The 276,118-nt window shown below is 45.7% G+C and overlaps 2 protein-coding genes across 10 annotated transcripts; one reads left to right on the forward strand and one right to left on the reverse strand.

The window, feature by feature from the left end:
• The first annotated feature begins 11,377 nt into the window (after positions 1–11,377).
• FARP2 (FERM, ARH/RhoGEF and pleckstrin domain protein 2) lies at positions 11,378–203,308 on the forward strand. Of its 7 annotated transcripts, none has more exons than XM_045029426.1 (27): positions 11,378–11,663; positions 20,780–21,033; positions 60,247–60,351; positions 74,865–74,907; positions 85,906–85,984; positions 97,113–97,210; positions 99,038–99,152; positions 106,544–106,691; positions 111,266–111,361; positions 125,254–125,417; positions 125,634–125,702; positions 131,029–131,086; positions 131,722–131,977; positions 156,184–156,362; positions 163,017–163,106; positions 167,717–167,850; positions 169,588–169,669; positions 180,265–180,502; positions 185,799–185,929; positions 186,657–186,725; positions 187,155–187,244; positions 187,979–188,061; positions 191,287–191,405; positions 192,115–192,278; positions 196,981–197,088; positions 197,976–198,127; positions 201,480–203,308. In XM_045029426.1, the coding sequence occupies exons 2-27, from the start codon at positions 20,830–20,832 to the stop codon at positions 201,568–201,570; spliced, it is 3,165 nt and encodes a 1,054-aa protein (XP_044885361.1). In that variant the 5' UTR covers positions 11,378–11,663; positions 20,780–20,829; the 3' UTR covers positions 201,571–203,308. The 7 variants fall into 7 exon arrangements, 5 of the variants coding, with proteins under 5 accessions (XP_044885361.1, XP_044885360.1, XP_044885363.1 ...); XM_045029425.1 differs by having other exon boundaries at positions 11,378–11,652; XM_045029428.1 differs by having other exon boundaries at positions 11,378–11,652; positions 20,806–21,033.
• A 6,750-nt stretch (positions 203,309–210,058) lies between these two features.
• STK25 (serine/threonine kinase 25) lies at positions 210,059–246,756 on the reverse strand. Of its 3 annotated transcripts, none has more exons than XM_045030341.1 (12): positions 246,597–246,756; positions 245,722–245,802; positions 234,310–234,540; positions 231,575–231,631; positions 229,543–229,651; positions 227,265–227,422; positions 226,766–226,951; positions 226,359–226,504; positions 224,892–225,003; positions 224,391–224,462; positions 214,438–214,574; positions 210,059–212,071 (listed from the first exon to the last, which is right to left on the reverse strand). In XM_045030341.1, exons 2-12 carry the CDS (start codon positions 245,749–245,751, stop codon positions 212,032–212,034), a joined length of 1,278 nt encoding a protein of 425 aa, XP_044886276.1. In that variant the 5' UTR covers positions 245,752–245,802; positions 246,597–246,756; the 3' UTR covers positions 210,059–212,031. The 3 variants fall into 3 exon arrangements, with proteins under 3 accessions (XP_044886276.1, XP_044886275.1, XP_044886277.1); XM_045030340.1 differs by having other exon boundaries at positions 245,722–245,846; XM_045030342.1 differs by lacking the exon at positions 246,597–246,756 and having other exon boundaries at positions 245,722–246,121.
• Positions 246,757–276,118: the final 29,362 nt, after the last annotated feature.

The following is a 276,118-nucleotide window of genomic DNA, read 5'->3' on the forward strand; positions in this document are numbered from 1 at the left end:
CAGAATGCCTGCCTTCACTTCCTACTTCTCATAAGAAACAAATCAATCCGAATAATGACAGACAATATTGCATGCATGTTTTATATCAACAGACAAGGCATGGCCCGATCGCGTTCCCTATGCATGGAAGCGATGAAACTATGGAACTGGTGCATCCAGCATCGCATCGACATCTCCACTTCATACCTACTGGGATGTCAGAATACTACGGATGATACACTAAGCAGACCATTTTCACAGGAACACGAATGGGAACTGAATTCGACGGTTGCACAACAAATATTCCACCTATGGGGATTCCCGTCTATTGACCTATTTGCCACAACATGGAACCGTGAATGCCCTCTCTTGCTCCAAAGCAGGGCACAGCTCTCCTCTTTCTGGGAGACGCTTTCCTAATTCTACGGGACAAGACACTTATGTATGCCTTCCCACTGATCCCACAAATACACAGGGTCCTACACAAGATCAGGGATGACAAAGCCAAGATTATCTTAATCGCCACAGTGTGGCCCAGGCCAGAGCCATAACAAGGAGCTTTTGCGCCCGAGGCAAGGGCCGGCTCCAGGCTCTTTGGTGGCAATTTGGTGGTGGGTCCTTGAGTCCCTGTTGGAGGGAAGGACCTGCCGCTGAATTGCTGCCGCTGCTTCATCCATTCTTCAGCGGCAATTCGGCGGCGGGTCCCTGAGTCCCTCTCAGAGAGAAGGACCCGCTGCTGAATTGCTGCCGAAGAATCAATGAAGCGGCGGTGGCAATTTGGCGGCAGGTCCTTCCCTCTGAGAGGGACTCAGGGACCACCTCCGAATTGCCGCCAAAGAAGCGGCGGCGGTAGAGCTGCTGACGAAGCACCGCCGATCGCGGTAGAGCTGCGCCCCTCTGCTTTGCGCGCCCGAGGCAAGTGCCTCACTCGCCTCGCCCTTGGTACGGCACTGGCCCAGGCAGACCTGTACCCTTACATGCTGCACATGTCAGTCTGTCCTCCACGAACTCTCCCGATGAGGTCAGACCTCCTATCCCAAGACAACAGTCAGATCCCCCATCCACAACTGCAGAAGCTCCACCTGAAAGCGTGGCTCCTCCATGGTTCCAAGTAGACGAATTAACCTGTTCAGAATAAGTCAAACACGTATTACTGAATAGCAAATGGGACGCAATATTACCTTCAAAAGTGGAAACATTTCTCTGTATGATGCCTGCATAAAGGGCTCACTCCCTACATTACACCCCTTCCTGTAGTGCTGGATTACCTGGTAGAGCTCAAGAACTCAGGACTATCATTCAGCTCTACCAAAGTACATCTCATGGCAATTAATGCTTTTTATGACAGAATCGAAGGATTCTCGGCGTTTACACATCCAACCACCAAACGCTTCCTCAAGGGGCTTCAGAACCTTTACCCCGAAGTACACCCAGGGGCGGCTCTAGCCATTTCGCTGCCCCAAGCACGGTGGCACGCCGCGGGGGGCGCTCTGCCGGTTGCCGGTCCCGCGGCTCTGGTGGCCCTCCCGCAGACGTGCCTGCGGATGCTCCACCGAATCCGCGGGACCAGCGGACCCTCCGCAGGCACGCCTGCGGGAGGTCCACCGGAGCCGCCTCCCGGCGACCGGCAGAGCGCCCCCCGCGGCATGCCGCCCCAAGCACGCGCTTGGCGTGCTGGGGCCTGGAGCCGCCCCTGAGTACACCTTCCCATGCCCACATGGGATCTGAACCTAGTCCTCCAGGGACTCATGAGGCCTCCCTTTGAACCCCTAGCTACCTCCTCTTTACTACACATGTCAATGAAGTTAGCATTCCTAGTTGCCACCACATCAGCTAGAAGAGTGAGTGAAATAAACGCATTGATGGCTAATCTTCCCTATACAGTCTTCTTTAAGGATAAGGTCACAATGCAATCTCACCCTAAATTCCTCCCGAAGGTGGTGTCCAAATTTCACATCAACTAGCTGATACACCACCCCACGTTCTACCCTAAGCCCCACAAAACCCCACAGGAGTCCGTATTACACATCCTTGTTGTCAGAAGAGCAATAGCCTTCTATTTAGACAGACCAAAACCATTTTGTAAATCCCCTAGACTCTTCATCTCCACAACCGAACAATCCAAGGGTGCCGCTATAGCCAAGCAATGACTTTCCAAATGGATATTGGATTGTATTCAATTATGCTACCAGACCCAGAACATAAAACCCCTTGCCGGGGTCAGGTCCCACTCTATTTGAGCCATGTCAACATCTGTGGCATTCCTGCACAATGTACCCATTCTGGACATTTGCAAAGCCTCCATATGGGCATCAGATCACACTTTTGTTAAGCACTATGCCATCACACAGGATGCCAGGGTGGATGACACAGTAGGCCTTATGTCCTCTCCGCTGCTACGATGCACATTATTCCAAAGTCCCGCCCAACCATAGTGGGTACTGCTCTACATTTACCTGGAGTGGAGCACCCACAGGGACAGCACTCGAAGAAGAAGAGAGGGTTACTCACCTTGTGCAGCAACAGGTTCTTTGAGATGTGTGTCCCTGTGGGTGCTCCACTACCCACTCTCCTCCCCTCTACTTTGGAGTTCAAGTACGAGGACTCTACAGTAGAGAAGTAACTGAGGGGGTTGGGCTGTGCATGCGCTGCAGAGACTCAAAAGACACCGTGAGACAGCAGCTGCCCACACGCGGTCTGACCAGGCACTGCTACCAAAGATCTCTGATCAATGGCGCCAGGACGCTCTGTCACCTGGAGTGGAGCACCCACGGGGAGACACATCTCGAAGAACCTCAGTTACTGCACAAGGTGAGTAACCCTCTCTTTTTCAGTCATAAAATTTAAACTTTACATTGGGGCAGAAGATCTTGTTGTTGTTGTTGTTTTTGTACAGTGCCTAGGGCAATGGGATTCTGGTCCATTAGAGGGGTTCCTAGATACAACTGCAGTTCTAATCATATAGTGTCATTTTAAGGCCAATAAACACTGCAGATGTTGGAGCTGTTTTTTTGTCATGTAATTAGGGTCATTTACCACTAGGGGCCAATATATTACTGTGTTTCAGATCCCTGACTCTAGTTTACTCATGCCTCTACATACAGGATATGTGTGGAACAATCTGCTTTTCTATTCTCAACTCTCTACTGGGCTTCAGAATAAGATGTACATATGGATCAGTAACTATCTTTGCTTTTGCATGCCTCATTGTATGTATGCTTTTCATTTTGCATTGTTGGAACAGAACTGCTACCTGCTGTAGGCTGAAGCTTCCAGGCAATAGGAACCAGTTTGATCAAGTAAACTGATCAAACTAGGAGAAGTTGTAGAGCAAGTGTCTGCATGTGTGTGTGTGCACATAGTAACATGTTGCATTTAATTTGTTTCTTTTAATTGTGTGACTTTCACTGATAACTGAAACTACAGACTTGTCTATGAAAAGTCAAGGTATGTGATGAAATCAAAGAACACTTTCTATAGTATCTGTTGTTTCTATCAGCAAGTTTACAGAATTTTTTCCCACATGCATATGCACACACCAGTTTAACGGAATGGCAGACAAAGGAAAGGTTAAAGCCAGACACATAGCCCAAGGCCAATGGGTTTTAAGCTTTTAATTAAAAGTGAACCGTAACATGTTAAAAGTGTGTTGAGCAATTTTTATCTACACTATGTTTTTTTCAAATCTGTGTTAGAGCTGTGTTCGGATCCTGCTGGGGAAAGTCTCCAGAGCAGTGTCCTAAAGGGGAATATTTTGAAAGCCTTGTTCAGCATTGGTGTGCTGTAAGAATACTGAAACAACATGGTGGTAAAAACACCAGCGCCCAATCTGTAGGATAGCTTCCTCTAGGGTAAAAAAATGCTTATGAATTTCCCTAGTTGGGACTGGCAAGTTTTTGCTAACATTTAGCACATCTGACGCCATTCCCATGTGGATAATGTGGATGTGATCAGTCAGTTTTGAAAGTAGTATCCTTTAACATTGTTTTGGTAATGCTATTTCACTTTCTCAGTCCAGGTTCACTTGGCATTAGTGGGGTCAGCACTTTTATTGGCGTTTAGTGTTTGAAAGGAAAAGTCATCAAAGAATTTATACAGGAAAATTTGCTTTTACTACTCATCATTCATACTGATCATTTGGATCAAAGCTCAGTTTGCCCCAAACAGTTCCTCTTTGCCTTTTGCTTATGACGGTCGGTGTAAGGATCAAATTAGAATTTATTTCCTTTTATGTTTTCACAGGCAGAAACAAACTTTGCACCATCTGGAGTACAACTAGGCTGCAAATAAAAAAAATGTGACTAATTGTGCAGTGCTAATTGAAACTTGATTGACTTCTCTTGGCTCTCTAGGTGATTTTGTTTGGTATACACATGGCTGCCTAAGGAAGTTCATATGTCCAGGGATTCAAATAGGCCTCGTCTACTCTGAGGTGGCTGGATCCAAATGGTGGAGGCTGTTCCAGTGGGTATACTTGTGAAGAGTTAGAGAGAACCCAGCAGTTCACAGAATTATCAATGCAACAGTCACTTCCCTCCACCTCTGGAATAGCCAGATCCACACACTACTTGAAGGATGTTATTCTCCAGGTGGAGTGCTGCTTTTGGGTCAGGACCATGATCACAGACTGGCGAGGCCAAATATATGTTTGTGTTCCTCAAACTTGGGTCATATGGCAATGACTGAAAAACTTCCAGTTAAGGAAGGAGAATTTCTGTATCTCTGTAGTGGTCTACAACTGACACTGCAGCATTGGCCCATGAGGGAGAGAGTTCTCATGGAAAGAATGGTAGTTGCCTTGCAGAAAACGGCTATCCTGGGATTATTCCTAGCCAATTGGTCATCAGATTGGGGTAGGACAGTGAGCTGTAGCAGGCACATGACCAAAATGCTTGAGAATTACAGTTTGGGTGTTCTGCCTAAAGCCTTGTCTACACAGGGACATCCAGGAAAGTGGATTTGAAGAGGATAAATTAAACCACACTAAACCCTCTGAATGAGGGTGTTCTCACAAATACAGATTAATATTCCCGGATGGCCATGTGTAGACAAGCCCTAAATTAGCAATGTGCAGTGCACACACTGAGATGGATGGTGGGGAACTGGGGATGGATTGGACAAATCATTGGCCTAAATTTTATCGGTTGTTTCTATTTTAAGCCATATCTTCTGTGTGTGTAGTAAATCAGTTTTAATAGTTGTCTGTATGTGTCACTTGCATGGGGAGGGATTTTCTGAAGTAGAGAGAATTTGAGATGTATTAATTGCACAATACTCATTATGATTTGCAACTGTTTCTATTTATATATGCCTTTTGGTTTTCTGTGACTTATTAATCATTTTTATTTGTTATGTTGAGGTATTAGGAGGAGGGAGTTGCTGTTGAATTGATATTCAAGTACAGTATGATTATACTAAAAAGGCACTTTTAATCATCTACTTTGTTATACAAACTCAAGCAGTTGCAATATCAAACCAAGGTGCTATATTTAACTACAAGGGCAATACAGTTAAGTCAGAGGACCCTAGGTAGGCATGGTTAACCACAAGCTATCAGGGTTTCTGTGGAATTGGAGCCACCTGATAACCTGGCTGCTTTCAATAAACCACAGGAAGGAATGTGAGTAAGTACTGCCTCTTAGGACATGGCTACACTTGCAGATGTAGAGCGCTGAGAGTTAAACCAGCCCTCGGAGACCACAGCAGGGAAAGCGTTGCAGTGTGTTCACATTGTCAGCTGCAAGCGCACTGGCGTGGCCACATTTGTGGCACTTGCAGCGGCATTGGGAGTGGTGCATTCTGGGCAGCTATCCCACAGAGCATCTCTTCCCATTCTGGCGCTGTGGCTTGTGGGAAGGGTTAGGGGTGGGGGTGTGGGGCTTTCTGGGTCCTGTCCCAATGTCTCGTAATGCATCATATTGCATCCCAGCAATCCCTGTGCTTCCATCCACATTTGGCGCCATCTTTCAACGTTTTTTGTACTGCGTGCTCTGTCTTCCCTTTCGGTCTGCGGGAATGGATCCCGAACTGCTGAGGAATATGCTGATGGGTCTCGCCAGCATGTCATGAATTACAGTCGAGTTACTCCTTAAGCTACAAACTGACAGCGAGGAGTCCGACGATGATGTCGACTCGCGTAACGCATATGACACAAGATTGCTTGTGGCATTCATGGACATGCTCACCACAGCGGAACACCGCTTTCGGCTCGGGAAACAAGCACTGAGTGGTGGGATCACATTGTCATGCAAGTCTGGGATGACAAGCAGTGGCTGCAGAACTTTCGGATGAGAAAAGCCACTTTCATGGGACTGTGTGCTGAGCTCGCCCCCACCCTGCGGCACAAGGACACAAGATTGAGAGCTGCCCTGCCAGTAGAGAAGCGGGTGTAACGTTGCACTCTATATGATTTTATTAAAGTATGCTGATGAGTGTGAACATAATGTAACTAAAATATAATTCATGCAAAAGGTCTCTTGTAAGATATTGTTACAAAGCTTATAATCTACTGAGTGTGGTCATCATATTTGTATAAATGTATCACTCTTGTATCAGAAACTAGAAATATGAAATATAACTCTGAGGGCCTATTGTAATTATGCAAAATGTGGGTCATTAATGGTGCTTTGGAATCTTGATGGCTCCCATCAACCAGGAGAATTGACTGTAGATGGCTCTGTTTTACTTGTAAGTCTTCCTGTATAGGTGTGTGGTGGCAAGTAGGTAACGAAGTCTTACAGTGACATGTGATCACGTCACCTGAATTGGAATCCATCTTTAAAGAAAGAGGGAGTGGGAACCCAGAGAGGGACAAAGGATTCCCGCCTTATGCAAAAGATATATAAGTGGGTGGCAAAAGATATATAAGTGGGTGGCAAAAGATATATAAGTGGGTGGAACAGAACAAAGGGGGCAGCCATCATGAGAAATCCCCTAGCTACCACCTGAACTGGACCAAGGGCTGTACCAGGGGAAAAGATTGTGCCCAGACTAGGAAGGCATCCAGTCTGTGATAGAAACTTATTGAAACATTTCTGAGGGTGAGATTTTATGTGTATTCAGTTTTATTACTGTATTAGGCTTAGACTGGCGTGTTTTATTTTATTTTACTTGGTAATTCACTTTGTTCTGTCTGTTACTGCTTGGAACCAATTAAATCCTACTTTCTGTATTTAATAAAACCACTTTTTACTTATCAATTAACCCAGAGTATGTATTAATACCTGGGGGGTGGCAAACAGCTGTGCATATCTCTCTATGAGTGTTATAGAGGGCGAACAATTTATGAGTTTACACTGTATAAGCTTTATACAGGGTAAAACTAATTTATTTGGGGTTTGGACCCCAAATAAGTTGGGCATCTGAGTTGGGCATCTGAGTGTTAAAGACAGGAACACTTATCAAATTGCTTTCAGCTAAGTGTGCAGCTTTGGGGCATGTGGTTCAGACCCTGGGTCTGTGTTGGAGCAGACTGGCATGTCTAGCTCAACAAGACAGGGTGCTGGAGTCCCAAGCTGGCAGGGAAAGCAGGGCAGAAGTAGTCTTGTCATATCGGTTGTCAGTTTCCAAGGGGGTTTCTGTGATCCAACCCATCACAGCGGGTGGCTATTGCAATCTGGAAACTCCAGACAGCTACTGATCGATAGCTAACCAGTTTGGAGGGGGAAAGTTGACTGTTGGAATCGTGTTGATGCAAGTTTGCAGGGCCATTAATTGAATCCTGCTCAAAAGAACCATGACTCTGAGTAATGTGCATGACATTGTGGCTGGCTTTGCACAAATGGGTTTCCCTTACTGCGGCAGGGCGATAGTTGGGACGCATATTCCAATTCTGGCACCAGCCCACCTATCATAGAACAATAGAATATCAGGGTTGGAAGGGACCTCAGGAGGTCATCTAGTCCAACCCCCTGCTCAAAGCAGGACCAATCCCCAATCAGTCCTCATCCCAGCCAGGGGCTTCGTCAAGCCTGACCTTAAAAACCTCTGAGGAAGAAGATTCCACCACCTCCCTAGGTAACCCATTCCAGTGCTTTACCACCTTCCTAGTGAAAAAGTTTTTCCTAATATCCAACCTAAACCTCCCCCACTGCAACTTGAGACCATTACTCTCTTAGCACCCTTGGATGCAGTGCACCCGGCCCCATGGACTTGTGCTCATCCAGCTTTTCTAAATAGTCCTGAACCACTTCTTTCTCCACAGAGGGCTAGTCACCTCCTCCCCATGCTGTGCTGCCCAATGCAGTAGTCTGGAAGCTGACCTTGTCTGTGAAAAAAGCATTGAGTACATTAGCTTTTTCCACATCCTCTGTCACTGGGTTGCCTCCCTCATTCAGTAAGGGGCCCACACTTTCCTTGACCTTCTTCTTGTTGCTAACATACCTGAAGAAACCCATCTTGTTACTCTTAACATATCTTGCGAGCTGCAACTACAAGTGTGATTTGGCCTTCCTGATTTCACTCCTGCATGCCTGATACCTAGTCTCCGAGTACATAAATCAGAAGGTGTATTTCTCTATGGTTCTCCAGGCACTTGTGGATCACCGTGGGCATTTCATTGACATTAATTCAGGCTGGTCTGGAAAGGTGCATGGCCTGTTCAGGAAGCTGCAAGCCAGGACTTTCTTCCCAGACCAGAAGATCACTGTTGGGGAAGTCGAAATGCCCATTGTGATCCGCTTCCCCTTCTTTTCCCATTAGTCCTTTTGGTCAGGTGCCAACTAGGTTAATTGAACTGATTAGCCCCTTACAGGTAAGGGGATTCTGTACGTCTGGCCAGGAGGGTGTAGCGAAGTGATGACTCACCGGTGCGGCGCCTCCTGCTGGTTGTCCTTGGAATTAGCTCGATTCCAGCCTGGAGTGCCCTCTGCAGGCCGGTGGCTCACCTGCCTCAGGCCCCGTGTCCCTCCCGGACCCCAGTGCCTTTTATCTAGGGGTTCTGCCCCAAAAGTATCCCCTCACTCTGGGTCTCCCCTCCCAGGGGAATATTAGAATATTAGGGTTGTAGAGCCTTCTGAATGAAAAGTGAACATGTCAAACAACTTGATGGAGTTTACTTCTCCAAAATATGCCAAGCAACTTGTGTGTTCAACGGATGCTGGGAAAACCAAAGGGGGTGAGTCACGTCTCTTAAATTCTAGCTGCTTGATCTTTGGATGCACATTCCTGGAATCAAAGATGATGGTATGGAACTATGTCTAAAAACCTAAGCTAAGCTACTTAGATAATTTTTTTGTTCTTAGTGTAAACTCTGACTTAAAACTTTCCCAGTCTAAAAGGCACTGAAGAAAAGGATCCAGCTGAAGCATAATGGAGCAGTTCCTGAACAGTCAACTAGACGCAGTAGGAAGGAACTGAGGCGACTGGGGTACTTCACCCTCAGAATGTTCACGAACACTGAGGGAAGGGATGGAAGGAGTGTGTGAATGTTACAGCGGCCCCCTGCTAGTTAAACTGCCACTGTCTAAGCTGCTCCTGATGGCTGCATCCCATGAGCAGGAATATAGAGAGGCCACTTGAAGAAGGTGATTTCTCTGCTCAATTCGAGTTGTGTATGGATGCATTAATGATGTGTATCTCTTGTTTTGTGCTAGATTTTCTGGGAGATGGCAGTGGTGCAGGGATTTCTGCTTAGGAACTGTCAAATACAATTCGTGGTTTTCCTTTTATTGGACCAATGATGGGGAGATCACTGAAGATTCTCCAGGCCAAAGGAGCTTTGATGTCTATTTTGTTTGGTACACGGTTTACATTAAACAAATCTTACATTGCATGTGCGGGTTTTCTATTTCTATAACTGGGAACTACAGCGGATATCTAGGAGACAATGCAAGGTTATTCTCAGCATTTCCTTTGTCTTTAACCCCCACTTGTTTCTCTTATTCCTATTACCTTTACTTCCTGGTTAAGGGTAGGACCTGATTAGATCACCCTATCATATAGAAAAATGCTATTAGGTGAAGGGTGGGTGAAGTTTTTGTTGCTGGCCACTGTCTGAAGGAATAAGGCTCTGACCCCTCATGGGGCACCAAGTGGGTGAAGTTTGAAATCAAAAAGGCTCCATCGCAGCACCAAGGTCCCAAATTGTAGTATTCACCTTTTGAAACAAGCATATAAATGTGCATGAAAAAGCTGAATAACACACACAACTTTTAATGTTATGTTTTGTTCGGAGCAAAACACATATTTCAGGATTTTTGTTTACTGGCTGAATCTAGGATCTATTGGATATTTGAATAATAACCCCACAAACCATGGTATATCTTTGAAAATAGGATTGTCAATTTCTTGGATTCCTCAATTCCTGTGGGTTTCCTCTTCATCTACATTGCATTTGAACATTTTTTTTCCCTAATAGGCTACACACTTCCCAGCAAGCCTTTTAATATTGTCAGGAAAGGCTAAACATTTTTAAAAGCAGCTTTAAGCCCTCACCCTGGAAAAGTACACACTGCTTATGCATATTTGAAAGTGATAGGGAAATGCATTAAATGGAGCCACCTAGGAGAAAAAATAGTCCTCCATAATGGAATAAGTGTTCTAGATACTCTTTTATTATCAGGAATATCTTTCTTGCTTATGTATCAATGAGTATGCCATACCTCCATCCTTCTGAGTGGCATTAGATTGGTTCTTAGGGTGTGAGATCTGTAAGGCCCTGAACCTGTCATCTTATTCGGGGGGCCAGACTCCAGTGTCCACATAAAGCCCTATTAACTTAAATTGTACTCTGTGTGCATGGAAGGGTCTGTGCATGTGGATCAGATTGTAGGCTTGGTGGTTAAGGCATATTTGACAAAGACACAAACATGTCAATGCGTGTTGCATATTTAAAGCGGAGTGTAAAATCTTAAGAGCTTCAGTGGTATAACTATCACTGCACTTAAGGAAGTGGGATTGAACAGATAGAGCAGGCTTATAGAGGCCAGACATACAGCTTGGATTCACATGCTTAACTTTTGTTTTAACTTTAACAAATTCTGTGTTTATTTCTAGAGGGAGAGGGAACCAGGGCAACCAGAAGAAAGGCCGACTGTGGTAGGTAGGTAAGAGTGGCTACATCTTCTAAAGGGGCACTGAGGTTTAAACATCGCTGCTTTGCCTGCTGTTGCTGCGTGTAAGGCCCAGCTCCATGGCACTGCAGCAAGGCTGTGGCCACACCGTCCCTTTTCTGTAGCTTGTGTGAGGCCAGCACCACACAAACTAGGAGTGAAATGGGCAGGCTAGTGGGTGTGGTACCTAGCCTGGCATTAATCTCACGGCTCGCTCAGCTTTCCCACTAACTGTCCCCACACAGCTGGGCTCTAACTATTCCCACGTCACAGAAGGGGGGGTGGCAGCCAGGGCCTGCACTAAAACCTGCACCTCCTGCTGCCCCCGGCCTGTGCTCTGGCCACGGGTTCCTGCCAGGAGCCCCGGGCTGTCCGCGGTGCTCGGCCCCGCCTACGTGGGCTCGTGAAGGGCCAATTGGCAAGTTCCGGCCTCCCAACTTGTGGGAAGCGCGGGGGTGGCTCCGCCCCGTCCCACCAGATCTCGGGGTCGGTGCTGGCCAATTAGGGCTGGGTCCGCTGGGCTCGTGATGGCCGCCTGAGGGGCGAGTGCGCGAGAGCAAGGGCCGGGATTCCGGCCGGGCACGCGAGCCGGCGCGGACGGTTGGAAACGGCGGCGTGTGAGGTAGGTGCGCGGTAGGTTGCGGGGGGCTGTGCAGACAGTCGAGATCCGGGAGTGCTGGGTCGAGGCGGGGCGGGGAAGCCGCCGCTCGCCCGGGGCTACTGAGCTCGGAGACCCGGCGGCCGCTGGGGCTCTGGCCCTGAGCAGGGGCCACGCGGGTCTGTGCCTAACAGCCGGGCTGCTCCTCCCTCTCTTCGGCCCTTCCGGGGGTGGGGTGCGTTGGTTTCTCTTGCTCCCGCAGCCGAGGGCGGATGTGGGGCTCATAGGGCCATGGGGGCCGAGAGCGAGTCTCTGTCTCTCTCCTCACCCCCCCAGGTGTGTGTGTGTGTGTGTGGGGGGGGGGGGGGTTCGAGCCTCTGTCCCGGAGCCCGAGGGCTGGTTCCTACGGGTCGAGCAGCGCTTGGGGACTCTGCCCGCCGTGACAGCCCCTGCCCTGCGCTCCCGGGGGCCGCACGGGAACCGGCCCTGCAGCTGCTTTCCTGCCCGCGGTGCCCCTTTCTCTCCCCTCCCCCCCCCATGGGGCAGGCAGAGCCAGCAGGCCGAGGGTGTGCCGGAACAGATGGTGCCCACTGCCTTCCGTGCGTGGAGAAAGGTGCTGCTCTTATCTGTCCTGTAGTTACGGCCCACAAGCTGGGTGGGGGTGGGGAGAGCCAGGGACATGTTCATAAACAAGCTCTCCGTACCCCTGACAGTGGCAGCATCTCAGTTTCCTTGTCTGGCTGCTGAAAGTTAAGGTATGTTCATCTTCCCTGATCATGGGTGGGCAGCTAACACTAGCTGGTGCCAGCTCCTTGGGGATATGGCCTGTGGAAATGTTCACTTGCTCTCTGGCTAGTTTTTGAAACTTTAAAACATATTCCCGCCCCCCCGTGCGCCAAAAACAACAACCCCACACGCAGCAAAAAAGTTGAGTGCATTTCATTGTTATAGAAGCTTCTTTTATTACAGTCTAAATTAGGGATGTAAAATATTAAATAGTTAACCGGTAAGGATTAGGTTTACTGTTAACTTGCCCTAACCCTTAACCCCCGGCTGGCCACCCCTGGCATGGCCCCAGCCCCTCCCCCTTTAATCTGTTAACTGGTTAAACAATATAATTTTAATCGTTTAAATGGTTAACATTTTAAAGGGTATTTACATCCTTACTCTAAACACTTCTAACTGGCTTTTAGGGTTAAGCTCTCAGTTAAAAGTAGTGGCAGCCTTTGTGTACAAAACTTCAGTCTTTTTTTTAATATAAATCATTACATTGGCACCTCTATATGCTCATTACTGTAATTCTGGTACAGTATCTTGTTTCTTAAGTTTAATATACACGGTCTGTTTAGAAAAAGGTTTGCAACGTGTTATGCAATCCTTGTGCATGAGGGGCAGTATATAAATGTAATTGAGTTGCCTACCGCTGAACTTCTGGAGGCTCCTATGGAGAGAGAGGTCACAATTGTTAGTGCTCAATTATGACATTATTCTGCACTGTAAGACAGAAAATGAAGAAATATTGATAGTCTGTTTGAAAGAGCAAGATGTGAATGTGCCTTAGAATCAAGTTGTCATTTATAGTAGCTTATTTTCTTGCCAAACAATCTTTTAAAATAAATTGCAATATGGAACATTCTTCAAAAAGTTCCTGCCCATGTGTATCAAAATCATAGTGAAGTTTTCATACTGACCTTGTGGGAAATGTTCTGTGTGTTCCAAATGAACCAGCTGGGAGATGCAAGGCACTTTGTAACATGTTTTTTAGGAATTATGCTTGAAAATTCACCACAGGTTCCTTTAACACACTGCAAAGAGGGTTGTGTTGTTTTTTTTTTTTTGCTTGTACATTTAAACTATTTTGCAGTTGTGATGTTTTTATAATAGCTTTAAATTTCTTAGCTAGAAAAAATGTTATGGTTTAATAATGTAGTGGCTCAAAATTGAAAATTAGATTCTGAATTAAATATGAAAATTAAAGGCAGATTGCAAGTTTTTTTTCTTATTTAAAAAACTGCTTCAGATTTTAAATCCTTGCTTTTTTTTAAAAGGAACATTTTATGTTGAGTCCAGCAATTTAAAAAAATAAATAAATCAGAAGTACTTCTCACTATGTATAGCTGGAAATCTGTTTCCAGCTAAAATTTTAAATTTTGTTTTCCAAGTATTGTACTTATACTGTGCTCATCACTATGGTATCTGGATGTTTTACAACATTATCTAAACATCTAATTAAAAATGGTATTTCAGAGTTTATTGCTACTGTATTTCTACATGTTTCTTGTAGTGTGGGCATAGAATTGGATGCAGGATTCTAGTAGCAGTCTTACAAATGATTTGTACATAGGCAAGCTCACTTCCCTAGTTCTACTTGATATTCCCCTTGATATATATCTCTGGTTATTGCATTAGTCCTTTTGCTACAGCATTGCATTGAGAACTCATGTTGAAGTTGTTATCCATGATTCCTAAGTCCTTTTCTGACTCACTGCTTTCCAAGACACTCCTATTTTGCAGGCATAGCCCATGTTCTTTGTTCTGGTGTGTATTACGTTGCAGTTGGCTGTATTAAAATGAATTTTGTTGGCAGAAATAATGCAGATGGGGGAGTGGGGCTTGCAGGAATAAAGCCCTAAAACAGGACTCATTCCCATGAGCCAGCCACATGTGCTCTTATTACTCACCATTCTTCAGTGTCTTCATTGGGAGTGGCTCTGAGATATTACCACCTCCAGTGTTACCGATTAGCAGATGATACTGCTGTACATATTTCTCATCAGAGGCAATGGGTTGTCATTACCTGATACAAGTAAGCATATGGTTTATTCTAGTAAACTTTGAGTGGAATGGGTAAGGGAGGGAGAGGGGGACTCTTTGAGGTAGCAACTTCAGGGTAGCAACTTCACCCCTCTATTGAGGCACCTGCCCTCTGATCCTTAAAATGGCTTGCAGTTTTTAGGTCTTATTGAAATTGTTATGAGGGCCAAAGTGAAGTATAATAACTAGTGGGGGATGCTGCCTGTATAGGGGCCAAGACAAGCTGTGGCCCATTTCCAGACTAGGGGGTACTTTTTAGGGAAACTCTGATTATGTCATACTGGCACTTTGCATGCCTCACGGGCAGCTATGTTAGATTGTGACTCCAATTCAGGGTCTTAGTTCCAATGTATAAAGTCCTTTATGGACTAAAGCCTAGGTATCTTGCTGACCATATCTCCATCAGGGACCCCAAAGACATTTGTGCTTAGAAGGGGCCCTATAATTGACTGAGAGCTTACCCAGGGATGAGTTCTTTAAAGCCTGGGCTGGGCATTTGGAAGGTCATAGAATCGGAGAATATCAGGGTTGGAAGGGACCTCAGGAGGTCATCTAGTCCAACCCCCTGCTCAAAACAGGACATCAATCCCCAGCTAAATCATCCCAGCCAGAGCTTTGTCAAGCCTGACCTTAAAAACCTCTAAGGAAGGAGATTCCACCACCTCCCTAGGTAACCCATTCCATTGCTTCACCACCCTCCTAGTGAAAAAGTTTCCCCTAATATCCAATCTAAACCTCCCCCACTGTAACCTGATACCATTACTCCTTGTTCTGTCATCTGGTACCACTGAAAACAGTCTAGATCCATCCCCTTTTCAGGTAATTGAAAGCAGCTATCAAATCCCCTGCCCCTTCTTCTCTTCTGTAGACTAAATAATCTGAAGAAGTGGGTATTCACCCACGAAAGTTCATGCTGCAAAACGTCTGTTAGTCTATAAGGTGCCACAGGATTCTTTGCTGCTTCTAAATAATCCCAGTTCCCTCAGCCTCTCCTTATAAGTCATGTTCTCCAGCCCCCTAATCATTTTTGTTGCCCTCCGCTGGACTCTTTCCAATTTTTCCACATCCTTCTTGTAGTGCGGTGCCCAAAACTGGACACAGTACTCCAGATGAGGCCTCACCAATGCTGAATAGAGGGGAATGATCATGTCCCTCGATCTGTTGGCAATGCCCCCTACTTATACAGCCCAAAATGCTGTTAGCCTTCTTGGCAACAGTCAACAGGCTGTTGACTCCTATCCAGCTTCTTGTCCACTATAACCCCTAGGTCCTTTTCTGCATAAATGCTGCTTAGCCACTTGGTCCCTAGTGTGTAGCAGTGCATGAGATTCTTCTGTCCTAAGTGCAGGATTCTGCACTTGTCCTTGTTGAACCTCATCAGATTACTTTTGGCCCAATCCTCTAATTTGTCTAGGTCCCTCTGTATCCTATCCCTACTCTCCAGCATATCTATCCTCCCAGTTTAGTGTCATCTGCAAATTTGGTGAGGGTGCAATCCATGCCATCCTCCAGATCATTAATGAAGATACTGAACAAAACTGACCCTTGCGGCACTGCCAACTAGATATGGAGCCGTTGAGCCCGATCTAGCCAGCTTTCTATCCACCTTATAGTCCATTCATCCAGCCCATACTTTAACTTGCCAGCAAGAATACTGTGGGAGACCGTATCAAAAGCTTTGCTAAAGTCAAGGAATAAGCACGTCCACTGCTTTCCCCTCATCCACAGAGCCAGTTATCTGGTCATAGAAGGCAATTAGGTTTGTCAAGCATGACTTGCCCTTGGTGAATCCATGCTGACTGTTCCTGATCACTTTCCTCTCCTCTAAGTGCTTCAGAATTGTTTCCTTGAGGACCTGCTCCATGATTTTTCCAGGGACTGAGGTGATGCTGACTGGCCTGTAGTTCTCTGATCCTCCTCCTTCCCTTTTTTAAAAGATGGGCACTACATTAGCCTTTTTCCAGTCATCCAGGACCTACCCGATTGCCATGAGTTTTCAAAGATAGTGGCCAATGGGTCTGCAATCACATCCGCCAACTCCTTTAGCACCCTCGCTTGCAGTGCACCCGGCCCCATGGGCTTGTGCTCATCCAGCTTTTCTAAATAGTCTGAACCACTTCTTTCTTCACAGAGGGCTGGTCACCTCCTCCCCATACTGTGCTGCCCAGTGCAGCAGTCTGGGAGCTGACCTTGTTTGTGAAGAGGCAAAAAAAGCATTGAGTACATTAGCTTTTTCCACATCCTCTGTCACTAGGTTGCCTCCCCCATTCAGTAAGGGGCCCACACTTTCCTTGACCACCTCCTTGTTGCTAACGTACTTGTAGAAACCCTTCTTGTTACTCCTAACATCCCTTGCTAGCTGCAACTCCAAGTGTGATTTGACCTTCCTGATTTCACTCCTGCATGCCTGAGCAATATTTTTATACTCCTCCCTAGTCATTTGTCCAATCTTCCACTTCTTGTAAGCTGCTTTTTTGTGCTTAAGATCAGCAAGGATTTCACTGTTAAGCCAAGCTGATCGCCTGCCATATTTACTATTCTTTCTATGTATCGGGATGGTTTGTTCCTGTAACCTCAATAAGGATTCTTTAAAATACAGCCAGCTCTCCTGGATGCCTTTCCGCCTCATGTTGTTCTCCCAGGGGATCCTGCACATCAGTTCCCCGAGGGAGTCAAAGTCTGCTTTTCTGAAGTCCTGGTCTGTATTCTGTGCTTGACTGTGGAAATATATCACCATGCATCAGGAGGAACCAGAGACTGATGTGTTGCAGAGCACCTGATATGAGGAGTCATGGGTAATGACAAATGTATTACATTTGTATTTTGTGTCTAGATACTATCATTAGGTATTGAAAAATGTACCAGATACATGTTCGCTAGAGAGCTTTATATCCAAATCCAGATAAATGATAAATTTGGGGGTAGGAAAAGAGACTACTTCCTCATCAGTGTTCAGAAGCAGCACCCATGTGAGAAGTCTAGCTCCCCTGCTACCAGCTGCTGGGAAGTGGATTTTTATCACAGTGCTGATCCTACATCCTGCCTGAGGCTAGACTTATGCACATGTGTGTGCGTGCTTTTAGCTCGTAGCTATATTGTAATTTTGAATTTCTAACTGCTGGCAAAAATTAAGAGTTTTCTGTCTCATTAGTTGTTTCAGACCCTTCTGGGTCCTGCTAGGTTAGAGGTTGTTGGAGGAGTCTCCACTGTTACGCCCCTTCTCCAGAGCCTCTTTGCTGCAAGATGAGATGTCTCCACTACTCTTCTTCTTCTTCCTCAGTCTCCCTTGTTTGCGTCTCTTTTCTCTGAGAATAACTTAAGTGCTTGCTACTGCTGCTAATAACTTTCTCTTCAGGGTAGGGACCATGTCTAATACTAGGTTTGTATAGTGTCTAATGTAGTAGGGATGCTGTAATATTTTGCTTTTTGTAATAATTGCTTTCCCAAGTAGTAGCATGAAACTGACTTGATTCTTGACAGTTTCACAGTTGCCTGCAAGGTTCTGAATAGAAGTAGTGAAAACATCAGAGCATTAATTTAATTTAAATTTAAAGGGACATGTCATTTTGAAATCCAGTCACTTAAAAAAAGTTAATAGTTTCAGATGTTGCACTTCCCCCTGAATCCCCCTGCCAATTTTTGCAGTTTTTAAAACCACACTTTATTATTTTAAAGATTTTTTTCTTTCCTCTTGCTGTGTGGAAATAAACATACAAGCAGGGGAAATAGTATATAGTTTGAAAATAAATACAAAAGGGTGTGTGCGCGTGTATAATATATACACACACACACACACACTGTCAAGGTTCCTCCCCCACTCTGAACTTTAGGGTACAGATGTGGGGACCTGCATGGACACTTCTAAGCTTAATTACTAGCTTAGATCTGGTAACACTGCCACCATCCAGAAATTTCAGTGTCTGGATCACTTTCTGTCGTGTCCCTCTCTCCCCCCCCCCCCCAAAACCTTCCCCTCCCTGGGCAGCCTTGAGAGGCTTTTTCACCAAGTTCCTGGTGAACACCGATCCAACCCCTTGGATCTTAACACAAGGAGAATTTAACCATCCCCCCTCCCTTCCCCCACCAATTTCTGGTGAGTCCAGATCCAGTCCCCTTGGATCTTAACACAAGGAAAAAATCAATCAGGTTCTTAAAAAGAAAGCCTTTAATTAAAGAAAGAAAGGTAAAAAATATCTGTAAAGTCAGGATGGAAAATACTTTACAGGGTAATCAGATTCATATAGCTCAGAGGAACCCCCTCTAGCCTTAGGTTCAAAGTTACAGCAAACAGAGGTAAAATCCTCTCAGCAAAAAGGAACATTTACAAGTTGAGAAAACAAAAATAAGATTAACATGCCTTGCCTGGCTATTACAAGTTTGAAACATGAGAGACTGATTCAGAAAGATTTGGAGAGCCTGGATTGATGTCTGGTCCCTCTTAGTCCCAAGAGCGAACAACCCCCAAACAAAGAGCACAAACAAAAGACTTCCCTCCACCAAGATTTGAAAGTATCTTGTCCCCTTATTGGTCCTCTGGTCAGGTGTCAGCCAGGTTTACTTAGCTTCTTAACCCTTTACAGGTAAAAGAGACATTAACCCTTAACTATCTGTTTATGACAGACAGACACACACACACAGAGTAAACTGTGGGGAAACATATTTTTCTCTAATCCTTAGTGATAGTAATTTTAAGTAACAGTAGTAGGCAAATAATTTCAGCTGTGGTGTGGGTTTTTTTTTTTTTTGCCACTGTCCCTCCTAAATCTTGTTGTTTGTCACACCTTTGAGCAGGAGAGGTACAGGAGCTGCCTGCCTACAGGCTCAGTAAGACAACAGTTGACCAATTTGCATTGAAGGCTGTCTTTGCATAAGGTCTGACCACTTGTTTTTTAAATGAAAACTTTTTTTGGGGGTATGAATGTATGTCCCTTAACTCTACGGTGCAAGCTTCCCACTTGGCTGGAGTATGTAGACAAGTAGATTTTTTTTCAAACTCTGTCTATAGTGAAGAGTGCATTAGAAATAAATGGATATGATTTTTTTAAAGAAAAAGTATGTTTATTACAGAACAAATACATTAAAAATTAAGCCCAACATTCAATTTATGTTCTCTTATGTGGTAGCTGAATGGAGAGAGCTAAAAGTACGGTTTCTGTGTAGTTGAGGGTTGTGCAGGCTCTATGTGAAATTGAGGAAATCAGCGCTGCAAGAGACAGTGTAGCATTCTTCACAGTGGCTTGTAAGATGACATGTTATGGGGAATCCTGCAGTACCAATTTATGATGCTGCCATTTAAAGGCACAGGCTGGATCCCTGGCCCCACTAAGTTTTTCTTTGTGATGCTCTGGTGGTGTAAAGCAAACTTAAAGTTGGCACAAGTGGCCTGCTGAGGAGTCCTGCCATGATGTAGAGCTGGTGTATCTGGCTATCTGCTACCCCCACACCCATTGAAACCTCTAGTGCAGGGGATGTGGCTGAGGAAAAGGGAGCATGGCTAGTCCTTTGTGCTTAAACAATTCCTAGTTGCTAAAACTGTCCCTTGGGCCCATTGTAGATGGTGCAATTTAGAGCAGACACAAAACTACTGTCCAAGTTACTTCTTTGTGACAGGACTGTCAATCCACAGGATCTCCAAAAGTGATGCTAAATCACCTTTTCCATGTTCCTTTCTCCAAACTGCAGTGGGCACAAAGTGGCTGGTCCTGATGATCTGGGCCAGAGTGCAAACAACAAACTTGAAGTTTTTTTTCTTCTTTGATTCATGTCATCACTTGAAGTGTAGTTTTTTCTTTTTCTTGCCATAGTTTCAAGCAAAATATTAGTGATGAGCACTTCGTATTGGGTGTGCTAATTGAACGGCAACATTTTCAACAGTAACTGATATTTTTGCATACTTGATTTAATCTGGTTGGCATGCTGACTCCCTAATAATCTGGAACTGTTATCTGTTGCAGAACCCTACATCATGAGGCTTCCTAGCTGCTAGCACTGGCTGGAATAATTTAGACTCAGTGCTAGTCATTCCCTGTTCAAGTTTCTTCTCACTACTTGCGCCCATGTACTCTGCCCATGCTCTCCTGTTTCCTGTCCATATTTCTGATTCGCTGTTTGGTTTGTTACTGCTTGTTCCCCCCCTCACCCCCGTAGTTGCCTTTTTCAAACTCATTTTGATCAAATTTCAACATTTAAAAAAATATTATTGATTATTTTTTGATAGTTGAACAAATAAGTACATGAGGACTCCATGTATAATTTTTTAATGTAGAATTATGCTTTCTGTTTGTAGAATCTTCATTTTGAAATGTTATTTAATGAAAAATATCTATTTTTTTCTTAGGCATTATTCTCTACGTTCCCCTTTAGGTATTTGGACATTGTTGCTGAATAATGGGGGAGATAGAAGGAACGTACAGAATACTGCAGACTCCTGGTTCTCGTTTGGGAGTCCAGAAGAATACTGGAGTGAGTACGCTGGAGCCAGAGCAAAACCTTTCTACAGCAATGGCAATGACACCTGCCAAAATGCACGAGAGGGATCTACCGATCAAAATAAAACTGTTGGACAACACTGTGGAAGTACTTAATGTTGAGGTAAGAAAGAGGTTCAGTCTGATTTCAGATAAGCTTAGTTTCAGGTAATGTAGAATTTACTGTATATACTGGTGTATAAACTGGCAAAATTTCAAGGGAACTTCTGGAATGGATGTTCATATAAGACTCAAAGCAAGGGAAGAGAGAAGCCTCTGGTCCTCCAGATCATAGAGCAGGTCCCCAAACAGCTCACTCGTAAATAGACCTCATTTGCTCATCTAAGACCTGCAAGTGTGGATCTTATAAGGAACATAGATGTTAGTATCAGAATTATGTATTTAAAATAACTTCTGTTTAACTGAACAAATATCACAAAGATGGTGATATGAGAGTTGGTTAATACACAAGAATATACAGTAATTAAGAATGTTAATGTTTTTTGCATTGCTGTAGCTTCAGGTATCCAGATGTGACCACTTTGTTTTATACTTTCTTGTCTCTCTTGGAGATCTTGCAAAATTAAAGACATAGTGCTCTCTTGATTTGAAGGTGGGGAAAGCCTGAAATCTGTTTTCTTAAGTCCAACTTTTTGCACCTTCTTCAAATGAATTTGTGACATCAAATCACACACCTTGGCAATTTTGAGTGTCCTTTCCACAATGATCTGACAGTGCTCCCTGAAAGGTTAGCCTTGGCATCTAGGTCTTTGATGCTGGGTCAGTATTATGGTTGCTGAGTAGTTGAAGCAACCTTTAAAAATTAAAAATTGTGGGGTTGCTGTAGAAACAACTGAATATAATCTGTTGCTTCTCTTTACTTTTACTTTTCTCCTCCCCTCTTCCACCCCTCCCCCCACCCACTCAAAAAGTAAACTGAAAATATTTCACAGATAATAGGGTTAGAAAACACCTTTCTATTTCAGTTAAGATACACTCAACTTTCAGGTTATTCTGCATTAGTAAAATCCTGACTCTTTTAGAGCAAATGTACAAAGCTTTAAATTGCTGTGTAGACTTCTACCGGTTTTACTAAAAAAAAAAAAAAAAGCAGGAAGAGTGATCTCACTTAGAAATGTAGAAATTGGTAGTTTCTTTGCGTGATTGTCCAGATATTTTTACTCTTGGTGTATGTGTGCCTCGTGTGCAAGATCTGCTTCTTTTGGCCAACAGTGTTTGTAAGGGCATTGGTGCAGCCCCGGATGTTCTTGCCCTCCCCCCCCGGGCATAGAGAGCAGAGTGGACCAAATTGTCCCTCATTTTCTTCTTACTGCCTGTGGCAGCAAGACAGAACCCTTGCAGTGTCTGCCTGCTTTGCTGCACCAGGGGTCAGCAACATGTCCGTGGTAATTTTTCAAAAAATTGAATGACATAAACGCCCCCCCCCCACCCTCTTCATCACTAAGTGTAGTGATTTTGTCAAGTGTCTGTCGTGCAACATGGTGGTGCCGACCCCTGTGCTGCACCCTGAGCTAGGTGGTAGGTAACGGTTAGGTGTGAGGTAGGTGGGTAATTTTGTCTTGTTGCTTATTGGCAGCATGCAGCAATTTTTAAAAACTTAAGTCAAGTTCTAGGTTTAAGGCTAGAATCTTTCCACTTGCGTGAGGTTTCAGTGCCACTTAATGACAGGTACTCTTGATGCCTATGTTGTTTAGGAGAGGAACATATTCCTGAGCAATGTACCATATGTTGATCCTTCTCTCAGCAGACTGAAAAAGCTAGAGAAGCTGGCCTAAAATGTTTCTTCTGGAGTGGCTATGCAAGCCTTCTTGGACATAGAAAGGGAGGACACAGCTAGACGTCAGTCTTGTGGTCAGTCCCTTTCTATGAGCATCCTGGGTAGGTGATATTCCATCCTAAGCTCCTGGGCTGTGTTGACCAAGAGGCCTCCGTTATCTGCCTCCATTCAGGCTTCAAGAACTTCTGATGGGTAGGAAGGAGCACTGCTCCAGAGTTGTAGGTCACCCTCTCCAGTGCCTACTTAGACTTATTTTCTCACCCCAGAGAAGAAAGGGGTTGGTGTCCTATTTTGGAGGTCCTCACATCTGAGCTGTGTCTAGCATCCCAGCAAACCCTGTGCTTCCGTCCGCATTTGGTGCCATCTTTCAATGGTTTGTGTACTGCATGCCCTGCCTCTTTCAGGCTGCAGGAATTGATTCCAAACGGCTGACCAGTATGTTGCTTGCTCTGCCCAACACGTCACAAGTGGCAGTGGAGTTACTCCTTAAACTAAAAAGTCAAGAGGAGTGCAACGTTGATCTCGCCACACGTAGTAGCTATGATATGAGATTGCTTGTGGCTTTCGCAGAGGTGCTGACCACAGTGGAACTCTGCTTTTGGGCTTGGGAAACAAGCACTGAGTCATGGGGTCACATTGTGATGCACATCTGAGATGACGAGCAGTGACTGCAGAACTTTCGCATGAGGAAAGCCACATTAATGGGACTGTGTGATGAGTGCGCCCCAGCCCTGCAGCACAAGGACACGAGAATGAGAGTTCCCTTGTCATTGGAGAAGTGCGTGGCGATTGCACTGTGGAAGTTGGCTACTCCAGACTGCTACCAATCGGTTGCTAACCAGTTCAGAGTGGAAAAGTCGACTGTTGGACTCGTGTTGATGGAAGTGTGCAGGGCCATTAATCGCATCCTGCTGCGAAAGACCATGACTCTGGACAACTTGCATGACATTATGGATGGCTTTACATAAATGGGCTTCCTTAACTGCGGCAGGGTGATAGATGGCACGTGCATTCCAATTCTGGCACCAGACCACCTAGCCACTGAGTATATTAATCTCAAGGGGTGTTTCTCAATGGTTCTCCAGGCGCTTGTGGATCACTGTGGATGTTTCATGGACATTAACGCAGGCTGATCTGGAAAGATGCACGACGCACGCATCTTTCAGAACACTGGCCTGTTCAGGAAGCTGCAAGCAGGGACTTTCTTCCCGGACCAGAACATCACTATAGGGGAAGTTGAAATGCCCATCATGATCCTTGGAGACCCCGCCTACCTCTTAATGCTGTGGCTTATGAAGCCGTACACGGGGCAACTTGACAGCAGCAAGGAGCAGTTCGACAACAGGCTGAGCAAGTGCAGAATAACCGTTGAGTGTGCTTTTGGCCGTTTAAAAGTCTGCTGGAGATGCCTGTATGGGAAACTGGACATGGCCAATGACAATATTCCTATGCTTATAGCTGCGTGCTGTTCTCTTCATAATATTTGTGAAAGGAAGAGTGAAAGCTTTACTGAGGGCTGGACTGCAGAGGATTAGTGCCTGGAGGTTGTTTGAACAGCCAGAGACCAGGGCTATTAGCGGGGCACAGCGTGGTGCCATAAGGATCAAGGATGCTTTGAGGCAGCAATTTGAAGCTGAAAGCCAGGAATCATAGAATCTCAGGGTTGGAAGGGACCTTAGGAGGTCATCTAGTCCAACCCCCTGCTCAAAGCAGGACCAACCCCAACTAAATCATCCCAGCCAGGGCTTTGTCAAGCCTGACCGTAAAAACCTCTAAGGAAGGAGATTCCACCACCTCCCTAGGTAACCCATTCCAGTTCTTCACCACCCTACTAGTGAAAGTTTTTCCTAATGTCCAACCTCAACCTCCCCCTCTGCAACTTGAGACCATTACTCCATGTTCTGTCATCTTCTACCACTGAGAACAGTCTAGATCCATCCTCTTTGGAACCCCCTTTCAGGTAGTTGAAAGCAGCTATCAAATCCCCCCTCATTCTTCTCTTCTGCAGACTAAACAATCCCAGTTCCCTCAGCCTCTCCTCATAAGTCATGTGCTCCAGCCCCCTAATCATTTTTGTTGGCCTCCGCTGGACTCTCTCCAATTTATCCACATCCTTCTTGTAGTGTGGGGCCCAAACTGGACACAGTACTCCAAATGAGGCCTCACCAGTGCTGAATAGAGGGGGAATGATCACGTCCCTTGATCTGCTGGAAATGCCCCTACTTATACAACCCAAAATGCCATTAGCCTTCTTGGCAACAAGGGCACACTATTGACTCATATTCAGCTTTTCGTCCACCGTAACCCCTAGGTCCTTTTCTGCAGAACTGCTGCCCAGCCATTCGGTCCCTAGTCTGTAGCAGTGCATGGGATTCTTCCGTCCTAAGTGCAGGACTCTGCACTTGTCCTTGTTGAACCTCATCATATTTCTTTTGGCCCAATCCTCTAATTTGTCTAGGTCCCTCTGTATCCTATCCTTACCCTCCAGCGTATCAACCACTCCTCCCAGTTTAGTGTAATCTGCAAACTTGCTAAGGGTGCAGTCCACACCATCCTCCAGATTGTTAATGAAGATATTGAACAAAACTGGCCCCAGCACCGATCCTTGGGGCACTCCACTTGATACCGGCTGCCAACTAGACATGGAACCATTGATCACTACCCGTTGAGCCCGACCATCTAGCCAGTTTTCTATCCACCTCATATTTGTTGCTATGCTCAGGATTGCAGTGCTTGTAATGCTCAGAGGTGATTGGTGTACATGATGCAAGAAGGGACCTTAACATAATTGTATGTTGCTTTGCAGTGCTCTTTTTGCTTTCACTTAATAGAATAAAGATTGCTTTCAAACAAACACAATTCTTTAATAAAAGACACCAACTGGAGGAGAGAGTCAAACGAAAAAATTCATCAGCAGGGATGGTGGAAGGGAAGGTATCAAGAGGAGGAGGGGTCCCGGAATGGATACAGATTTGTGTATGTCCAGGGATCATACCCAGCCTTCTCCTGTGGAGTACAATGCAGCAGGTGCTGTACTTCAGCAGGACCAAACTGTAGAAGGATGAGTGTTGAATTCAGTGGGTAATGGGAGTTCACACTGCTTGACTGTGAGGAGGGAGGAGTAGAATGCTGTGGGTAGAGAGTGGAGCCAGGAGGTTGATAAGTGTGTTGGCTGTGTGTGTGTGTGTGTGTGTGTGTGTGTGAGAGGGGGCTCATGGGAAAGAGTTTTATGATAGTGGCTGCGGGGCGGGCGGGCGCAGAGCTGCTTGGTTTGAAGAACTAGTATTGCCTGGAGCGTGTCCACTTGGCGCTCCATAACGTTTAAGAGCTGCTCCATGGCTTCTTTCTGGTGTGACACGTTCTCCTTTTCGTCCCTCTTCTCGCTGTCCCACCACTCCTTCAATTCCTGTTTCTCAGCGGTGGAGTGTATCATAACCTCATGGAGAAAGTCCACCTTAGTTCTTCATAGCTGCTTTCTAATTCTGCGCAGCCGTTCTGCTGCCGATAAGGGAGGCTGGCCTCCCAAGGTCATCTCTGTGAAGTTTAAATGCAACATTTTACAGAAGCAGTATTGTTTGCAACACAGACAATACTGATTCAGTGCTTTAAAACTCAGCCAGTACTCTCACACCTGTCACTAACTGGCTGACCCCAGACAAGCACACGTGAGCCACAAGACCCCCAAAATGGTGAGTAGCCGCAAGGGCAGGATGAATCACTCTTCCTGGACCCTGCTGTACACTGGGCACCTGGCTCTTGGGGAGAGCCAGCACAGTAGGGAGGGCTTGATAATCATTCCTGTCCCCACACTTTCCACAAGATGTGGTCATTATGGAAGCTATCTCACTGCTGGGGGTGAGCAGGGAATCAAGGGAGGGTCTTTTCCAAGCCTGTGGCTTCCATCCTGGCCCCTATGCGGCTCGCCTGTGTGTTAACAGCCTGTTCTGCTGCTCAGAATAAGAATGCAGTAGAAGACGAGCCTGATTTCTGCAACCCTCCTGCCCCCAACAAATCGTTTCAGCAATTCCCAAAATCAGATCCACTTACCAGGGGCCTCCTGTTTGTCCAAGATTTCCTCCTCCTGGCTTCCTCCACTCTTGACTGGCATGTGAGCCCATGAAGTATCCACAGGGGCCTTCACAGTGGAGGTGGGGTTGCCACCGAGTATCGCGTCCAGCTCTTTGTGGAACTGGCAGCTCATGGGCGCAGCATTGGAGCAGTGGTTTGCCTCCTGCCTCTTGTGGTAGGTGTTCCGCAGCTCCTTCACTTTTACCCAACACTGCAGTGTGTCCCAATCATGGCCCTTTTCTATCATGCATCGTGAAATCTGTCCATAGATATCATAATTCCTATGGCTGCAGCACAGCTTCCTCTCCCCAAATGCTGATGAGGTCCAGCAGCTCTGCATTGCTCCAAGTGGGGAATTGCCTGGGGTGTGGAGCAGGCATGCCACCTGGAAAGATGCGCTGAGACCACTGCACGCATTACTGAGCAAACAGGAAAGGGACTTTCAAATCTGCAAAGGAATGTATGGGGTGGGGATGATTGGTCACCTGAGGGCAGTAAAGTGAAAACCGATGACCATAGAGATGAGAACAGGGATTGTAGGACACCTCCTGGTGTTCAATTGCAGTGCTGTAATTGCCATTGTGTCTACACTGGCATGCAGTGCTGTAGCCCCGGCGCAGAAAGCTCGACGCCTCTTGTCGGTGTGTTTTTTTTTTTGTTTTTTTTTGAGCGCTACAACTGCACAGTTTCTGCATACTAAGTGGCTTGGTAGTGTGTACATCTCAGGAGTTACAATGCAGAAACTTGCCAGTGTAGACGGGGCCTAACTCATTATCCTCCTCAAAACTTTTCTCTGCTGTGATGCCTACCAAAAACTGGACAATTTTTAGGCTCCTAGTGTGTTGAGACCACTGCCTATCATGCTTATTAATATTTTCTCACTATCTGTCTGTATCCATCTGTTATCTCTTGTCTTACACTTAGATTGTAAGCTCCTTGGGGTGGGCACTGTCTTTTTGTTCAGTGTTTGTACAGCACCTAGCACAATGGAATCCTGGTCTGCGAGTGGGGCTCCTAGGCAGTATGGTAATAAAAATAATAAATAAAAGTAGAGTAGACTGTATGAATAGTGTCACAGCATAGCAGACATCCTATTGGACTGCTGTATTAGTTGAATACAAAGCCCCCCTTTCCTTCTTCCCTTTAAAAGTTAATTTGTCAGATGTCTAGAGAGGAGTAACAGCCACATACTGCTGATTGTGAAGGAGTATTTGAAATTCTCTAGCTTCTCGTGGTGGTGTAGGGCTATGACACCATATAAGGGCTATAAGGAATGACATTAGCACCAGCCAGCTAGAGAAGACAGGGATCAGGGAATAACAAGCCGAGTGGCTGCTTTTGTAAAGCAGTCCTGAGAGCAGGGGAAGATCAGGCCTCTGAGCAGCTGCTCCAGGTTCAGATGCTAATAGCATGTGACTCTTGCCTACTCCCTCTGTGTGCATGTGAGGAGTTTTCATAGTAATTTCCACCTGTTTAGTTCTAACAGTTTGTGTTTTTCACAAATGCAAAATAACACAAAATAAAGTGAAATACTGCTATTAAAATGTTGCCTGTTACTCCTGTACTATGGGGCTGGGCCTGGCTCTGGGCATTGTGATTTGGTATGCAAGCTTGCAGTGCTGTTCAGGTTTGGCCCTGTCATGATGGTCTGAGCCAGATGTGAGTGAGTGGCTGGCACTGCAACCCTGCAGGCCAAGTTGCAATGCTGTGCAGGGGTCTGGGGCCAGCCCTGCAGGACAGGAGCTGCTGCTGCAGGGTGAGTGCGGGGTGGGCTTGCTCTGCAGGGCCTCCCATCCTCTGGGGGAAGGACCTGACCCCTGGAGAGGGATGGATACAACAAAATTCCCCAAAAAATTAAAATAAAAAGAATTTCATTGGGCTCTAAAAATTACTGACTCTGGGACTAGAACGTTGAATTTGTAGCTAATTGCTTCAGATAAAAAGGCTTTTGCATGACTCATGGTTTGTTGATTCAAAACCTTTTCATGCTACTTGAATTATCTAGGGCCAAGAGCTCTATTGTGGAGGACTGAATAGGAACACTGCACGTAAAGGATGAAAACTCATAATGAGTGGACATGCCCATGAGCTTGTCTTTAAACTCCCTAACAGTGGAGGGTGTGTGTGTGTGTGTGTGTGTGTATTGAGGGAGATAGTGGGGAAGATAGAGTACATCAGAGTAGACTTTCTCAGTGCGTGTTTGATATCAATTACTGATTGACATGCAAACCTGTATAAGCAAAAAGAAGAGGTCTTATGTGAACTAGTTATTTGTACTTCTGTCTGGACTTCACTTCTTACAGCCCTTTAAGGTTAGAAGGGGGGAATAGAAGATTTGTGAGACCAATACAGCTGAGAACACGGGTTGCTGATTTTCAGTCAGTCACTGGAAGTTACATACACAGGAGCTTTGTGAGCCTTTTGGAGCTTAAGACAGAAAGCAGGCCACAATTTCTGGGAATGACTCATTCTGAGTTCTTAAGCATATCTTTTATTATAGAGCGGAGCCTAGCTGTTCTGGCATTCTGCACAAGGCAGAGTTAAGGTTGTCTGTGTTTGACTTGATGACTTTGTAGAACTGACTTGCTAAAGAACTTGAGGGTATGTATGACTTTATTCCTTATTTCTGTACTTTTTGGTTTTGAGCGTGCAAAAGGGACAATAATGGTAAACTTAAGAGGGTCTCTCAAAGTCTCTTATCTGAGTTTATTTCAGTGCCTCTCAAAGGAGATGATCTAATTTACTTAAAAAAAAAAAATGTGAACACATTTAATTCCTTACAGATTATAAATAAAATCCGGTCAATGTTCAGGTGTATAAACAGGCAAAATTGTATTGTGTTCAGTAGTTTTCAGATTTTTCTGTGGATTTGGAAGGCCTTGTTGCATATCAGGTAAAAGTCCATCATTCCTGAAGAAATATTCCCTGCAATTTTATATGTAATACTTATATATTTTAGTTGAGGAAATGAAATTCAACTGGATCCTCTTGCTTCTTCAGCTGGTAGCATCATTCGTATTGGCAAATTATCACCAAATTGAGGATTAGTTTGGGTTTCAGAAACCATACCCTCTAGCTGTTGCGGGTGTGTGTTGCATTCAGGCACAGTTGTGCAAGATTGGAAAAGGGTGCTAGTAATACAAGCCAGAAAAGTGATGTCCTGGAATGAAGGGCAAGACGACAAAACACTTGGTACCAAACTGGAGGATATTATTCATTTAGGACAAGGCCTTGCTTTTAAAATAAAGGCTTGGCAAATGAAAACCCAGAAATGTCTGTCATTTGTTATCTTCTGTATTTATATTTTATCACCAAATTTATTTTTTTCTCGGTCAGATTTTTGAAACAAATGTAGCTGCTTGTATCTGCAACTTGGTAGATATATAGGCTTGAGTGCTCTTATCTCTGGATTGTGCTTGATTTCAGTCCTGAGCTTATTACTTTGTTTAGTTCACTCATTTTTTGATTGTACCTGAATTTAAATTCCCAGTTCAGCTGAAGTTAGGCTCTTTTTTCACTAGCCTGCCTTTAGATTCCTAGAGTTGCTATAGAGACTTTAAACGCCTTGGAAACCAAGATATTTGAATCTGCAGTGTAATTTGAGCTCTTCTGTATGAGCGAGGAGGATAGTGGGGAAGCCACTTGAGATCAGATAGGTAGGAGCATGTCAAATAACTTTCATTTTACCTCATCTGATTTTAAGGTAGTTGAATATACACAGCACAAAATATAATGGTTGGCATAAAGAGACAAGGCAGTACAAGAGATCGTGCATAATTTCTTTCTGCGTAGAATCTGACTTCAGTTTTCTCCACTAATAACTTTTTTTAATAGTCGCAAATTTGCATCTCTTGGTCTAGATCTTACAGACTCAAGTTAACAGGATGGATAAAAATCAATGATTTAAAAAAAAAAATCGGGTCTTTTTTATGTAAAAGAGAAATTGAGCAGGCCTAGAGGGTGAAATGGTTAACCTGAGTCTTGATGGGTAGAGCAGTGCCCACAATGATCCTGTTGTATGTGCTTGTGTGACAACAGAAGAAGGGAATGTCATCCTTACAGAAACAATTGATACATCAGGAAATGCACACACAGCAGAATACTTACAAGAAGTAGCAGTAAAAGCTATAACAAACTGAAAAAAAATTCAAATGTCTAATACGCAGCTTGGTCACAGACAATGCTGCAAATATATCCAAGATGAGAAGAAATTATTTAGAAGACTGAAGAGAATCCCAAGTTAATAACATATGGTTGCAGTGCTCATTTGATGCACCTCCTAGCCAAAGACTTCAGTGTTCCATAAATAAAGGCTAATGTTGTTGAAATTGCAAAATACTTCTGTAACAACCACTTTGCAGCAGCTGCTCTGAAAAAAGTGGGAGGAACCAAGCTAACGCTCTCACAAGACATGATGGAACTCAGTAGTGGACTGTTTTGAGCACTATGTCATCAGATTAGGCCAATTACTGATAGTTTGTGAACAAAGTCGTGAAAAAATAGATGGCACTGTCACAGCCAAAGTTCTCAACGTTGAGCTTAAGAGAAATGTTGAACACATGCTGAGTACCCTGAAGCCTATTTCTGTAGCCTTGAACAAAATGCAGAGAAATAGCTGTTTTATTGCTGAAGCTGTTGAAATTTGGAAGGAACTGAGTGAGATCTTAAAAAGAGAAATATGCAATGACAGAGTTAAATTACAAACCTTAAAAAGACGAATGGGACAAGCACTATCTCCAGCTCATTTTCTTGCAAATATTCTCAATACTCGATACCAGGGTCAAACCTTAACTGCTGGAGAAGAGGAGTTGGCTATGACATGGACATCCAGCAAACATCCCTCCATAATGCCAACTATAATCAAGGGTGAACCATTCAAGAAATATTTGTTTGCTGATGATTATTTTAAAGGAAGTCACACCAATGAACTGGTGGAAGTCACTTAAGCACTTGGATTCAGAGACTGTTGAAGTGATAATCTCACTTTTAACAGTAGTAGCTTCTTCTGTTGGTGTAGAAAGAATATTTTCTTCCTTTGGACTAATTTGTTTGAAGTTGAGAAGTCATTTGGGACCTGAAAAAGCAGAAAAGCTTGTTTTTCTTTTCCAGATTATGAACAAACAGGAAAATGAAGGTGAAGATGACTGAGTTAACTGCAGAAGCCAGTATTTTAAGTTTCACATGTTGACCTGGCTGACAGCGTTGATTTTAATTTTTGTTTTTTAAAAAAATATTTCATTTAACTATTTTTGTTAAAAACTTACAAATACAAACCTGATTTTAAAAAACTTGAACGTTTAACTAAATTCAAAAATTCATTTGCTTATTTTGTTAAAATATTATGTTTGCTTTTGAAGAAATAAAGTCCAGAATATATAATGTTGTTTTAGTTAAATAAAACAATTTTAAATGTCTGTCTGGTGATGTTCTCCTCCTAATACAGCATGGCAAGAAAATCCCCCAAATATTAATGCTTAACCTGTGGAATTGGAGATAGTTTACCTCCCAATGACTTAATAAATATCTGCTTCAATTACCTTTGGTAAATGAAATAACCAGACAATCATTCATTTTCTGATATAGCTGTAAAACTAATATGAAAAGTTTTTAAAAACAAATCACTTAAACATGTATAATGCAGGGGTCGGCAACCTTTCAGAAGTGCTGTGCCGAGTCTTCATTTATTCACTCTAATTTAAGGTGTCATGTGCTGGTAATACATTTTCATGTTTTTAGAAGGTCTCTCTCTATAAATCTATGTATTATATAACTAAATTTTTGTTGTAAAATAAACAAGGTTTTCAAAATGTTTAAGAAGCTTCATTTAAAATTAAATTAAAATGTTGATCTTACACTGCCGGCCCGCTGCTGGTCTGGGGTTCTGTTCATCTAGGCCGGCAGCGGGCTGAGCGGGGCCTGCAGCCAGGACTCTGGCTGGCAAGGGTCCGGCAGCCAGAACCCCACACTGGTAGTGGACTGTGTGGGGTCGGTGGCCAGGACCCCAGACTGGTAGTGGGACAAGCTGCTCAGCCCACTGCCGCTCAGGGGTTCCATCCGCCGGCTACTGCCAGCTGGGATCCCAGCTGCTGGACCTGATCATCCCACTGCCAGTCTGGGGTCCCGGCCCTACCCACGTACAGTGGGTACCTATCTTCTCCCTGGTTTTGGTTCATTCTCTTCCTCTCTCTGCACTGAGCTGAGGGTGGGAGTGCACTGAGCACAGGGCTGGGGGTGAAGGAGTAGGCTGGGGGTTGGGATGTAGGGTCTGGCCAGGAGCTAGAATGAGGGAGGGGGCTCATGACTGGGGCAGGAGGTTTGGGTGTGGAGCACTTACCTGGGCAGCTCCCATTTGGTGTGAGGGATGCTGATGGGAGTGTGTGTATGTGTGTGTGTGGGGTGTGTGCAGGAGCTCCTGTTTGGTGCTCGGGGGGGGAGGGGATGTGGGGTGTGTGTGGGGGCTGGGTATGTGGGGGGTGCAGGTGTCAGGGCATGGGTTGTGGGGGGCCTGGGTATGTGTGGGGGTGCCAGAGGCAGGGCTGGGGTCATGGGGGCAGGGTGAAGAAGTCAAGCAGAGGGCTTGATGTGTGAGGGGGGGCTCAGGGCTGCAGGGCTCAGGGCAGAGGGCTGGGTGTATGTGTGAGGTGGGGGGTAAGGGCAGAGGGCTGGGGTCGTGGGGTGCTCATGGCAGGGGGCTGAGGGGATATGCCCCCCCCTTCCCCAAGGCCCTGCCCCCGAAGCAGCCTCCGCGGGGAGCAGCGAGCATGCTGACTTCGCTCCCCCCCACCCCTTTCCTCACATGGGCCATCAGCTGATCAGCAGGGAGGGAGGGACAGAGAGGAGGAGGAGGGGCAGGAACAGGAACCCAGCACACTGGGAAGAGGCAGGGGAGCTGGCAGGACCAAGCTTCTGCCCCCACGGGGGGCGGAGGGGGTGGAGGGTGGAGAAGAGCAGGCCAGGCATGGACCCCGGCAGGCAGCAGTGTGCCATTAAAAATCGGCTCGTATGCCGTCTTTGACATGCGTGCCATAGGTTGCCGACCCCTGGTATAGTGTGTACCTTCTAAAAATGAAACCTACATCTATCTCCGAGTTGTGAAGAATATGTATTAACGTCATAACAACCAGCAAGAATGCACTTTTATGGAGAAATCCATGATTAAATCAAGTCTTTGTGACTAGTGATTTTAAATCAAATCCACCCTGCAAGTTAAGAGAGGAAATCTCTTCTCGCCTTCAAATACTGTATTCCAATTCTGGGCTTTGTTACTCCTCCTATGGTAAGCAATGATTTTCACTATCTGTAATATTATAAAATGTTAGAATAAAACCATACCATTTGAGACTTCTGACCAACTCAAGAGGAAGTCTTCTTCCATGCTTGAGAATTAATTGTAGCAGAGCTTTTAAAATAATCAACAAATCCAAGTAGATTTACCAATTCTATTTTACATCAGCCCGAAAATTATGTTTTGTGCTAGAAGTGGCTTTGTTTCCTTTTCCTCTCCCTTGTTATGATGCTTTTAGTAAGTGAATGAGCCAGTGTCTTCACTAAAGGGAAATAGCGTGCTTCTCAACTAAGTGGAGGCATTTATCAACGCTGAGTACATATTTATTCACTTCATTAAGTTTGTTTTGGGTTTTGTGTTTTTTGAAGTTGCCCGACAGTTATAGTTCTGTACATTTTCATTCCTTATGCTGGAAGAAGTACCGGTACTTACATCTTGTCATGTTTCCCTGCTCTTAATTCTCAGGGATTGTTCTAGGTCCTTGCTGTGGGTTTCATAGAATCATAGAATATCAGGGTTGGAAGGGACCTCAGGAGGTCATCTAGTCCAACCCCCTGCTCGAAGCAAGGCCAATCCCCAGACAGATTTTTTGCCCCAGATCTCTAAATGGCCTCTTCAAGGAGGGGGCTCACAACCCTGGGTTTAGCAGGCCAATGCTCAAACCACTGAGCTATCCCGCCCTCTCGGTTTGGCTGGTGTTGTAGATGTTTTTGTTCCATAGTCTCTGCAGTTATACATTGAGGAACAGAGGTTTTTTTCTGCTTTCTTTTCACTTTTTGACATTTCTGCCGCTCACTTTGTTTTCATGTAATTAACTTAAAGCTTTATGAGCTTACTGCAGACACTTTTTTATCTTTTTATCATTTTTGAGTACTGTAAGGCCAGAGCATATTCAACATATCTACTATGTTGTTTGTTTTGGCTGTGTCCCTTTTGCACGTTGCAGGAAAAAACAGAAATAAAGTACTGCTGTTGTGCACTGTACAACAGAATAATGAAGTAGAGCTGGATTCATGTTTTTCTCATTCTTTTGTGCATGCATCATAACTTCATGGCGTGTGTGTGTGTTTTTTTTTTTTGGGGGGGGGGGCACGTTGCATGAACTTTTTAAGACTCGAACTAAACCTCCAAAGTTGCATTAATACAGAGCAAAAACATCACTTCCCATGTTGAGCTGGGGACAATTTCTTGATGTGCAGTCTGGTGAATTTTTTTGAAGCTCCCAGTATCCCATGTGGAGTAACAGGGATATTAATGGAGCTACAGAGGGAGCATGATTCTCTAATCACATAGCTGTCCTAAGATCCATGGAGAATCACACAGATTTTAGGGCAGTGGCACACCTGAGGCAGAACAGCTCACTCAGGAGCTGTCTGTTACTGGCTTCCTGCCCACACCTATGAACGATCTCCAAGGGAGGTAGGTGTAGAGTGGGAGTTAATGCTGAAAGAGGAGAGAATGTTAATCTGTGCTGAAACTTTCTATGCCGATTCCATGGGTTTGCCAGGGGATAATGGCATTTAGGGAGTTGTCTTGGCTCCAGCCCCTATCCTTAGGTCTGGTAGCTCCAGCTCCAAAACCTGTGGAGATTGATCATGGGCTCTGGGGAATAAAGAGGAGGAATAATTCTTGTTGGACTCTGCTCCATCCTCTGACCTAACTGGTATATACGTGCTTTGTTCCTTTAGTGTCTCTTTCAAGGATGATTTGGCATGTATTTAATTTGCATTGTAGAATGTTTGTTTAATATCCTTGTGTTGTAAGAGAAACTAAATGTATTAATCTATAACTCTGTGGAAGAGCCTCAACTACTGAATGCCTCACCTGAAACTAGGTGCAGTCTAAAAAAACACAGAGATGATGTGTGGGAGTTTGGAAAAAGATTGGAAATTAAAATTGCTCAAACTGCCTTTAGTTGTGTTTCCAGTTCTGTTAAGGTTTCATTTCTTTATCAAAACAGATATTGCATTATTTCCAAGCTCAGCGGAATACATTGGTATCTTTTATTGTTGATAGCTATTCTATTTTAGCTAGATATCTTAACTATGCTAAGATACAGTACTTCGAGCTGGCAAGAAGATGCCCCACGCTTTTTCTTGACGTGTCATTTTTGAAGTATTGAACAAAGCAGATGGTGTCTCTAACAATTAGTTTCACTAAATTTGCTTGACTTGTTTACAAGCATGTAATTTTCCTCTTTATTAAAGCTACTTGTACTTTAACATCTTATTTGAAAGGCTTATTTTAGGCATGTTTGTTTTTATATGGTTTTCATGCACCTTTAATTTAAAAGGCGTGGAATGAAATTGTGTATACTTAGATGTTCATTGTCATTTTAGGTCTGTGGTCTGCTGTCTGAACTACTGACTGTGACTCGCCACATTCTTAGACCTTAAAATCGGGAACTGGCTTAGGACCTTCAGGGCTGCTTACAGGGCCGTTCAGGAAGTCATCTGAAAGGTTGTACGCCAGTCAGTGATTTCCTGGGTTTTTTTAAGAATTATATTCCGCCTCTAGCCACTATATGATGATAAAAACATCAATAACATCAGTATATGCTAACAATAAAAATGGCATTGACGTTTAAACATCAGGAAAAATTGCCATAATTTATTACAGGGAAGTTGTGAAGAAAAAGATGTAAATACTAATACACACTTATCAAGGAATCAAAATACAAACTTGCTGCAATGGGAAATGTGTAAAGGGAACCCAAATAAACTTACTTGGACATAACTATTGAGAGGTGCTCTGTATTGTATATAATGAGTGTAGTTTGGGACAATGCCTGGCAAATCCTCAGCCTTTCTAAGAAGAGGCCCTCCTATAGGAGGAAACAGTCTAACTTTTGGTCTTTCTGGCAAAGAGACAAAGCTCTAAACATGAAGCTGCTTTTGTGCTCTTCCCCCCCCCCCTCCTTCCTTCATGTATTTAGGACTTCATTTCATAGTGGGTTTTTCTGTGTGCTGTAAAAGTATTAACAGCTTAAATATGTGTGAAGTGGGAGGACAGACTGCTTCTAAATCCTATTAAACAGTATGCTAAAAGAATCTAAATACTGTATTAGTAAGCTCAATGTTTTTCTTCTGTGACCAGGAAAAAATAATCAAAATTCCAGAAAGAATCATAGCCAGATGTTTGTCATTGATCCTGCTTGACTAGCCTAAATATGGCAAATAAGCGGCCGCAGAACTTTTTTGTCTGACCTCAGAAGAAAAAGTTAGTAATTCACTATTTGAAATTTGAAGATATTATAGGGTTTAAAAAGAAAGTAATTCAAGCTTTCCAATCTACATATTATATAATTCTACTATACTTTTTGAAACCTGTTATTTTGTGTTTGGTGGCTTGACTTTCATTTTTCCCCTCAATGTTCAGTCTAAGATTCCTGGGATCTGTGGTGTTCAGTAAACTTTCTTTAATTATTCATCATATTTTTGTGAACATACAGTGGTAAAAGTAGTTGTCTGCACGTACAAATACTGTTAGTAAGAACCATATAGCATCTGTAAATTATCTGTTATGTAAATGCCTGGAGGCTTCAAAAATGAGATTAGGACCCTATTGTACAAACACACAAAAGACCCTGAAGAGCTTTTAGGGTAAGTAGACGAAACAGATAGGATGGGAAAGGAAACAGGCACAGAGAGGTGAGATGACTGCCAGGCTATATGACTTTGGGCAAGTGGCAGAGCCAGGAATGGAACCAGCTCTCCTGTGACTGCCCAGTGCCCTATCCACTACACCATGATGCCTCCCTAAACCCTTTGGGGATTCCAAAGTAGCTTTTTCAGAAAAGGCTGCTCTCTTGGTAGGGGGTGGGAGGGGAATGAAAATGCATTGTTAAAAATAAATCCAAGTTCACCAGTCTTCCTCACTGTTACCTTTAGTACTGGTATTTTTGGCACAGCTACAGTTACGTTCTTCACTATTGTGGTTGTATGTATTTTTGGATTTTGGAATCTCAGAGCAGCTTTTTTTATGGTTTTTCAATAACTGATACTGGTACAGTGATTTTGGGAGTTGCTCATTATAGTGCTACTGTACTCAGTCACAAAATTGGAGGTTGAGGAAAAGGTGCTTAACCTGAAGAAGACACAGATACACCCACATGTGACATCTTGAGAACATTTTTATTTAATAAATTTTAGGACCAGAAGAGACAACTGTGATCCACTAGACAAGCATCTCTGAGAAACTTGATATAATATTACAGTGGCAGTCTACCTATATGTGCTCTGAAATTCTTGTTGACAGAACTTATTTTGTGGAAGCTGGCTTTATATGTCTAATATTGCTCCGTGGTCCATTTGTTCAATGTAGACAAATCAGCAATTGGACTTGTTTATCACTGTGTAGTCTTTTACCACAACAAAGCCTTGGCGGCACATTTTACAATTAGGAGTATCCCACATATTTTTCCAAGGATTTCAGTTTTAGTGAGCTTTTCCCTCCCAACTGTGATGGAACAAAGCTGCCTCTTCCTTGCTCAAGTAATGAAGGTAGTGAGCTTTACAATCAAAAGGTTATTTCTATAAATGAGTTCCTGCTCTACCTTCAAGAAGCTCTGTGGATCTGTTGAGTATTGACCTTCTTTAGGTCACAGAGGAGAGACTTTTAACTGGTTGCACCTTTTCAGTATGACTTCTGCATTTGCACAAGTACAGATTAGTACACTTGCTGTATGGTACCTCTAGAGGCCCAAATACTGCAGTGCTAGAGTCCTTTTGAAACTCAGCATATAGGGTCAAATAATGGTCTCCTTTACGTAGATGTACCAGAAGCCAAAAGTACAATACAATTTCATCCCAGTTTCTCTGTCACATAACAAACCCATCTCTTATAAACTCCCCGTGTCAAAAAATGAGTATCTGAAATTAGCAAAAGGTCCAAAATGCCTAGCCATTCTGGAAAAAAACATTTGCTGTACAGAGTTGATACCTCCAGCAGTGAAGTGGTTTAACTCTAATAAGCCTTTCAGTGGTCACAAGTCGGTTTGATGCTAAAACCTCATTAAGATGAATGAGAGACTGAATTTGTAGCCAGACTGAAACAAATTACACAAGACAGCAGATTTGAGGAGTTAAGCTTTCTTCTAAAGAAAAGACTTAGACCAGTTCTACACTTAAGAATTAAAAGGCTGTGTTGTTCAGGACTGTGAAAAATTTTGCTCCCTGAGCCACTATAGTTAGGTTGACCTGGTGTAGACACAGAAGAATTCCTCTGTTGATCTACAAAACAAGCGTTGGAAAGGGGGATTAACTGTGTTGATGGATTAACCCCTTTATTGACGTAAGAAACATCTACAGTACCATAGCTGCTGTACGTACTCTTAAAACCTCTCTAATTTTTTATTAAAACATTCTGAAAAATACAGCACAGTTTATGGATCTAATTCACAAATATCTGGTGAGTGCCATTACATAGCTCTTCTAGATTTGAGGAAACTGGAGTTAAAAAAGCACAGAGCATATTAAGTTGCAGAGACATACCACTGAAGTATTTAAAGCAGGCCCGCACAACTCGTAAAGCGGCGAGGGCCACATTCCTCCAAAGAAAACAGCCGAGGGCCGAAACCTCCCGGCCCTGCAGAAACACCCCGCCCCAGGGCCGTCCAGCCCTGCAGAAATAAACCCTCCTTCCCCAGTGCCGCCCCACCAAAACAGCTGTGGGCCAAAAAGGAAGGTTGGGGTGGGGAGGTGATACTTTATTTGAAATCAACCAGGGGCTCCCAGCTGAAGAGGTGGCTGGGAGCCCTCAGGGTCAAATTAAAGGGCTCAGGGCTCCGGCGGCTGGGGGAACCCGGCAGGGCCGCTTCTAGGTGTTTTGCTGCCCCAAGCAAAAAAAAACTTGTCTGCCCCCCATCCCAGCCCTGGGCTCCCCCCTGTACCCCCCTGCTGCCCCAGTCCTGGGCTCTCCCCCCACTGACCCACACCCCCTGCCGCCCCAGCGCTGGGCTTCCCCCTTTCCTCCCCACCAGTGCCCTCCCCCCACCCTGCTGCTGCCCCAGCCCTGGGCTCCCCTCCACCAGTGCCTCCCCCCCCACACACCTCCTGCCTCCCCAGCCCTGGGTCACTGGTAACGCTCCCAGGGCGGGTCATTCAGCAGGAATTTTGGATGTGCACAAAACACAGACAGGATTGGTTCCCATATGGTTACAGAGGTGCAGTAAAGTGGAACAATTTTCAGCTTGTGTGATTGGAAGATATCTGGATGCATATTATAAGACTGTCCTCCATAAATGAGGAAAAGTTGAGGTGCCTTTATTATTCTTTTGTTCCACTCTTTCTTTCTATGGGGAATTTGCCAATGCAATATCACTGTCTTCCTGAAACAAACAAAAAGGCAATGGCTGTTGAAAATAGCAATTCCAGTGCTAATAAGCATTTCTTGCTCAATTTTATCCTGCTTTTTCTAAAGCAAGTTACAGTGGATCAGTATATTTGCTTTGGGAGAAATGAAGTAACAGCTGCCCAAACTGAGCTTGAGCACTCCTGAATTTTGAGGTGTTCAAATCTGGAAGGCAGGTGCTGGGGGGGGGGAGGAGGACGACCTGTGGGCTCCACGGGGGAGCATGGCAGCAATGTATCTGGAGCTGCATGGAGCCAGACACGCTGGCCTGAGTGGCACGGTAAGGGGGCTGGGGGTTGGAGAAGGGGTAGGGGGTTCAGGGGGGCAGTCGGGGGACAGGCAGCAGTAGGATAGGCATGGGAGTCCCAGGGGTTTATCAGGGGACAGGTAGGGGGTGGGGACCTGGGGGAAAGTTGGGGGGTCTCAGGAGGGGGCAGTTGGGGACAAGGAGAAGGGAGGCTTAGATAGGGGGTGGGGTCCCAAGGGGTAGTTGGAGCAGGGGTCTTGGGAGGGAGCAATCAGGGGACAAGGAGCAGCAGCATTTAGATGGGGGTGAGGTTCTGGGTGGCAGTTAGGGGCAAGAGTCCCAGGAGAGCGGTATCAGGGGACAAGGACCAGCGGTGTTAGATAGGGGGGTGGGGGTCCTGGAGGGCAGCTGGAGCAGAGGTCTGGGGAGGGGGCAAACAGCGGCCGCGTGCCGGGATTCAAACGGCTCTGGGCTGCCCGCAGCCGTGGGGAGCCCTGAGCCCTTAAAATCCCAGCCGCGGCTGAGAATCTCTGCGGGCAGCCCAGAGCCCTTTGATTCCTAGCCGCAGCTGGGATTTAAAGGGCTCTGGGGCTCCCCGCTGCTGCGGACAGCCCAGAGCCTTCTGACTCCCAGCCGCAGCTGAGATTTAAAGGGCTCTGGGCTCCCCGCTGCTGCGGATAGCCCAGAGCCTTTTGATTCCCAGCCACAGCTGGGATTTAAAGGGCTCTAGGCTCGCCGCCGCTGCGGACAGCCCAGAGCCCTCTGACTCCCAGCCGCAGCTGGGATTTAAAAGGCTCTGGGCTCCCCGCTGCTGCGGGCAACCCAGAGCCCTTTAAATCTCAGCTGCGGCCGGGAGTCAGAGGGCTCCGGGCTGTCCGCCGCTGCGGATAGCCCAGAGCCCTTTAAATCCCAGCCACGGCTGCGAATCAAAAGGCTCTGGGCTGCCCGCAGTGGCGGGAGCCCAGAGCCCTTTGAATCTCAGCCGCGGCCGGGAGTCAGGGGGCTCTGGGCTATCCGCCGCAGCGGGCAGCCCAGAGCCCTCTGATTCCCGGCCGCGGCTGGGATTTAAAAGGCTCTGGGCTCCCCGCGGCTGCGGGCAACCCAGAGCCTTTTGATTCCCAGCCGCGGCTGAGATTTCAAGGGCTCTGGGCTCCCCGCCGCTGCGGACAGCCCAGAGCCCTCTGACTCCCGGCTGCCGCCGAGATTCAAAGGGCTCTGGACTCCCTGCGGTTGCCGGCAGCCCAGAGCTCTTTGCTTCCTGGCCGCGGACGGGATTCAAAGGGCTCTGAGCTGCCCGCAGAGCGCCGTGTGCGGGGGATTTAGAATCCCCTCGCGGGCTGCACAGTGAGGCTCTGCGGGCCGCATGTTGTGCAGGCCTGATTTAAAGGCATATAAAGTATTTAAAGACAAATCATGTTTAAAGCTAAAATAGTATAAATACAACACATCTGTAAAGACATTTTAAAACAGTTAGTTATTAGAATGATTTTGTATTTTAAACATTCGCTAGTTTATTGCATTTCAGGAGTATAACTTTAATATTAAATGAGAATTTTAGAGCTACTACAACTTTGAATGAAGTAATATATTTTTTGTTTGTTTGTTACTAAAGGGAATGTTTGTATTTAATCAGTCCATTTTAAATAGTGTAAGGAAACAAATAGAAGTTTTGGTTGGTGACTATTCATTTGAAAAATGTTATCATACTTTGAAATCTATGGATGCAAGGCACTCTAGAAATGCAGAGTATCTTCCATCCCTGTGAAATAGATGGTATTAGTCCTATTCCTCAGTTGAAGAAACTGAGGCCTATGGGAAAAATGTGATGTATCCCCTAAGTCACAGGTCTGAAAATGAAAATAGAATCCTGGCTTCTAATTCTGCTTTAATAACTAGACTATGCTCCCTCTCCATTTTGCCAGAGTTGAATGTGGTTATGGGAGTGTCCTGGCATACAGCTGTGCATACGTATTTTATTTTAGCAGGCATATAATTTTATACTCCATGTAACGCATGCTAATTTAAGTTTGCCACAGTGGCAATTCAGTTATAAATGTTGTTAAAAAGGAATGCTTGGGAAAGATGACTGATGGAAAAACTCTTTGCTTTTTTATTTAAGTAAAAACTATTTAAAGAAAAATTAAACTTGAATGTAGTGCTGGTCAGAGGTACCAGACCACAGCAGTGGAAGTTAAAGAGCTCTTTATTTTAGCCATAGAATAGATACAGTAGCATTGGCAATGCAGGTTTCCTCACACTTTTTCATTGCTGAACTTCAAGGTGTTTTTTTCCCCTTTTTTTTGGAAGGCTCTCCTACAAAAATGTGAGTCACTTAGTTCTGTTGGCCATTTAATATTCAGTCCTTGGATTGTTGGCTGACACTTTTAAGGTTCTATTTGTCATGTATTTGAGGACATCTGTACTTCAGGAAATGGCCTGATATCACCAACTCACTTCACATAGAGCCACTTAACAGCCAGCTAATGGTAATGATTTTCAGTCACTGCTTACCTGGAACAAACTCACACTAATGACCAAGAAGCTAGAAGGTTCTTAAGCTTTTAACAGTACCATTTTAACAGTAACTTCTTTGCACTGTGACCCCCTTCTGACAACAGAAATTACTACACGACCCCAGGTGGTGGTGGTGGAGCAAAGCCCAAGCCCCACCACGCCAGACTGGGCCGGGGTGGGGGGTGGGGGCAAAGAGTGGGAACACCCAAGCCCCACCACCCATGGTGCGGGGGAGGCCAAAACCCAAGGGCTTCAGCCACAGGCGGGAGGCCTGTAACCTGACCCCTGTGTGACAGGTTCAATCACAGAGACCCCCTTAGGACTGTTACCTGATGTGCTGAATTTACCTCTCAGCCTGTTTTCCCTGTCAGCTTTGGATTCCAGAACCCTGCCTTGTTGAGCCAGATACGCTAGTCTGCTGCAACACAGACCCAGGTTGGGTCCACGCCCCCAAAGCTGCAGACTTTAACCAAAAACTGCTAAGCAGGTCACCGATCTCCAACACCCAGCTCCCAATGGGATCCAAACCCCAAATAAATCCTTTTTACTCTGTATAAAGCTTATACAGGGTAAACTCGTAAATTGTACACCCTCTATAACACTGATAGAGAGAGATGCACAGCTGTTTGCTCCCCCAGGTATTAATCACTTACTCTGAGTTCATTAATAAATAAGTGATTTTATTAAGTATAAAAAGTAGGATTTAAGTGGTTCCAAGTAATAACAGAACAAAGTAAGTCATCAAGCAAAATAAAGCAAAAACACACAAGTCTAAGCCTAATACTTTAAGAAACTGATGACAGGTAAAATCTCACCCTCAGAGATGTTCCAATAAGCTTCTTTCACAGAGTAGACTCCTTCCCAGTCTGGGCCCAAACCTTTCCCCTGATACAGTCCTTGTTAGTTCCAGCAGAGAAGCCGGGGTGTTCTCATGACTGGGACTGTTCCACCCCGTTTGTTCTGTTCCACCCCGTTTTTATAGCTTTGGCACAAGGCGGGAATCTTTTGTGTCTCTGGGTCCCCACCCCTCCTTCTAAATGGAAAAGCACCAGGTTTAAGATAGATTCCAATATCAGGTGACATCATCACATGTCCTGCGAGACCCCCCAGCCTCCATTCTTCCTGGGCTGGCCTACCTGTACACAGGAAGGTTTGTAAGCAAACAGAGCCATTTACAACAAATTGCCCTAGTCAATGGGAACCTCAAGATTCTAAACCACCATTAATGGCCCACACTTTGCAAATTACAGTAGGATCTCAGAATTATACTTCATATTTCTAGTTTGAGTGTATGGCTACACTTGCAGCTGTACAGTGCTGCCGCGGGAGCGCTTTGAAGTGCGAGTGTGGTCGCAGCGCCAGCGCTGGGAGAAAGCTCTCCCAGCGCTGCAGGTACTCCACCTCCCCGTGGAGATCAGCTTACAGCGCTGGAAGCCGCGCTCCCAGCGCTGGGGCACTGTTTACACTGGCACTTTACAGTGCTGTAAGTTGCTGTGCTCAGAGGTGTGTTTTTTCACACCCCTGAGTGAGAAAGTTGCAGCGCTGTAAAGTGCCAGTGTAGCCAAGGCCTCAGATACAAGAATGATACATACATACAAATAGGAGGAATATATTGAGTAGGTTATAACCTTTGTTATGATACCTTACAAGAGACCTTTTGCATAAAGCATATTTGAGTTACATCATATTCACACGCATAAGCATATTTCCATAAAACACATGGAGTGCAATGTCTAACCAGTGCTGAAGCCCTTGGGCATTGGCCCTAAGCGGTGGGACTCGGGCTTCAGCTTCAGCCCTGGGTCCCAGCAAGTCTAATGCTAGCCCTGACAACCCCATTAAATGAGGTCGTGACCCACTTTGAGAACTGCTGCTCTAATTCTTAGCATAATGCTAAAACAAGTCAGTGTTATCAATACAAGTGAAAAGTATAGGTACTTACACTGGATGAGGCAACAGCCAAAAAAAGAAATGAACACAAGTGCCCAGAAGTGAGGCTTTCACTGATCTTGAACACCTCTGGTATTCTGGAATTTGTGTTGCATCTCAGTATTACAGATTATTGATGTCTCCTGTGGCTTCCCCACTGGAAGAAACTGTCTTTGGAAGAGCAGAACAGCACAGTCTGCGCCACTGCCAAGTAGAATGGATATCAAGGAAGGCCTTAGAGTATGTCTACACTGCAATAAACCAGTCATGGGTGGCCCATGTCCCCTGACTTGGGCTTGCAAGGCTTGGACTGCAGGCCTGTAAAATTGAAGTGTAGATGTTTGGGCTCGGGCTGAAGCCTGGGCTTTAGACACACCTCCTCCAAGGAATCATGGTAGTACATTTTTTTCCCCCATTTAAATCAGTTTTACGTTTTGCTTTTCTTTATTTCACATTTTTCAATCTTAAATTGCTAAAGTAGATGTTTGGGTTTTAATTCTTAGTAAAATTTCAAATTTTACATTTTTTTCCTGAATTTTACAGTTTTGTAAAATTCGAAGAAGAAGCTCTACCCAGGAGCAGCATATGTACAATGGGATTTATAATTTATTTCATTATAAATTTTAATCTAAAATTGCAGTAGCAAAAAATTTCAAATTAATTTTCCAAATTTAATGGACTAAAAAAATCAAGGGGGGATACCATTTTAGATTTGGTTTTGGTGAGTAGTGAGGACCTTGTTGAGGAAATGGTTGTAGGGGACAACCTTGGCTCGAGTGATCATGAGCTAATTCGGTTCAAAATAAATGGAAGGATAAACAAAATTGCATCTGAGATTAAGGTTTATGATTTCAAAAGGGCTAACTTTACTAAATTAAGGTGACTAGTTAGGGAAGTGGATTGGACTAACATATTTAGGGATCTAAAGGCGGAAGACGCTTGGGATTATTTCAGGTTGAAGTTGCAGGAGCTGTCAGAGGCCTGTATCCCGAGAAAGGGAAAACGGTCCTTAGGTAGCAGTTTTAGACTGAGCTGGATGAGCAAGCGTCTCAGAGGGGTGATTAAGAAAAAACAGAAAGCGTACAAGGAGTGGAAGATGGGAGGGATCAGCAAAGAAACCTACCTTATTGAGGTCAGAGGGTGTAGGGATGCAGTGAGAAAGGCCAAAAGCCGGGTAGAGATGGACCTTGCGAAGGGAATTAAAACCAATAGTGAAAAGTTTTTTAGCCATATAAATAGGAAGAAAACCAAGAAAGAAGAAGTGGGACCGCTTAAAACTGTAAACGGAGTGGAGATTAAGGATAAGCTAGGCATGGCACAATATCTAAACGAATATTTTGCCTCGGTCTTTAATGAGGCTAATGAAGGGTTTAGGAATAGTGGCAGAGTGACTGATGGGAATGAAGGTGCGGGTTTGGAAATTACAGTATCCGAGGTAGAAGCCAAACTTGAACAGCTTAACGGTAGTAAATCAGGCGGCCCGGATAATCTTCATCCTAGCCTATTAAAGGAATTGGCGAGTGAAATTGCAAGACCGTTAGCGATAATTTTTAACGAATCTCTAAACTCGGGGGTTGTACCGTTTGACTGGAGATTAGCTAATATAGTTCCTGTTTTCAAGAAGGGGAAAAAAAGTGACCCGGGTAACTACAGGCCTGTTAGTTTAACATCTGTAGTATGTAAAGTCATGGAAAAAATATTAAAGGAGAGAGTAGTTACGGACCTTGAGGTCAATGGCAATTGGGACAAATTACAACATGGTTTTACGAAAGGTAGATCGTGCCAAACCAACCTGATCTCCTTCTTTGAGAAAGTAACAGATTTTTTAGACAAGGGAAATGCGGTGGATCTAATATATCTTGATTTCAGTAAGGCGTTTGATACGGGTACCACATGAAGAATTACTGGTTAAATTGGAAAAGATGGGGATCGAAATGAAAATCCAGAGGTGGATAAGGAACTGGTTAAAGGGGAGACTGTAGCGGGTCGTATTGAAAGGTGATCTGTCGGGTTGGAGGGAGGTTACCAGTGGAGTTCCTCAAGGTTCGGTTTTGGGTCCGATCTTATTCAATCTATTTATCACTGACCTTGGTCTCCCATGTTTAAGAAGGATGAATTCAAACTGGAACGGGTACAAAGAAGGGCCACTAGAATGATCCGAGGAATGGAAAGCCTGTCGTATGAAAGGAGACTTGAGGAGCTCGGTTTGTTTTCCTTAACCAAAAGAAGGTTGAGAGGAGATATGATTGCTCTCTTTAAATATATCAGAGGGATAAATACCAGGGAGGGAGAGGAATTATTTCAGCTCAGTACTAATGTGGACACAAGAACAAATGGCTATAAATTGGCAGTCAGGAAGTTTAGGCTTGAAATTAGACGAAGGTTTCTAACCATCAGGGGAGTGAAATTCTGGAACAGCCTACCGAGGGAAACAGTGGGGGCGAAGGACCTCTCTGGCTTTAAGATTAAGCTTGATAAGTTTATGGAGGGAATGGTTTGATAGGATAACGTGATTTAGTCAATAGGTCAATAACGTGCGGCCACTGGTAATTAGTACCGAGGGTCAATGTTGGGATATTGAAAGTCTTTTTCCTGAGTGTCTGGCTGGAGAGTCTTGTCCGCGTGCTCGGGGTTCAGCTGATCGCCATATTTGGGGTCGGGAAGGAATTTTCCTCCAGGGTAGATTGGCAGTGGCCCTGGAGGTTTTTCGCCTTCCTCCGCAGCATGGGGCAGGGGTCGCTTGCTGGAGGATTATCTGCTACTTGAAGTCTTTAAATCAGGATTTGGGGACTTCAACAGCTGAGTCAAGGGAGAGAATTATTTCAGGAGTGGGTGGGTCAGCTTTTGTGGCCTGCATCTTGCGGGAGGTCAGACTAGATGATCATAATGGTCCCTTCTGATCTTAAGTTCTATGATTCTATGAAGTGACTTTTAAATAAATGATTTGGTTAATTATTTTGATTTTTCCTGAGGGTGTAGTTATGGGATGGTCTGAGTGTATCAGGAGTTCTGTATAGTTAGCTGACATTGTCAATAGGGGGATGGTGTGTGTGCACAGAAGAATAAATATTCAGCCTTTTTTTCTTATATGAAAGAGAAACTGGAAAAATGTGTAGTAATACCCGTTGAACCCAATCAAGATTCAGGGCTCCATTGTGCTAGGTGCCATTGAAATAAATAACTAAAAAGGGGAGCGCTCAAGCCCTAGTCTTATAATGAGACTCAACAGGTAGACACAACAGACAAAGGTAAGGAAGCTTGAGGGAGAAGGTTACAATAAGACAGCAAGTTCTGCATAATAAACAGAAGTCTTGGCTTGCTGTTTGCATAGCCATTGTTGATTGGTAATTTGAATGTCACAGCATTGATAAATTTTAAGGAGGGATTTGGAGAAGGATAAAGAGGTGGCTTTATTGATTGTAGACTTTTTTTTTTCCATGATAAGAGGGAGACAGTGGAGAAAGTGTAAAGATGTCTTTCAACTAGGGCTGTCAATTAATTGTAGTTAAGTCGTGATTAACTCAAAAAAATTAATTGCAATTAATCACAGTTTTAATCACACTGGTAATAGACCATCAATTGAAATTCATTAAATATTTTTGGCTCTTCCTACATTTTCAGATATATTGATTTCAGTTACAACACAGAATACAAAGTGTACAGTGCTCACTTTATATTATTTTTATTACCAATATTTACACTGTAAAAATGATAAGAAATACTCTAGTATTTTTCAGTTCACCTCATTCAAGTACTGTAGTGCAATCTCTTCATTCTGAAAGTGCAACTTACAAATGTAGAATTCTTTTTGTTACATTGTTTTATTTTTGAGTGAAGTAATGTAAAACTTTAGAGCCTACAAGTCCACTTAGTCCTATTTCTTGTTCAGCCAATTGCTAAGACAGACAAGTTTGTTAATATTTATGGGAGATAATGCAGTCCACTTCTTATTTACAGTGTCACCTGAAAGTGAGAATAGGCGTTCATGTGGCATTTTTGTAGCCAGAGTTGCAAGGTATTTACATGCCAGATATGCTAAAGATTCGTATGTCTCTTTGTGCTTTGGTGACCATTCCAGAGAACAAGCTAACATACGAATCTGTAGCGCATCTGGCATGTAAATATCTTGTAACGCTGGCTACAACAATGCCATGCGAATGCCTGTTCTCACTTGCAGATGACGTAAATAAGAAATGGGCAGCATTACATTTGTGGGAGACAGACTTGTTTGAGTGATTGGTTGAACAAGAAGTAGGACTGAGTGGACTTGTAGCTCTAAAGTAGTACATTGTTTGGTTTTTGAGTGCAGTTATTTTTTTTGAACATAATTCCACATTTGTAAGTTCAACTTTCATGATAAAGAGATTGCACTACAGTACTTGTATTAGGTGAATTGAAGTACTATTTTTCTTTTTTACAGTGCAAATATTTGTAATAAAAAAGAAATATAAAGTGAGGACTGTATACTTTGCATTGTGTTGTAATTGAGATCAATGTATTTGAAAATGTAGAAAACATCCCAAAATATTTAGTGTTCTATTGTTTAACAGCGCAATTAATCGTGATTAATTTTTTTAATCACATGTCAGTCCTACTTTCAACACAAGAAAACATTAATAGTAAGAGTGCCCAAAAGTTCCATGTTAGAATGTTTGCAGTAAAGTGGCAAAACCTGCAGATGATACCCTTGCACAATTGTTTAGGTTAGCTGAGACTAAATAACTTTGTAAGATCCCTCAGAATCCTGACTGAGAGCTTGTCTTCACTGCAATATTAGCTTTAGGTATAACTTGCCCCTAACAAGACTCCTCCTCTCACGCAGGGTTCTCTATCTTGTGATAAGTGGTGCTTTTCAACTCGAGCTAGCTGGCCTTTTGGAGGTGTAGATTGAAGCTCCAGTGCTGCTGATACTTGAGTTCCTAGTGTCCTGGGGATTCAGCTACAGATTACAGTTTGAGTTAATGCACCTCATTAGTTGCTAATCTAATCACTGTGTGTGGCTCAAATTGTGTTTTGGAGCATGGCTGCTCCTTTGAGCTATGCTAGCTCAAGCGGAGTAACTTGACATAACTGTTGTAGTGAAGACAATCCCTGAATGTGTGAAATGGTGGCTGATGAAATTCGGTGTTGATTGATGCCATGATCTTGGTGATTCCCTAGACCTCTCTAATACAAATAATACACCGTTCTTCTCTATATAAATGGCATTGTGGGGTTCCATATTTGTTTTCAGTGACTCGATCAATTGTGAACACTTAAAATGCTTTTTTACCTCTTTGCAAGCCCGGAAATTCTATCTGAGATCTGAAAACCAACTTATATTCTTTCTGGCTCATGTGCTATCACCAGAAATAAAAATTCTGTAGGCTAAATTCTGTCCTTATTTACATCTGTGTGATCCTGTTGTCTTATTGGTTTGCATAGGTGTAACTGGGGCCACAATATGGTTGTGTAATTGGAATTTGGTTACCAAATCTGATGATGCATGAGCTAGAATAGGTTCAAACTCCTGCTCCCATAGATGTATTGGCTCTGCAATGCAATGCTGGGGGTGAAGGGGGTGGAGAAGAGGTGACAGAATTTACTTTTGTGATTAAGTAGGTAGGACCTATTTTATGATATGAACCTATGACAGGAATCTGATCTGTGGAGGGGAAAGGTGCTGTTTTCAGGTGGACAGTTTTCTTACCATATTGCACTTTACAGTTATTTAGTGTCTTTCAATCATTGAGAGCGTGATTCTAAAAAGGCTAGTTCTTAAAAAGCCAAACTTTACATGTTCTTAGACTTAACTCATTAATATGTGGTTTGCTAGATTTGTAAAAACTAGATACAATTTACGGCAGTTTGAAAATAACTTATTGAGCATGCACAGTACAATATTTTCCTTACTAGATAAGTTTGTTGGACTTTTTGTGAGTTCTGATTTTACAGAAACTTTTTTTTTAAAACAGATTGTATAAAATTGAGTGCACACGGCCACACTAAGCACATTAATTCGGCGGTGTGCGTCCATGTACTGAGGCTAGCGTCGATTTCCAGAGCGTTGCACTGTGGGTAGCTATCCCATAGTTCCTGCAGTCTCCCCCGCCCATTGGAATTCTGGGTTGAGATCACAATGCATGATGGAGCAAAAACAGTGTCGTGGGTGATTCTGGGTAAATGTCGTCACTCAATCCTTCCTCCGTGAAAGCAACATCAGACAATCATTTCGCGCCCTTTTTCTCTGGATTGTCCTGGCAGACGCCATAGCATGGTAACCATGGAGCCCGTTTAGCCTTTTTTCACTGTCACCATATGTGTACAGGAGTCTGCTGACAAATGCGTTACTGCAGTGCTACACAGCAGCATTCATTTGCCTTTGCAAGGTAGCAGAGATGGTTACCAGCCCTATTGCACCGTCTGCTGCTTTGAAAATTGGCAATGACGGTTACCAGTCATATTGTACCGTCTGCTGCTGTCATGGCTGCTCCTGGCTGGCCTCGCTGAGGTCGGCCGGGGGTGCATGGACAAAAATGGGAATGACTTCCCAGGTCATTCCCTTCTTTATGTTTTGTCTAAAAATAGTCAGTCCTGCCTAGAATATGGGGCAAGTCTGCTAGAGAACCAGAGAGCACAGCTGCTCCGGGTCAGAGCTCCAGATATCCCGCAGAAATATTGAGCTGCATGCCATTCTAGGGGGTGCCCCTGCAACAACCCCACCTGTTGCTTCCCTCCTCCCCCACCCCTCCTGGGCTACCGTGGCAGTTATCCCCCCATTTGTGTGATGAAGTAATAAAGAATGCAGGAATAAGAAACACTGACTTTTTAGTGAGATAAAATGAGGGGGAGGCAGCCTTCAGCTGCTATGATATTCCAGGCAGGACATCTCCATTACTCATTAAAGGGTGCAGGGGGAGAGGAGCACAGCCTCCCGCTGCTATGATAGTCCAGAATCTCCATTAGACATGAAAGTGGGGGAGCGGGAGAGGAGCTCAGCCTCCAGCTGCTATGATGAGGACGGTTACCAGCCCTATTGCACCATCTGCCAGGACTGAATTTCCAGGACACAAAGCTTAAAGAAGAGAATGACTGGGAGTCATTCCCATTTTTGCCCAGGCGCCCCCAGCCGACCTCACCGAAGCCAGCCAGGAGTACTCACAGGATGATGATGAGGACGGCTATCAGTCATATTGTACCGTACCGTCTGCCACCGGGGAGGGGAGAGGATGCTGCTGTTTAGCGCTGCAGCACCCCGTCTACCAGCAGCATCCAGTAGACATACGGTGACATTGAAAAGAGGCGAGAAACTATTTTTTTTCCCCTTTTCTTTGAGGAAGAGGGACGGGGGGTAAATTGACGACATATTCCCTGAACCACTGGCTACAATGTTTTTGACCCTTCAGGCATTGGGAGCTCAGCCAAGAATGCAAATGCTTTTCGGAGACTGCAGGAATTGTAGGATAGCTAGAGTCCTCAGTCCCCCCTCCCTCCCTCCATGAGCGTCCATTTGATTCTTTGGCTTTCCATTACGCTTGTCACATGGCACTGTGTTGTCCCTGCTGTGGCCTCTGTCTATCATAGCCTGGAGATTTTTTTCAAATGCTTTGGCATTTCGTCTTCCGGAACGGAGCTCTGATAGAACAGATTTGTCTCCCCATACAGCGATCAGATCCAGTATCTCCCGTACGGTCCATGCTGGAGCTCTTTTTGGATTTGGGACTGCATGGCCACCCGTGATGATCACCGCTCCACGCTGGGCAAACAGGAAATGAAATTCAAAAGTTCGTGGGGCTTTTCTTGTCTACCTGGCCAGTGCATCCGAGTTCAGATTGCTTTCCAGAGCGGTCACAATGGTGCACTGTGGGATACCGCCCGGAGGCCAATACCATTGAATTGCAGCCACACTAACCCTAATCCGACATGGCAATACCGATTTCAGCGCTACTCCCCTCGTCGGGGAGGAGTACAGAAATCGGTTTAAAGAGCCCTTTATATCGATATAAAGGGCTTAGTTGTGTGGACGGGTGCAGGGTTAAATCGTTTTAACGCTGTTAAATTCGGTATAAATACGTAGTGTAGACCAGGCCATAGTGTAGCGAGCAAAGTATATCCAGCATTGGAGATGATAATATATTAATCCAATTATCTGGTCTGCAAGTTATTTGAAACAAAATATCTACATCTCAATAATTCTAGTAACAGCGGTTAAAAAGGGCTCCACCTGATATTTACATTTGTGACATAACTGAGTCTCAAATACACAGTTGGAAATGTTGAACTAATGTATGGTGTGTCATTCATCTCTATTCTTAAGGCCGCTAAAACTCACTCTTCCTAAAACATTCTGGCCAGATGTCAGGTATCCTCTCATTTGAAATGTCTTTCAGGTAAGCCTAACAGATCTCAACCAAGGCAAGGGCAAACATACAGAATTCTGAAAAGATTTGAAATGAGTGATTTGATTTGTCATGATTGCTTGATAACTCTAGTTAGTAGATTGTGGCTGAGAGTCCTAGGTTCTCCTTTCTATTACTTGCCAATAGAGGGTCAAATCCTGATGCCATTGAAGTCAAGGGAAATTTTGCCATTGACTTCAGTGGGAGCAGGATTATGCTCTAGGTATTTGAGTTATAGGTGAAAATAACTGAGCTCAGATTTTTCATTAGTTATTGAAGCATCATTAATCCTTTGGCTTTTATGACACAAAGTAAAAATGTTCAGTTCTTCACAGGGTCAAAATTGTAGCAGCATTTTTTATCTGGTTTCATGAGGTGCAGTGGCTGCCAGTATATCTCTGGTATCTGTATATTTAAAGGAAGCAGTATCTTTTCCCAAATTCTAGGGCTGTCAGAAAGTCTTGCGAGTTGCTTATTTTTATTCAGTATTTGATTAAGGCTGCTAGTTACAATTGGTATTTGAATATAAAAAAGTGGATTTGTTATTTTATTCTGTGGTATTCACATCATCATTTTTCTAGTAGTCTAACAGACCAACTTTACCAGAAAGTTCCCCATATCATTGAAAGAATTTTCTTTTAAGGGTAGCTGCTCTATCACAGTCCATTCTCTCAACCCTTTTATGCTGCTGCTGCCCCCTTAGGCTTCTGGCAAGTTGCCCAGGCAACAAGTGGCCATCACTAGGGTAATTTGTAGGGCTGTCATGTGAACAAAAAATTTAATCGCAGTTAATCGCACTGTTAAACAATAATAGAGCACCATTTATTTAAATATTTTTGGATGTCTTCTATATTTTCAAATATATTGATTTCAATTACAACACAGAATACAAACTGTACAGTGCTCACTTTATATTTATTTTTGATTACAAGTATTTGCACTGTAAAATAACAAAAGAAATAGTATTTTTAAATTCACCTAATACAAGTACTGTAATGCAGTCTTTTTATCATGAAAGTTGAACATGAAATAATTATGTACAAAAAAACTGCATTCAAAAATAAAACAATGTAAACTTTTAGACCCTGCAAGTCCACTCAGTCCCACTTGTTCAGCCAGTCACTCAGACTAACAAGTTTGTTTACATTTGCAGGAGATAATGCTGTCTGCTTCTTGTTTACAATGTTACCTGAAAGTGAGGACAGGTATTCTCATGGCCCTGTTGTAACTGGCATCGCAAGATATTTGTGCCAGATGCGCTAAAGATTCATGTGTCCCTTCACGCTTCAACCATCATTCCAGGGGACACCTGTTCATGCTGATGATGGGTTCTGCTTGATAACAATCTAAAGCAATGTGGACTGCCACATGTTCATTTTCATTATCTGAGTCAGATGCCACCAGCAGAAGGTTGGTTTTCTTTTTTGGTGGTTCGAGTTCTGTAGTGTTGCTTTAAGACTTCTGAAAGCATGCTCCACACTTTGTCCCTCTCAGATATTGGAAGGCACTTTGGATTCTTAAACCTTGGGTCAAGTGCTGTAGCTATCTTTAGAAGTCTCACATTGGTACCTTCTTTGCGTTTTGTCAGATTTGCAGTGAAAGTGTTCTTAAAATGAACAACATGTTGGGTCATCATTTGAAACTGCTATAACATGAAATATATGGCAGAATGCGGTAAAACATGGCAGGAGACATACAATTCTCCCCAAGGAGTTCAGTCACAAATTTAATGAATGCTTTTTTTTTTTTTTTTTTAAACGAGCATCATCAGCATGGAAGCATGTACTCTTCAATGATGGTCAAAGCATGAAGGGGCATACGAATGTTTAGCATATCTGGAATGTAAATACCTTGCAATGCTAGCTACAAAAGTGCCATGTAAATGCATGTTTTCAGTTTCTGGTGACATTGTAAATAAGAAGAGGGCAGCTTTATCTCCTGTAAATGTAAACAAACTTGTTTGTCTTAGCGATTGGCTAAACAAGAAGTAGGACTGAGTGGACTTGTAGGCTCTGAAGTTTTATATTTTTGTTTTTGAGTGCAGTTATGTAATACAAAAAGCTACATTTTAAATGTTGTACTTTCATGACAGAGATTGCACTACATACTTGTTTGTGGTGAATTGAAAAATATTTCTTTTTATCACTTTGACTTTGACAACACAGAATAAAATATATATGATAATGGAGAAAATCATCCAAAATATGTAATAAATTTCAATTGGTACTCTATTGTTTAACAGTGCGATTAAAACTGTGATTAATCACGATTAATTTTTTTGAGTTAATTGTGTGAGTTAACTGCGATTAATCAACAGCCCTAATAATTTAAGGCTATGGAGATTAATCTTTTGGAGGGAGGTTTAAATGTTTTGTGTTTGTACTTTGTTTAGGTTAGAAAGAGGTTGTTTTCTTTCAGACTCGTTGGGGAAGAGAATACTTTTGAAAGTGAAAATATAGGTAGAATAATATTTAAGTAATAATAAGGGTCTGACAAATACACAACCCCAAATAATATGTAATCTGGCCCCAAAAGAGGTGAGAGAAACGTAACATGACTTTTCTGTTGCTTATCCCTTAGACCAGTGGTTCCCAAACTTGTTCCACTGCTTGTGCAGGGAAAGCCCCTGGTGGGCCAGGCCAGTGTGTGTACCTGCTGCGTCCGCAGGTTCAGCCGATCGCAGCTCCGGTCTAATGGGAGCTGCTGGAACTGAATATTCAGGTTCATACAAATTTTACTCTATGGTCCTGATTCTATTTCCTTTAGGAACATGAATTTTATTATTAAAAGTAAGTAATTGTGTCTACAGTCGAAGCACCATATCCTTTGATCTACTTGCCACTTTATTTTTCTTTTACAGAAATCTTTATGAACTTCTATAATAATTCTGTGATGGCAGTTGTAGTAGACTATTGGCAGAGCATAGGGAATATGACAATTTCAGAACTGGACGTGTGCCATAATGAGGAATTCCTATTGAAATATTTGTGACCTTTAAAGAATCTAGTATGCGTTCATATACACAGTTTCCTACGTTATCAAAATTCTAAGCACATGTTTAAGAGAACTTGCCCGGTGCAGCTCTTATGCAGGCATAACTGATATTAAATTGACAATACAAAATCTAATTAATTTTGAAATTTACAAAATCAAAAGACTTAGGAGTCTTGTCAAATGGTGGAGTTGTATCTTGGCAGATGAACTGGAAATGGGTAAATGCAACAAACAACTTGAGAAACTAAATCAAATTCTCCCAGGCAGAATTTTCCCACAGAACTTGAAACAAAGAATAATGAAATACTTTGTTAGATCCCAAGCTTTGTAACTCATTTTCGTCAACACATTACTTAATACTACTCTTTGTAAATGCAACATTCTTTGATACATTTTATATTTAAAGGAGACACAGTCAACTTAAAGGTCACATTGCTATCTGAATTTTTACTTAGTACTGTTTCTAGTAAGTCCAGTTACTGTTTCTAGTAACTACTTTAATTGAAATATTTTTCTCCATGTTTTTCATTTTTAGCAATTTGATAGTACTTTATATAATTTTCAAATTTTATTGTTTCCCTGTATAGTCAGTTAAGTTGGTCACTTTTCCCCTATGAGTTTTTAGTGTCTTTCACACAAGATGCGGAGAGGGAGGGAAGTATTTGGGAAATTTGTTTTTTAAAAAGACTGGGGAACTCAGGAAGCAGGTTTAGTACCTGAAAGTTTTCCAATTTTTTGTTTTGAAATTGACTAGATTTCAGTATGATAGTGCCTTCCAAGCTTTAGAGAGGGATTCCTACACTAGGGCAAACTTGAAAATGAAAACCTTCAAACAGCATGATTCTTTACCTATAATCTTCTGTATTCTGCCTTACTATAATTAGTAATTATATTTGAATTTTACAGTTTTTAAATAGAAATTAGCCTATTAAACTTACTGATCAAGACATTGAGAGAAGAGGTATAAGAAACCAGATAATTTAACAATTCTTCAAATTATTTACTTAGAAAAAATTGTTTATATGCAGAATGCACTGAATAAATAAAATTGACCGACGTATTAAAATGGCAGTAAACATACGCTTTTCAAGTAGTTTTCCATTCTGATAAGGATAAGAACATAAGAACGGCCATACTGGGTCAGACCAAAGGTCCATCTAGCTCAGTGTCCTGTATTCTGACAGTGGCCAATGCCAAGTGCCCCAGAGGGAATGAACAGAACAGGTAATCATCAAGTGATCCATTTCTTGTTGCTCATTTGTAGCTTCTGGCAAACAGAAGCTCGGGACACCATCCCTACCCTTGCTGGCTAATAGGCATTAATGGACCTATCCTCCATTAATTTATCTAGTTCTTTTTTGAACCGTGTTATAGTTTTGGCCTTCACAACATCCTCTGGTAAAGAGTTCCACAGGTTGACTGTATGTTGTGTGAAGAAATACTTCTTTTTATTTGTTTTTAACCAAAATCATATGAACATCCAGAGATTTGACTCATTCAAGTATACACAATCTTTTTTGAGCAATACAAATTCCTTTAGGGTACTCAACTGGAAAATCTCACTACCAAGCCTAAATTAACATACTTTATCAAGGGTATATTGGACATTATCCTTCACAGTACCAGAATTACCTGCCGAAATCTAGACTGAAGGAGAAACTGATCATTATCACTGAGTCTTGAACATAAATATTAATAAGCAGGGAAAAACTAGAATTGTTTTTGCTAGAAAACACCTTTTTATGGGGGGTCAGGGTTGTGGTTTGAGTTTCCATTTCTCATTTAGTTTGTATTAGTGTTTTACACAGTGATAGCACAGTACCAAAATTTGAACAAAGTGCTTCCTCAAAAATGTTCCACCTCATTCATCCATACATACATTTCCCAAGGTAAAATACATCCCTGCCCCATCCAAAAATCCATTAGTTCCATACTCTTCCTCCTTATCTTGTTAAATAAAAATGTATGTATTCCATAGTTTCCTCACTCCCATAACTAATCATTCTCTAATTCTCCCCCCTTCCCCCAAGGTAAAAGTATTTCTTGCCCTGCCTTGCTTGTCTCTTGTCCTTCCATCTCATGTAGGTTCCTTTAGGTGGCTCCTCTACCTGGCTACTTTCCATCAGCATTGATGGTGATAGATGATTTGTACTGTGGCCTCTGCTGACAGCAGTGGTGGTAGGCAAGTAGTCGTAGTATCTGGTTTTGAGGTGGTTAGTTGGATGTGGGTCAGGTTCTCTCTGGTAGTGAGCTCGATACTCAACTGGAGAATAGATTCCATTTGGTTTTTGAGTGTGTAAGCTCTCCTAGTTGGTGCTCATGATAGACCTAGCTCAGTGAGAGAGATGGGTTTTCAGTGGCTACAGAACTTCTGTCCCATGTGGCTTCAGCTTAGTTTTGTCTCTTTCCTTATCTCCTTTCCCTTTGTGTTGCTGGAGCTGTAAGTTTCCTCATCCCTATACCCACCATGTGGAGCATCCCCCATGCAATCTAGATGCATTGACTGATGGGGGAATTCATGAAAGGCAGCTAGCTGCTAGTCATGCAATAGTGGGAGCCGATTGAGAGCTGAAAATTTGAACAAGTAGGTCCAACTTCAGGATTTTGGGTAGGTTATGAAATTTTTTGTTGCTTCCTTCCACTTAACATAATCAATTTGTATCCGTGGTTTTTGTTTCTGTGTGCAAAATTGATAAAAAGTTTGTAGGGAGAGTTAGCGAGCTGATTCTTTGGGATGTTGCAAATTAATTTTACACACACAGCAAATGTGAGAGAGATGGAGATCTTTAGACTCCAGCAGCTTCCTGACACAGAAGTGGAGCTCCGGTGTGTATACCTTAAGACCTTAGCAACCATGTTGTGTGTTTTCCTGGATGTCCTTGCAAGAAAAAAAAGCTAGATTTATGAGAGCTGAGATTCTCCATCACAGAGCCCATATTCTAGCTCTGTCAGTGAGGGACTCGTGTGAGGGTCGTCCAGCTCATTAGTGGACCAGCAACCTGTGAATCTTTTCAAATCTACATTAGAGGCCATATCTTTGGCCCCACTAAGTTCCATTATATTTCTCTGGAAGTACAAGGGGGACTTAAAGCTGCCTCAATTTGCCAGCTGAGGATTTCCTTGTTGAGGGTGAATTCTCATTCAGCATAGCCAACTTTGTGCCATTGCAAGCAATGATAAATTAGAGCAGCCTTAAGGTACACCTCTACCCGGATATAATGCGACCCAATATAACATGAATTCGGATATAACGTGGTAAAGCAGTGCTCCGAGGGGCGGGGCTACGCACTCCGGCAGATCAAGCCAAGTTCGATATAACGCGGTTTCACCTATAACGCAGTAAGATTTTTTTGGCTCCAGAGGACAGTGTTGTATCGAGGTAGCGGTGTATTATAACTTATGTCCAGTGGCTGAACTGGCCTCCAGCTGCTCTGGTTTAAAATGATCTCTCCTCTCCCCCTTCAGGTGCACTGAATTAGAGGTCTAACACACCTCAGGATATGGACCTGCATCTCCAAGTTATACAGCAAAATTTGTGCTAATTTATTGAAATACCCACTAGTAATTTTAACTGATTTATGTGTGTTTGTACAGAGCCTAATGCTGGTTGGGGCTTTTAAATGCTACAGTAATATTAGTGATCAATAATACAAAAGTGTTTTGAAACATTTTTTCCACTGCTTTTAAATGTTAATACATCTTGTTTCCACTTTGTAATAAACTCATTTGAATTATATTTAATCTTGTTATACTTCTTATTTTTACTCTTCCAGTCCAAGTGCTATGGCCAGACGTTGCTGACAGAGGTTTATAAGCATTTGAATTTAGCTGAGTCCGACTACTTTGGAATTGAGTTCCAGAACATCCAATCATATTGGGTATGTCATGTTTCCTGATTAATTCATTATAATAAAAAGTCTTGGATGAATGCTGCCACCTAACAGTCAAAAGAAGTTTGGAACGCCATGTAAGAGTATCCCAGCGAATGTATACTATAATTCGCTTCAATCAGGTCAAAGTACTACTTCACAAAATATCAGGAGGTAGCCGTGTTAGTCTGTATCCACAAAAACAACAAGGAGTCCGGTGGCACCTTGCAAATGAATTTTAGTTCTGCTGTTTCTCTTTGAAATCTGTTTCTGAAGTTGTATTTTTGTTCAAGAACAGTTACTTTTAAATCTGTTATAGAATGTCCAGGGAGGTTGAAGTGTTCACTTACTGGCTTTTGTATGTTATCATTCCTGTTGTCCAAAAAAACTTTGCAAATTTAACTCCATTAATTTGGGCTTGAATAGTGACTGGGAGCGGCTGGCTCATTACAAAAGCAGCTTTGCCTCTCCTGGAATTGACACCGCCTCATCTATTATTGGGATTGGACTACATCCACCCTGATCGAATTGGCCCTGTCAACACTGGTTCTCCACTTGTGAGATACTCCCTTCTCTTGTCATAATGCCTGCATCTGTAACTTTCACTCCATGCATCTGAAGTGAGGTTTTTTTACCCACGAAAGCTTATGCCCAAATAGATCTGTTAGTCCTTAAGGTGCCACCAGACTCTTTGTTGTTTTCAAAATATGTCACTTGAAAGGATACATAGAAGAGAATCTGATTCATCTTGCTCCTCCTCCACCTCAAAATAAAAGTAAACATAAATTATCCATTTACTGATGCTTCTACTCAATAATGGGGTTTGATCACATTAATTAAATCTTGTGGGCTATCAGCCCAGATATTGCCAATTGCTTTTTTTCCTCCTCTTCCTTATTCTGCTTGTATTGTTTGAACTGAATCCTTTCCTTTCCCAAAATTTACCTCAGAAGCGTAAGAACTTTTTGAATGGCTTCTTTACCAACTTCATGTTTTAAGAGAAGGAATTGACCACACACAGACTCTTCTTTATTATCTTTACACAGTATTGTAGCTTCAGTGTATATATTCCAGACTATGATAAATTTTATAGTTTCTTCTTTGAGTGCTTGCTCATATAGATTCTAATTAGGTGTGCACGCACTGCTTGCACAATCGTCGGAAGATTTTTACCCTAGCAACACTCAGTGGGTCGGCTGAGATGCCGGATATATGCACCTGCCGACCCAGTGCCCCCTCAGTTCCTTCTTACCGTCCTTGATGGTCGTTGGAACTGTGGAGCGCAGCTAGCTATTCTCCACCCTCCCTAGCATATGTCTTTAGTCTGTGTTAATAGTTCTCATTAGTGATAAGTAGTTGTAGTATTTAGTGTAGTTAGATTAGTTTCTTTCTGAAAGGGAGCGGGGTCTCTCCCCCACCCCAGCCCGGTGCCTAGGCCCATACCGGGGTCTCTGGGTTTCAAACCCTGCTCGGCTTGCCTGAGGCCAGTGCCGACGGAAGACCCCCATGACTCCTGCCTAAGGTGTCTGGGGGAATCCCACCAAGCAGACAAGTGCCACATTTGCAAGGTCTTCAAGTCAAGGACCAGAAAGGAGCATGACTCTAGATTGAAACAGCTCCTCATGGAGGCGGCACTTAGCTCAGTCCCTTCCACTTTGCGGGATCCGGCACCGTCATCCTTGGTGTGGAGTGCCCCTGCGGCCCCGACTGGTCCGGCACTGCGTTCGGACTCATTGAAAGATGCGCGCCGGATCTCCACCATGCCAGTCCCTGTCTCCTAGTCAACGGAAGAAGCATTCCAAGCAGGTGCCAGCCAATTTCAGATCGTTGCCTCACCAACTGCCAGTGCTTCCTGCACTGCAGCCAGAGCCACGTCCGTTGCCGGAGTAACGGCTCCGCAAGGGCTGTTGAGTCCGGTGCTTGTGAGCTCCCTGGTGCGCACCGTGGTTGAGCTGGGACTGCCTTCTACACCAGAGACCTTAACAGCGCGGGACTTGATTGCACTCACAGAGCTGGTTCTTCATCAGGTCCCAGCACCGCCGATGCGGACGCTCCTGTCAAAAGGCAAGCTGTCCCTGATGTGACCGCCTAGCGAAGCAGGACAGCACCGTTCTCAGTCGTAGTCCCAGCATCCGTCTCGGTGCCGCTTGCAGTCCCGGCACCGATCTCGTTCTCAGCACCGGTCGCACTCACGCCACCGTTTGGGCTCGCGGAGGTCTGAATCGCAATACGGTCAGTACCGATTGGATTTTCTGCATCAATTCTGGTACCGATCCCAGGGCTGATCTCGTCTGAGGTCTCCATCAAGATCCAGATCAGGCTCACGGTACCACTAGGCCCGCAGGCACCGTTCGCCGCCTTGGTACTGCTCCGCATCATGCCACCAGCTTCTGGCACCGTGCCACCGCACGGCACCGAGGGACTCGGCACCGTCCTGTATGGCACAGTCTTGGGCGTCCCACTCTGCTTCTGCATCGTCACACTCAGAAGATGGCTTCTATGCCCAGGACCAGAGTGAGAGCAATGCAGACCAGTTACTGGAAGAAGGCCAGAACCCGGGCCTGGAACCTCCACAGTGGTCCTTTTGGACCCCATGGGCATACCATCAAGCCCAAGGAGCTCCTTTGAGGGCTTCGTGTTCCGTCCCTTCAAAGCCACAAGTACCAGAGGCGACGGTATCTCGCCCCCTCCCTCCCCCCCGGGGGGATTCTGAGACAACTGCTCCAGTGCCATTGCAGGCCCACTCTGCTAACGTGACGGACCTCCCCCAGGATCCTTTAGCCCCAGGGGTGTCTTCCTCATCCTCACCGGATGAGGCGGTGGTGGGCACTACAGTTGCAGGCCGTACCCCTATGGACCTCCGCGCCCACCAGGAACTGCTCCGCAGAGTGGCGCGCAATATGAACCTTGAGGTGGAGGAAGTGGTTGGAGTCCACCTGGTGGTGGACATTCTGTCGGCGGAGATAGCATCTTGAGTAGCCCTCCCCGTCATTCGGACTATACAGGCCAATGCTGAGACTATCTGGCAGTTGCCAGCTTCTATTCCACCGACGGCCAAAGGAATGGAAAGGAAGTACTTTGTTCCCTCTCAGGAATACGGGTTCCTTTACACATACACCCGCCATGCTCCCTTGTCGTGGCTTCGGTCAATGAGAAGGAATGCCATGACCAGCAGGCCCCTGCGCCTAAATCGAAGGATGCTAGGCATCTAGACTTGTTTGGGCGCAAGGTGTACTCGGTGGGAGGCTTACAGCTCAGGGTGACCAACCAACAGGCACTCCTGAGCCATTATGACTATAATTCGTGGGTATCTATGTCCAAATTCAAAGAGTTGGTCCCACAGGAGTCCAGAGAGGAGTTTGGAGCTCTAGTAGAGGAGGGTAAGAAGGTGGCCAGAACCTCTCTGCAAGCGTCTCTGGACGCGGTGGACTTGGCGGCTAGGACCCTGGCCTCGGGCATAGCCATCTCATGGCTGCAGGTCTCTGGATTACCACCAGAGTTGCAACAGACTCTCCAGGACCTACCCTTCGATGGCCAGGGTCTGGTCTCTGAAAAGACAGAATCAAGGCTGCAGAGTCTGAAGGACAACTGGGACATCATGCGTTCACTGGGCATGCATACGCCGGTAATGCAGAGAAGGCCCTTCAGGCTGCAGCCACAGAGATTCTATCCTCCTCTTCGGCCAAGGCAGGACTTCTCTAGAAGACGTGGACGGGGTGGTAAGAGGAGATAATCTGGCCCTCAGATGGGCCAGAATCAAGGCCCCCCCCCCCCAAAACCATCAGCGGGGCCCAAGCAAAACTTTTGAAGGTGTGCCCAAGAGTGGAGCACCAGTCTCCTTACAGGATCCTTTTCCACCCTTCACCAACCGCCTCTCCTATTTCCTCCCTGCATGGTCCCACATAACATCAGACCACTGGGTCCTATGCATGGTGGAAAGTGGATACTGACTCCAATTTTTGTCCTCCCCTTTCCACCCTCCCTTCCCGTCCCTCCTCAGGGACCCCTCTCACGAGCAACTCTTTCTAGAGGAGGTACAGTCGCTCCTGGCTATCAGAGCGATAGAAGAGGTTCTAAGAGAACTGAAGGGCAGGGGGTTTTAGTCCCGTTACTTCCTAATCCCCAAGGCAAAGGGGAGGCTACGGCCCATTCTGGACCTGCGCGGACTCAACAAATTCATGGTAAAGTTGAAGTTCCACATGGTTTCCTTGGGGACCATTATTCCTTCCCTGGATCCTGGAGACTGGTACGCCGCCCTTGACATGAAGGACACATACTTCCACATAGCGATTTACCCACCGCACAGGCGTTTCTTCTGCTTTGTGATTGACCAATATCACTTCCAATTCACCATCCTCTCTTTCTTTCGGCCTCTCCACGGCCCCCAGGGTGTTTACAAAGTACATGGCTGATGTGGCTGCTTCCCTTCATCGACAACGGATTCAAGTGTTTCTATATCTCGACGACTGGCTCATTCGAGGTCGCTCCAGAGATCAGGTGCGGTCTCATGTTCAGACCACCATGACCATGTTCGATTGACTAGGCCTACTGCTCAACGTCGCAAAATCTACTCTGGTACCAACCCAGAGGTTAGAATTCAAAGGAGCAGTCTTAAACTCTGGCCTAGTCTGGGCACTTCTGCCGGACGCGCGCTTTGAGTCCATGGCGAACATTGTCCGCGGCCTGCAAACCTTCCTGACCTCAACCGTGGAAACATGCCTATGCCTCCTGGGACACATTGCATCTTGCACATATATGACCAGGCACGCCAGACTACGCCTACGTTTGCTGCAAGCTTGGCTATCAACAGTTTACCAACCAAGTCGGGATAGCTTGAACACGGTAGTTACCATTCCACCAGGAGGATTAGCCTCTCTAGACTGGTGGCTGGACCCCAAGATAGTGTGCGAAGGGGTGCCATTTCATGCTCCATAGCCCTCTGTGTCCCTGGTCACGGACGTGTCATCCCTGGGATGGGGAACCCACCTCGGGAACCTCCGTACACAGGGGCTATGGTCGGCAGGAGAGTTATCCCTTGTAAGCGAGTGGACTCACCCCTGCGGCGCCTCCTGCTGGTCATCCATGGGAATTGGCTCTTCCAGCATCCTGGAGTGTCCCCTGCAGGCTGATGATCTGCTTTACCGCTGGCCCCTGTGTCCCTCCCAGGACCCCGGGGCCCCTTTCTCTGGGTTGCTACCCCCCTGGCAGTACCCCCACCCAGGGAAACCCCCACCCACTAACCCCACCTCGCCTCAGTGTAAGGCTACTGCCAGTCACTATCTAGCCCCACTCCCTGGGACAGACTGCAGTATATGCCACTCATCACAGACAAGGTTGGGTTGGACCTGCTGCCTCTTTCTATAGCTGGGCTGCCCCTCTGCAGCCCCAGTACTGGTCTTAGGCGCTCAGCTTGGTCCACAGCATGGGACTTTCCTAGGCCAGAGCTCCCCAGCTCCTCTAGCCTTCCCACAGCCCTGTTCCACTCCTAATACCCTGCTCAGCTCCCTAGCAGCCAGGCCCTTCTCTCTCTACAAGCAGAGAGAGAGTCCTGAGCTTCTAGCTGCCCTGGCCTTCTTATAAGGCCTGGTTAGTCTGTTTGGGGCATGGCCCCAGCTGCAGCCACTTCCCTCAGTCAGTCGGGGCTTTACTCCCAGCCCCAGCCCTCTCCTGGGCTGTTTCAAGCCCCACAGAGCAGGAGTGGGTAAGCACCCTGCTACATTCTTCCACATGAACATACAGGAACTCAGAGCAGTGCGCTTGGCATGTCAAGCATTCCAACAGCGCATTCATGGCTGTTGCATTGCAGTCCTCACCGACAACACAACGGCCATGTTTTTATATCAACAAGCAAGAGGGAGCCCGGTCATCCCCCCTCTGTCAGGAGGCCACTCGTCTGTGGGAATTCTGCATAGCCCACTCGATCCATCTGGTGATGTCGTTTCTCCCGGGAGTCCAGGACACCTTAGTGGACCGCCTCAGCAGATCATTCCTGGCTCACGAGTGGTCAGTTCGCCCAGATGTCATCCATTCTGTCTTCTGGAAGTGGGGCTTTCCCCTGATTGACCTATTCGCCTCTCGCAACAATCGGAAATGCCCGGTGTTCTGCTCTCTCCAAGGTCTCTCCCCGGGTTCTTTCTCGGATGCCTTCCTAATACAGTGGAAACCTCACCTGTGCTATGCCTTTCCTCCATTCCTGCTAGTCCACAGGCTCCTGCTCAAACTATGCAGGGACAGAGCCCGGCTGATCTTGATTGCCCTAGCATGGCCCAGGCAGTACTAGTATACCACGCTCTTGGAGCTGTCAGTGGACACTCCAATTCCACTCCCACTATGGCCAGACCTGATCACTCAAGACCATGGATGGCTCTTTCATCCCAACCTGCAATCTCTCCGCCTCACAGTGTGGATGCTGCATGGCTAAATGAGTCTGAGCTATGCTGCTTTCACTTGGTTCAGCAGGTCCTTTTGGGTAGCAGAAAGCCTTCTACCAGGTCCACATACTTAGCCAAGTGGAAACATTTTTCCTGCTGGTGCGCCCGGAATCATAACACCCCAGTACGGGCATCAGTTCCTGTCATCTTGGGCTACCTCTTGTCCTTTAAAACAGCAGGACTTGGCTATATCATCCATCAGAGTGCACCTGGCAGCTATTTCAGCGTTCCGCCCGGGTGAGAATGGGCGTTCTATCTTCTCCAATCCCATGGTCACTAGATTTCTCGTGGTTGTAGCACCTGTTCCCATGAATTAGACAGCCAGTCCCTATGTGGGACCTCAGCCTGGTCCTCTCTAGGCTCATGGGTGCCCCCTTCGAGCCCATGACTCTACGTGCTTGTTCCTGTACCTTTCCTGGAAGACAGCCTTCCTCATAGCTATCACTTCGGCAGACGAGTATAGGAGCTTAGAGCTCTCACATCAGAACCACTGTATACAGTGTTTCGTAAGGACAAAGTACAGCTGCTACCACACCCCACCTTCCTTCCTAAGGTGGTGTCTGCCTTCCATGTCAACCAAGACATCTTCCTTCCAGTTTTTTATCCGAAGCTGCACGCTTCTCGACGGGAACAACAGCTGCACTCCCTAGATGTTCCCATGGCCCTTGCTTTTTACATCGAGTGAACGAAACCTTTTAGAAAGACGACCCAGATGTTCGTAGCTGTGGCATACCGGATGAAGGGCTCCCGGTCTCCACCCAGTGCATCTCGCCCTGGATTACATCATGTATCCGTGCGTGCTATGACTTAGCGGCATCCCAGCTACACACCTGACCACTAACTCCACTCGGGCACAAGCTTCGTCTTCCGCCTTCCTGGCTCATGTACTCATACAGGAGATCTGTACGGCAGCGACTTGGTCATCGGTACATACCTTCGCTTCCCACTGTGCCATAATGCAGCAGTCCAGGGATGATGCGGCATTTGATTGAGCGGTCCTTCGCTCCGCAACATCTCACGCTGACCCCACCGCCTAGGTAAGGCTTGGGAGTCACCTAATTGGAATAGTTATGAGCAAGCACTTGAAGAAGAAAAGACGGTTACTCACCTTTGTAACTGTTATTCTTCAAGATATGTTGCTCATATCCATTCCAAACCTGCTCTCCTTCCCCTCTGTCGGAGTAGCTGTCAAGAAGGAGCTGAAGGGGCACTGGGTCGGCAGGGGCATATATCCGGAGCCATAAGGGTGCCATTCCAGGGGGTGCCTCAGCCGACCCCCCGAGTGTTGCTAGGATAAAAATCTTCTGACAATCGTGCATGCAGAGTGCGCACACCTAATTGGAATGGATATGAGCAACACATCTTGAAGAACAGCAGTTACAAAGGTGAGTAACCGTCTATTTTTTGTTGTTGTTCTGTTTATACTGCCCCATATATTTGAATTTTCAGACAATAATTAATAAATTTTAAAGATGTAATACCTTCCCTCTGTGAAAATTAAGTAGCTCAAAATGTAGAGTCCTCACACAACATTATGTAGGTGTAATTTGGCTTAGTTAATGTCTTACATCAACAGCAGCAATGAATTTTCAGTGTTTATATTGGTGGTAGCTCTTTAAGAATATTAGTGCACATATGTAGGGATTATGCTGTTTTTTGCTGTAAAAGAGGAATAATTTTGTGGAAAACTCTGAAGTCACACTTTTTAGTCAAGCTTTGCATCATCACCATAGTTAAGTGAGCCAGGCCAAATGTGGAAGGGAAAGGTGGGGCTGGCGCTTAGCCTCCATCATACATGTAAAGCTGAGAATCTGAAGGTATGAGTTGCCCAAATTACGCACACTTTTTTTGATGTTTGTGTGCAGTAGTATGGTTTCTACATGGTTCCATGGCCAACTCCTTTCAGCATTGGGGGCATAGTGTGCTCCTTTCCTGGTGTGATTCCTTCCATACTATACTTCTCATAATGTTTTTTGCAATATATCTTTGTTGTTGATATATACCTACTTCTTCTTCGAGTGCTGTCGCTGTGGTGCTCCACTCCAGGTGTTGGTGTGTCCCGGCGCCGTTGATTGGAGATCTTTGATAGCAGTGCCTGGTCGGGATGCATGCACTCAGCTGCTGTCTTGCCGTGTCGTTAGGGTCTGCCTGAGCGCGCACATCCCGCACCCCCCTCAATTCTTTCTCAACCGTCCTCGGCTGAAGACGGGATTCGGGGCAGTGCTAACCTCTTCCCTGGTTACTGAAAGAAATAAGTAGAAAGAAATAGAAATAGTTAGCTAGACATATCCCAGTTCTCTCCCTTCCTTTAGAATAGTTCGTTAGTTTAAAAAACAAAAAACAACTTTTCTCTCACATTCATCTCTTGTTGAGACTTCCCACCCCAGGCAATCATACTTCCATGATGCCGGGGTCTCTCGGCTTTAAGAAATGCGGCTCCTCCAAGGAGCCTGACAGGCACTCACTCTGTGTGAAATGCCTTGGTGAGACACACGTCCCTGCCAAATGTCTCCCACTGTACCAACCTGAAAACTAGAGCTTGTCGTGACAGGGACTTGCGGCTAAAAATGCTCCTGATGGAGAAAGCTCTGCAGCCGCCTATAGAGATGGATAGTAAACCCTCTCCCTCACGCTCCCCTGTTAAGTCGGAACTGACTGGGAGCACAGCTTTGCCCTCTCAGGCGAAGAGGCAGGAAGCCCCAATGTCTCCGTGCAGACACATTCAGAAGGGCAAAGGGTCTCCTGCAAGATCTTTACACTCGGTACTGACAGCCAGCCCCAAGACCAGGCGCTTCCGACCACCCCAGCACCTCAGCTGCGGCTCATGTGGGGCGCAAAGGCAGGGACCTGACTTCTCACAGCGGAAAGCTCTCCTTGGCATTGGTCCCGCCGGCACCAACGGTGGACCTGGTGCCGGCAGCGCATTCCATCCCAGTGCTGACAAGAACGTTGGCACCGAGCCTGCCCCTTACCCCGTAGTAGATGCGGAACTTCTGCAGGGATCCTACAAATGGCCCATGGCTCCTGCTAAAGCTAAACAAAAGTCACTGCAAGCTGCCGCTCACGCTCCCTAGCACCGCATCCGAGGGAGCAGCAACAATTTCTGCATCAGGATGATATCTCCATTGCCCCTGAGCCTGACTCTCTGCTCCTCGACACAAAGCGCTTACTGTTTGAACAACCGCTCTCGCCACCTGATCTGGCTGCCTTCACTGACAGCGAGAACGACATGCAGCAGCAGGCAGAGTTCTCCCCGCCTGAGTCTCCCCCCTCCACCAGAGCCAAATCTATCTCAAGGCATGGCACCTCACAAGAACCAGCCTCAGTTTCCCTACTTCGTCCCCCTATGGGTGGGGCCCCACTTTTCCTACCCTATGTCCTGGCCTCAGTAGTACCCTTGGTTGGCTCCTGCCGCCACTTCTCCTTGCACCCCTTCCACCAGACTGCAAGCCCATTCTGTGCCTCTGTCTCCAGCTCCTTCTACATCTAGAGCTCCTGAACCCCCTCTTGAAGATGTGAGCTATGAACCCTTCATGGATTTACCGGCTCCTGCTTCTCCATCAGCCACAGACAAGAAGCCCTCATGCCTCCACCTCCACAAAATGTGGACGACTTTAAGCAATTCCAGGAACTTTTCAAGAGGGTGGCATTCAGCCAGGACATTCCTTTGGAGGAAGTCCAGGAGACACAACAGACTCCTCAAAATCCTCCAAACCTCTGCGCCCTCAAAGATCACATTACCCATAAACGAAGCCCTCCTAGAACCAGCTGATACTCTCTGGCAGACCCCTGCCTCCATCCCACCAACATGCAAGAAGGCTGAATGTAAATATTATGTTCCCGCAAAGGACGTAGGTTTCTTATTTTCCCACCCACAACCCACCTCTCTTGTGGATGCAGCAACGTGTAGAACAAAACAGCCAAGTACTGGCCCACTCTGCAAGACAAGGACCTCAAACACCTTGATCTTTTGGGATACAAGGTTTATACCTCCTCCACTCTACAATTTAGAATTGCAAATTATTTCGCCCTCCCCGCAGGCTATGATGACAGCTACAACAAGCTCTTTGATTTTGCCCCCATATCTTGGAGGACAGGCAAGCGGACTTCAAACCTGTCCTTGTCGAAGGTCAGTTGGTGTCCAGCACAGCACTACAAGCATCCCTGGACATGGCGGACACAGCAGCCTACACTACTGCAACTGCGGTGGTGATGAGCAGGACTTCTTGGCTGTCTGCATCTGGTATCACCAAAGTCGAAGACCTTCCCTTTGACAAAGATAAACTTTTCTCTAAAAAAAGACGAAGTTCTTCACGCTATGAAAGACTCTAGGACCACCTCGCGCACACTGAGCATATACCCGTCCCTCCCCAGGAGATAATGGTATCAATCTTATCAGAGGCCCCGCGCACAACAATATCACTGGCCCCAGCCCAGACCATATGATATTGGGAGAAATCGCAACAGACCTCCTAGGCGCAGACAAAACCATGCGCAGCCAGATACCTTCCACCCATTGGGAAACAAACAGCAATTTTGAAGTGCTGGTCGGGGGTCTGCGTGACCACCCCTTGACTCCGCCGCCTATTTGCCCATTTGGCCACCACCTCCATGTTTTCCACCATGTCTGGCAACAGGTCACCCAAGACTGCTGGGTCCTGGAAATAGTTCAGTCAGATTACTCCATCCCTTTCATATCCTGCCTGCCTACCCTTCCCCCATCTTCTACAGCTAAGTGCAGTGGAACCTGTACCAACGCAACTTCAGGGAAAAGGGTTCTACTCCCACTACTTAATGACCCAAAAGAAAGGTCTAATATAGGCCTCCATCCCCTGCCTATGCCGACTGAACAAATTTGTATGTGTACAGAAATTCAAGATGGTCACATTGGGCACAATAATACCCGGACTGGAACAAGGGGACTGGTTCATAGCCTTCGACCTACAAGATGCCTATTTCCACATATCCATTCGTCCAGCACACAGAGGCTTCCTACAGTTCACACTCGGACACGACCACTTTCAATACAGAGTACTTCTATTCGGTCTCTCCGCACCGGGAGGATTCTCCAAGACCCTAGCCGTAGTCGTGGCCCACCTCCACAAACACGGGATTATACTTTTCCCCTACTTAGACAACTGCCTTATCAAAGGCGGCTCATATGACAAGACGTTAAAAGTGATGCATTTTACCATTTCCCTCTTCCACAGTCTAGGCTTCCAAATAAACATCCAAAAATCTACCCTGATACCCACCCAGCAGATAGAGTTAATCAGAGCTCACCTGGACTCAATTCCAACCAGAGCCTCACTATTACACATCTCATACGCACGCTCTCTGTTCGCCCCAGAATACAAGCACGGACCTGCCTACAGCTTCTTGGTCACATGTCAGCTACCACCTTCGTGGTCAGATATGCCAGGCTGCACATGAGATGCCTTCAGGGTTGGCTCAACTCCAACTACAAACCCAGCAGACACAGCTTCTGCATGATGCTAACTCCTCCAGCAAACGTATTGGCCTCCCTACATTGGTGGACAAAAACAGAGAACCTATGCACCAGGGCTTTGGAAGTGTGCTCCAGCTCCGCTCCAGCTCCAGGCAAAAACCTGCAGCTCTGCTGCTCCGGAGCTGCTCCACGCTCCAGCTCTGGGCTCTGCTCCAAAGCTCTGCTATGCACGGGTGTCCCCTTCCATCTGTACTCCCCAGTACTCATGCTCACCACGGACGCTTCCCTGATAGGTTGGGGAGTGCACCTAGGGGAACACATGGCACAGGGCCGCTGGTCCGTATCAGAGTTGCGTCTGCACATAAATCTTCTAGAGCTCAGAGCGGTCAGATACGCCTGCCTTCACTTTCTCCCCATCATAAAGAACAAATCCGTTTTGGTCCTGATGGACAATATAGCATGCATGTTCTACATCAACAGGCAGGGGAGAGCACAATCATACTCCCTATGCACAGAAGCCGTCTGGTTATGGAATTGGTGCATACAACTTCACACAGAAATCGTCACAACACTACCGCCGACACACTCAGCAGACACTTCTCCAAGGAACACGAATGGGAATTGCATCCCACGATACTCTGACAGCTCTTCTCCTACTGGGGTACCCAGTAGATAGACTTGTTTGCCACAACTCAGAACCGCAAATGCCATGTATTTTGCTCCAGAGCGGGACTCGGGACCACATCCCTAGGAGCAAATCCCTCATGTACGCTTTTCCGCTGATCCCACTGATACACAGGGTTCTACGCAAGATCAGAGAGGACAAGGCCTGGGTCATACTTATTGCCCCAGCTTGGCCCAGACACACATGGTATCCTTACCTTCTGCGCATGTCCATCCGTTCTCCAAGGACTCTCCCCAACAGACCAGTTCTGTTCTCCCAGGACAACAGTTGGCTTCTCCAGCCGCAGCTCCAGAAACTCCATCTGACACTGTGGTTCCTTCATGGTTTCAAACCCACGAATTAGCATGTTTGGAGCAGGTCCAGTATGTCCTCCTGCACAGTAGAAGAGACTCCACTCATAAGACTTATCTGCAAAAGTGGAAATGCTTCTCTGTATGGTGCTTCCACAAATGCTTGACACCCCAGACCGCGACCATCCCTGATATCTTAGACTACCTTTTTTAAACTAAAACAGGGCGGGCTCTTGCTCAGTTCTATCAGAGTACGCCTCACGGCCCTCACCACCTTCCATGACCTTGCTGGATGGATATTCGCTTTTTGCCCACCTCACCATAAAACGCTTCCTCACGGGCCTGCAAAATCTCTACTCTGAGATTCATCCACCAGCAGCCTCCTGGAATCTCAACCTAGTTTTCCGAGGTCTCATGAAACCTCCTTTCGAGCCCCTGGACACCTCATCCCTGCTCCACGTGTCTATGAAAGTAGCTTTCTTGGTTGCCATAACATCAGTGAGAAGGGTCAGTGAAATAAGTGCCCTGATGGCCTATCCTCCCTACATGATTTTCTCCAAAGACAAGGTTTCTATGCAACCCCACCCCAGATTTCTCCCCAAAGTGGTGTGTACCTTCCACCTTAACTAGCCAATACTTACCTGCAATCTATCCCAGACCTCATAAGACTCCACAGGAAGCGGCATTACATACCCTCGACGTCCAACGGGCAATTGCATTCAATCTTGACAGAACTAAGCCATTTTGTAAATCCCCTACTATCTATCTCTACTACCGAGAGGTCAAAGGGCGATGCTATCTCTAAGCAACGACTCTCCAAGTGGATCTCTGACTTCATCAGATCCTGCTACCAGACTCAGAATGCTCAACCAGCCGAGGGCATCAGAACCCATTCTACTCGGGTGATATCAACATCCGTTGCCTTCCTACACAACATGCATATTACCAACATATGCAAGATGGCCACGTGGACATCTGACCACACATTCATCAAACGTTATGCTATCACACAGAATACAATGGCAAACGCCATAGTAGGCCAAACAATACTGTCTACTGTTATTACTGCCGCAACTCCAAAATCTCACCAGCCATAGTAGTACACATTCACATTCACCTGGAGTGGAGCACCCACAGGGACAGCACTCGAAGAAGAGAAGGTTACTCTCCTTGCAGTAACTGAGGTTCTTCAAGATGTGTGTCCATGTGGGTGCTCCACTACCCACCCTCCTCCCCTCTACTTTGGAGTACTAATCAGACAACTCTATGGTAGAGAAGGACCAGAGCTGGGGTGCGGGATGCCTAATGCCGCCGCGAGACAGCAGCTGAGCGGGTGCGTCCAGGCCAGGCACTGCTACCAAAGATCTCCGATCAACAGCGCTGGGACTCACTGTTACCTGGAGTAGAGCACCCACAGGGACATACATCTTGAAGAACCTCAGTTACTGCAAGGTGAGTAACCTTCTCTTTTTAAGTTTAAATCATGGCTAAGCATGTTTGTTCAACTGGTGGAAGAAAATTGTTATGCTATTGCACTGAAATAGGGAGAGAGAAATACATGCTCATTTAGTAAGTATTTTTTAGTTGATTTTTGGTTTTGGTGTTTTACAACATTTGTGTAGCATTAGATTATGGATATTAATTTTTAACTTTTATCTCACTTCCAGATTTGGCTTGAACCTATGAAACCTATCGTTAAACAAGTACGAAGTAAGTACATATTTAATTTTTTTAAAAGAGTTTTCCTTTAATTTTTCAGGAATTTAATTTGGTTTGTTTTCAGTTAGTTGATTTTTTTTTTAATCAGGTTTGCTGGTTTTGTACTTGTCATTACCATATATAGTTGATTTAAACATACATCTACAAACTCAAACCTTCAAGATGGCTTCAAGCTCTCTCATAGTATCAAAAATTTCTAGAATATGTGCCATTCATAGTTTTACTACCATGTTGAATTACTGCATGCTTTGTGGTCTATTTTGAACTAAATGTAGATCTTTCTTTTTCTAGAAAGATAACTTGCTGCTTCCTCAGAGACCTAAATCTTGTCCAATTAGTTGCTCGCTCTTTGTCCATTAGGTCTCCATTCTGTGACGTGTGAATGCCCACTCCCATTCACTTAAGTGGAGGCTGAGTGTGTTCAGTATCTCATATGATTAAGCTCTAAGACAGCCAACAAATGGAAGACTTCTTTTCCTCCTCCTATCTAAACCCCAGTATATGCTTTGCTTTGATACAGTTAATTTACAAAATGTGACTATCTTGTGTTGTGTTAGACCACAAAACGATAAAGGATTCAATTGCTTCCAATGTGGTAACACGTAGTAGCCATAAACCACACAACCTTGATCTTGTTCCTTATGGACAAGGGGATTACATTCTTAACATCTTTGAGATATCCTTCTCAAAACGTGGCACGCCATCTCTACAGATAGTGTGTACACAAACTTGTGTCTGATACCAACTAATGTCTGGAATGCGGGAAATCTAAAGTCCTTAGTTGTGTTACATTAAGCCATGACTAACAGAGCTGTTAAACCTGGATTCAGAAGGCAGCTATCTATTTAGCTATTTAGGAGATATTTGGAAAATATTTTTTGGAAGGGGGAGATAAAGGATTTGTATTTGGACTTGTAAACCTGATTCTGGATGGAACTTGAAATGACTGAAAACCTGTCACTTTGCAGTGATATACATCTGGGTAGATTGGATCAGATGTTGTTAGATTTAGGTGAAGAGTATCAGTCATATTGTTGGAGCTTTGTTTAGCTTAGGTTGTTTTGATGTGGAAAGAATCCATTGTGTAGGAGGAGGACAATCTCTGGAGTGAAATTGTTTCCAGTCTTTGCTCAATAAGAGAGAGTTGCAGCACTGACATTCTCTGCTTTAGTTTTCATCAAAGGCCCAAAGAAAAGATGAAAATATATAGTGAGCTGATATCATCTAAAATCTAGCATGTGCAGCCTAATTCTTCAGCCATGTACAAGACGTTCCTTTTCTAGAACAGGATCAAATTGGGTACACATTTGCTGCTTCTAAATGTAGGGGTTCGTGGAATCACAAGTGCAGGAACGTGTGGTGGATTCCCACTCCTGCCAACAATTTTATTGACTATGCTATACAGGGCCTTTCAGTAATCATTTTTGGAGTTATTTTTTTCTGTTGCTGACAGTAGTCTGCAGAAGCTTATGTTAATGAAGGAGGTCTTTGGCAAATGGCCCCAGAACACTGTAGAAAGTTATTATTTGGAGGTTTCTTTAGAAATTCTTCAAACTAACCTGACCAACAAGAAATTGAGATGAATTGACTTTTTTAGCTTAAACCCATGGTGCAAGTTTTTAACTTTCATCCTCTTCAACCTTAGAAAAATAAATAAAAAGGCATAGTACTAGCTATAGAGAGAGCCTCTTCAGGAGAACCTAAGTTCATTGTTCTGTAGAATTACCAATAGCAAGTTTCTATTTTAAAGGATCATCTCCTTATGCATGCCACATGGTAGCTCTTGTGTATTCAAATGGTTTCCATCTTGGGAGAGGAATTCTCTCCCAAGGAGAACAGTTGACAAAAAATTGGTGGGACTGTCACACTGTCTGGAGTGGCTTACGACTGTGTGCGCCAATCTCAGGGTAGATTTTCAAAAAGCAGGGTGCACAGTCCAAAATGGTTGTATGTTCTATAATTAGATTTCACCAACCCAGTAACACATTTGAACTCCCAAAGTACTACAATAGGCTTCTAATGGAGTCACAGTCAGTCTCCCCTTGGACATTTCAATCTATCTTGCCACTGCAAACTGGACTATGTAATAAATGGTCACTTACACCAAAAAATATTCAGGTTGCTTCCCATTCCAAGAGATCGGTCACTTACCCCACATCAATTTGTACCTTAGATCTCACACTAAAAAAATTGTTGGTAGCCAATCCTGTAATAAAAGTTTGTTAGCTAGGAAAAGAGAATGAGTTATTTAAAGAGGTTAAAGAGTGAGTGTGTGTGTGTGTGTGTGTGTCTGAGTTTCAAAAGTCACACACGAGTTTGTCTGAGTTTCAAAAGGTGACACAGTTGTAGTAATCTGTCAATTCAAAATGTCTTTTAGGGCTAACCCATGCCAAACAACATGGGGATTTATTTGCTTATGTTTAGGAGTCTTTGTCTCTCAGTGTCCAGACAGCATGAAGGAGATTGTTTCTACTCATCAAGGTTTGTTAGCCACTCCAGAGTCCAAACTGATAGGATGAGTTCATGTGTAGGTCTGTCCTTCATGGAGGGAGTTAGAAATGCAATCAACAGTCTGTCCTTTGATGCTATACAACATGTCATTTGCCACAAGTGGACCATGTTGTGTGCTGAGCAGTTTACCTTAATCAATGCTGCTCCTCCTGTTTGTTGAGTTACACAATTACAGAGGTTTACAAGGCAAACACTCAATATAACTTTATACCATGGTCTATAGAGATTATAGGTGAGATCAATACATGCAGCATCTTATAAAATGCTAAACATTCTTATCAACTTGACATCTAATATCTATTTTGACAATGCTAAGGCACAGGCAAGCAAGACTGGTTTCTAGCTATGCATTTGTAAGTGTTCAGTGAGGCCCAGGGCATTGGCTTGAGCAGGCACCTGGTTTGCCAGCGTCGCAGAGACACTTACAGGCATCAGCTGTGCAGTCATGCATCTAGCAAGTGCCTGTTCGTTCTGTGTGCATCATGTACCATACTTGAATAGACTGGGGAAACTTAGATTTATACTAATATCTGCTACCTAATCATACTGATGGCCAGGTGCTACCTGGTAAATAGTTTAATCAAAATACTGTCTTTGCAGACCATGGCCCAGAACATGGTGACATGCTAAACCAGGAGTGGCCAACCTGTGGCTCCAGAGCCACATGCAGCTCTTCAGAAGTTAATATGTGGCTCTTTGTATTGGCACCCACCCCAGGGCTGGAGTTACAGGCACCAACTTTCCATTGTGACGGGGGCGGGTGCTCACTGCTCAACCCTTGGCTCTGCCACAGGCCCTACCCCAGTCCACCCCTTCCTGCCCCCTCCCCTGAGCCTACCATGCCCTCCCCCCCCCCGCCTCCTGCATGCCATGAAACAGCTGATTGGAAGGTGTGGGGAGGGAGGGGAAGGCGCTGATCAGTGGGGCTGCTAGTGAGTGGGAGGTGTTGGGAGCGGGGTGGGGAAGCTGATGAGGGGCTGCTGATGTATTACTGTGGCTCTTTGGCAATGTACATTGGTAAATTCTGGCTCCTTCTCAGGCTCAGGTTGGCCACCCCTGTGCTAAACTATATGACTGAGGCCATTATCTGCTGACCTAAAGTCTATATTCAATTGAGTCTTTTTGTTAGGTCAGCTAGATTTTTAGGCCTTAAAAGACATTGGTGGTGGTGGTGGTTGTCTTTTGTCCCATGTTAAACCTGCAACCGCTGGAAAAGGGGGTTCATTTTTTTTAAAGCTATTTTTTGGTATCTCCCAAGAGAGTATTTTTCTTAAGTTAGTACTGAATACTGGAACCCCTTTTCCACACTCTCCTACTTTTAAAATTGACTTGAGAAGCAAAGCTTGAAGTAAAAGTGTGTGCATTCATGCAGAGAGCTCTGAAAGTATCTCTCTTGTCTGCATGAACAATTTATTTTAGCTGTTGTTATGGCACAAAGACATTTTTGAATGGAAGAATTCTAACAGAACTTACACTGCATGTGCAGCTCTATGAGAATGAACTAACTGCTTTATTGGTTTTAAAATACATTAATTAGCAGGCAAGTATTGAGGCATGGACTAATGAAAACTGAAACTAAGGAATGTTTTTCATATTTTAAATCAACTAACTTTTTCCTTTGTGGAATTGTACAAAATATAGCTTTCCTTTTCAAGCCTTTAAAAGGGTGTGGGAAGTGGTACGTTTAAATGCTTTCCATTTTATAGTAAATGTTTTAAAACTAAAATGTGCTTCAATTTCAAGTATGCTTGAAATTCTGTGACCTGAACGCTAACAGATGTTTCAGATGTGCAGGTTTCTTGTTTTAAGTATTGCAGTTGAAAAAAAAAAATCATCTCATCCTCCTTCAGTGAGGATTGCTCAAATCATCCATGTTGCTCAGAACTCCAACAATAATATAAAGTCTTTCCCTGTACTTTCTCTTTTTTGGTTAATATTGATGTACTACTTGTTTTTTCAGTGTTTCCTTATATTTTAATTTCTCAGCAAGAAGGTGGTGAGTGGTAGGTGTTTAATAGGCTTTAAGTTAATACACTTCAGACATGCTTATAGTTTTAGTGTATGGAGTTGATACAGATTTGTGACGTAAATGATGCGTATGTAGTTTGGAGTCTTTGCTGATATGTTCTATGGCTGTAAAGACTTTTAAATATACTAAGAACATTACTAAAATTTACACTTGAACCAACTCTGTTCATCTATTTTGAATATACACCTCTACCCCGATATAATGTGGTCCGATATAATGTGAATTCAGATATAACGCGGTAAAGCAGCGCTCCGGGGGACGGGGCTGCTTTACCTTGTTATATCCGAATTCGCGTTACTGCAAGCACTTCCTCTGTGCCCACCTGTTACTTGCTGCGGCCCTCTCCGGGGCCCCGCGCCTCAGGTCACCTCTGCTCCGCCTCCTCCCATGAGCATGCCGCAGCTCCACTTCTCCCTCCCTCCCAGGCAGCTGTTTGGCACTGCAAGCCTGGGAGGGAGAAGCGGAGCTGCGGCGCGCTTGTAGGTGGAGGCGGAGTGGAGGTGAGCTGGGGCAAGGGGGCCGCAGCAAGTAAGGGTGGGGGCGCAGAGGAACCACTCCCAGCCCCAGTTCGCCGCTGCCGCCGCCTCCTCCCACGAGCACGCTGCTCAGCTCCGCTTCTCCTCCTCCCTCCCAGGCTTGCTGTGCCAAACAGCTGATTGGCATGGCAAGCCTGGGAGGGAGTGGGGAGAAGCAGAGCTGCGGTGCGCTCGTGGGAGGAGGCGGAACGGAGGTGAGCTGGGGCGGGGGGGCCCTGGAGAGGGCTGCAGCAAGTAACGGGGGGCGCAGAGGAACCACTCCCTGCTCCAGCTCATCTCCGCCTCCTCCCCTGAGCACGCCGCTGCCACTATGCTTCTCTTCCTCCTCCCTCCCCCCTTCCAGGCTTGCCAGGCCAAACAGCTGATTGGCGCGGCAAGCCTGGAAGGGAGGGAGGGAGAAGCGGAGCGGTGGCGGTGTGCTCAGGGAGGAGGCGGAGGTGAGCTAGGGTGGGGAGCGGTTCCTTTCTCTACCCTGATATAACGCGGCCTCACCTATAACATGGTGAGATTTTTTGGCTCCCGAGGACCGCGTTATATTGGGATAAAGGTGTATATAAACTTTTGTATAGTGTTCATTAGGGCGTTTATTTTCAATAACTTTGATAAATGTGACTGCCATATTCTTTATCAAAGACTAATTATTTTTTTAAAAGAACATACATGTTGCCCCTATTTATAATATGCTCTAGTCACTGAATTGGAGAAAAACTCTGACCTGCTAGCTTTATGGCAAATAACTAGTAATCTGCTATTAGAAAAGGGCTTCCAAGTTCCTCCAGTCTAAATTGTAATAACCATGGATATATCCTGCCTGCAACGCACATGATCTACACATGCATACCCAGAGTATATGAGTGGTTCTGTATGTGCAGAGGGCTTTCATAGACCTGGGATGGGACTTTCAAAAGTGCTCAACATTAGCTTAACTTTACTCCCATTTGATAAATTAGGCAGTTTTCTTCAATGGAAGCAGAGGTAGGTCAACACTGAGTGCTTTTGAAAATCCCATTCATAACATCCCTAAAGATGCTCCTGATTTACACAAATGGTCAGGTTTCAGAGGGGTAGCCATGTTAGTCTGTATCAGTAAAAATAATGAGGAGTTCTTGTGAAACCTTAGAGACTAACAGTGCTATTTGGGCATAAGCTTTCGTGGGATAAAATCACTTCATCGGCTGCATGGAGTGGAAAATACAGTAAGCAGGTATAAATATACAGCACATGAAAAGATGGGACACCCCCAAATTTTTTAGTCTCTAAGGTGCCACAAGGACTCCTAGTTGTTTTTACAAATGATCAGGTAACTATATTCTACCTCAAGAAGCAGAAACGGATAGGATATTGACTTTTGTTTTTGAAGCCATATATATATATATTGTGTGTGTGTGTGTGTGTGTGTGTGTGTATGTATGTATGTATGTATGTGTGTGTATATATATATGTAGTTGGGCACTGTCCTGCAAGATGCTCCCAACCAGGGCCGGCTCCAGGCACCAGGGCAGCAAGAAGGTGCTTGGGGTGGCACGTCCGGCTCTTCGACCTGCCACCGATCGCGATTACAGCTTTTTTTTTTTTTTTTTTTTCCCCTTGCCGCTTGGGGCGACAAAAACCTTGGAGCTGGCCATGCTCCCAACAGCCACTTGGCTGTCAGGAAAAGACACTGTCTGGTGTGGACCCTCACAAATAGTCAGCGGCTCAGGTGATAGTGGAATGGATTCCCAGTGGAGGACACCAAAAATAAATCTATTCACCATTCTTCTGAATAGCCCACCTTGCAAAAACCTTATTGGTACTGGCAGATTCTGTGTTCTCTGCAGTTTTTCCCCATTCTTTCTAATAGCAAAGGTCGTTACTAGGCTCAGGAGAGGCAAAGCTTCCATGATCTTAATCACTCTCTTGTAGTTGTAGTAGCTCTTGTTCTCTAATAGCTTGGGTGGAGTTGGTCTGAAAGTCTGGCCATATCTAATCCTACAGAACACTGTTTCCTCTCTGCTCCCAGCCAAGGATCTCTCTGTCAGCATGGCTGCTAAGAGGATAGGAACACAGAGATTTGTCTAAACATGTGGAGAACTGGGAAATACATTGAGGGGCATATGATATTTATAAAAAGTACAGGTATCTGTGTGGTATTACCCTGCCTGATTACATAGTTAAATCATAATTATAGAGTCATAGAAATGTAGGGGTAGAAGGGACCCTGACAAGTCATCAGTCCAGCCCCCTATGCTGAAGCAGAGCCAAGTAAACCTAGACTGTCCAGCAGGTTTTAAAAACCTCCAGTGATGGGGATTCCATAATCTCCCTTGATAACCAGATCCATAGTTTAACTACCTGTAGCGGGGTGGTCACCCTGCTCCAACCCTGAAGGGGTTAAAACAGCCCTGGGAAAGGGCTGCCCCAGGGAGCCAATCATGGGTGGGCTTGAGGCAGCCAATCAGGACCCGGCTGGGCCAATATAAGAAGGGCTCCTGGGGAGAAGGCAGGCAGACTCACTCTCTGGAGAGACAAGGACCCAGCTGCCTGAAGGAGCAAGGATACCTGAGGCTGAGCAGTGCTGGGGAAGGGCAAAGGAGCTAGTGAGCTCCAGCCTGGCCACTTTCCAGGCTGAGGCCTTGGTTAAGGCCTAAGAAGGTACTGGGGCTGCAGGAGTGCAGCCTGGCGACAGACAGAGGCAGCTGGTCCGACCCCCTTGCTGGTGATGAGTGGCCATTATGGACTGCAGTCTGCCCCTTGAGAAAGGGGATAGATGACGACTGGCAGAAACCACTGAGCTAAGGTGTGTGTAGAGGGTTGGGGGTTCCCCTGGGAGGGGAGACCCAGTGTGTGGGGGTACTGCAGTGAGCAGAACCCCAAGGTAAAGGGCACTGAAGTCCAGGAGGGACACAGGGACCAGCGGCAGGTGAGACACCGGCCAGTAGGAGGCACTCCATATGCTGGAGAGCTAATTACAGAGACAACCAGAAGGAGGTGAATTATTGCCTCACTACGCTACCGTAGAAAGATTTTCCTAATAACTAACTTAAATCTCCCTTACTGCATGTTATGCCCATTACTGCTTATTCTGTCTTCAGTGAACATGAAGATCAGTTCATCACAGCCCTTAAAATATTTGAAAGTTATTGGGTCTCCCCTCAGTCTTCTTTTCTCAAGACTAAACATGCCATTTGGTTTTTAATTTTTCCTTAAAGATCAGGTTTCCTAAACCTTTTACCATTTTTGTTGCTCTCCTCTGGACTCTCTCTAGTTTGTCCACATCTTTCCTAAAGTGTGGCACCCAGAATTGGATGCAATACTCTAGCTGAGGCCTCACCTCTCTCTTGTCTTGCATACGAAACTCCTGTTAATACATCCTAGAATATTAGTCTTTTTTCGCAACAGCATCACACTGAGTTGTATTCAATTTGTGATCCATTATAACCCCATAGCCTTCTCAGCAGTATTACCATGTAGCCAGTTATTCCCCATTTTGTAGTTGTGCATTTGATTTTTTACTACTTAAGTGAAGTATTCTGTACTGATCTTATTGAGTTTCATCTTGTTGAAATCAGACCAATTCTCAAATTTGTCAAGGTTGTTTTGAATTATAATCCTGTCCTCCAAAATGTTTGTAATCCCTCCTAGTGTGGTGTCATCTGCAGATTTTATAAGCATACTCTTCACTCCATTATCCAAGTCATTAATGGAAATATTGAATAGTACCAGACCAGGACTGACCCCAGCGGGATCTCCCTAGATATATCTGCTTAATCAGATAGCAAACCATTGATAACTACTCCTTGAGTGTTGTCATTCAGCCAGTTGTACACCCATTTTATAGTAATTTCATCTAGACCACATTTCCTTAGTTTGAGTGTCATGTGGGGATTGTGTCAAAAGCTTTACTTAAAATAAAGATACATCACATCTACTGCTTCCTACCTATCACTAAGCCAATAACTCTGTCAACGAAGGAAACTAGATTGGCATGATTTTGTTCTTGATAAATCCATGCTGGCTATTCCTTATAATCCTATTATCCTCCTAGATGCTTATAAATGGATTAATAATTTGTTCCAGTATCTCTCCAGGTATTGAAGTTAGGATGACTAGTCTGTAATTCCCTCACCCATCCTCCCTAAACTCTCAGAGATAATTGTTAATGATTCCAAGATTGCTTCATTTATATTTTGTGTACCTTAGGATGGATTTCACCAGACCTTGCCGACTTGAATGTATTTAATTTATGTAAATATTTAAGATGTTCTTTCCCTATTTTGACTCGTTTCCCCTTGCTATTAATATTAATTGTGTTGAGTATCTGGTCACCAATAAACTTTCCAGTAAAGACTGAAGCAATATAGACATTAAACACCTCATTAAAAACCTCAACTACCTTCTTGTCATTCTCCTTCCCCTTTAAATAGAGGACCTACACTTTCCTTAATGTTTTTCTTGCTCATAGTGTATTTAAGAACATAACGGCAATACTGGGTTGGACCAATGGTCCATCTAGTGCAGTATCCTGTCTTCCAACAATGGCCAATAGCCATGGTGTTGTGTGAAGAAATACTCGCGTTTGTTTGTTTTAAACCTACTGCCTATTAATTTAATTTGGTGACCCCTAGTTCTTGTGTTATGAGGAGGAGTAAATAATACTTCCCTATTTATTTTCTCCCCCCAATCATGATTTTATAGACCTCTGTCATATCCTCCTCCTTAGTTGTCTCTTTTCCAGGCTGAAGAGTCCCAGTCTCATTAATCTCTCCTTAGAATCATAGAATATTAGGGTTGGAAGGGACCTCAGGAGGTCATCTAGTCCAACCCCCTGCTCAGAGCAGGACCAATCCTCAACTAAATCATCCCAGCCTGACCTCAAAAAACATCTAAAGAAGGAGATTCCACCACCTCCCTAGGTAACCCATTCCAGTGCTTCACCACCCTCCTAGTGAAATAGTTTTTCCTAATTTCCAACCTAAACCTCCCCCACTGCAACTTGAGACCGTTACTCCCCAGCACTACATATAAGTCTATCTAGATGCCTCGAGAGATCCGCAACCTTCGCACCAGGCAGGCAAGTCACCCTACAGTTCTCCTGGTCAACACAAACCCAGCTATCTATGTTTCTAATTATTGACTCTCCCATTACTAGCACCTGCCTTTTCCTAGTGACTGGAGTTCCCTTCCCCAGAGAGGTAACCTCAGTGCGAGAGGATACCCCAACACCAACTGGAAGGAGGGTCCCAACCATGGGAAGGTTTCCCTCTGCTCCCGTTGACTGCTTTACTTCCCTGGACCTTTCATCCTCCTCAGCAGCGCAGGGGCTGTCTGACTGGAGGTGGGACAATTCTACAGTGTCCCGGAAAGCCTCATCAACATTCCTCTCTGCCTCCCTTAGCTCTTCCAGTTCCGCCACCCTGGCCTCCAAAACCCGTACGTGGTCTCTGAGGGCCAGGAGCTCCTTGCACCAAATGCACACATACGCCACCCGCCCACAGGGCAGGTAATCATACATGCTGCACTCAGCGCAATAAACTGGGTAGCCCCCATTCTGCTGCGTGTTCTCCTACAGCTACCTATTTAATGAAAGGGTATTGTTTAAATCAAGAAGTTTTGAAAATAGTTTAGTTTACAGGTTTTAAGGAATGGCAAGTGAACCTTGCCCCCTTCCCACTCCCCTGCGAAACTCCCTGTTAGCAGCCCTGTTCACAAAACTCCCTGGTTGCTTGCTCGCTGCTTTATAAAGCCCTGGCCTTCTTGATAGCCAGATTGAGGTGTCACTAGAGGAGATTTGGGAATTAATTGATAAACTGAACAGTAACAAGTAATTCAAACTGCCTGTTTTGTCTCCTTCATTTAAAATTCTATTGTTATAAGTCCTTTCCTTATTCTATATAGAGATATTTGTTTGTAAAACTGTTTAATATTTTTTCATAGGACCAAAGAACACAGTGCTTCGTCTAGCTGTAAAGTTTTTCCCTCCTGACCCTGGTCAGCTGCAAGAGGAATACACCAGGTAAAATATCTTTCAAAGTAATTAATGTTCATTAGTGGTTAAAAATACAGAAATGAAGAGAAGACAGAAATAAGCTCACCTAAGAGGGTATTTTCTCTGTTATAACAATAAAGGTTAGCTTTTAAGGGAGGTGGGGGAGCATTTCTATTAGAAAGTCACATTTCTAACAGAAATATCTATCTTAATGATTCAGGTGGTAGATGATGCCTGTGGCTGTAAAAACTAGTGAAAGTTTGCATGAATAGATAACGGTGCAGGTCGGCGGGGGCAATTTCTGTCTACCAAACATGTCAATGTGTTACCATTGAAGGAGGCAGTTGTATAGAGGAAATGGTCACTCTTTATACTGTACATTTATAAATAGTTTCTAGAAGGATTAAGTGATAAATGTTTTAATAAATGGTTAATTGTCAAATAGCAAGAATCCATCCGGTTAGTAGATTACATCTATAACAGCTTCTGCTGATCTGCTTATCATATTTAGCGTGTTACTTATGTCAGATTTTAAAAAGTTAGTAAATAATTGATATCTTAAGCATGTTACTATCTGTAAATGTACCCTGGTCTTGTCCCTTCATCACCAACAGGTAATGTGATTTGGAGAGATCTGCCTGTAACAGATCTTCCCCAGGATGGTTGTAATCTTGACCATCTGCCTCTCACCAGACCTTTCTTCTGCATCCTAGCAGCTGTCTTCCTCTGTCCCGCAACTGGCTCCATCTCTCCTTCCTGGTTACCTCCACCTCTCTGCAGTTCTCACCACCTCTATCTTCTCCTCTTCCTCTCTTCACTTTGATCTTCTTTTCTCTCCTCTCCTCCTGCCAGCACAAATTTAGGTCCCACATCTGTTCTCTCCTCATAACCTTAGGCCTGGTCTACACTATGGTGTTAGGTAGAATTTAGCTGTGTTAGGTCAATTTAAAAATGACTGCGTCCATGCAACCAACCCCGTTCCGTCGACCTAAAGGGCTCTTAAAATCGACTTCTGTACTCCTCCCCGACAAGGGGAGTAGCGCAAAAATTGACTTTGCTGTGACAAATTTGGAGTAGTGCGGATGCAAATTGACGGTATTGTCCTCTGGCAGCTATCCCAGAGTGCTCCATTGTGACTGCTCTGGACCGTACTTTGAACTCCGATGCATTAGCCAGGTACTCAGGAAAAGCCCTGGGAACTTTTGAATTTCATTTCCTGTTTGGTCAGCGTGGCGAGCTCAGCAGCAAGGTGACCATGGAGTCCCTCCAGAATCGCAGAGCGCAGAATGTTTCTACGCTCCTCATATCATCTCCGTCCCTGAGGTTATTGCAGATTAGAAGGCGAAAAAAAACGCACTCGTGATGACATGTTTTCCGAGCTTATGCAGTCCTCCCGCACTGATAGAGCACAGCTTAATGCATGGAGGCATTCAGTAGCAGAAGCCAGGAAAGAATTAAGTGAGCGCAAAGAGCGGAGGCAGGACGCGATGCTGAGGCTAATGAGGGGGAGCAAACAGACATGATGAAGCGTCTGTTGGAGCTGCAGGAAAGCCAACAAGAGCACAGACCCGTGCTGCATCTACTGTATAACCGCCTACACTCCTCCCCATGTTCCATAGCCTCCTCACCCAATAACGCGGGTGGGGAGGAGAGGCTCTGGGCACCCAGCCACTCACCTCCAGAGGATGGCCCAAGCAACAGAAGGCTGTCATTCACATAGTTTGATTTTTAGTGTGGCTACAATAAGCAATGTGGCCTTGCCCTTCCCTCCTCCCCCACCCCACCTGGGTTACCTTGTCTGTTATCTCATTTTTTTTAATTAATAAAGAAAGAATGCATGGTTTCAAAACAATAGTTAGTTTATTTCGAAGGGGGGAGGGTGGTTGGCTTACAGGGAATTAAAATCATCAAAGGGGGCGGGTTTGCATCAAGGACGGACGGACACACACACACACACTGTTTTCAAAGCCTCTCTGATGCGCAGCGCGCCTTGCTGTGCTCTTCTAATGATTACATTGGCTACTTGGATCACAGCAGCCCCCACAGTAGACTTGCCCACAACAGCAGCGGTGACGGTGAGCTGAATGGGCTCCATGCTTGCCGTGGTATGGCATCTACACGGGTAACCCAGGAAAAAAAGCGCGAAACAATTATCTGCCGTTGCTTTCACAGAGGGAAAGGCAACTGACGATATGTACCCAAAACCACCCGCGACAGTGTTTTCGCCCTATCAGGCATTGAGAGCTTAACCCAGAATTCCAATTGGCGGCGGAGACTGGGGGATAGCTACCCACTGTGCACTGCTCCGTAAGTCAATGCTAGCCACGGTAGTGAGGACGCACGCCTCTGACTTAATGCTCTTAGTGTGGACATACACAATTGACTGTATAAAATCAATTTCTAAAAATTGACTTCTATAAAATCGACCTAATTTCGTAGTGTAGGCATACCATCAGGTGACTCAGGCTTGTAACCTGGGTTTCATATCAGACTTGAACCTCTCTCTAAGGTCTTGTATCCAGGCTATGTCTAAATATTGCTGATTTTTTTTTTCTGCATAACATCTGTAAGGCACAGCCTTTTCTATTCATCCTCACAGCTAATAGTCTCATCCAGGATCTCATCATGTCCTGTTTTGGTTACTGTAACATCCTTTCCTGTAGCCTTGACCAATGTGATCTTGCCCTGTTCATATCTATTCAGAATGTTGCTTCAAAGAGCATTTTCCTAGCCCAACGCTTTGACTGTGTCACTAATTTCTTTAAAAGCAGCAAAGAGTCTTGTGGCACCTTATAGACTAACAGACGTAACTACATAACTATGTCTGTTAGTCTATAAGGTGCCACAAGTCTCTTTGCTACTTTTACAGATCCAGACTAACATGGCTGCCCCTCTGATACTAATTTCTTTGCATCCCTCCACTTGCGCTCCCTTCTCTAGTGCACTGAAAATAAGCTACTTGTTCTCCCTTTCCAGACTTATCCCTACCATCTTTGTCACTATCAAAATGTCAATTCCCCCCTGCAGTCAGCCCATGATGCCAGTCTTTGCAATATTGGAATCTTTTGAATAGCAGGGTCTGTCAGGGTTGTGCATGTGCTCTGTAATACCTTGGAGTCCCGTGCAAGGTTATAAAGGATGGAGTGGCCGGGACTCTCCCTCAGTTCACTCTTACCTGTGGCAGCAAGATGAAGGCAACTACTTTTTTGGAGCTTCAAATTCATTCCTTTTCACTAATTGGGTGAAGAAATTTCATTTTCTTTCTTCTCCTTCCTCAAGTCTGGTATCTCTCTTCCCACACAGTGGGATGAGGCACTTTGTGCCAACCTTCATGCCTTATGGTGGACTCCAAACCATTAGGGTTCAAACCATGCCAGTCTTGTGACTGCCTCATTCCCCTCACTGATGGACAGTCATTGCATCTTCTGCCTGGGGGAGAGCCACATCTTGGACAAGTGCTCAGTGTGCTGGTAATATTCCTTGAGGACCTGCAAGCGCAGGCTTCCTCTGGGTCCCAGAGCTGCTCAATCTCCCACTCTGCCCCAGGCTCCGCGCTCACCCTCATCCTACCCCCTCCCCCAAACTCCCACCCCTGTCTCGTCTCTTCCTGCTCTGCACTAGGCCCTGCCTCCACCCCGTCTCGTCTCCCAAGCCCCCCCACCCCTGCCCCTCTTCTTCCCACCCCTGCTCCTCCTCCGCCCCACCTCTTCCCACCCAGTTCCACCCTCTCCCAAGCATTCCCTGTCCCCACTCCATCCCCTCCCCCACAGTGCCTCCTGCACGCTGCAGAACAGCTGATCGCAGCAGGTGGGAGGGAGAGGAGTTGATCGGTGGGGCTGCAGTCGGACGGGAGGCGCTGGAGCGGAGGGGGGGAGCTGGCTGCCGGTGGGTGCTAAGCACCCACTAATATTTTAGTTGGCACCTATGCCTGCAAATCCAGGCATGTTAGGCTCATATGACATCTGCTTGAGCAATCCATACAGGTCACTTCAGATCCAGAGGAAATGACACCAAAATGAAGCCAAAAGAGTCTGTGAAAGCCAGCAATCCCTCAAGCAGACATCATACCCTGCGATAGGGCATTAAAGAAGAAACGTGTGAAGAGGATGGTGTTGAAGCCAGTACCGACAATGTCAATCTCCCTTGGTGATAGAGCCAGCCACCCCATACCCTTCTTACAGAAGACTGACACCCAGAGGCAAAGTGGGATGGAGCAAAAACATAATTCCAAACACCATTCAGGATCATTCTGCAAGGAGGACATAAAACATCACTTTCTTCAAAAACACAGCCTTCAAATCCTCCACCAAGATGGGAGTGCACATGGAAAGGAGACTTGGTACTAGCACCATGGTCAAGCTGATAAAGAGCCTGAGATATGCATTCATAGAAGAACTGATGTCGCCTCCAGACATACTGTGCATCGAAGTGGTGACCGTCACTGGAACCAGTACAGAGGTCTTTCATCAGCACTGCGTAAAGTTGCTTCTCCACTATCCTCAGAGCGTGACCCCAAAGATGGTACTGGATGATACAGTTCTGCCTCAGGTGAGGCATGAGGATATTGGCTAGTTAAGTGCCACAGGTAGGGATTGCTCTAGACAAGACCAGGAAGTCATGGTAAAGATCAAGAGATCCTGATACAGTCACAGAAAAACTTGTTTGTTGACACGGAAGATGTTATGAGTATAGGCAGCAGAACACGGCCTGGACACTATGCAGACATCAGTGCCACAGAATACTTACCTCATCTGAAACACTGCACCTTTTTGTTCAGCTCCATTACAGTACATCTTGTAATGATCTGTGCATGCCATCCACCTGTATGGTCATGCTGTCGTCTTCTACTCAATGGTATCAAAGTTCCTCAAAGGTCTATTGAAGACCTACTACTGTGGTTAGATGTTCAGCATTGCAGGGAGGGGATAAGGGGGTTCCCTAGCTCGTGGTATTCTGTCATGTTAGAGCGTGATTTCTACAGAGGACAGCTCGCTTATTTACCAGATCAGCAGTTGTCAGTAACCAGTATGATTAGGGGTGTGTGTGTGTGTGTGTGTGTGTGTGTGTGCTTTTCACCCTGTGTGCTGCCCCAGCTCTGCGCAAACAGCCAGCACAGAAAACCTTGAGCAAACTGTCCAATAATCACAAAATCAGTTAAGACACCAGGCCAGGTTTACTGTCAACAAAGCATGGTAATAGTACCTAGAAAACTCTACAAAAATACTGAAACATGTATGCCCATAATGGTAAACGCAGCTCAGAGAATTGCGGGACTTTCCATTCCCCCCTCGGCTGGACCAAAACACACACTCAAAAACACATCTTCATACCCTATGTGATGAGGCAAGGCCAGATGGCTATAAGAAAGTAGTGGGAGACAGATATATTAGCCCCAAGCTAAACAAATCCCTGTTACCAGGGTAAGCAAATGGCAGTTGCTCCAGGTCAATTAAGACACCTGGGGCCAATTAAGATCCTTCCAGAAAGCAGTGAAGACAGCTAAGTTAATTGGGACACCTGAAGCCAATCAGGGCTGGCTGAAACTAGTTAAAAGCCTCCCAGTTGGTCTGGTGGATGTGCGTGTCGGGAGCTGTAGTAGGAAGCTGTGCTGCTGGAAAAACTGAGCAGTACAAACCCTATCAGGCACAAGGAAGGAGGCCCTGAGGTAAGGGTGAAGTAGATATTGAGGAAGTGGGGGCTGCTGTGGGGAAGTGGCCCAGGGAATTGTACTCATCCTGTTTGCAAAAAGCCAGCTACCAATAGCTGCTACTATTAGGGTCCCAGGGCCCAGAATAGAGGGCAGGCCCAGGCTCCCCCCTCCCCCGGTTAATTCACTGAGACTGGGAGACAAAGACTGTGCGAGGGAGGGTTGCTTCTCCTCATCTCCCTTGCTGGCTTATGATGAAAATGGCTCAGTAGGCTGTGACCCTTACCTTGAGAGAGAGAGAAGGGCTATGTAGAGGGTCACAGTGAGCCTCTGAGGCTAGCGTAATCCACCAGGAAGCACAGGACCCACTGAGACAAGGTCGGAGCTTTGTCACACCTAATATAAACAAGTTACGTACTACACCTCTAACATAGTTACTGCCCCCTGACATGCCTAGTTATCACTCATCTCCTTATACATGTTGGTTCAATCAAAACATCTCTATTATGCTGTCATCCTGACCTTATATTTTAAAAGGGGTCAGTGTGTTCCTGTTATCCTTGGGAAATGTTTTTGTACCATCCTTAATATAGGGATGTTTGTGTAAGTATTCTGTGCCTAGCACTTTTTAAAAACGTGTGTTTCTGCAATATTAGGCCTGTTCTTGCCAAATTCTGTAAACTTGCAAACAGGCAGAGCCTGACGTTTGCTCATAGCCTAACTTTTGCTAACTTCACTTTATATTAGCAAATCTTGCCCACTACTTTAGCTCAAGCCTCATACCAGGCCTCTAATACAAGGGCTTATATCTCAGGCTCTTTTCCTACTACACCTATCAGTCAAACTCTTGAGGTGCTGTCAATAGGTCACCCAGGTTACGCATCCATAAAGGAGTGTAGGAATAACAGTTGTCTTATAGACCTGAATCTTGGTGTTCTGTCTTAGTGTGTCATAGTAATTTCCTAAAGGAAGCACTTGCGCACTAGATCCTGTGCTGGATCTCACTGTCGATTTTTGTGTTTTGAGAAAATTGGCTACCAAGGTAGCAGAAGTAAGGACTTGCTGCTGCCTGGGACCTCACTGTTGTCGTGTTGCTACTCAAGATGCTTCCCTGCAAGCCCCTTTCAGAGTGCTTCTTACTTCATCTCACTGAAGATTGTCTTTCTAGTTGCTGTCACTTCAGCTAGAAGAGAGAGTGAGCTCCAAGCACTTATAGGTGACCCTTCCTACACAGCATTTCATAGGCACAAGGCAGTGCTGAAACTTCATCCCCAAGGTGTTCTGAGTTCTATTTGAATCAATTCCTCCTGGAGGAATTCTGTGCACAATATTTTAAAATTCTGCATGTTTTATTTGTCAAAATAAGGCAATATAATCACTCTGGTTTCCATTATTTCAGTAATTTATTTAAACTACAATGCAATAGATGGAGAATAGGAGTGGGGAGCATTGGAGAAAATCCCCAAACCCCCTTGTCTAATCATAATGTAGCTAGATTTGACCCTTTATTTCTAGTTATTAGTCAACGAATATATGCAACCTGTAAGCGAGTGGACTCACCCCTGTGGCGCCTCCTGCTGGTTGTCTCCGGGAATTAGCTCTTTGACCCAGGAGCGCCCTCGGTCAACTGATGATCCGCTATCATTGCTGGCCCCTGTGTTCCTTCCAGGACCCTGGTGCCCCTTTAACTGGGTGCTGCCCCCTGACAGTATCCCCACAGTTCTGGGTCTCCCTCTCCCAGGGGAACCCCCACCCACTGTCCCCACTTTGCCTCAGTCTTGGCTACTGCCCAGTCTCCATCTAGGCCCTGTTCATTAGGGCAGACTGCAGTATAAGCCACTAATCACAGGTAAAGGGGTTTGGACCTGCTGCCTCTGACTACCCGTGGGCTGCCCCTGCAACCCCATACCTAATAGGCCTTACCAGGCCTGCAGCCTGGGGTTTTCCTAGGCCAGAGCTCCCTGGCTCCCTTGGCCTTTCCCCAGCCCTGCTCCACTGGTTAACCTCCCTGCAGCCAGGCCCTTCTCTCTCTGAACACAGAGAGGGACTGTTGAGCTCCTGGCTCCCAGCCTCTTATATAGGGCCAGCTGAGGCCTGATTGGGGCGTGGCCCAGCGGCAGCTGCTTCCCCAATCAGCCTAGTAGCTGCTTTTCCTGCCACAGCCCTCTCCCAGGGCTGTTTTAAGCCCTTCAGGGCAGAAGCGGGGTAATCACCCCGCTACACAGCCACATGATCAGTGTTGCATCATAGACAACTGAGGGCTGGGGAATCAAACTCACAATTTATATTGGCTACTGATCATCTCCAGGAAGGTCAGTAGCAAACAGTTAATGGAGCACATTTTGATAGGAAATTTTTTCAGTCCAAAAATTTAGACCAGTTCTAATCATGAAATCCCCATAAACATTTATAAGGCCATACTGTCTTTTACACCCCTCTGGCAATGTGAAGGAGCCTTAAAACTTTTACACCTGTTTTATACTCCTGGGGGAATTCAAAAAGACAATGGGAACAATTCACTTAGCAGGCAGGCTGCTACATTCTGCTCTGCCTGAAGGGACAGAGCCTGTCCCATGCCTACCTCCTCAGAAACACTCTGAAGCCCTGCCCCTCCACACCGAGCGCCCGAGAGTCAGTCTGTCTGTCTGTCTGTCTCTCTCTCACACATGACTGCCCCGCCCCCGCCTCCCCCGGCTGTGATTTACGTCTCTACTGAGCCAAGCTGCCTGTGTTGCCGAGAGGGGCGCATGATGGCTCTTGCAGCTTCCCTTCGCTTTCCTGTCAGAAGTCATTTTTCTGTGGGGAAGCAAAGAAATCTGGTGGGGGCCATGAATTCTGCACACGCACAGTGATGCAGAATTCCCCCAGGAGTAAAAATTAGTTAACTTGCCTGTGGACTTCATGAAGTTCCATGCTACTTCAGGAGAGAAGTTGCATACACTGGATATTTCCAGAGGCTTATGTTACTTCATAAACAGAACCAAGCTGTTCAGACTGTCTCCTGGGTTATTTCTGGCTATAGTTGGGCAGTCCATAAGGTCAGGCCATCACATAGAATATCTAAGTGGATGACACAATGTATCTTATTGTATCTTACAATTGGCTGGTGCACCTCTCTCACTGAACATGAAGGCGTACTCCATCAGAGCTCAAGTGACATGCTCCCCGTTTCAGAAATTTGCCAATTTCTGAACTTGGTAAGGCAATGATATGGAGTAATTCTCTCCCCCCTTGCCCCCCCCCAATTCTTGTCAAGCATTCTACACTGTACCTAGCTGACAAGGTAGATGCCAACTTTAGGAGAGCAGTACTACAATCTCTGTTTGATAGAGGCAGCTGATACTTCTCATCCGACCATCCCAAAGGTGTGCTGCCGGCCAGTCACCTACATTGGGATCCACACTGCCACATACTCAAAGAATAAAGAACTGTTACTTATCCTACAGTAACTGCTTCTTTGAGATGTCAGTGTGAAATATTCAACCCACCCTCTATCCCAGGGATGGGCAAACTTTTTGGCCTGAGGGCCACATCTGGGTATGGAAATTATATGGTGGGCCATGAATGCTCATGAAATTGGGGGTTGGGGTGAGGGAAGGGGGTGAGGGCTGTGGCTGGGGGTGGGGTCTTGGGTGAGGCAAGAAATGAAGAGTTCAGGGTGTGGGAGAGGGCTCCAGGCTGGGGCAGGGGGTTGGGATGTGGGAGGCGGTGAGGGCTCCAGCTGGGGGTGCAAACTCTGGGGTGGGGCTTGGGATTGAGGGGTTTTGGGTATCAACAGGTGCTCCAGGCTGGGACCCAGGGGTTCAGAGGGCGGCAGGGGGAATCAAGGCTGGGGGCAGTTCAGACATGGGACGAGGTCAGGGGTGCAGGCCCCACGTGGTGCAGGCCCCACGTGGTGCTTACCTCAAGCAGCTCCCAGAAGCAGTGGCATGTCCCACCTCCGACTTCTACGTGGAGGTGCCGGCCAGACAGCTCTGGCCACAGCTCCTGGACAGTGGAAGCTGCAGAGCTGGTGCTTGGGGCAGGGGCAGTGTGCAGAGCCCCCTGGCTGCCCCTATGTGTAGGAGCCAGAGCAGGGACATATAGCTGGTTCCAGGAGCCATGTGGAGCCACAGCACGTGTGGAGCAGGGCAAGCCCCTGACCTCACTCCCTGACAGGAGCTTGAGGGTCAGATTAAAAAGTCTGATGGGCTGGAAGTGGCCTGTGGGCTGTAGTTTGCCCACCCCTGCTTTATCCCTGCTTTTGGTGACCTCAGCTAAAATGCACTTTGAATTGCACAGGAACTGAGGAAGTGTGGTGGCCATTCCACCCTTTATGCCTTCTCATAGAAACATGAGGAGCCACAGGGCACATGCTCAATCCTGACAGAACTGCTATTCAAAAGATGGTGATCTCGTGCACAGGAGATACATGTGCACCTACAATGGGCTCTACACTGACTACATCAAAGAACCTTAATTATTCTAATATAAATAATTGGTGTTTTCCCCAACTGTAAATTAAGAATAATGTGTACCTTGCAGGTTTTGTGATTGATCAACAAGGAAATTGATAGGATGCTCATGTTAGAATTTTTTTGAAGTGGGAAGTCAGTCTGTTTCCATTCCAAGTAAAGCTTCTTCACAAAGTCCCAAACCATCAGTGGTCTGAAGGATGGGCTGAGCAGTTAAATTAAAGGCTCTGATGTTACTCCCATAGAATGAATAGCAAGTCAGTCTGTGGGTTTGATGGTTGAGGCTACAAAGGTTTATCATCAATTCTTAAAACAGAGATTGGGGGTAAAAATGCACTTATCTCTGGGTACTCACTGTTGGGCCAAGATGATTTGCCTACTACATAAGGGCAGGGATGGGGGAAGGAAGAACAGACAGACAAGTTATTAAAATACAAGTATTACATCAGCAGACTCACCCATTGCATTCAGTCCCATTTCTCCACAGCTACTGGTATATCAGCTTGCCCAAAGTTTTTACTCACTGAACAGTCCGTAGTTTCTTTAAATAGGCAAGCTCCAGCCAAAGTCTCAAGTCCAATATCATTTTTCCCCAGTGCTGTATCTTCTCAGGCTGAGTTAGAAGATTTATAGGACCCCAGGCTCCTCCTACTCTCCGCATACTTTGCTAATAAGATATTAGTAGCCATGCACCTCCCCCACTGTGTGGGTAGATGAAACCCTTTGAACCATGACCGAGATCTAATCCCGAGGTCGAAACAGACTTTCTAAAACCTGCTTTCTGATAAGCCAAGCTTTGCAAAGAGTTTGGTTCCCCTGTGACAGTTGACTCCATCACACTGTTAAATTGCTTTATGTGGCCAGATTGGTTAGGGATTTGACCTACCTATGTTATGTACTACTTTTTTAATTTTATGTGATTGTCATTGAGAAATGATGAGTTCTGTTTTATGTACTTTTTTGAAGAATATTTGTAGAAGCTGCTTGTGTAAGTAGTGTTGAGTTGTTTTCTTTAGCTCATCAAAAGATTATACTCTTCACTCTTCCTTTTTAGGTATCTGTTTGCATTACAAATCAAGAGAGACTTGGCAGAGGAACGACTAACCTGCAGTGACAACACAGCAGCTCTGATCATCTCTCATCTTTTGCAGTGTTAGTATGTTGGCTATCCTAGCATAAACTGATGTTGCCACTGTTAAACTGAACTAGATCATGTATCAGCGCATGCAAAGCATTATCTGCATGTCAATAATAATAATAAAAAAAAAACCCAAACAAACAAAAAAAAAACCTAAAACAAGTATTTTCTATTTCACAAGTGTAATGTTGATTTAAAAAAAACTTAACTGGTTAATCTTTAACCTTTTGCATACTGGATGATCACCATGTATTTAACACAATGAGGATTGGCCAATTTTCATGGGGTTGGGAAGGAGGCCACTTTGGAGTGTTGTGCTTAAAAGCAATACAGTTTTGGCTGCTGGAAGGTGGGACTGAGTCAAGAATCTTATCTGTTGTAACTCTCACCTGGCTCTCTTCCCACTGCCAGTAATCTTGCTCATTTTCTGGTCTTCCCTTCTTATCTGCCTTAATTCTTCCCAGTATCAGTTTCCAAATCAACTTCAGGCTACAAGGCAGTGTACATATGGAGGGCAGGCAGGAAGTGGAGGGAATTAGAGCAGGAGTCTGGCAACACAAGAAAACAAGCCTGATAGTGAGAATATCGTCCTTCTGGGGAAGGACTTGTTGCTAGGAAGAGTTAGAGAGAAGGGAGAATTGGAAAGGCAGGTGGTGGGCTCCTGTTTGGGAGCGAGGTGGAGGCTCAATGGACTTGGTTTCTGTTTAGGGACCCTCAAGATGCTTGCCCTGAGGGCCCTAAGGCCAGATTTTCAAAGGCATTTAGGTGCCAAAATAGCATTGAAAATCTGGCCCTAGGGATTAAAGGAGACAAGCAATGAAATTTATTTACAAATCTTAAATATAAGACAAAGCGGATACATTCTTCCTTTCTCCCTGCCCACCCAAACCAAAAATGTTTTAAGAAACACCTCTTCAGACACAATAATGGAATATGACTCCACTTATTGGAAGGCAAATCTATCTTGCATAATGTCCAGTGATTTGTGCTATGAAAACTTGCCAAGGATTTTCTAGCACTATCTTGTGTTTTTGAAAGAACTTCAAATCAACATGGAACAGCTGAGTAAGTATCAACATCTGTGGCCACATTTCAGGAGTGAATCTTAGGATGCTAGAAAAGCAAAAGTGACAAAGGAATATAAATATTTTGTGATTAATATATTTACAAGATGATCATGTTTAAAACTTCTTGGCTTTATAGGTCAGCCTAATTTTAAACAAGGTACTTTCATGGTATTTTTCATAACTATTTAAAAAAAAATTCTGAGATGTTTATAGCAGTCCTTTTTGAAGCTTAAGCTGAAATATGTTTATCATGATTCTACAAAACTACTCTGAGCTTGTCTACACAGATATTGCATTGGTTTAACTTAAATCTGTTAAAAACTAATTTTAATTAAAAGGTGCAAAGCCCTATGTGGACATTCATCAGTTTAAACCTGGTTTAAATCTATTTAGTTTGCACCTATAAATTACAGGCGCAAGCTAAACATGAAGTTGCATTTAAACTGCTCTGCAGCTTTGTGTGTAGACCACACTTAAGTCCCAACAATGGCTGCCTAGTTCACAGTATTGGAAGGAATTAGTCTGATATGACTTTTTAGAGATAAAGGTAACTCATTGATTGATAGTTTGGTCCTGTCTCTTATGGAAAAAACCCCACGTGAAAACTTGTAGATGTGGGAATGCCAATAAATATCATCATAAAAACAAATAAGTTAAAGTACTATCTAAACGGTATTTTATAGAAAAGTTAGAATTGAGGATTATTAACTTTATTTTCTTTACTCAAGTATTGTTTCTTTAAATTCTGACATGTTCTATTACTTTTTATCATAGCGGAGATTGGGGATTTTGATGAATCTGGGGATCGTGATCACCTAAAAACAAATCAATACTTGCCAAACCAGGAAAGAGTACAAGGAAAGATACTGGATTTTCACAGGAAGCACTTGTAAGTGCAGATTATTGGCGGGCTGTTTGGAAATGTTATAGTATTACAGCATATTGATGAAACAGTGCAGGGAAATTAGAAAGATGATAATTGTTTGATGGAATTCAAATATCATGGTGATGGGGGCAGTAAAAGAATCTAGATGCAGGAGCACTGAGTTAGGCGTCATCTACAGCTAACTTCCTCCCCCCCAGTTTTTAACCCCCCAAAATACTTAGTTATGTGTTTAAAAAGTTCTAGCACAGTTTGATCTAATTGGAGTGTAAATAGTGCCAAACTGACACAGAACACCTTTTCCCCAGGAGACTGAAGTACAGGCCATTTACAATTTTACACGTGCTTGCTTCTTCATATAGATGGCATAAGCTAAATGCTGTTGGTAGGTGGAAGCAAAACCACAATAATGGCATCAGTTTATACTCTAAACCAGGGTCTCAAACACACGGCTGTATGGACTCTTCTGTGCAGCCTGCCAAGCTCCCCGCGCCCCCCCACCGCTCTGCCTACCTTCAGTCCAGGGGTGGGCAAACTACAGCCCATGGGCCGAATCCAGCCTGCGGGATTGTCCCCTGTGGCGCCGCGAGCCCCACGCCACTCCCTTAAGCGGCTGGCAGTGCGTCCTTTAGGGGAGGGAGGAGAGAGGCAGAAGGCTCCTGCGTTGCCTCGCTTCATTGTACTCCCCCTGCAGCTCCCATTGGCTGGGAACAGGAAACTGCGGCCAATGGGAGCTTCATGGGAGGTACCTGGAGGAGCTGCAGCAGAACCCTGTGCCCATCCCTGCTCGGTTCCAGCTGCTTCCTGGAGCAGAGTGGCGTGGGGCCAGGAGCCTGCCCTGGCCCCGATGCGTGCCGCTGCCACCACGGAACTGCTCTAGGTAAGCGGTGCCGGGCTAGAACTCATACCCCGCACCCTTCCTGCACCCCAACTCCCTGCCCTGAGCCCCTTGCTGCATCCCGCACCCCTCCTGCATCCCAACTCCCTGCCCTGAGCCCTCTGCCACACCCCGCACTCCTCCTGCACTCCCTGCCCTGAGCCACCTGCTGCACCCTGCACCCCAATCCCCTGCCGCACCCCTCCTCCCTCTTGCACCCCACACACCAACTCCCTGCCCTGAGCCCCCTGCCACACCCTGAACCCCTTCTGCACCCCCTAGTGACAGGAAAGGGGCAGCGTTGGGGTGGGGACTTTGGGGAAGGGGGTGGGAAGGGGTGGGCAGGGATGGGGCCTCATGGAAGGGGAAGAGTGGGGGCGGGGGCGGTGAGGGTGTCAGTGATGCGGCCCTTGGGCCAGTTCACTAGACCTCATGTGGCCCTTGTAGTCATTTGAGTTTGAGACCCCTGCTCTAAACCTTGCCAAATACAGTAGACTGCAGCAACCTCATTAGTGGTCACTCATACAGGGTGCATTTTTTCTTTTAACTGCCATTCATTTTTGTTAGACAAAGGAAGTATCATTAGAGCTAATAATGTTTTTAACTTTGTGGGAGGTACGGAGAAATAAGGAGGATGAAAACATGCTGTTCACCTGCACTAACTTTACAATACAGTTTTAATACTGTATGCATTATCATGATGGCCTTCTTTGCTAAAGACCTTATGGTCTGAGTAGTAGTGGTTTAAAACTAATTCCTTTTCTATTTTAATTTCTTTAAGTATTTTATAGTTTGTGTAAGACTGTCCCAGAATTTTCAGTTGCAGAATATAATTTCTACTTGCCACTGGTTACATAGGGCCTTGTTTATAATTAATTAATTATAAATAAATTCCATAGTATGGGTATTTTATACTCTGTGAAGTATAAAGAGAATAGAAAAGTTGAAAATCTGTGGGACAGAAGTGACCATAAAATAGTACTGTAGAACCTCAGAGTTACAAAAACCTCGGGAATGGAGGTTGTTCATAACTCTGAAATGTTTGCAACTCTGAACAACCACTCAGGGGTTCCATCCGCCGGCTCCTGCCAGCCGGGATCCCAGCTGCCAGACCTGCTCAGCCCGCTGGTGGTCTGGGATCCCGGCCCTGCCCACATACAGTGGGTACCTACCTTCTCCCTGGTTCTGGCCCATTCTCTTCCTCTCTCTGCACTGAGCTGAGGGTGGGAGTGCACTGAGCACAGGGCTAGGGGTGAAGGGTCTGGCCAGGAGCTAGAATGAAAATCTGGCTCAGGGTTGGGGCAGGAGGTTTGGGTGTGGGGCACTTACCTGGGCAGCTCCCATTTGGTGCGAGGGGTGCAGGTGGGAATGGGGGTGTGCAGGAGTTCCCGTTTGGTGCTCAGAGTGGGGGTGGGGATATGGGGGCGTGCAAGAGTCAAGATGTGGGGGGTTGGTGGGGTGGGGGGCTGGGTATGTGGGGGGCTGCAAGAGTCAGGGCAGAGGGCTGGGGGCATGTGAGGAGGGTGCAGGTGTCAGGGCGGGGGAGCTGGGTATGTGTGGGGATGCCAGATTCAGGACTGGGATCGTGGGGGTGTGTGTGAAGGAGTCAAGCAGAGGGCTGGGTGTGTATGCGGGGGGTGCAGGGCTCAGGGCACGGGCCTGGGGGGGGGGGCGGCTCAGGGCAGAGGGCTGGGGTGTGTGTGTGTGTGTGGGGTCATGGCAGAGGGCTAGGAGGTGTGTGTGTGGGGGGGGGGGTCAAGACTGGGGGCTGGAGGGGATATGCCCCTATTCCACCCACCCAAGGCCCTGCCTCCACTTCTTCTCTGCTTCTCTGCCTCCACCGGGAGCAGTGAGCACGCTGACTCTCCTCCTTCCCGACCCCCTCCCTTGCAAGGGTCATCAGCTGATCGGCTGGGAGGGAGGGAGGGACAGAGAGGCAGAGGAGGGGCAGGAACCCAGGGAAGAGGCAGGGGAGCCAGCAGGACCAACCTTCTGCCCCCTGCCCCCACGGGGGGGAAGTTGGGGGAGTGGAGGGCGGAGAAGAGCAGGCTGGCCAGGATTTTTAATGGCATGCTGCTGCCTGCTGGGACTCTGACAGGCAGCAGCGTGCCATTAAAAATCAGTCTTTGGCACGTGTGCCATAGGTTGCTGACCTCTGGCTTATATTGTGCTGCTTAAAATGAGTGATTCATTTTTTGTGTGTAAAATATGGCTTCTACATTTAAACTGTCAGATCTGTTTACTCGGTGCCAAAATAGTCTATTAATGGTACAGCTCAGTAGATATGTACCTCTGCAAGATTCAAAGTTGACCACTTTATATTCTGGTATACCTAAAAGACTTCTCTTGTACTAGGCATTATACAAACAACACAAGGCCAGTTCCTGCCTCAAAGAGTGCACAATTTAGGATTTAAACAATACACAATAAGTGAATATAACAATTTTGTGGCTGGAGGGTGGGAAGAGAACAAGGTGACAGCAGAAGAGCCACAGTGGTCTTGGTCTTGAATGGTCATCAGGCAAATCAGTATCCTGACCCTTGTAACACAGTTATCTTGTGCTAAAGCCAGCCTCATCGAGGTTTCTTTGGAAATAGGTTGTGAATATAGATCCTCGTGCAGAATCTGAAATTCTACTTTTCTCACCAGTGCAATTTCTAAATATGCAATGCTTTTGCCTCTTCAAGCCATAAAATAAATTAATTGTAGGTTTAAAAAACTATATAAAGCAAAGGACACGTATCTGTATCTGGGTTTGAGTTTGATCTTCCCCATTACTGTATGGATGTTGTGATAATAAATATTGTCTACATATGGATCCAGCTGTAAGGAAACCTTGCATTGAGACCTTCTGTACTGAAGGCAGTTCTTGTTGGAAAATACCTTTAATTGGCAGGTTGTCATCCATTGACTTGGGGAAGCCTAAGTAGATTTATCTACTTAATGGATGAACAAAATTAGACCAGATTGTTTTCAGACCAGTCTGTGCAGATTAGTCTACAGCAAACATCTGAGGATAATTACTTTGAAATGGCTTCTCATTTATAAATGTGTTCTGTGCAGTATGAGCTGCTTGGCTTCATTCCTAGTTTTCCCCACTTTAGAAAGTTCCTTCTATTGTAGGTGCAGGCAGTTATTGTGCTCTTAACTTTATTAGGTAAATTTGAATAGTTAAACTCTAGCAGATTTTATACGTAATAAAATAGTACTCAAGTTACTCACCTGAGTTTGTGCCTAGAAGTTTTATTGGACATATGCCAAATTCTCCAGCCACCATGTTTTACCACATTTCCGTAATTTTATTTTTTACCACATGAAGCCCTAACATCCTCTTTCTGAGATTGTGGCATTATACCAGGAATGAGTTTGTCTCATTGTGTTGTACACACTATGCTTGAAGTTGTGTAATGTGTGAATTTATGGCCAAAATTTATATTTCCAACCTTTTACCACTTATCCCACAGAGATGCAACTTAGGCCTTATCTGCTCACAAAAGTTATGCTGTTGTAATTATACTTTGTATGTAAAATTTATTTGGCTACATCATACCCAAATTTGATGAAAAACACAATATAGACTAAATCTTTAAAAATATTGAACTCCTTTTGAACCCCTGAAATTTTTGTAATTGGGGGAAAAAATCTTTTCAGGCTTTGCCATTGTGAAGATGGATATTTTTTCAAAGTTAATACAGAATAAAGCAGGTTTCAGAGTGGTAGTCGTGTTAGTCTGTATCAGCAAAAACAACAACGAGTACTAGTGGCACCTTCAGGGCTGCCCAGAGGGGGGGGCAAGTGGGGCAATTTGCCCCAGGCCCTGCAGGGGCCCCCACGAGAATATAGTATTCTATAATATTGCAACTTTTTTTTTATGGAAGGGGCCCCTAAAATTGCTTTGCCCCAGGCCTCCTGAATCCTCTGGGCGGCCCTGGGTACTTTAGAGACTAACAAATTTATTATGCTAATTTCCCCCTACTGTTACTCATACCTTCTTGTCAACTGTTTGAAATGGGCCATCTGGATTACCACTACAAAAGTGATTTTTTTCAACCTGTTGATAATAGCCCTCTTTAACTGAATTGTCTCTACCACCCCCCCCCCCCACTTGGTAAGGCAACTCCCATCTTTTCATCTACTGTTATATATATCTTCCTACTGTATTTTCCACTCCATGCATCTGATGAAGTGGGTTATAGCCCACAAAAGCTTGTGCCCAAATAAATTTGTTAGTCTCTAAGGTGCCACAAGTACTCGTTCTTACAGAATAAAGCTGTAGAAACTATACTGAATGTTTTAACCACTTGTACTCACCCAGAACGTGTGTGGTACAATGATTTTCCAGTATGTAACCACTTGTAAGAGTGAGAGAATCATGATTCCTGCAGTACTTTTTCATATTTAAAAGGATTGCATTCTGAATGGGTTCTGTGGTTGTAGTGGTATTAATTTTAAAGATGGTCTATACATACAGTTAAGAGGTCCCTATTTCCATAAATTCGACTTTAATTATTATTAATTTATCTGAACATGTTCAACAGAAAAACATTACTTTATAGAAATAGAACAAAGATGTCTGGTCTTAATGGTAACTCTATAAACTGTTAGGAGAAGGCATCTTTAAAAAAAAGGCTAGAAGAAGGAAAGGTTATTGCAGGAAATATTGTTCATTTATTTAATGCTCATGTTACACTTGGCACAGGATAGTATACAAAAATAGACAGATCATACCCTAAATAGCATATAGTCTATTCTAAACTAATTGAATATCTATTGCGGGGGAGAGCTGTTCCCTGGGTACATTTTTTTTTCTGAAAGCATGTTTTAACATGGCATACATAAATACAGCCTGTGTTGAGGCTAGTCAGTTCTAAGCAAACATTGCTGAGTTCCTTTATTTTTCCCAGCCCCCTACCCTTCCTCCATCATCCAGTTTCCTTCCATTAAACTGTATGATAATTCCATTTGTTGCCTTTTTTGTATGCAGTGCAGTAATGTAGATGGCAAAAATAGCACTTGATCAGAAATAGTGCTATAGTAATCATTGTGGGATCTTTTTAGTATAGTGTTACGTTGCGGAACCTCTAAATTTTGAGGTTGCCTTTGTCAGTCAGTTACACCAAACTCCTATTATAATCAGACCCTTGTGTATTCTGCAGCACTGTGGGACTAAAGTGTGTGGTAAGAACTCCTAAATTCTATGTTAATGTTCTTTTTATTCTGGCTTTGTGAAATATCCTTAATTCTCAAATTCACAAGCTATGACTTACAGTTGAAAACACTAATTTGATGGAAATTTGGCGGTCATTATTTTCAGTAAAGGTTACTCTTGAAGATCTTCATTTTTCACTGTTTTCTGGGCAGTCCACATCTATGGGTCTCAGCAGTTAAAATGTTGTCCAGGTGGCCTTGCTCAATAGCTCCTTACCTCAATATGTATCACGGAAATGGGGAGCTTGAAGCCAACTTCAGTATCTCATCTTCTCTGTTCCTGTGGTATTGTCTGTCTATCGTGGTGTTCATCCTGGCAAACTCAGCTGGACAGTCTACACTTCAGGTTCCACCCACTCCCTGGCAGCAAGCTAGACTTGACTTGTTTTCCTGATGCCCTGCTGCTGTGCTCTATGGAAGTGTATGCTGAAATCCAATTGACTCCCCCGGTGGGGAAAGATGGAAAACGAGAAGGTGCAAGCATGTTTTGGCAGTGCAGGAAGATGGGGGGGCAATTCCATGGCAAAAAATGTGCTGAATTCTGTGACACTGGCATCATGAAGTCTGATGGCAAGTCACACCTCTCTGAACAATTATTTCAGGCTCTTTGTAAACTCAAAGTTTGCAAACTCCATTGGTTTTCACCATTATCTAAGCAACTGTAAAGGGTATAAATGTGATATTTTTAAAAGAGACCTAGGGTTTTTGGATTACAGTTCTGTGGCAGTGCGTAAATTCTATGACTATAGAATCATGGAATGCATAGAGCCTGATTATATTAGGTTTTCCTAGATTTTTTTTTTATTAAATGAAGTGCATATGCTTCAAATGTACAGTATACTTAATTTCATACAATGCTATCTGTATAATTCTGATCCGATTTTATAATCCCATTTTAGATTGTCCTGTATTGTTGCAACTTTTGCTATGTTTCTGTCATGCTGTTATGCAATATTCTCAATTTCCCCCTTGTTTTCTGAGTATATCAATGTATTCCTAAGCAAGAAATCAAACTGAACAGGATTCCTGTTTGGACAGTGATCTGTTGACCTCCTAGGTTTTGAATCAGATAACCTTCATACCAGTTTTCATTTGCTTCTCTGTATCGGTTTCCCCCAGATACATTTTGTTAGTCAAATTACAAAGGTAGCAGTAATACTTTCATGGAGTGAAATTGTCGGTGTAAATTAGGCAGAAAATTATTGCTTAGTTCTGGACATATAGATTAATTACTTTGGACCCTTTGGAAGTATTATAAAATCATGTTGTTTTTAATATTCTCTATTTTTATGCTTCTGTTCCTTATTGGAGGGGCCAAACTCCTGCTGAGTCAGATTTCCAGGTGCTTGAAATTGCTCGGAAACTGGAGATGTATGGCGTTAGATTCCACCTTGCATCTGACCGCGAGGGGTCAAAAATTAGCCTGGCTGTTTCACACATGGGCGTACTAGTATTCCAGGTAGGTTGGGGAAATAATACCAGATACGTACATCTTCCTTTTGATTATAATTCCTTAAGTAACTCTCAGTCACTTTAATCTAAAAATCTCTTCTGACTTTTTTTAATAGCTGAGCTTATATCACAGAATCATAGGGTCAGAAAGGGACCACAAAGGTCATCCTGTCTAACCCTCTGCCAAGATGCAGGATTTGTTACCGCTAAACCATCCAAGACAGATGGCTATCCAGCCTCCTTTTGAAAACTTCCAGTGAAGGAGCTTCTACAACCTCCCTTGGCAGTCTGTTCCATTGTTCAAGTGTTCTTACAGTTAGGAAGTTTTCCCTGAGATTTAATCTAAATATGCTATGCTGTAGTTTGAACCCATTGCCTCTTGTGCTGCCCTCTGTGGCAAGAGAGAACCAGCTTTCTCCATCTTTTATTATGGCAGCTTTTCAAGTATTTGAAGACCGCTATCATGTCCCCTCCTTAATCTCCTCTTTTTCCAAATTAAACATACCCAGTTCCCTCAGCATTTGCTCATATGGCCCTATGGGTGCTCCACTGTAGGTGTATCTTCATCCCTGTGCTCCTGATTAGAGAACTTTGGTAGCTGTGTCCGTTGGGCCTGCACATGCATTGTCTCTCCTCATGCTGCACAGAGTGTGCGGGCTAACCATTTACAAACTCAACGACTTTATTGACAAACGGGCCAAGGGACATCGGCAATACTTTAAAGCCATCATAGAAGAGGGACGATTAGTAGCAAAAACATCACTACAATCGGCCCTCGATGCCACCAGCACGGCAGGTAGGTCCATCTCCACAGCGATGGTGATGCAACAAGCATCATGGCTCCACTTATCAGGATTCCTGAAAGAGGTGCAGTCCATAGTGGAAGATCTTCCTTTTGAGGGTACGAAGCTCTTTGCCAAAAAGACCAACGCCTCCCTTCATACCCTGAAGGATTCCAGGGCTACCCTGAGGTTGCTGGGAATCTGTACACTGGGGTAAAAGAGGCGTTTTAGTCCCCATTCTCAACACAGATCATATGTGGCTCATTAGTAACCTCAGCACCGTTAAGAACCACAGAGGAAGAAAGGGAAATTCCTGAAGCACAAACTGTCTGGTCTGCAAACCTTGTCCCAACCTGCATGTAAATACTCCTTTTGACGGGCAGGTTGAGGCACCGCGAGACCACTTTCCACAACTGATGCAACCATCCATGGCCAGATCCGGGTTGGGTGGCGACTGGGCTAGCGGGATCCCAGCCCACCCAACTCCACCAGCTCCCAGCCCAGGGCCCTGTCAGTGGTGTGTGCGTTCACCACCCAGGCAGCGGGGATCCTACTGCAACACGCTGACCTTACACAGGTGGGAGATACCACTCATTCTGCCTCCCTGGGCCACTTCCTACTGTGTTTCCTGAAGCTGTAGACTGTGTATCGTTGGGGTCTCCGGGTTCCCTGGTGTGGGTAGCTCCCTGGAATTCTGACTCCTGCCGATCGGGTGTAGATAGCACGTCTCTGGTGTAGTCCCTGGGATATCTGGTTCTCGTAGTTAGGGGCTGTAGCAATTCCTGGCCTGGAGCCTCCACCAATTGTGCTTCCTCCTCAGTGACCAGCCCAGGCTGAGCTGAGCTGCTCATCTTTATAGTAGCACAGCAGTTGGAGCATGCTCAGCACGGTCTGAGGGGCGGGACTTCCTCTGCCCATAGTGTGGGATTAAACCTTTCTCTCCTAGTGCGGGGTATGCACACCCTGTCACAGCGCCATACAGGCAAAAGCTCTCCTACCTCAGCACAAGTTCCTATCCCTGGTTTCACTCCTAAACACCATTCAGTACAGTCCACAGATACTGCCCTGACTCTGTCTCCAACTCTTTGGACACATGGTAGCAGGCATTGTGGTGATACCACACACCAAATTCCACATGTGATGCCTCCAACTATGGTTTAGTTCAGTTTACAGACCAAACAGGGACAGGCTGGACAAACCTGTCACTACCCACCAGGCTCAAAACATCCTTAAACTGGTGCAACATCCTTGCAACCAGTGTGTGCAAAAGGATCCCCTTCTCGTACATGTCACCATCATTCTTTCTTACCACCAACTCACCACTCATAGGGTGGGGAGCACATTTTAAATGGCCTCATGACACAAGGCAAATGGTCACGTATGGAGATGTCTCTACACTTTGATCTCCTCAAACTGAGAGCGGTCAGGAATGCCTGCGCCCGTTTTCTTCTGCTGATCGCAGGATCACATGCAAAGATCCTAACAGACAACATAGCCTGCATGTATTATATCAGCCGTCGCCGGGGGCCAGGTCGCCCTCCCTATGCGTGGAGGCTGTGAGACTATAGAACTCGTGCATCTCTCACATCACATTATGCTGCAGCTTACCTCCCGGGCACGCAGAACTCAATGGTGGACAACCTCAGTTGCAAATTCCCACACAATCATGAGTGGGAGATGCACTTATCAGTACTCCACAACCTGTTCACACGATGGGAAACACCATCCATAGACTTGTTCGCCACTCACCAGGACAAGAAGTGTCGATGCTACTGCTCCAGGGTGGAGATGGGACAACAGTCTCTGGGCGATGCTTTTCTTCTTCCCTGGGACAAGGACCTTCTTTCCACCTTTCCTCAGTTTCCTCTTCTGCTGAAGCTCTTGTTAAAAATAAACAGGGATGGAACTCATGTCATCCTGATTGCTCCTACTTGGCTGAGGCAGACCTGGTATCCTTTCCTGACACAGCTTGCGATGTGCCCACTGATCTCTTTCCCGACCTATCTGCACCTCCTTTCACAGGCTCCTGCTTGGTTCCAGCACCTAGAAAGTTCATGCTCAAAGGAAGTAGAGGAGGTTCTATTTATACAGTAGAAAGTCCACCACACAACATACTTACTGTCAGAAATGGTCCAGGTTTCAGATTTGTTGCATTTTCCAATAAATGTCTCCAACATCATTAACTCTTCCACATATTCTAGTCTATGCTCTGACCCTTAAAAAGTCAGGATTATTCCTAAGCTCTCTTAGGGTCCATCTATCAGCTATTACAGCCTTTTATTGGTGCCGTCGCACCCAACCACTAAAAGATTCCTTAAGGGTATCATAAACCTCTTCCCTCAGCCTCAATTCCCTACCCTTAGGTGGGAGCTAAACCTGGTTCTGAAAGTGCTGACTAGGCCCCCCTTTGAACCAGTGGCCACCTGTTCGCTAACATACCTATCAGTGAAAACAGCCGCCTTAATAGCTGCAGAGATAGCAGCTCTGATGGCGTATCTCCCTTACACAGTATTCTTTCCAGACAAGGTTATACTCAGGCTACATCCAAAATTCATCCCTAGGGTAACCTCCCCGTTTCACATGAATCAATTCACTTTCCAGTCTTCTACACCAAGCCTCACCAAGACAATAGGGAGGTTATACTACATACCCTAGATGTCAGGAGAGCCATGGCCTTCTATCGTGATAAGACAAAGGCCTTCAGGAAGTCCCCTAGACTTTTCACCTCTGTGGTGGAAAGATCCAAGGGCTCAGCAATATTAGCCCAAAGACTCTCTTAAGTGAGTCTTAAATTGCATCAGACAGTGCTACCAAATTCTTAACGTGATCTCCTCCTCCCCACCCCCCAATTTGTATACATTCCACAAGATTGATCTTCTCATCTGTCACCTTCTTCAAGGATGTCCCATCACAGAGATCTGCGGAGTTGGGACATGGGCTTCAGTCCACACTTTTTCACAACACTATGCGATCACTGGGGACTCCACCTCCGATGCCATCTTCTCCTTCACAGTACTATCATCTGTAACTAACCCAACTTTGAAGTCCCAGCCCTCCAAAAGGGGTACTGCTTGGGAGTCACCTAAAGTGGAGCACCCATAGGAATGCTACTCGAAGAAGAAGTTGCTCACCTTGTTCAGTAACAATGGTTCTTCAAGATGTGTCCCTCTATAGGTGCTCCACAACCTGCTCTCCTCCCTTCTAGTTCGGAGTTCTCATTTATGAGTCTGGTAGAGAAGGCACTGAGGATGATTAGCCTGTATGCGCTGGCTAGCCTCATGGTACAGCACGAGGAGAGACAGTACATGTGTGGGCCCAATGGGCACTGCTACTTAAGTTCTCCGATCATCAGCGCAAGGACGTAGACACACCTATGGTGGAGCACTCATATGGGGACGCATCTCGAAGAACCATTTTTACTGCACAAGATGAGTAACTTCTGCAGATATTGATGGCAACTGGGAAACTCAACCCAGGTGAGCAGTTAAATTGGATTTTGTAGCGCTACCCTTGGGTAGAATGAACAACGGAAAGTCTACAAAAAACCAAAAATACCTATTTAAAACTTGTATATATCACAAGTTATTGTCCTTTAATATCTGCTTGAAGACCCTATGTTTTCTATTAATCTATGAATGATATTGCAAAGCAGATAAAGCCTGATCAAAGGAATAAATTGAAAATAGATTTGAGTACAATGAATTGTGGGGGCAAGGAGGGATATTTGTTGCTGTTCCAAATACAACTTGACAGTATAAACATTTCTTGCTAGCCATAAATAATTTTGTTTTTCATTTAGGGTACCACAAAAATCAACACCTTCAACTGGTCTAAGGTCCGTAAATTAAGCTTCAAGAGAAAAAGGTTTCTTATCAAGCTACACCCAGAAGTCCATGTAAGTCTAGCCATACCTATAGCTATGGCACTGTTTGAAACAAGTCTTCTAACTGTTAGTAGAAATGCTTAAGGCTATAATTTTGTAAAGCAAGTGGATTTTTTTAAAATGCCCTAAAGGATACTTTTTGGCTTCATCGTACCTTTACTACAATAACTGAATCCCCCACTTCCTCAATGTCTCTACTTTGCTCTTCTAAGGCTTTCCACTTCCTATACCTGTCTTGGCTCTCATTAGACATAAGCACGTGTATTTTAAAATATCAAATAGTATCGAGAGTTCTGAGTAAATTGTTCAGTATGTAATTCCTGTGTATTTTCTTTTTAATAGGAATGTTGCTTATAGTACTGGTGCTTCATATGTAAATTTGCCTATAGCTAAAACTAGTATTTTGGGTCCATGGTGGGGAGAGAAACAAAAGTTCAAAAAAGAGGTCTGTTTGGATTGGGTGACAAGGATGAGAGGCTATTAGGCAGGCCTACCACCAACTGAAGTGCTGGACAATCCTGTTTACAGTGATATGTGTTGTCAAATATGCAAGACTGAAGAAGTCATGGCCAGCCATAAGGGGTTGGAATTTCTGAGCAGACACTCTATACACCATGAGCCTAGAACTTTGGAGCTCAATTATGGGGCAAATTGCCACTTGGGAGCTAATGCTGCTTGTTTCAGCTTGCTGCTAGTTTCTTTCTGTGGCTTTAGTGTACCTCTGGGTGTTATGTAGTATGCAGTTATGGCAGTTGTGTGAGTCATGCTGCCCATTGCTGGAGTTAAGGGTATGAGGGGTTCATAAAAGAGCAGGCACTCCTGCAGCAGATGTTTGGAGATCTGTAGGGTTTGGGGCCAAAATTTGCTTCAGATTCCTGGGCTCCACATGGTTGCCAGATTAGACTCTGCACCTGCACCCCATTGCTAATCACATATGCAAGGGGAGAATGTGGCATGTTTATCCCAATTTTCAATCCACTTAATTTTTGCAGTAAACTTTTTCCTTCTGTAGGTTTTTCATGGAAGGGAATGAACAGATATATCCAAAACTGGAGACCTGGTAGTAATGGGAGACTTTAACTACTCAGACATCTGTTCAAAAAGTAGTATGGCAAAATACATTTCCAACAAGTTCTTGGAATGTACTAGGGACAACTTTGTGTTTTTAGAAAGTGGAGGAAGTAACCAGGGAAATAGTCATTTGAGACTCGATTCTGACCAAGATGAAGGAATTAGTAGTGAATCTGAAAGTGGAAGACCGTATGGGTGAAAATTATCATGAAGTAATAGATATAATGATCCTAAGAAAAGGTAGGCGTGAGAGCAGCAGAATAAGGACAGTGGACTTCAAAAAAGCAGACTTTAACAAACTCAGAGAACTGGGAAGAAAATCTAAGGGATAAAGGAGTCCAGGATAGCTGGCAGTTTCTCAAGGAGACCATATTTAACGCACAACTGCAAACTATCTTGATGCAAAGGAAAGATAGGAGGACTACTAAGAGGCCAATATGGCTCTATCAGGAGCTCTTTAATGACCTGAAAGTCAAAAAGGACTCCTATGGAAAGTGGAAACATGGACGAATTGCTAAGGAGGAGTACCAAAGGATAACATGAACATGTAGGGATAAAATCAGAAAGGCTAAGGCACAAAATGAGTTATACTTAGTAAGGAACATTAAAGAACCTCTTCTTATTGCCTTTTAACACATTAGAAGCAAGAGAAAGACTAAGGGAAGTGTAGGCCCTCTACTTAGTGGGGAAGGAGAGCTAATAACATGACATCAATAAGGCTGAGTTGTTTAATACCTCTCTTGCTTCAGTCTTCAGTAAAAAGTTTAATGGTGACCAGATACTCAAAACAATATTAATGACAAGGGGGAAGGAGTGGAAGCCAAAATAGGGAAAGGTTAAACAATATTCAGATAAGTTAGATATATGTAGCAGGGCCCAATGAAATTCATCCTAGGGTACCTAAAGAACTAGCTAAAGCAATTTTGAACTGTTAGCAGTTACCTTTTGAGAACTGAGGCTGTGGTCCCAGAGGGCTGGAAAAGGGCTAACGTCTCTATCTTAAAAAAGGGGAACAAAGACAACTTGGGAAATTATAGACCAGTTAGCCTAACTTCAATACATAGAAAGATACTGGAACAAATTATTAAACAATCAATTTGTAAGCATGTAGAGGATAATAGTTATAAGGAATAGCCAGCATGGATTTGTCAAGAACAAATCATGCCAAATCAACTTAATTTTCTTCTTTTGGGTTACTGGCGTAGGCACCACAAGAGGGAGGGAGCAGTAATGTGGTATTATCTTGATTTTAGTAAGAGTTTAGACATAGTCCCACATGAACAAACGAAGGAAATATGGTCTAAATGAAATTACTGTAAGGTGGGTGCACAACTGTTGAAAGACTGTACTCAAAAAGTAGTTGTCAATGGTCGGCTGTAAAACTAAGAGGATGTATTTGGTGGTCAGTCCTGGGTCTAGTACTATTCAGTATTTTTACTGATGACTTGGATAAGGGAGTGGACAGTATACTTACAAAATTTGTGGATGACACCCTGCTGGGAGAGGATGCAAACACTTTGGGGGACAGGATTAGAATTCAAACTGACCTTGACAAATTGGAGACTTGGTCAGAGTTCAACAAGATGAAATTCAGTAAGGATAAGTCAAAGTACTGTAGCCATGGCATCCAGCAAGTACTTCACTTAAAAAGAAAAAATCAAATGCACAACTACAAAATGGGGACTAACTGGCTAGATGGTGGTACTGCTGAAAAGGATCTGGTGTTATAGTGCATCACAAATTGAATATGAGTGAACAATGTGATGAGTTGCGCAAAAAAAAAAGGCTAATATTCTGGGATATATTAAAAGGAGTGTTGTTTGTAAGACATGGGAGGTCATTGTTCCACTCTACTTGGCACTGGTGAGGCCTCAGCTGGAGTACGGTATCCAATTCTGGGCACCACACTTTAGAAAATACGTGGACAAACTGAAAAGAGTCCAAAGGAAAGCACCAAAAATGATAAAAGTTTTAGAAAACCCGACCTTTGAGGAGACGTTAAGAAAAGACCGGGGAGGAGAGGGGGAAACGGGACCTGAGAACAGTCTTCAAATATGCTAAAGTCTGTTATAAAGAGGACTGTGATCAGTTACTCTCCATGTACGTTGAAGATAGGACAAGAAGTAATGGGCTTAATCTGCAGCAAGAGGGATTTAGGTTAGGAATTAGGAAAAACTTTCCAACTATATGGGTAGTTAAGATCTGGAATAGGTTTCCCAAGGAAGTTCATGGAATCCCCATAATTGGAAGTTCTTAAGAACTGGCTGGAGAAATACCTGTCAGGGATGGTCTAAATTTACTTGTTCCTGCCTCAGTGCAGGGGCTGGACTTGATGACTTGTTGAAGTCCCTTCCAGGCCTACCTTTTTATGATTTTGTGATAACTGGCCCAGTGCAGTAAGGCACAAAGGTCTCGGCTATCTGCAGGGCAGCTCCATTAATCTTTGCTAGTATTTGAAATGCATGCAGAATAAAGTTTAGATGGAGTCTATGTAGTGCATGGAATTACCATTTTAGTGAATTAAAGTTGTACTTAAATCTAATGATTTTAATATTTAACCTTATGTCAAAAAGTTGTTTGCATATTTTATTTCAATAGACAATTTTTTCTGGTAAATTCACAGTATTTTAGAGTGTATAGTTACAGAACAGTGTTGTCTGTGAGCCCAGTAACTATATTCTTATGGTAAGTGTGTTGAGGAATATAATTGCAGCTGAGTGTTCTTTGAGTGCTTGCTCATGTCAATTCTATTCCAGGTTTGTGCACAGTTGTCAGAGACTTTTGCCTTAGCGGTATCTGTAGGGTCAGCTGTGGTGCCCCCTTGAGTGCTGCACTCATGTGTCAGTATATCAGGCACTGCCAGCCCTACGCCCTCTCAGTTCCTCCTTACCACCTATGGTGGTTGGTCGGAGCCCCTCTCTCCCTTGCTTTGCAAGTGGTCGGCGTTATTTTCTACTCTTCAAACCTCATGTTCCAGCTGTAAATAGTTTGATATATTGTAGATTAGTTAGTAAGTAGCTGTTAAGTACTGTAGTTAGTTAGGGTCCCAGCGGGGACTTTGCCCCAAGTGGGGCATGCCCTAGTCTCTAGGTTTTAAGCCCTGCTCTGACTGCAGAAGGCCTATGCCTGTTAGTGACCAGCATGGTAGCTGTCTGAAGTGCCTGGGGGAATCTCATGTCAAAGAAAAATATTACATCTGTAAGAACTTTCATCCCAAGACATAGAAAGAACATGACATTCACTTGAGGGCCCTCCTCATGGAGGCTACTCTTCAGCCAGCCTTGGAGCTGGCCTGGCTGGACACAACACCCAGCACTTAAGCCTTGGTGCGTAGTGCACCTTTGGCACCGGGCTCTACCCTGCACTGGTCCCCTTTGCGGGTGCCCAAGAAAAAGACCAAAAAGAGGGACCTGGCACTGAGCAAGTCGAACCAAGGGGCATTGGGCAAAGGCAAGGCCATAGCCATGTCCCTGAGGTGACCTCCTTTTACTGCACTAAGGGATCTACCACCAACTCCTGGGAGCAGTAGGGAACCTAGACTGATGGCTCAGTCAACACCTTATCAGCTCCCAGCGCCCAGAGAGCAAAGGACTCTCCCACCCCAGCCGGCAGCATGTGCAGCATTCGACCTGGCGAAGGCTCACTACGAGGGCAAGCCATGAAAGCCTCCCAGAAGGCGAGTGAGCACCACTGGTCTCTGGAGCCAAGGCAGAGCCCTTCGTCACCATGCCATTGGTGTCCACATCAGCCAGGTCACCGGTTCACTTCTACAGATTGCTGGCACCATGCTCCTGATCTCTGCCCTTGTGCTGGGCCTCGCCAGAGAGACGCGCTGGTCACTGTACAGTTGGCTCTGGTCATCTTTGCACCAATGGTCACTGCATCCGAAACCCCGGGGATGCTCCCCAACACAGCACCACTGCCTCTACTCCCAGCACTGGTATGACTATTCGAGCCAGCGGTTACCCACAGAGACAGTTAGCTGCCAGACTCGGGCATCGATGGCCCCGTCCTGGTCACCAGAGGATTTCTACAGCATCTGCCTCAGCTCTGCCAACCTGGCGGCAGGACCAGTGGCCAGTGCAATAGCTTTACTGGAATGCCTGGGGAATGCCGGTTATGCCTATGCCCCCATCTTACCAGTCGTCGGTTGCCCTGTTGGACAAAGTCCAATCAGTGCAGGAAGTGCTGGTAGGCGCTGAGGTGGAGCGACAGGTGCCCACCCCAAGACCCCCTTCCGATATGGGGGATGATGCCCCGGGCCCTCCCCTGGTGGTTCAGTTGTAGTCATCCTTTCCAGATGAGGTGGTGGCGGAGCCCTCCCGTGCTAGCCCACTGGACAACTTTAAGGAGCACCAAGTCCTGCTTCAATGGGTGGCCGCTAACTTAGGCCTAGAGGCGGAAGAGATGGCAGAGCAATCAGACACTTCGTTCAATGTGCTCTCCGCATCCACCCCTGCACGTGTTACCCTCCTGGTGCATAAAGGGGTCCTGAACATTGCCAGAGCCCTCTGTCAAAGCCTGTCTTCCATCCTGCCCACTTCCAAGAGGTCCAAGAAAAAGTATTTTGTCCCCACCAAGGGGTTCGAATACTTTTATACCACCTGCTCTCGGGGTTGTGTTGACGGCCAATGAAAAGGACAAGCAAGGGCATGCTAGTTCCACTCTAAAAATAAGGAGACCAAGAGACTGGACCCTTGTGAGAGGAAAATTTTATTCCACGGCCAGTCTCCAATTCCAGGTTGTGAACCACCAGGCTCTTTTGGGTGTTATAATTTTAACCTGTGGGACTCCCTCCACAAGTTTAAGGACTCCATGTCGCAGGAGGTGGCCCAAGAGTTTGGGGCCCTTGTTGAGGAGCATACAGCAGCCTTGGCAGCCTCGTAGAAATCTACGAGGAGAAGGGACACTGGGTTTAGTCGCTGCAGCCTTTCCTCCTCCCGTTCACCTTTGCAGCTTGGCCCAGCGAAACACCATGGGGGCCAGAAATGGGCATTTTGAGGGTGCACTTGAGAGTGATGACCCAGTCATCTCCTAGGACCCGCCCATCTTTTCTTCAGCTGTCTCCATCCCTACTGTTTGGCCTAGTCGAGAATCACCTTGGACCGTTGAGTGCTAGAAATTGTCACTGGGCTACACCCTTCAGTTTTCAGCCACCCCCCTTCCATTCCGCTCTTCCTCATCCCTCTTCAGGGACCCTTCTCATGAGCAACTCCTCATTCAGGAGGTGGACAACCTCCTATAACTGGATGGTGGTGGAGGCGGTCCCTTAGGAAATGAGGGGGAAAGGTTTCTACTCTCTCTATTTCCTGATCCCAAAAGTAAACGAGGGCCTACAACCCCATTCTGGACCTGCGACGGCTCAACAAGTACCTCAAGAAGTTTAAGTTTCGCATGGTATCCCTGGACTCCATCATCCTCTCCCTGGATCCGGTAGACTGGTCTCTTGACTTGAAAGATGCTTATTTCCATATCTCTATTTTCCAAGGACAGAGACAGTTCCTCCGTTTTATGGAGGACCAGCACCATTTCCAGTTCATGGTGCTTCCCTTTGGCCTCTCCTCGGCCTCGCGGGTCTTTACAAAATGTATGGCCCCAGTAGCTGCTTACCTGAGGGGTCTGGGGGTCCAGGTCTATCCTTATCTCAACGATTGGCTCATCAAGGGCAGATTGTGGGATTAAGTGCAGAGCAGCCTCGGTCTAGTGTGGTACACATGCTGTGACATGGGCCTGTTAGTAAACGGAAAGAAATTGTCCCTTGTACCAGTGCAATGGATAGAGTTCATCGGGGTGGTCCTTGATTCCATATGGACCAGGACATTCTTTCCGGAAACCCGTTTCTGAGCCATGTTGGATGTAATATCCTGTGTGAGGGCCATCTGCTCACCACCGCCTGCACTTGCTAACATTGCTAGGCCACATGGCTGCCTGTACTCACATGGTCCATTATGCCTGGCTTCACCTCCGGCAGTTGCTGTCTTGGTTGCTGGGGATGTAGACCAATGTCAAACATGACCTGGACCTGGTAGTCAAGGTGCCGGACCACATCCGGTCATCGCTGGTGTAGTGGTTGGACCCCATGTTGGTGTTGCAGGGAGTCCCCTTCGCGGCCCCATCCCAGTTGCTAACTCTGGTGTCTGACGCCTCAGATCTGGGCTGGGGAGCCCACCTGGGTGAGCTCAGTATACCGGGCCACTGGTTGGAAGTCAACGCTCCTGCTACATAAATGTCAGGGAGCTTTGGACAGTTCGCCCGGCCTGCCAGGCTTTTCAGTCCCAGTTACAAGACAGTGGTTCAAGTTCTGATGGACAATACCACCACCATGTTTTATATCCTCAAGCAAGGCAGAGCCAGGTCGTCAGCCCTCTGCCAGGAAGCCTTCTGGCTCTGGGACTTGTGTGCGGCATGCCATTCATCTTGTGGCAGCACACATCCCCAGAGCCAGAAATGTATTGGCAGATCACCTCAGCAGAACCTTCTCGTCTCGCCATGAGTGGTCACTCCACCCCTATGTGATCTACCAGATCTTCTGAAAGTGGGGGTCTCCCTAGGTGAACTTGTTCACGACTCATCAGTACAGGAAGTGTCACAGGTTCTGCTCATTTCAGGAGCTCGACAGGGGCTCCTTGTCAGATGCCTTCTTACTTCATGGCTGAGGGCCTCTGATGTATGCTTTCCCACTGGTGCTGTTGTTTCACAGAGTCCTCATTAAGATCAAGCAGGGCAAGGTCAGCGTTATTCTGATAGCCCTGACTTGGCCTCGCCAGCACTGGTTTGGCACGCTGATGGACCTGCCTGTGACGACCCTGATGCAGTTGCCCCTCTGGCCAGATCTTCTGTTATAGAATCACAGCTGGCTCCTGCACCCAAATCTGGCAGCACTGCATCTCAGTTTGGTTGCTCCGTGGTTAACTGCTGATGAGCAGGAATGCTCGGCTCGAGTCCAGCAGGTCCTACTGGGTAGTAGAAAGCCCTCCACTAGAGCAATCTGTCTGGCCAAATGGAAACAATTCACGTGCTGGGCCTTGGCCCAAGAGGTTAGGCCTGAGCAGGCCTTGCTGCAGTTAATCCTGGACTACCTTATATACCTGAAGCTCTAGGGTTTGCCCCTTTCATTAGTTAAGGTCCACTTGGCCACTATATCAGCCTTTCACCCTCCATTCCAGGACAGGTTGGTCTTCGCTCATAACATGACTGTCCGGTTCTTAAAAGGTCTGGAGTGGCTCTACCCCGAAATCCAGGACTCAGTCCCTCTGTGAGCTTGGAATCTGGTGTATGTGTGGCTCATGAAAGCCCCCTTTGAGCCCTTGGTGTTCTGTTTCCTTCTTGTAACCATGCCTTAGTGGGTCACAACTGAGGATGCCAAATTCAGGATGAACTGCTGAGATGTAGGGCAAATGCAGCCCAAAACTGGTGGTTATTTTTTAATAAGATATACCAAACCAGCCACAAAAATAAATGCCTGTTTCACCACACTGGCTAACAAGAAAACATAAAGGCAGTTTCCTCATGCATTCCAGTTCTTATATCACCACCAAAAACACTGGATTCAGAGATGAGTGGTTCTTTATAACCAGTCTCATCAAATAATAGGTTCTTCTGATCCCAAAGGACCAGCCATACACCCCCAGGTCAATATATAACTTAGATCTTACCCTAAAATCATGCTAATGCCAATCCCCGAGTATCTAAGATCTAAAGGTTTATTTATAAAAAAGAAAGAAAGGTGAGAGTTAAAATTGGTTAAGGGAATCAATTACATACAATAATGGCAAAGTTCTTGGTTCAGGCTTGTAGCAGTGGTGGAATAAACTGCTGGCTTAGGTCAAGTCTCTAGAATACATCCACAGTTTGGATGGATCATTCAGTCCTTTGTTCAGAACTTCAGTTTGTAGCAAAGTTCGTCCAGAGATAAGAAGCAGGATTGAAGACCAAATGGAGGTGTTTCCAGGGCCTTTTATAGCTTTTGCCATGTGAAGGGCATCCCATTGTTCTTACTGTGGAAAATTATAGCAACAAGATGGAGTTTGGGGTCACATGGGCAAGTCATATGTTTATGCCCAGTTTCCCTCAGTCATTGCAGGAAGCCATTACCTACACTCCAGATAGCACATTTACATGACAGTCCACTCAGTGTAGATGAATATCTCCCATGGTCCGTTGTCAACCAAGTGCTTCTTGATGAGCCACTTAATTTGAATTGTCCCTCCAAGATGTGCAGGGCGTTACCTTGTGGGCGTTACCTCAGGAGCAAACATTTGAAGTCCAAGTATAGAGCCAATACTTATAAATTCACATACAAAAATGATACATGCATACAGATATCATAATCAGAACCAGCAAATCATAACCTTTTTCATAGACACCTCACTTGACAACCTTTGTTATATATTTGCAGCAAATATTGTCTAATGGTTGCAACAGTGATCTGTATGGTTATATTTTAATTAGATGACATCACAGCATCCTGTTCCCTTCTTTTGCTGTCCTGCAAGGTGTCATTCCTGGTGGCGATAACTTCTGCCCAAAGGGTTTCCGAGATTAGAGCACATACATCGGAGCTCCCTATACAGTATTTTTTAAGGACAAGGTTCAGCTGCAGCCACATCTGGCTTTCCTGCCCAAGGTGGTGTTGCATTTTCACATGAGCCAGAACATATTCTTGCCAGTAGTCTTTCCAAAGCCTCATAAATCTGAGGAGGAACAAAGGTTACACTCCCTGGATGTCAGGAGAGTGCTAGCCTTCTATATCGAAAGGACCATGCCATTTAGCAAGTCAATGCGGTTGTTTGTCACGGTGGTAGATAGGATGAAATGTAGGCCAGTGTCCACCCAGAGACTGCATCCGATTCTGTTATGATCAGGCAAAGGTGCCTCCACCAGCGATTGTAACCGCCCACTCAACTAGAGCACAAGCCTCAGCAGCGGCCTTCCTGGCCCAAGTGCCAATTTCTGATATCTGCAGGGCCGCCACCTGGTCGTCCATCCATATATATTCACGTTTCACTATGTGCTTATCCAGCAAGCACGAGACAACGCTGGCTTTGGTAGAGCGGTGTTACAATCTGCACGTCTGTGAACTCTGAGCCCACCTCCAGGGATACTGCTTGTGAGTCACCTAGAATGGAATCAACGTGAGCAAGCACTTGAAGAGGAACAAATGGTTACCTACCTTTCATTACTGTTGTTCTTTGAGATATTTTGCTCATGTCCATTCCATTACGTGCCCTCCTGCCCCTCTGTCAGAGTTGCCAGCAAGAAGGAGCTGAGAGGGCGTAGGGCCAGCGGCACCTAATATACCAACGCATGAGCACGCCACTCAAGGGGGCTGACCCTACGGATACTGCTAATGCAAAAGTCTCTGACAACTGTGCACGTGAGCGTGCACACACCTAGAATGCAATAGACATGAGCAACACATCTCGAAGAACAACAGTTATGAAAGATAGGTAACCATTTTTTGCTGGCACTTGAGAGTTAAATCTAACGTTTTTGTAGATACACTGAGAAGTACTCAAAATCTATCTGAACAAAGAAGCAAAAATAATGCAAGTGTCAAACTGAAACAGATCAGTGGTTCATCTAGTTCATTATCCTGTCACTAACAGTGACCAATGCCAGATGCTTCAGAGGAATGTGGAAAAAAAGCAAAATAATGCACCTAAGCATGCAGTTCTGTTCCACACAGGGGGACTTTTTCATAACTCTTTTTCATGGTGAGCATATATCCTGAAGCATGAAGGTTGATGAACCTCAATTAGTTATCCTAACTAATACAACTTTAGATATTCATATAAATGCCAGTCCTTTTTTTAAAATTTACTGAATTATATACCTGCTGCAGGATATTACTACGTGAGTTTAATTGTTGTGATCCTAGATGAATCATGCACTGGGTTGAAGAGCCATTGTGTAGAGACTTCAGCCCAGGGCATTTAGTTTCTACAAGTATAGCAATTGTACATAAATGTTGTGAAAGACAGGGTCATTCTGAGTGTGCAAAGGACCTTCAGGGAGCTGATATGAAAGTAGGTTGTCCTGATTCAAACAATCAGTATGGATATCATGTTCTGCATAAACAAGCAGGAAGTAAGATGAGCATGTCTCCTGTGTTGGGGAACCCCATTAGTATGAGTGGGCAGTCCATTGTAAGACATTTCTTATTGTCACTCAGCAGAAAAGGAAAACAAGATTGCAGAAAGACTGAGTTGCTTGGTGTTGGACCATCACAAATAGTTTTTGGCTCTTCCAGTGAACTCCACTGGGATGTGTGAGCTCCTCATCTGATCAGAAAGATTTGCCTGCCTTCTGCTCCTTGCACTGAGAAATTTATGTATGTCAGCTTCTGCAATACCTCTGGCCATAGGCAGCATTCCATAAACTCTTGATAGCTGCTTGCCATTAGAGATGACAAGAAATGTCAGATCTTTTAATCCCAGGGGTGGGGTTTCAGTCTGGGCTCCTTCACTGATGCTTTTCACCTGAGCTGAGAATTGGCACTGTTGTATGGTTTTCCTCCAATTTTGATCATCCTGCAGGTCATTCTCAAGCTGACATTGGACCATGCCAAGCTCATTCTCATTGCTTCAGCATGGCTGAGGCAATGTTGTTGGTTCTCCAACCTTCATGTTAATGGTCTGCCCACTTGTATCTGTTCCTTTTCATCCCGACCTCCTGACTTAGTATCTTGGTTGGGTTTTGCATTCAGCACTCAGCTCCCTGCATCTCCCAGCATGGATACTGCATGGGTAGATGAGGAGGAGGAATTATGTTTGGAGATGGTGTTGGCAAGTCTTGCTCAATAGTAGGGAGCCCTCCACCAAAGTGTTCTGTTTGTCGAAGTTAAATCAGTTCTGGATTTGGTCATTAGTCTGCGGAGTTCATCTGAAGTTGTCTTGTATCCAGAGCATTTTGGAGTATCTGTTACACCTTCTGTCTTCTGGTCTTGCACTTCATTTATTAAAAGTCCACCTGGCGATGACTTGGGTGTTTCATCTGCCCACGGAAAAGTTGATGGTTTCAAACCCCATGGAAGTGAGGTTCTTGAAAGGAGTCACTTGTCTCTACCCATTGGTTAAAGAGCTGATTTCTTTGTGAGACCTTAATACTGTCTTAGCTATTCCCTTGGGGCCTCCATTTGAGCATCTAGTAACTTCTTCTTTCTCCCTTCTATGTCAGAAAACTGCTTTCCTTGTGGTGATAACATCCACCAGGAGGGTAGGTGAGTTGTAGGCTTCGATAGTGGAACCCCGTTGTACTCAATTTTCTAAAGATAGGATATGGCCGCAGGGTTACTTTAAGTGTTTATCCAAAGTTGTTTCCCAGTTTCACCTGAACCAAGCTGTATATTTACCAGTGTTCTTCCCTAAGCAGCATTCACTTCCAGAGGAACAACATCTTCACACACTGGACATCAACCGATGTTTAGCTTTGTCTCAATAGGAGAAAATAGGACTGAATCTCAATAGGACCAAACATATCCGCTCCTTACCTTGTTTGTTTATTTCATATGCAGACCAAATTAAGGATTAAGCAGTCTGTTCATAGATGATCTCCGGGTGGATAACTTCCTGTATACGCTGCCTCAAAGGATACATGCTAATTCCACAAGACCCTAAGAAACATTGATGGCATTTCTAAGTGACATTCCTATATTGGACGTTTGTAGGGCTGCCACTTGGTCATCTGTGCATACTGTTATAAACCACTATGCTATTACTGCTGCATCCAGATCAGATTCAAACTTTCGGAAGGCAATCTTGTAGTCCTTGTTTAAATAGACTCCAACCTCTCTCCTACTATGAGTACTACTTGTGAGTCACCTAAATAGAAAACATGGCTGCATCTACTCAAAAAAGAAAAAATCATTACCTTCTTGTAACTGTTGTTTGAGATGTGATGCAGACGTGTATTCCACAACTCACCCTCCACCCCCACTGCATCAGAGTCTGTACTTCTGATGTTCGGTACAAAGCCACTGAGGGAGTTCGGGGTGGCACTGCCCTTGGGATGGGGCTAGGGCCGCAGGGCATGAGCGCCTCCCCTACAGGTACTGCTAGGCAAAGTTCTCTGGCTCTAGTGTGCTAGCTGTGCGCCACCTAAACTGAATACACAGCTGCATTGCATCTTGAAGAACAACCGTTACAGATAGGTAATTGTTTTATGTGGACTCTCAATTCAGATAAAAATAAAGTGATCCTGAAAGACCTAGGGGAAGAAATGGCAGAGGCGATATCATTAGCACTTTCAGTTGAGGAAGTTTGCCTACCTTATGTGACTCAGGTTCACAACATAAGATGCTTATTAGATTCTCTCCTGTTTCTGGATGTCCATATAGCAGTAGGGGCCAAAAGTGCTTATTCTGTCTTCTGTGCTTGTCCATGAGATTGTGACACTTTTTCCTTTTGAATGCAGATGAACTCATGATTAAGGCTACTATTTAGTCACTGGTATTTTTAGTAAAAGTCATGGACAGGTCCTGGGGAATAAACAAAATGACATGACCAGTGACCTGTCCGTGACTTTTACTAAAAATACCCCCAACTAAATCTTAGGTGCTGGGGGAGGGGGGCGCTCCAGCGAACGCTGCTGCTCTGGGGTGGATGTTCCGGTGGTTGCTGCTGCTGCTGGGGTGGGGGCAGCCTGGGGCCTGCTGCTGGGGTGGGGGAAGCCCGTGGCCTCACTGCTGCTGCTGAGGGGGAGCAGCCCGGGCCCCTGCTGCTGCTGGAGGGGGGCTGCTTAGGTGGCCCTGGGGTCAGCTGCAACAGCTGCTATTTTCTTGTCTATCTTCAGTGTTCTTGTGTGTGCTACTTGATCGTCTGTTTTGCTCCTAGGGTCCATATCAGGATACACTGGAGTTTCTGTTTGGCAGTAGGGATGAGTGTAAAAACTTCTGGAAAATCTGTGTGGAATATCACACTTTCTTCAGGCTGTTTGATCAGCCAAAACCAAAGGCTAAAGCAGTCTTCTTCAGCAGAGGGTCTTCATTCAGATACAGGTATGGCATAGCATAACTCAGTATATTTATAAAACACAACTTTTTATAGTTAGGAAATTAAATCATGATGAAAAAGTGCTTTAAAGTAATTCACTGGAGTTAAAAGTTTCAGAATCTGTTCCTAATGCATAAACATTCTTTGTTCCAAACCTAGACATTTTTATCTACTACTTTCATGATGATTTTTATAATATTGGTACTTTGCTTGGTTCACAGTGGACGAACACAGAAACAACTGGTGGATTATGTTAAAGACAGTGGGATGAAGAAAACTCCCTATGAAAGGTAAAACCCATGATTTTTAAAAGGTGACATGAAGTTGAGACTCTTGGAGCCCCTATGTTGATATCCTAAATCTCACTTTTAATGAAATTGCTGCTTTGAGACATTTTTTTTTAATTATAAAATTATGAGGAACTGAGGCACAGAGAGGCTAAGTAACTTGCCCAAAGTCACACAGGAAGTCTGTGGCAGAGCAGAGACTTGAAATTGTATTCTACCTTTGATTTATTTTTTGAATCTCTCTCTATCTCAAGTGTGCGCACACACTCTAACTACTAGTAGGAAATGTTTCAAAGACATGTCATCCTTCATTTCAGTCCATGTGGTTTTCTTGGGGGTGTATGGTTTACATGAGTTAGTTAGAAAATACATTCCAAAGGCAGTTTTCACAAAATGGGAAAAGGTCTACGGGACATTAGTCTGGGTGATAAAAAGATGGAAAATTCCATAAAAAATGTATATTAACTATCTGGACTTCTGATCGGCTTCCTGTCTTGTGGAGGGATTTTCTAATTAAAAATGGTTATGTGTGGATCAAATCACCAGCTTGTATAATTTATAAAAAGGGCTTTTTTTATGGAAAATGGGTACTATTATGTGCCACGTATTGTATACAGTTAACTGACAATGTACTTTGCATAAGTGTTGCACATTTTGACTTGCTCTCTGTTTTGACACCATATTAATTTATGGATATTTGTGTGCTTTGAGGAGGAGGAATTTTTTTTTAAAAGAACAGACACCTTTATGCTGTCTCATTCTTCTATTCTCCCATGCCCTTGCAGTTGCTTTTGCAGTCTCCTTTGAAGACATGAATGGTCTGAATCTAATGTCTCTGTTTTCTGTAATTGTCTTGCTTCTGTGTTTTGTAGTAATTCACAAGTATTTCATGTCCTTGCTGTACCTTCCTTTAGTCATTGCTGAAAGGGGGATATAACATAGAATCATAGAATATCAGGGTTGGAAGGGACCTCAGGAGGTCATCAAGTCCAACTCCCTGCTCAAAGCAGGACCAATCCCCAACTAAATCATCCCAGCCAGGGCTTTGTCAAGCCTGACCTAAAAAACTCCTAAGGAAGGAGATTCCACCACCTCCCTAGGTAACCCATTCCAGTGTTTCACCACCCTCCTAGTGAAAAAGTTTTTCCTAATATCCAGCCTAAACCTCCCCCACTGCAACTTGAGACCATTACTCCTTGTTCTGTCATCTGGGACCACTGAGAACAGTCTAGATCCATCCTTTCTGGAACCCTCTTTCAGGGTAGTTGAAAGCAGCTATCAAATCCCCCCTCATTCTTCTCTTCTGCAGACTAAACAATCCCAGTTCCCTCAGCCTCTCCTCATAAGTCATGTGCTCCAGCCCTCTAATCATTTTTGTTGCCCTCCGCTGGACTCTTTCCACATCCTTCTTGTAGTGTGGGGCCCAAAACTGGACACAGTACTCCAGATGAGGCCTCACCAGTGCTAAATAGAGGGGAATGATCACGTCCCATGATCTGCTGGCAGTGCCTCTACTTACACAGCCCAAAATGCTGTTAGCCTTCTTGGCAACAAGGGCACACTGTTGACTCATATCCAGCTTCTCTGTAACCGCTAGGTCCTTTTCTGCAGAAGTGCTGCCTAGCCATTCGGTCCTTAGTCTGTAAGAGTGCATGGGATTCTTCCATCCTAAGTGCAGGACTCTGCACTTGTCCTTGTTGAACCTCATCAGATTTCTTTTGGCCCAATCCTCTAATTTGTCTAGGTCCCCCTGTATCCTATCCCTACCCTCCAACATATCTACCACTCCTCCCAGTTTAATGTCATCTGCAAATTTGCTGAGGGTGCAGTCCACGCCATCCTCCAGATCATTAATGAAGATATTGAACAAAACCGGCCCCATGACCGACCTTTGGGGCACTCCTCTTTATATCAGCTGCCAACTAGACACGGAGCCATTGATCACTACCTGCTGAGCCCGACAATCTAGCCAGCTTTCTATCCACCTTATAGTCCGTTCATCCAGCCCATACTTCTTTAACTTGCCGGCAAGAATACTGTGGGAGACCGTATCAAAAGTTTTGCTAAAGTCAAGGAATAACATGTCCACTGCTTTCCCCTTATCCACAGAGCCAGTTACCTTGTCATAGAAGGCAATTAGGTTAGTCAAGCATGACTTACCCTTGGTGAATCCATGCTGACTGTTCCTGATCACTTTCCTCTCTTCTAAGTGCTTCAGAATTGATTCCTTGAGGACCTGCTCCATCATTTTTCCAGGGATTGAGGTGAGGCTGACTGGCCTGTAGTTAGGGTGACCAGTTGTCCCGATTTTTATAGGGATGGTCCCGATTTTTGGGTCTTTTTCTTATATAGGCTCCTATTACCCCCTACTCCCTGTCCCGATTTTTTGCACTTGCTGTCTGGCCACCCTACCTGTAGTTCCCCAGATTCTCCTCCTTCCCTTTTTTAAAGATGGGCACTACATTAGCCTTTTTCCAGTCATCCGGGACCTCTCCCAATCGCCATGAGTTTTCAAAGATAACGGCCAATGGCTCTGCAATCACATCCGCCAACTCCTTTAGCACCCTCCGATGCAGCACATCTGGCTCCATGGATTTGTGCTCGGCCAGCTTTTCTAAATAGTCCCAAATCACTTCTTTCTCCACAGAGGGCTGGTCACCTCCTCCCCATGCTGTGCTGCCCAGTGCAGTAGCCTGGGAGCTCACCTTGTTCCTGAAGACAGAGGCAAAAAAAGCATTGAGTACATCAGCTTTTTCCACATCCTCTGTCACTAGGTTGCCTCCCTCATTCAGTAAGGGGCCCACACTTTCCTTAACTTTTTTTCATGTTGCTAACATACCTGAAGAAGCCCTTCTTGTTACTTTTAACATCTCTTGCTAGCTGCAACTCCAAGTGTGATTTGGCCTTCCTGATTTCACTCCTGCATGCCTGAGCAATATTTTTATACTCTTCTCTGGTCATTTATCCAATCTTCCACTTCTTGTAAGCTTCTTTTTTGTGTTTAAGATCAGCAAGGATTTCGTTGTTAAGCCAAGCTGGTCGCCTGCCATATTTACTATTCTTTCTACACATTGGGATGGTTTGTTCCTGTAACCCCAATAAGGATTCTTTAAAATAGCCAGCTCTCCTGGACTCCTTTCCCCCTCATGTTCTCCCAGGGGATCCTGCCCATCAGTTCCCTGAGGGAGTCAAAGTCTGCTTTTCTGAAGTCCAGGGTCCGTATTCTGCTGCTCTCCTCTCTTCCTTGTGTCAGGATCCTGAATTCGACCATCTCATGGTCACTGCCTCCCAGGTTCCCATCCACTTTTGCTTCCCCTACTAATTCTTCCCTGTTTGTGAGCCACAGGTCAAGAAGAGCTCTGACCCTAGTTGGTTCCTCCAGCACTTGCACCAGGAAATTGTCCCCTACGCTTTCCAAAAACTTCCTGGATTGTGTGTGCACCGCTGTGTTGCTGTCCCAGCAGATATCGGGGTGATTGAAGTCTCCCATGAGAGCCAGGGCCTGTGATCTAGTAACTTCTGTTAGTTGCCTGAAGAAAGCCTCGTCTACCTCTTCCCCCCCCCCCCCCCGCCCCGGTCTAGTGGTCTATAGCAGACTCCCACCATGACAACACCCTTGTTGCTCACACTTCTAAACTTTAATCCAGAGACTCTCACATTTTTCTGCAGTTTCATACCGGAGCTCTGAGCAGTCATACTGTTCTCTTACATACAATGCAACTCCCCTACCTTTTATGCCCTGCCTGTCCTTCCTGAACAGTTTATATTCATCCATGACAGTACTCCAGTCATGCGAGTTATCCCACCAAGTCTCTGTTATTCCAATCCCATCATAGTTCCTTGACTGTGCCAGGACTTCCAGTTCTCCCTGCTTGTTTCCTGGGCTTCTTGCATTTGTGTGTAGGAACTTAATATAACTTGCTGATCATCCTGCTTTCTGAGACAGGAGTCCTCCCCTCTTGCACTCTCTTGCTTGTACTTCCATCCCATTTCCTCACTTACCTCAGGGCTTTGGTCTCTTTCCCTCAGTGAACCTAGTTTAAAGCCCTCCTCACTAGGTTAGCTAGCCTGCTTGCGAAGATGCTCTTCCCTCTCTGCGTTAGGTGGAGCCGGTCTCTGCCTAGCACTCTTCCTTCTTTGAACACCATCCCATGGTCAAAGAATCCAAAGCCTTTTCTCTGACACCACCTGCGTAGCCATTCGTTGACTTCCACGATTCGACGGTCCCTCCCCAGGCCTTTTCCTTCCACAGGGAGGACGGATGAGAACATCACTTGCACCTCAAACTCCTTTATCCTTCTTCCCAGAGCCACGTAGTCTGCAGTGATACACTCAGTATCATTGGTGCCCACGTGGAGAAGCAGGAAGGGGTAGTGATCCGAGGGCTTGATAAATCTCAGCAATCTCTCCATCACATCATGAATCCTAGTTCCTGGCAAGGAGCAGACCTCTCGGTTTTCCCGTTTGAGTCCCTGACCACCACCACCCACCTTCTTCTCTTGGGAGCAGTGGTCGTGGGACCCCCATCCCTAGGACAGTGCATCTCATGCCTTCCAATCGGTGGAGTCTCGTTCTGCTCCCTTCCCTCAGATGTATCACCTAGTCCACTCTCCAAATTAGTACCTGTGGAGAGAACATGAAGATGGTTGCTCACCTGTGGAGAGAACATGAAAATGGTCTGCATTGCTGGTACATGGATGCTCCTCTTTCTTCTTCTGGAGGTCACATGCTGCCAGATTTCTTTACCATCCTTCTGTCCCTGCTGCGCAGCCTGCTCTGATTCTTCAGAATGTTGTGTCTGTAGAAGCATATCCTGACATCTGACCAGGAAATCTTCATTTTCTCTTATGCAACGCAGGGTCGATACTTCTTTCTCCAGACCTTGAACCTTCTCTTCCAATATGGAGACCAGCTTTCACTTTGTACAGACAAAGTCACTTTTGTCCTGTGGAAGAAAGACAAACATGGCACATCCTGTGCAGGTAACAGCTGAACGCTCGCCATCCATATTTCCTTCCTTCTAAGAGCTTCCTTAGCTGTTGCAGTAACTACTCAGAGGAGCCTGCAAGATGAAAGCCTCAGGGTGCTCTCCCCTGGCAAACTCCCTCTGTTAGCCTCCGCTGTTTGCCGCTCAGCTGGTCCGCTGCTGACTGCCTTTCTATAACAGTCAGGCCCGCTCAAGGCCCACCTGGAACAAAGCACTCCCAATTCACACTTTTCAAACATCTTTTTACTCTTTTGCATGGGTGGGTAGAATGAGTGAGATTGGGTAGGGGGAGGAGAAAGGCTGATTGATTTCTTAGTTCACAGCATACTCTCTCTCTTTCAGGAGGCACAGCAAAGCTAGAGTATCTGCTCACACTTCGAACACAGATGTGCCAAAACAGGTTAGTCCTGCACCACTCTAAATATTATGGTCAGTAAGACTGACAGCCAGCTTTCCAATTTGGCAGTGTAGGGAAAGTTGATTATGTTGTCTTGTTGATCCAGAATCATTTTCACTGTTTAATCTTCATGCTGTGCATAATTTTTTCCTGTGGTACTAATTTTAATGGATACTTCAGGTAGGTTGAAGTGACTCACATGGCTCATCTTTCACACTTCACATAGTTGAAAAGAAATTTTTATACTTATTCCTTGAGATACGCAGTCTTGTTCATGTATTTCGGATCAAATGTCTCTGTCGTACGAGCAAAAGGAGTTGTGCTGAAGCAAGCACTTCAGGACTTGGCCCTAAATATTTTGTGAATTCCCTCCAATACGCTTGTGTGTATTTCCTTGTTTGCTCTGTTAGCGGAGGGTTTAAAAATGATGGGAGTAATTTAATAACTGATCACGAGAAGTTGTAAAAGGTGAGTTTTTATCTTTCTGGAGATTTTGGTCTTTTTCTGTATATGAAGCTATATTTGCAGAAAATCTCTTTCTAGTACACACTTTTACTGAGTCAGATATCAGAGGTAGTATTTTTTCTATGTATTATAAATACATTTTTTTACCTGTTCTATTTTTTTTTCCACTTCAGAGTGTCTCATTTACTGAGGGCTTAGGTGCTCCTGGGTCCCATGCCTCAGTATCTGCCTCCTTCCCTTCAGTTTATACATCATCCACTACCACTACTGACGTGCCCATCTGTATGGAGATGAATCATTCCTTCTTGGATCCCAGAGCACCGTATATGAGGAGTCCAACATCAGAAAAGAGTATTGCAGTACCAACTGAAGAAACTGGGAAGAAAGCAACACAGCAGCCTGGATCTCCCATACTCCAATCATTCCAAGGTGTTGGGTTTTGTAATGTTGTAGGAAACTGCAGCCCCACTTATACTGGTGTTGAGAGTAGTTGTGGTTTAGATCTAGAAATAGAGAAGGGTAACCAGGAGAGCAGGGTTATCTTTAAAAATGACAATGATGAGGATGACTTTACCACAGGTGTTTTTATTGCTGATAAAAAGCATCAGTATTGCGGTAGGGGTGACCCTCTTTTCACATTGACGAACTCCCAGCTGCAGGTTTCAGAAGAATTTATTGATGATGACCCAACAGAAATCTCCTTTTTTGCTGGGGGATCTGAAGCATTTTCATATGTGTACAGTGGCTTAGACCAAATGGGGTCTGATTTATCTAGGCATGCATCAGATTCAACTAAACTAACTAAGGATGTTCTTCAGCAAAGTATGGTGTCTTCTCAGTCAAGCCCTGACAGGTACTCCATAGAAGCAGTAGATATGAACATGGAAGATGAGTTTGAATTTGAAGGGAGTGATTTCAATGGCAATGAGAGGCCATCAGATACATCGGAATTGTTTGAGGTTAAAGCACAAGCGAGCAGAATGCAAAGCCTTTTGAGTCCTTCTGAAACCAGTTCACTCATAAACAACCGTTCTGAAAGCAGTTCCCTCAATAATTTGCCACTGAATGGTGCATCATCCTTTCACACGTATAACTCTGCTAATCATTCTGAAGCTAGTTCTATGGTTAACTTCCCAGCCTACTCGGTTCGCTCTGAATCCAGTTCAGCCTTTCAGTTCACTGACATCATTGACCAGTTGGAGCAGCTGAGCTATCCACTTACTACTACAGAAGACTCTACCAGTACAGATACAGACTCCTGGGATTCGGAAAGTGCAACTCCAATGGATGGAAACCACTTCTTCAGCAACCCTTTTGCTCAGGCAACTGGTGAGAACTTCACTTTTGATTTTCAGAATAATTTAAAGAATCTTGCCCAAGAAGATCAAACAGGAAAAACGCACATCAATAATTGATTGGTAGTTTGAGGTATCCAGCTATGCTGCTCAAACTTTCAATTCAGAGGTTTCAATTCAGAGGTATAATTTAAATCATTTTTGAGGTGGAAAACTCTTTTATTTCAGTGGCTGGATTTTAATTTGAATAATATAGTTGATTCCTGTTTCTTTCCTTCTCTTTATTTTTCCTTGAAGTATCCTAGCTTTGTTATTGCATTATATTGAAATATGTGTATCCAGTAAGTCTATAACCAACTGTGATTTATGCAAAATGCTAAATTTAAAAAACTTCAGAAAGGTTAATATTGTCAGTTGGGCCAACCAGAATTAAGAAAAATTATAATCTTCTTATACCTTACTTTCCCGGAAACATGTTTGTATGTCAGATTTAGTCTGGTGTGCACTTCCTCTGACATCAGCATGAGATGCTGCCGCTTGTAGACCAGTTGTTACAGGCCACATCCAATACATAGGTTGTGGTCCTGCAATGCAGTAAGAGTATGTGCTGTTTCTTGAGACAAAGATGGACAATCTGTGAATCCACTGTGAAGATAATTCTTAAAATGTCAAGTTTATGCAACAAAAATCTGGCATACACCTCAAAGAATCAAAATCTTAGATGGCAATTTTGAAGAGGAGCATGTGTACAGGAGCAAATGCATGCTGGGCATCATCTGATCTACCCCTGAAGAGAATTGTTGAACGTGAAGGCACATTGTGATCAACAACAGTCCAACAGTGAACAAGTTCCCTACTGTTTTGCAGCTGTTTGGAGTGAGACACATAGATTATAAAGGCACTTAACTCCTTATTGAACTTTCTCATCTTCTTTGTCTTAATTTAATCAATTACACTGCAGAAAAATGGTTGCAACTTAATTTAATTAAGGCATATAAAATTTGCTTGGTCTGGGAGAAATGCTAAAAGATAAATCAGGCAATAGCTGTCTTTAATTTAAACTCTGCACTGTATTCAGCAGAATGCTATTGAAATAAAATGGCTCCTTTCAGGAAAATAAAGACTTGGTGTAAAGTTAATAATAATAATAATAATAATAATAAAAAAAAGTGAATACCATCAGCCACTGTTTTATCTTCACTGCTTTCATAGGCATTTTTAGATAGGTGACTTTAGGTAACATGATTGATAGTGAAGGTGTAATTGAAAAGGTGTAAATATAGATTTCAGTGATCATATCCATTGTACTAATTCATTAAATTAGTTATGGTGGAGGTTATCAAACTTACTTGCTCTCAGTCCACCTAATAGATATTCTTGGTAGGGGCTGGAATTCTGAGATGCAAAATTTTGAGGGCCTTGTGCAAGAAACGAGTTTTAAAATAAAAAATATCCCTGTGGCAGGTTTGGGGTCAGAAGCATCGCCTCTTGAGGCAATTTGGTTTACGTTCTGTGTGGTCCAGATTCTGAACCCGCCTTTCCTAAATGGGATAATAGTGCAATATCACTTCATTGGATTCCCTCTAAAATAAACAGGGTGCATAAATTAGCATAATTAATGTGTTCATATTGTGTGTTTTCCATTAATGTTTATATGGTGTTTCCTGGGTAAGGGACTGATGTATTGAAAAAGAACCTTCATACTTGGTAGGCCACTTAAAAATCTCTTAAGGAATCCTGATGAAACATTACAAGGAAAGTTCTTTCAATGTGCAATAAAACTTAATGGGGTGATTGTTCCTCATTCACTTATTTTTTGTTTGTTTGTTTGTTTGTAGTCTGTTCTAACTATTCTTTCTACAGACATGATCATTCCTTTAAAGCAGGGCTGGCCAACCTGTAGCTCCAGAGCCACATGCGGTTCTTCAGAAGTTAATATGTGGCTCCTTGTATAAGCACTGGCTCCAGAGCTGGAGTTACAGGTGCCAACTTTCCAATGTGCCGGGGGGTGCTCACTGCTCAACCCCTGGCTCTGCCATAGGTGCTACCCCCAGTCCACCCCTTCCTGCCTCCTCCCCTGAGCCTGCCGTGCCCTTGCTCCAACCCCCCCCCCCCCCAAGCCACCTGCATTCCATGAAACAGCTGATGGGGGTGGGAGGTGCTAATCCCTGGGGCTGCTGGTGGGTGGGAGGCCCTGGGAGCGGGGTGGGGGAGCTGATGGGAGGCTGCTGACATAAATTGGTAAATTCTGGCTCCTTCTCAGGCTCAAGTTGGCCACCTCTGCCTTAAAGCATTCAGTATGTGTACTCATTCCACGCATTGTGTTTGAGTGGAATTCCTATAGTTGCACTAGGAAGTGTCAGAAGTTTGCATTTGCTGACTGGCATTATAAAATGAAAACATACCTATAATACCATATGGTGAAGTATTAGCTGTGTCATTTTTCAAGTGTTTGTGGCTGTTCTGTTTCTTTGAATGGCAGTGTGTTTTCTCTCTCTCTCTCTCTCCCCAGCTCTTGATTCTTTGGCTTCTAGCATGAGACAGGTAGGCAATTTTTTGGCAAAAAATATTAATCCATTCAGTTAATATTTTTAGTGAAGCATAACAGCAGCTAAGTTATTTTTACTTCCACAGCATCTGACTCCATTTTCTTTCCGAAGATGGGGGTTGGGAATACTCTGATAAGGACATGCTGATCAGAACCACACAAACAGAGCTAAAAGGCAGCATCCAGTTGCTAAGATAGCACACTAGAGTGGGTAACAGGTATTTCTCCTTTTACATTCTTCTCCAGAAAGCTGGGATATGGGAGACAGAATGGGGAAACACTGTTCTAATGCTGACCTAAATACCATAAGGGGGCTAGGTAATCAAAACTTAAGTGTTGGCTAGCAGACTGATGGAGGGACTTCAAACCCCTATGCTATTGATGGGGGAAGAGGGAGGTGTTTCTCTTATGGTTTTTATAGTGTATCAGAGGGGTAGCCGTGTTAGTCTGGATCTGTAAAAGCAGCAAAGAGTCCTGTGGCACCTTATAGACTAACTGACATATTGGAGCATGAGCTTTCGTGGGTGAATATCCACTTCGTCGGATGCGTGGGTATTCACCCATGAAAGCTCATGCTCCAATACGTCTGTTAGTCTGTAAGGTGCCACAGGACTCAGCATTATAAAAAGCACAATCCATCGTCCTAGTATCTGAATGCCTCCATGTAAGTCAATTAATTTTATAATCTCTGGCTCTTTTCCCTTTTTAGAGTATACAAACTTGGCTTGGGGTAGGGTTGTGTGTTTATTTAATTTTAGTTAATCTTGAGAGATTTTGTGTGTTGTTTTTGGGGGCAGGTAGAAAGGGGATGTTAGTGTTGTAGTGTCTTGTTGTGACAGGTTTTGTCAAAGAATAATGTTTTGTAGCATTTCCTACAGATGGTCAGACTTCAGATTCATTTAATCTTGCTGATCTATCCCAGGAGGGAGAGAGGCGCTCAGAAGCATCCTCATGGGTGGTGCAAAGATACAGTCCTCTTCTAGAGAGATTATTGGATTCAGTGCCTTTCAGCAGTCGAGGTGTCAGTTCTAACATAGGCCACTGTTGCTATCTAGCTAGCTCTTTTCCCTGGCAGCAGTCACAACATCCTGCCATACCTACTCCTCTCCCCATGGAGGTGTCTCTGGTTGGACCAGCCAAGGAAGAAGGTGAGAAGGCAGGCTCTCAGTTTTCCACTTAGGCTGTTTTACCTTGCTAGTACAGTTTGTGATGTGGTGCAATGTGTATTTCAATACCTAAGCATAACATCCTAAATTGAGAACACGCTAGCAGACTTTCAATTTTGTTTTCAGTTTTTCACAACTTCAGTATTAAATAATAGTTGTCGATATTGAATATTTTTAATTTGAGCATAAAAATTTTTGTTTAAAGAAAGTGGAAGGAGAACCTGAATATGAAAATAAGTTATGAGCACCATGTTACACATGGACTGGGGTGCTGTGGGGCCAGGGGAGGAATTACATGGGAAACTTTAGAAGATGGTCCTTGTGGAGTCTCCTATGCAAGGTCCCCTGAACAGGGAGGATTTTGAAAAAGAACACAAGACTCATTTGTTCAGATTTGGGCAGTGGCAAGCCAAAGACTAGCAGCCTTTCCATGGTACTTCCTGGCAGCATCACTTCTGAGGATGATTTCTGACCTCATGAACGGAAGGCATGGAAGGGACTTAATGCTGGTCAGCCATCAACTACTCTACAGGTTTCACCTCAGATAAGCCAATAGCCAAGAAGAACATGATGTGAAAAGCAGCTATTCACCTACACATACTCCAGTATACTATTCTACCCCACATTCCATATCCTCATACTTGCACAGCCTTCATTAAGTGAAAGGGGAGCATGTCATAGAAACACTGCTCTCCTTCCTCTGAGAGGTCATTCATCCCTTCTGCCTCTGAACTCCCCTACATGGCACAGGACCCTGTGTTAGCAACTGCTAAATGTTTAATCAGGTATTTGTATATATACAAATGCATTTATAGAATAGGCATAAACAATAGTGATTCTTCACTGCTGTAGCTATAGCCTACTAATGGATTTAGGTCTAGAAATAAGGTATTTGACTGCACTTCAGAGTGCAACAGAAAGCCCTGCAATGCATTTTAAGTGGCTTAGAGCTCCATAAAACAATCTGTACCTATATTTCTCTATGTATATTTACACCCACACATCACTTAATATATTTTTCACCAAATGTCATAGAATCAGAATATCAGGGTTGGAAGGGACTTCAGGAGGTCATCTAGTCCACCCCCTGCTCAAAGCAGGACCAATCCCCAACTAAATCATCCGATCCCCAACTAAATCATCTGAAGCGTGTCAAGCACTATAAGAGAGCATTTTAGTCTTGGTATGTATAGTCACGGGAGTCCATTTGATTTACAAAACAGTGGTGTCAGAACATTCTGTGAACAAACAGCCATCCAGTTAAGCCTTGGTAAAGTTTACTACATTCGTATTAGCGTGTTGTAGTGTATACTTTGTAATTTTAAAATAATCATGAGTCATTAAAGTAACATTTTGTCCATTTCCCAGAAATACTCATATTTTATCATTCATATAGAGTAGGAAATGTATTGATTTTCTATCAAGTTTCACTTAAAAGCCCAGTAACCTCAGTGTTACTGGATAAAACAAGTATTGAACTCCCTTATCCTGTGGTATTAGGTGGTGGTGGTGGTGGTTTTTTTTGTTTAATTTTGTTTATTGCAAATCTTGATAAGACTGTGGGAAAACAGTAACAAAAAAAATCCTGTTAATTATTATAATGTTGTTTTGGTGCAAACCTGTTGGTAAGTCATTCTTCTTATTGTCATTTTGCAAAGGGTGCTCAGTCTTAATTATTAGATATTAATGGACCAAATAGGTGTATAGCGCAATTCTCAGTGCAAACTCTCATAGTCATCATCTGCACTGTAGCCATTTTAACACTGAACTCATCACAAATGCTGTGCATATATGCATGAGTATACATATATACCAAATACATGGATATTGTGAGATTTTTACAGCTCCAAATGTATATCGCAAAGCGCATTTAATTCACTTACCTCTCTGTGGGTTATTAGAAGATTTAATCCACTGAGTCAAGAATAACTCTTTGCTGCTTTTAAAGAATAATTTAGTGGGTTTTGAATCTGGAGTGCTTCTCAAATAATTAAAACTAAGACATGTAACCTGTGGAAAGACATTACCGTAAATTCTATGAAATCACAATATTCTACTGTAGCTTCAATGTGCAGGGCTCTGACTTCACTCAGTAATACTGTTTGTGGCAGAGTTCTAAATATTGGTAAGAAAGTGCAAAGACCTATCACCAGAATGTGCAGGTGTACTGTACGTTCAGCTCACAACTACTTGTGCCTTAGCCTGAAGTGATCCCCAGTTCAATAGGTGCTAATCTTTGCAGAAAAACATTACACTAACAATGCAAAGGGGGCTTGAATTTCTTAATACATCTTTTTGGAACTTGATTTTTTTTTTAACCCAGTAAACGTTTTTGTTGAATTATTTGTTTGAGGAGTTTTACAGCTTTGTTTTCTGTTGAAATTGCTGATTATAAACCTACAGATTTGTACTTATTCAGAACTTTTAAAATTGTTTATACAATAAAATGAGGAAACCTTTTATATGAATGACAAAATGGGCTTTTTAGCTTTTATTTTTCTTTACACTTGTGTTTCAAATAGATTAAATGTTGGTTCTCCTAGGCTAAGACTCCCAGGAGTTTTATTATCAGATTTCCCAGCTTAGTTTTCTTTTTGTAGGCATTTGGGATGGTAGTACCGTAGCCTAAGCAAATAGTGCTCAAGTTACTGTTTTGTTTGAACCCCTTTATTATGGAGTACAGATGAGAAGAAAAGTTCAGATTTCATCCTAAAAGCACCATTTATGTCAGAGACATTTTCCTATTAGCTCTGGTTCAGCCTCTCTCAGGCAGTCTGCCCTATATCCTTATAACTAGCCATCAGTGATTGTAAGCATAATGCATGGTGACAAGTAGGTCATGTACTCATATTTTCTGTGTTACACATTCTTTTCCAGAAGGCCATACTTATTATACAGCTAAATCTTGCCTGCCTTACTCATGCAAGATAGTCCCTTTGAAATCAGTGCATCTAGTTACATAAGTAAGGTGAGCTGGATTTGGTGGGGGTTTTTTTTTTTTTACAATTGGTTTTAGAACTTCCTGAAAAACAGAATTGCTTTCCATACTTGAACTGCTTAGAGGTAAAAAAAACTGTTGTCTTGTTTTCTTAGTAGTCAGGGAGAATTAAGACTGATATCTCTGATTCCGTACCAGAAGTATGTGATCTAACATAAAAAGATACTAGAACTTTAGTCATAATATGTTGTTACAATATCTGAATTTGAGCTGCTATTTTCATTGCAACATGTAGCTGTTTCGGAGGTTCGTAACTTAAGCCCCAAACCTGCAATTCACTGGGTGCAAACACAGTAGTCATGCATGATCAAGTTGCATGATGGCAGCCTCACCTTAGACTAACCCAAGTCATGCTGAAGTAAATATTATACTATATTAATATAAAAATTTATAAAAGATTTTAATATATGCTACTCACGATACTAAGATATTATGACAAATGCAATATGATCTTTAAAGATGCTTTGCTTACTCAAGTATATTTTTAGAAATATGAAAATCAATAAGTTCACATTCTGATCATAACCTGTAAAATTAAGAGTGAGAATTTTTAAAACCAATTGGGCCCTTCCAGTAAAATTCTTAAGCAGGTGCAAAACTTTTACATGTGAGTAGTTCCATTAAATTATATCTGTGTTTAAAGTGCTTTAGTGGGTCAAAGCCATAGTGTGTGAAAAAAGAGTGGAAAATCTATTAATTAAAAATTGTAGCGACAAAAGAAATTGCTGAGGTTTTTTTTTAATGCCTCTATAGCCCAAACATTTTTTAAAAATAATTTTAAAGAACAGTTTTGCAGAGAATAAGTTCAGATTTTGGTCTTTCTTTGTTTGCTTTAAGTAAAAGTAGTATTTTGAAATATCCAGGATAAGGAACACTTTACATTAAAAAGGTCGTAGAGCAGTTTTTAAACTAAGGGCTGGGGGAAAGCAGACAGGTGCAGAGGAGCACGTGGTATGGACATCCCTTAGAGGAGGATCTATAAATGAAGATTCCCTATGTCTTAATAAGGAGGAGAGGATGGAAGATGATAAAATACAGGTATGATCTGGTGAGAAATAGTCAAAAGAAAAAAAGTCCCATTCAATTACATCATGTAATGGCAGACAGCTAAAAAGTGACAAGTTTTAAAGTGCTTATATACCAATGCTAGAAGTCTAGATAATAAGATGGGTGAACTAGAATGCCTCTATTGAATGAGGATGTTCAGGCAGCATAGAATAGGCAGCATAGAAGCTTGATGGAATGAGGATGATCAATGGGACACAGTAATACCAGGATACAAAATAGATCGGAAGGACAGAACAGGTTATGCTGGTGAGGGAGTGGCACTATATGTGGAAGAAAGCATAGAATCAAATGAAGTTAAAATCTTAAATGAACCAAACTGTACCATAGACTCTCTATGGATAGTAATTCCATGCTTGAATAATAAGAATATAGCAGTAGGGATATATTGCAGACCACCTGACCAGGATAGTGATAGTGACTGTGAAATGCTCAGGGAGATTAGAGAGTCTGTTAAAATAAAAAACTCAATAATAATAGTAATAATGGAGGATTTCAACTATCCCCATATTGACTGGGTACATGTTACCTCAGGACGGCTGCAGCGATAATGTTTCTTGACACCTTAAATGACTGCTGCTTAGAGCAGCTAGTCCTGGAACCCTCAAGAGGAGAGGCAATTCTTGATTTAGTCCTAAGTAGAGGACAGGATCTGGTCCAAGAAGTGAATATAGCTGGACTTCTTGGTAATAGTGACCATAATATAATTAAATTTAATATCCCTGTGGCAGGAAAAACACCACAGTGGCCCAACACTGTAGCATTTAATTTCAGGAAGGGGAACTACACAAAAATGAGGAGGTTAGTTAAACAGAAATTAAAAGTTACAGCACTAAAAGTGAAATCCCTGCAAGCTGCATAGAAACTTTTTAAAGATACCATAACAGAGGCTCCACTTAAATGTTATACCCCCAGTTAAAAAACACAGTCAGAACCAAAAAAAGAGCCACCATGGCTAAACAACAAAGTAAAGGAAGCAGTGAGAGGCAAAAAGGCATCCTTTTAAAAAGTGGAAGTTAAATCCTAATGAGGAAAGTAGAAAGAAGCATAAACTCTGGCAAACGAAGTGTAAAAATATAATTAGGCCAAAAAATAATTTGAAGAACAGCTAGTTAAAGACTCAAAAAAAGTTGCTATTACTTTTTAAGTACATCAGATGCAGGAAACCTGCTAAACAACCAGTGGGGCCTCTGGATGATTGAGATGCTAAAGGAGCACTCAAGGACGATAAGGCCATTGCAGAGAAACTAAATGAATTCTTTGCATCGGTCTTCGGGTTGAGGATGTGAGTGAGATTCCCAAACCCGAGCCATTCTTTTTAGGTGACAAATCTAAGTAACTGTCCCAGATTGAGGTGTCATTAGAGAAGGTTTTGGAACAAATTGATAAACTAAACAGTAAGTCACCAGAACCAGATGGTATTCACCCAAGAGTTCTGAAGGAACTCAGATGTGAAATTGCAGGACTACTAATGGTAGTCTGTAACCTATCATTTAAATCAGCTTCTGTGCCAAATGACTGGAGGATAGCTAATGTGACACCAATTTTTTAAAAGCGTGCCGGAGGAGACCCCGGCAATTACAGGCCGGTAAACCTGACTTCAGTACAGGGCAAACTGGTTGAAACTATAGTAAAGAATGTTCTCTCATGGATTAAAAATTGGTTAAAAGATAAGAAACAAAGGGTAGGAATAAATGGTCAGTTTTCAGAATAGAGAGAGGTAAATAGGGTATACCCCAGGAGTCTGTGCAGGGCCCAGTCCTATTTAACATATTCATAAATGATCTGGGAAAAGGGGAAACAGTGAGGTGGCAAAATTCGCAGATGATACAAAACTACTCAAGATAGTTAAGTCCCAGGCAGATTGCGAACGGCTACAAAAGGATCTCTCAAAACTAGGTGACTGGGCAACAAAATGGCAGATTAAATTCAATGTTGATAAATGCAAAGTAATGCTCATTGGAAAACATAATCCCAACTATATATATAAAATGATGGTGTCTAAATTAGCTGTTACCACTCAAGAAAGAGATCTTGGAATCACTGTGGATAGTTCTCTGAAAACTTCTACTCAATGTGCAGCGGCAGTCAAAAAAGCAAACAGAATCTTGGGAATCAATAAGATAGAAAATACCATATTGCCGCTATATAAGTCGATGGTACGCCTACATCTTGAGTACTGCGTGTAGATGTGGTCGCCCCATCTCAAAAAAGATATATTGGACTTGGAAAAGGTTCAGAAAAGGGCAACAAAAATGATTAGGGGTATGGAATGTCTGCCATATGAGGAGAGATTAATAAGACTGCGACTTTTCAGCTTGGAAAAGAGATGACTGAGGGGGGGATATGATAGAGGTCTCCAGGCCAGTCATGATTTTATAGAAAGTAAATAAGGAAGTGTTATTTACTCCTCCTCAACACATGAACTAGGTGCCACCAAATGAAATTAATAGGCATGAGGTTTAAAACAAAGTATTTTTTCACACAACGCACAGTCAACCTGTGGAACTCCTTTCCAGAGATGTTGTGAAGGCTAAGACTATAATAGCGTTTAAAAAAAGAACTAGATAGATTCATGGAGGGTAGGTCCATCAATGGCTGTTAGCCAGGATGGGCAGGAATGGTGTCCCTAGCCTCTGTTTGCCAGAAGCTGGGAATGGGCAATGGGATGGATCACTTGATTACCTGTTCTGTTCATTCCTTTTGGAGCACCTGGAATTGGCTACTGTCCCAAGACAGGATAGTGGGCTAGATGGACCTTTGGTCTGACTCAGAATGGCTGTTCCTATGTTCTTACATGATGTTGTATAATGTATATAAAAATGTGCACGTAGCACAATGGTGTCACTGTTTGCATAATACTTTACTATTTAGGTATTCAGGGATTGATCCAAAGCCCATCTGAAGTCACTGGGAGTCTTTCAGTGGTGTTTGGATCAGATCCTAATAGTGCAAAGTGAAACTTTATTCCACACACTATATTTCTTAAAGGAAATTCACATGTAAAGTCACATTAAAAATGCTATTAGTGGAATGAAAAGAGGCAGAAATAAGCAATGAATAGTTAAAGGGAAAGCATAGTGCACCATATGTCCTCTGGTTGTTTAGACCAGTGTTTTACAACTACTGGTTTGTGGACCGGCGCCTGTCCCTCAGATCTCTCTGACACAGTTTAGGAAGGCAGCAAGCCATTCCCTGGTGTCAAAAGGGTTGAGAAACACTGGTTTAAACACACTGGGGCGCTGCCTTTTAATGGTGAATTGAAAAAGTTATCTGCCAAAACACCGGTGCTGGACGGGTAGGAGTACCCGTAGGAGGGGGAGCGCCCCCTGCAACCCCTGGAGTGGCACCTGCCTGGCGCGGTATAAGGGGAGCGTGCAGCTCCCTCCACCCTCAGTTCCTTCTTGCTGCCAGTGAAGGTGCGTCGGAACTGCTCAGCTCCAGCTTTGCTGCAGCTTGTCCTCAGAACTGTTTGTTCATTCATTAGTACCTGTAGTCAGTTAGCTATTTCAGTTAGTTTAGTTAGTGAGCCCGGTCCGGGGCTTTTGTAGGCATTCTATGCCAAGGAGGGACCCGCACACGGAGTGTCTGCGCTGCTTGGGAGAAACCCATATCAGCAAAAGGTGCAAGATCTGCAAGTCATTCAAGCCCCAGACCACAAAAGAAAGGGACATTAGGCTCCGGGTCATCCTGATGGAGTCGACACTGGCCCCGACCCTGGCACATGGCTCCGAACCGGCACCGCGGCGTCGGTACGCTGAGACCCTCTGGTACCATTGACCAGTGGGCACCGCTCCCCTTCCATGGGGCATGCCAAGAGGACTGGAAAGACTCCCTCTTCGCAACGGCACCGAGTAAAGTCTGGGACAGAGGCTAGGCCCATGTCGGGTAGCCCTCAATCCCCACCGGGCCCTAGGCTTCTGACTCACGTTGAGCAGAGTAGCCTGGCCCCTGCGGAGCAGGCCTCTCTGGATGCCATCTAAGCCCTCCAGCTGGCCAGGGACGTCATGTCCATGCCGGTACCCAGAGTTCTGCCGATTGTTGGCCCAACGCTCCATGGACAAGCTGCCACTGGGATCGCTGCAGTAGCCGCCGGCCCTGTCTTGGTCAAGGGAACATTCCCTACACTGCTCACTGCCCAGCGACCATTCAGGGCTCAGTCCATGTGGATCGCCCTCGATGCCGGCCAGACAGTCTGGATGGGTGCCATCTGACCGGGACTCCCGGCACCGCTCGTCTTTGCAGAGCAAATATCAACGGGACTGCGGCGGACGTTACCAACAGTCCTTGTCTCGGAGGTACCACAGTCGGTTGCAGCACGACCATCGATGCCATTCCAGCTTGGACTCCTGCTCCTAGTCTCTGCCAAGGCACAGTGGCCTCGGGCGTTGGTTGTCGGTGTCTCGCTGTTGCGGGTCTGCCTGTTGAGGCCGTTCACGGAGCAGCTACTGCCGTCGGTGCTGTTCCTCCGCCTCGAGATCACGGTCCCGTGGCTGATGCAGATCCCGGCACCACCACTACTCCTGGTCCAGAGGCAGCAGCGGGTCGTACGCCAGCCTGGCCTCTACTTACAGCCACCCATATACAGGCCAGGCTAGCCAGCCTGAACAGCCAACCCCGCTGGTGCCTCAGCAAGTGCAGTGGCACCGAGCGTCGTGGCCAGCCCAGTGGTACTAGTGGGCACTGTGGCCTTCGGCGCAGCCCCCGGTGGGGACTCGTTTGGTGGCCGGGGTGTCGGAAGCACCACCGGCCCCCATCCCTAGACCGCCAAGAAAGGAGTCGGTGGGGACCCGTGTCATCAGCACAGTGTCCGGAGTCCGACCAGGTGGTGGATCCTCCAGTGCCAGCCGACACCTAAAGCACCGCACTGGCCTTCTCGTCCCGTCCGGAGGAGCTGATTGTGGCCCCACCCCACTCTGTCCCGCAGGAGGTCTAACGGGCCCACCAAGACCTCTTAAAAAGGGTGGCAGTGAGCCTCCACCCCCAGGCAGAGGAGATGGAGGAGCCCTCAGACTCCCTGTTCAATGTGATATTCCCCTCAGCACTGGGCCTTGCCGCTCCATGAAGGGGTGGCAAGAATTTCAAATGCCCTGTGGCAAACGCCAGGCTCATTGGCTCCCATCTCTAAGAAGGCGGAACGCACGTATTTTGTACTCACTAAGGGGCGCAAGTATTTGTATACCCACCTGGTGCCCAACTCCTTGGTGGTCAAGTCAGTCAACCACAGAAAATGGCAGGAGCAGCCAGCCCCGACCCCTAAGAACAAAGACTCTCGGAGGCTGGAGAAAAATTTATTTGTCGTCAAGCTTCCAGCTGAGAGTAGCAAACCATCAGGCTCTCCTGGGTTGCTACGAGTTTAATCTCTGGGGATTCCTCCCCAAGTTCGAGGACTCCCTCCGGGAGCACGATAAAAAGGAGTTTAAGGTGCTCATGGAGGAAGGGGCAGCAGCCTGCAGAGGCATCCCTGCAGGCTGCTTCAGATGCAGCAGACATAGCCACACGGTCCATGGCCTCGGCAGTGTCCATGAGATGGGCGTCATGGCTCCTGCTCTCTGGGCTATCCAGCGAAGCGCAGTCGTCAATGCAGGATCTCCCTTTTGATGGGAAGGCTCTGTTTGCTGAGGAAACAGACAGACATAAGGCTGCATGGCATGAAAGACTCCTGCACAACCCTCCAGACCTTGGGCCTCTATGACCCTGCTCCAGCAAAACCCAAGTTCAAGCTGCAGCAGGCTCCTGCCCAAGCCGTCCTCCCGAAGTACGAAGCCGCCTATAAGAAGCAGTGGGACTATAGAAAACGCCTGCAAAGGCAGTCTCAGCCTGCCCCGCAGCCTGGGTCCTCTAAGGGCAAGCAGGCGGGTAAAAGGCGTTTTTGACGGGACGCTCGGGATACCCTACCATTTCTCAGCAGGGATCCACCCCCAATAAAGCTCCCTTTTTCCAGTCGGTTGTGTGCTTTCCTCCCGGAATGGTCGCAGCTCACCTCAGACCAGTGGGTCCTCAACGCCATCTCCCGAGGTTACACCCTTCCGTTTATGTCCTTCTCGCCCAACCACTCCCTGCCCCCGTCCCTCTTGGGGGACCTATTGCACGAGGCTCTGCTCGAGCAGGTGGTCGGGCGGCTCCTGGAACTAGGAGCAATAGAGGCGGTGCCCAAGGAGTTCCTGGGCAAGGAGTATTACTCCTGGTATTTCCTTATCCCAAAGGCCAAAGGGGGGCTCAGGCCCATCATAGACCTGCGAGGCCTGAACCAGTACATGGTGAAACTCAAGTTCCGCATGGTTTCCCTGGCCTCCATCATCCCCTCCCTGGATCCCAGGGACTGGTACGCTGCCCTCATTCTACAGGACGCGTACTTCCACATCCACATATTCGAAGTGCACAGGCACTTCCTCCATTTCGTGGTGGGACAGAATCACTACCAATTCATGGTCCTCCCATTTGGTCTGTCCACTGCCCCCAGGTCTTTACAAAGTGCATGTGGGTGGTAGCGGCCTACCTTAGGCGCCAGGGGGTCCAGATATTCCCCTATCTGGATGACTGGCTGGCCAGGGGCACTTCCTGATTGCAGGTGAGGAATCATGTGGCACTCCTGTCCACATGCACCGCCCTGGGCCTGTTGGTAAACAACACCAAGTCCAAGTTAAACTCTATGCGTTGGACCGGGACTATCGAGGCGCTCCTGGATGCAACATCAGCCAAGACCTCTCTCCGCCAGACAGATTCAAGACCCTGAAAGGGCTCATCGACTCGGTTGTAAGGTTCCTGGTGACGACAGCCAGGGCTTGCCTGCAGTGGCTAGGTCACATGTTGGCGTTCATGTATGTGGTCCACCATGCCAAACTCAGGATGAGGGCGCTCCAGCTCCGGCTGGCCTCGAAGTTCTCCCAGGCCATGGACAGAATGGACAAGGTCCTCACCATGCCGAACTTGGTGATCACCTCCCTGCGGTGGTGGTCCGCCCCAAGCAACATGCTCCAAGGAGTCCCATTCAGGGATAGGGCCCCATTGTTGGAGCTGGTGTCTGATGCATCGGACCTGGGCTGGGGGGCCTATGTGAGTAATTTTCAGACCCAAGGCCTGTGGTCTCTGCAAGACCTGACCCTTCATATAAACATCAAGGAACTCAGGGTGGTGCGAGTGGCGTGTATGGCCTTCCGCTCGTACCTGAAGGGCAAGGTAGTCAGGGTCCTCACGGACAACATGGCCTCAATGTTCTATATCAACAGGCAAGGCAGGGCCCGATCCTCTGGCCTCTGCCACGAAATCCTCAGTCTGTGGGACTTCTGTATAGCCCACGACATCCACCTAAAAGCCTTTCACCTGCCGGGTGCCCAGAACTTAAGGGCGGATCGCTTGAGCAGAGACTTTTTCTCTCAGCATGGGTGGTCTCCACACCTGGAAGTGGCCCACCAACTCTTCCGAAGGTGGGGAACTCCCCAGGTGGACCTATTTGTGACCCGAAAGAACTGACGATGCCCCCGGTTCTGCTCCGGGGGGGCCTAGGGAAGGGCGCTATCTCTGATATCCTTTATCCTATCCTGGTCAGGCCAGCTTCTCTACGCTTTTCCCCTGTTCCCTCTGATTGGCAGAGTCCTGGAGAAAATAAAGATGGATAAAGCTAGTGTCCTCCTCATTGCCCCAGTGTGGCTCAGGCAGCACTGGTATGGGACCCTCTTGGGCCTGGCGGTGGCTCCGCCGTTGCAGCTCCACCCGGACCTGCTCTCTCAGGACCAGGGCCACCTTCTCCACCCCAACCCGGCAGCTCTTCAACTCACGGTGTGGCTGCTCAGTGGCTAGGTGGTGAGGAAAGGACATGCTCAGAACAGATTCAGCATGTCCTCCTCAAAAGTAGACTGCCCTCCACTCGCTGCTCCTACATGGCGAAGTGGTCTCGGTTTTCTAGGTGGGCGGCGGACCAAAGGGTGTCCCCAATGGCTGCACCAATCCAGTTTATCCTTGATTACCTCCTCCACCTAAGGGCCCAGAGCCTGGCGCCCTCGTCAGTCAGGGTGCACCTGGCGGCCATATCAGGCTTCCATCCCCTGGTGCAAGGACACACTGTGTTCTCCCATGCTAAGACCGGCCGGTTCCTTAAGGGTTTGGACTGGCTTTGCCCATATTCTAAGCCCCTGGTCCCACACTGGGACCTGAATCTGGTGCTGGCTCGTCTTACGGGGCCCCCGTATGACCCATTGGCCACTTGTTCCTGGTCTCACCTCTCGAGGAAGGTGGCCTTCCTGGTTGCTATCACGTCGGCCAGGCAGGTCTTGGAGCTCAGGGCCCTGATCTCCAAGCTGCCGTATACGGTCTTTCATAAGGACAATGTCCATTTCCGCTCAAACCCTGTGTTCCTCCCGAAGGTGGTCTCTGCCTACCATGTGGGTCAGGACATTTTTCTATCAGTCCTCTGCCCCAAGCCTCACATGACTAGTGAGGACCACTGCCTCCACACGCTCGATGTGAGGCGGGCTCTGGCTTTCTACCTCCAGCAGACCAAGCCGTTCAGAAAGTCCTCGCAACTGTTCGTCGCCTCAGCTGAGCGCACAAGAGGCCAGCCGATTTCCGCCCAGCGGCTTTCCAACTGGGTCACTTCATGCATCTGGTCCTGTTATGAGCTGGCAAGTGTCCCCCGCCACCTATTGTGAGGGCACACTCGACCCGGGCACAGGCCTCGTTGGCTGCCTTCTTGGCCCACGTCCCCATATAGGACATTTGTAGGGCTGCCACATGGTCTTCAGTTCACACGTTCACCTCGCACTATGCGATAGTCTCCCAAACCAGGGATGATGCTGGGTTTGCCAGGACGGTACTCCATCCCAAGAACTTGTGAACTCCTACCCACCTCCAGAAGGTATAGCTTGGAATCACCTATTGTGGAATACACCTGAGCAATCACTCGAAGAAGAAAATGTGTTGCTCCTGACTATTCCACATCCTGCCCTCCTTCCCCTCTGTCGGAGTTGTCTGGCAAGAAGGAACTGAAGGTGGGGGGAGCACGCAGCTCCCCTTATACCGCACCAGGCAGGCACCATTCCAGGGGTCGCGGAGGGCACTCCCTCTCCCCCAACGGGTTCTGCTAGGGGAAAAACTTCCAGCACCGGTGCACGTGGCGAGCATGCACACCTATTGTGGAATAGACATGAGCAACGCATCTCAAAGAACACCAGTTATGAAAAGGTAACTGTCTTTTGCTTCCTCTGCAGCATCTGATGACCTCATTAAAGAGCCTGAATTCACTGCCTTCCTTACATTACTTTAGGTGTTAGTAATCTCTTGACGTGTAGAATGTTTTCAGAATGTAATCTACACACCCCAAGTCTACAGATCCCAAATTATTTATTTTTATATCCATATCAAGAAACACATTCAAATATATGGTTTTAAACTGTATTGTGATTTATTTGATTTTTTTTTTTTTTTTTTTAGTTTGGGATCTTTGAGTAGAGAGCTACTCTGAAAAATAACTGTAAAATGTAATCATAGGCTTTCCATCTAAATTGAGTCTCAGTGATTCCGAATCAAATGAGCTCTGCTTGCATGTCAGAAGACATTTTTAACTGTCAGATCCTAGCCTGAGTTTACAGTTCTGGAAGCCAAGCTATGTTCTTTTTGGCTTGTGCACCATTTGTAGGCCAGATATAATAATTCTGTAGCCCAGATTCTACCCTCAGACCTGGACAACCTCATTCTTTTTAATGGGGATACACATTTGTAACCAAGGGCAGAAATTTGGCCCTAGTAACTAAAAGTTTCTTAACTCTGATGTGTGAGAAGAAATAGAACTGAGCTCACCCCTTAAAGCTGTAGAAGCTTTACACAGCTGACCAGAGGGGAAAAAAGAATATTAAATATATGTTTGTCACTAATGTGACACATGGCTCTGAATGCACACAGAAAACGTATCTGTTGAGGGTGCTGTGTTTGCACAGTCACTTTTTAAAGAAGAACCACAGTTTAAGCAGCCTTTTGTGTATTGTATGTATTTTCAAATACTTTCTGTTCATCTTGCTTTCCCACGCTATTGTGTGGTCGTTGGAAGACATACATAATGTTTTCCTTCTGAACTACTGTGAATTTGATTTATTTTGTTTATTTCCTAGCTATAACATTAATTTTTTTGTGGCTTAGTATGTATGTGTATTTCTTTTAACAATTTATTACATCTCAATAAACACAGTCCTTGGCTCTAAATTCCAGGGATTAAGAGGGAATATCTCCTGATTGTTTTCCAGTTTAAACTATGAAATATGGATAGTATGAAAAATGAAAGCGGCAATCTAGTTGATAGCACTAATGGAAGACAAACTGGAGATGTATAGAAAGGGGCCGTCATTGTGCATCGTTGTCAGTTTCACTTTAGTCTTTAAACCTGACCAGTACAATAGTGACATCTCCCTGGGGTGGCCTCTGGTTGTTGTCCCTAATGCTGAGCCAGAAGCAGTTTTCTGCTGATTTAACAAATTCATGCCTCAGACTTAGAACTGTGCCTCCCAAACCCTTTTTTCCTTGTACTGCTGGTTGAATGAGCACTTTGTTCTTCATGTCATGTAACAACTTTTCAGATCTTTGCCTCCCATCCTCCTCCATACCCTCACTCCCCAAGTTTCAACTGGACAGAGGGATAAATTCCTAGTAGTTCAGGAAAGTAATAACTACTGGTACTCTGAGCACACTAGTTGGCCAAGCTAACAAGGAGCCCTGTGGCTAATAAGCTGCTCATTCTTCAACAAACTAGTCTGGGTTTTAGAGAACAGAGAAGTACTTTAACGACATTTAAGTGGGGGAAAAACATACATTTTAAGAAGATAATTATGTTCATCTTGAATCTAAAGGGATCTGAATCAAGTGTGTCCTTGAAGAAAACATTGAAGGTAAGATATAGTAATTACAACATCTGAGTTAAAAGCAAAGTGTTTTTTTAAATGAGCGGATCCCAAAGAACCACATCCTACTTATGACCAGTGTTGTATACAGTCCTAAACTATTTTTCCCCATGAACTTCAGTTTGGCTGCTCACATCCCTATTCAGTGAAGATAATCAACTTTTAGAAAATGGATTCCCAGTCCACATGTAGAAAGTGTTTAAGGTATTCCAGTAATGGCTGTGTTGAAACAAAATCTTTGGCATGTTTGGATATACTTCAAAAAACTGTTGGTGAACAAGTTTTGATTTTGATGATTATATATTGGTCTGGGACGCTAGCTTCTTAGATAAAGGCCATCGTTCTTCCTTATGGCCTTGTGAAAGGAGAGCTTATGAGCAAACAGCAATAAAATAATTAACATTTTACTAATATTGGTACAGCAGCTATAGGATAGAAATTTTCAAAAGCAATCCACATCGGACTAATTTTGCATCCATTGAAAACAATGGTAAGGTTCAGGCAATGTTGAAGGCTTTTAATTTCCCACCCATAGCTATAATTTTATATACACACACCTATACTTGCTCTTTAGGACAATTTGTATATGTCTTTGAAACATGTATTACTGTTTTTAAAGGAGCAGTATTTTTAAAGGTACTGAGTTTTTGGTTTAGAGCATACAGCTCGTTGAGTCAAATTCTGCCTTCATACAGGCAATGTTTTATTGATTTCAGTGTGATTGCACAGGATGTGAGAGCATAATTTTATTTATAGCTAAAGCAAGAACAAGAGCAAATGGAGAGTTTTTTTCATGCTTGTACATGCATCCCAGTTTCATAATGCATCCCCCATTCCTGCTTTATATTAAAAGAAAAACTGCAATGAGTGTATGCTCATTTTTAGTGTTGTGTGTTATGGCTTGATGTAGAAGATTGAAGAGGCTCTGTCAACTAGATATCAAAATCTGCCTTTCTTAAGTAAAGTAATTCTCTTGTAATATCCATGGATACTGATGCCTGCTTTTTAGGGTGGGAATACTTCAGTGGGCCATCATCTGCCCAGAACAGAAACCAGACAAACACTTTGAACTTATTGCCACCAATTTATAAATATTTAGCAGGTTTCTACCTTAAACAGCCACTGAAAATGGTGGGCACTTCCTAAACTACTACTTGGATCCTTCCATTATCCTTTATCAACCAGAAGAGGCTATGGGAGCCACTCCACAACTTGCCAGAGGATTTCCCCATTGCTGCTCTTTTAGAAGTACATAATAAGTTTGTAATAGGTTTCTGAGAGAACTGAAATTGAAATCTGCATTTGTAATGTGTTTAAACAGCTTTTGCTAACTGTAACAGGTGATATGTGCATTTGTATCAAACTTTTAAAGTCATATTTCAAATAAAAAAAGTTTCTAAAAAATTAGGGTGTTATGTGAGATTTTACTATCCTTTCTAGAAAAGAGAAGATTGGGGTCCTAAATAGGTTGCTACTGTCCCTTTAAAGAATTTGCCAGTAGTCTAATCCTACATACTATAAAACTGCAATTGTTGTAACATCTTCCATGAATAAGTCCTTACTCGTATCCTAGTGGCACAAACATGATAGACACTGTTGCCCTACACCACACCAATGCACAAGGACACAGAGGAGAACGGTCCCTGCCTAGAAGAGCTTATAGCCTAAGAAATATATTGCATTTAGACCTAGTTTGTCCCTTTTCTAAAAATCAAACTTGAAAGAAAATACCAGGTACCTACATTTTTGAATGTATATATTTTCAGACTTAATTAGTTGAATATGCCTCTGATTTTCATAATCTTACATTGATGTCAAGAAAAATAGTATTTGAAATCAGATAAAGAAGAACAAATGTCTATTTAGATTAATTTCTTGGGTTTCTCCCCATATTTTGAGCTGGTAACATGAGTCAATACTAGAACAAATCTTTTGAAATAGGCTGCAGGAAATTATACCTCATTCTCCCCTTGTCTCTGAATATTATTGCTTCCATTGAAGTAGCTGAGACCATGATATTTGGAACAGTTGCAGCTGCTTGGTGCTAATTTCTGAGTACATAGGAAGTCTTTATGATTTCTATGGCATTTTTGCTGCACTTTTTTAATGTTAAAAAGGGTAATTATTTTCCATCTCATTTTAACTTCCTTCATTCATATATAAAGGCAGACCTCTAGTAAACTACTTTCCCTGCAGTATTTTCATATGTAAAAACAAAATGTTAGCTATTCGTACTTTCCTGTGTTATAGGTCTGGTAGACTAAAAGCAATTGAAATGAGAAAATACACAGGCAGAAACAATAGACACTTGATAATGATTTTGCTGAAGTGTGTTAATAGTTAACTTTACAGCCTTGATCATCTGAATCTCTTCCAGGTGACCGAGTGCAATGGCGTTTAGCTTCCTGCATTTGTCAATGTGAAAATATGCATTTGCTTCCTCCTCATTGTCATGCTGCAGCCACGCAATTAAGTGGTTTTGCTTCTTGAGCCAAACAAACAGCAACCATCTCTTGCCAAAAGTATATCAAAAAGCTCATAACTGGCTCTCCTCCAATCAGTTAATCTCTGCTTTTTATTTTTTGTTAAGATATTGAGTTCTTTGTTAAGATATTTACAGTTCTGTTCCTGTGGGCTGATATTTTTGAATGCGTATAGTGTAGGTTTTTTTTTAATGATTTTAGTAATCTGACTACAGGAAGAGAATCTGTCTGAAAAGCTAGTGTTGAATATAACAAAGGTCACAGTATGTGCTGAGATTACACAAAGTGGATTTTGGAGTGGGAGTGCCAGTGTGGAGAGGAGCATTAACTGGTGTCAACCTGGAATCTGTTTTATACTGACAACATGTAATCCCCTGAAAATAGGGGTTTATAATGGGAAAGATAGATTATCGTATAGAGAACATTGTGTAAGTTCAAGCACGTTTCAGAAGAGCGATTGAGCTGTGTCTTTGGAGGAACGAGCACTTGCTGTACAGCCCATTTTTCCAGTAGTAGCTCTGAGTCAGTTTGGTCTAATGGGCTGAACACAAGTCTCTGAGAAAGGAACTCCTGGGTTCTAATTCTTAACTGTCACTGATTCGCTCTGTGGCCTTGGGCAAGTTACTTAGCCCTGTTTTCCATCTGTAAAACAAATAATAATACGTACATACCACAGTGGGGTGTTGCAAGCATAGGTTAATGTTTGTAGAGCACTTTGAGGATGGAAAGCATTATATCTTTAACTGGGGTATTGTACCCAGTTCTGGGTGCCACATTTCAGGAAAGATGTGGACAAATTGGAGAAAATCCAGAGAAGAGAAACAAAAATGATTAAAGGTCTAGAAAACATGACTTTATGAGGGAAGATTGAAAAAAATGGGTTTGTTTAATCTGGAAAAGAGAAGACTCAGAGGGGGCATGATAGCAGTTTTCAAGAACATAAAAGGTTGTTACAAGGAAGAGAGAGAAGAATTGTTGTTGTTAACCTCTGAGGATAGGACAAGAAGCAATGGGCTTAAATTGCAGCAAAGGAGGTTTAGGTTGGACATTAGGAAAAACTTCCTAACTGTCAGGGTGGTTAAGCACTGGAATAAATTGCCCAGGGAGGTTGTGGAATCTCCATAATTGGAGCTTTTTAAGAGCAGGTTAGAGAAACACCTGTAAGGAATGGTCTAGATAATACTTAGTCCTGCCATGAGTGCAGGGCACTGAACTAGATGACCTCTCAGGGTCCCTTCCAGTCCTATGATTCTGTGATGAGTGCTTAGAACTGGTTCAAAGTTCTAGTCCTACAGAATTTGACTCATTATCAGAGGGAGGGTTTAGGAAAACAACGTTTTACTTTGTCTGATAAATTGTGGTCATGATAATTTGAATAACAGGTGTCCCAGTCTTTATTTTTTGCCCTCCCAAAATAAATCTTCTAGAGCAAAGCGTCTTTGTCTAGTTATTTGCTCCCTGTACCATCCATACCCTTTGAATTACTGAAGAATGCTACAAGATTCTCTTCTACCTAGCTAAAAATTCTGTATGCTGCAATGTTACAAGATCAGTTTCATTTGTTGAAGTCAGTAAAACATTTAGCTCAAATATTTAACAAATGTTGTAGATCTGGAGAGCCAAAGGGGGAATATAGTATGTGGTCCCTGTGTGTCTAGCAACATATTCCCCACCTCCAGAAACACAGGTATTGAGATCAGATATTCCACAAATTATGAATTCATGAAAGATTTTTCCATTCCTTCCTCCCCCACCTTCCTTTGCTCCCTGCTTTCTGAAGGAATACTTACTACAATAACGTGTCCTAGCTTCTCTCTGGGGCTAAAGAGAATTCTAATTTTAAAAAAGGAAAATGTGTAAATGTACTCTTCTGTAAAAGTAATCTGCAGTGGTCACTAACACAATAAGGGGGAACTGAGCCATTTTATTAGTCCCTATCCAGGTTGTGTTCAATAGCTCAAACTATATCTAACTGCCAGCTAATAGCTCAATTGTATAGATTACTCAATTATTTCAATCTGCTTGAAAATGTTTGTGTGCCAGTTTCTTTGGCATTTCTGAAGTAATATAAGATTACAGTTATTGGCTAATGATTGCATTGCTGGTAGGTAAGTGGGCTTTTTTAAATGAACCATTGTCATAACATATATTTTCTCATTTCCCATTCCATCTTCCCTTCCTTCTCCAATTCTAGGCCTCTCAATGGACCACCTTCAGCTCTCTTCCTTCACATTGAAGAGTCCACAGAGCTTGAACCCCACATTTCAAGTGAATTTGAACCCAGCTAGCCAGGGTTCATCTCCTCTTCTGAGTCCTGTCCTGAGTGATGCTGGCAGTGCCCGGGTAGAAGAGGAAGAGGAAGTAAAACGCAAGGTAAGGCAATGGCACTACAGAGAACCTAAGCAATGAATGAGGAGTGTGTATTGATTTAGCGTGGATTCTGATGCAATTCTCTGTATATTCTTCGTTACTATTAACGATATTTTGTGCTAATACAAACGTAGTGTTTGCAAGCTCCTACAATGAAAATTCAGTGGGAGTATGTTGACATTGGGGTCCCAGAGTCTCTTGCATTAGAACCTCATGCCAGGATAGTCCTCCTCATTGCTGTTATTGGAGTCGAGTGTGTGTGTTGTGTTGTTAAGCACAGCATAATCCTTGCGTATGCACAGTCTGGTTGTATTTAACATTGTCAACTGATTGGACAGTCCTTGTCTTCACTACGTGCTTAACATCATGTTAGTTAAAACTTTGTTCTAACCTGATTTAATTTCCCAGGGTGGACAGGGCCACTGAGCTAAAATCTGTTAACGTACAGGGAATGTGGCAAAAACTACTTAGGCTTTATCAGAAGGTGAAGTTAGAGTGGGGAGCTTTCAGTTATTTTTGAAGATTGGTGAGTGGATGGTTTTTGACACTGGATCAGCTAACAATTACTTTGTCTCTTTGTCACTCAGTTTTATGGTAGGCACATCATATATAAAAGGAAATAATAAAACAATTGTGACGTGTGTGTGTGTGTGTGTGTGTGTGTATATATATATATATATATAAATAAATAGTATAGTGGCACTCAGTCTTTTTCCATTTCTGTCACACATACCTCATTTTTCAAAAGTGTAATATCTCAACAATTTGCATTCCCTTTGGATTGAAACTCATTTAAAAAGGTTTTTAAGCCTTGGGGTGAATTTTTGTTGCTAATTGATTTTAAGCATTGTCAACTTCTGAGAGTTCTAAAGCTTCAGTTTCCTCTTGAAAATAATTTCTTAAAATGAAACTTACCCAGGATGAGACCTTAAGTTTCATGGTAAATTTTTACAGGCTATTTATGAGACTTACAATGGGAATACTAATATAAATGTTTTGGTGCTGGTGGCTGCTGCTGTAATTTTATAGAAATATCAGGGCATGAATGTGTAACTTAAGTTTTTATATACTCCGTATTGTTTTGTATTTTAAAAACATAGTTCCATTTACTAAAATTAAATCATTACACAAGTAAAGGTAAGTCTTCCTCAGCATTTCTCTAAATTACAAAACACTTGGTGAAAATGTTCAGTAGCCCTTAGTTTCTCATTGCTTTTATGTGGCACCATGTGCTTGCAGAACTGCAGTGTTAACTCTTTTTTGACACTTGCATTGGATTTCTGGAAAAGGAAAGAGGCTCAGTGGTGGGGAAAGAACAATAGGATTTGAGAGGGAAAATAGAAATAGCGCTGTAGTTGGCACCTGAAAGACAGTTTAAAAGATGTCATTACCGTGCCTGCTCTGCAGTGTAAAGGGCATTAGGTGAGAGTTGGTACGCTGTCTAGAGTAATAAATACCCTTTTTGCTGCTTATAAATATTTATTTTAAAAGACAACTGAAATGTTAAAGACTCTTCGAAGGGAGCATTCAGAGATGTATAAAGGTTAGAAAATAAACTCAAAAAGAAGATAAAGTAGAGCAACTCCCCCCCTCACCAAGCTAGATTTTAGCTTGGAAATGTTTGTAGTGGCAAGGAAGCCTCACATCATCATCCTGCCATTGCTGCTGCAGGCACTGTGTGAGTTCTCTGCATCCTGGTTCCACACCGTATGCCCTTGTTCCATCTAGGATGGGTGCACCCCTCTCTACCTATTAGGGTACGCAGAATGGAGCAGATATGAACAGAATGAGATACTCAGAACTAATGCCAGGCACTTACTACAGCTGCGCCTTCTAAGGTGGAGGGGAGAGAAGAAGAATGGAGGATTGTGTATGAGGAAAGTTCGAGGAAGAGAACTCAGATTCTGAGTTCTTCAGGGCAGACACCATCTTTTTGTTTTATGTTCCTACAGCACCTAATACGATGTTTGGAGCCACTACAATATAAATAATAGTAACAGAGTTAGAGGAGACAGAAGAAAGTTGGGTAACTTTGATCTCCTCAGTAATGAGGAGAGCCAGTCAGTGCATGAGGGAGGGCAAAAACAATAGTGAGGGCCTTAATTACTGGTCTTACAGGAGGAAACATGGGTCTGGTGCTTGTTTCATGGGACCAGAAATGGCACTCAACAGAGTGCAGCTGCTCTGTGACTGCCAGCAGCAACTGTGAATTGTTTTTTTTTCCAATGGCTTGCAGCAGGGCTGCTTGCAGGACATCACTATGTTCCGTGCGGTGGACCCTACTTTGGCTCTGGAAATACTGCAGGAGAAACCGCAAGGTGTTTGAGATGCTCACAGCAAGAGTGCACAACTGAGCAGGCACCATAACCCCAGAAGCATGGAGTACGCGTGGCAGTTTTAAGGCGCGAAAACCACTGGGTTGTTTGCGATTGATATGAGGGAGGGAGGACAGTGCATTATGGGATGCCGATGCAATATTCCCATTCTCCCTTGTGACAATGTATTGGTCTCATGAGGCATTGCACAAACTTTCCCAAAGCACACTGTGGCAAGTTGCACTTTGGGATTGCTACCCACAATGCACTGCTTTGTGCATCGATGCAGGCGCTGCTAGTGACACACTCTATCGAGACAATGAGCCTGGTGTGGCCACACACAATTGACATAATTAATTCGGAGGCTCAAGGTCAAAATAGATCAAGTCAACTTAATTTTGTAGTGTAGACAAGCCCTAAAACAAAAGGAAAGAAGAGAATGAGTGTCACATTTATCATGCTAATAAGGTGCTTCCAAAGATCTTTCACTTTTAAAATATTTTCCAGGAAAGAATCCCCAATTTCCTTCCCCATCCGTTTCCTCCCCTGCAAAAAATTTAGCATGTTTTTTTTCCTCTCTGAACTTCCTTCCTCCTCAGTTGGATTCTGAATTGGCTGCTGCTCAGATAAAGATAGTGGGTATATAGGCCAGCCTGTGGGTGTTATGTACATACATACATAAATCAACTGACTGACCTCTTTGACAGATAGTGGCCTCTCTACCTGCCCTGTATGATTCAGCACAAAGCAGAGACTAAAAAAATAGCATCTCTTATATTTATTGCCCTGTTTAATTTATTTCACTTCTTGTGTCCCAGTTTGTGTTCAAATTGAAATCTCTCATTAATACCATTATGTTCCTTTTGCATAGCTTTTTAATTTTTGCTGACTTTTCTGTTGCTCCTTCTGAAGAAGCATCTTATAGCAAGCTCCTCTGTAAACTTATTTCCTTTATTGCATTTAATCTCAAAATGAAATAATTCTACCTCATCCAGAGTGGTCTCACCAATCTCCTCATTTCACTGCTTCTTTCCTGTACATATAACTTACTTATCCTGTCCTGCCTTTTCTCATTTGAACAATATACCTTTCAGTATTTTTTATATATATATATACACATACACACATACATACACCTTTCAGTTGTTGCTCTCCAAGTATTGTCTCTTCCTCTCATTCATTTATCATCCTCCAAACTAGTGCTGGCATATAATAATTTTGGAAGGCACCTGCACTATCCCCCTCCATCTTTCCTCCTTCTCCGATATCTCCATCTCTATTCTTCCTTCACTTCTCCTGTCCAAACCATCCTCTTCTCCCCACATGCTCAGTTTTCCTTTCTTACGCACTTACCCAGGTTCTTCTGTCTTTCCATTGAGACCACAGCAGGCTTGAAAACCCTCCTAGTATGGCTGGGGGTGGAGTGGAGTGGGGAGAATTGCAAAGGAAAGAGAGGCACCTGGAGGCCCAAAGAACCTCCCATAGGTAGGTTGGGTGGCCAAGACAGGACCTGCAGCAGCCTGTAGATGAGGTAAGTGGCAGCTGCTGGAAGACCAGTATTGAGAGAAGTGGAGCAGAGCTGTCTGGTCTCACAGAAGCTCACAGCACAGCAGTATCATTGCTGCAGAGGTTATAGGCAGGCTTTTCCATCTGGTACTCCTTTTGTCACTGCCTTTGTCACCTACGCTGTATACATTGCTGACATCACACAACCATTCCTAGGAGCACCCAGTGTGTAGTTTGCATGTCCCTAAGTGGCTCTAAGCTCACAATTGTCACTCTGACTTTTTTTGCTTTGACAAATCCATGACTTCTCCTAAAATTTACTCCTATAAGCTTACAGCCCTAATTGTGTTCAGTGGTATATTGAGCACTCACAGTAACTATGGCAGTCATGCTTAGAAGTGAACACCTCTAGCACAATTTTTACCTGTAATTTAAAGAGAGGAATAATGAAGATGACTGGTTTGTACCAAATGGCATCTTGTTTCTCTGAGCAGAAATTATTCTAGCGACATATAAGGAATTAGTAAGGCCACATTTGAAATGTGATGTATTGTTCAACCTGTTTATAAATAGAATATTTTTAGAAAGAAAAAAAACTACAACAGAAGGGAGTCAGAATGTTACAGGAACTATGAGATCTCAGTTCTTCAGAAAGGTTAGAGAAGCTATGGTATACTGTGGAAAGACTATTTATGAGAGGGAACCCCACTGAGGTTATATTGTTTTTTGAAGGGAATAGAAAATTGATAAAATAAGGCTCTTTAGGTTAATGTCAGGTAAAATTATACAAGATGGTTATAGGTGTCTAAAGTAAAGCTACCAAAGGACCAGATTCTGATGCCATATTCACATTGACTAGTTTCTTATTCCATAAGTGATCCCACTGAAGTTTAATGGGATGACTCCTGGAGGAAAGCGCTACTGAACTGGAGTAAGGGTATTAGAAATTACAGGAACTTGGGAATCTCTTTACATCAGTAGGAGTCAAGACTGAAAATAAACCAATAACGGGAGCAACAAACACAAAATAACCTAAAAAGGAGCTAGACAAGTATTTGGAAGAAATAATGTTGTAGGATGGGCCCATCGAAGAGTGTGCCTAAGAATGACTTTCCGACAAGCCATTAAAATGTTTTGCACAAGTGCACTATTAACACATCAAATCTGGTATGTTATATATACATAGACGTCATCTGTGCAATTGTATTGGAAGGTGCTTCCAATACTTGTCATAGAGCTCACTAATCCCAGTAGTAATGCCAGCTGTTGTTTATCATTTCTGGGCTATAGCCAATAAAGCATTTACTTCTGTTGCACCTACATGGTCCTCTCTGTGCTCCTGGTGCCTGCCTGCAGTACAACAGGATGGTAGTGAGGCTATGTGATGTACAGTATAGGGTGGAATGCGTATGCTTTTCTGGTGCCATAATTTTAATAACTCTGAGATTCTCTAGAGGTTCAGTGCCCCTTGATACTTTTATACCAGTAGAATTAATTGAAATGGGGTTACCTGAAATAATGCAACTGATTTTTATTTTTTAGTAGAGGGAACCTTTCTTCTTTTACTTGGTATATATGTAAAAAAAAGGAGGAAATAATTTTTAAAGCTATAATACTATATTAAGAGGGACAAAAAGATAAATAGGTTCTCAGCTGGTGTAAAATGGCATAGCTCCATTATTTCAATTGAGCTGTACTAGTTTACATAAATTGAGGATCTTGGGCACACAGCAAGGTGAGTTAAGGACAAAGTGGTGTCTTAACTTGAAATGTGATCAGACCCTCAATATTATTTAAGAATTTTTTAATAATATATGTGTTTAAGCCAACTTGACTTTTGATTTCTTGCAACCACAGAAAATCTGTTTTCACCATTTCCTTCCTTCTGCTTCGGTGTCCATTCCCATTCCCCTCCCCACCCACCCGTAAATAGCAGTTTGGGGTTTGGAAGAAACTGACTCCAAATATAGTGAAACAAAGTGATTGTTTCAGTGGTTTTTTGACACTGGACAAATGGCATTGATAGAACTGAAGGTAACTCTTCTTAAGTAAGAATTCACTGCCTTTCCAAACTGGTATTACTTAGGGCCTTTGTTTTTCTTACAAACTCTTGCAACCCCAGTTAACTGCACCTAGAAACCTTATCTGCTCAGCCTAGGGATATAGTGCGTCTGCTTTCTTAGAACAAATGATATTAAAATTAAAAAGTCAGCCATCAGGAAAGGCCCAGGATCTAGCATCTGCATCTTAAACCTCTGTATCCATGTTGATAGAGCAGAGTACTACCATAGTCACCCCATGGCAACGAAGCAGCAAGCATTTTGATTGTTGTTGTGGCTTCTTAGCTAATTAGTGTCACCTTTGAGTAAATGGAAGCAGAGTGATTCACAAACTGCCAAAACAGTGATGCTGTTGTATTAGAAACACAGGTTATACTTAAATTTATTACAGAATCATTTAAAATCTGTGAAAGCTGGAATAATACCTTCCCCACTCTTGTAAAGTGCTTTGAGATTTTGGAATGAAAAGTGCTATCTAAGTCCAAGGTGGTGGTGTGATCTAATTTAGTTTAGAGGTGTCTTTTAGACTCACATAAAAAATAATTTACAACAACTTCAATGTTTGTTTGAGAAATCCAACACTGATCTGACTACCAGTGCTTTGAAAATGAAACACTCCATTTTCACTGCAGGAGGCAACAGTTTTGCCAAAGTAACATTGCTTGAATTCTCCTCAGAGAGATCCAGTAACTGGTTGAAAGTGAGTTCATGATTAAAAATAAGAAATGTAATATATGTATGTTTAATTCTAATTGGTAATTTTTCTTTTCTTTCAGCGATATCCAACAGAGAAGGTGTATTTCATAGCAAAGGAGATTCTTGCTACTGAACGGACATATGTGAAAGACCTAGAAGTCATTACAGTAGTAAGAGAGTTAAATTTCTTTAATGTTGTTGTTCCTCACACCAGGTTTTTAACCATTACCTTGAAAAAATAGAAATTCTTTTTCTAGTGCTGTCCCTGTGGGTGCTCCACTTCAGGTGCTGGTGCGCTCTGGCACCGTCAATTAGAGATGTATGGTAGCAGTATCTGTGCAGGTCGCATGTGCTCAGTAGGCATCTTGCGGTATCGTTGGTGCCGCGTCTAGTGCACACACGACCTGAGCCATCCGGTTCCTTCTCAGCCGTCCTCTGCTGAAGACTGAGCTCAGGGGCAGTGTTTGTCACTCTCACCAAACTTTTAAAAACAACAGTTTAAGTAGTTAGTCTTTCTAATAGTTGTAGTTAGTGTTAGTGATAGTTTTAGTAAAACAAAAAAAAAAGTTTACATTCTCAGTTTACACTCCCCATAGTTTCCCCACACTGGGGTCAGTTAACCGTTAAGATGCCTGGCTCCCCAGGCTTTAAGCAATGTGGCTCTTGCCATGAAGCAGTGCCTGTTTTGGATGGACACTCTTTGTATGTCCAGTGTCGTGGGGAGGCGCATATCCCGCAAAAATGCATCCACTGCAGTAATCTGAAAGCAAGAGCCTGACGTGACCGAGATGTCCGCTTGAAAATGATACTGATGGAGAAATCTCTCCAACCAGAGCCAGACCAACAGACCACATCTCTGGGCACCCTCCATGCAGGGACGGGAGACGTGTCTCCCTCTGAAAGACTGAGGAAGAGAACACAAATGGGAAATGAATGACGGAGTCCTACTATCCATATTCTGCCGGTGGGGCACTCCCCTCATCGACCTGTGCGCATTTGTGTTTTTTTGGAGATGCAAAATGTTCTGCTCAAGAGCGGGAATGGGACCACAATCACTGAGGGACATCTTCCTCATCACATGGGATGCACACAGTCCAGATGATGATAGCACTCTTCAGGGATCTAGGGCTACAGATAAACAAATGAAAATCCACTTTAATCCTTGTCCAGCAACTGGACTTCATTGGGGCACATATCAGTGCCATAGAAATCAAGGCATCCCTGCCCCGCACAGATTTGCAACTCTGACAAACCTTATCTCAGAGTTAAGAGTCAGCCCCCAAATAGTGGTTCGTACTGTCCTGCAACTGCTAGGACACATGGCAGCTTCAGCGTTCGTAGTACAACACGCAGGACTACATATGCCCTGCCTACAGGGCTGGTTAAGCTCGGTATACATACCCAGCATGCACAGCCTGCACAAATGACTTCCAGTGCCACCCCATATCCTGGACTCTCTCCACTGGTGGACAAGACCAGAAAATGTATGCATTCCAACAGGAACCCCCATCAATAGTAATAATGACAGATGCCTCGCTGATAGGCATCGGCACATGATTCCAGGCAAATGGTCTCTTGCGAAGACTGTTACACATCAATCTACTAGAGCTATGCGTGGTCCACAATGCCAGCAGACACTTTCTGCCTCGCATAAAGAACGAATCAATTCATATGACTGACAACATTGCCTGCATGTTTTACATCAGTTGCCAAGGGAGCGCTCAATCTCACTCACTAGGCACCGAAGCCATGAAACTGGAACTAGTGCATACATCATAACATAAACATTTCAAATTCCTACCTTCCCGGCTGTTAGAACACGACGGCAGACACACTCAGCAGGTATGCCTCTTGAGAACACAAATGGGAAATGAGTGACGGAGTCCTACTATCCATATTCTGCCGGTGGGGCACTCCCCTCATCGACCTGTGTGCATTTGTGGTTTTTTGGAGATGCAAAATGTTCTGCTCGAGAGTGGGAATGGGACCACAATCACTGGGGGACATCTTCCTCATCACATGGGATGCACAACTCGTACGTGTTCCCACAGATTCCCCTAATATCATTCGTGGTACACAAGATACGCCTAGACAAGGCCAAGTTCATCCTCATAGTCCTGATGTGGTCCGGGCAAGCATGGTACCCTTACCTGATGAACATGGCGATACGCGCCCCTCAAGCTCTCCCTTGCCATCTGGACCTGTTGTCTCAGAACAACAGTTGCACTCTTTGCCCAAATCTGGAGAAATTCCACCTACAATGGAATGGCTATTAGCCAGAATGGGTAAGAATGGTGTCCCTAGCCTCTGTTCGTCAGAGGATGGAGATGGATGGCAGGAGAGAGATCACTTGATCATTGCCTGTTAGATTCACTCCCTCTGGGGCACCTGGCATTGGCCACTGTCAGTAGACAGATACTGGGCTAGATGGACCTTTGGTCTGACCCGGTACGGCCTTTCTTATGTTCTTATGTACAAACATGGTTCCTGCATGGTTCCATTATGGCAAACTAGCCTGCTCGGAACAAGTCAAACACATGTTACTAAACAGCAGGAAAGTAACCACGCATAATACTTACCTTCAAAACCGGAAGAGATTCTCCTCCTGGTGTCAAGAAAAACACATGCCGGCCTCCACAACACTGCTACCATTAGTGCTGGAATACCTACTGGAGCTGAAACACTTAGGTTTAGCAGCAAGCTCAATCAAAGTCCACCTTGCGGCCATTACAGCATTCCATCATGAGGTTGATGAGACCTCAGTCTTCGCGCACCCCATCGCTTAACACTTCCTCACGCGTCTCCAGAACATTTACCCAGAGGTTCGCCAACCTACTTCGGCCTGGGACCTCAGTCTGGAATTAGCCACCTGTTCCCTCCTACGCTTGGTCACTATTGTTTCTGCCTGATGGGTGAGTGAGATAGGGGCTCTCGTGGCTGATTCTCCCTACACAATATTCTTCAAAGACAAGGTCATTCTACATCCGCACCCAAAATTTCTACCAAAGGTAACATCATCCTTTCATATGAACCAACCAGTCCATCTTCCTACGTTCTATTCCAAGCCTCATGAGACTCCAACAGAGACTGACTTGCATAGATTGGACATCAGGGGAGCATTAGCGTTTTACCTGGAAAGGACCAAACCTTTCTGGAAATCTCCTAGACTTTTTGTTTCTACTACCAAGTGTTCAAAATGCTGTGCAGTATTCACTCAGACTGTCTAAATGGATCTCTACATGCATTCAACATTTGCTATCATATTCGGCATGCAGACCTTCTTACCCACATCAGAGTGCATTCCACACGATCAGTTTCAACCTCTATAGCGTTCCTTAACAATGTTTCTATACTAGAGATTTGTAGGGTGGCCACTTGGGCCTCTGTCCGCACATTCACTGAGCACTATGCAATCACTCAAGACTCTAGGGCTGATGCCATAGTTGGCCTAACTGTACTTATCTCTGTGACTCAAATGAACCTGAAGTCCCTCCTGCCTTCTGAGGGGCAATGCTTTACAGTCACCTGAAGTGGAGCACCCACAAGGACAGCACTCAAAGAAGAAGAGAGTTTTGCAGTAACTGAGGTTCTTCAAGATGTCTCCCTGTGGGTGCTCCACTAACCACCCTCCTCCCCTCTATTTTGGAGTTCGCTGCTAGGACTCTGTGATAGAGAAGGAACTGGAGGGCTCGGGTTGTGCGCGTGCTAGATGCGGCACTAACGGCACCACAAGATGCCTACTGCGCACACGTAACCTGTGCGGATACTGCCACCATAAATCTTCGATTGACAGCACTGGGATGCACCAATACCTGAAATGGAGCACCCACAGGGACACATCTCGAAGAACCTCAGTTACTGCAAAAGGTAACTATTTGGGAGTCACCTACAGTGGAGCACTCATAGGGATACTACCCGAAGACAAAGAAGAAGTTATTCACTTTGTGCAGTAACGATGGTTCTTTGATATGTTTGTCTCTATGGATGCTCCACGACCCACCCTCCTCCCCTTTACTTGGGAGTTTTGCTAATAAATACTGCTGTAGAGAAGGAACTGTGGGGGAAATGCCTGTGAATGCTAGCTAGCCTCGTGGTAGGTGAGGCAATGCACATGTGTGGATGGGACGGACTGCTATTGAAATTCTCTGATTGGCAGCGCAAGGACACATGCACACTTACAGTGGACCACCCATAGGGGGGACACATCTCGAAGAACCATCGTTACTGCACAATGTGAGTAACTTCCTCCTCTTTCACCTGAGAAATTCTAAACTGTACATAAGATAACTGAAATACTTGGCACCTCAAAGACATAAGGTATGTTCCCTTCCTCCCTGTGAAAACACTAGGAACTAAAGATATTAAGAAAAAACATATAATACAAAGTAAAATGTCTCCAACTGCTGAATAACTCCATTTACTGTTACAAGATTTACAAAAGAACCATTACATTAGCGTTGAAATAAAAGCAGTTATACAACACTGGTTGTGGGAAAGTTCCAGAATCACATAATTTATTGTGGTTGTAGAATAGTCTATCTGCATCTTGCCACTGGAACATGGAATATGCCTATGGCTGGGGCCAAATGACTTGCTTCAAATTTTTGAAGCTTGGCGAGGATAGAAATTGCATCTTTCTTTATACTCTCTAGATGATCTCTTTCTTAGACGTTTCCCTTTCCCTCCTGCTCTTTCTCTCCCTGTATCTTCAGGAGCTAAAATTCAGATTGTCTGTTAATAATATTTGACAAACAACCATTATTTATATTTTCTCCTGCAGTGGTTCCGCAGTGCAGTCATCAAGGAGAACGCCATGCCTGAAGGTCTGATGACACTGCTCTTCTCTAATATAGATCCAATCTATGAGTTTCACCGAAGTTTCCTGAAAGAGATGGAGCAGAGGGTAGCACTCTGGTAAGACTTAATAGTGAGCTTTGTGCCTGAGTTCTTGGGGATTGTCTGCTGTATGCTCAGGCAAAAGCTGTAGATGATCCTTCAAATCTGTACAATTTGGCACTTCTGAAACTGTGTAAAAGGAATATATGAAGAGGTGTTTTTAAAAATATAAATTATAGAAGGGGAAAAACTACTCTTAAAATACTCTTAAAAGGCCACAATTTCATGCATTATTGTCCCCACAATCCCTCAGATTTGTACATGTAAATGATATAATAGGGGATCTAATCACCCTTTTTGTGTATAGTTATGTACTCAGCATGCACAGGTGTGAGTTTTTTCAGCAGAACCTATTGCTCCCTGTTCCAAAATTTTGACCTCATTTTCCTGGCCCTAGCAAAGAGAAGAAACACAAGGTCAAAAGGATAATAGTACATGTTCTTTTGGGGTGTTTTACTTTGTCAGGTTAAAGTATCTCCAAATAAAGTAACTGGAAAACAAATGTTTCTATGAATAAAAGATGCATAAGGCAAAGTTATTAATTTCTCACAGAACAGCTTTTCTGATTTTAGAGAAGGGATTCCAGGACCAATGACCTTTGTGTTATTTTCATGTAGCCTGAGACATAACGTACTGGAATCCAACTAGCCATCATAGGTCGAATGTGCTAAGTTCTGTTCATGGAATTTAATTGATTTAGTGATTTTTCTACCTCTTTATAGTAGCAAACCAGATTTTCTCTGTGTAGACCCTGGATTTCATGACTTGGTGGTTGTGCCTCAGCTTATGAAGATTCTGCCAGAGAGGGCATAAGCCAAATAATTGTATATGGTTACAGCAGCCTAGTTCTGGAAGAGCAGAAGTGAACAAATACAGGGTACAAAAACAACTCAAACTCAGATGGTACTCTGTCAAGATTATTTTTACAAATCTCTGAACAGTTATACCAACCTCATCGTGGAATTAATTTCTGATCCTTTGCTCATGTGATTGTGGGGTGGGTGTGGTTGTGGTTGGTTGATCTTTTGTGGCCACCATATTTGGTGTTCCCCATGATTTCAACTGAAGTAGGAAGCATGGGGAGATGGATCGAAAGGGAGAATATTCAGCACTGGTGAGGCCTCATTTGGAGTACTGTGTCCAGTTTTGGGCCCCACACTACAAGAAGGATGTGGATAAATTGGAGAGAGTCCAGCGGAGGGCAACAAAAATGATTAGGGGGCTGGAGCACATGACCTATGAGGAGAGGCTGAGGGAACTGAGATTGTTTAGCCTGCAGAAGAGAAGAATGAGGGGGGATTTGATAGCTGCTTTCAACTACCTGAAAGGGGGTTCCAAAGAGGATGGATCTAGACTGTTCTCAGTGGTAGAAGATGACAGAACAAGGAGTAATGGTCTCAAGTTGCAGAGGGGGAGGTTGAGGTTGGACATTAGGAAAAACTTTTTCACTAGTAGGGTGGTGAAGAACTGGAATGGGTTACCTAGGGAGGTGGTGGAATCTCCTTCCTTAGAGGTTTTTAAGGTCAGGCTTGACAAAGCCCTGGCTGGGATGATTTAGTTGGGTTTGGCCCTGCTTTGAGCAGGGGGTTGGACTAGATGACCTCCTGAGGTCCCTTCCAACCCTGAGATTCTATGATTCTAATAAGTCTTGTTTCCTTTCGTTATCCAAAAGTCATCTTTAGTAGACTCAAAAAATTGTGTATCTAGGGCCCTCATCTTAGTACAGTTTCTCATTCCATTGTTTGTTTATTTCAGGGAAGGACAATCCAACTCTCATGTGAAAGGAGATTATCAACGGATTGGAGATGTCATGCTGAGGAACATGTGCATGCTGAAGGTAGAAGAATTGACTCTTGAAACTCTGAGATTTTTAGATCAGCATCACTTATTGACAGGGCAGTAGTTCCAATTGTAGCATTTTCACCCAACTCAGTGATTTGTAAATTAATTGATTATGGTTTGTAAATCACTTTAAAACAAAATTTAACAGGAGACTATTTGTAGCAACTAACACTACTGCCATTGTATATTTATACCACCTACATCTAAGACCAGATATGAGCTGGCTGCTTAGAAGACTAAGCATTTGTCTGCATGAGGAAATTAAGCAGCATAGATATAAAGGAACAATTATTCCACTATAGCGATGCCAGTATAACTCTGTTTTTTTGTTTTGTTTGTTTTTTTAAATTCTGGAGTAATTATTCTGGAATGAAATCATTTTTATTCAGGAATAGTGTTCACACACAGTTTTATACTAGCATAATTGTAGCAAAATAATATAATAAAAGTATTCTGAGTTCTTCAGTCATTGGCATTATCTGTATCTGCCTTTTTGATCTATCTTCAGTTTGTTTTTATAACATGAACTATAAGAGAGAGTTAAAAATATCATGATTTTGGTGCAACCAATCTCTACCATAGTAACTAATTTTTACAGAATTTTGTATCCTCTGTCTCAGTGGACATCTGGTTTTGTTTGATTTTTGTGGTGTGGTGGGAGGTGTCTGTCCTGCTATCTTTAAACAACCTTAACTTTGGGTTCCATTCCAGGTTCTGGAGAGGAATGTACTATCGTGGGCACAAATCCTTTTGCTGGTCTCTTCCCTACCCCTATCTCTTCAACCCTGTCTCTACCCCTCTGAGTTCTAGTCTCTCTCTCTTTCGGGCTTGCAGTCAGTCCCAAAGCTTACCCAGCTTAAACTGGTTTTTCATTTGCTTGCAAACTTTACACATGTCCACATTGCCAGTACTAGCTCCTTTCTCTTTGGTTGTTAAATATTATGTACACTCTTCATAGATTGTAAACTATAATTACTACTAAGCAGCAATAGCAACTGTATTGTAACTTTTTAATTTAATTTTTTCTTTCGAGAATCATGTTACTGTTTTATATGGCATAGACTCAAAAATTAGGAAACACCAGAACTAAGGCTGCCTCTGCAACCCTAATTCAGCCCCCTTGTGTTATATGCATTATGATAGTAATTAATTATCGGATCACATACTGTTTTTTCCACATGATGCCTGTCTCATTCAGGGCACAGGATGGCTCTCTTAATGAACAATTATTCAATATTTCCTTTTATCTTTGTTGTTTAATATGTGGCCCCAGGCCATCCCATGAGATGGCGTGTCATCTGCATTTTAGAAATTGGGAACTGAGGCACAGAGAAATAAATATGAAAAATATCTCTTAATTTTGGAATATTCCTTTTGAAATACCTTGGACCTGATTTTTCAGCATAATTAGCATCATATATCACTTTATATAGAATCATAGAAGATTATGATTGGAAGAGACTCATAGACTTTAAGGTCAGAAGGGACCATTATGATCATCTAGTCTGACCTTCTCCACAATGCAAGCCACAAAATCTCATCCACTCACTCCTGTAACAAACCCCTAACCTATGTCTGAGTTATTGAAGTCCTCAAATCGTGGTTTAAAGACCTCAAGGTTCAGGGAATCCTCCAGCAAGTGACCCGTGCCCCACGCTGCAGAGGAAGGCAAAAAACCTCCAAGGCCTCTGCCAATCTGCCCTGGAGGAAAATTCCTTCCCAACCCCAAATATGGCAATCAGTTAAACCCTGAGCATGTGGGCAAGACTCACCAGCCAGCACCCAGGAAAGAATTCTCTGTAGTAACTCAGATCCCACCTCATCTAACATCCCATCACAGACCATTAGGCATATTTACCTGCTAATAATCAAAGATCAATTAATTGCCAAAATTAGGCTATCCCATCATACCATTCCCTCCATAAACTTATCAAGCTTAGTCTTGAAGCCAGATATGTCTTTTGCCCCCACTACTCCTCTTGGAAGGCTGTTCCAGAACTTAACTCCTCTAGTGGTTAGAAACCTTTGTCTAATTTCAAGTCTAAACTTCCTAGTGTCCAGTTTATATCCATTTGTTCTTGTGTCCACATTGGTACTAAGCTTAAATAATTCCTCTCCTTCCCTGATATTTATCCCTCTGATATATATGTATAAAGAGCAATCATATTTCCCCTCAGCCTTCTTTTGGTTAGGCTAAACAAACCAAGCTCTTTGAGTCTCCTTTCATAAGACAGGTTTTCCATTCCTCAGATCCCTAGTAGCCCTCCTATGTACCTGTTCCAGTTTGAATTCATCCTTCTTGAACATGGGAGACCAGAACTGCACACACTAGTCCAGATGAGGTCTCACCAGTGCCTTGTATAACGGTACTAACACCTCCTTATCTTTACTGGAAATACCTCACCTGATGCATCCCAAGACCGCATTAGCTTTTCTAACCGCCATATCACGTTGGCGGCTCATAGTCATCCTGTGATCAACCAATACTTCGAGGTCCTTCTCCGCCTCTGTTACTTCCAACTGATGTGTCCCCAATTTATAACCAAAATTCTTGTTGTTAATCCCTAAATGCATGACCTTGCACTTTTCACTATTAAATTTCATCCTATTACTATTACTCCAGTTTACGAGGTCATCCAGATCTTCCTGTATGACATCCCGGTCTTTCTCTGTGTTAGCAATACCTCCCAGCTTTGTGTAATCTGCAAACTTTATTAGCGTGTTCCCACTTTTTGTGCCAAGGTCAGTAATAAAAAGATTAAATAAGATTGGTCCCAAAACTGATCCCTGAGGAACTCCACTAGTAACCTCCTTCCAGCCTGACAGTTCACCTTTCAGTATGAACCGTTGGAGTCTCCCCTTTAACCAGTTCCTTATCCACCTTTCAATTTTCATATTGATCCCCATCTTTTCCAATTTAACTAATAACTCCCCATGTGGAACCGTATCAAATGCCTTACTGAAATAGAGGTAAATTAGATCCACTGTGTTTCCTTTGTCAAAAATATCTGTTACCTTCTCAAAGAAGGAGATCAGGTTGGTTTGGCATGATCTACCTTTTGTAAAACCATGTTGTATTTTGTCCCAATTATCATTGACCTCACGGTCCTTAACTACTTTCTCATTCAAAATTTTTTTCAAGACCTTGCATACTACAGATTTCAAACTAAAAGGCCTATAGTTACTCAGATCACTTTTTTCCCTTTCTTAAAAATAGAAACTATGTTAGCAATTCTCCAGTCGTACGGTACGTCCCCTGAGTTTACTGATTCATTAAAAATTCTTGCTAATAGGCCTGCAATTTCTTGTGCTAGTTCCTTTAATATTCTTGGATGAAGATTATCTGGGCCCCCTGATTTAGTCCCATTAAGCTGTTTGAGTTTGGCTTCTATCTTGGATGTGGTAATATCTACCTCCATATCCTCATTCCCATTTGTCATCCTACCATTATGCCTAAGCTCCTTATTAAAGACTGAGGCAAAGCATTTGTTTAGATATTGGGCCATGCCTAGATTATCCTTAACCTCCACTCCATCCTCAGTATTTAGTGGTCCCACTTCTCCTTCTTTGTTTTCTTCTTATTTATATGGCTATAGAACCTTTTACTATTGGTTTTAATTCCCTTTGCAAGGTCCAACTCTACATGCCTTTTGGCCTTTCTCACTTTATCCCTACATGTTCTGACCTCAATAAGGTAGCTTTCCTTGCTAATCCCTCCCATCTTCCACTCCTTGTTGGCTTTCTGCTTTTTCTTAATCACCTCTCTGAGATGCTTGCTCATCCAGCTTGGTCTACAACTCCTGCCTATGAATTTTTTCCCCTTTCTTGGGATGCAGGCTTCTGATAGTTTCTGCAACTTTGACTTGAAGTAATTCCAGGCCTTCTCTGCCTTTAGATCCCCAAGTTCTTCAGTCCAATCCACTTCCCTAACTAATTTCCTTAATTCTTTAAAGTTAGCCCTTTTGAAATAAAAAACCCTAGTCACAGATCTATTTTTGTTTATCCTTCCATCTAGTTTGAATTGAATTTGCTCATGATCACTCGAACCAAGGTTGTCCCCTACAACCATTTCTTCTATGAGGTCCTCACTACTCACCAAAACCGAATCTAAAATGGCATCCTCTCTTGTTGGTTCTTGAACTACTTGGTGAAGGAATCCATCAGCTATCACATCCAGAAAAATCTGAGCCCTATTATTATTACTAGCACTTGTCCTCCAGTCTATATCTGGGAAGTTAGTCTCCCATGATCACACAATTCCCATTTGTGTTTACTTCATTAAAAACATTAAATAGGTCTCTATCCATATCAGCAGCAAAGAATCCTGTGGCACCTTATAGACTAACAGACGTTTTGGAGCATGAGCTTTCGTGGGTGAATACCCACTTCGTTGGATGCATGTCTATCCATATCAAATCAGATCCCAGCGGTCTGTAGCACACCCCAAGCACTGTCTCAGGGGAGGCTCTAGTAGCTTTCTTTCCCAATGTGATTTTTGCCCAGACAGACTCGGTCTTATCCATTCCATCACTTCTTATTTCTTTACAGTCTACCTCATCATTGATATACAATGCTACTCCACCACCTTTGCCTTTATTTCTGTCTTTCCTAAACAGCACATAGCCTTCAATACCTGTACTCCAGTCTTGCACCAGTAGCTCTAGTTCCTCCATTTTGTTACCTAGGCTCCTCGCATTAGTGTACAAACATCTTAATTTTTGCTGTGTGGTTTCACTGTCATTCTCTACCCGATTAGGCACAGACATTCTACCACCAGTATCACTTATTAGACTGGTATCTACACTACCCTTCCTCCTTATGTCCATTCTCCTGCCCACGGCTGTATCCTTTCTTACTTTTTCTTCCCTTTCAATGTTAAATTCTGGCGTGGAGATTACCTGGACATCTCCCAACCATCTCCCCCAAATTCCTAGTTTAAAGCTCTCTTAATCAGTTTTGCCAGCGTCCATCCTAGAAGTCTATTTCCCTCCTTACTCAGGTGAAGTCCATCCCGAGAGAACAGTCCTCTGTCCATGAATGCTTCCCAGTGACCATACATCCCAAAGCCCTCCTTATAGCACCAGTGCCTGAGCCATCTGTTGATCGCCATAATCTTGTCACACCTTTGTTGCCCTTCTCTAGGAACAGGCAGAATCCCACTGAAGATCACCTGAGCCTCGATTTCCTTAAGAGTCTTCCCCAGCCTGGCATAGTCTCCCTTGATACGTTCCAGCGAGAATCTAGCCGTATCATTCAGTCCCACATGAAGGACAATCAGTGGATTCTTTCCCGCTCCCGTTAGGATCCTTTTCAGCCTCGGGTCCACATCCCGTATCTTAGCACCCAGCAGACAGCACACCCTTCTGTTCTCCGGATCAGCTCCAGTTACAGGCCTGTCTGTTCTTCTCAGTAAGGAGTCCCCAATCACATAGACCTACCTTTTCATGGTGACGGTGCGATTCTCCGGTCTATCCCCTGTTCCCTCTGGCTGCAAGTCCTCTCGATTTCTATTGTCCCTTGCAATCCTCCGCAACCCATCCCATATCCTGCTGCGGCTCATATTTGGTGGTGTTGTCTCCATTGACTCTTCCCCTCTTTCTATAGGACTAGCTGCTCTTCTCTTCTTCCTTGCCCACTCACCTTAGAATCATAGAATCTCAGGGTTGGAAGGGACCTCATGAGGTCATCTAGTCCAACCCCCTGCTCAAAGCAGGACCAATCCCAACTAAATCATCCCATCCAGGGCTTTGTCAAGCCTGACCTTAAAGACCTCTAAGGAAGGAGATTCCACCACCTTCCTAGGTAACGCATTCCAGTTCCTTACCACCCTACTAGTGAAAAAGTTTTTCCTAATGTCCAACCTAAACCTCCCCCTCTGCAACTTGAGACCATTACTCCTTGTTCTGTCATCTTCTACCACTGAGAACAGTCTAGATCCATCCTCCTTGGAACCCCCTTTCAGGTAATTGAAAGCAGCTATCAAATCCCGCCTCGTTCTTCTCTTCTGCAGGCTAAACAATCCCAGTTCCCTCAGCCTCTCCTCATAAGTCATGTGCTCCAGCCCCCTAATCATTTTTGTTGCCCTCCGCTGGACTGTCTCCAATTTATCCACATCCTTCTTGTAGTGTAGGGCCCAAAACTGGACACAGTACTCCAAATGAGGCCTCACCAGTGCTGAGTAGAGGGGAATGATCACATCCCTCGATCTGCTGGAAATGCCCCTACTTATACAACTCAAAATGCCATTAGCCTTCTTGGCAACAAGGGCACACTGCTGACTCATATTCAGCTTTTCGTCCACCGTAACCCCTAGGTCCTTTTCTGCAGAACTGCTGCCCAGCCATTCGGTCCCTAGTCTGTAGCAGTACATGGGATTCTGCCGTCCTAAGTGCAGGACTCTGCACTTGTCCTTGTTGAACCTCATCATATTTCTTTTGGCCCAATTCTCTAATTTGTCTAGGTCCCTCTGTATCCTATCCCTACCCTCCAGCGTATCAACCACTCCTCCCAGTTTAGTGTCATCTGCAAACTTGCTGAGGGTGCAGTCCACACCATCCTCCGGATCGTTAATGAAGATATTGAACAAAACCGGCCCCAGCACCAACCCTTGGGGCACTCCACTTGATACCGGCTGCCAACTAGACATGGAACCATTGATCACTACCCGTTGAGCCCGACCATCTAGCCAGTTTTCTATCCACCTTACCGTCGATTCATCCAGCCCATACTTCTTTAACTTGCTGGCAAGAATACTGTGGGAGACTGTATCAAAAGCTTTGCTAAAGTCCAGAAATAGCACATCCACTGCTTTCCCCTCCTCCACAGAGCCGGTTATCTCATCATAGAAGGCAATTAGGTTAGTCAGGCATGACTTGCCCTTGGTGAATCCATGCTGACTGTTCCTGATCACTTTCCCCTCCTTTAAGTGGTTCAAAATTGATTCCTTGAGGACCTGCTCCATGATTTTTCCAGGGACTGAGGTGAGACTGACTGGCCTGTAGTTCCCTGGATCTTCCTTCTTCCCTTTTTTAAAGATGGGCACTACATTACCTTTTTTCCAGTCATCCAGGACCTCCCCCAATCGCCATGATTTTTCAAAGATAATGGCCAATGGCTCTGCAATCTCATCGGCCAACTCCTTTAGCACCCTCGGATGCAGTGCATCCGGCCCCATGGATTTGTGCTCGTCCAGCTTTTCTAAATAGTCCCGAACTACTTCTTTCTCCACAGAGAGCTGGTCACCTCCTCCCCTTACCGTGCTGCAGAGTGCAGCTGTCTGGGAGCTGACCTTCTCTGTGAAGACAGAGGCAAAAAAAGCATTGAGTACACTAGCTTTCTCCACATCCTCTGTCACTAGGTTCCCTCCCTCATTCAGCAAGGGGCCCACACTTTCCTTGACTTTCTTCTTGTTGCTAGCATACCTGAAGAAACCCTTCTTGTTACTCCTAACATCTCCGCCTTCAGCGACCACATGCTCTGCCCCTTCATCATTTCCAACTCTGCAAACCTGTTCCTGAGCTGTTTCTCAGGAACTGGGCCGTCTTTTCCTCTGCCTGGTTCTCTTAGTCACATGCTTCCACTGTCCACTTTCTTCACCCAGCAGTCTCCCCTCAGAATTCTTTGGTCCTTCTTCCATCTGCAAGTCTGAGCTTTTCCCTTCAGCCTCCTCATGTCTTTGCTCCATCATCTGCTCGAACCCCCTTCTAAACTCAACCAGAGTTTCCACCTGCATCTCCAATTCTCGGATCTTTTCTTCCATCAGCTTTATCAGACGGCACTTCATGCTGACAAAACTTTTTTCAGGTACCCCCTCCAGGATCATGTACATGCCGCAGCTTCCACATCCAGTCATCCTCATTGTGTCTTTCACTGCTGCCTCTGTATCGGTCATAGCCTTGCCACCTAAAATCTGTTAGTCCAGGAAACACAAACCAAAGCAAACCACCACCACCTACAGCAAATCAAACCCCCAACGGGCACCAGAACACCAGCAGAACACCACCCGCTCCCTTCACTAGCCTGTCTATTCCTCTGCCTAGGTCTCTTAGTCTCCCCCACAAACTCCCCCTGCAAACTCCCACTGAAACTCACCTGTTTACAGCTCTGTTTCCTGGCTCCTGTGCCGCTGCAGCTGTCTATGCCACTTCCTGACTGGCTGGCTACCTTTATAGGACTCCTAAGCAGAGAAGCCCCACTCCCTAATCAGGGCTCAGTTTCTCTCCCAGCACACTGCCCCTACCAGCCTCCACACATATAACTATAAAATACAATACACAAAATACAAAAACCTTCTCCTCCAACAGAATTCCCACTGAAACTTCCCTGTTTACACCTCTGTTTGCTGACTCCTGTGTGCTGCAGCTGTCTATGCAGGAGGTCATCTAGTCCAACCCCTTGCTCAAAGCAGGACCAACCCCAACTAAATCATCCCAGCCAGGGCTTTGTCAAGCCTGACCTTAAAAATGTCTAAGGATTCCACCACCTCCCTAAGTAACCAATTCCAGTGCTTCACCACCCTCCTAGTGAAATAGTGTTTCCTAATATCCAACCTAGACCTTCCCCACTGCAACTTGAGACCATTGCTTCTTGTTCTGTCATCTGCCACCACTGAGAACAGCCTAGTTCCGTCCTCTTTGGAACTCCCCTTCAGGTAGTTGGAGACTCTTCCCCCTTTTCGTTAAGTGCATCCCATCTCTTCCTAGCAATCCTCCTTCCTGGAACAACATTCCATGGTCGAAGAATCCAAAGCTTTGTGTAAGAGGCAGGGATAAAATCCAGTTCTCCAAGGCAGCCTTCAAATGCCTTAACCGAGACCCTTCTTTTCCCCCCTACAATTCCATGCCTCATCTCTACATTCCATACAAATTCTGCAACAAATGAAGCAGGGATCCTACAGACAACAGCCTCCTTTGCCGTACAGTGCTGATGCATCACCAGAGCAGGCCCAGCCTGTGCACCAAATGAGGCAGGTGGTCTGTGGAGAAAATAGTATGTGAACAGATGATTAAAGACTTTATCATAATGCATACACACAAGGGAGGCAAATTGCATAGGCTGAGTTTCAGGAATCTTGGGTTCTATTTCAGGCTTGAGAGGGGAGTGTTCTCTGTCTTCTCCGGTCCCCCTCAAGCTTGATCCCTTCTGCCCCAACCCCTGCAACTTGTCCCAGGTATGATCTCTTCCACACCCCTGGCTCCTTGTCCCAGTTTCCTCACCTTAGGCTTCTCATCGCAGTCCCAGTTGTCTTGCCCACCACGTCTCTCTCTTTTGGGCTCACCGTCAGAGTCCCAGTCTCACCCCCACCCCAACCCCCAGTCCATTTCCTTGCCCAAGCAGTGCCAGTTCTCCCCTCCCAACTCCTCATCTGATCTCTTTCCACTCTTCCCCACCCAACCTCTGCCCTCCAGTCATGTCCATGTCTCCTCACTACCACTATTGGCTCCCAGTCCCAGTATCTCTTCTTGGGCTCCTCGTCCAATCTTAGTCTCCCCCATCACCTCCCTGGCTCCTTATCCCAGTTTCTTTGCTCAGCCAATCCCAGTTCTCCCCTAGCTTCTTGTCTGATCTGTCTGCTTGGCCCCCAATACCCATTTCCCTCACCCCACCCACCTCTGGTTTCAAGTCCCAGTTCCTTTATACAGCCAATCTTAGTCTCGCCTTCGCTTCCCTGTTCCTTGTCTAATCTCAGAGTTCCTCCCGCAAACTGGCTCCCAGTTTCCTCCTACCCACTCCTGGTCTCTCCCACAATGTCTCCCAGCCTCCCCTCCATCCGGTTCCCCAGCTCCCACTCTCAATCTCCTTGCCCAACCAGTACCAGTCACAACTGCCTTCTTGTACCAATATACTCCTTTCCCTCCCTCCAGTCCGTCTCTTGTCCCCTTTGCATTTGAGTTAAGTGGGTTCCTCCCTCACTCTGCCTGGGTGTCAGAAATAGCTAAACTGTTCTGATTGAAATTTTCCAGAAAAAAAAAATCAGCCTGAGGCAGACACCCAGCAGGAAAAATTTCAGCCCAAACAGTTAAAGTTTGGCAAATTTATAAGCAACTGAAAACAGGGTCTTGTAGTGGGAAGTGTCAGGTAACCTTAATAGGCAGTGCTATCCACACCACCTATAAAGTATAAGTAATGGCCCTGTCCGTAGAACAAAAGCCAGCCAACCATATCTGAATATATTTATTAGAGATTTTTAATAGAGCAGTTACAATATATGGTATTGGGGGGAGGGATAGCTCAGTGGTTTGAGCATTGGCCTGCTAAACCCAGGGTTGTGAGTTCAATCCTTGAGGGGGCCATTTAGGGATTTGGGGATTGGTCCTGCTTTGAGCAGGGGGTTGGACTAGATGACCTCCTGTGGTCCCTTCCAACTCTAATAATCTATGATTCTATGGTATTGCAAATATTTATTTTTACCAACAGTCAGGGCATATGCAGATTTTGTTTATATTGTTCATGTTTCAGTATTGTAAATAAAACTGAAGATGAGGGACAAGGGGATGCTAGTGTTTCTTGATGTCCATTGGTCAAATCTAGACCATGTTAAGGGATTTTCCCCAGTTTCTAGTCATTCCTGTGTCTCTTGTGATCCAACAGGAGTTTACCAGCTACTTGCAGAAACATGATGAGGTCCTGACAGAACTGGAGAAAGCAACTAAGCACTTAAAGAAACTGGAAATGGTTTATAAGGAGTTTGAATTGCAGAAGGTTTGCTATCTGCCACTCAACACTTTCCTGCTCAAGCCCATCCAGCGGCTGATACACTACAAGCTGATCCTGGGGAGACTTTGCAAGCATTACACAGTAGAACACCAGGACTATGCCGACTGCAGGAGTGAGTGAGCAGTGAAGATGCTAGTCTGAATTCTGTTCTCTCCTTTATATCAGTTTTGCATTTCAGCATCTCTTAGTGGATCTGGAAGTATTGCAGCTCAGAACTAAATGCAAAACTCATTTCTTTGACTTAGCTTTGCTCAAAAATTTTGTTATACACAGAACTCGCCCTCTCTTTCTCTCTGTCATGTGGATGCACAAGCAAGCTCGCCACCTAGAAGCTATGCTGTTTCTCCTGCAGGCTGAGAGTGTTTCTATTTTTACGTATGTGGCAGTTGCTCACATAACTATGGAGATGGGAGCTGTATATGTATCTAGCTCTCTTGGCTGAGATTTGCAAAGCTGTCTAGAGGATTTAGACACATCTATTAAATTTAATCCCCTAGGTGGCCTTGAAAATCTCAGCCTAAATATGTATTTTTCTTATGAAGATATGTCTTGTAACTGTTCCGTCTGGGTTCTGCCATTTAGCTCAAGACACATTCTTCAGAACTGCCAATAACAAGCAATCCGGTCCATCCTCCCTCTTCAATATTTCTGCTTCCATTGAAGAACTCCTAGATTACCTGTCCAGCGTTTGAGTGTGACCAGCACCACTCAGACAAGTGCCTAGCAGTGAGTTTCCTTTGCAGAGGCTACCATGTTCTCAGGTGTGCTAGCTCTTTTTGCACTTTTATTTGGCTTCCCTTCTGTGTTACAGATAGAATCATAGAAGATTAGGGTTGGGAGAGACCTCAGGAGATCATCTAATCCAATCCTCTGCTCAAAGCAGGACCAAAACCAACTAAATCATCCCAGCCAGGGCTTTGTCAACCCAGGCCTTAAAAAACCTCCAAGGATGGAGATTCCACCACCTCCCTAGGTAACCCATTCCAGTGCTTCACCACCCTCCTAGTGAAATCGTTTTTCCTAATATCCAACCTAGACCTCCCCCACTGCAACTTGAGACCATTGCTTCTTGTTCTGTCATCTGCCACCACTGAGAACAGCCTAGCTCCATCCTCTTTGGAACCCCCCTTGAGGTAGTTGAAGGCTGCTATCAAATCCCCCCTCACTCTTCTCTTCTGCAGACTAAATAACCCCAGTTCCCTCAGCCTCTCCTTATAAGTCATGTGTCCCATCCCCCTGATCATTTTCATTGCCCTCCGCTGGACTCTCTCCAATTTGTCCACATCCCTTCTGTAGTGGGGGGACCAAAACTGGACGCAATACTCCAGGTGTGGCCTCACCAGTGCCAATAGAGGGGAACAATCACTTCCCTTGATCTGCTGGTAATCCTCCTCCTAATACAGCCCAATATGACATTGGCCTTCCTGGCAACAAGGGCACACTGCTGACTCATATCCAGCTTCTCATCCACTGTAATCCCCAAGTCCTTTTCTGCAGAACTGCTGCTTAGCCAGTCGGTCCCCAGCCTGTAGCGGTGCATGGGATTCTTCTGTCCTAACTGCAGGACTCTGCACTTGTCCTTGTTGAACCTCATCAGATTTCTTTTGGCCCAGTCCTCCAATTTGTCTAGGTCACTCTGGACCCTATCCCTACCCTCCAGCATATCTACCTCTCCCCCCAGTTTAGTGTCATCTGCAAACTTACTGAGGGTGCAATCCATCCCATCATCCAGATCATTAATAAAGATGTTGAACAAAACCAGCCCCAGGACTGACCTCTGGGCACTCTGCTTGATACCAGCTGCCAACTAGACATCGAGCTGTTGATCACTACCCGTTGAGCCCGACAATCTAGCCAGCTTTCTATCCACCTTATAGTCCATTCATCCAATCCATACTTTTTTTTACTTGCTGGCAAGAATACTGTGGGAGACCATATCAAAAGCTTGGCTAAAATCAAGATATACCATGTCCAGCACTTTCCCCATATCCACAGAGCCAGTTATCTTATCGTAGAAGGCAATTAGGTTGGTCAGGAATGACTTGCCCTTTGTGAATCCATGTTGACTGTTCCTGATCACCTTCCTGTCCTCCAAGTGTTTCAAAATGGATTCCTTGAGTACCTGCTCCAAGATTTTTCCAGGGATTGAGGTGAGGTCTGTAATTCCCCAGGTTCTCCTTCTTCCCTTTTTAAAAGATGGGCACTATATTTGCCTTTTGTCCAATTGTCCAGGACCTCCTCCAGTCACCACGAGTTTCCAGAGATAATGGCCAATGGCTCCGTAATCAGATCAGCCAATTCCCTCAGCACCTTCAGATGCATTAGATCTGGACCCATGGACTTGTGCACGTCCAGCTTTTTCTAAATAGTCCTTAACCTGTTCTTTCACCATTGAGGGCTGCTCACCTCCTCCCCATATTGTGTTGCCCAGGACAACTGTCTGGCAGCTGACCTTGTCTGTGAAGACCGAGGCAAAAAAAGCATTGAGTACTTCAGCTTTTTCCACATTGTCTGTCACTAGGTTGCCTCCCCCATTCATTAAGGGTCCCACACTTTCCCTGACCTTTTTCTTGTTGCTAACATACCTGTAGAAACCCTTCTTGTTACTCTTCACATCCCTTGCTAGCTGCAACTGCGATTGTGTTTTGGCCTTCCTGATTACACCTCTGTATGCTCGAGCAATATTTTTATACTCCTCCCTAGTCATCTGTCCAAGTTTCCACTTCTTGTAAGCTTCCTTTTTGTGTTTAAGATCTCTGAAGATTTCACTGTTAAGCCAAGCTGGTCACCTGCCATATTTACTATGCTTTTCTGAAGTCCAGGGTCCATATTTTGCTACTCTCCCTTCTTCCTTTTGTCAGGATCCTGAACTCGACCATCTCATGGTCACTGCTGCGCATGTTGCCACCCACTCCTACTTCCCCTACCAATTTTTCCCTGTTTGTAAGCAGCAGGTCAAGATGAAAATGGCCCCTGGTTGGTTCCTCCAGTAGTTGCGCCATCTTGCTGTGTACTACAGACAGATACCATTTGAGCACCTTTAGAGCAGAGAATCTCTTTGTTCAGCTACTGCTGGTAGAGGTCAGTGTCTTTTTCTCTGAGTAGTGCCCTGTTGGCATGGCACTCAAGCAATGCTTTTTTAGAGAGTCTCATTCTTAGATCATCTCCTGTGTGATTAGAAGCAACGTTCTCCCAGGCCACTGAATTCATGTTTCCAGGCAGTCCCCTGCTTTTGGCCATTCTCTCAGAGATGCTTACCTTCCCACTACAGGATACTTTTCAACACCATCTCTGAAGTACCTGTGCTGGACTGAAACAGAGGTGAGTTGCCCATCAGAAGCAGCTGATTGCAGCATGTCAGATCAGCAAAAGGGACCACAAGCAGAAAAGAAGTTGGTACAAAGGGCATCCAGCTCATCCCTCCCTGGCCTATGTTCACCTATCCACCCAAGACAGTGATACCAGTGAGAGCAGATAGCTGAATCCCTATCAGTAGCAGGTTCAGGATGCAGTTAAGCAGCTGCCAGAATTGTAATAGGATTCACCACCTTTTCTGCATGTGAAGAATTGTCTTCAGTCCAACCCCCAAATTCCTGAAGGAAAGGAAGCCATCTTTCATCTTATGAAAGCTTGTAGACTTTGATTCTGGTAGACATGGTCATCTGAGACCCAGTCCTAATACCTCTCAGATGTAACTTTGTCTCAAAAATCAGTGCTTTGCCACAGTACTGTACAAAGTTTGACAGCTAGATTATGAAAGGCCAGTTCTCAAAGCCAAGGGATATTTGAATCAGGTTGGTGTTCTTTTTAATGATGGCAAGGCAGAAATTCATCTCCATGACTTGTGCAAGGGTGTGAATAAGATACAGACATGGTGTGTGGAACCTGGGACATGAGGATTACAGCATCCCACAAATTGTCCCATTTAAACTCGTTGGCCTGGAGTTGGGAGTGTTCACCACTTTCAGGAAAGTGCAGTGTCTGCACTGGATGAATAACAGACTCAAATAACGGAAAACTGGTGCTGCAACCATATATGATGGGATTTCTGAGGCCATCCAAATTACTGAAGTTTCCCAACCTGTTTTTTTTCTTCGTTGAATGAAAAGTTGTTTTAGCTATTCCAAGAAGTATCTTGCTACTTTGCCTATAAAAATGGGTTTCCTTGTTTCTTTTACCCCTGCCAGGAGGGCATCTGAACTACAAACACTGCCTATCTTCCACTGGGAGAGGAGGTGCTGTGTTTTTCCATCTGGCTTCATGGCTAAAGGTCCACAGAGTTTTACTGTTTTTATCATCATTTTGCCATCACCACCCCCCGCCCACCCCCCCAAAAAAGGTGCTTAATGTCTGGAGAGCTGTCTACACTGAACTAAGAAACTTGGCTAGTCAAGTTCTGATATATATTGCCTGTGATTGACAGCTCTGGAGACTGGACTTTGTCCTTTCCCAGGGTAGACATACTGATTAGCAAATTTGCTGTTGAAGAGAAAATAAGTTTGTGTGTAATTTTTTATTTTTTTTGGTTGGACCTACAAAAAGTGTGGCTTGCTCATTCCGCTCGTTCTGCAGTCATTTAAACAGTGATATTAGTCCACAAAGAAAGATGTTTTGGCTTAAAATGCTGTAAATTCAAGTTGTAAAATTAATACAGTCTAGTAAATTCAATACCATTTAAAAAATAATAGAAAATGCTAAATGGAAAAGCACAAAACTGGCAGGAAAATGTTTAAGTTCAAAGCATGAGTTCACTTGTGTTTTAAAATTACTTTTTTTTTTTTTTTTAAAACACTGTAGTTTGGGGCTTTATCAGTCTTCTGCCATACTCTGGTACAATCATCCCTGTATGAAAGCAACATCATCTTCAATTCACCCCAGAATAGGAGATTTTATTAACAGCTGTTAGTAGCAGAAAGAAATAGCTTTAATGAATACTGTTGTATTTGAATAGAAAAGTCCTTTTCTCCTCTGCCATTTCCCAAAGCTTGTTTCCTTTTCACTTTTGACAGTCTTTAATATTTTTAATCCAAGTTGGAAAATGAGTCGTTGCTTCCTACTGTGGAGGAAAAGATGTAATACTCATTCAGAAACTCTTGCTTGGTTAAATATATAAATGTAGCAAAGAAGTTGCCATACCATATAGTGTCATATTTTCTAACTTTCAAACTAAAGTATTGTTTACATGGTAATTACTTTTGGATTTAGAAATTGTAATTACCTGGTAATCTCCAGAAACATGTAATTACCATGAAGTTGCATGATATTCTCCGTGTGATTAAAAATAAATGCATACATAATTTGAGCCCTTTTAACTGAGTGTTATAAAATAACTGATGATAGATTGATGGCTAGGACCTCTGGCTTTGTCTGTGGAGTCCTGATCTGTGTTGGTGTTGCTTTTCCTGCAGATGCACTGAAGGAGGTTACAGAGATGACATCTCAGCTCCAAAACAGCCTGATCCGCCTGGAGAATTTCCAGAAGCTGACAGAGCTACAACATGACTTGATTGGCATTGATAACCTCATAGCACCTGGCAGAGTAGGTAACTTTCTTTGCTTAACTTCTAAAGCCTTTATTGGCTTTGACTACTTAGGAACAACATTTATATAACATACTTATTTACCTGTCACAGACTTTAACTATGTATTTATCTTAAAGGCTGTAAGGGTTCTCATAGGATATCAGGTCACATTTTCCCCGTGTAATGTTACTGTAAGGAACAAAAACAAAAGTAGTTCAATTTAGATTGATATTCCTTTGCCCTGCTCTGAGTACAACGGGTACTTGGTGAGCTGTTATGATTGGCCCTTGGATAAGAGGCAATACATTATGTCACCAAACAATGACCACGCTGCTAGGTCTGTCTCTGATTTATCTCTGCTTTAAAATGGCCTGAGAGAATATGGAGAATATAGCATTGATGAGAGGAGCATCAACAGAGTAGATGGCACAGTGTTAGCATTAACCCTGAATATCCGTGACTTTGGGAGAATCTTTTAGATTCTAGATATATAATTTTTCTGATTCTCATAATGATAGTGTGGCATGTCAGAGAACTAATGGACAGTTTAGCGTTCTATAGGGTTAATGGGACATTAGTTCAGTAGCCACTGTGCTAAAGTCCAGCCTTTTATCAGAAATTGCCTTTTCTCACTTATTCCAAATGGTGTTTGCAGCAAGGAGAAAGTGGGGAAAAGGAAGAGACCTCAAAACTCTGTGCACTTGGAGAAAGGCAAAGCTTGATGTAACTTTCTTTTCCCCACAGGAATTTATCCGGGAGGGTTGCTTGTACAAACTCACTAAAAAAGGTTTACAGCAGAGGATGTTCTTTCTGGTGAGTGCTTCCTTTGTTGTCTACACATCAAGTGTCCTCAAGGCATAGCCACAAACCAAGCTGTTTTTCAGGGATTGAGTCCCAGTACAGAGATGATGGAGCTCAACATGCTAACCAAAAGTTCACTGAGTTTCTTCTCATGGTATATGGAGGACAGCAGTAATCCAGTCCATTTTCTGACTGTTTACTTACACCCATTTATTTAATTTAAGTACATTTTAAAAGCCATGTTAATATCAAGCTCCATTAGAGAAACAAAGCAAATATTTTTAATGGAAATGGACAAAATTGGTAGAGAAAGAGACTTTATTTTCATGCTTTTAAAAGGTATTACAAACAATGGCAAACTTAAACAAAACATCTGTGTGGAATAGGTACCTGGTAATGTCTTTTTAAGCATACAGGTTATATTCCTCTTTCCTCTGTCAGTTCTCAGATATGTTGCTGTACACAAGCAAAGGAGTCACGGGTACCAATCAGTTCAAAATTCATGGACACCTCCCTCTGCATGGCATGCTGGTAAGTAGTTTCTTTCAAAGTACACCACAGCATTGGTTAAATAAATAAATAAGCCACTGTGCACGGAGGCCTCTGGGTGCATTCACTTCATGCAGCTATGCTGAACTAAAGTCTCATCTGCTGGTCAGGAGTGAGGTGCTTCCAGGCTGTTTGAAAGCAGCCTCGCAGCCAGGGTTGTCAAAGACCATGGAGATGTGGACTGGACCTTTTTCATGCTCTAGTCTGTGTGTGATGCCAGCGGACAAAGCACTCATTCTTTTCACCTCACTAGCAAAGCAATCTGAAGACAAACCTTGTTTAACTCTTCACTTTTGCATGACTGTTTGAGACTGATCTGGGAATGCTGATCTGTGCTGTTGTTTTTCACAACTAGCCATATTGGCTCTTCTACCCCTTCTTCTAATGGAGCTATTCTTTCTTTCTTTGACTTACAGTTAATAGTGCTGGATCCTCCGGTGAGTAATAAGATGTACCTTAGTTGGAATTGCTCCTTTCCGACCCCATTGGCTATGGCACTTACACAGCCTACTGATGTGGCACTAGAACTATAACACATAGATTCCTGTGTAGAACCAAAATAGACTTTGAGTGCTTTTGAAGTAGCTTACTTTCATACTTGTGACAACTCTGAAGTCATGGTATTGTGAATGAGTTCCTATCTAACCCGAGAGAACAACTTGGGTACATACCATTGCACAGTGAGTGATGAGAGAAACATTTTTTCTTCATGTTAGGTGGAAGAGAGTGAGAATGAATGGTCTGTCCCACACTGCTTCACAATCTATTCAGCTCAGAAAACAATAGTAGTGGCAGCAAGGTATGTATTTTTTCTTCCCAGCCACAAGCAGGTAAGAGCCCTTGGATTAAACATTTGGCTGCTGACTGCAGGGGCCAGAGGAGTGCTTCATGGGCCTTCAGGAAAGCATGGTTTTGACAATAGGTTTAAAATATTCAGCATTTAAACACCTTTTATTAATGCCATGTTACAGAAAGGAGTTTTGATCTAACCAAACCATGCATTCTTAAAGGTACAGCAGCAGAAGTGACATTGCTAGTGCCTTGTTTTCTGATGAGCTGACTGAGCTTGCAGTGAAAGCCTTTAACCAATTAATTTAAAACAGGAAAAGGGGGAAAGATACAAGTGATGCTATTTGGCGACCTAAACATGCAAATATGTTAGAGAACCAAAAAAAACCCAACCCCCCGTTAAAATGTAGAAAATGAAAATGGGATTAAGAAGTGCAGAATTCCTGGGCAGATGTAATGGAGGCATTGCACAAGCCAGGAAATGAGATGAGTTAAAGGATGGCTTGTAAAGTAAACAAAATTCTTTTCAACTTAGCCCTTTCCTCTTTTAGAAAATTGAGTGTTAGCAGCTCCCTGCTGGACAATACAACAATAAATCAAGACCTTTCCCTCATATTACAGCTTTCAGGTAGATAGTAAAAGACGTGACCTAGAAGGAATGGTACATAATCCAGAGAACTGATTTACAAAAGTAAACTTTTCTTCTGCACAATATTCAGTTCTCTGTAATTTGCTTTTTTTTGTAAGTGATTAGAAAACAGAATATTTACATGCCTTATAAGCTAAATCTTTCAGTCTTTATTCAGTCATTACTGAGGGAAGTCTCCAGTTAATTCAATGTGAGCTTTGCGGATTGCAGTTGGGATTGATACATTTGTATGTCAATTTTGCAAGGCAAAACTTCCCACAAAGGTGATAAATATATGCTGTAGAAAGGACAGGATGTACAAAGAGACTGGCTAAATTAGTGAGAACCTAAACTTTTCCATTTCCAGATTTGGAGCATATAAATTTGTTACCTCAATGTTACAGTAAGGTAAACCATTGTATTTCACTACAGAATTTGTAATATTTGTTGCTAAAAAGACTTTCTTAAAACTGGATTGGTTTATTGTTTGTTGGTTTACTGTCACTCAGGTTTATTGTTTTTCTTTATACTCAAGATGTAATCTCTCTATACTCCTGATGTAAAATTTAATTTATAATTTCTACAATCTCCTAAGAACAGACCCCAGTAGTTCTTGTGCATCTAAAATTCCCATGGGATTCAGTTGAAGTTATGCATGCATGGGTGATGCAGAATTGGAACCCTTAATCTAAAGGTTACATATTCTTTGTAGGTTTTTTTTTTTACTCCGCTAGTTTCATATCTCCTAATGTTAGCAAAGGCTATTGCCAAACGTTTGTGAAATCAAGTTTTTAATGGCTTACCAGTCACTTATTTTATATTTTTCATATTAGCAAAAGGGCTAAACTAACCCTTTTCGAGTGCTAGCTTACCTGAAAATGTCAGTTTTGAAGTTCAGCCATTTTTTAGTCAACTGTGAGCCAAAAAAAAAGCTTAGAAATATGATTAAAATCAGAAGAGTGTGTAATTTTTTTCACCCCGTCATAACTTGGAAATGTTTGAGAGGATTTTTCTAAAACTTGAAAAAGAGCAAATGCTTTGTCTTGATACTAAAAGGAAAAAATTACTCTGTAGCAACTATTCCAGAAAATAAAAAATTTGACCTATGAAGTTCTTACCCAGTAATCACAGTGTCATCCATATAATCTATAAATGGTTTCCATATGCTCTGGAATAAATCTTCAGCATCCTTCATTCTCTGTTTTACTCTGAAGATGATAGCTAAACTAGATATCCTTTTTAAAAGGAGTGCCATCCTTCAAATGCTTCAGTATTATCATTTTCAGTGTCATTCTACCTACCCAGTCTAAGATGCCTTCCTTTAATATGATCTTCAGTCAGAAAATATTTCTTATCTCAAAAAAGTAGATAAGTCATAAAGCCCATATAAAGAATGGTGATATTCCTTGTAATTTCATCCCAATATATGTGTGGCACACAGCCCTAGAACATGTTGTTAAAATTATACAGCAATTGAGTCTGACAGGTCTGCTGTCTATTCATTCTCTCACCTTTTCAGTATAGATTGTATATGACTTTTAAACTGTTATTTTAAACGTGTGTCTTCAACTGCTTGGTAATCATAAACTCTAACTTCTCCCTACTCCACCCTCCCATTCTGTGTCTTACATTTTAATGTCATGCTGCAATATATTTACCAGAATTATCTGTAATTAGATGTTTGAGCCCTAAATTTGATTTTCCGCATTTAAAAGGCAAGATCCCCATCAGAAGGCTTCGTAAGGAATCACTTAGTAAAATTTCAGAGTGGTAGTTGTGTTAGTCTGTATCAGCAAAAAGAATAGGAGTACTTGTGGCACCTTAGAGACTAACAAGTTTATTTGAGCATAAGCTTTCATGGGCTACAGCCCACTTCATATGTATATCTATCTTCCTACTGTATTTTCCACTGCATGCATCCGATGAAGTGGGTTTTAGCCCACGAAAGCTTATGCTCAAATAAATTTGTTAGTCTCTAAGGTGCCACAAGTACTCCTGTTCTTTTTGCTGATACAGACTAAGACAGCTACCACTCTGAAACTTTACTAAGTAAAGTGGTCACCAACTAAAAAGTCAGCTTTTGCCAGCAGTTACCACATAGTTATCTGAGGTCACTAGGTTTTCCTTATAGTTAGTTACCACAAATGTCTCCTATTCTGTGATCTATGTTGGGAAATGTTGGATTTTTTTAAAGGGCTTCTGTTTTAAAAATTTGAGTACATCAGCTCCCTTGAGAGTAGTGTCATAGCTCAGGTCTGGAGGGCATTAGGTTCAGGGGAGATCAACTTAACTAAGTTACCATTACACAGGATGGGCCAATGAGCATTGCAACTGTCCTCTATACTTTTCTAACAAGCCCAGGTTGATTTCAGATGGCAGGAGGATGGGGAGGAGTGAAATTTTCTATGACTTTGCACACATGAAGTTGTGGAAGTTAACTCCCTGTCAGGAAAGCTGCTTCTGTTGCTATATGATAAACTGTGACAAACATCATATTTTGGTAGCTCAAAATGCTGGGATATCAAAGTTCATCTTGATTCAAAAATCTAGCACTATGTCCCAGTCCAAAACCAGGATGCTTAGCCAGCAGCACTCTTTGTTTTGCAGTACCCGTCTGGAGATGAGGAAGTGGATGGAAGACCTAAACATGGCGATTGAAATGGCCAAAAAATCGAGTGAGAAATATGACACGTTTTTGGAAAGCTCCATGTGTAATCGCTCTAACAGTAAGTAGCATTTTCCTTCTTTATTAACATAATGCAAATGGTGCTGTGATCCCTGCATCTTCCAAATTCTCAGACAGGAAGGATAAGTGGTATATACTAATGGAGTGCTGTTTCCTCATTTTCCTTAGAGTAGACTCCCCTAGCTATAGTGATGTTTCTGGTATTTTGAGACTCAGCAGATAGAAGTTTGTGCTGCAAAGCAATAATGTGTTTTGCATGGTCCATAATCCCCTTAACCATCTCTTATTTTGGAGAATATTCCTCTGTTTAACCACACAGTGCTTTTTCCAGTCCATAGAAACTGGTATCTTTGATGGACAAGAAGTTCCTGATACACTGTTTTCAGACTACGAGAGGCTGTTTTTACTGTGGTCTGTGATGAAGCATGTGATATTCCTTTTTTCAGTGAATTTTCTCTGTTGCACAGTGAGAAGGGGCTCTTTCCAAGTCACATCCTTCTCTGGATGTGATGTTGTAAAACATATGCTCAGTGTTTTAATATGAGTCAGATATCCCAAATGCAGTCGGATTGTGACAGCCAGAATGATCTGTTCAGTGTGACTTTCAGGAGCTGTGTAACACACTCATGCTGTCTGTTAATGTTGGGTAGGTTCAAGAAAAAGTTGCAGATGTTCCAAGGAATCCCAGTTTCTGCCACAGACTATGTATCACCGTTTTCTTAAACTGCCGCTGAATTCTCCTCCCCCAGGATCCTCTGATGAGGTCTCTCTAGAGCAGGAATCCGAAGATGACATACAGTCTTCTCGTAGCTCCCTGGACAGGCAGAGCCACCACCGTGCCAACACTACAATGCACGTGTGCTGGTACCGCAACACCAGTGTCTCCATGACTGACCACAGTGTGGCTGTCGAGGTACCCTATAGGGCACAGCTCTCACTTCTCAATGTCTGTCTCAACTCATTCACCACCTGATCTTTCTCCAGTATACGTTTGTTGCCATCAGTCATTTCTGTGGTGATCAGAGAGTGAGTGAGTGAAAGGCTAATAAATGTTTAAACATGCATGTGTGTATATATACACATGTTGCTACTCTACCACAGTGTTCTTATTCAAGGGAGTGTTTTGAAGAAGAAAAATGTAAAAGGAAAACTAGGAAACTTCTAAGACAATTTTTAACTTGAATTTCTTGAAATCCTCAGCCTCTCCAGAGGGAACTGGCTATTTTTCTCTTTCTGCCAATGGTTTTCTAGTTTAGAGCCAATCCTGAGCTACCGAACCCTGGGATTGGGTGCTAATTAGCTACTGTACTTCCTTCATTGTCCCTGGACTTAGAAACTGCTTTACTCTCCATATTTTCATAAAGTTGAACTATTTCTCCTTCAAGAGGGCCTCTGCATATTCCCATTTGTGCGATGTTCCCTCCCCTGAACGAGCCCTGCTGAGCTTTGGGAAGCAGGGAGTGCCATTTCCATTCAACATTTGTCTAAGTGTATCAAGCCGTTTATAGAGACTTGTTCTATGTTAGCTGGTGTGCCAGTATTTAGTGTGTCAGGGTACGTCTACACTACGGGATTATTCCGAATTTACATAAACCGGTTTAGTAAAACAGATTGTATAAAATCGAGTGCACGCAGCCACACTAAGCACATTAAATCGGTGGTGTGCGTCCACGGTCCGAGGCTAGCATCGATTTCTGGAGCATTGCACTGTGGGTAGCTATTCCGTAGCTATCCCATAGTTCCCGCAGTCTCCCCCGCCCCTTGGAATTCTGGGTTGAGATCCCAGTGCCTGATGGGGCAAAAGTCATTGTCGCGGGTGGTTCTGGGTAAATGTCGTCAGTCATTTCTTCCTCCGGGGAAGCAACGGCAGACAATCATTTCGCGCCCTTTTTCCCTGGATTGCCCTGGCAGACGCCATATCATGGCAACCATGGAGCCTGTTTTGCCTCTCGTCACTGTCACCGTATGTGTACTAGATGCCGCTGACAGAGGCGATTCAGCAGCACTACACAGCAGCATTCATTTGCTTTTGCATGATAGCACAGATGGTTATCAGCCGTTCTGTACCATCTACCATGTCATTGTAAATTGGCAATGAGTTGACGGTTACCAGTCCTTTTGTGCTGCACCATCTGCTGCTGTCATAGGTGCCCCTGGCTGAGATCGGCCGGGGGCGCAAAAGACAAAAATGGGAATGACTCCCCAAGTCAATCCCTCCTTTATGGTATCTAAAAATAGAATCAGTCCTGCCTAGAATATGGGGCAAGTGTACTAGAGAACCAGTGTATCAGAGAACCAGAGAGCACAGCCGCTCCGTGTCAGATCATGCAGGAATGATGAGCTGCATGCCATTCACAGGGGGTGCCCCTGCAACAACCCCACCTGTTGCTTCCCTCCTCCCCCAGCCTTCCTGGGCTACCGTTGCAGTGTCCCCCGTTTGTGTGATGAAGTAATAAAGAATGCAGGAATAAGAAACAGTGACTTGTTAGTGAGATATGAGGGGAAGGCAGCCTCCAGCTGCTATGATAGTCCAGACAGGACATTAAGCAGTGCGGGGGAGAGGAGCCCAGCATCCCGCTGCTATGATAGTCCAGGCAGAACAGAATCTTTTCTTTACACATGAAAGGCGGAGGCTGATGAAGCTCAGCCCCCTGTTGCTATGATGAAGATGGTTACCAGCCGTACTGTACCATCTACTGGGAATGATCAGGAGGTTTTTACCCAGTCGCCCCCAGCCGACCTCACCGGAGGCCAGCCAGGAGCACTCACGGGCTGATGATGAGGACGGATACCAGTCCTTTTGCACTGCACCATCTGCCACAAGGCTGATGATGATGATGGATATCAGCCATATTGTACCATCAGCCACCCTTGAGGGGGGGCGAGGATGCTGCCGTTGACTGCTGCAGCATCGTGTCTATCAGCAGCATTCAGTAAACATAGGGTGACATTTAAAAGAGTCAAGAGAGGATTTTTTTCCCTTCTACTTCTGGGGGTGGGTGAGGGGGGTAAATTGACGAGCTGTGCCCTGAACCACCGCGGACAATGTGTTTGACACTACAGGCATTGGGAGCTCAGCCAAGAATGCAAATGCTTTTTGGAGACTGCAGGAACTGTGGGATAGCTTGAGTCCTCAGTCCCCCCTCCCTCCCTCCATGAGCGTCCATTTGATTCTTTGGCTTTCTGTTACGTTTGTCACGCAGCAGCGTGCTGAGTCCCTGCTGTGGCCTCTGTCTGTAGATTTTTTTTAAAATGCTTTGGAATTTCGTCTTCTGTAACGGAGCTCTGATAGAACAGATTTGCCTGCCCATGCAGCGATCACATCCGTACGGTCCATGCTGGAGCTCTTTTTGGATTTGGATTTCGGACTGCATCGCCACCCGTGCTGATCGGTGCTCCACGCTGGGCAAACAGGAAATGATATTCAAAAGTTCGCGGGGCTTTTCCTGTCTACCTGGCCACTGCATCCGAGTTCTGATTGCTGTCCAGAGCGGTCAGTGGTGCACTGTGGGATACCGCCCGGAGGCCAATACCGTCGATTTGCGGCCACACTAACCCTAATCCGATATGGTAATACCGATATTAGCGCTACTCCTCTCGTTGGGGAGGAGTACAGAAACGGGTTTAAAGAGCCCTTTATATCGATATAAAGGGCCTCTTAGTGTGGACGGGTGTGGCGTTAAATCGGTTTAACGCTCCTAAAACCGGTTTAAACGCGTAGTATAGACCAGGCCTTAGAGCTCACTCTGCCTGTGTTTCCACCATAAAAATCTGCAGGGCTGCCACCTGGATTTCTGTACACACAGCATTACTCTTGAATTTGTATCCAGATTTGAGGCTTCCTTTGGGAGGCAGTTCTGCAATCCTTGTCTAGTTATACCTCCAGGGCCCACCTTCCAGGAGGATCGTACTGCTTGCTAGATTCCCACAAGTGGGAATATGTAGTAGTTGCCTTGAAGGAAAAAACATGGTTACTTTAGTACCTTTGCATATTTCCACCTTCCTATCTTCCTGAGAGTTCTGTTCTCAAAGCACTCGGGTTTAATGGAAGGAAGTGCAGCTGGGCATTAAACTGGAGCACCTAGATTTTCATGGTTTACATAGCAAACTAATCAACTCATTTTGGGAAGTTTTATAAACCTTTTACATTGACGTGGAGACCATGAGTTTGTCTTCTTGCCAGCAGGCAAACTGGATCCCGTTTGAAGGAACCTGGCCTTGCTTCCTTTGGCAAATTTATGAATGCCACCAGATCACTGATATATCTGAAGTGCTGTGAGCTTTATACCACTGACTCTAGGATTGCAGTATGCGTTCTCCCAGCACCTTTTTGCTTTGCTCTGTATTTCAGATTCTAATACAATGACTTTTTCACATTCCTTTGTCATTTAACAGATGCTTTTCTTACATCACTTTTTCTTCTTCTAAAGCTCCATTTTTTTCTATCTGCTCAGTTTTCTGCTTTCTTGCTGTTTCTCCAGAGCTTTCTCCTCACTATTTGCTGGGCCCGACCCATCGGCCCAACACAATCACCCATGTCTGCTGGTACCGGAACCAGAGCCTATCCCTATCTGATTACTTATGCATGATTCAGGTAAAAACACCTCTAAAACACTGAGTTGAGTCCAAAGCAGAAAAATATTCTAGTTCCTCCCACCTGCACCCTAAACATTGTGCAAGTGGGCGAATGCCTGACACATTCAGAATGGAAGTCGTGATGTTTGGTGATTGGTGCGGAAGTCCATTGATATCTTTGTCTCACCTTCCAAAAATAGCCCTGATATCCTTTCAGTTTATGCTACACCAACCTAAACTCTGGGCTTTCTTTTTTCTTTTTCATTAGATATAAAACTAATATGCTGTAATTCCTTCTTGTAGTTTTAGCCACATCTGTTTCTCATCTCACTGTACCACTATTCTATTACTCAGGTTCCAATATACCAGTATATTAACTTAAATAATGCTTCCCTGCAACATGCTGGCCACTTCTAGCTCAGCTTTATGTAGTCATATCCTAGTCCAGAACCCCAGTGTCAATCAAGAATACTTTTTTTGCTTGTTTCTTCTCATGTTTTATTTTTGATCTCGCACAAACTGAATGCAATGTCTTGGTGGATGTTGCCTATTAGTTCTTAGCATGATTCAGGAAGACAGGATGCGGACGGCGACAATGGTAGGGCTAGATTTTTGGGGAGCTCAAGATCATTCTCTTCTTAGTGAGGTGCTATGGATGGTAAATCATTGGTATAATAGAATTAGAAACCCATACAGTAAGAATTGGTAAATAATCACATAATCAAGTTCAATCATCTTCTGTTGAGGTGAAAATGCCATGCATATTTAACTGTTTTGCAATGTGAAAGCAAACCATTTTGTGTAGGTGGCAAATTGACAATGCAAAAATGCGCTAAGGCATTCCATCAGTAACTGGAACATCCTAGAAGCCTCCCAAAGCATAGGAAAAGGACTGTCTGTTAACTGTTCTGCATTGTCTAGAAGCAGCCACAATAGGGAACATCAGTCAGCATATGGAATAGTGCCAGGAGCAGTATTTGTCTTGTTCTTGGGGAGAGTGATCAGTGATCTCACATTGTTTTCTTTTTCTTCATTGCTAGAATCAGCTTTCAGGGTACCTGCTGAGGAAATTCAAAAATAGTAATGGCTGGCAAAAGCTCTGGGTTGTCTTCACCAACTTCTGTTTGTTCTTCTACAAAACTCACCAGGTATGCTAAAGTAGTGGAACAGTATGGGGACAAGGGGAGAGATACTGGACAGAAGTCACAGCTATAACTCTTTACTGTCCTCTAGGTGCATTTTGCAATCATCTATCATCTGCACTGAATTGCCTAACTCCAAAGGCATGTAGCAAGAAAAATAGCAGGCAGCAATTAATGGAGCCAGGCTCCTTAAGGCTAAGGGTTTTTCTCTCGCAGCTTTAATCAGGATATCCTGTTTTGTAAGTGGGAAGTGTGAGGGGTGGGAGTCTCTTGAAGTAGTGGCTAAAGGAGGTCAAGTTGATTAACGAACCTTTCACCTACAGCTTTCCTTTTCCTTTGTGTTTAGATGCCAGTCCAATCTTCCCCACTCCTTTTAAAGTTCAGCACAACTAATGATTTGAAATAAGCCTCAGGAATTCCTGTGACAGTGGAGTGATTTGTGCATGTTTCTGTAGTGAATGTTGCCACAATGCTACCTGCTCCTTCAGTCCTCATTATCCCAGTAAACCTCTTTCATGTTATATGGGCTTCTTGCCTTGAGAAAACAGTGTTACTGAGAACAAAATCTTTGTTTTGCTGTGGGAATAGTGCTCCGGATTTGAGAGAGACAGTGGGGGAAATCCAGGAGACAGTGAGAGACAGGGGAATAGAGGCATGTAATTTTTTTAAAATAACTAAGCAAGCTTGGGGAAAAATTCATCATAATTTACAACATACGGGTCTCAAAATAGATGGAAAGGCAGCTTCTCTTCTCACCCCCTGCTAAGAGAAAATAAAGCCATTCTTGACTGTACAATATGAAAGATCAAACACATGCTCTGCAATTGCTGTCCATGTACTGACTGGTAAAGGATGGCTTTCACCAAGAACTGCACTGTTTGGCTATATTCCAGGATGATTATCCGTTGGCCAGTCTCCCACTACTTGGCTACACAGTCAGCACCCCAGTGGAGGCAGATGGCATTCAGAAGGATTATGTCTTCAAGTTGCAGTTCAAGTCCCATGTGTATTTCTTCAGGGCTGAGAGCAAGTACACCTTTGAGAGGTAAATTTAGGGTTCCTACATCCATCTCAGAGTCTAATATTTGCTTTAGCCACAAGTGGGTAGTCCAGAGTTGAAATTTTAGATCCCAATCCTTGTTGCTGTGCACAATCCAAGTACCCCCAAGGGGATCCACTGGGTTCCTAGAAAGAGGGAATCTTTTCCCTCACCATCCCTGATGGCTGCAAAGCTCCTCTTTGGTCACTGCTTCAGACCTCTGCTCCCTTCTGAGGGAAATAGCTGGTGGCAGAGGTACCAGCTTCCAAGTTTCCCCCAGGGTGCCCAGGCCCTTCCCCCAAGCTCCCAACCCTGCCCTGCCTCTTCCCACCCCAGCTCCACCCCCACTCTACCCCTTCCCCAAGCCCCCAGTCCCGCTCCCTCTCTTCCCGCCCAATTCCACCCCCAAGCATGCCCCATCCTCGCTCCCCATCCCTCCCAGAGCCTCCTGCATGCTGTGGAACAGCTGATCCGCAGCAGGCGGGAGGCTCTGGGAAGGAGGGGGGAGGAGTTGATTGGTGGGGCCACCGGCAGGCAGGAGGCTGCTGGGAGGGGGAGGGGAGGGGAGCTTGGCTGCTGGTGGGTCCTGGAGCACATACAGAGTTGGCGCCTATGGCTGGTGGTTCTGTCTAGTTGGAGATCCAACTTCCTTCTACACTGTGACATACTAGAAATCCCAATGAATCTGGGTAATGTAGCATGTGTAGAGGTATATACCCTCTGTGTGGGTGCCCAGTACCTTGCCCACCATACCCCATAGTATATCCACACTGGGCCCAGGCAGCCTTTGACATACAGCTCACTGAGAGAGGTTATTATTTAGGTACAACAGAAATCTTTTTGTTTTTCAAAGAGAGAGGGAGCATGGTATACAGGTTAGAACACACGGCTGGGAGATAGGAGTTCTGCGTTCTGTTGCTGTCTTTGCAACTGTCTTGCCCTGTGACATTTTTTGAATGCTGTTTGTACTGCAATACATTCATACTCAAAACTTACATTTTTAATTTATATTGTATGCAAGAGAACTAGGTGCAACTTTATACATCAGTCAATTGAACCAGAAAACTGAGTTTCTTCTAGAAAGCAGGAACATAATCTCTTGGGCCAATATTATTTTGTGTTCTCCCTATATTCCCGTCTATCTCCTATAAGGAAAGAGAAGTCTCCCCATCCCCAGTTGAGAGCATCAAACTCTTGTCAGCAAGTTTCATATTGTATGGGTCACAGTGTTATGGAATAGTTCCAACCGAGTCCCTATCTTTTTAACTTTTTCAGAAAGTAAGTTTAAGAAAAATCTCCAAGCCACATATAATTGATTTAGAGTTTTTTTCATAATTGCTATGTTTTTCCCAGTAACTGGATTCCTAGAAGTATTGATTTCCAGAATGATAGCGAGAGTGGGACATTTTTTACCCATTTTATAAGAGTTTCTTTCCATTCTGTAAAGAAGTACAGTCTCAAATAGTTCTCAGTGGCCAAGGATAACCTCTTAAATGAAGAGAGCTTTCCTAATAAAAATACAGGAGAATCCAGTGAGCCTGATTACAAAACCAGGTGCATGGTGCTAACTTCCCAAAACAAGACTGCCCTTGGGCAGCATCACCCACAGTGGGTTCAGTCTTCTCTTCAGGCAGGGCCCAAGAGGCTCTTTACTCCAGGGAACAGGAGAGACAATTTCTGTATAATTTTCATACTGAGTTTTTCCTAATACAATCTCTAGTGGATATTTTAGGTATTGCCTTGTGGCCTCCATTCCAATGTTGGTTATCTCCAGAGGTATACTCCCAGGTTTCTCTGACTTAGGATCTAACAAAAGATCTGGTTTCATTTATTAACTTGTTCATGGAAGATATTAATCCCTTTCACAGTCCTAAGACACTTAGACTAGACTTGAGGGTCTTGAAAGTGTTGGATAGATATTTATCTACCAAACCTGAGTCAGTGAAATGGAGAAAGGCAATTAAACTAGATCTAGGGCAGGGGTTCTCAAACTGGGGGTTGTGAGGTTATTACATGGGAGGTCACAAGCTGTCCGCCTCCACTCCCAAACCCTGCTTCACCTCCAGCATTTATTATAATGTTCAATATTAAAAAAATGTTTTTAATTTATAAAGGGGGTCACCAGTATGAAAGTTTGAGAACCACTGATCTAGGGACTCCTTATGTAAGTCTGTGAATGATTACCCAAAGGGCCAAATATGTCTGCAAGTTATTTGGTGCCAGCTGCTCTCCATACCTTGAATATACAGTTGTCTATTTGATTGAAATAGGGAGTGGTTCAAAATAAACTTCCATGGTGTTAGTGATGAGAAATCACTTGACTGTTTGCAGGTTGTCCTCCCATAGAACTATTGCGGAAAGAGTCTGATAATCAGGGTAATTGCTGTGTTGAAGGAAGAAAACAAAACTTCCTCACTCCTGGAAACTGCTGGCTCCTGAAGAGAGTTACACTCCCTCTAATGCAATCCAGTTGACAAGCCAATACCTGCTTCAAGCCCACAACTACGTGACCTCCCTCTTTTTTATATATTTTCCTAGGTTGCAGTAGGCTAGTTAGCATCCTTTGTGGGACTTTAACTTTCCAAAAGAAGGTTAAAAATAGACTATTTGGTCTATCTTCTTAAAGCAACTTTACTGATGGTATATGGTAGTGTATTATATACACTTTGGCTACATTGATCCTGCCAAATAGTGTTCAGATTCTGAGCCATTTTAACATGTTACCCTCAGTTTGTTCATTAATGTAAGGACATTACACACACTGTGTGGTGCTGATCAGATCCCTTCACCTCTCTTTGTACCCCGTTTTTCCCTCTGCAGTAAAATGGTGTTCAGACTGCCTATCTCACAGGGGTTTGCAAGCCTTAGTGTTTTTACAGGGTATGTGTTTGCACTTTGACTTGAGGGGTGATTCCCAGCTTGAGGAGACATCCTGCGCTAACGCTGATTGAGGTAGCTCACTAAAAATAGAATGTAGCCATGGCAGGGGGAGCAATGGGAAGGGCTAGCTGACCTGAGTACATATCTAGCAACTGATGGGCAAGTACTTGGGTTGGGTAGTGCCTCCTGTACTCATGCTACCATGGCTATGCCCTCTATTCAGTATGCTAGCTCAGGTCTCCTCAAGCTGGGAATCACTCTCCCCCAACCACCACCACCCAGCTCAAAGTGAAGACATACCCAAAGCATTTGAAGATCCTTGGATAAAAGCGTGATACTGGAGTGCAAGCTATTCTTGTACTGTAGAAATTTTCCATAGATCAACAGCCAATCCAATACATTTGAACCCAGAAATGTTTTGTAAGCAAAGGATGTGGCCTTGAATGTTGTAAATGCTCTGTTGTTCCTCTCTTGCCAGGTGGATGGAAGTGATTAAGAGAGCCACAAATTCTCCAGGGAGATCGAGCCTGTTGATTCCCATGGATGAAAAGGATGTTCACACAAACTGAAGGGGGCAGAGCTGGGTCTCTGCTGTAGACGTCTGTAGTGCAATGGGATGGAACCAGGAGGGGGTGGGGTTGATAAAGCAGTAACATGAGATGCTTGTTTCCACCTGGTGTGGAAGTTAGATGGACAAGGGGAGTGATGAACTGGGGTCACATCAGGTTAGACTGGACTAGAAGATGTAAAGTCTGCTACAGTCAAAACTAACTGGAGAGGTAATGAACCTTAACAATGGCTGCAAAATTCCATTCCATGGGAATCCCATGGTTTGCTGTGTGCATGCATTGCATTCCAGTTACAGGTTCTGTATGGTATACAGTGGCATGTCCTGATGGAGACAGATGGCCACGTTCATTGTGATTGGGTGTGTCAGTTGTGTTTCTTGGTCCATAACTGCGGATATCAGGCTTTCTGGCCCCCGGGAGTTCCCTTCTGACACTCAGTGTGGCTAAACCTCTGGACTGTCGGCTGCCGTAGCTTCAACCTGCTGGCCACAAACTTCTTGGACTAACTGGGGATCTGCAGATGTATCCAGCTGTAAGGCCTGAATTCACTTTAATTTCAAACAGAAAATACAGCTGCTGTAAAATCACGGAGCTCTTCAGGAAATTGCCATGGCAACAACTTCACTTTTTTTCGGGGATGGGAGGAAATGGGGAGAACATGAAGCTTTTAGTTTTAGAGGTATCTCATTTTACAGCTTGGAGCAGGAGACCTGTATGAGAGAACACACATGGTTTCCTTAGAGCTCAGAGCCTGCTCTGCTACATGCTGAGGGGCCTACCAGATATATTTATTATACCTCCAGAGTCCTCTGCATCCATCATGGAGTGGAGGGCTCCTCTTACAAACCCTTTAATCACCCTCCGCTAGTGAGACATTATTTAAGGCAGGGATGGCCAAAGCACTAACCACAACATCCTCCAATGCAATATGTTGCTGCTCTTGAGTGGTATTTTCAAAGGTGCCTAAGTGAAATAGGCATATAAGCCCCATTGAAAGTCACTGATACTTGTGTTCCTATGCTACTTAAGAGTGTTTGAAAATCCCAGCCCTTATCTCTCTGGAGGTGGCATCCATCTTCAGCTTTAACATGGTGTGACGGTCACCTGCATCAAGGTGGAGCATTATATCCTGGCACCTGCTCCCTGTGGGGTTGTGCCACCATATTCAAGATAAAAATAGTTTGTCTACCCCACTTCCTGCGGATATGCTGTTTCCTTTGGATGCTGTGCAATGCAGCACTTGATTGGGCAAGTTATGGATGCCCCTGATCTAAGGACTGGTAAAGTTGTAATAAGCTGAAAGTAATAAATGCTGCTGATAGGTAACATAGCTTAGAGGGGCTGATTTATATTTCAGGTGGGAAAGTATTTGTGTCAGGGAAGAAACAATAAGGTGTTAGAGAGAGATAAGAAAGTGCTGTGTGGTGCGAGGATGGCAGAAACAAGAGGAAACCGGAGACACCTGTGGAACACGAGAGATGCAGGGGCTTGCATGTGCAACTGTTTCTCCAGAGAGAGACGCTCCTGGGTGGTGTTGGTTCAAAGTCTGACGTGTGCTGAATGGGAAAGGACTAAGATCCCAGATGGGAAGATTCTAGGTAGAAGATTTCATGACTTTCACTTGGCACCTTCATCCATAAAGGAGCAGAGACTGGACCAGTGCATCATGATGATTGTCCATTGTAAGTTAAATGTACTTTAATTTATTAGTGTCTTAAAATAAACTGTTGTAGATGTATAAATGTGTGTTTATTAGCCATTTCTGCTGTAACCTAGCTGAGTGTAAATGTCATGGTGGTGGAAGTAAACAGCTGCTCAGTGTAAAGCTCTGTCAGTGTGCCCATGTTCACGCTAAAGCTTTCCTGCTCTTGGGAAGGTATGTGACGTCTGCATGCAAGCTGGGTAGTTAGGTCCTTTAGAGTCAGTGGTCAGTCACCTGTTCTAGGCGAAATACCTTATTCTTGAGCTTTGCAGCGATCTCTGTGGACCCCAGAGTAGTAAGCCTGTGTGATGGCATCTTCAAAGAATTACATGTGTGATTTTTCTCCTCTTCAGAGCTGATTAAACCCTCTTTTTCCTTAGCTCTGCAGCTTGAGGGAATAGGCTTTGGACTCCATAACAGGTGCTTGAGCTTCTACAGTCTTCATCTATTTTCCTGGATGATGCTCTGCTTGCCTCTTCTTCCCAAGAACAGTAATGCACGTTATGAACATCCAGGGTCTGTTTGAAAGGAATGAGTGAAACCAGTTTAGAGTGGAGCTTCCCTTTTGAATGAGAAATCCCCAGCCGCTGTCCTTGGGATTTCAACTGCTTGTTAATCTCTTGCAGTGGGGATCTGCAGAGGCAATTTTCATGAAGGAGAAAAGAGGGTTACCTATCAGTAATTGAAGTTTTCTGAGTATGTCCACACTGATTCTCCTCCATAGCCTTTTGCTTAGACTTTGAGACAGAGAGGAGTTAAAGACTGTTAAGAGCAAAGGGCCTTTTACAGCGATGGTTTAAAACATTGTTGTATAGCTGTAGTTATCTGCTATTGCTTTTACTTCTTTAAATGATTCCATGGCTTGTGAGTGTGGCATGCAACTTCCTACATTGTAGATGTGCAGAGGCAGTATGTCTGAAAAACCCATTACTGGTAAGTTAGATGCCTTTCTCAGCTTTGCCTCAAGTGAACATTTTCTCACATCATCTGGTATTACTGATCATCTGCTCCGGAGAGACAGGGACCTGGAATAGCAGGGAGGATTATGTTACATTGGCAGAGCTGTATAGAAAGAGCTTGCACAACACCTCTGTACAATGCCTGACACTGACTCGCTTTCTCAAGAGCCAGAGTTTGCCACTCTGCAAGCAGCAAGACTCAGTGAGTTCAAATATTCCATACATGCTGACTGGGCCTTGTAGTGTCTCATTGATTTAGTACAAGGATGGGCAACTGGTGGCCCAGAGGGCACACCAGACCCACTGGATCATTTTATTTGGCTCACCACAGCCCAGCTTGGGGTAGGTGATCCAGCAGCGCCAGAGCCAGGAAGAGGGCAGGTGGCACATCCTGAGGCGAAGGCCCTGCGTGTGCACGGACGCATTTGTCACATCATGCTGTGGTGAGAGCCAACAGACCCGAGCAGGGGGGTTGGTGCAGCTGCTGCTGCTGCAGAGCGAATGCAGGATGGACTTTCTCTCTAACTCACCCTTGTGCCTCCCACCCCCGCATCGCACTGCCTGGCCCACCGAAGTGTGTTAGAGGATTCTTTAGCCCTCTACTACCTGAAAGTTGCCCATCTCTGATTTAGTTTCTTCCAAGTTTTCTAGCCTTAAGCAACCCAGTGCACTACCATCTACCTTGTATATTAGAAGAGGAAAGTCCTGAAGAGTAAGTTATATGCATTGACAAGTATTGCATTATTGATTTCACCTGATCAAAAAGCAATACTGTTTGAAAACGCTCTTGAAAAAAAAACTAGGGCTATGGATTAATCAGTTAACTCATGCAATTAACAAAAAAAGTAATCGCGATTAATCGCACTTTTAATCACACTGTTAAACAATAGACTACCAATTGAAATGTATTAAGTATTTTCTACATTTTCAAATATTTTATTTCAATTTACAACACAGCATACAAAGTGTATAGTGCTCGCTTTCTATTGTTATTTTTATTACAAATATTTGCACTGTAAAAATGATAAACAAAAGAAATGGTATTTTTCAATTCACCCCATACAAGTACTGTGGTGCAATCTTTATCCTGAAAGTGCAACTTACAAATGTAGATTTTATTTTGTGTTACATTACTGCACTCAAACAAAATTGTGTAAAATTTTGAGCAAACAAATCGACTCAGTCTATTTCTTCTTCAGCCAATCATGAAGATAAACAAGTTTGTTTACATTTACGGGAGATACTGCTGCCCATTTCTTATTTACGTCACCTGAAAATGAGAACAGGTGTTTGCATGGTACTTTTTCAGCTGGCATTGCTAGGTATTTACATGCCAGGTATGCTAAACATTCATATGTTGCTTCATGCTTTGGCCACCATTCCAGAGGACATGCTTCCATGCTGACAATGCTCATTTTAAAAAAAATGCATTAATTTGTGACTGCACTCTTTGGGGGAGAATTGTATGTCTCCTACTCTTTTACCTGCATTCTGCCAATCTCAGATGATGACCAGCATATGTTGTTCGTTTTAAGAACACTTTCACTGCAGATTTGACAAAATGCAAGAAGGTACCAATGTGAGATTTCTAAAAGTAGCTACAGCACTCAACCCGGGTGCCTTCCAAAATCTGAGAGGGACGAGGTGTGGAGCATGTTTTCAGAAGTCTTAAAAGAGCAAGTCTGATGGAAACTACAGAACCCGAACCACCAAAAAAAGAAAATCAGCCTTCTGCTGGTGGCATCTGACTCATGATGATGAAAATGAATGTGCATCAGTCTGTACTGCTTTAGATCAGTATCGAGCAGAACCTGTCATCAGCATGGATGCATGTCCTCTGGAATGGTGGGCGAAGCATGAAGGGACATATGAATCTTTACTGCATCTGGCACATAAATATCTTGTGACGCCGGCTACAACAATGCCATGCAACCACCTGTTCTCACTTTCAGGTGACATTGTAAACAAGAAGTGGGCACCATTATCTCGGGCAAATGTAAACAAACTTGTTGGTCTTAGCGATTTGCTGAACAAGAAGTAGGACTGTGTGGACTTGTAGGCTCTAAAGTTTTACATTTTGTTTGAGTGCAGTTTTTTTGTATATAATTCTACATTTGTAAATTCAACTTTCATGATTAAGAGATTGCACTACAGTACTTACTATTTTTCAATTCTCCTAATACATTTCTTTTGTTTTAACCATGCAAATATTTGTAATAAAAATAAATGTAAACCAAGCACTGTACACTTTGTATTGTGTTGTAATTGAAATCAATATATTTGAAAATGTATTTAACAGAGATTAATCGTGATTAATTTTTTAATCATTTGACATCCCTTAAAAATATATATATATATTTGGAATCAGCCACTTTCTACCCCATCCTGGTTGTCAGTTACAACAAATGTGGGGTCTCAAGGACTGGGATGTGGGTGGCAACAGTTACGCCAGTATTTTGGAGAGTACAGGGGTTCTAAGAGGATGTGTGTTTCTATGCCAAGAGCCTGTTGTGTAAAAGTTATGGTTCCAGTCCATTATAAAAAGGAAAGTCATTGCTGGTGGGATTCAGGTAGTGAGGTGGGAAGCCTGCCTTTAAAGGAGATCAAAGTAACCATAGCAGGCCAGGCCAGCCAACCAGATGAGAGTAACAAGAGGGCTATTAGTTTGTGTAACCTCCTGGCTTTTCATTTAGAGTTCTCCTTTCAGGGAGACTTGAGAGACATTTGCTTTTAAATATCCCATATTGTGGGGCACAGTGCTTAAATTCAAGGGTAGGTAGCAGCTTTCAGCAGCTCTGGATGAGGAATTCTGATGAATTTTCTACATAGATAAAGAATCCTTCAGGATGTCATTTTTCTATCTTGGCTACTTATATGGTCCCCATTGCCACAGTATCTCGGTGCCTCACAATCGGATGTATTTACCCTCACAACACCCCTGCTTGGCAGGGCAGTGCTCTTGTTCCTATTTTACAGACAGGGAACTGAGAGCCAGTTAGGTTAAGTGACTTGGCCAAGGCCACACGGGGTGTCTGGCAGGGCAGTGAGTTGAATCTGCCTCCTGATTTCCAGGGTAGCTGCCTAATTATTGGACCATCTTTGTTATCTATGGCAAGAGGGTTTTGAGAGTTGATATCTGCTAACTTCTGCCCTGCATGCAGGGCAGGTCTGCAATGGCTCTGGTCTCAGCTGCTGGAGAGGCAGAGCCTTCCCTAGAACAGGAGGGTTGCTGCTCTCATGGAGCACCACCCTGGCACCAAGCGATCAGAAAGTGGATGAAATGTTCTCCCATCACTGGAGGAAAAAAGCGGAAGCCATTAAAGTGAACAGAGAAAAAATGATAGAATTTGTTCCTTGGAGGAAGCACAGATCATAAATGGTGTGTATGCAATTAAATGGTCAGGCATGTGGACCGCAAAACACAGGGGAGGGTGGACAGCCCTTTGTAACTTTCATAAGTGAAACTTTGTCCCAAATTGCTTGATAAGAAGGAGGCTATGCAAAGGAAAGCAATAGGCATAAAAGCTAATGGAAGAAAAGTGACAGCCCAACAGAAGAGTTGGAAAGAGAGTGAAGAAAAGAATGTGTTCTATATTCTTCTACACAGAGCAGGGACAGTCCCTCTGTAATAGTGAGAATGAGACAGGAGTACACTGGAAGTACTTATCTATCAGGATGCTGTTGGCTGTCACCTATTGGCAAACATCCAAGATGATATTAGCATGATCTGTACTCCTGTAGACTCTTAAACATGTTACTAACATTTACTGGATTGAGTGATTGCTTAACACAGATGTCCTCTTGTTCCACTATAAACAAACGGTCTTCAACTTGGTATAGTTTAACTGCTTCAGTTCAGAAAACCACGACAAATTCAGTCCTGATGTGTTAGTCCCTATTGTATTTGCTTGTGTGTTAGAATGAAACTATTTCTTTAGCTGCTCTTTGAAAGAAAATAAAAATAAATAAAAATACCTGCTCCTGTATCCTCATTTTGCAGGATGTTAATTTCCTTAGCTGATTTAAATGTTGTTCACCTCCTAGCAGTCTAGATAGTTTCATGTTAAGCAGATGTGCTGCTGCACTGGTCTGACCAAGTATTTTCAGCACATGCTGGATTACAAGGTCCCTCCCTTTGGCCCATGTTGTAGGCATGTGTTTGTTGTCTGTGCGGTGCCACCCCACCTTCAGCTCCAACTACTCTCACTATGCCTCATGCAGCTGTGAGAAGAAAACACCCCATCATTTAGCTGTGAACATCTGTTTACCTTTGGATCCTGTTTGAAATGTTGAGGAAGTGGCAGAGAGAATGCACTTTCCACCCTGCTAGTTTAGCTGGCTGTAAGCCTAGCTTAGAAAGAGTGCCTACCCTATTTCACAGAAACTACCCTCCTAGCTGTATCTCTGTCACCGCCCATACCAAGCCTCTGCTGTAGCCAGTATGATGGACAATGTAACAGTATTCAAAGGTGTTGATGTTACTGGAGTAAACATGCTGTCCTATTTTATTTCCATTTGAATAAAAGGTATTGCATCTGTTTTTTAAACTGGTGTTGGACTGACCCAATTGTCTATCAATCACTGTCCCCTTGCTGAGAACCAGATTCTGCTTTTCTCTTGCTTAGAATTCAGTAAACTGGTACTAGAGTAGAAAATACTTAGCCCTTAATCCACTACCGCAGCAGCAGCGTGGAGCCTTATCCCACCCAGCTATAATTGTTTGCATGGTCCAGCACCATCTTACACTTCTAGTATAGATATTTTTTGACTTGCCAGAAACTATGACCATGAGTAAACAGTTCTATTTCTTCCTTAAGTAAAACAGTGTAGGCAAAGCTATCCTAGAGTAGTTTTCAGTATGGGGCTTAAGCCTGGAAACTGTAATGAATACTTCCAGGCAGCTCAGTGTTTCTTTGGAGCAGTACAGACAAGTTTGTTCTTAGTAGTACTGTTTTGCTGTATAAAGAACTCTGGCAAAAAGCTTTCATTGTATTATGTTTCTCCACAAGCAAGGATACTTGAGGTGCTCCAGAGCCCAGAACTTTCACTTTATATCACAGTTCTGATCTCTCATCCCAGGACTGCATCTTTCCCCCAAATCACTCAACTTCAGGGATTCCCAATTTCCTGTTGGGGGGGCTGTCACCCAAACTGCATAGGCTGGCAGATGAGTAGCCCCCTTGGTGCTCCAACAGTTGTTTTGTCTCCTTTCCTTTTGGTTGTCTGTGGCTGTTCTATGCCACCCCTCCTCCCCCTACATTGTTTGGGTAGTTGGTCTATTTGTGCAGCAGATTCTCTTGGGGGAGGCAGGATGCTACAGGAGAACAGAGGAAATGTTTTAACACCTACATTTTTATGCAGAATTGCAGTTCCTAGGTTTGGCAGGAAGGGGGAAAGATGTCTATCCTGTTTCTAAAGCAGTTGTCAGCTTAACATCAGGCTCAGGCAGCTTTGTCTGCCACACAGTCACCCTCAATGATGTTCTAGATCATCATTTTTCACTGCTGAAGTCATCTTATGTTGCAGCTGTGGACCAACGTTTCTGCAATTTAAAGATCACCAAAGCAACTTCAAGGGAATAGAGGAAGTATTTCCTTCCCTAAAAGGGTGTTAGGTGAGAGCTTGGCCTGTAATTTTCAACTCCCCTCTAGCTCCGCCGTGCTGAGGGCAGGGAGGATACACTCATACATCAGCAGAAGTCCACTTGGTTTATGAAAGGTCTGTGATGTTTGTTAAAGCTCTAGGGTCTTTGCATTCTGTGTAACTGAAAGCTATAATAACCACTACTTTCAGTGCTCTTTTAAAAACTCACACCACTGTTGCTTAGAATACTGGAGGAAATTTATGGGGATTGTTTCCTTAAAAATCATCTTTACTCATGACATTGAAGTGCATGTGAAGGATAATACAAGGTACCTTATTAACACAATATGCTACCATCATGAACAGAATAAAGTTAAAAGCAGCAGGAGACTTTCCCTTTTGCCTGGCTGAGTGTTCCCTTTACTTGTAATTGTGCATAAATACAGGCTCCATGGTTACCTCAGTACATAAAATAAACTCTGCTCCACAAGTGAGCTCTAGCAAGAGATGACAACAGCAGCTATTTTCTACAAGATAAGCAGTGTTAACACACAGAGCCTGTATTTATACATCACAGAGGAGCAGTAAAGATTGTTTGCAGTTCACTTTAGCATAAGACTAAGTGATGGGGCTCATGTGTTCTCTTTGTAGAGACTCCAGCCCAACATTCTGAAACCTGCACAGCTGAAGGTAGGAAGCACAATCCACATTTACCTGTTAGACCACTTAACTTTTAGAGGCACTGAGCATCTGCAGCTCCCATTGGCTTCTAGGAGAGCTGTAAGAGCTACCTGAAGTCACATCACTTATGTGAACATAAGATATAGCTGCTTAGCTTTAGGCACCCAGCTTTCAAAATTTCAACCCTGTCTCTTTACAAGCCTGGTTTCCTTCCAGATCCTCAGAGTATCTTGTATACAAATTTATGACAAAGTGGAGAACTGAAATTCCTGGCTAAACTAGCATTGTCAAGAAAGCAAAACTAGGTGCAGTTGCTCCATAGGAATACCCTGAATGACCAAAGTGTCTGCTTTACTGAAGGGCAGCTAATACATTGATAAGAAGAGATGCAGCTCATTATGTGGATTGTACTTCTGGTTGAGACTGTGTTGGCTTCAAGTTGTTTAGAACACAGTTTTAAGAAATGGTTCATGAGAGTAAAGTAGGGGAGAAATTGACTTTGGGATATAGCCACCAAAGAGCAATGATATCAGCCATTTAATAGGTAAAGAAAAAGCTGAATTTTCTTCAATTGAGAATCATTGTAAAGAATTTCAGACTCACCTTTTAAACATCTTTGCATGACAAAGGTTCCTTTTCTAATGCACTTTAATCTTAGTGTTTAGTCTGTCTCACCTTAGGATAGTCATGGCGTTCAGTCTGCCACAAGCCAACACACCTGGTATGTCTGCTGGTCAGAAGCAGCAGGAAGCATAAGCAACTCCTAACCCCACTTGAGAGAGTTTTAGACCAAATGCAGCTGCCTTGTCACTGCTGCTCTGTGGAAGTGAGGCAAACTTTGCTCTAGTGTAGCTTAAGTAAAGTAAGAGTGACGCTGGCAGAACAGTCAGCAAACCCATCCTGTGAAAGTGACAAAACAACGCAGCTACTCTTGAATGAAGAGTAGCAAGGACAGCAGCAAACCTACTTTCACTGCTACTAGTTAAAGCCTTTGTTCCACTAGTGTATGAAGGAGTTGAAAAAATCTTGTGGGGCCAGAGTGCCACTCTGACTCCACTAGAATGCTGTAGTGTATGGAAAGCCTGGAGCCACCTGTACTCCTTGTGCATTACCACTCACCTACACTTCCTTGGGGGAGAGGAGAAGGCTGAACCCATCATACTTCCCTTTTGAAACATCTGAGTACAGGAGAACTTCCTTCTTGCTCCACCAGCCAGGATTTTACCTTTTAACAAGCTCGGAATCAAATAAAAATGGATACGTCCACAGGGAGAACAATTAAAAACTCCATTGAGAACAGTGTAAAAACAATTAGACCGCCCCTCCTTGGGCTCTGCAAAAGGTCTAAATTGTACTTGCATTGTGAACCCCACCCTTGGTTGTCATGGAAACATGTATAGATGCAGGCTCTGAAATGTCCTGGAGTCACAATGTTACATCCAACAGCAGATGACGGTGGTCTGGATTAGAGATTTAGTTCTTATGAAGTTGGGAAAATCCTCCCTTCCCCGTAAAGAGCAGCAACAACTGTACTGGTCAGCGGGCTGAAGTCAGGTGGTTCCGGCTGTGTGAAAACCTGGGGAGAAAGGGGGGAAAAAAGGACAGACAAGTGACTTTGGCTGCACTCATCCATTTGAATGACACACTAGGGGGTTAGAACCCCCCCACACCCACCAGAGACTATGATGGACAATGATAGAAGAGGCACACTGCACACACTTGAGTTTCATTTGATAGACTGACAAAGCAATGGCAGTTGTCTAGCTAGGCAAAAAATAAAAGCAAAGCCCTTGAGAAAGGGGATGATTACGTAACAGTACAGGAGGGCATTTTCTGCCATGTGGTTTGAGTAAGCAAGCAACTCAGAACATTACCCAATTGCAAGAGTAATGCTTAAGTGGGGTGGGAGTGTCACAACTTAGCTCCAGGAAGTTCTCCTAGCCTCTAGAAAATTCATCAGTATTCAAAAGTGATGACATTTCTTGGTTCATTTACAGCCCAGTCCTACCACACCTAGGCTGCTGCTAGAAAGAATCCCTTTGACTTCATTCTAGATAGTAGTACTGCAGCCAATTGGCTTGTCTGGCAGTTAAGACAGACTGAAAAATTTGTGACTTTGTAAAAGATATTTTCTGGCTCAGGTGTATAATGGGCTTGCTATAGGCGGTTAAATTCTATGGCTTGTGTTATGCAGGTCACGTTAGTTATCAATGCTGCCCAATATAGTAATAGGTTTTAAGAACCTGAAACCCTATACTTTTTTGCTTCACCTTTACTTATAAACTTTAATTGATTTAATAGGTAAGGACATCAAGGGTTCTCTCTCTCTAAATTGGAATTCATTTCAACTTCAGTCTGTCAGCAAAAAGAAGGAACTAGCAGCATGATCACAAGAGACAGCTTAAGCTTTTATTTTCTCAGCCCTCAAAAACTGATATAACGATTCCCAAATTAAAAAACGCAAAAAAGAACCATGTCTATATATTAAAGGAAATGGCACAAGCAAAAAAAGACAACCTGTCATGTTTTAAAACTATTCTTCTTATTTAGTTCCTCTTACATTTCTCTCAAGACACACAGACACCCTGGTGGTTCATTATTCTGTGTCAGCAATTCCTGTCAGGCCTGACATACTCACTAGACTTATGTACAAAGAGTTATAAATATGTGCTAGAATTATGTTCTTCAAATGTGTATGGCAAGCAATGCATAAGCCCAGTTTACCCTAGACAAAAGAATGGGTGTTTACTTGTCTGATCAGCCTGGTGGTCAGGCAGATACAATCCTAGTACATTAACATATATGGTAAACAAAGCTAACAAGCATGAAAGAAAACAGCATGGCATCTACACCCTAACAGGAGAGAGAAACTTTGGGCTTACTTTTCGAAGAATACATTCAAAGGTTTATAGGACTATCAAAAGAAGGGAGACAATCCCATAGTTATTCTTTACCTAAAGAGTCAAAGAAACCAAGCATATGTTGGGTCATTATTTAGGAAGATGCAGGGGGTTAGTTTCTTGGCTCAAAATATTAATGGAAAGCAAAATCAGCACTCATTTTTTTTGCCAACGGCAGAGCCTCCAAAGTTATCACAGCTTCAAAATGACATGAAGGAAGTTACACCTCATCTGCTTACGGAGTTCTACTTAAAAATCTAGCAGAGTTTTAAGAACTGTGATGTGTAATTAAACATTTCTTTGTGTATAAACAGATCAAAAGATAAAAATACTCAGCAATACAGCCAAAATACTACAAGCAGTTTTAAATCCTTGCAAATACAACAGAACATCCAAATACATACAGAAGATCTTCGATTTCCACTGTTTGTTACTTTTGTCTTATTCCCCTTCAGCTGCCATGGTGTATGTAAAACCAAGACAAAAGGTGCATCCCCTTCCCTACATTCCTCTGAAACTGACATAGCTCAACTCTAATCTCCTCAGACCAACACGACTACAACTACACTCCATCCATAGCTCCACTGGTTAGTCCTAGAAAGCTACAGTTAGCTTTCACGGCTCACATGTGTTTGAGCGCCAACAGTTCTTGAAAACAGATTTTGAGAGGATGGTAATGCCCTGAAGTATAAATGAATGATATGGTACACAGTCACACTAGCTGGGCTAGTAACAACCCATGACACATCATGCATCAGAGCTGAAAGTGGCTGAAAGTATCGCTTGATGCTCAGGGCACCAGCCATATGCTCTGCACAGCTATAGAGGTCAACATGACAGTGCATCATAATGGAGAATGATTCAAAGTAGTGTCTTAGACACCTCAAGGTTTGCTTCAGTCAACACACACGCTTCTTGGATGTTTTGGCTCTTGAATGACAAATCCATACTTGCCCTGTGATTTTACCATAACACATCTGAACCACTGAATTTTCAACGCATGCCCCTAATCCCCATCCCACATGTCAGAGAGTGTTTTTACCTTTGTACCCGCTCCACCATGTGTGCTATCAGTTTGTCAGAAATGCCTGGGCAGGACTCCTCAGCCAAGCTAAAGGCATTCTCCAGCTCCTCCATAGCTCCCACATTCCCTCCAGTCTGCTTGTGCTTGTCTTTGAGCTGCAAGCCAGAAACACAGTGTTAACAGCTTGTGACATCTGAAAGCATTCACCAAGCAGATCAGCATAGAATGAATATTAAGGAGTCTCCCTTTTCAATGTGGTTTTGTTGGGGGACCTAGGCAACTAACAGGTAGGTTCCTACAAGCCTCGCACCCCAGGGCTTTCTCCTCTCTGAATAGGAATAAGGGCAGACCAAGCAAAGTGAGTTTTCACACACTTTCTGAACACACTCCTCCACATGCTACTTAGCTTCCCACCTCACATAGCGAGACAATCACAGCCAAGCCTTTAACAAAGCAAACACCCTGCCAAGTTTTTCCCACACACAAATTAAGTGCTCTGGACTGACAGCCCTGAGGTCCAAAGACCAGGAACCACATAGCAGTGCAAGCTTCTCTACACCACACTGCCAACCTGCCTCAGTGTGGCTACCTCTAGAACGGAGGACAGTTCATTGTCCATGCTCACTCACTGATCTCTACAGGGGCTACTAGACAGGTGCCACGTATGGTGATGGATTTTGTGAGGAACGGATACTGGATTGACGTCACAGAACACTCCCTGTAACAACCTGAGTTTGTTTTGAACTAATTACCTAGAGGTGGAAGGGAGATTGCTGACAAGATTCAGACCTTGAGCTAGCCGGTCCCTCAATCTAGCATAATCCTGAAAAAAGACGGTTACTCACCGTAGTAACTGTTGTTCTTCGAGATGTGTTGCTCCTATCCATTCCAGTCAGGTGTGCGCGCCGTGCGTGCACGGCTCTCCGGAACATTTTTACCTTAGCAACTCCGGCGGGCCGGCTGGGCGCCCCCTGGAGTGGCACCGCTATGGCGCCGGATATATACCCCAGCCGGCCCGTCCGCTCCTCAGTTCCTTCTTGCCGGCTACTCCGACAGTGGGGAAGGAGGGCGGGTCTGGAATGGATAGGAGCAACACATCTCGAAGAACAACAGTTACTACGGTGAGTAACCGTCTTTTCTTCTTCGAGTGATTGCTCCTATGCATTCCAGTCAGGTGAATCCCAAGCCTTACCTAGGCGGTGGGGTCGGAGTGAGACGTGGCGGAGTGTAAAACCGCAGAGCCGAAGGCTGCGTCGTCTCGTGACTGCTGCACCAACGCGTAGTGGGAGGCGAAGGTGTGGACAGAAGACCAGGTAGCCGCTCTACAGATGTCCTGGATGGGGACATGGGCCAGGAAGGCAGCCGACGAGGCTTGCGCCCTTGTGGAGTGAGCGGTGAGGCGGCATGCTGGCACGCGAGCAAGCTCGTAGCATGTGCGGATACATGCCGTCACCCAGGAGGAAATCCTTTGTGAGGAGACCGGCTCGCCCTTCATGCGGTCGGCGACTGCGATAAACAGCTGGGTCGAGCGTCGGAAGGGTTTCGTCCGCTCGATGTAAAAGGCAAGCGCCCTGCGGACGTCCAGGGTGTGCAGCTGTTGCTCACGAAGTGAGGTTTGCGGCTTCGGGAAGAAAACCGGGAGGAAAATGTCCTGGTTGAGGTGGAAGGCCGACACCACCTTAGGGAGGAAGGCCGGATGTGGTCGAAGTTGCACCTTGTCTCCATGGAAGACGGTGTATGGAGGACCAACCGTTAGAGCACGGAGCTCTGAGACTCGTCTCGCTGATGTAATTGCGACGAGGAAGGCTGTCTTCCAGGAGAGGTAGAGCAGAGAGCACGTGGCCAGAGGCTCAAAGGGCGGACCCATAAGCTTGGCCAGGACGAGGTTCAAATCCCAGGCCGGGGCAGGACGCCGCACCGGTGGGTATAAGCGGTCCAGGCCTTTAAGGAAGCGGGAAACCATCTGGTTGGAGAAGATGGACCGACCTTCCACAGATGGACGAAAGGCGGACACTGCTGCCAGGTGTACCCTCAGGGAGGAGACCGCAAGACCTTGCTCCTTAAGGTACCAGAGGTAGTCCAGGATGGTAGGGACAGGGACTACGAATGGATTGAGTCCTCGTTGGTCACACCAGAGTGCGAATCGCTTCCATTTTGCAAGGTAGGTGGAGCGAGTGGAAGGCTTTCTGCTCTCTAGCAGGACATGCTGTACTGCCGCCGAACAGCCCCGCTCTGCGTGGGTCAACCACGCAGGTACCAGGCTGTAAGATGGAGGGACTGCAGGTTTGGATGGCGGAGTCTGCCGAAGTCCTGTGTGATGAGGTCCGGCCACGGGGATCCCGAACGGAGAGCTCTAGCAGCAGGGTGTACCAATGCTGCCTCGGCCAGGCCGGAGCTACGAGTATGACGTGGGCTCTGTCCCTCCGCAGCTTCTGTAGCACTCGGTGTACGAGCGGGAACGGAGGGAAGGCGTAGAGGAGGCGATCCTTCCAGGAGTAAAGGAAGGCGTCCGACAGGGAGCCCGGTGAGCGACCCCGGAACGAGCAAAACAGGTGGCACTTCCTGTTCTCCATGGACGCGAATAGGTCTACTTGGGGAAACCCCCACGTCTGGAAGATTGTGTGCACGACATCGGGACGGAGAGACCACTCGTGGGAGAGGAACGACCTGCTGAGACGGTCGGCCAGCGTGTTCTGCACTCCTGGAAGAAAGGACGCTTCCAGGTGAATGGAGTGGGTCACGCAGAAGTCCCACAGGAGCATCGCTTCCTTGCAGAGGAGGGAGGAGCGGGCTCCGCCCTGCTTGTTCACGTAGAACATCGCCGTCGTGTTGTCCGTGAACACTGTCACGCAGCGGCCTTGCAGGCGGGTGCGGAAGGTGTGACACGCCAAACGGATCGCTCGCAGCTCGCGGATGTTGATGTGTAGAGCGAGCTCTTGGGGTGACCAAAGGCCTTAGGTGTGTAGGTCGCCCAGGTGAGCTCCCCAGCCGAGCGCTGAGGCATCCGTGGTCAGAGTGGCGGATGGGCGAGGAGGGTGGAACGGGACTCCCGCACACACGACCTCCGGGTCTAGCCACCAGCTGAGGGACTCGAGAGTTGGTTTGGTGACTGTGACCACCATGTCGATGGGATCTCGATGCGGCCGGTACACCGACGCTAGCCAGGACTGGAACGGGCGTAGGTGGAGCCGCGCATACGTGGCGACATACGTACAGGATGCCATGTGGCCCAGGAGGCAGGATCGCACCGTCGTGGTAGGGAAGGTGACGAGGTCTCTGATGATGGAGACCATTGTCTGGTGCCGTGATCGTGGCAGGCAGGCCCTGGCCAACGTGGAGTCGAGAACCGCTCCAATGAACTCCACCCGCTGCGACGGAATCAATGAGGACTTCTCGGCATTGATGAGAAGACCGAGTCGTTGAAAGAGGAACAGGATTTCTGTCATCTGGTCCATTACCAGCCGCCGAGACTTTCCGCGAATCAGCCAGTCGTCGAGATATGGGTAGACGTGTATCTGACTACGGCGGAGGGCTGCGGCAACCACCGCCATGCATTTGGTAAACACCCTCGGTGCGGTGGATAGGCCGAATGGTAGCACTGCGAACTGGTAGTGAACGTTGTTGACTACGAACCGCAGGTAGCGTCGATGGGGAGGGTAGATCGCGACATGGAAGTACGCGTCCTTCATATCGAGGACGGCAAACCAGTCTCCCGGATCCAGAGAGGGAATGATGGTCCCCACGGTGACCATGCGGAACTTGGGCTTGGGCTTGAGCAGATACTTGTTTAGCTCTCGAAGGTCCAGTATAGGACGTAGCCCTCCTTTCGCTTTGGGGATTAGAAAATATCGGGAATAGAATCCCCTGCCCCGCCTGTCTTGAGGCACTGCCTCTATGGCACCCACGCTCAACAGAGTCTGGACCTCTTGTAAGAGGAATTGCTCGTGAGAGGGGTCCCTGAAGAGGGACAGGGAGGGAGGGTGGGAAGGGGGGGGCGAAACAAACTGAAGGCGGTATCCCGACTGGATTGTTTGGAGCACCCAGTTGTCCGTAGTTATATGGGACCACGCCGAAAATAAATGGGAGAGGCGGTTGCAAAACAAAAGGGTAGGATCCGGTGGAGAGACTGATGGGCCGTCCTTGGGCGTCCCATCAAAAGGCCTGCTTGGAGCCTTGCGGGGCCTTGGAAGGGGCCTGGGTCTGGTTGCGCCTCTTGCTGGATGGACAACGGCGATTTTGGCCCGGTCGCCTGCTGTTGTAAGGGCGATACCGATGCTGAGAGAAAGGAAGTGAGGGTTGCTGCCTGAAGGACCGGCGCTGTGGAGCCGGTGTGTGCATCCCAAGGGTGCGGATCGCTATGCGACCGTCCTTCAGGGTCTGGATCTGGGCATCAGTTTTCTCGGAAAAGAGACCCTGGGTGTCAAATGGCAGGTCCTGCAATGTGTACTGCACCTCCGGTGGCAGTGTGGAGGACTGCAGCCAGGAGATGCGCCGCATCGTCACTCCTGAGGCTAGGGTCCGAGCTCCCGAGTCCGCGGAGTCAAGGGCGGCCTGGATGGAGGACCTGCAAGATTTCTTCCCCTCATCCAACATCGTCAAGAACTCTTGGCGGGAGGCTGTTGGGAGCAACTCTGTAAACTTCGCCAGGGACACCATGATGTCATACGTGTACCTGGCGAGGAGGGCCATCTGGTTGGCGATGCGAAGTTGCAGGCCTCCGGCCGAGTAGACCTTACGGCCTAACAGGTCCATTCGCCGCGCCTCCTTCGACTTTGGCGCAGGGGCGGGTTGACCATGCCTCTCCCTGTCGTTGACCGACTGCACGACCAACGAGTCTGGGGTCGGGTGAGTATACAAATACTCATAGCCCGCAGGTGGGACTGAGTACTTGCGCTCGACCCCGCGGGCCGTAGGAGGGATGGATGCCGGCGACTGCCAGAGCGTATTGGCGTTCTTCTGGATTGTCCGAATGAACGGTAAGGCCACCCGTACTGGAGCCTCCGCTCCAATGACGTTCGTGACGGGGTCCTCATCCTCCTGGACCTCTGCTACGGGGAGATCTATGGCCTTCGCCACGCGGCGAAGGAGGTCTTGGTGGGCCCTCAAGTCTATCGGTGGAGGATCCTTGGCAGATGCTCCAGCCACCGCCTCGTCTGGTGACGACGACGAGGACAAGCCCTGGACGACAGCCTCCGTGGGTGGATCTTCCAGCGCTTGATCGGCTGGCTCGGGCTGAGGATGCCTCTGGGGGTCAGGCGGTACCGAAACCGAACCCGGTGGCGAAGGGGGCGGTCGGCTGACGGTGGCCTCCAGTACCCTGCGCTCAGAGGCAGGGGCTCTTGGAGGAAAGGGTACCCCTTGAGTGTCGTATTGGGCCCAGGGTACCCAGAAGCCCCACTGTTGTGCACCCTGAGGCTGGCTCTGCGGAGTAGGTGGCAGGTGCCCATTGCTGTCTGCCCCGGAAGTGACCGACGCGGGGCGGGATGGCCATGGGGGTGCGGAGGCGCTGACGGACTGCGCCGTGGAAAAGGGCAGTCTGGCCCCGGACGGTGCCGAGGATCGGTGCCGGGCATCACGGTATCGGGATGGTGACCGAGACCAACGTCCGCCGCGGTGCCGGGAGATCGACCGGTGCCGGGAGCTCGACCGGGATCCGGACCTGCGGTGCCGGGAGCGGCTGCGCGAGTCACGGTGCCGGGAAGCAGACCTCCGTCGGTGCCGTCGCGAAGGCGATCGGGACCTGGAGCGACGCCGGGAGTGCGACCGGTACCGCGATGTTGAACGGTACCGGGACTGCGACCGGCGTCGGGACGGCGACCAGTACCGCGATGGTGAGCGGTGCCAGGATCTTGAGCGGCGGGACGGTGACCTGCGTCGGGACCGGGAACGAGACCGGGAGCGCCATCTGTGCCGTCCGTCCGGAGAAGGGGGCCGGATCATCATCGCCGGCTTTCCCGCCGATACAACAGCCAGCACCGGCGGTGCCGGGGGCCGGAGGCTCGGTGCCTCTGTGAGCTCTATGAGCTCGCGCGCCGTAGAGAAAGTCTCAGGCGTGGATGGCAGCCGAAGCTCAACCGCGGTCGGTGCCGGGGAGCATGGCGGTGCCGGACTCGACGGCCCTTGCGGCGCCGGAGTCAACGGCCCGGTGCACGTCCTGTGCACGGCCACAGCGGAGACCGCAGGTGGCGTAATTGACTTGGCTGCTGGGCCCTCAGCGTGGGACTTGGCAGCTGCCTTCGCTGGCTTGCGCTTCTTTGATGGCGACAGGGAGCGGTGCCGGGCCTTCGGTGCCGCTGGCTGAGGTCGCGGAGCCTCAGTGCCGGAGCGGCTCAGGGCCACCGGTGCGCTCCGCACCGATGTAGTCTTCGGTGCCAGCGCAGACGGTGCCGGGGGCAGGAGCGACACCTCCATTAGGAGCTGCTTTAACCTAATGTCCCGCTCCTTACGCGTCCGGGGTTTGAAAGCGGAGCAGATAGGGCACTTATCTGTCCTGTGACTCTCCCCGAGGCAACGGAGGCAGGAGTCGTGAGGATCCCCGACAGCCATAGGCCGCTGGCAAGATGCGCAGGGCTTAAAGCCCGGTGCCTTGGGCATGAGCCCGCACCGGGAGAGGAAAAGGAGGGGGAACCCCCCTTATCCTAAAACTAACTAACTAACAGAACTATCTACACTAAGGCCTGGTCTACACTAAAAAGGGGGTTCGAATTAGGGTACGCAAATTCAGCTACGTGAATAGCGTAGCTGAATTCGAAGTACCCTAATTCGAACTACTCACCCGTCCAGACGCGGCGGGGTCGAACTCCGCGGCTCCCCCGTCGACTCCACCACCGCCGTTTTCAGTGGAGGAGTACCGGAGTCGACCGCGGCGCTTCCGGAGTTCAAACTATCGCGTCTAGATCAGACGCGATAGTTCGAACTCCGAGAAGTCGAACTCACCGCGTCGACCCGGACAGTAAGTGTAGACTAGCCCTAAGTAATGAAAGAACTATATACAGGAAAAAGTAGCGAGAGCTAGGGTTGTGGAGGACAGAGATCACTCCACAGTTCCAACTGGCCGTCACGGGCAGTAAGAAGGAACTGAGGAGCCGACGGGCCGGCTGGGGTATATATCCGGCGCCATAGCGGCGCCACTCCAGGGGGCGCCCAGCCGGCCCGCCGGAGTTGCTAGGGTAAAAATGTTCCGGAGAGCCGTGCACGCGCGGCGCGCACACCTGACTGGAATGCATAGGAGCAATCACTCGAAGAAGAAGGGGAGATTCTCCCATGCAGAGCATTGACATAAGGCCGGTGTGCCATTTAAATGCTCAAGAGTGGAGCACAGGCCTTGTCCTAGCCTCTGCATAGGGGGGAATTTTATCTTGCATGAGAACTCTTTGTTCTGTCTTTCATTAGCTCATGCAAGTTGCATGGTGCAGTCATTTATTTAAAGTACACAAAGAGCAGAACATTCAACATTAGGAAACTCCAGGCCAAGCACCATTGCTATATCAAGACAGAACAGGACAACATATTCGCTGTTTATGACATAACACAGATTTTACAGGCCCTGAATAGCTTGTCTGCTGTAGCCTCTTTCCCCCTTCATTTGGGTAACTTTCTCCAAGTCCAGCCTGCAACAGTAACCTGCACAATCAGCCTGAACTCTGTGCCTTTCCCACAGTATTTTCCACTAAACAAAAAGCAAAGCTGAAAGCAGAAGCTCCTCTTGACACTGCAATATCTATGCCAACTAACCACCATCTAGGTCAGTTAAAAATCTTAACTACCTTCATCTCAACTATGCTGATTAAGTGGCTTTAACTTGTCCTCATATTTCCTTGCATGTAATCGTTGGATCAACCTAATTCTTTGAGTTCACGTCCCCTCTCACAAAGACAGAAAGCAGAACAAGGCAAATCTTAATGCTAATCTGAGGCTGGGACCATCTCTGTGCTCACAGTCCCCCTGCTGGAGGAAAACTAACTTTCTTTAACAAGACACATCTGCCTTCCCTCAATGAGTGAACTGCCATTTCACACACAAAAAAAGCCTCAGCTGTCACAGCAACCCACATACTTCACTATTTATTTATATGCAGCAACCAAGGTTGGGGAATGACAGACAAGCAGCACTCAGTGCACTGAGAACTGCTGGACTGAAAAGTCATTCACAATCTCACCTAAGGATCTACTTTCACCTCCACTTGATGAAAGAACTCACGTGCAGGGTCTCAGGGGAAGGACAGTGGGATATGAAGCCTTTCCTTTGCCAAGCACATGCCCAAGTGGGTAGAAAACCCACAAGCTACTAACATCTAATGACTAACTGTTCAGTCAGACCTATATAGAGCTCCGTGTAGCTCAAAAGCATGTTTCTTTCACCAACAGAAGTTGGTCCAATAGAGATATTACATCACCCACCTTGTTCAGTGGTCTGTGATGGGAGCTAGTTTGATTTTTCAAGCTAAGCAAGAGAAAGTGCCTTAAATATTTTGTGCATTTTGTAAATGTGTTCTAAAAGTTACCCTATAAAACGCAAGCCAAATGGAAGAGCCTTCTGGAACTTAACAGGGTTGAAGACAGTGTGATTCTTCAAACCTATGAAATTTAATAGAGACCTTTCTATAGGCTAATTAAAAAAAAAAACTCGAAAGGCTGTAGGTCCTTAAATTTTATAGGTCTGCAGAATTACACTCATCCCTGTTAGGTTTTAGAGGGATTTTCCACCAGGGTAAGAAATAAAACAAGTTTTGAAAATGTGCACAATCTATTCAAACACACTTATCAGTGCCCCCAGCCCGAGGCTTTATCCCAGTCACATAGGGATGGAAGCTGTGACAGGCAGGCTGCTTTTTGAGGCAAGTCTACTTGACACTGGCCTAGAGGCTTTGGGGACATTATTTTCAAGTGTGGGTGCCTGAAGAACCCTCTCCTACAGAAGCCAGCGGGAATTGCTGGAGCTCAGCACCCCTGAAAATCAGGCCACTTTCACTCAGATGCCTGCCTTCAGACACCTGAATCTGAAAGCACTTGCTGAAGGGTGTGACTCTCACTTGGACTTCACAGTGCTAAGATATTATGGGGGGCCATAGAAGCACAGGAGACTCCTGTCCCACACAAGTTACGTGCATAACGTTAACCACATAATAGCAGCTGTAAAAGGCACCAACATTGCAGCAATTAGGACAAGTTTATGTTTTCCAGTTACTTGAGGTCCTCTACACCTCCCCCTACTCCATCGCTTGCATGGTGGCTAATTCCTTAGCACTTCCTCTGCTAATCACAGCCCAGCCCAGCCATTAAAGAACCAGGACAAAAATTGGGACAGATGGAAAGAAGGTCTAGAACTCTCAGAAGTCCAATTCTAGATCTAACTTCTCTCAAAAAATGCCGTTTTGGTGACCTGCTGTGGGCAGCAGCATGTAGCAGGGGAAGACAGAGTGGGTGCAGATGGCATTAGGCAGGGGATTTAAACAGAGTAACAAATAAATAAAGTTGCCCATGTTGGCAAACCCTGATTCCTGCTCTGCCCAAGCAGGACATGTCCTAGCCTCACACAGGTGAGGTGGCTGCTGAAATCAGGCATTCTCCTAGCACTAGAATGTGAAGGAAGCTGTACTGGGAGAGGGACTTGAGGAAGGCCAGGCTACCAGGCAATCAGAGAGGATGATGCAGAGAGAAGGGCAGGCATTCCGTAACCTGGGCTCAAGAGGCTCACATAGAAGAAGGAAGAGCTGAAAAAACAAGGGCAAGAAACTGTAGGCAGCACTGTACTCCTGCCCAGGGTAGGTTTAGGCAGGACAAGTATTTAAGCAGTACATACAGAGTTGGCTTTTCTGAACTAAGAGATGTTTCACTATCCTCTGGCCCTGCCAGGCACCCTGCTCCTCTTCACCCTCAAGAATCCCTGCCATTTACATGTATCTCAAACAGCCACCCAGCTGCTTCCCCTTCACCTGCAGCCATCGTAAACAAAGAAAACGGCCTTCTCACCTCCCCAAAGACTGGGTGGACAAGCGTGGAGAGACACTGTGATCGGGGCTGCCGCTTGATGGGCTCAGCAGACTGGAAAGCAAAACATGGAGAGATGATGAATACATGCAGCAAACATACCCATGGAAGGGTGCACCCCAGCCCACAAAGGTGCTTCAGTCTGCCACTTCCCCCGTGTCTGAAACAGATCAACATTAGCTACTCTTCTATACAACTGGAGGAATGAGACTGGTTGGGTAGAAAGGCTAGTGCTGACTCCTACTCGGGTGACTCCTACTCCTGTCCTCAGAGAATGAGCATTAACTGTCAGCATCCTGGGGACATGGAAGCAGCCCTATAATGCTGCCCACACCATACCCAGGTGCCAGGCTGGAGGCAATATTAGAAAGTTAAGGACAGAGAATGTCATACGAGTGCACTGGAAAGGCGGCTTTCCCTGCTCCTAGGCCCCACTCATTTCCTGGTCACCCTGTTTTTTGATGACAAGGTCAGCAGACTGACCTTCTGAGAGCCATGGAGAGCTATTCCTTTGTGCAGTTTAAGGGAACTGGGTCGAATAGTTGGTGGGAACGTCCAGATTGGACCCTGGTCTCCATCTTCTGTATCTCCATCACTAGAAACAGAAGGAGGAGTTAGACATACAGCCTGGGCGATGTATCACACACACAGGACATGAACCTTTCCATTTCTGAGCCCTTATGCTCCCAGATGATGCATTACAGCCAGCCATAATTACCCTTTCACACCAGGGCTTTGGGCATTCTGCGAGGGGGCAGAACAACAGCTGCCACTCTAGGTGCACTGGGGAAATTTAATTCAAGTCAGTCTAGAAAATCTGATTTGATCCAAATTGAAACACCTTCAGATTATCAGACTCTCTGGTCCATACAGCTCATTGCATAGAGCCAAGATAACTACCATTTCAATTCTTCTAGTTCCCAGATCCCTGCATGAACCAAAGACATAAATCTGGTCTGACAGAGACCTATGGTAAAGATTCATGAGTAACTAGCAATTCTAGATGCCCAGTTTGAGGCACTAATAGGGTTTGATTTTCATTAAGTTCTAACCACCCAATTCAGAAGAGTCAGGCCCCTTTAAGGGGTCTGAAATTGGCCATCCCAAAAAATAAAAATCCACTTGTCACTGTTAAGCATCTTGACGTCCTTATACCAGTTTGACTACAGGTAGCAGGACCACATTCAGCTACTGCAGTATGGTCTCAGAGCTACATACTCTGAACATAAGAACAGCCATACTGGGTCAGACCAAAGGTCCATCTAGCCCAGTATCCTGTCTTCCAACAGTGGCCAATGCCAGGTGCCCCAGAGGGAATGAACAGAACAGGTAATCATCAAGTGATCCATCCCCTGTCACCCATTCCCAGCTTCTGGCAAACAGAGGCTAGGGACACCATCCCTACCCATCCTGGCTAATAGCCATTGATGGACCTATCCTCCATGAAGGCTCCTCTGAAGCCAGGTAGTGTATTTAGCTGAATGCCTGTTAGAGATAAAGAAGGCAGAAGACACTTCAAGGAGTGCTCTATGGGGTGGCACAGTGGGTTAACCCACTAGCCTTACACATTTTGGGGCCTGCATCTAAGTCCTATAGTACTTGGCTCATAAAACATTTCCTGTCTCCAGCCAATAATTTTGGCTCCTCACCTACATTGATCCAAAACTGAGCAAAGGCTCCAAAGTAGCATGAGGGACCAAATGCAAAGAGAACAGCAATACTATTTACTCAGACGTCTATACTTTGCTCTCCTAACCAGGGCTTGAACATCTATCAGATGTTCACTACCCAGAAGATGGGGAACAGTCAGACCAACCTGGCTCAGGGACCCTCCCTCTCTCTTCCCCACTTAATTGGGACTCTGTGCTCTGAAGTGGTAGTGAATAGGATTTGGGAGGATAGGCCACAGCAGGATATGGAGGCAAGCACCAAGGCAAGTGGCATACGCACATGTCAGAATCACCAGAGCTGGAGTCCTCTCCATGGCCCTCTGACTTCCAGCGCTTGAATCGGTCAATCAGCTCCATGAGGAATGAGGTTTTCTTGGTATAGCGTGTGATGAACTTGTGCTTTAGCAACTCTTTAGCAGTTGGCCTCTGTGGCAAATCAGGAAACAGAGAGTGTGCTAAACCTAGCAGTAGCCAAGATCTGCCAGAGCCATGACTAACACCCAAACGCTTTGTCTTTTATTTCTGCCATGCCTGCTTTTTCATTTTGCAACCTGCTGCTAATTTCTCGCCAAGACCGTAGCACTAACTCGCCTTTCTGCTGAGGATTTCTAGGCACCTTGGACTCTAGAGTTCTATGTCCCAGACATTCCATTTTATCTGCAGCGAGAGGAAGGAAATGATACTTACAAATCTAGGGTCCTTGTTGAGACAGGCTTCTACAAATTCTTTGAAGGGCTTGCTGTGATGTCCCTCCAGTGTTGGAGGGCTGTTTTTGGGGATCAGAAAGAGCACCCTCATAGGATGCAGGTCAGAATTCGGGGGCTCTCCCTTTGCAAGTTCAATGGCTGTGATTCCAAGGGACCAGATATCTGCCTGAGAGAGGAGTGAGAAGAGTGACTTCAGAGGAGCGAGAAGTGTCATGCTATGCACTTGGCAGCTAGCAGAAGGTGCATGCAACATTCACTTCACTGAAGGGACCAGCATCACCTGAGGTCTATGGGGTATTTAGTCTCTATGGTCATTTAGTCACAGGCTCCCCCAACCGACACCAATCCCTCATATGATGAGCCCACTCTCTTAAGGCTCCAATCTTTATGTTCATCCTTATGTTAACATAAGCATGTAGTATTACCTAAGTAATGCAGCAATAAAGTGTAAGAGCCCTTCTTTTACCCCACCAACTCACCTTAAAGTCATAGGCAGACTGTTTGATAACCTCTGGTGCCATCCAGAAGGGAGTCCCAACAAACGTATTTCTCTTGATCTGCGTGTCCGTCAGCTGTCCAGCCACACCAAAGTCAGCCAGTTTCACATCCCCTTGTTCCGATAGCAGCACATTGGCAGCTGTTCACACAACAAGAGTAAGTCAAATGGTTCCTGAAACTCCTGTAGACCAGGAGTACTTATGGCACCTTAGAGACTAACAAATTTATTTGAGCATAAGCTTTCGTGGGCTACAGCTCACTTCATCGGATGCATGCAGTGGAAAATACAGTAGGAAGATACACATATACATATGTGACACAAATCAGACGTCAAGGATTAGAACATTCAAAAACCAGTCAGAGAACACTTCAATCTCCCTGGTCACTCGATTACAGACCTAAAAGTCGCAATATTACAACAAAAAAAACCTTAAAAAACAGACTCCAATGCGAGACTGCTGAACTGGAATTAATTTGCAAAATGGACACCATTAAATTAGGCTTGAATAAAGACTGGGAGTGGGTGGGTCATTACACAAAGTAAAACTATTTCCCCATGTTTATTTCCCCCCCCCCCCATCCCCCTCCTTGCCAACTGTTCCTCACACCTTCTTGTCAACTGCTGCAAATGGACCATTTTGATTACCACTACAAAAAGTTTTTTTCTCTCCTGCTGGTAACAGCTCACCTTAACTGATCACTCTCATTAGAGCGTGAATGGTAACACCTATTGTTTCATGGGGCGGGCGGGCATGCGTGTGTGTGTTCGTTCCTACTGTATTTTCCACTGCATGCAAGCCCACAAAAGCTTATGGTCAAATAAATTTGTTAGTCTCTAAGGTGCCTCAAGTACTCCTGTTCTTTTTGCTGTAACCAACAGGGAATCTAGTGACTTGGGTTTTTGAGAGAGAACTCCAGCTCTGATTTCCAGATTCAGTATCTCAAGCAACTCGAAGCAGGTTCATGCATTCAGGGGAAGACAGGGAACATTTATCTGGCAGCTCCATGACTAGTTTTGAAGGAATTGCTGGAGGCTGAAGGAGGCCCTACAGCACAGGGCCTCACGAAGAGTCACTGGAGACCCATCTTGAGACATCCTGAAAGGGTCTGATTTTCAGTGGGTGGGTGCTCAGCACTGGTTGTCCTGGGCAATCCTGGCCTTAGAACTTACGTTACTTCCACTCACTCAGTTCACCTAGGGAGTATCACTCAGGATTCTGGGACGTCTCTTTCCAAAAGAGACCCTGTATGTTTGTTTGGTATGCAAGTCGTTTGGGGATGCTCACATCTCGGCTGTCCCACTCTGCAGCTGCTCTGGACACACCCGGTGCCAGTAATAGCAAGCTAGACATCCTGTATACCAACACAGTTAGAAGGTGTACACACAGTGACACAATCACCTCAGTATCTTTGTCAAACTACCCATGTGCATGAAACACCTTCCCAGAACTGGCTCCCCAAGCTGCTATCTTCCTCATTCGTGTCCCTTCCCAGAACTTGCAAGTAGATCAGTTCTTTTAATATTCAGTGCTCTCATCCTCTCTGCACAGTCAGATGCTCTTACTGAGGTCACCATATCCCTCCTGCCTCATGCCCCCACGACTGTTTGATCTCAAGCATGATGCAATGGAGGGAAGTAGTCCAGCTAAGCTTTTTGGGGCAGGAACCTTGTCTCTGTACTGCATGGTGTCTAGTACACTTGGATGCTGTAAGATGAGAAGCAGGAGAAAATAATGGCAGCAGCCCTTCTGTTTCTGGCATTGTTGTGCTCTTGTCGTGCAGGCTTCAGAGCTCTCGGTGGGGCAGCTCCAGTCACACATACTGAAAAAGTTTCCAGCCACAACAACAGAGCCACAGGCAAGTTGTGTCCATAATGATCAGCGCTCAGACTACTCAGGGTCTTACATACAGAAACAGAAGCTCCAACACTAACCAACAATAGTCAGCAGGCAGTTGAACAATTCTGCTAACTCACCTCTCTCTGGCAACTCATCTCCACTTGTTCCATGTCCTCACCCAAATCACAGGTGCCAGACTGCTGCTGACCCTCCACCCTACCCCAAGTCCTAGATATAGGCAGCAACTCATCCTCATCTGCAAGAATATGAGGTTTATGATTTCAGGAACAAACTACTAATAACAAATGTAGTGGATTACAAAGCAATTCTGGTTGCACCCTCAGTTTGCTTCTCTAGGTTTATCTAAGGGCTGGTGGGATTATCATTCATGAGCAAAGGGGCTGTGTTCTCCAAGCCTGACCTTTGATGTCCCTGTGGATCTTCCTCTCAGAGTGCAGGTAATCTAAGCCCTTGAGGATTTCCCGCAGGATAGTGGCAATGTAGGTCTCTTCCAAGGGTCCTGGCTTTAACTAAACATGGAGGAAAAGTGGGGAGAGGAATGAATGAGAGCGAGTCTGGAAGGAAGGAACATAGACATTAAATAGAAGTGAAGAGGTGAGAGAATGGCAGAGGGAAAAATAAATAGGAGGAGGAGGACCAGAGAGGGGAGATGATCTGAAATTTCCTACGCAACTTTTATGACAGACATTTACGCATCACTAGAGTGATTCCTAACAGGTTCCACATTTCCTGACCTCAGTCTGTAACACAAAATCTCCTCCATAGCAGTGTCAGACACCTGCTGGCAGACATGTCAATCAGGAAGTCTACTGCTATGTTTTATTCTCTCCCCCCCACCCCCCTGCATCAAATATCAAAACCAAAACCAAGGTTTGCCACACTCATCTGCTTTAGGCTGGGAATACATTACACACATAGAAATATACAGATCCAATCTGTCCAAGACTCTGGGCACATGCGTGCAAGTGGGCAGCATTTCAGTTGGTGCAACAACAAGAGAGGCGCTTCTGACTTATCTGGAGACAAGGTGAGATGATAAGATCCCACCCTAGCTGAGTTCTCAGCCTTTCCAGTGTAGTAACTGCGGCCTTAACCCTGCAATGAACTCTGTGCAAATGCTCCCCTGAAGTCAGTGGGGTCCAACAGCATTGCTCTCATTGCAGGCTCAGGGCATCAGTTATCGCACTGGAAAGGCTGAGAACTCAAAGAATTCTCTGCTAAGGTGAGTGTCACAGTGTGACTGTCCCTTTAAGAGGGAGCATGGTCCAGTGCACCTCTGTCTGAATAGCTGCTGCCCAACTGGGTTTAAGAGAAGGCAACTGGGCTTTACAAAAAGGCAAACAAGATGTGTTCGGGGGAAGACAGAGTGAAGATGCAAAGACTTAGAAGGCTCCTGGAAGCTGCAATAGAGTCTGAATACTTCAGGGCTATCCACCGCCCTCTCTCAACCCAGGCAGGTAAGGAGAGAAGCCTGAAAAGCTCTGGAAGAGACAGTCAGAGAGCAGACTCCAGGGGACAATAAGATTCCCCCGAGGTAGGGCTGAGAAGGATGTTATTGAGTCTGTGAGAACTTTATTTTGACTGGCACAGTTTATGATAATAAACCAGGATATTAATGGGACTCCTGTATGGAGTTTTTAAGGAGTTCAAGAAAGGAAACTAAGGCAGAGTATGGTTGAGCCACACTTGCCCAGACAGGGGTGCTACAGGTCAGGCATGCCTTTTTACACAGCAGAACAAGCTTTGACACTGGAATTCCATTATCCCACCCACTCTTCACAGACAGATAGGCCAGGAACACCCCAAAGTTTAGATTCATTCTATTTAATCAATTGTGTATTACGGCTGGTATATAAACATCTGTTAAGTGTGACTGAGGACTGCCTATGGAGTGTTTGAATCAGCCCATTTTAGTTAGGGCACGCTAAAGGAGTTACCAACACATGCAAGAAAAATGAGTTATCCCAGTCCTTCCATTGTCCCACTTATACGTGCATTAAATCAATGGAGGTGCAGGAGTGTGACACAGCAAAGTTGAGACCAATGTGTGTTCTGCATCTCTATTCTTTAGCATCTGGTGTAGCATGGATATAGTGTCACTCAAACAGGACAAGCCACCACTGATTATTCCTAAGATAACCTGTCGTCTATAGAGTAGCAGGGTATGTTGTACAATGGTGCTTAGATAGGCGGGTACAGACTTCCCAGAGGGTCACAGAGCAAATGATTTCTCCATCCTGGCATAAAACAGGCTTTGTAGCCAGCATGCCTGCTCTGCGTTGTCTACTCTTTGGGCAAATGGCTCTGAATAAGGCTTAGTGGGGCTAATAAACACCAATTTTATGGTTGTTTCACAAACTAAGGTTCCAGCCTCTGGTTGTGGGACACATGTGTCCATGTGTTAATAGATTAGGACTGACCAAGCTACTTACCAAATCCAGTGCTGAGCCTCCACCCAAGTACTCCATTATTATCCACAGCTTGGTACTCTGCAAGTGAGGCAGGAAAAGGTTTAGTGAGCACTGGGCAGTGTGTTAAGATTAAAACAAAAACCAAACCTCAATCAGGCCCTGCTCCACCAGCCATGAAACTTGTGCACAGCTCTTCACTCAGTAGACCAAACAGGCACTCAACAGCCACTGCCAGACTAGGACCAAGTAAGGCGAGCTTCCATTCATCCCTCATTGACACAATACTGCTGCATGGAAATTAGACCCTGGGAGGGATCCCACCATGCACTTCCCTTACAATCTTTATTTTTTTCTAAGTGAATTTAGTGCTCAGTCTAGCATCTTGGAAACAGAAATCTATTCACGGGCAGCAGCCATGCAATCCTCCCCACATGCCTCTATCGACGTATCTCCAGCTGGTCCTAGAAACAACCCCTCTAAGGGAGGGAGGGTAGTTTTTCAGTCGTTGGCCTCAATAATGAGACTGCCAACAGGGACGGTGATTGAGCAGCATCCACATTTATTCACTAGATTATCAACTCATCTTAGGTATGTCTCCAAACAGCCACCAGATAGTGGTGACTTCCAGTCACTAATGGCAGCTGAGATAAAAAGCTCCTGACCCCATTATCACTCCCCCAACAGATCTAGTCTCCTACTCACCCCAACACTGTTTCCAAGTGTTACACCTGGGCTATTTCATTGTTCCCTCAATCTCCCCATCCTCATGCACCCTTTGTTTCACTGACTTCTTGTATTCTGTGCAACCCCTACAGTGGGAGCTCTCTGGGGTAGGGAGTGTTTTCTCTGTCATGTCTGTACAGTGTCTGGCACAACAGGGCCCTGATCCTTAACAGTTCTTAGATGCTACCGTCATATCCGTCAATAGTAATAGCAATGCCTCGCTGTTCATCCCTTACAGTATTACAGACTGGTTTAAGTGAGAAGCTGAGTGAGTCTGGCAGCCTCAAACCATTTAAACACCCAATCCTACTCGCAGCGTTCAGTGCAATTGACAACCTTTGTTCAGACAGGCCAAGGTAATAGGCAGGTGTGCTGAGACCAGGGCTGGGCTGCCACTTCACACTGCCATGCAGGGGATTCATGCTGAGAAGAGTGGAGGCTGCCTGGGCTCCACTAGAAGTAGTGCTTTCCGAGACTGCCAGGGTAGCCTCTACAAGAAACCCGAGTTAGGGTCTCAAACCCTGAGAATAACCTGGCTCCCTTCCTCGGTGGTTCTGCACAACTCAGTATTCCTGAAGGTGCCTGTTACTGTGTTATGAGCAACTCCCAGAAGGAAGGGAATGGGGTTGAAAAAAGATAGAGCACAGACTATCACGGAGCTGTAAAATCAAAGTCTCAGGCCTTCTGCTTGCTAAACACTGACACACAATGCCAGGGGCAAACCAGAGAGGAAAGCCAGACAGCACTTTGAGTGTAAAGGCAACATATCTTCCAAAGCTGTGTTGGAAGTGGTGATTCTCTCTTTTTTGGGGTCCCCAGCGATGCAAAGGCAACATATTGAGGACTCTAAAGCCAGAAAGAGAATCCTCTAGGACAGACGTGGGCGAACTACGGCCCGCAGAACCATCCTGCCTGGGCCCTTAGCTCCCAGCCGGGGAACCTAGTCCCCTGCCCCTCCCCCGCTGTCCTCCCTCCCCCGCAGGGACGCTGCCACGTGGGCCATGCTCTGGCCCACCGCTCCCGCTGGGCAGCATGGGGAGCACAGTTGGCTCTGGCTGGGTGTCGTGGCTGCGAGCTCCTGCTGCTGGTAAGGGAGTGGGGGGGGCGGTGTTTGGTTAAGGGAGCGGGAGATCCTGGAGGGCAGTCAGGGAGGAGAGGATGGCTGGATGGGGTGGAGGTTCGGGGGGCGGGGGGCGGCAGTCAGGGGATGGGGAACAGGGAGGGTTGGGAGTGGGAGTCCCGGGGGGCCTGTCAGGGGGCAGGGATGTGAATAGGGGTCGGGAGGGCAGTCGGGGACAGGGAGCAGGGGGGGGGATGGATAAGGGGGTGGGATCCCAGGGGGCAGTTAGGAGCAGGGGCTCCCAGGAGGGAGTGATCAGGGGACGAGGAGCAGAGGGCAGCTGGATAGGGAGTGGGAGTGCCCGGGGGGCTGTCAGGTGGCGGGGTGTGGATAGGGGCCAGGGCAGTCAGGGGACAAGGAGCGGGGAGGGGTTGGATGGGTCAGAGTTTCTGAGGGAGGCAGTCAGGGGGTGGAAAGTGGGAGGGGGCAGATAGGGGACAGGGGACAGGCTGTTTGGGGAGCCTTTCCTAACTGGCCCTCCATATAGTTTCACAACCCCAATGTGGCCCTCGGGCCAAAAAATTTGCCGATCCCTGCTCTAGGAGAAGGTGGGTGGGGGCTGTGTGGGAGCTACCTCCTTTATAGGAAATCTATTTGGGGGCCTCTCTCTTTGATGGAGCATTCTCGTTCTAGCAGAGCCCCACTTCTTTGGGTGAATTGTGTATATGGAGATCACTACGTGTGTTCTGCAACAGCCAATAGGGCTGGTAAACGCAATGGAAATTGCCATTGCACCCTTGCTGCAGTAACTATGTTCTTTGCTGACAGTGCAGCCCACCCCTGCTGGACACCCAGCCTGCAGCTGTTAGTCACCGCCCCAGCCTGCTTCCTGCTGTTCTAGGATACTAGCCCCATCCACAGACTTATGAGCTAGAGTACTAGGGAGGCTCTCTCCTGTAGCAGCTTTGACTACCTTCAGATAGGACCCATAGTAGCGGGTTATGTAGGGGCTGTCACACTGACTGAGCACAGTGATCTCCTGTTGGATGTCCTCAATTTCATCCTCCGCCTCCTCCAGGTCAATGATCTTGATAGCAACCACCTCCTTGGTGCGGTTGTCAATTCCTTTGTACACCTCGCCAAACGACCCTTTACCAATCCTCTCCAGCTTGGTGAACAGCTCTTCTGGGTCCACCCTGGAGTGCTAACCGGAAGAGAGAGACAAGGTGAAAGGGTCAAACCATAAGCCACCCACAGGACACTCTATTCTAAAACAGGGTCACTGTCACCACACTGACTCCCACTACACTTCTTTGAGAGAGCTCATCTTCATTGCAAGGCATCCTCAAGGACCACAATAGACCTCCAGATATATGACAGGACTGGAGATCTTCCCGCACACACGCTTACCGTGGTACCACCCCATGCCAAAGTGAAATGAAGAACGATCTTACACCAGTGGTCCCCAAAGTGTGGGGCATGCCCCCTAGGGGGCGTGGAGAAAATTCTGGGGGTGTGTGGTGGGGCCCAGCCAGCCCCAGGGGCAGACAGGGAGTGCCACCCAGACCCTCTCTGCCCCACCCCCAGCCACAGCTGCGGCCCCAGCTCCCAACCCACACCCAGCCTTGGCCACCTACCGCAGCCCAGCTGCGGCTCTTACACCCAGCCGCGGCCCCAGCTACTGGCCCACACTGAGGCCCAGCTGAGGTTCCGCTCCCAGCCCCACCCCCAGTCTCAGCTCTGCCCCCCAGCCTGGGCCCCTGGCAAGGTTCCGCGCCCGGCCCCGCCCCACACCGTGGCCCCAGCCTCGACCCCCTTACCCCTGTCCACACCCAAGCCACAGCCCCGCTCCCAGTCCCCAGATAGGCATGGACAAGGACCGGGGGGGGGGGAGAACGCAACCCTAAAAGTTTGGGGACTGCTACCTTAGCCCTCCAAGTGCATAGAAAGGGGTCTCTGAAAAAACTGTCAGGTCTTTGGGCGAGGGATTGTATGTCACAAAGGACCTCTGTACAGTGCCTACGACAATGGGGCCCTAACCTGACTGGCCTCTAGGTAGTACTAGAATAGAAGTGTTTAATAACAATGAGAGATTGTTTGCTGTATGCGTATAGAAATGTAGACCCTGGAATGTCAGATCCAACCTTCTGTTCCTACAGCCTAGTGAGCATGTGGTAACTGAGCTGAATGGTATCCCAAGACCAAGGCAAATAGAAATCCAGTGGGATATCCCCCCACCCCAAGTCTGCAGTGTTTTTTCAGGGAGATTAAGAAAGAAGGGAATGTTTTCTCTCCCTTTTGACCCTTTAGTTTACTATAAGATTTCACCATAACACAAGGGCAGCTGCTCAGAAATACTGATTACACCACCCCAGTGGAGCACACCATTCTTTAACTGTTAGCAAGGTAAGCACCACTCCATTCTGAAGGACAGCAGCAAGGATCCCAGACACCTGAATACATCAAAAGAGACAAAATAGCTGATCTACTGCTGAGTGTTTCTTCTGGAACAGCCTTTCAAATGAATGGCATGTCCAGATGTGACAAGCACATTCAGCCTCACTACATAAGCACATTAACTGGGATGCTTCTAATATGATGATCCACAGAGTAATATTGGCATTTAAATGGTCATAATTAGGCCTCAGAGTTAATACTTCATTACTGTGAATGTGGGTGGGTGGGAAGTCTGCACCACTCTTTGATGCCATTTCATTCCGCCCAGCTGCAGAATCAGAGGTATTGCATTACTTTGCAGTGGTAAAAGGCTCTTTGTGATCAGAAGGGCTTTCTTAAAGACAAGTCAAGGTTCTGGAAAATCCTGCATAACTTGTGGGAAATAACCAAGCAATTACGATGTATGGGTTTCCACACCCATGGCTTCTCAGAACAAGCACATGATACATACTCACCTACAAACACATCAATGAGGGACCACTCCCTAGTTAAACCTTGAATTCAACTGAGATTTTATCTGAGGTCAGGACAGCTGCATTTTCCCATTTCCTCACTGGGTTCTTGCAGCTGGTCCTCAATGAGTGCCTCAGTTGATGTTTAATAATTAAACCAATTGGGCATATTAAGAAGCCTTTGGACCGGGCACAGCAGGTAAACAACCCTTCCCAACAATATTACATCTGCACACAGGGCAATAGAGACCTAGACAAGGGCAACCAGCACACTCAGCTAGCTGAACAGGATTTTACTATGCCAAAAATCCTCACGCATCCATGGCAACACCCAAACAGTGCTACACTTTCAACAAATATGCTGGAAATGGAGAGAGAGGGGAAGTGCAGCATTGAGCAGTAGAGATTAAAGGAGTGTGGGGTGGAGGAAGGAAGATGATCTAAGCTAGAGAACATGGATGATAGGATAGCATGGCTGCAGTCTTAATGAATGGCCAGATATGCTGTCTGTAACCCACTGCACAGGCAGGATTCAGCTTACCCTTGCACCAGCAGACTATTAAGGATACTTGGCTCAGAAAGGGAAGGGAAGAGAAGTACTATCCACATGACCCCCTGTGCAAACAGACACTCCCAGGCCCTCCTGTCTGAAGAGTGATCAGCATTCACGGAGGGAGAGGGCAACATCCATATTGAACACTGCACCTTGAAAGGAAGAACACTAGAAAGGGATGTGGGGGACTCAGGAGCGTGATATAGAGCCAGGACCAATAGCTTCCTGTTCATCAAGTCTGATTTAAAAAGGAGGGGGGAAAACCTGCAACTAACATGCAGCTGGCTGCCCTCATATTGCTCACTCTGCTGGTGTTTTCTACCCCTTCCCCAGCCTGTGTCTGTCTGGCTGTTAGCTCATCGGGGCAGGGACCATCTACTACTGGTTGTTCAGTACCTAGAACAATGGAGTCCCATTTTTGGTTGGCCCTTATGCAAATGATTAATAGTCATTAATGAAGTGAAACTGGAGCAGCCATTGCAGAAGGTTGTTTGGGGAATGACAAGGGTATGTTGTGGGCTCAGCAATCTGATCCAGATCTCAGTCCCATTGCTAACAGCACAGAGGGGTGACATTTAGTTCTGGTTTTCTCTTGTGTTTCATGAGCACTGCAGAGACTGAAGTGGGCAGCAGGGGGCTAAGCTTCTGTAACAAACACACCATTTAGAGCAGGCCTGCACAACATGCGGCCCGTGAGGGGAATCTAAATCCCCCGCACACGGCGCTCTGCGGACAGCCCAGAGCCCTTTGAATCCCGGCCGCGGCTGGGAGTCAGAGGGCTCTGGGCTGCCGGCACCCGTGGGGAGCCCAGAGCCCTTTAAATCTCAGCCGCGGCTGGGAGTCAGAGGGCTCTGGGTTGCCCGCAGCGGCGGGGAGCGTAGAGCCCTTTAAATCCCAGCCGCAGCTGGGAATCAGAGGGCTCTGGGCTGCCCGGAGCCGCAGGGAGCGCAGAGCCCTTTAAATCCCAGCCGCGGCCGGGAATCAAAAGGCTCTGGGCTGCCCGCAGTGGAGGGGAGCCCAGAGCCCTTTAAATCCCAGCCGCGGGGAGTCAAAGGGCTCTGGGCTGCCCGCAGAGATTCCCAGCCGCGGCTGGGATTTAAAGGGCTCAGGGTTCCCCGCGGCTGCGGGCAGCCCAGAGCCGTTTGAATCCCGGCACGTGGCCGCTGTTTGCCCCCTCCCTGGACCCCCACCCCCTATCTAACACCGCTGGTCCTTGTCCCCTGATACCCCTCTCCTGGGACTCCTGCCCCTATCTAAATGCTGCTGCTCCTTGTCCCCCGATTGCCCCCTCCCAAGACCCCTGCCCCAACTGCCCCTTGGGACCCCAGCCCCTATCTAAGCCTCCCTTCTCCTTGTCCCCAACTGTCCCCTCCTGAGACCCCCCAACTTTCCCCCAGGACCCCACCCCCTACCTGTCCCCTGATAAACCCCTGGGACTCCCATGCCTATCCTACTGCTGCCTGTCCCCTGACTGCCCCCCAAACCTCTGCCCCATCCAACCACCCCTGCTCCCTGTCCCTTGACTGCCCCCTGGAACCCCCTACCACTTCTCCAACCCCCAGCCCCCTTACCGTGCCACTCAGACCAGCGTGTCTGGTTCCATGCAGCTCCAGACACATTGCTGCCATGCTCCCCCGTGGAGCCCACAGCGCCCCCCCCCCCCCAGCACCTGCCTTCCAGATTTGAACACCTCAAAATTCAGGAGTGCTCAAGCTCAGTTTGGGCAGCTGTTACTTCATTTCTCCCAAATCAAATATACTGATCCACTGTAACTTGCTGTAGAAAAAGCAGGATAAAATTGAGCAAGAAATGCTTATTAGCACTGGAATTGCTATTTTCAACAGCCATTGGCTTTTTGTTTGTTTAAAAGGAAGACAGTGATATTGCATTGGCAAATTCCCCATAGAAAGAAAGAGTGGAACAAAAGAATAATAAAGGCACCTCAACTTTTCCTCATTTATGAAGGACAGTCTTATAATATGCATCCAGATATTCTCCAATCACACAAGCTGAAAATTGTTCCACTTTACTGCAGCTCTGTAACCATATGGGAACCAATCCTGTCTGTGTTTTGTGCACATCCAAAATTCCTGCTGAATGACCTGCCCTGGGAGCTGGGGAGGCTGGGGAGGCAGGAGGTGTGGGGGGGAGCCCAGGGCTGGGGCAGCAGCAGGGTCGGGGGAGGGCACTGATGGGGAGGAAAGGGGGAGCCCAGCGCTGGGGTGGCAGGGGGTGTGGGTCAGTGGGGGGAGAGCCCAGGATTGGGGCAGCAGGGGGATACGGGGGGAGCCCAGGGCTGGGACGGGGGGCAGCCAAATTTTTTTTTGCTTGGGGAAGCAAAAAACCTAGAGCCGGCCCTGCTGGGTTCCCCCAGCCACCGGAGCCCCGAGCCCTTTAATTCGACCCTGAGGGCTCCCAGCCACCTCTTCAGCTGGGAGTCCCCAGTTGATTTAAAATAAAGTATCACCTCCCTACCCCCAACCTTCCTTTTTGGCCCACAGCTGTTTTGGTGGGGCGGTGCTGGGGAAGGAGGTTTGTTTCTGCAGAGCTGGACGGCCCTGGGGCGGGGTGTTTCTGCGGGGCTGGGAGGTTTCGGCCCTCGGCTGTTTTCTTTGGGCTTGGCTACACTTACAAATTTGCAGCGCTGCAGCAGGGTGTGAAAACACACCCTCTGCAGCGCTGCAAATTGCGGCGCTACAAAGCGCCAGTGTAGTCAAAGCTCCCAGCGCTGTCCGTTATTCCCCACAGGGAAGTGGAGTACGGACAGCGCTGGGAGAGTTTCCTCCCAGCGCTGGTGCTTTGATTACACTTAGCGCTTCAAAGCGCTGCCGCGGCAGCGCTTTGAAATGCAAGTGTAGCCAAAGCCTTTGGAGTAATGTGGCCCTCGCCGCTTTACGAGTTGTGCAGGCCTGGTTTAGAGTATTGCTGTATTGGCCAAAGGTGTTGGGGAGACTGAACAATTCCTGTAGGCAGGAATTGTGTCCCATCAAATTACATTAAAGTCAGCACCTAGAATTGGAAACTCCAAAGTTCACAGCTGCTTAAGTGCAGACCCGAGAACCACTCATACTTGTGGCAGACTACCCTTTGCCCAGGTCTGGAAGCGGCACATGGCTGCCTCAAGCCTTCTTTGTTTGAGGAGCGGAAGACCAAACAAGACCACCAGGAGCTGATGAAAAGTTTCTCACATGTATTTCTGAACAAGTCAGTACAAGTCCCGCAGCTGCAGCAAAGCCATGACCTAGTGAGTTTCTCTGCCAATGAGTGAAAATTCAAAGGCCCAATCCAGCAGTTACTCTGGACACTGACCTCCACTGGAAACGAGGAGAGTTTGGCGTGCAGACTGAATGCAGGAGTAGATCACTCATGCCTTCGCCCTACCTATACAGAACAGAAACAGGAATAACATTGTGACGGATTCAGTCACAGAGATCCCCTTGGGACTGTCACCTGACATGCTGGAATTACCTCTGAGCCCGTTTTCCCTGCCAGCTTGGGACTCCAGAACCCTGCCTTGTTAAGCCAGACACACTAGCCGGCTGCAACACAGACCCAGGTCTGGTCCACGCCCCCAAAGCTGCAGACTTGAACCAAAAACTGCTCAGCAGGTCACCTATTACCCAACATCCCAATGGGATCCAAACCCCAAATAAATCCATTTTATTCTGTATAAAGCTCATACAAGGTAAACTCAAATTGTTCGCCCTCTATAATACTGATATATAAAGTATAAAAAGTAGGATTTAAGTGGTTTCAAGTAATTACAGATAGAACAAAGTAAGTCACCACGCAAAATAAAGCAAAAACACGCGAGTCTAAGCCTAACACATTAAGAAACTGAATACTGGTAAATGTCACCCTCAGAGATGTTCCAATAAGCTTCTTAGTCTGGGCCCAATCCTTTCCCTGGTACAGTCCTTAGTTCCAGCGGGGATCTTAGGTGAAAAGCAGGGGCTCTCTCATGACTGGCAGCCCCCTTTGTTCTCTTCCACCCCCTTTTATAGCTTTGGCACAAGATGGGAATCTTTTGTCTCTCTGGGTTCCCACCCCTCCTTCCAAATGGAAAAGCACCAGGTTTAAGATGGATTCCACCATTCTTCCTGGGCTGGCTTACAGGATCACAGGAAGGCTTGCGAGTAAACAGAGCCATTTACAACCAATTGTCCTAGTCAGCAAGAGCCATCAAGATTCTTAACCATCATCAATGGCCCACACTTTGCATAATTACAATAGTACTGTACCTCAGTTACATTTTACATTTCTACCTTCAGATACAAGAATGAGACATACATACAAATAGGATGAACACACTCAGTAGATTATAAGATTTGTAATGACACCTTACAAGAGACCTTTGCATAAAGTATATTCCAGTTACATCATATTTACCCTTGTAAGTATATTTCCATAAAACATTATGGAGTGCAACATCACAAACATAAATACTGATAGCTCAGACATATCAATTCTGAGATAAGCTAATACTACCCAGTAGGAAAGCTCTACTGATGTGCAGCTACTGCTACCTCACAACATATGACAGGAACAGTAAGAGTCCATGCTCAGATTGCCTACAACAGAATTCTGTCCAGCCTACGGCACAGTCAGGTAAGTGAAACTCAGCAAGATTACACCAGGTTCATGAAATCTCTCTTCAGATGTCCCGTCTGTACAGCGCCTAATACCATGGGATCCTGGTCCATGATTAGCAACAAGTAATAGTGAGAGAGAAAAATCCTATTTGAAATGCCACATTACAACTTGCTGAGCCTTTGCACAGATGCTCTAGCTGGCTTGCAGGCAAGCTTCATGCACATGCTCACACAGTGCTGAGAGGTGAAGTGGAGAAAAATCTCAACATCACCATTTTGAATGCCAACTGGTCTATATGCTGTTCTCAATGCTAAGAAATGAACTGTCCCACGCTTCATGCAGAGAGCAGCCACACACAGGTCAGTCTAACTTAACTATGGTGCATTCCAAGAGCCCACCTGGAATCTTTCACCACAAGGCAACACAATCGAAGTGAGCAAAGATAACTTAAATATAAACTCCTTAGCATCCATCAAGGCCTGCAGCTGCCAACCACGTTGAACTCTGGGATGGAGGGAGACAATGCTCTATGCGATTCTGCTGGGGGAAAGGGGAGAGAAAGAACATTCCAACCTTCTTGAGATAGGGGAGCACATTCCACTCGGATCTCAAGGGGGAGGAGGGTAATTATATCATGGCAGCGCAGGACAAAGAACAATTTATCGTGCCAGTTGGAGGGTGGGGGAGAAAGGCACTTTGTCATGACAGCTGTGGGGGAATTTTCCATCGTGACTGAAGTAGCTACGTTTTAAACAAAGCAAATCACTGCAGATGTCAGGAATTAAGAAAAGCGGCATTTTAAGAGCCAACTTGGCAGCAATCCCAAGCATTTCACTGTGAGAAACCCAGGCTTGGCAGCTCTATTGGGTCTTGCTGCTGAGGAGAGAAGTTGTAGACGTGACACCTTTAAGCTCTGGGAGTGGGCTAGAGAAGGGAAAGTCCCCACGTTGAACAGGCTCTAAGTACAGATGAGCATATTTGGCTGACACCGAAGCCAACACTTTTCATATCCAACCAAGATCCTCAATAACAGGCCAAGCCCTGCTTTGCTGCAGTTCACCTGGCCCTCTAAACAGAGCTGCCTACAGCATCACCTGCTGGAGTCATGCCCCAGGCTGATGCGAAGGCACCCAAAGGAGAGAAGTCAGGGTTCTCAATCTGGGGCAGTTGCATATACAGGAGTTGTGGGGGCACAGCATCTCTGCCCTTTCCACATTTCTACCCTGGGCCCTCTTCCCATTTAGCAAACAATGAGAATCACTGATTTAAACCAGGAGTTAAGACTCCTCATCTATGCCACAACAATTTAGAAAGTAAACACTGCTGGTGCCACACCCTACAGCACAAGGACTAGTGGTGGCAGAACTCCAGTCTCCCCAGAGATTAACACCAGTGTATTGTACTTGTGTACAGTCCTTGGGCTCTGGTACTCTCTAACCACAAAGGCAAATATTCAGAGTTTCTCTATGTCACAGCTGGAGGAGGGAATCAAGTTTAAGGGAGTGCAGCAATACCTTGTGTAACGTCTTAACCTTTCAGTTCTCTAATGGAAATCAGTACTTTTGCAGCAGGCCAGAGGTACTGTATGTGGAGATGTTTGAAAGCCACTTGTCAGTATCACTTTAGTGCAGTTTTTCTGTTGCCTGCTGATTCACAGAGGGAGGGTCTAACTGATTTCTACAGTCCAGCTAAATAGGGCAATTCCTATGACAAAAATACTTTGCATTTTTATAATCTTCTATCCGAGTGCTTTCCAGACACTAGTTCTCATAACATCTATCGGATAGTGACCTATTACTGAGGCACAATCTCTTAAGACTTTTACAAGGTCATCTCTTTTCTAAGCTGAATAGTCCCAGTCTTTTTAATCTCTCCTCATACGGAAGCTGTTCCATATCATTTATCATTCTTGTTGCTTTTCTCTGTACCTTTTCCAATTCTAATATGTTTTTGATAGCATTTTAGGTGTGGGCATACCAGCAGAAGTGGGAGTAAACCCAGATCTGAGCTTCAGCCACAAGTTATTACTTGCATTACAGTAGGGCCTGGAGGCCCCACCAGAGACTGGGGCCCATTGTGGTGGGTCCTGTACAAACTCAGTGAGTGTCCTCCCTTGAAGAGATTACAATCTAAATAGACAGGACAGACAATGGACAGGAGGGGACAGAGGCACAGAGATGGGAGTTGACTTGTTCAGCATCACATACCAGGTCAGACACAGACCTGGGAATAGAACCTGAGTCCCAACCCAGTGCCCTATTTAATGGACCGCCCTGCCTCTCTCAAGTCTATCCTTAGTCTTTGGTCAGCTCATGACATCAACAAACCAATCTGTGAACATGGGTGGACATTCTTTACTTGATAGATTCTTCCTGGCCCTCTACAGACCCCTACTTATGTAGAGCACTGGTTCTCAGTCTGGGGTTAGTGAGCAGCCCTGGGGATTGCTTTCTTGATGGCTAGGTGGAAGGGGGGGGTCCCGAACACTCTTTAATTTGTTAAGCACTGGAACAAATTGCCTAGGGAGATTGTAGAATCTCTGTCATGGGAGGTTTTAAAGAACAGGTCAGACACACACCTACCTGTAATGGTTTAGTTATTTAATAGCCCTGCCTTGAGTTTAGGGGACTGGACTTGATGACCTATTAAGGTCCCTTCCAGTCCTACACTTCTACGATTCTGTTGTAACATGGGGTCATGGTATGGAAAAGGTTGAGAAACCCTGATACAGACTATAATAATGAAAAGATTAGGCATAATTTATACTGACAACTTTGGACCTAATATTCACTCATATAATCTTGCTGCAACTAAATCCAGCCAAACAACCCCACCAGGATCCCTATTCGTGATCCAAGTCAAAATTACTCTCCTTGCTTCTGATTAACTTCCTTCAGCCATAGTCCACTACCCCTTCATCTAGTGCAAGCTTCTCACATGTCCCTACACATTGATGTAGGAGCTTTCTCCGCCGCAGCACCTGCATTTAACAGACTCATCAATTCATCCACTGGATGCTTACGTATACATATAAGGCACATTTCACATAAGAACAGCCATACTGGGTCAGACAGATGGTCTATCTAACCAATTATCCTGCCTCTAGCAGTAGTCATTGCCAGGTACCTTCAAAGGGAATGAATAGAACAGGGCAATTGCAAGTGATCCATCCCCTGCTGTCCACTCCCAGCTACTGACAGAGGCTTAGGGACACTCAGAGCATGGGGTTGTGTCCCTGACCATCTTGACTAAAAGCCATCGATGGATGTATCCTCCATGATTGTATCTACTTTTTTTTTTTTTTAAACCAAATTATACTTTTGACCTTTAGAATATCCTCTGGCAATGAGTTCCGCAGGTTGACAGTGTGTTGTGTGAAGAAGTACTTCCTTTTGTTTGTTTTAAACTAGATGCCTATTAATTTCATTGGATAAATCCTGGTTCTTGTGTTATGTGAAGGGGTAAATAACACTTCCTTATTCACTTTCTCCACATCATTTATTATTTTATAGACCTCTCTCATATCCCCCCTTAGTCATCTCTTTTCTAAGCTGAATAGTCCCAGTCTTTTTAATCTCTCCTCATATGGAAGCTGTTCCATATCCTTTATCATTCTTGTTGCTTTTCTCTGTACCTTTTCCAATTCTAATATGTTTTTTATAGTATTTAAGGTGTGGGCGTACCATAGATTTATATAGCAGCATTATGATACTTTCTGTCTTATTATCAATTCCTTTTCTAATGGTTCCTAATATTGTTAGCTTTTTTGACTGCCACTGTACATTGAGTGGATGTTTTCAGAGAGCTATCCATGACTCCAAGATCTCTTTAAGTGGTGACAGCTAATTTAGAACCCATCATTTTGTATGTATAATTTAGTGTCAAATAGGACAGCCCCTCATCCATCTCCAAAGTTACAGGCTCCATCTACTTAGTACAGGATGCCCACTGTGGATGTTACTGATGTACATACAGTCCACTATACTAGGAGGCAGTCATTCTATAACTCAGACTTTGTGTGTCTGTCCCATTTCTTATCCTGCTTCCCCTCAAATGCTGCGAGAGAAAAATACTCCCCACTTCCCTAAGGAGGGCACAGTTATATTTAGGGAGGTACTGTATCTATGCCAGTCTCATGCTTCCTGCCTCCATGCTCTTGCAGTGTCAAAGTCTGATATTGTTGGGGAATATGACAGCAATCACTTGGATAAGAAGAGCACAGCTGAGAACACACTTAGGATGTTCCGACCTTGGTAAATAACGGTACAGTTCTTAAAAGATTTTTGCTTTGAGGCTTTTTATGTTTCACAAACAAATTCTTATCACCTACCTGGTTAGCAAAATCCCTCAAGTGAGCCATGGCCCAAGGATACTAAGACATCCACTTCTGTAAAACCGGGTGGCTGGGGTCCTGTAGTACAGGGATGGAGTAGTGCTATCTCAGCCACCAAACAGCTGTGATGGGCAAGAATACAGCTGCTATGCTCAGAACTCCTGGAGTCTAGCTTGCTCCCCAAAATGCTACCTCCAACCCATTCCCAAAAGCACATCTCACATCAGCAAAACCACCCTAGATGCTTCAAAGACAGGAGAAACTTGGTTTCAATAGGCAGGAACAGTGCCGATTTCCTGAACGACCCCTACCACCTGCACTTCCTATGCTATTCTGCAAGAGCCCTGCACTGGCCCTCTCTCCCCAGTGCCCAGCCTTCCACCCTTTCCCTAACAGCCTGCCCAGCTTGGACCCATCTCCCCAGTGCCCAGCTGCCCCCACCTCACACCCTGCCCCGACACCCCTCCTCCCTCCAGGGCCCAGCCTGCCCCGACACCCCTCCTCTCTCCAGGGCCCAGCCTGCCCCGACACCCCTCCTCTCTCCAGGGCCCAGCCTGCCCCCTTCCCCTCACGCCCTGCCCCGACACCCCTCCTCTCTCCAGGGCCCACCCTGCCCCCTTCCCCTCACGCCCTGCCCCGACACCCCTCCTCTCTCCAGCGCCCACCCTGCCCCTCACGCCCTGCCCCGACACCCCTCCTCTCTCCAGGGCCCACCCTGCCCCCTTCCCCTCACGCCCTGCCCCGACACCCCTCCCCCTCCCCCTCCCTCTCCCTCCCGGGGCCCAGCCTTCCCCCGCCCGCCCCGCCTTGCCCGTGCCCAGCGCCCTGCGGCCAGGCGGGGCTGCCCCAGCCCAGGCTGCCGGCAGCCCCACCTGGCAGCGGCCCGGGGCCCCGCGCTCAGCACTCCCCGCACAGGGACTCCATGGCGAGCTCTCGTCCCGCGCGCAGCCGGTTTCTATGGGAGCTGCCCCGGGACACCGAACTCAGCAGCAGCGGCGAATGGGGGTGGGGGGGACGCAACAACACCGAAGGGGCGGGCGCACCGCACAGCCTCCTGGGACGTGTAGTTTCCTCTCGGCCGCCCGCCAGGGCGGAGTCAGGCTACGGACTACAATACCCGGCAGGCAACGGGGAGCGACGGGCTAGGGACGGGAGGAATGAAGGTTTCTGGGTCATGTAGTTCGTTGGCCCTCCTGCTCGGCGAGAGTGCAGCGGCATCCGGGGGAAGCGAGGACTACAGCCCCCAGCAGGCGGGGCGGCCTGTCTTTCTTTTTTCCCAGACTGAGTAATGCCCTCACGCCTTGCCTGGTCCTAGAAGCAGAGGTAGACGCAGACACACGAACACAGCTGATTCCCTGGCCCTGGGGTTCCACCTGCCCCTGGCACCCTCCGTGGGGCCCTCATGGGGAGCAGGAGAGACTCTCCCCGAGCCCTCCCCTGGGGCTGTCACAGGGAGGAGGGGAGAACCCCCCACCCCAAGGCACCTTTCCCTTAAGCTAAAACCATACTGAACAAAGTGAAGTCTCTCAGTACAAATCCCATCTAAGGTGGATAGAAAAATTATGTTCACTGCCCTCTAGTTTGGTATCTTCTGTTGGCCTCTCAGCTTTTCTGCTCCCCTGTCCTCATGTTTTCCCCCTCCTGGCTAGAAATTCATGCAGGCCCCAAAGGTGTAATTCAGGCAAAATTGGACTGGGGTTAGAAAGAGGAGAGCTAGGGATCATTAAGAGCAATAAAAAGTAGGTGCAGAGGAAAGCTGTGGAGGACAGGAGCATGGAAGCCTGTTGACCCAAAACAAGAATGTTTGGGGAGAACAACTATCCAGTTAGAGCATGAGGGAATGTCACCCAACCTGCTGCTCTGCCTGCTAACACCATCTCTCCCATGGAAGTTACTCATTGCTGTCCTTTGCCTTATTAAAAAGTCAAATCTGGCACCTCCAACAATTGCCTACGCCCACGCTGCTTATTTGCCCATACTGGCCTTCGTTGGGTCCCCTTGTCATTTCACACACTCACTTATAAAGCCTTAGGGGAGAGAGCTTGACTTTTTAAGGTGAGCAACCTGAGGGGGAAATGGGGCTTGAGCCTTTATGTTGCTTTATAATGATAGATAAGAAAAGCTTTAAATCCTTTCTTTCAGAGCTTCTTTAAGTGTGTGGGGTGTTTTTCCCCTGCTTGGTTTGTACTCTAGGTCTAGGAGATCAGGTCCTGTCATGACTGAGTGCTAGTGTAAATGATGATCCCCAGGGAAGAAAGAAAGACTTTTTCCCCGGAGAGGGACATTTTTTTTAATCAGACTGTTTAAAAACACTTAGATGTTTAAAAAAACAAAACAAATAACTAATGAGTAACTCACATTTTGAATAAAGAAAGCCTTTGTTAAAGATTTAATAGTCTCATCATCCAAGGCAGGTGCTGAGAACTCACAGCAAACATTATTTAGACATTTGAGTGCTCCTCCAACAAAGCCAGGAGATACTATATTTTAAATGCCTATTTTTAAGAATAAAGAACCACCATAGTAAAAGATCAGTCCTTTATACATCCTAAAGAACCAAACGGAGAGCAAAGAAAGGAAGGAGAGCAGCGGAATACGGACCCTGGACTTCAGAAAAGCAAACTTTGACTCCCTCAGGGAACTGATTGGCAGGATCCCCTGGGAGAATAACATGAGGAGGAAAGGAGTCCAGGAGAGCTGGCTGTATTTTAAATAATCCTTACTGAGGTTGCAGGAACAAACCATCCCAATGTGTAGAAAGAATAGTAAATATGGCAAGTGACCAGCTTGGCTTAACAGTGAAATCCTTGCTGATCTTAAACACAAAAAAGAATCTTACAAGAAGTGGAAGATTGGATAAATGACCAGGGAGGAGTATAAAAATACTGCTCAGACATGCAGGAGTGAAATCAGTAAGGCCAAATCACACTTGGAGTTGTAGCTAGCAAGGGATGTTAAGAGTAACAAGAAGGGTTTCTTCAGGTATGTTAGCAACAAAAAAAATGTCAAGGAAGGTGTGGACCCCTTGCTGAATGAGGGAGGCAACCTAGTGACAGAGGATGTGGAAAAATACAATGTACTCAATGCTTTTTTTTGCCTCTGTCTTCACGAACAAGGTCAGCATGCAGACTGCTGCACTGAGCAGCATAGCATGGGGAGGAAATGACTAGCCCTCTGTGGAGAAAGAAGTGGTTCAGGACCAGGACTATTTAGAAAAACTGGATGAGCACAAGTCCATGGGGCCAGATGCGCTGCATCTGAGGGTGCTAAAGGAGTTGGCGGATGTGATTGCAAAGCCATTGGTCATTATCTTTGAAAACTCATGGCGATCGGGGGAGGTCCCGGATGACTGGAAAAAGTCTAATGTAGTATCCATCTTTAAAAAAGGGAAGGAGGAGGATCCAGGGAACTACAGGCCAGGCAGTCTCACCTCAGTCCCTGGAAAAATCATGGAGCAGGTCCTCAAGGAATCAATTCTGAAGCACTTAGAGGAGAGGAAAGTGATCAGAAACAGTCAGCATGGATTCACCAAGGGCAAGTCATGCCTGACTAACCTAATTGCCTTCTATGACGAGATAACTGGGTCTGTGGATAAGGGGAAAGCAGTGGACGTATTATTCCTTGACCTTAGCAAAGCTTTTGATATGGTCTCCCACAATATTCTTGCTGGCAAGTTAAAGAAGTACGGGCTGGATGAATGGACTATAAGATGGATAGAAAGCTGGCTAGATCATCGGGCTCAACAGGTACTGATCAGTAGCTCCATGTCAAGTTGGCAGCCAGAATCAAGTGGAGTTAATGATCTGGAGCATGGCCGTGGACTGCACCCTCAGCAAGTTTGCAGATGAAACTAAACTGGGAGGAGTGATAGATATGCTGGAGGGTAGGGATAGGATACAGAGGGACCTAGACAAATTAGAGGATTGGGCCAAAATAAATCTGATGAGGTTCAACAAGGACAAGTGCAGAGTCATGCACTTAGGACAGAAGAATCCCATGCACTGCTACAGACTAGGGACTGAATGGCTAGGCAGCAGTTCTGCAGAAAAGGATCTAGGGATTACAATGGACAAGAAGCCTGATAAAAGTCAACAGTGTGCCCTTGTTGCCAAGAAGGCTAATGGCATTTTTGGCTGTATAAGTAGGGGCATTGCCAGCAGATGGAGGGACGTAATCATTCCCCTCTATTCGACATTGGTGAGGCTTCATCTGGAGTACTGTGTCCAGTTTTGGGCCCCACACTACAAGAAGGATGGGGAAAAATTGGAAAGAGTCCAGTGGAGGGCAACAAAAATGATTAGATAGCACATGACTTATAAGGAGAGGCCGAGGGAACTGGGATTGTTTAGTCTGAAGAAGAGAAGAATGAGGAGGGATTTGATAGCTGCTTTCAGCTACCTGAAAGGGGGTTGCAAAGAGGATGGATCTAGACTGTTCTCAGTGGTGGCTGATGACAGAACAAGGAGTAATGGTCTCAAGTTGCAGTGGGGGAGGTTTAGGTTGGATATTAGGAAAAACTTTTTCACTAGGAGGGTGGTGAAGCACTGGAATGGGTTACCTAGAGAGGTGGTGGAATCTCCTTCCTTAGAGGTTTTTAAGGTCAGGCTTGACAAAGCCCTGGCTGGGATGATTTAGTTGGGGATTAGGTCCTGCTTTGAGCAGGGGGTTGGACTAGATGACCTCCTGAGGTCCCTTCCAACCCTGATATTCTATGATTCTATGAAACCCAGGCAGCAGGTCAATTTAAAAAACTGCTTTGCGGGTCCCCTTTAACACTTGACTTGAAATCTTTTCCAGCTAACAAACTATGGTTCCCCGGCACACGTACACTCTCACTGTTTCCTGCGCTCATGGCTTTTTACACAAGGCTGATCCTCTGATCCTTAATTCATTGCCTCTACAGTGCCCCTCTTACTAAAAGCTGTAGCAAAAATGTAATGTAAAAAAAGTCTCTTGGCTGAGATAGGAAGTGGGATAGTGATCCTTTCCCACCCTATCACTTCACTACACTTGGGTTAACACCTAAAAATGGTGCCTAAATGTACCTACATGAAAACAGTTGCCTTTGAAACTGGGTGTGGCATTGGAAGTGGACACTCAAGCCCTTTTACTGAAACAGATCATCTATCAACTGCTCCAGTTTTATTGTGGGTTAGAGTAACACCTGTGGAGCAGCCTTATGGCCCCAAGAAACCTTACAGCTCTGTCTCTTGTATGCCCTCCAGCTGGTCCTCTGATCTGAGGGAGCAAGAAACATACAGGCCAATCAAAGCTTTCTTTGATTAAAACCATAACAATAATAAAGCAAGCTTCCAGCCCTTTACCTTGTAAAGGCAGCCTTGAGAAAGTAAGCCAGGAATGAAAGGCAGATACAACTGGGCTCCAGTACTTCTGCAGGAAGCTAGAAGGGATCAAAAGATTCCCTTTTTGCACATGCGCACACAAAGGTAACCCACATGTCAGTGAGTGTTATGTGTTCCCAATCCACAACACCTCTCAGCTCTCCTGTTTGTCTCTGCCATTCTGAGAACAGGTGTAGAAAGATACAGCAGAGGTATCACATGGTACAACAGTGATACCCTGGAAGATCTAGAGTTTGCTGAGAACATAGCTTTTCTATATGACAGCTCAACCAACATACAAAGACTGTCCAGCATCACACAAAGAGAAGGAGTTAATAATTAGTGATAAAAAACAAATCTAAATGAGAACTCCAGGAACTCCCAACTCAAGCATCACATTAGAAGGCAAAGGAAAGCAGAAAGTGTACCTCTGATAACTAAGGCTGGGTCAGAAGAGCAAGGGAAATATGAGATGCCTTTTGTGTCCCACCCCCCAGCTTGAAGGAGAAAATGGAGGAAGGATAATGTGGGTGCAACATTAGTGGACTCCATCAATTTCCCTGAGAGATAATCACTTATGTATTATTAACCTCAGACTTTATTAAAATCTTTGCTTTGAAATTCTTTCATGTTTCTCCATGTACTCACACACAGAGGGACAGAACAGCAAAATAATGTATGAAAAGTCAGCAATACAGACAGTCCATCTGCTACAAACTGAAGAAAGTAAGTGCAGAGAAAACAGAACATAAAGCCAATCAGTGTAGCATCCTCTGGAATGGAATTGCACAGCATCAGTACACCTGTTTTCCTTCCCCCAGGGATGCAGTGTATTGGGTACATATACCCCACATGCATGTCCATTTGTGAATTGCATTGAGTGGCTTATTCCCCACCTGGAATTGTCTATTGGCTGCAGGATGTGGTAGTGTGGAGAGGAGGCTATTGAATAGGTTGGATCATGGCAGGGGCTAGATGTCATGTTCTGCTGGCCATACATGCAAAGCAGCTGCTTGAATAGTTTCCTCTGCAGATAGTGGCCCTGCTCCCTCATTGCCTGGTTGTGGTCAATGTAATCCATGGCAATCATTTTCTATGTCTCCCACATGGCCCATGCTACAGCCTGGTTCCGCTGGTTTTATTCCAACATCTTCTTTGGCAGTCCCAGGACCTGATCCTACCTTCTGAACAAGTCCTTCTGCATCTCCTGCACCAGGTGGTCCCTGGCCTTCTTTCTTTTCCTCTGGAGATTCTGGACCACATGGCTGACCATCAGTGCCCTCCTGGATGCATGCCTCACCTCCCGGTGGCTCTGAAAAGCAATGAAACAGCCCATTCCTTTTCTGTCCTGAGAGGTGGGGAGGGAGGAGGTGAGAATAAAAGTTCACAGCAAGGTAAAAGCTGAAGCTATTATTTCCTTGGCCTGCATTCTCCTCTCTCCCTGTCTTTCTCTGTCTCATGTGATTGTGACCTGGCAGGTCATGCCTAGTGGTCAGAGTAGGAGTCAGGCATCAGAGCTGGAGTCAGAGGTTAGGTGACAGAGCCAAGAGTCAGAGGCCAGGAATTGGAGGAGCCTGGTTACAGGAGTGAGGCAAGGCAGAATGCACAGGAGCTATCCCAGCCATGGTCAAACACTTAGCTGGTCTGCTGACTCTTCCCACAGTTCAGGCTGTGGAGCCAATCAGGCAGCCTGCTATAGGCTGCTTCGCTCCATAGGTTGGCCGGAGACAGGCTCTGCTGCAGACCCTGATTCCTGACTCTTGGCTCTGGAACTGCAGCTTCCCAGGGTTCTTCCCCATCATGACAATGGCAAGTCCTTTATATTGATTGATTGACTGAGTTTTAATGGGCTTTTGTGGACTTGAAGGTGGGGGGGGGGCAGGACAGGTAGTCTTACTAGTGATGCTTTTAACAGTATTTCAGGTTGTGGTGGTATTGGAAGATGGGAACTTGTTGGAGGTCCCTGAGTAGAAGAGAATGGCAGTTTCAGGCATGTACATCCACCTATGCCAGAGACCCTTTTTCATCAACTGGTGAATCATAGGCAAATTAAAGATTAGAGGGGACTAATGAGCCACTGCGGGGTGCATAGGAAGTTTGTTCTACTTAGTAACCTAACAGATGGTTTGAAATTCCTGCTGCGTGAAAAGTTCTCCTGCATCATACCCAGGAGTGAACCAAAATCTGGGCCCACATAAAGAGGATGCCAAACTAGCATTCAGCAGCACAGAGCCTACCTGGATTTGCCATTAGACACACACCCCTGTCACCCACAATCTGTAGTAACAAGAGACATTGCAAGGGCTCTGGACTTCATACCAGCACAGGTCATGCAGTGGACTTAATATCTAAGCTCAGGGCCGCCCCGAAGACCCGCGGCGGGAGCCCCCCGCCGCCGAATTACCGCCGAAGCGGGACCCGCCGCTGAAGTGCAGCCCGGTCTTCGGCGGTAATTCAGCGGGGTAGGGGGGTACCCACCGCGGGTCTTCGGGGCACTTAGGCGGCGGGTCCCGGAACGGAAGGGCCCCCCCCGCCACCGAATTACCGCCGAAGACCGGGCTGCACGTCGGCGGCGGGTCCCGCTTCCCCCCCGCCCCGGCCCCAGCCTCTTACCCCCGGCTCCCTCCTCACCCGGAGTCTCAGCGCCTCGCCGGAATAGCCACAGCGTGTGGCGGGCGGGGCCTGAGCCCCGCCCCGCTCAGAGCCGCGTGGTGAGGGGGCGGGGCTGGGAGCTCCACGCCGAGCGGAGGGAGCTGAGCTCAGCCCAGAGCTCCCAGCCCCGCCCCCTCCCCACGCGGCTCTGAGCGGGGCGGGGCTCAGGGGCCCCGGCGGAGACTCGGCGCTTGATGCGCTGAGGCTCCAGGAGAGGGGCGGAGGCGGGAGCCTCCGCTGTTCTCTTGGGGGCCCCTGCGGAGCCCGGGGCCCGGGGCAAATTGCCCCCTTTGCCCCCCCCTCTGGGCGGCCCTGTCTAAGCTGCCTCTGAAAATACAGCACTTGAGCTTTAGCCTATAGCCCCAGGAGGGCCAGCTAGTCCCAGGTAGAAAGCTCCACACAACTGGGGTGCAAGGGTTTTGTGAGTGGATGGGAGGGGGGCAAGGGGCACCACCACAGTAAAAGCCTGAGCTAACTGCAGTGAAGACAGACCTTTGCAGACTGAGTGCTAGGGCTTATGCCCATTACAAACATTCCCTGTTGCCCACCATGGATGTCAGCAGTGCAGGCAGTTGAGCAATGGCCAAAATTGGCTTAGCTGCAAGTGTAGATAAGGACACAGTGTGCTCAGCACAGCATGGGTCCAGATACTGAGGTCAAACCTGCAGAGCTGAACATGGTTTATCCTAATCTAGATGTTAGCAGAGCAGACAACTGAGCACCAATGACTGAGGACTGAGGTACTGCTCACTGACTGGGAGTAAATAGACAACCCCTTCCAGGCTGGGTCAGGATGGACAGGGAACATACTGGAGGCTGGGAGGGCCAGAGGACAGTCACTGCTGGCTGTCCTACCCCTCATGGTGATCTCAAGCCTTTCTAACACCCCGTCCCCCTCACTGGATAAAGGAAAGCACAACAGATTCTGACCTTGCTTTGTTGTCCTGCACAGCTCCATAGTGCCACCAACAGGCTCTACACAAGTGGGAACAAGGAGGAATTTGCAACTGCTTGTGCGCAGAAGCAACTTTTTCATCCCACAAAACATTCTTCTCAGATTTACATAGCAACTAGTGCCCCCTGAGATCTAGCCATGGAGGATGTTCAGCCAGTGGGAGTTATTTCTGAGCAAAAACCCCAACACAAACAATTATTTCCCAGTTGAAAAGGTTTGTTTTTCCCTTCCCTCTACTCACAAATAACTCTAAAGTGCAGAACGGATTTTGCTCAGAATGCCTGAACAACTAGCCTTCAGGCTGAGGTCATGCATGCAAAGTTTCTGCCTTAAAGGAACTTTTCCCAAAGGTGATCTGCTGATGAAAGGAGGGAATTCTAATGGAAATAGATCTGTAATCTTAACTAGAGCTTTCGTGGCTGCACACAGCATATGCACACATTTGCAAAAACATTCCAGAAATGTGCGTGCCAGATCCAGTCCAACCCTGCTCCCACTCCAGCAGCCCTAGATATGCTACTCTAGCCATGTTTTTAAATCAGGATAAAAGAAGTGTATAGTGCATTCAATGCTGCTTTTAGCATCCTTTAGCCCAGTGTGAAGGACACGGGTTTATAAAGCACTTTGTTCCACTGGATTCTACTTGGAATAATATGGCAAGCCCTAGGTTTATCTATGGCGTCAGTGTGACTGAAATTTACATGCAGATGAAATGCTGTCCTTCCACCAGCCTAATAATTTTATCAGTTTGACTGACACATTTCATACGGTAGGACTGTTACCCAGTACCAGCGATCACCAGTGGTAGAGCAGCAATGTTGAAAAAGCTTGTATTATAATTAATAATTTCAAACAGGGTCTTGTTGATCTGAGAGGGGACATAGGATTGGAAGCTACATACATGCCAATGGAGTTCAGGAGTGGCTGGAAGTTATAGGCAGACACTAGCACTTGAGCAGATTCAAAAGGGAAATCACTGTCTTGTGAGAGGAGAAGCTTTAGATCTGTTTCTCTTAAATCCTGTGTTTTCAGGTTGGCAAGCCTTATTCAAAGTCAGAAATGTCCATGTCTCTGCCTCACATTTATTATAAAAGTAAGAGGAAAAATGTCTCAGTGAGAATAACAATCAGCGTGTGTGTGTGTGTGTGTTGTGAGAGAGTGAAAGAGGACACTTGATCTTGAAGGGTACAGGGTGTGTGGGGAGTGGGGAAGCGAGATTTTCTTTGCTTTAGATTGTCATAAAATTTCCGCAGTCTTGTGACACTTCCCCCAGTCTCCCCTGATTTCTTCTGTCCCACTGCTTGAGAAACGGCTGTAGATGACAGGTCTGGGCAGAATACTCTCCATCTGGTGGGCTCACCTGAGGGCTCAGAGGAAATCCAGAGTTTGCTGGGGAAAGTAATTCACACAGATTTGTTCCTGTGGATAGAGGCAACAACCACATTCCTCATAGGAAGGGTCCACAGGATTCCTCCAAGGGCAGTGGTTCTCTACTATTTCCATACCAGGCAGGACCCCTGCCAACTAGTTGGGTCTCATAAGAACATAAGACCAGCCATACTGGGTCAGATCAGTGGTCCATCCAGCCCAGTATCCTGTCTTCCAACAGTGGACAATGACAGGTGCCCTAGAGGGAATGAACAGAACAGGTAATCATCGAGGGATCCGTCCCCTGCCGCCCATTCCCAGCGTCTGGCAAACAGAGGCTAGAAACACCATCCCTGTCCATCCTGGCTAATAGCCATTTAGCAATATGGGAAGAGAGTTACGGGCCCAGGCCCTGTTCATGACCTCCAGACTGAGAGCCTGGGTTCTACGGCTTCTTTGCTTAGCTCCTTCCCTCTCCTGGTGATTTTCAGGACTAGGATAAGATCCTACACCTTGCTGAGCTATGCAGTGGCATCTTCCGTAACTCAGCAGAGATCTTCCTTCCCATTCAGCAATGTGATGATTTAACAGAGGCTCTGGTGGTTGGCGGAGGCCAAAAGTGGCTCCAAGATAATGAGAGAAAGTACTGCTTACACTGTCAGCTAACCCCAGTGGGGAAGGACCTGTCTCTGTCCTGAAGTAAACAGGCACCGCTCAGCAAAGTTTCACCAGAGTTGTATATATCCAAATGAGCATGCTTCTTACAAGGGCTGAGGAAGCTGGTAACTATCAGGAGGGAGACCTCTTACGAAATGGAATGAAGAGGTCATTTAACTATGTTCCACTACTGCCAGCTGGACTTTTCCCTTTCCACAATTTGACTCTCTCTTATGGTGCTGCTTGGAGACGCAGTGAAATACTGTGGATTCTCCCCTGCTGACAATGTGCCACTGACACTCATTTTCTAGATACAACTAATGCCACTGCAAGGATGTCTCAAGGGCTATGTCACAGGCAAGTTAGTGGCCCTTTAAGGCAAGCTGGCTCAGCCTTGCCTGTGACCACCAGCTATCTCCAGCTGAGTGGGATAAACACCCACCCAGCCTGCTACAATCCCAGCTGTGTGAGGAGGGGAAATTAGTGAGAGGGCTACTTGAGCAGGCTGGGTGGGAAGAGCTGGAGGAAGGTAATTGGGAATAAATCTATGGGGAGCAGGTTAGGCTCTAGAGGGGACTGAGTTAGGGCCTGTAGGGAGCAGGGAGATCCTGGAGGGAAGTTGCTGGAGGCAGTTGGGGGTGGGAGAAACCTGCTGGAAGGCAGTAGCATAGGAGAAGCTCTGCAGGGGCTAAGAAGCAGAGGAGATCAGTGTAGCCTGAATGATCGTAGATACTTATTTGGATTTACAGTTGGCTCTTTTGTTGGCCCACAAGGAGATTGAACTTCTATGTGACTAGGCTGGAGTGTCAGGCCATGGGAGAGTGGGACAAAGACAGGTCATTGTATACCCAGGAACTGGCCAATAGGGCACTAGAGGCAAAGTCCCCTGCAATGCCATGATCTGATGCCAGGAGGTGCTATGGTGGTCTGAATGATGTGCCTTATGAATAGGGTTTTTGGTTTTAGCCACTAAATACTGATAAACACTCTGATACAAAATAAATACTAGTGTTTATTAGCTAAACACTGGAAATGGTTATATCTATAGGGATATGATTTCTAAAGCTTTCTAATGTGTTGTGAATAATTGGTCTGTGTCGATCCTGCTGGTGTGCACTAGAGGTTTCCTAATGTGCTTTAAGGTAGCAATGCAGCAGTTCCCAAATTTTTGAGGGTGGTGCCCCCCTTACCCCTGGCTGTGACTCCTGACCCTCATGGAGCTTGGCTGGGAGCTAGGCACTGGGGGTATAGATGGGGTAAGGAGGCTGAGGCTGGAGCTGCAGCTGGAGATAGGTCTGGGGCCAGAAGTGAGGCCACAGCCAGGGGCCGAGACTGGGGGTGGGAGCAGAGCCACAACCGGCCTGTGGTGGAAGCCGGCAGCTGGGGCTGTGGCCCAGTGTGGCTCTGCTCCCAACCTTCCCCCCCAGCCTTGGCCCTGGGCTGGGAATGGAGCTGCACCAAGGCTGGGGATGAGGGTCAGGGGCAGGGCCAGGAGCTGGAGACATGGCTGGTGATGGGGAGGGGCTGGGTGGTGTGCTCTCCCTGCCTCCGTGGGGGCTGGACTGGGCTCTGCTGTGCCCCCACATCTCCATCCCTGACTGCCTCCCCAAGACAGCTGGGCTCCTCTGGAATAATGCAGACTGCTAAGTGCTGGATGAAGTGTGTGAAAGCTAGGGACAAAGCAGCCTCAGCTGAGGCTATCTGGCTGTGAAACACACTTCCAGAGGAGACTAGATCTATGCAGAGACTCTTAGGTTATGGTGCTGGTCTTTCTACCCTAATCAGAGCTCTTCTTATTTTAAAACATAGAACAAACCAAGCAATAACAAGTCAGGGGGAGCAGCAGATGTTATGAGGTCTGCTAGGGACCTTGCTGATCTGACTTACGTGGGAAGTACTTAGATACTACAAAGATGACACTAAAGAAAATCTACAGCTGATCTAGGTACCTAATGCAAGAGTTTAGAATACCCTTTTTTTCTAAGGATACATAGGGCTTGTTGGCATTTATTGCCCTGAACCTACACACCGTGATGCATGAGTTCCTTTACACACTTGGGTAGCCCCACTGAACTCAGTGGAACTACTCATATGCCTAGAGCTACTCATGTGTAAAGTGTCTGCAGGATCAGGGCCATAAAGCTTAACCTTATTATAGTATCAGAGGGGTAGCCGTGTTAGTCTGGATCTGTAAAAGCAGCAAAGAATCTTGTGGCACCTTATAGACTAACAGACGTTTTGGAGCATGAGCTTTCGTGGGTGAATACCCACTTCGTCGGATGCATGTAACCTTATTATAGTTAGGGCTGTTGTTTCATTGGCTTTTGCTTGAGTTAGTCATTCTGACTGGGCTGTCAAGACCCATTCTGGTTTTGGAGCATGGAAAGTCTCCAGCAGCATTAGGGGCCTCCCCTGACTGCCAGATCCCTCACAAAATGGACATATTTATCCGTGTTACAAATGCATATGTTAGCTCTACCACTTATAAAATCAGGTGTCATTCTGAAGAACTTTCACAAGAGGGCATTCAACTAGCACTTACTGTACAACTTCTCTGCTAGCATGATAGGCTCCTGTGTGGGCATGAGCAGAGGGCTGTGTTTGGGAACCAGAGGCTAGGAGGATACTCCCCTCTGAGCAGGTTATTCCAAAATTGTCCATTATGGTCAGAATTTTCAGAAGGCCTCAGTAATGCCAGTTGGGGCTAGGTTTTCCAGAGATCTTAGCCCCTAGGGTGTTGAGCCCTTTTGAGAACCTGTCCCTAATCTTGGATGCTGAGCCCTTGCAAATCTGGCCTGCTGGGTTTCCTGGTACCTTCTTCCAGTGCTGCTCACTAGTGAAGACAGGTAGCTGTGCAAGGGGAGCTATCAATCTACTCTGGGGTACCAATTGCTACATGTCTCTGTTCCCCAGCTCTGTAATAAAATATCACCCCTCCATGAAGTGGATCTTTATTACCCCCAGAACATTGCTAAGCAGAACTTATCTGGGATCGCAAAAGACCCTTCCTTCTTTCCACTCCTAGCATGTCCTCTCTGAGCCTCCTGCAGCTGCAGATAGGCCTCTGAAAAGCCACTTAGCCTCAGTCTCAATGAAAAGAAGGGGCAGCAAATGCTTTCATTTCCCAGTAGGGTAACCAGATAGCAAATATGAAAAATTGAGCCAGAGAGTGGGGTGGGGGTGGGGGGGAGACTGGGAAAATAAGCTCCATGCAACAGTTACAGCATCTAAAACCAATGGGACTAGGTTCATTACAAGGTGATTAGCTGCTTCTTTTTGCTATGGAGGGTTTGTCTCCAGCACTGCTGGTGCGGACTGTGACACTGTCCCTGCTTCCTTTGGCCTGGTAGCATTAGTACTGGTACAAGACTAAATACAGCAAGTCTCAGACTCAAACCTTTTATTCCCTACCTGCAGGGCCGGCTCTAGACCCCAGCGTGGCAAGCACGCGCGTGGGGCGGCCCTTTCCCGGGGGAGCGGCAGGCTGGGCCGGCGGACCTGCCTCAGTCATGCCTGCGGGAGGTCCACCGGAGCCCCGGGACGACCGGACCTGCCGCAGGCATGACTGCGGAGGGGGCGCTCGTCCCGCGGCTCCAGTGGACCTGCCGCAGGCATGACTGCGGACGGTTCGCTGGTCCCGCGGCTCGGCTGGACCTCCCGCAGGCATGCCTGCGGCAGCTCAAGCAGAGCCGCCGGACCTGCGAACCGTCAGCAGCTGCGGGAGGTCCAGCCGAGCCGCGCGACCAGCGGACCCTCCGCAGTCATGCCCGCGGGAGGTCCGCTGCTCCCGCGGCTCCGGGGCGCCTCCCGGGCATGACTGCTTGGGGCGGCCAAAAACGTAGAGCCGCCCCTGCCTACCTGACCCTTAAGAAATGGGCTGTTTCCCAGGAGCATGGATGATGCCTGAGAACTAGCCTTAAGGGCAGAGGGTCTCAAACTTTTTTTTGTTGTTGGTCCCCTTTTCAAAAGCAATGTTAATTGTTAATCACAGACCCCCAGCTGAGAAAGGTCTATGTGTACTTCATATAAACATGTACTGTTAGTAATGCTTTAAGAGTAGAAGAGCACTTCCAGATGGGTGTACCTCAGTGATTCTCAAACTTTTGTACTGGTGACCCCTTTCAAATAGGAATCTCTGAATTTGGCCCCCACTTGTAAATTAAAAACACTTTTTTATATATTTAACAGCATTATAAATGCTGGAAGCAAAGCAGGGTCTGGGGTGGAGGCTGACACTCGTGACCCCCATGTAAGAACCTCATGACTCCCTGAGGGGTCCCAACTCCCAGTTTGAGAACCCCTGGGGTGTACCTGCTTCTTACTGCAGAGTCTGTCTATCCTTGGCGTGATGGTTGACATTTTGCAGACCCCACGTGCAGTCTCTAAGGCCCCTTGGGGTCCCCGGAACACAGTTTGAGAACTGCTGGTTAAAGTGGGTCTGAATTTTTTTCTGTAAAATATGTGGCAGATGCTGAATCCATGATGCAGTGGTGGAAAGGTTTTATTGGAATGAGTCAGAGATGACCTGCATAAATCTCACGGCTTCTGTACTCCTTTGAGAGAAGACTCACAGAGCTTGGCTTATTTAGCCTAACCAAACGAAGGCTGAGGGGAGAGATGATTCTTCTCTATAAACACATGAGAGGCTTAAACACCAGGGAGGGAAAGGGGTTATTTAAATTAAGTGTTAATGTTGACACAAGAACAAATGGCTATAAACTAGCCATCAAGAAGTTTTGACTTGAAATTAGATGAAAGTTTCTAACCACCAGGGAAGTTAAGTTCTGGAACAGCCTTCCAAGGGGAGCAGTGAGGGCAAAAAACCTAACTGGCTTCAAGACTGAGCCTGATAAGTTTATGGAGGGGATGGTAAGATGGGAGTGTCTACAAGGGCATGTCGCTGATCTATAACTGCTAGTAGCAAATAGCTCCAGTGGCTGGTGAAAGGACACTAGATGGGGAGGGCTCTGAGGGTTCTGAATTCTTTCCCAGGTGGTCTTGCCCACATGCTCAGGGTCTAACTGATCGCCATGTTTGGGGTCAGGAAGGAATTTCTCCCCAGGTCAGATTGGCAGAGCCCCTGGGGTTTTTTCACCTTCCTCTGATGAATTCTCAGTAACTTGAAGTCTTTAAACCATGATTTGAGGACTTCAGTAACTCAGCCAGAGGTTAGGCGTCTGTTACAGGAGTGGGTGGGCAAGGTTCTATGGCCTGCGATGTGCAGGAGGTCAGACTAGTTCAGGGGTCGGCAACCTTTCAGAAGTGCTGTGCCGAGTCTTCATTTATCCACTCTCATTTAAGGTTTCGCGTGCCAGGAATACATTTTAACATTTTTAGAAGGTCTCTTTCTATAAGTCTATTATAAATAATTAAACTATGGTTGTTTGTAAAGTAAATAAGGTTTTTAAAATGTTTAAGAAGCTTCATTTAAAATTAAATTAAAATGCAGAGTCCCCTGGACTGGTGGTCAGGACCCGGGCAGTGTGAGAGCCACTGAAAATCAGCTCGTTTGCCGCCTTTTCATGAGTGCCATAGGTTGCCTACCCCTGGACTAGATGATCACAGTGGTCCCTTCAGACGTTAATCTATGGGTCTACCAGCGAGCAATGTGGCCATACCAAAAAAACCTTTATACCTCATCATGCCTATGTGGTGGTGTTACATTAATACAGCTATTTTTACATTTAATATGGGGATTGATTTATATAGGAACTGCCAGAGTGGATCACAACAGGGGCCAGAGTCTAGTCTCCTATCGCCAACAGTATCCAAAACCAGATGCTTCAGAGAAAGAAATAAGAAACCTTGCAGTGGGCAGTTATGGAATAGCCTGCCTATTAAAGGCAAAGATGTTGCAGCCTGTAAAGGGTTAACAGGTCTCTGCCTGTCTCATGGCTGCTTAGGGGTGGAGGTTAAAAGGAAGGGGAAGCTGGGTCAAGGGAAAACCTAAAGGAAGGCTGTCCTCACAGCTTCAGGTTAGTTAAAGCAGGGAAATCCTATGGGAATTATTGAAACACAGGGAGTATTTAATTTTCCTTTGGTTTGTAGATTTTACTCTGGCCAAAACAAGCCCTGAAGAAAAGGCCTTAAAAACAAATCCTTGGAGCTTAATTTCCCTTCCCTGGCTGGTGAGACTGCTTCCAAGGAAATCCCATCAGCAGCTGGTTTCAGCTCTGAGGCAGGAGGATTTAGAGCCCTTCCAAGACTCCTGGCTATTTTTAATCCATTCTAGAATATCCAGGATTATAAATGGTCCTGTCCTTTTGTTGAACTGTGCTGAGTTGTTGGCATCACTGTGTGACAATGAGTTCCACAAGCTGACTGTAGAATTTGTCAGGTGCTCCTCCTGGATGAACAGTGCTCTGTAAAGAAGGGGGTTTCTTGGATGCAGATGTAAATTATGCTTGCCTTCTGTAACCTGCAGGTGGCAACAAGATATCATAGGTCCCCTCTGGCTGTTGGGGACTCTTATTCCACTTGCTGCCTTCCCTGCACTCTTCAAAATTTGGGCTACCTTGTTATATTCTGACTCCCTTACCTGTGTCACATTTTGCACATCTGCTGTCCCTAGTTCTGGGAGACCCAGGTAACTACCCATTGAGTGCTCTAAGCAGGAACACCAAGGTAGCCTTTCAGCAGCATGTGGTGCGGAGCAGAATGTTCTTGCTTTCAGAGTGGAATGTACATGCCAGTCATCTCCCCAGTCCTACCTGCTCCTCCATGGGGAGAAGCAGGAATGCTGATCCAGTGGCTGGGGCGCTAACTTGTGATTCAGATGTGGGGTTGGTCCCCTGTTCCACTAGATTTCCTGTGTGACACTGGGCCCCACCTGTACAATGGGGGGAGGGGGAGGCAGCACTGCCTACCTCAGATGTGTGGTGAGGATAAGCATGGTAACAATGGAGGCGCACAGATCCTGGGCTACCAGGTGCCATGCAAGTAGTGCAGACAGAGGCAAAAGAAAATGGTGACACAGTTGGATCAGCCCCAGAGGCAGAATTTCCCTATGTGAGAAAACTGCACCTACATATATTTGGAAATTGCTCACATGGGTGCACTTGTCTCCTGTACAGACAGACCTACAGGACTGCATCTGAACTCTGTACAAGGTAAAACAGCCCCATCATTCCTATGTGGACTTCCAGCACTCCTGGTCACAGCCCAGAGCTCAGCCCCAGAGGGCAGGGGGTTCTCTGGAGTCACCAGCCTGTCCCTTTAATCAGCGACACGGCACATTTCTGCTGCTTCCCAATCAGTTAAGATTAATAAAAAAGTTAATCCTTGATGGGATTTTAAGTCCCTGCCCCAAAGAATTCTCTCTCCATGTGTCCAGTGCCTAGCACCAAGGGGTCCTGATCCCTTTGGGGGAGCTGTAATGCAACAAGAAGCTGGGTGAGAGGAAGTGATTTGAGGTGACCGCTAATTTAATTGACTATAAAGCAAATGCAAAAGAACATCAGCTTGTGGTTGGCCCTGCCTAGGTGCAGAAGCTGGGTCAAGGGCACAAGGTGTCTTCTCTGAGTCCCTGCACAAAGCTACACTGCTACTGAGGAGCACACATGTGACTGAGCAAGGCTGATATTGGCATGGGGAAGATGTAGGCCTTGTATCCCCTTCCCCCAGGCAGCATGGCTGGCTGGGTGTAGTGGCAAGAACCTGTTGGACACTTGCTGAAGTGGCAGCTTGGACAGCTGCTGCGTGGACAGCCCTACAATGACTTGTGGCTGAATCAGGGGCTTCCCCCTCAACCCAAATCTCCTCCTCACCTCCCAGCTGCAACCTAGTGCTCGGATTGCAACATTATTTCCAACAGCAAACTTTGGTCCGTGAGCTTAAAACAACTAAAAAAGAAAGCTGTAGCAGCTTGATCTCCCTAGCAGTGCCAGCACATGCTGTAGGTATGGCCCCGTTGGTGTCTGTACTGCACCAACTAGGTAGGCCACTGTTAATGTGGCTGCTGCCTCAGTTTCCCCTTGCTGTCTTAGCCCTCTGGCTATACCAAAACTCCACTGCTTCCAGCTGTTCCCATTCTGGCTCAGCTCCACCTGCACTGGCAACATCAGACACCCTAGTGCAGACGGACAGGCAGCTGGTGTGCCATGTGCCGTTGCCCAACCCTGTTGAGACTAGGTCTAATCTACACAGTGCTTAAGATGCGGGTGGCCCATCTGCCCTAGGGCTTTAGAAGCAGCTCAGCCCATGGTAGCAACATGGGGAAACACTTGCTGAATTTTCCCAGTGTAGACAGGGCCATGGAGTCCTGGGCCAGTAGTGAAGAGCAGAATCTCACAGGGAATGGTCATAAGCAGCCTGTGAACTCTAACTTAGCCTTGGGTTCGTGGGACCTCTGAAAGAGGGGCTATTTGGTAGGTTTAGTGCACGTTAATATCAATGGGCAAAAGGGCATGGAAAAGAGACATTTCCCTCTGAAGACTGCAAAGCTTCTTAGGTCATAAGAACGGCCATACTGGGTCAGACCAAAGGTCCATCCAGCCCAGTATCCTGTCTACTGACAGTGGCCAATGCCAAGTGCCCCAGGCCAGAGGGAGTGAACCTAACAGGTAATGATCAAGTGATCTCTCTCCTGCCATCCATCTCCACCCTCTGACAAAGGCTAGGGACACCATTCCTTACCCATCCTGGCTAATAGCCATTAATGGACTTAACATCCATGAATTTATCTAGTTCTCTTTTAAACCCCGTTATAGTCCTAGCCTTCACAACCTCCTCAGGCAAGGAGTTCCACAGGTTGACTGTGCGCTGTGTGAAGAACTTCCTTTTATTTGTTTTAAACCTGCTGCCCATTTATTTCATTTCGTAGCCCCTAGTTCTTATATTATGGGAACAAGTAAATAACTTTTCCTTATTCACTTTCTCCACACCACTCATGATTTTATATACCTCTATCATATTCCCCCTTAGTATCCTCTTTTCCAAGCTGAAAAGTCCTAGCCTTTTTAATCTCTCCTCATATGGGACCCGTTCCAAACCCCTAATCATTCTAGTTCCCCTTTTCTGAACTTTTTCTAATGCCAGTATAACTTTTTTGAGATGAGGAGACCACATCTGAACGCAGTATTCAAGATGTGGGCGCACCATGGATTTATATAAGGGGAATAAGATATTCTCTGTCTGATTCTCTATCTCTTTTTTAATGATTCCTAACATCCTGTTTGCTTTTTTGACTGCTGCTGCACACTCCGTGGATGTCTTCAGAGAACTATCCACGATGACTCCAAGATCTCCTTCCTGATTAGTTGTAGCTAAGCTGTAGGTCAGCTGGAGCTATTTAGGGCTCCATTACCACACTGCAGTGCTTTCTGAACTGTTCCTCCCCTGAGCCTGTCTGGCTGTACAACCTGGCTTCGCTCTGCCTTTGTGGTGAAATAGCAGAATGGAACAAAAGCCTCTTATGCAGATCAAATCCTCTTACTTGAGTCTGTTTCTATGTCAGGGACAGGAGTGCTGGACTCTGCCGGCACCATCTCCCCCATGCCACCCTCTGTCTCAGGACAGCTGTGGCTTGAGCTGCCATTTGAGATAAGGGCACCAGTGCAGTTGATGCATGGTCTCTAACTCAGAGACCTCAAATTGTAAATAGAGAAGCAAAACAGAGGAAATAAAGCCTCTCTGATGAGGTGCAGAGATCACGACTTGCTCAAGGCAACTGAACCCAGCTCACCTAGATCCCAGGCCACATGCTGCTGTGCTCCTAGTTTGGGAGCTGGGCACAGGCCATGGGGTTGTGGGTAGCCACCTACCAGCTCCATTCTCTTACTGGGAGTTGGGTCAGGGCCACTAAACCAGCACCACAAACACACTCCTTTCTTTTGGCAAGCGCTGGCTCGCCTCAGCCTGAAATCAACCTCCTCATGCAGATGGGAATGGGTGTTAGAAACGGATCCTCCCCTAGCCTCTGCAGACATCACTGCTCCTTTGGAAGAGCGGGGCTACAGTCAGCTGCCCTGTGCCTGGAATCTCAGCTAAGTGTGGGGCAATGAGGTCTGCTTCCCTCCCTCCCATGTCCGTGCCATTCCTGCACAGCCCACTCTCTGATATGGATTATGCTCCTTCATCTGTTATTCCCTGGCATATACCCTACCAAAATAAAGGCGCCAGTGTCTACTTGAGTCCCTATGGCCAGCACCATATTGTACCCACCCCAGCAGCTGCTTTGAAGCCAATCCCAGATCAAGGCCTAACCAAAATGTGCAGCAAGGCACAAATGAGCAATGATCTTTTAAATGTGCCCTGGGGTTTCAGGGAAGTTCTTGGGAGTAAAATCGACCAACTAGATAAAATACCTATCACTTGAGTCAAGGCTACTCAGGACCTGCTGTCAGTAACACTTTTACCTGTCTCTCCATGCTAGGAGGCTATGGGAGGGACATGGCTGCCCAGACAGCAGAGAGCAGCAGGCTGGGAAATGTTGGAAAACTCTCTCTCAGTCCCGCTTGGGATGACTGTGTGTCACTGCAAATCTCATTGTGGCGGCTGCTGCCTGGGCCCGTCACTCTCTGTTTGGTCGGGGTGGAGGGGGTGGGTGGGACAGGTAACTCTCCTGGGGCTGTTTCTCGCTCTTTGAAAATACAGCAAACAGACCTTCATCTTGCCCACCTGCTGGCAAAGCAGCTAGGCTGTCAGTATGAGATCTGCACCTCCACTGGTCCTCTTTTGCTACTGCTGAGCTCACACAGCATGTACTTGGCTGTCTTGCGAGCTCCATATTTCCCAGCCTGGACTTGGACCAGCAGTGCTGGAGTCTTAAACTGAAAGCTGTTTCATGAGCTGGGGTCCTGCCATGTTACAATTTGCTCTGGATGAGGTACACTAGCTTCCCCAAGTTGCTTTCAGGTGCCTATTCCCAATGGGGTAACTGTAGCAGAAGGGGCTGGAGCAGCCCGTGCTGAATGCCTGGGAGTTGTGTAGGCTTTGTGCTGTGTTGAACTGGGGCTGGAATGTGTGGCGCTAATGTTGTCCCAGAGCTCTTTTCCAGCCAGTCTGTTAGAAAGCAACAGTGTTATGTAACAGGATCAGCGGCCCTGCCCTGCACCAGGAAACTTTTCCTAGAGGGAATGTGTGGCAATGTCAAAAGCAGTGAGCTGTGTATGGATGGGTAACTGTGTCTAATCAGAGCCCCAGCTGAGCAGGCTTCACTAGATTGCCTCATATGAATCTTGGAAGCTGGAGATGGAGAAGACCCAGTGAGGTCATCCACTAAGTCTCCCTACCAATGCAGACTTGCTCCCTCCCTCCAATAGACTTTCTGCAGTGTGTTGACCACTATAAAACAAAAGTCCCCAATGATGGGGCTTCCATCACTTCCTGTGGGAGACTATTCTGCAGCCAGCCCCCACACTCTCTGGAGCTTTCATTGACATTCACCCTGCCAGTCTCAGGCTTTAATCCCATTAGTCCCCGTGTGCCACACTAAAGTCCTTCCGCTTTTGGGTGATTATGTCATCGTCAAATGTCTGTGCTCCCTTCCCCCTTAGTGTGTCTACACTGCACAGTTAAACCAGATGATTGACACTTGGGTTAGCCTAGCCAGAGCATGAGTGGCCCCACAGCAGAGCATTGTGGTATTCTCGCTGTTTCAGCATGAGGCTGTATGTCTGGGGCCATAGCCCATGGTTCTGTGTGCTGAGACATGCTAGGATTTTTCCCCAGCCAGTTCTGTTCATTGTGGGAGAACTTCTGTCCTGGATGCAGAGGGGAGAGAGGAGATTGCAGAAGGGCAATGGAGGCCTGTCAGCACTTGAGCGATCTGGCCTACCTCCTCGCTGCAAAGGGGGAGGGTTCCAGTATGAGCTAAAGCACAGCTTGGCTCTTACGCCTATCTCCAGCTGTGCAAGCAAGCGTGGGGTTCAAAGCATACACAAGCATATGCAGGAGGGTTTTGTGTGTGGATGGTAGGGATGTTTGGGCCAAACACATCTATGAGCCTGGGCTAGGACTAAGGTGTAGACATAACCTTTCCTCTTCTCTGCATGGGTAAGGATAAGAGCTAGGCAAATCAGCCCCTCTGGCTTTTGTTCTCTAGCTCATCCAGTATTTCTCTCATTGTGGTAAGATGGTGCCTGGAACTGAACATAATATTCCAGGGGCATCCCCTTCAGAGCACAGAAGAGCTGTGATCTTTCTGCTTTGATAGGATGCCTTGAGGTATACAGCTGTCCTTTCATCCCGAGTTCTCCTTCAGCATTGATACTTTCCAGGATTTTCTCTCCTGTAGCATTGGCCTCAGGTACCCAGCCTGAGCCATGTTGATTTCAATAGAATTCTGGCATGAATACAAACTCCCCAGTGTGACTTGGTGTTGGACAATTGGGGACGACTTGTGGGGGTAAGTGCTCACTCACGTGAGTAGGGTTGCCCAGTTAGGTCCCCCATGTATGTCAAACTTTCCTGCAGGATTACTGGAGGGAGTGTCTTGCTGCTTTGTCATTTAATTCTCCAAATGAACTAAAATATCAAATCACTGACTTTGTCCATGTGGTACCATCTTCTGGAAGCAGTCACTGATATACCTTAGGGGGTCTTGGCTGTGCGGGTGGAAAGGAGAGAGAGCCAAGGGCATGCAGAGGAACTGAATTTATTCTTCGTATGGCTTTTAGCACTATTTTGGAGGAACTTCTCTCTGCTCTCACCTCCCCATATTGTGACGATACCATCATCTTTCCTGCTGAGGGGAAAGGCTAGAGACTGCTACTTGTTCAGCTATGGACCTGATCAGAACCCCACTGATGTCAGTGGAAGCTTTTTCCTACAGCTGCATCTGCTCAAATATTTATGTACAAAGGTGCCTTCTTTTGGGATCTAGGACAATCGACCTAAATGGGAAGCCAGAGGAGGTCTCCAAAAGCACACAAACTAAGTTTTAAGCATGACTAAAACTTCTATTCCTTCAGTTGTCCAGTTTTCCCTTGCTCATCTCTGATACCATAACTTCACTAGCTCTACAGGTCACCAGTCTGCCCTGGTGATTAAGATCTGAATTTTGGAGGCAAAAACCAGCAGAAAGGGAGAACCCTTGCATAATTACCTTATCCACTTTTTAGAGGCACAAGAACAATATTTTCCCCCTTTTCAGCTTTGTTTAAAACAAAACAACCCTATTCAATCAGGTTAGACCAGGGGTGGGCAAACTATGGCCCGGGGGCCACATCCGGCCCTCCAGCCTGTTTAATCCGCCCCTCAAGCTCCTGCTGGGGAGTGGGGTCTGGGGCTTGCCCTACTCCCACACTTCAGCTGGGGAGTGGGGTTGGAGGCTGCTCTGAGCGCACGTGCCGAAGCTCCCGGAAGCAGCAGCAGCATGTCCCCCACCCCCTCTGGCTCCTACGTTTCGGGGTAGCCAGGGGGCTCCGCATGCTGCCCCCACCCCAAGCGCCACCCCCGCAGCTCCCATTGGCTGGGAACTACAGCTAATGGGAGCTGCAGGGGCGGCGCCTGCGGACGGGGCGGTGCGTGCAGAGCTGCCTGGCCACACCTCCACATAGGAGCCAGAGGGTTGACATGTCGTTGCTTCCAAGAGCTGCTTGAGGTAAGCGCCACCCAGAGCCTGCACCCTGACCCCTTCCCATGCCCCAACCCCCTGCCCCAGCCCTGATCCCTCTCTGGCACCCCAGCCCCAGCCTGGAGCCCCCTCCTGCACCCTGAACTCCTCCTTTCTGGCCCAACTCCAGAGCCCGCACCCCCAATCAGAGCCCTCACCCGCTCCTGCACCTCACCCCCAATTTTGTGAGCATTCATAGCCCACCCTACAATTTCCATACCCACATGTGGCCCTCAGGCCAAAAAGTTTGCCCACCCCTGGGTTAGACTGACTATGATAATTTTCTCTCTGACCCTGTAGAGAGGCAACAACTCACTGGCCTGGCACCTCCTGCTGGTCATCAGCTCTCCAGCTTCAGAGCACCCTCTGCTGGAGGATGTCCCACTTGTCCCTCCCAGACGCCAGTGCCCCTTACCTTGGGGTTCTGCCCTCTGCAGTACCTCCAGTCTCTGGGTCTTCCCTCCCAGGGGAACCCCCAACCCCCCATCCCCACCTTGCCTCAGAGGCTACTGCCAGTCATCATCTAGCCCCCACTCACTGGGGCAGACTGCAGTCTATAAACCACTCAGCAGCAAGTGGGGGGGGGGGGTGGATCAGCTGCCTTTCCTAACCCTGGGCTGCACCTCTGCAACCCCAGTACCTGTTTTGGGCCTTTACCAAGGCCTGCAGCCTGGGGAGTTGCCAGGCTGGAGCTCCCCAGGTCTTCTACCCATCCCCAGCCCTGCTCAGCCTCAGATGCCCTGCTCAGCTCCCAGGCAGCCTAGTCCTTCTCTCTCCAGGAGGAGAGAAATACTTACTCCGCTTCTGGCTCACAGCCCTTTTATAGGGCCAGCTGTGGCCTGATTGGGGCATGGCCCCAGCTGTGGCTGCTTCCCCAATTAGTCTAGCCTTTTTCTCAGCTGCAGCCCTTTCCAGGGCTGCTTTTAACCCCTCTTAGGCCTGGTCTACACTAGGACTTTAATTCGAATTTAGCAGCGTTAATTCGAACTAACCGCTCAACCGTCCACACCAGGAAGCCATTTAATTTGAACTAGAGGGCTCTTTAGTTCGAATCTGGTACTCCACCCCGGCAGGTGGAGTAACGCTAAATTCGACATGGCTAGCTCGAATTAGGCTAGGTGTGGATGCAAATCGAACTTAGTAGCTCCGGGAGCTATCCCACAGTGCACCACTCTGTTGACGCTCTGGACAGCAGTCGGAGCTTGGATTCTCTGACCAGCCACACAGGAAATGACCCGGGAAAATTTGAATTCATTTTCCTGTCTGGGCACTTTGAATCTGACGTCCTGGCTGGACATCGGGGCGAGCTCCGCAGCACCTGCCACGATGCAGAGCTCTCCAGCAGAGGAGTCCGGGCAATCCCAGAATAGAAAGAGGTCCCCAGCATGGACTGACCGGGAAGTCATGGATCTGATCGCTGTGTGGGGCGAGGAGTCTGTGCTCTCGGAGCTGCGCTCCAGCAAGCGGAATGCAAAGACCTTCGAGAAGGTCTCGAAAGCCATGAAAGACAAAGGATACAGCCGGGATGCGATGCAGTGCCGCGTGAAAGTCAAGGACCTAAGACAAGGGTATCAAAAAGTCAGAGCGGCAAACGGACGCTCCGGAGCCAAGCCCCAGACATGCCGCTTCTACGAGGCACTGCATGCCATTCTAGGTGGGTCTGCCACCACTGCCCCACCAGTGACGGTGGACTCCGAGGACGGAATAGTGTACCGGGACAGTTCCTCCTTGATGTTCGCCGATGGGGAAGATGAGGAATGGTCTTTGGAGGACGGCGCAGGCGACAGCGAACCCACTCCCGCTTTCCCTGACAACCAGGATCTCTTCATCACCCTCACAGAGATCCCCTACCAACCCTCCCCTGCCGTTAACCCGGACTCAGAATCAGGGGAAGGATCAGGCGGTAAGTGCTATAGACGTGTAAACATTTATTTTTTATAAAATATGTATATAAAAAATAGAAACACTATATAAAAAATTGTAAATATTAAACTATACGAAAAGTAGGTCCACACAAAGAGGGATTGAAGAAAAATCCTCTAGCGACAATTCAACGAAGGTGTCATACAGTTCCTCGAAAAGCCTCCGCAGGAGGTTTCTTGGGAGAGGTGCCTTGTTGGGCGCTCCGTTGAAGCAAACTCTTCCTTGCCAGGACATCCGGATATACAGAGGGATCATCGCCTCCACGAGCATTGCTGCATATGGTCCTGGTCGGTGCAGCGCTTCCCTTAGCATCCTCTCTTTCTGGGCACGGGTGACCCGCCTCAGGGTGATCTCGTTCTGGAAATACTGCATCTAAGTAGGGCAATTAGTGAATTGTTACTATTGTTAATGGTTTAAAATTAGGTTGCATAACAATGACCCTCGCGTAACAGCCACGTGCTAGAGGCCACAGAGAACAAGCATACATTGATCTTTCCCGTGCACTGGCGGGAGGGGCTCCAAAAGGCTCATCCTTTCTGCTTTCCACATTGCCTTTAGCAGGAGATCACAGCTATCCACTAACTGATAAGCATTATCTACTGTAAGGCTTACCAGAACTGTCTGCAAGACGGATTCAGCTGTCTCTCCCCGCTTGTCCGCTCTCCTGTGCAATGGCGCCGCCAATGAGAGCGTACTCCGAAATCTCGAACTAGTTCTGAGATCTCGCGAGACTTGGTGCCCTGTATAGTCTTGCTCTCTTAAACTGACTTGACCGTGTTCACTGTCCGCAAACCTGTATTTGGTCAAGGAAATCACTTACTTTTTCGCATCACACAGCTTCGGCTCTTTCCCGGACTGCCCCGGCATCCCCCTCGCAGAGGCTGGCTCAGATTAGACGGCGAAAGAAAAAGACTAGGGACGAGATGTTCCAGGAAATAATGGCCTGCTCCAGAGCAGAGGAGGCAGAGCAGAGACAGTGGAGGGAGACCCTGTGTCAGCAGCATTGCACACACATCAAACGGGAGGATAGGTGGCGGCAGGAAGACCAGCAGGCGACTCAAACGCTGCTTGGTCTAATGAGGGAGCAAACGGACACGCTCCGGCGCCTTGTAGATGTTCTGCAGGACCGCAGGCAGGAGGAGAGAGCCCCCCTGCACTGCATCTGCAACCGCCCTCCAACGCCAAGAAGTCCTGTCCCCCCCTCACCCAAAGTAACAAGAAGGAGGGGCGGTAGGGGCCGTGAGAACTGTCACTGCACCGCAGCAGAGCGCTAATGTACAAGACACCTCTCGCGCTCTAAATTTGTAGAAGTTCTTCCCTTACAGGATCACCCAGTCCCAAATCCAAGTTTCAACCCCCCACTGTGTATAACATTATTAAAAGCGGTTTGCTGTTACTCACTGTTTCCGTCACGTTTCTCGTGTCAGAAGACTTTGTGTGTAGGGGGGGGGGGGATTTTTAATTGCAGTGCATAGCCCACATTACCAGGGTACAGACTTGGGGGCAGGGTCAACTGCAGGGCACACACAGACTGCAGTCACTAGTCACCAGGGTCAGTCTGTGTGGTGTATGCTGCCCCGGGTGATTCGTTGATGTGTAGGCTTGTCCAGGGTCCTGGCGCCTGCCATCCCCGAATGTAAAGGCAGGCTTCCCTTACGATGCACTTCGACCGTAGCCACGAGCCTCTCCGCTGCCCTGAGCCCCAAAAAGAGCCCTCATCCAGGGACAGATACTCACCCTTCCCCCACACCCCTCACCCCTTCCAACGCCCAAACCCACAGCCCACAGCCGTCATGCAAACCCCTATCCAAAGACGGCACCCCTCGCCCCTTCCTGCAAACCCACCCATTCCTGCAAACCCACCCCTACATGCACAACCACTGTAAACCGTCCCCCACCCCACAGACCTATGTAGGAGCAGGAGGCTGTCCATCCTGTATTGGACAAGCGGTCTGTACATCAGTGCACACCGAACCCAGCACAGTATGCTTCCATGTTTCAACCCAGGAACAGAAATGCAAAGTCAACGAAAGATTTATTATTAATTACTGTTACATTTCATTAGTTTTAAAACGTGCTTTGGAAGTGGGGGAAACCTGGAGAACCGGGTTTGTGAGCTCAGATCTAACTCGACACATACAGACACAGGCCCATGATCAGGCTCTCTTAAAATCAAGTGGACAGTCACAGGTTACCCTGCTCTGCGAGGAAACTAGCTTTCAAAGCCTCCCGGATGCACAGCGCTTCCCGCTGGGATATTCTCTCGGCACGGGTGTCTGGCTGATCGTAAACAGCAGCCAGGCGATTTGCCTCAACCTCCCATCCGGCAAAAAAGGTCTCGCCCTTGCTCTCACAGAGATTGTGGAGCACACAGCAAGCAGCAATAACTACGGGGATATTCTTTTCGCTGATGTCCGAGCGAGTCAGTAAGCTCTGCCATCTCCCCTTGAGACGTCCGAAAGCACACTCCACGACCATTCTGCACTTGCTCAGCCGGTAGTTGAAGAGTTCCTTCTCACTGTCCAAGGCGCCTGTATAGGGCTTCATGAGCCAGGGCATTAGCGGGTAGGCCGGGTCCCCGAGGATCACTGTAGGCATCTGCACATCCCCAACCGTTATTTTGTGGTCCGGGAAGAAAGTACCTGCCTGGAGGCGTTTGAAGAGACCAGAGTTCCTGAACACACGCGCGTCATGAACCTTGCCCGCCCACCCAACGAAGATGTTGGTAAAACGTCCCCTATGGTCCACCAGTGCTTGCAGCACCATAGAAAAGTAGCCCTTTCGGTTAATGTACTCGCTGGCCTGGTGGGCTGGTGCCAGGATAGGGATGTGAGTCCCATCTATAGCCCCACCGCAGTTTGGGAATCCCATCGCGGCGAAGCCATCTATGACGACCTGGACGTTTCCGAGAGTCACTACCTTTGAGAGCAGTTGCTCAACGATTGCGTGGGCTACTTGAATCACAGCAACCCCCACGGTAGATTTGCCCACGCCAAAGTGGTTCGCTACTGACCGGTAGCTGTCTGGCGTGGCAAGTTTCCAGAGGGCTATGGCCACTCGCTTCTGCACACTCAGGGCTGCTCGCATCCGTGTGTCCTGGCGCTTCAGGGCAGGGGACAGCAAGTCACACAGTTCAAGGAAAGTGCCCTTACGCATCCTGAAGTTCCGCAGCCACTGTGATTCATCCCAGACCTGCAGCACTATGCGGTCCCACCAGTCCGTGCTTGTTTCCCGGGCCCAGAATCGCCGTTCCACACCATGAACTTGACCCATTGCCACCATGATCTCCACGGCGCGGCGTACCCTGCTTTGTGAGAGGCCTGCGCCACTCTCCTCACCGCGCTGCCGGAGCCTCCTCGCCCGATTTCTCAGCAGCTGACTGTGGAAGAGGTGGACGATAAGGTGCAAGGAGTTGACAACGGCCATAAGTGCAGCGATGATCGCAGCGGGCTCCATGCTCGCAGTGCTGTGGCGTCTGCGCTGTAACCGACCAGAGAAGGGCGCGATCAGATTTCCCGCCGGCGCTTTCAGGGAGGGAGGGCGTGATTGACGGTTCAATGACGACAGTATCCCAAAACCGTCCTCGACACATTTTTTTCCCCCAGCAGGCATTGCGAGCTCTACCCAGCATTCCAATGGGCAGCGGGGACTGCGGGAACTGTGGGATAGCTTCCCACAGTGCACCGCTTCGAAAGTCGACGCCGGCCCCGTTAATGTGGACTCAGAAGTTCGAATTAGTGTATTTAGTGTGGATACACAAATTCGACTTCATAAGGTCGAATCCACAAATTCGACTTAAGTAGATTCGAAATAGTCTTGTAGTGTAGACAAGGCCTTAGCCAGGGAGCGGGGGCGGGGGGGGGGGAGACTACCCTGCTACAGACCCTTAGCAAGGTTTTTCAAAGGACAAAACTAGCAATGCTTTTCACATGCATTATGTGC

The sequence above is a fragment of the Mauremys mutica genome, chromosome 9, assembly GCF_020497125.1.
Source record: "Mauremys mutica isolate MM-2020 ecotype Southern chromosome 9, ASM2049712v1, whole genome shotgun sequence".
NCBI classification, from domain to species: Eukaryota; Metazoa; Chordata; order Testudines; family Geoemydidae; genus Mauremys; species Mauremys mutica.

Bases quoted from the DNA above. Each gene is read 5' to 3' on its own strand.
- FARP2 (XM_045029426.1), top strand. From the start codon at position 20,830: ATGGGGGAGATAGAAGGAACGTACAGAATACTGCAGACTCCTGGTTCT. The intron at 106,692-111,265 runs GTAGGTTGGGGA...TTTTTCATTTAG, and splicing joins TGGGCGTACTAGTATTCCAG to GGTACCACAAAAATCAACAC. The intron at 197,089-197,975 runs GTATGCTAAAGT...GCTATATTCCAG, and splicing joins TCTTCTACAAAACTCACCAG to GATGATTATCCGTTGGCCAG.
- STK25 (XM_045030341.1), bottom strand. From the start codon at position 245,751: ATGGCTCACTTGAGGGATTTTGCTAACCAG. The intron at 226,505-226,765 runs GTAAGTATCATT...GATTTGCCACAG, and splicing joins TCAACAAGGACCCTAGATTT to AGGCCAACTGCTAAAGAGTT. The intron at 225,004-226,358 runs GTGCGTATGCCA...TTCTGTTTCTAG, and splicing joins AGCTCTGGTGATTCTGACAT to TGATGGAGATACAGAAGATG.